Consider the following 222634-nt stretch of genomic DNA (forward strand, 5'->3'; position numbering starts at 1 on the left):
AAAACCAACTACTAGGTTTATTACTTCAATTTTTAACTTTAAATTTTATTAATTTCTTCATTGATTTTTAGGATTTTTATTTTAGTGTTTAATTGGGCAATATCATTTGTTTTTTAGGTTTTTATTTACATGACTAATTTATTGATTCTCTTTCTCTTTTTTGTTGATATAAGTGTTTAGAGATCCAGATTTCCTCAAATACTGCTGCGACTAGCTCACATGAATTTTGGTACATTGTCTCATTGTTGCCAATATCTTTAAGGAAATTGTTTCTTTTATTTGTTCTTTAAGGTTATGTAATTTAGTTTCCAAGTAATTTTTAATCTATTCTTCCAATGCTCTTTATTGAATGTAATTTTATTGCTATCTGTTGTAAAAAAAAAAAAAAAGACAAACTTAATATTTCTGCTTTTCTGCATTTAAGATTTTTTGCCCTAATACATGGTCAGGTTTTGTAAAGGTGCCATGTATGGCTGAAGACAAGGCATACTCCTTCATATTCCTTAATTTCCGCCAAAAGTCTATCATGTCTAACCTTTTCCAAAATTCTATTTATCTCCTTTAACTTTTTTTATTTATTTTGTATTTAGATTTATTTAGTTCTGAGAGGGAAAAGTTGAGGTCCTTTTTTTTTTTTAAGCATAGTTTTATGTCTGTTTCTTCCTGTAACTCATTTAATTTTTCTAATAAGAATTTGAATACTCTGGTTTTTGGTCTGTATATGTTTAATATTGATATTACTTCATTTTCTATGGTACCTTTTAGCAAAATGTAAGGTTCCCCGATTATGTCTTTTAATTAGATCTAGTTCTGCTTTTTAGGAAACTAGATAGCATAGTGGAGACAGCACTGGGCCTGGAGTCATGAAAACCTGAGTTCAAATCTTGCTCAAGACACTCATCAACTCTGTAACCTTGGAAAAATCATTTAACCCCTTTTTGGGCTCAGTTTTCTCATCTATAAAAAGGGAATGCCATTCCTTAAGAAGGGAATGGCAAACTGGTCCAGAAATCTTTGCCCAAAAGTAAACCCCAAAAAGGGATCATGAAGAATTGACTGTGACTGAAATGACTGACTTTTGGTTTTTCTGAGACCATGATTGCTAAGCCTGCTTTTTTTGTTTCAGCTGAATCCTAATAGATTTTGTCCCAGTTTCTTTTTTAACTCTTATGTGTCTTTCTGTTTCAATTGTGTTTCTTGTTTTTTAATGAATATTTAATTTTTCCAATTACATGTAAAATAATTTTTAACATTCAGACTTCATTAGTTTTTTCTCTGGAGATGAATAGCATTTTCATCATAAATCCTTCAGAATTGCCTTGGATCATTATATTGAACAAAGTATGTAAGTCATTCATAATTGATTGTCATGGAATATTGCTGATACTGTGTATACTGTTTTAGTTCTGCTCATTTCACTTTGTATTAGCACGCGTAAGTCTTTTACAGCCTGCTTGTCGTGTCAAGTGTGTTTCTTGTGAACAACAAATTGTTGTATTCTGGTTTCTCATCCATTCTTTTGTCTACTTCCTTTTTATGGGTGAGTTCATCCAATTCACAATTACAGTTATGATTACTTTGTATTTATTTCCATGCTATTTCCTTCTATTAACCCTTCTTTCTCTATTTTTTCCCATCTCTCCTCAAAAGTCTGTTTTGCTTCTGACTGCTGCGCCCCTTAATGTGCCCTCCTTCTCATCAGGCCCCTTTCTCTTATCCCCTTCCCTTCCTCCTCAGTTAGTAAGCCAGATTTCTATACCCGAGTGTGTGTGTGTGTGTGTGTGTGTGTGTGTGTGTGTGTGTATGTATGTAAGAAAGGCACCTGCTCCTTGTAGCCACAATTGCTTGCTCTTCTCTTTGCCCTAAAACTGGGTGGGGCCAGGGCTCCTGCTCCCTTGTGACCACAAGCACTCTTTTCCACCCTGAAAATGTGTGCTATGTGCTCATGGTGCTAACACAAGAGTTCTTTATAACCTCTTTCTGAGAAATTGTTCAGTTCCCTTACCTTGTCTGGACTGAGAGTCCCCAAGCTGCACTGCTGCTGCCACAGTCATCTCCAAGGCTCATGGCATGCTCTCAGGCCATCCCCTCCCTTCTCCTGATGACCTCCTAAATTATCTTGGGCTGAAAAAAAAATCCCACCTAATTCTCCAGAATTGATTTGATGTGTTATTTTAAAGTTGTTGTGAGGGAAATGTTGGGGGAGTCCAGTTGAAATGCTCTCTGTACTCCACCATCTTGGCTGCATTCTCAAAAGTTATTTTAAAAACAGGAATTTATTCTTTTCACAAAAGGGAGTAGATCGGGCTGGATGGAGAGCTGGCCTCAGCCAGGAAGACCAGGTTTATAGCTCTGATTCTGACACATGCTGGTCATGTGATTTGGGTTACATCATTAACTTCTCATAAGATTAAAAATTGGCAAGAGGGTTCCACCTGCAGCAGAGTTTCCTTATACCAGTGAAATCACTGATCCAGTCCTTATTCCTATTATTTTTGGAAGGAGGGGGACAGTTAGGTGATACAGTGGATAGAATGCTGGAGCTGGAAAACCTGAGTTCAAATCCAGCCTCTGACACTTACTAGCACTCTGGGTATGCCATTTAACCTCTGTGTTTCTTAATTTCCTCATCTGTAAAAGATGCTAATAATAGCATAATAGCTTCTGCTTCCCAGAGTTGTGGGAGGCTCAAATGAGCAAATATTTGTACAGCTCTTAACACAGTACCCGACACAGTGGTAGATGCTATATAAATGTTAGTTGTTGGGGTTTTTTTCCCACAGAAAGAACTCTGAAGAGATAAACAGATGTTTTATTTTTTCTGAGAGAAATCAAAAATGGAGAAGGAAAGAGAATTTGGAAAGAAGGAGAGAAAAAGGAGAAAGGAGTAGAGAAAAGAAATGGGGAAATGGAAAGAAGAAATAGAATAAAAATAGAGAAAGTGAGGAGGGGAGAGGGAGAAAACTGGAGAGGAAAGAAAAAAGGGGCAGACTGGTAGAGGAGGAGAGAAGACAGAATAAAGGTTATGAGTGTTGCCACTGGGTTTGGGACCCTCTCTTTGCTGTCCCCTTCACGTATTCACCTTGGGGTCCTTAGCATCCCTCCACCTTGGCAGCAGCCAGTCACCATCAGAAGCCCCTAACAGGATTGTATTTGACAAAAAAGGTGTGTGTGTGGGGGGTCAGGACAAGGTAAGTGAAGAATGATGTTTAAAAAAAAAAGGCACAGGCATTCAAGAAGGACTACAACTGAGACCTTTCACCATTTTTGTTTTTGCTGTTCTACTTTCTACAGAAGCATAATAGGACGCAAACTAAATCAAGTAGTGTTACCTAGGTTGATCAGGAAACATTTATGTATCAGACCAAGCCTTAGGAATACCAAGAAAGCCAAAAGACAGCTCCCTGATCAGGGGCAGCGCAGAGTCTAATGGGAGAGGTGGTATGTAAACAACTAAGTACAGACTGGATATAGATAGGATAAATTGGAGAAGGCATTAACATTAAGGAGGACTTGCAGAAGGTGAGACTTTAGCTGGGTCTTGAAGGAAACCGGGGAAGCCGGAAGGCCGGGATGAAGAGGAAGAGTGTTCCACACATGAAGGACAACCAGTGAAGATGTCATCAGTCGACAGATGGAGTGTCATGGTCAAGGAACAGTAAGGAGGCCAGTGTCCCTGACTCACACATTACCTGGTGGGGGTGGTGTAAGGTGTAAGAAGATGGGAAAGGCAGAATCTAATCCAGTTCACTGTTGGTTTCCAAATTTAAAAAAGGAAAGCAAATTGGCAGGTTTTGCACGTTCATAAGTCTCATCATAGCACTTCCCAGGAGGTGAAAGGTACACTAAGATATATAGCTTCTAAAAGAAATTTGTACGAGTCCCATGTCATAGCTGAAAAAGCAAAGCGATCAACTATGTGGAAATTCTATCCAGTGACTAACAGCATGTGAATTTGCCTGCCTTCCATGATGAAGGCAAGCCAATCTCGGTGGAAGTGAGAAACCTCAACCATGGGCCTCAACCTTCTGTTGCAAGAACACAGGGAGGGGAGAACTAGTGGGGAGAACTAGTTCCTTTTTATTTGTTTGAAACAGAGGAGGTCTTGCAGGACATTGGAAAGTTGGTACTCTTGTCTGTTTTGCACGATTTCTCATTTGGCTACCTGTTTGTTCGTGAAGTGCCCTTTTGGTACGTTTTTGATCAAAGACCTTATAAGCAGGAGCATGTTAATTAACTGACCAGAAAAATAGTTATTTCAAGTTTCTGATTGAATTCTCAAATAAGTACTAGTGTGACAGTCCTGAAAGTTGACTAGATATTTTTGCCACCAATATATGGGGCAAATGGCCTTTACCTGTGTCATGTATGTCTTATATGGGTATAGCAGATGTTCAACAAGACATATTAGCCATAAGGGGCCAACCTTTGATGGAAAAGAAAGATGATCTATATATCACTCACTCTGACCCTTAATCATGGTAAGTGTATATACTAATTTAGTATGAGTCTGATTCTATCAGCCCCAAAAAGAAAATTTATCTTATTAAAATCAGAAGTACCATGGCACAGTGGGTAAAGTGCTAGCCTCAGAATCAGGAAGAAAAAGTCTCACTTCTGATTTATATTACATTCGTGATTCTGGACGAATCTCTTAACCTCTCACGTGTTCCAGGAAACTCTTAATGAGTAGTAAGTAGCCGAGAAGGTACCAGGATACGTAGCTAGAGGAAAAGCTCCCTAATGCTGAGAAATCAGAGTCTGGTTAAAACCAACACCCAGTAGTCGCATGCTTCTTAGTACCGTGTCCTTTATTTATGAGTCTTGTCTTCCCAGCCAGATCAGAAGCTTCTAGATGGCATAGACTGCATTTTCTATTTGTTTCACATGCCTTCTCTGCAGATAGGGGCAGCGTGACACAATGGAGAATGAGCTAGCCTTGAAGTCGGAAACCTTGGGGTCACAGCTACTTCTGATCCATCCTTTTTCTGTGACATTGGGAGTCATGTTGTGTCACCAGGGCTCTGGGAAAATCTCTAGGATTCTAAGTGTGAAGACCAATGGCTGATCTCCATGATCAGAGGGAATTTCCTTGTAATGAAATCATGGGTGTGGTTGGAACACTTAGCACAGTGCACATCCTCTCATTAAAACTTAATGAATGAATTAAATGAATTATGAATTACAATCTGAATGAATGGTGGAAAACAAATAAAATCCTACTAAGCCTTGTCCCATCCCTCTACCAGAAGTTATAAAGAATTTAATTTACCGGGTCACTTAGAACAGCTAAAATCTGAAAACTGAATTTATGTTTTCAATTTAAGTGAATTGTTTTGATTTTACTAACAGGCATTGAAAATATGCAATGTGAACAATTCAGAAAAACACAGGAAAACTTGTATATTTTATAACAGTGTAAAATATGACCACGATAATATAAATGAAAACCTTGGCAATGGCCAAAAAGCAGTTTTGTGCTGTGGAGCTCGTCTCACTGACCAGCATTTTCTCATCTCTTGTGGTATGATTTCTGCCTCCATCACTAGACTAAACCTGATTTCTTTGAGGTTACGAGTGACATTGTAATGGTCAAATCAGGTGCCCCTTTTTCAGTTCTCATCCTTCTTGACCCCTTCATAGATTTGGAGACAGTTCCCTACTTCCCACTGACGTCATCGAACAATGAGTCATATAACTTTTCTGTTTCCGTTTATTTATCAAATGGGAATCATTTCTTCCGTGCCTTAGCTGGTTGTAAGGCTCAGATGAGATAATAGTCCTTTTAAAGTTCAGAAGTTCTCAGAGACATAGGCACTAAACAACAACTGTGTTCTGTCTCTACCATTACCCGGCTGCTCTCCATCTGCAATGCAAATATCATTCAAACTTTGTTACAGAGGGGATTGTATTGGATGATTTGGTATAGCCAGCTCAAGAAAATCATGTTGTTCTGGACATCTGCCATATTAGGGGAACTAGCAATGGATGGATGCATGGATGTATATGTGTTATTTTTAGACTGGATTCTTAAACTTTTATTTTTTTTAATTTAAAAAATTTTATGGCACCTTTAATCATTTCCCAATATCCTTACTCCTGTCTCAGCCATTTAACCCTCCCTGGTAAGGAAGAAAAACATTTAAGCTTAAGCAACTAATAACCACCCATGACTGACAACTGTCTGTTCTCGTGTCCCGCGTCTTAGCTGAGGTAGAATAGTATTATATCATCTGATACTCAGGAGTATCGACTCTTTAAGTAAAAACTGTAAAATCAGTCATTCCATTGATCAGAATTATGAAGTCTTTTGGTGTGGCTTTCCTTTATGTTACTGTAGTAATTGTGTAGAATAGTCTCGTGCCACTTTCTCACTCTGCTTCAATCAATGCAATGTTTCCTCGGCTCTTCAGAGTCTTCACATTAGTTTGTTTTTACAGAAGCATGGTGTTGGTGCAGGTAGATGATGCGGTGCATAGAGCACTAGCCCTGAAATCAGGAGGACCTGAGTTCAAATCCAGAGTTCAATATTTATTACTTATGGGCAGTGTGGGCGAGTCACTTGACTCCAAAAAAAAAAAAAACTTGCAATAAAACCCACGGTGTTTACATACCATTATTTGTCCAACAGTTATTCAGTAGTGGGCATCCACCTTGTTGCCAGATTTTGCTACCATTAAAACAAAACTACAAATATTTTGGCATCTGTGAGACCTTTTGTTTTCTTTTTCAATTGCTTCAGGTCCATTTCCAGTGGGACTGGACAGTTAAATAACTGTTCCTTGAATAATTTCAAATTATTTTTCACAATAGTTCGACCAGTTTACAGCTCTACTGAGAGAATGACCATCTTCCCAAAGTTCCTCCAACAATATTTCTATCTTTTAGGATCTTTGCCACTTTTGTCTATGAGCTCTTTTTGTTTGAATTTCTTGTGTTATTCATGATTTTGAGCATTCTTATTTGTGTTGCTTTTCTTGTGGATTTCACGAGATAGCATAGACGATCCAGTATGCTGCACTTAGAAGGCTGTAACTAGCCAGTAAGCAAGTGCTAAGCCATATGTATTTTCCTGTGAAGGAATGAACTGATTTTACTCCTTGGTATATCAAAAACATAAAGCAATACCTAGTCAGTAATTTGTAGAAAATATTGATAATGCAATATTTCCAATGATCAGCTGGTGAGCAAGCTGAAATAATCTTTATAAATAAAAGGCTTAAAATTCAAATACTATGACCTTGTTGGTAAGTCTCTTCAGTTTATTTATTAACTACTGAGTCAACTAGCACTAATCAAGTGAGGCAAATATGGTCACAGTTACCAAAGCTGCTGTTATTGTTACCGCTCTTAGTTTCTGTTTCAGTTTTTAGAGGGATATCCCAAATGTTGCCTCACTCGAGTAAGTTCAGCCCACGTCTGGTCTCAAACTCTGCCCTAACCAGTTGATAACTATGTTGGGTTAGGAAAAACAATGCATGAAAAGCATCCTTTGTTCTCTCCGGGGTCCATTACTGCAAGCACTATAATCGGTAGTAGTTGAGGTAACTTGTTTTCATTTTACAGTTGGTTCAAAAGCTTCAATAAACCTTAGTAATTTCCAAGAGAGATGATGATGATGATGATAGTTTACATTTATTTAAAGATTTGCAAAGCACTTTGCATACATTCTTTCATTTATCCCTGGAATAGCTTTGGGAGATAAGGTTAGTTTTTTTGTTTGCTTTTTTACCATCCTCATTTTGTGAATGATGAAAGTAAGGCTTTGAGAGGTGTAGTGACTTCCTTAAACTATCCAATGCGAGCAGTGGGACTTGAACCCAGAGCTTCTCTCTTCCATGTTGAATGTTTTCTTCACATACACAGGTCAGCTTGAGAAAGAGAGTTGGGACCAGATCAGTAAGGTTGGACCCTTGAATATCCTACTAAGGAAGCTGGACTTTACCACTTAGGCCAGGGGGTCTGTACTTTTTATGTATTAGGCCAAATGTGGTGGTACTCACCTGTGCTTTGTGCTTCTAGGGAGGCTGAAGCTGGGGCGGACCGGATGTCTTCATTGAGCCAAACTCCAATGTGAAGGGGGAAAAGTGGAACTGCTTAGGGGCTCCATGCTGATCAGTATCGGGACCAGGCCGGGCAAGATAAGGGGACCTAATCTCCCAAAAAATCTTTCTTGTGTCATGGACTCCTTTGGCAGAATGGTGAGTAAAGCTTATGGACCTGTTGTCAGAACAATGGTTTTTAAGTGCATAAAATAAAATACATAGGATTACAAAGGAAACTAAATATATCAACATGTAAATCAAATTAATGTCAAAATATTAAAAATTCCGTGTTCATGGACCTTTGGATCTCTTAGGGGGTCTGTAGGCCCCAGACTAAGGACCCCTACTCTAGGCAATGGGAAATTATTTTTGGATATTATGTAACTGAAATAGAAAGGAGTACTAGAAATAGATGCAAAACAGAAGAAATGTGTGTTTCTGTAGCCCTGTATTCTCATCAGCAGTGACAGTGGCACCACCATATCAGGACTCTCTTCAGTAATAAGCTGTGAAAGAGGAAATGGCCCTCACCAAATTCCCAGAGGCGACTCGATTTAAAAGGCACTTCTGTTTGTGGTGTTGGCAAACTGAATGCTTGGGGTTTTTTCTGATTTCTTTTGTAGGAATGCTTGAAATACCTCTTTTCTTGTAAATCCACCTTTTTTCTTTGATTACTGGACTTAGAATCAGACAGATGTAAGATGTGAAAAAAAACTAACAATTTGTGATGTGTCCCTTTGTCATTCAATTATTGGAATAAGTGTGAGAGTTGTGCAAACTGTGTGAACCAAGCTGACTTCATCTTGTAAAACTGACTCCATTTTCAGACTTTTTTTGTTTTCCTGTAAATTCTACCTATTTGTTAATTGGGGTAATTAGGTGACATCTCGTTTCACATCTGGGAAAATCTACCTGCTTGGCCTCATTCTCCCAACTCTGGAAACTAGGTCATTCCCTTTCTAATTGTTAAGTCCCTAATTTTTCCTCCAAATAGATTGACTAATTATATCCTGATCTATAGACTGTTAATTGCTATCTTTTAATGCATAAAAATCTGTCACTTCTTATATTCGGGGTCTAGTGCCAAGTCGAGAGGAAGTTTGGGCCCAACTTGTTATGCACTTGGTATGCTTCCCTTACTCATTCTAGATGCTTGGAAGACCTAATTTTTGTTCTCAAGTTATATCAAATTACACCCGTCACAGTTTTTGACAGAGCCAGCCAGATCGAGACTTGATTCAGATCCCCAGGATGGACTTTCAGAAAGTTTGTGAAAGACTGTCCCAGAGATTGGACTCCCCATCTCGATCTCAAGTCATTCTGAGCTAAGATAAGCCCCCACATTACTGGAGCAGGTGTTTGCTGGGAAGTTCCCTTGGGGCACTAGGTAAGCTTCCACTTAAGATGGCAAAGAGTGCGTTGTGTACAAATAACCATATTGATGACTGGCACATTGGAAATCACATATAACCATAATTGATGAGTAATGGGATAAACTGGTAGTGGGATCTATTGTATTATGTGAAATGTGGTTTAAAAGTCTTAAGATATTCAAGCTGTTAACCTATTTTGTATCTTATTTAATATTTTCCCCCAATTACATGTAAAAACAATTTTTAACATTTTTTTCTCAAATTTTGAGTTCCAAATTCTCCTCTTCCATCCCTTCCCCTCCCCCCTCCCACTGAGAAGGCAAGCAATTTTATACAGATTAGACGCAAGTAGTCATGCAAAACATCGGTATGTAAGTCATTCTGTTAAAGAAAACAGACAAAATAAAAAGCCTGAAGAAAAATAAAGAAAGTAAAGAAGAAGTTTCTGATTTGCATTCAGGCTCTAGCAGTTCTTTCTCAGGAGACAGACAGCATGTTTTATCCATAAGTCCTATGGAACTGTCTTGGGTCATTTTATTGCTGAGAATAACTAAGTAGATCCTCATACAATATGGCCGTTACTGATGTTCTCCTAGTTCTGCTCATTTTACTTTGCAACATTGGTTCTTGTAAATCTTCACATGTTTTTCTGAGAGCATCCTGCTCATCATTTCTTACAGTAGTGTTCCATTACAATCACATTTAACAACTTGTGCGGCCGTTCCACAATTGATGGACATCCCAATTCTTTGTTGCCATTAAAAGAGCTGCTACATATATCTGTACACATAGCTAGGGCCTTTTCCTTTTTATTTTTTATCTTTTGCTGATACAGATCTAGCAGTGGTATTGCTTGGCGAAAGGGTATACATGATTTTATAGACCTTTTGGCATAAGTCCAAATTGTTTTCCCAAAATGTTTGAATTAGTTTATAACTTCACTGATAGTAAATTAGGGTTTTAATTTCCCACATTCCCCCCCCCCCCCCGGCATTTGTCATTTTCCTTTTCTGTCATGTTGGCCAATCTGACAGATGTGAGGTGATAGCTCAGAGTTGTTTTAATTTGCATTTCTCTGATCAATAGTGATCTAGAGCATTTTTTGGTATGATTGTAGATGACTGATTACTTTGTCTGAAAATTGCCTGTTCATATCCCTCAAACATTTTTTATCAACTGAGAAATGGCTGTTATGTCTACAAATTTGACTCTGTTTTCTATAATTTTGAGAAATGAAGTCTTTATCAAAGACAAATGTTTTTCATAGTATTGATTACCAACAATGTATTTCCCTCCATCCTGTTTTCCCTGTTTATCTTACTCCCTCTTTCTCCTTTTACCCTGGCCATTCTCAAGTGTTTTCTGATCACCCCTTCCCCAATCTGCCCTCCTTTCTATTACAAACTCCCACTTTCTCTTATCCCCTTCCCTTCCTACTGACCTGTATGGTAAGATAGATTTCTACACCCAACTGAGTGCGCAGCTTATTTCTCTTTGAGCATTCTTTTTATCACTTAATTTTTTTTAGATAATCATACCATCACATTCAACTTGTATATCTGCAACTCCCCCCGTCTCCCCATCTCTCTCTCTCTCTCTTCCCCTGTCCCTCTTCTTCTCCCCCTCCCCCTATTGTACTCTCCCTCCCCACCCTTTCTACCCCCTCTCCCTCATTTTCTCTCCGTTCCTCCCTCTCTGGGTCTCTCCCTTTCTCCCTGTGTCTTCTGTCTCTCTCACTCTCTATGTTGTCTTTCTGCCTCCCTGTCCCTTCCTCCCCCTCTCTCTCCCTCCTTCCCTTCCCCTTCCTTTCCTTCCCTCCCTTCCCCTTCTCCTTCCCTCTTCCTCTCTCCCTTTCTCCCTGTCTCTCTCTCCCTCTCCTTCCCCCCTTCTCTCCTTCCCTTTCCCTCCCTCTCTCTTTCTTTCTCCCGCCCTATCTTTCTCTTTCCCTCCCTGTCTCTCTCCCTCTCTCCTTCACCTTCCATCTCACTCCCTGTGTCTTCTGTCTTTCTCTCTTTGTGTCTCTTGTCTTCCCCCTTCTCTCTTTCCCCCTCTCCCTTCTCTAACTGCCCTAGTAATGAGAAAGTTTTAAAGAGTTATAAATATCATTTTACCATGAAGGAATATAAACAGTTTAACCTTGTCAGATCCCTTATGCTTTCTCTTTCCTTTTTGCCTTCATATGCTTCTTTTGCATAGGTGGCGAGGTGGATAGATCACCAGCTCTGAAGTCAGGAGGACTGGAGTTCAAATCTGGTCTCAGACACTTAATACTTCCTAGCTGTGTGACTCTGGGCAAGTCACTTAATCCCAGTTGCCTCAGGGGAAAAAAGTCAGATTTTCTATTCAGCTCTTTTTTCTCTAGAACACGGTTAATGCTGAAATTTGTTTTGCATGACTTTATATCTGTAATAGATGATGTATTTCGGGCCTTCTCAATGGGGAGGGAGGAGTGGAAGAGGGAGAAAGGCTGGAACTGAAAGTAAAAGAAAATGGAATTTAAAAACAAAGAAAAAGAAATATAAACTGCCGAGGCAGTTGTGGTTTAGTCAATAGAAAGCCCATGTAAGAGTTAGAAAAACTAGGGCTCAAGTTCCATCTCAGACACATAGTGGTTATAACCCCAGGCAAGTCATTCAATCTCTCCTCTAAGGTTTTGCCTGAAAGGGGAAGGTGTTTTTTGCCCAGGTAGAGTTTCTTGCCCTAATGGCTCGTCTAAAATCCCAACTGGGTCCGTGACACCATTTCTGACTTAGCTCTAGTAGAGCGGGCCTCAGGGATCTCTTCTTGTGTTGTTTAGTAATTGCTTAGATTAAGAGAGAGAGACAGATTTAGCAAATTTGCAGATAACGTGAAACTGGGGGTGGAGGGATAACCAATTTGTGGGATGGTAGGATCCAAAAAAGAACATGAAAAGCTAGAACAGTGGGACAGGGAGATAGTTTAATAGGGAAAATGTCGAGTATCACACTGGGGTCCAGAAACGAGTTTCATGAGGACGTATTAAGGGAGGCATGGCTGGGTAGCAATTCGTACGTAAAAGATCTGGAGGTTCCAGAGTATTGAAGATCGATGCCATTCAACAGTATGATATAGCCTGGGGTTCTGAGGGAGAGGGAATTTTGAAATGAACTCTCAGCTATCCTTGGGAGACTTATTGTTGAGTACGAGAGGGATGGTAATCCCATTCCATTGTACTCTGCCGTGGTCAGAGTGCATCTACTATACCGTGGCGGGCTTGGGGAACAACATCTTACGGAGAACGTTTGACAAGCTGGAGTGCACCCATAGGAGGTTAGTCAGGATGGTAAGTGGATCGATGGAAAAGCAGCGGCTTATGTTGGAGATGACCATAGCTTTTTTTAAGGGCTATTCTATAGAAAAGGGATTAGATTCACTTGGCCTCCAAGGGCAGGACCAGGAGCAGTGGTAGATATTTATGGAGTTGTAGGTTTGGTTTAAAGACAAACTTGCCAGCAATTCGAACTGTCCCAAAGTGCCACGGCTTGTTGGGAGTCAGAGATCATAGACTTAGGACTGGAAGGGACCCTCAAAACTGACCTCAGAAGGTAGAGCGCTTCCACCTCACTGCCACTGCTAAAGTGGAGGCTGGATTATTGGGGGGAACAGCATTGGGCCACGTTTAGTTTTGCTTGTCGAGCCAGGGCTCTCACTCATTGTCTTCTGAGATGTCTTCCGAGACCGAGGGTCTCTGACCTCCCCCTCCATTCCCTGGGCAGACTGTTTCCTCTCTCTGGGCTGTAGTCTCCTCATGCATAAAAGAGAGGATTGGACTAAATGAATTCTGGAGTCTCTTCCTGCCGTGCCCAGAATCTGAGATGATTCCTGCTCTGGTGGCAGGTTTGAAGAGCTGGAGGGCATCATCAGCTGGGAGAGGACCGACTCTTCGGGGATGTGCTGGAGCTGCTCAGCCTGAAATTTTCAATCTGAATCTCCCCCTCGGGATTCTGCCAGCACTACGAACCAGGGCTCGATTTATCGTCTCGGTGACCATTGAGACTCGAGTGATGGACAAAGTGTTAGTGATACATTTCCAACAGAAAGAAATCTCCTGGGTGCTTTTTTCTCAGTCCTGCTTGTTCAGCATATGTCTGGGCCCCCCTGCAGTTCCTGTCACAGACCAGAAGCCGAAGGGAAGGGAGAAGTCGCCCATGTGACCTGGATCCCAGAGCAGCCGAGCCTGGCATTTCTTGAATTACTTGGATAATCTGTGGTTTCACCCAAGATGAAAGTGTTGGTTAATTCAGTAAAACGGCAACCATCTAAATGTGACCAAAGAGCGCTTATAAATGAAGTTTTAGTACCAGAGACTTGAGAGCTGGGTTAGAACTGCCCTTTGTAACATCTTGGACCTACCTGTAGCCATCGGTGCCGGAACATCATGACTTTTTTCTCTTCTGCTGAATATATATTGTATAAATTGTGTTGATTGTGGGACCTTCAGAGCTCTATTTACACGTTCAGTGAATGGGAACTCGTCACCTAATAACACGACCCATTTCATTACTCCCATCGATCGGTCGGCAAGTCTGTGCTGGGCAACGCAGACACGAAAACCAAACGGTCCCGTCCTCCAGAAATTTGGGTCGGACTAGGGGAATATAAACTGTTTACAGATGAGTCATATGCCAAGTCCTTGCACAGTGATGGGGGTGACGGGTGCGAGGGGAAAGGGGAGATACTAACAATTGAGGGGAATAGGGTCCCCCCTTTAAGGAGGTGACCCTGTACTTGGGGTTTGGAAGAAGTTAGAAGAAGCAAAATTTTAGAGGGAAAGCATTCATCACAGGAAGCGGCTCGGGCAAAGCAGAGTATTGTGTGGGGACCAGTGTGAGGAGGGAGCAGTAACGCGTAAGCCTCGAAAAGCAAAATGAAGGCAGACCAGGAATGGCTTGAAATGCCAGCGGAGGAGCGGATGCTAAAAGTGCAAAGACACTGGGGGTCCAAGACAGCTTCTGGAACCAAAAAGTGCCCTGGGTAGGCCTGCAGCTGTTTAAAGTCCTTTGGAACCTGGTCCTTACAGATGTGTCCAGTTTTTTTTATACCTTACTAACCTGGGCCCACTTGCTCTTCCTTAAACACCACACACACCCTCTCTCTGTCTCTGGGTGTATATGTGTCTCTGTCTGTCTCTCTCTCTCTCTGTATGTGTCTGTTTCTGTCTCTCTGTCTCAGTTTATATCTCTTTGCTTCTCTGTTTCTCTTTGTCTCTGTCTCTGTATCCCTTTGCTTCTCTATTTCTAGTTCTCTGTGGTTTTATATCTCTGTATCTCTTTGCTTCTCTGTCTCTCTGTATCTGTCTCTGTGTTTATATCTCTTTGCTTCCCTGTTTCTCTTTGTTTCTGTCTCTTTCTCTGTGTTGGTATGTGTCTCTGTCTCTATCTCTTTGCTTCCCTGTTTCCTCTCTATTTCTGTCTCTGTATCTTTTTGCTTCTCTCGCTCCCCCTCTCTTTGTGTGTGTCTGTCTCTGTCTCTCTATCTCTTTTTTCTCTCCCTCTGATGTTCTCTGTCTCTCTGGGGACACATGCTGGTTCTTTGGGTGGGAAAGGCCCGGCTCTTTCCATCGGTGCCCGGAGCAGCTCGAGGAACCGAAAGCCTCTTGTTTCCTACCCCCCTCCTGTAGCCGCCTGAGTGTGCCTCCTGGCTAAGAACGCCAATAGCTCCCCATCTGGAAGCATTTTCTTTCTTAAATTTGTCTTCAGAAAATCCTCGTAACCCCCTCCTCAAGGCCTCGGGGATGGTGGGAGATGCACAGTAACATTTTCCTTCCTTTAAGTACAAACGTTTTGGCCTTTTATTATATCCCATTGTACAACTTTACATGGTACCATTACAATTCGGAGTCATAGGTGAGCAGATGTAATTCATTCGTTTGAGCTGCTTTTCTAGTACACAGGTTTAACTAAAAAAATACAAAACGAGCGCAGCGGTGCGTTATCCAGGCACTTCCACATTTCTTCTATACTGCAAAGAAGTGAGCACCCCGCTGGATGGCGTCGGCGGTAAGAAATACTCGGCGGGTAGCAAACCTTTCCTCTAACACGCTCGCAGTTCCAAGAATGCCCGGGAAAGGGCGGTCTGGCTTCACGTTGGCGTCCGTCACTCCTCATACCTCTGCCGCGTATCTCGGGGAGCCGTATCCTCCGTCCCCCGCCGTCCCGCTGATCGCACAGAACACGTGTAAAGTGTTGTTCATCCAGGGAGAATGCATCGGGTCTTCTTGAAACATCTGCAACGCAAGAAGTCCAACGTTAGGTGGGCCGGGAGGGAGCCACTGTGGAAACAACACAAACTAGCGGGCGGTTTCAAGTCATCACCGACAGCGGGTAAAATGACAAAGTGTAACATTACCCACACGCGTCCTCAGAGCTGGGGTGCAAAGGCAGCGCAGTAAAAAAAACAAAAAAACAAAAAAAAACAAACAAACATGGGTTATTCATTAAGAAAATGACTTGTTTGGTTTTAAATTCAATAGAAAGTGGCCCGTATCGGGCGGGGACATCAGAGGCTCTTAGATATTTGTCCCATGGGTGCTTTTGGGTCGAATTCTACAGAGCATGCTCTGAATGAGGCTCAGACTGTACTGGCTAATATAACAAACTCTAGGAGGGGGTGGAAAACCCTGCTTATTTTGTGGAAGGCGGGGTTTGAATGTTCATGAAACTTAGATTTGAAATAACCTTTTGAAGCTTTTAAAGGAAAGAGCCAGGGGAAGAGAGAGTCCTGACGCCTAGTTTTTGAAGACTTCCTTCGTAAGCTATTGTCAGACGATGCAGAAAATTAATATTGGCTATAGAACTTCTTTGATAAATATGGAAAATTCCAAACCCACAGGCTCATGGGAAGGAAAGGCAGCCCGGGTTTCTGTACTCTGAGGAAATGGGGTTCCAAACCCCACATGGGTCCCCTCTCTGATTTGAGTCATTACTTACCAGCAGGCCCTGATCACTTGGTTCTATTTTAGTTCTGAAATTTCAATGTGATATGGGGGTACTGGCTGAAGGGAGGGTCAGGGGAGGATCCCTTCCTGTCCCAAGATCCTTCCAATCCAGTCATGACTTCACCTCAGCAAGAGGCTGGGGGATGAAGTCATATTTAGGAGCGCTCTGGGAAACGTCTGCATCTGCCCTTTTAAGTCCAGTCTTCATGATGAACACTTCCTTAGGTCTAGGACAACTGACAAGACACTAAGTTAAGTCCCGGGCCGTAGTTCGGCCTATTTCTGAGGCGTAAATACTGGCTGAAATGGTAGCTCTGCCAGCCGGCTCCAGTAGCTCCAACGTACCCCGAGTTTTCCTCTGGGAGGCATTTCTAACTAAAAGGAGGCCACGGGGCCTCACAGAAAGAACACTAGCCCGGGACTTAGCAGTCTGTGAGTCATTTCATCCAGATGGTCTTCTTGTGGAGGTGGGCTCCACAGGAAGGGAGAGAGAGGATGCACAACCAGGAGGCAGGAAGGTTGCCCTTATTAACTTTGGGACCCTAGGTGAGTCATTAGCCTCAGTTTCTTTATCTGTCAAGTGGGCATCATAATAAGACCCACCTCTCTGAGTCAGTGTGAGGAACAAATGAGATAAGAAATGCACGCTGCTTCACAACTCCTGGAGCACCAGTAAATGCTAGTGTCTACAGCTAAATCGGGGATAAAAAATATGCACTAGTTTATATAGAAATGCCACATGGAGCTTATCTAGAAACCTAATATTTTGTTTCTCACATATATACATTGTCTCGACGTACATAGAAAATACAAGTCCACACAAGCCTGTGTACGTCCACACGGTAACAAGAGAATCACGGGGACCAAATGCTCTGAGCTCAGAGGGCCTGGGTTCCTTTTCAACTGAAAACATTCATGGCCCAAACTATTGTCCCTTTGACCAGGCAGGGCCGCCACCTTTAGTGGGAAGGAGTTGACGAGGGTAGATGGGGGGAAGGGCAGCAGATTTGCAGAAAGAAAAATCATTGTTTGGAGGGAAAAAAGTCCACTCAAGCGTGGTTTGTTTTAAACACTCTCTTTCTTGATCCTGTAATAATTCAGCACCACTGAGTAATTTGCTTTCATTTTGAATAATTATGGGTTCAAGAGTAGGTCAGCAGCTGCATGCAAATGACTATTCATACTCTATAATACTTCACGTGGATGGGATCATGTCTATTTCTGTTGTTCTCGCCCCTTACCAAAAGGATTTTCCCTTAAAATAGCAATTCCAGGGAAAGCTCCCAGGCTGGCCCTTGGGGGGGTGGGGTGGGGAAGATGTGGAAAACTAAGGTGTCCCACTGGTTTTCCCCCTTCTGCTCCCTTCCCCCGCTCGATGCTATGCAGAATAACTAAATCATCTTCCATGGGATGGACGTAATCTGCCCCCACCTAAATTCTCTTTTCTTCAGGCTGCACAGCCCTGGTTCTTTCGTTGTTCCTTATAAGACAGTCTGGGATGATGAGGGGATGAAAAACAAACCATCACCCTGTTGACTCATTCTGTGCAAGCAGCTGAAACCTCGAAACTGTCTGCACATCAACTTACTGATTTTTTTATATTTGACTCTTTGAGACTTAGACTCATTCGTTGTAACAGATGCCGTCTTGGTATATTGAGCTCATCGGCAGAACATCCTGTCAATGAGATGGACACAGATCTGTCTGTTGTGGCACCTGGAGGTGGGCTGTGATGTTACTGTCAGACCCTTCGGGACTATGGATGGGGGAGGGTGCAGGAGACCACCAAGCATGCTATTTCAGGAGTCCAGCCTTTAGGTGAAGCACAGCACAAAGTCACAGGAGAGGAGAGGGTGTTTATGTGGAGCTGGCACAAAGGTAGAATCATTCAGACTTGGCCACTGAGTGGATGAGGGAGGGGAAAGAGGAGGTAGAGCCCAGTGGTGCTGCCCTCACGGAAAGGGGACGGGAAGAAGAAAGATGCGGAGGGAAGATAAGGGGCTCAGGTTTGGACAGGTTTAGTTGAAGAGGTCCGGGAGAGTTCAAAGTATCCAATAGCTGAATAGAGATCACCATTGAAAGTGTATGGGCTTGGAGGCCCCCCCCCACTAGTGAGCATGGTCTGGGATGGGGGGAACACCCCCCAGGGGGGCAACACAGTGCCTCCAAAACTACCGAAGAGTATGACCAGTCAAGAAGGGTCAGGATCAAGGAAAGACAGTGAGATGTGGCAGAGAGGAGCACTTTTGGCTGAATGGTGACATCAGACACCAGAGGGAGGTAGGGATTTCAGATGACAGTGAATGGAAAGGAAATAGAGGCAGCCTGCTGTAGAGGACCTTCCCAAGGAGTTTAGCCATTTAAGAGGCAATATGGGCAGACCTGTGGGTGGGTAGGGAGGCAGCCAATTGTCAGGATCCAGTAAAGCTTTGTGAAAGAAGGGCAGTTGGGTAGCACAGTGGATAGAGCCCCAGTCCTGAAGTCGGGAGGACCCGAGTTCAAAGCTGGTCTTAGACACTTAACACTTCCTGACTGTGTGATCCTAGGTAAGTCACTTGATCCCAATTGCCTCAGCCAAAAATAAAAAAAAAATTGTTAAAGAGGGATGAGAGAGGAGATACTGTGCATAAGGAGGAGTAGCCTTGGTAACAGGCAGGGCCAGCCTCTTCCTAAGAAACCAAAGTAACAGAGGAGATCAGAGGAAGAGGGTGTTTCTATCAATGACTTCCATTTGTTCAGTGAAATGGTAGAGAAGGTCTCTGTTGAGATCAAAGCAGTGCTTTAGGAAGGTTACTTCCATGATTTGTGGAGGGAAAGAAGAGAGGGAGGGTGGGCCGGTGAGTAACTCGGCTCTTATTCGATCCAGGTGGCAGCCACGTGAGTACAGAGTAAGGGATGGAATGGAGGAAGTGACAAGAGTCAGAATCCTCATGGAAGACTCACGGAGTCTTCTCCAAGCTGAGCCCACGCCGCCTAAGGTTGACTCGGATCAGATTGTCCAGTGACATTTTGGCAAACTCGGGGACCGGGGGGAGAAAACTAAACTTCTACTTGCTCTGCGTACAGACTCAACTGACTTGGCTTCAAGTGGTGGCAGAAAACCCAGGCCCGCTTCCACAGCCCGGAACCGCTAGAGTTTGGGCATCGTGATACTTGCCTGCTCGTGGATAATGTCAGATAATTCTTTGACCATGTCTCGGAAATTGGACTTGAGGCCTTCGTGGTACTCGATTTGATCTTCTTTAATAAGTCGTTCGTTGAGTTCGAGAGCGATGCTGCAGGCTTGGATGAATTTCCTGTGGATGAACATGAACAGATCTCGTTTATCCCCGGCCTTTTCCGGGACGGACAGTCTTAGGGGCACAGGGACCTAAGGATTCAGGTTCTGCCTCCGATGGGCTGTGTGACCCTAGACTAGGCTGATGCCTTTTCCTCGTGCCTAGTCCACTCTGAGGCAACAAGCTGCAAAACAGTTGCTAATCCCCGCAATCAGTTAACTAGTGTTCATGAAGTGCCTACTAGGTGGTGTGTGTGGTAATCTCCAGCTGTCTATGCCAATGAAATCACAGGTCTGGGTCAAAAAAAGGGTCTGGGACCTTCTTGTATAAGGACCGAGGGTCTTGACCTTCCCCCTTTGAATGATCTGCCCCATACCTGCCTCTAAGTTCATATCCTCCAGGAGCCTGCCAGTCGGTTTCTCTGTTTTATGCATGAAGTCCTGGGTGATGGGACGGGCTTCATTTACTTCAAAATCTAAGCTGGACTTTGCCTGTAAGAGCTCCCCCTCCCATGTGGGGGAAAAGCCCCACAATCATGCAACATTTCACTAACAGAGTAACAGGGAGTTCTCCCCAGGCAAAGTTTGGGGCAGGGAGTACTTAGGTGATGGGAGAAAGACCATGCTGGGCAAGATCTGCAATGCCAGGCCCCGGAAGGTGGGACGTTGGATTTTTGGTTTTTTAGGCCATAAGGAAGTTCACGTGGTGTAAAGGGTGTTCAGGGCTCACGTTCACATCACACTTCAAAGTTTGCAAAGTAATTTCCACATATTCTCTTACCTGATCCTCACAACCACCAAGAAATTCAATAATAGGATCATGCCATTTTACAGAGGAGGAAACTGAGACTGCAGGAAGTTGAATGGCTTGTGGAGGAGCACAGAGCTAAGAAGGTATCCCAGACAGCTTTGGGATTCTCAGGTCCAGCTGCTGGACGAGATGGCCCTCTAGGAGGATGGGCTAGGAAAAGGGGAGTTGCGCCAAATCTAACATGGGGTTTCAGAGTCAGGACTTTGCTAGTCCTCTCCTAAGGTGGCCCCTGCTGGAAGGGCTGGCTTGTTTGTGACTCAAAGCCCCAAGACCTTAGTCCAGCTGCCTCAAGCCTCATGTAGCTAGCCTGCTCCCTCTGTGTATCCCCAGAGCACCAGACTCCCCCAGTGTATTCAAGGAACCCACATCTGTCAGGCTTCTAGCCCCTTTGCCTACCATTCGGGAGCCATTCGGGTCGGGCCAAAGTCTTGGCAGAGCCGACCGGCTGCGCCTCGTGTAGCGACCGGGACAAAGGGGCCTCGGGTGGCTCTGCTGCACGCGTGCATCCCTTCCCACTGTGTCCTGGTACTTAAATATCAAGTCTGGTACCCGCCAGCAGAAGCTGGGTTCTCTAAAGAGCCAAATGGACTATGATGGCATCGAGTGTCATCTGTTTTTTTTTTTTTCAGGGGTACATTTCCTCAGATGACCAAGCCAGCTTTAGGATTAGAGCATGGAAAGGAAGCAGGTAGGGAAGTGCTTCGGGAGTCCCCCCAAAGCACCAGATGTGGGCTTTGCACAAATACTCTTAACTGAGGGGGCGAGGCTGTGTCTAACAGGGAATGATGAGGGAAGACCAGCCAGGAAGTTTTCCATGGCTAACTCTTGGAGAGAGGGAGGGCCGCCCTCCTTTCCCCCATGTGGAATGCACAGTGAGAGCAGCTTCATATGCTCTCCCTCGTGAGAGTTTGCAAAGCACTTGGCTTTGAAATCAGCAGAGGAGTTCTAACAACAGAGGGCTCAGACACCTTTAGGGTCACCGGCTGCAGCTCTGGGTACTGGATTACTGGACAACAGGCAGCTGGGCTACTCCCGAGAAGTAGTGGGGAACCTTTATCCTTGAAGGAGAGAGATGTGGGGGGGTGACCAGGGCCTATCAAATGGGGCAGCACAGTCACTCACCTGAACATATCTTTGAGCTCGTTCACTTTCTTGGCGGGATACTTGCCAGCCTGACTGTCGCACAAGAAAGCCCGGGCGTAGGCCAAAGGGCCGGCGTTCACCTATGGTTGCATGGGGAGATAAATGACATGGCTGGAGTTAGGGGGCTGACTCCCCAAGAGCTTTCCATTTGCCCTACTAGGAATTCAAACCCTGTCCTCTTATAACAAAAAGGTTTTTGACTCGGAGGACCCCTGCAAGGATCTGGGAGATCCTCTGAGCCCACCAAAATGGTGCTGTATAGGACCAGGTGCCCCACAAGCCACTGCTCTCCATTTCTTCTACTTCTAACTGAAATGAGAGTAACTTGAAATTCAAAAACCTTTCTCCTTTTCTTCTTAGGAGCAAGAAACTTTGAAATCAACGTTCACTCGTGTCCGATTCACCGTGCCCTTATTTGGGATTTTCTTGGGAGAGACTCTCAAGTGATTGGTCATTTCCTTCTCTGGCTTGTTTTCCAGATGAGGAAATTGAGGTAAGCGGGTCACAGAGCTAGGGCAGCAGCATCTGAGGTCAGTTTGAATCAGAAGGGATGACTATTCCTAACCCCAGGCCCCCACAGTGTCCACTCACAGCGCCACCCAAGGAATGGGAAGCCAGAGCCCGAAGAGGCTGCCGGTGGGGGGGGGGAGGGGGGCTGGCTTTGTTCTTCAACCTGGGGTACTTGGTTGTGAGTTAGTGTTCTGGGCTCCAGCCGTGGGCCTTTGTGGCAAATCACTCAGCCACCATCAAGTGCCAAAAAGGTAACGGAAAGGATGAAGGCTGGCTCTGCGCCCCCCTCCCCCCGGCACACGGAGACTGTCCCTAACATCCCTTAGGCCTTACCTGGACCGAGACACAGCCCTGCAATTTCAGCTGGAGCTGAATCATGTCCACGTCGGCAGCAGAACAGAGTTTTTGCAGTTCGGCAGTTTTGTCTTTTATTTCATCAGTGGCGACATCGATGGGTTTTAAGTTAATTTGCTGTTCGTAATTGATAGGGATCCTCTTCTTAACGTACGGGAACGAGTTTGATGCTATCAAAACATGAAATTAGTTTGACTATTATGAAAAAATACTCCTGAGATAGTAAAGCAAAAAAAAGGCTCCACTCCCTCGCCCCTAACCTGTCTAGGAGTTGGCCCCCTTAGCATTCAGTGCAGCACAGAGCCAGGCCTCTGGGGGAGCCCAGGCGGGACGGGGATGGCACTTACTGGTCAGAATGGTCCGCCGTTTGCACTGCTCCTGCACAGAGCCTTGCTTTTTGCCAGATAGAGTATAGGGAGCCTCAAAAACAAATCTGTTGATGTTATGATTTTTTTCAAACTCCGTCTTCCTTTCTGAGAGCTCTTTGTCTTCAAAATAGGGCTTCACGTAAGTGACTTGGATATGGGCATACTTGGGGTCGAGGTCTTTGATGTTGACCTGTAAGATGATAAATGAGTTCAAACCAAAAGGTGGCGCAGGTCGGACTTTCCCTCCCTCCATATACTGAACTGGGCTGACTCATTCTGGCCCCAACAGCATGAAGGAATTCAAATGCTCCAAACTAGGTCCGAAGCCCCTCAGAGCCTGCTCTACCCTGTGGAGGCTGGATCTTCAGGGGACACTGGCTTTTTCCAAAAATGGGGTTCTGTTCTCTTGGATCTGCAGCCGAAGTCTATTATTAGCTTTCCCACCCTTTCCCATCATCCCTAACTTGGCTGCTCCTCTCAGCAAGGCGATAGTTTGATTTTGATGTGGTAATCGTTGCACCATGGCTAAACACTGGCTTTATGCTTTTAAGACGTTTGAATCCTGAGGGCTGGAGCACTGAAAAAATACTACAGTTATTTTCTTGACGTTCAGTTTCATCTTCGGGTCCACATTTTGTCTCCCTCTACTTCCCATCCCCCCCATGTGTATGGTCAAGCCCAAGACATTGCTGCATGGGCGGGGGCCCTCCCTCCCTCCTGAGTCCATCCTCTGTCTGGCAGGAGGTGGGTAGCATACAGCTATGTTTGCAGGTGCCCCACCAGGTCTAGATTAAGCAGACTTGGGGCAATTCTCTTCATTTTTCTTCTTTCTAATTTTCAAATTATGATTGTAGCTAGAAACCGATTATGGTCCTTTCACACCCGGGAACCAGTGAGTACCAAGTCTGACCAGAGCCCCAAAGTGTGGAGAACTGATGAACTGGGCCCAAGGTGCCTGTGTAACTACAGTTCTGTGCTGGGTTCTGTTCCTGCTCCTAATAGGAGGGAGAACTTAGGGAACATGCTACACATAGAAGAAGCTGCCAGTGCTTCAGGCCAAGCCCTATAGAAACCAAAGCTAGAATTCTGGAGCAGGGGCTGAGGCACATACAGGAGACTGATGTAGAAAGCCCGAGAAATCCTAAGGGACTTAGGTAATTCCTACATCCCCTCATAGTTTCCTTTAAGATGTGGTTCAAGTCAGGGTAAAGCTCACCTGAGTGTGCATTCCACACTATCATCCCCCTTCTGAGACCACGGTGGGGGCTCAGCGCCCCACGGGCTGGACACCACCCTGGACTCGGGGGCTCAGCTCCAAACCCTTCCCTCACCACCTAGAGCTCTTACTTGAGAAAAGCTTTCTTAAACTCTCCCAGTGAAAGCAAGCCCAGCAGCCCAAATGTGATGGGGGGGGGGGGTTGGATTAGTACTATGTGCCAGAATTCCCTCCTGTGGAAGGAGCTGCTGATGCAGAGTCCTTCCTAGTGGGTCCCTGCTCTTAGCAGTTGATGCTTTGTAAGTCATTTCTCATGCTAGGCCTGCCAGCGCTGCAGTCGCCTTGGGAAGAACATAGGCTGTTCCCGGCTATGAGCCATGTTTTGGTGGGTACCCAGACTGCCCCGTCTCTTTTAGTTTAGGATGGAGAGGCACAGAGGAGCTAGTCTTGTGCTGGCTTTCTGTGACAAAATTGACTAGACACCAGTCTTCCCAAAGTCCTTGAACTGCTCCTACATGTGGATAACTTACCTTATGGTTGTACTAGAAACCATCCAGAATCTTTCTGGAAAATAGTGAAAACCGGGCCTGCTGCAGGCTAGCCACAGGAGGTAGTTCTGGTGGTCCCAGAACCTCCAGTAAAAGTGTCATATCCTTGCCAGCGTCCTCAGATTCCAACATTAACATATTTAACAAATATCCCCACACCCTACATTACTCAAGATTTCAAGTCCAGGGGAGTTTTATAAAGAGCTTCTAATCATGTCATTATCCCAGGGGCCCTCAAACTTTTAAAATAGGGGGCCAGTTCACTGTCCCTCAGACTGTTGCAGGGCTGGACTATAGTAAAAACAAAAACTTTGTTTTGTGGGCCTTTAAAATAAAGAAACTTCATAGCCCTGGGTGAGGGGGAGAATTGTCCTCAGCTGCCACATCTGGCCTGCAGGCAGTAGTTTGAGGACCCCTATCCTGTAACATAAATGCAAGGTCTCGGGGTGGACATCGAATTTAAAATATTGGGAGTCTTCCCTTGAGCCTAGCCCAGTGTTCTTTGTACACAGCAGGTGCTTAATGTATATTTGCCAGCAATTGGCTGTTAACAGCTGTAGAAAGCTGATACAAGATGGATTGTGTGCAGGGGATCCCGTCCCCGTGCAGTATTTGGAGAAGGACAGAGTTGTGGATGCTCGAGTAAATTGACAATGTTTTGCTTTCAGTTGGTGGAGGATCTGAGATAAATACAAACACTCTTAGGCCACAGAAAGCACAATCGGTCACGGGAGAACTTTTGCTCTTCGACTGTTGCTTGTTTACCCTCACGAATAGGATTATTGGTTGGGACAAACAGCAGACTGTTCATCTGTGTGCTTACAGACAGGCTAGAAATAGGGCCTGAGTCATGAAGATGTCAATACAATCAATTCCTTTTCCCTTGATACACTCGGTAAGTGACAATTTGGTTCTGTATTCAGTTACCGAGGTGACTGTTCCACGTAGAGACAAGAAGTGGCTCACCTTCTATTTGGCTTTATCTGTGCATGGGGGGGAGGGGAAGGAGGCAGAATGCTGCTCCACCACTGCAAGAGGGACACAGGAAGTCTTTCCCCACATACCCAGGACACCCATTACCTTGTCTGAATCTTGAATTATTTTGACGTTGTCGGTACCGAATTTCTCCCCGTAAAGTTTAACGAGTCTCAAGGAGATCTCTGAGAGGCCTGTGAGCTTTGGTTCCTTGTAGATGTATTCCTTCCCATCTTCTTCTTCAAAGAAAGTCTGTTTCAAAGTTAAAATAGAGAAGAGCTGCAGAAGGGCCACAGGCATATTGGATTTAAACTAGTTGTTAAAAACACAATTTGGATTAATTGGAAAAAGAGTAAAAGACATGTGATGTAAGTGAGACAAGTTCAGGGCCAAGGCTAAGCCAGTGTTGCAAAACCCCTTTCTACCCCAGGGAAAGCAGCGGTAAGGGGATTGCTACATCAATCACAGAAGGGCAGAAGTAAAAGGTACACTTCCTACCCATGGGTACTTGTGCCAGATAGGCTGGCAGCCAAACCTCGCCCAGGAGCTGAATCCATCTGTGATGCTCTTCTATTCCCCAGCAACCAGGGGAGCACCTGGCAGATGGAGTGGGGACAGCATCCTAAGGAGACAGCCCCAGGAAACCACCCCCTGAGGGCTGCAGCCAAAAGTAAAGGGCCAACAAGGGTAGGGGAGCTGCTCTTCTTAGAGGCAGCTCCCACCCTCTAAAACAGGGGGCCAGTTCACTGTCCTTCAGAGTGTTGGAGGACCGGACTACAGTAAAAACAAAGCCTTTGTTTTGTGAGCCTTTAAATAAAGAAACTTCATAGCCCTGGGGGAGGAGGATCATGGTCCTCAGCTGCTGCATCTGACCCGCAGTTTGAGGACCCCTGCTCTAAAATAATGTCAGGTTCTATCATATATTATGTCACATTATATTAAATGGCATCACCTTAGGAAGAATCAGTGAGAAGCAAATAAATGACTGAGGGATTTTTCGCTGCAAAAGCCACATCCATTCACACTGAAAAACATACTTGAGTAAGCCTACTAAATGATGCAGCTGAGCCCCCACGGTGCCAACCAGTGGCCACTTACTTGTCCATAAAAGGCCACTCTGAAGAAGGTGCCTAAAAGCCTTTTCCTTGTGTGCATGACCTCCAGAATTTTGGTGTAAGCTCCGTGCAGGGTTCGGTAGACTTGAGTAAGTTTCTGAAAAGTGGAATCACACATCAGCTGGGCCTCTCTTTAAAGCCCTTTTCTCCATGCATTCCAATTTAAGTTTCTACTTACTGCAAAGTGATCGGGATGAGGCGGCTTCCTCCCTGCCCACCATGAGGCAGAAGCCCAGAAATCAATAAACCCAGTGTCTCTATAAGCAAGTGGTTCCCCAATGCCCCCCTAAATTGGCCATCGTGCTTGTACAATACTGCCCTCACTGACCGGCCCTTTGGTTCACAGTATGTGGATGTGGCTTCCTCTGTCTGCTCTTCCCTCACAGCTCCTGGCCCTTTTCAGATGATCACAGCCAGACATACAGATAAACGCAGGCTTAGCAAGGGCTACTAATAATAATTAGAAAGGAATCCACCATGATCACTACCACACATCCATAAGAAAGGAGACACCCCAATATTGAATTTAACTCTGCCCCAGGATAAGGCAGCCTATGTTCTCCCTTGCCTTCCTATATAGCTCTATAAAGATTTAGACATAAATTGAGCTGTATCCCTCACACCTTTTCCAAAGCTATGGAATGGGGACCACCAAATAAAACTGAAGCTCATATTAAATGAGAATTTCATAGAAAGAATCCAGGTCATACTCTTTAGGACTTTACACATGTGGAATCACATTTAGAACAGAAAGATAGCTTGTTGTCTCTCATTTTCTAAGAGGACCAATGCCATCACAAGGTGATGTCTGGAGGGTTGAGGGAGAGTTACACAAAGTCATCAGCTTCACTCTCTTTTTCCAGACTCATTGAAGTCTGGTGGCCAGCAAAGTTAGAATGGCACAGGAGGAAGTGACTTTGGAGCCACAGCTGAGAACTAGATGACCCTGAAGGAACAAGAACAGCCTTGAAAAGAGACCTTAAAGGCCAATTGGTTAACACCCTCATTTTACACAGCAGGGAAGGGAGTCATCTGACTTGAAACCCAGAGTTTTGTACAATTATTTTAAATTTCTAGCCATTTAGTAACAAGACTACTCCACTTTAAACAATTCTACCTAAAGTTGACTCTCTGCTATTTTCATGATTCTAACTACTTACCTCAAATTCCCGACGTTTCTCATAAATTGGAATGATTAATTTGGAAATCTCAGAGATTACTTCATAACGTTCTGCTTTCCACAAGCCATCTACACACTGTTCCAAGAGCTCCAACAAAACTTCCTGTGTTCAACAGAAATAGGCACAATATGGGGTTACAGACGTGTGCTTTCTGAAAGATTCCGAGTTGAAGGATTACCTTCCAAACAAACTAGCTGTGTCACTTAACCTCTCGGGGCTGTAGACAACTCTCTAAGACCGTGGGTTACATTGGGGAGAGAGTTTTGCCCCTGGCTCAATCTTTCTCCTTGTGGCAAAAGTATTCAAATAAAAACTTCCTTGTATAGAGTGAATTAAAAGAAGTTATCAATCACTAAAGACGAAAGCAAAAGAATCTTTTAGGGATGTTTACTAAGGAAATGGATCCTAGTTCTTGGTTGGTCACTCAAAAGATAAGAGAAAAACAGAGAATGATCAAAACACCAAACTTTGAATAATCCAATCTCAGAACAAGACATAGAATTATCTATAAATGAACTCTGACGGGGGAAAAAAAACTGCTGGTCCTGGTGAACTTCTATATAAAGATCAATTATAATTCTAATGGTACATATTTACATAATATGTATCACTTTCTATGAGACAAATAAATATAGATACCTAGAGAAGGATAATTAATACAAATTTTTTTCACAGAATCCTGTCAGATCACAGCACTTTGTTTAAAAAAAATCATTGATTATGACCAAGATGTAACAACATAATTAAATCAATAAAGTCTGACTAACTTCATATGTATGAATATTGTATTTCTTGTCTCACCGGTGGAAGAGGAAAGAATTTGAAAGTAAGCATAATATGCAATGCGAACACACTACAAGCTTTCCCATTAAAAATAGGAGTAAAACCATCCCATTTTGCAGATAATCAATAGCTTTGGCAAAGTTGCAGGCTACAAAATCAATACCATTTCAATAAAATAGGAACAGAATCCAAGAGACAGTAATAGAAAGGGCAATCCTATTCTGAACAGTGACAAAATGTCAAAAACATTTGGTGGTCAATCTACCAAAGCACGTAAATGCAGTTACAGCACCTTCCCTAAATAAACAAATAACACTAGCAAAGTTAATTTTTAGTAACAAAATTCATTCATAAAATTAAAAAGTTAAGGGAAATATTAAAAAAGAGGGAAGGGTGAAAGGAGAATAGCATTTCCATATCTTTAACTATTACCATAAAAGCAGCAGCCACCAAAATCATCTGGTCTTGGTTAAAAAAAAAAAAAATAGAGAAGTAGATCAATGGAACAGGCTCAAAAAGAGAGAATCAGAAAAGATAAAATTCAGTAACCTCATATGCGAAAAGCTAGAAAATATAAATCACTTAGAAAAGAACGCCCTAATTTATGACAAACTGGACAGAAATTAGGCTCAGACCATTACCCTATGCTATATTCCACAACACCTCCTAAGTGGAAATGCAACTTTGTTAATAACAATCATACCGTAAACAATTAGAACCGAAATAGCATTCACACTTAGGGGGTAGTACATGGCTTTTTCAGTATTTAAAATTTTTCATTAAATATTTCCTTCTTACATTTTTAAAAGTTTAACTTTAATACTTATTTTTTTTTTAAAGTGAGTTCCAGATTCCCTCCCTAAATCTATCAGTTTTATTGTGAAGCTGCTGCACAAAATGTCAGCACACACCAAGAAAAATAAAGACAGTGAAAAAAATGACGTGTTTGCACTCAGAGTTCATCAAGTCTCTCTCTGGAGGTAGAGAACATTTTTTTATCATGGGTCCCTTGGAATTGTCTTGGATCCTCATCTGATTCAAAACAGCTAAGCCAACTGTTCTCTGCAATACAATGATCCAAGAGAATTCCCAAGTGCTTCTAAAAGAAAACTCTTCTCCACTTCCAGGGAAACAACTATGGGAGTCTGAATGCAGATTAACTGCATTTTAAGGTAAAGTATGCAGAATGACACATACTTTTATTTTCAAGCTTTTTTTTTATTATTTGTTTTTGGTGGGAGGGGCCGTCTGGGTTTTCTTTTGAACACAGTTAATATGGAAATGTTCTGCATTATTGCATGTGTGTTATCTATATCAAATTGCTTGCCTTCTCAAGGAAGGGGGAAGGGAGGGAATTTGGAACTCAAAATTTCCCAAAATGCACAGTTTTGTTTTACATGTAATTGAAGGAAAAAATAAATAAAAAATAGCCAAGTCTTTCACGGTAGATTGTCATTACAATATTGTGTTACCGGGTACATGTTCTGGTTCTGTTCACTTCACATCATCAGCTTAAGGAAGTCTTTCTAAGTATTTCCGAAACCATCTTTCTTTCTATTTCTTACTGCACAATACTATTCCATCATAATCATGTATTACAACTTATTTAGCCATTCCCCAGTTTCCTGGGCATTTTCCTCAGTTTCCAGTTCTTTGCCACCACAAAAGAGCTGCTGGAAATATTTTTGTATAAACAGGTCTTTTCCCCCTTTTCTTGGATCCTCTTTGGGATTGCTGGGTCAAAGGGCATTCACACTTTTATAACCTTTTGAGCAGTTGTTAGGAAATGGTTTTTTAGTCAAAGGAGGAGAGATAGAAGCACTTACAAAAGCTACAATAGATTACAGCGCATCACACCGAAGAGCTTTTGTGCAAACAAAATGAATTCAACAAGGAAAAGAAAGCAAGCAGTAGAATGGGCAAAAAAATCTATGTGTTACATTTCCTTAAGATATATAAACAGTAAACAAATCTCTATATTTATTTAGGTATATAACCAAAAGCCATTCTCCAGTATATAAGTGGCCAAAGGATATGAACAGTTCTCAAGAAAAACTGAAAACTGTTAGGTAAATGAAAGAATGACAAATCACTCCTCATAAGAGAAACGCCAACCAGAATGACCATGAGATTCTGCGGCACACCAGCGCGTCGTTGGTGACATTACAAATAGGTACAACCGTTTTGGAAAGCAATGTAGAATCAGGCAAATAAAGTTTCTAAAATGTCCCTATCCTTTGACTCAAAGATCCCATTACTTAGACTTCTACCCCAAGAAGACCATTTGTAAGCAGAAAGTGTCCATTTACTAACCAAACTATTGACAGTAGCACTTTTGCTATCAAAGAATTAGAAACAAACTATATGCTCATCCATTGGGAAATGTCAAAATAAACTGTGATCCATAAATGTAACGGAATATTACTGCGCCATGAGAAATGAATATGATGAATAGAGAGAAACTTGGAAATATCTATGTGAACTGAGGCTTACAGAAAACAACTAGAGAGCAATCAAAAGCAAATGCTGTAAAATTACAAAGAACAATCCTGGCCCCAAAGAAGAACTATGGGAAGACATTCCCACCATGCCATTTTGTGCCAATGGGAAGTCTGTGGATGTGACAGGTACATAGCACCCATTTCCAAACTTTTTCAATGTATCCGTGAATTGTTGCTTCTTTTTCTTTAAAAAACACTATTAGATGGGATAGCTCTGGGGAAAATTTTACTGCTATCAATAAAAATAAATTTTAAAAATTATATTTAGCAATGAAATTGATTTCCTTCTCCCTCAGTCCTTATAAAATTTTTCAGACAAGGACACTTGTATAATAAGTTTTCTACACCATTTAAACCGAGGCTGAAGAAATTACTTGTAAGGGTCAGACTAGATAACTTAATCTAGTCTCCTAGACTCAGGTTCCTAGAAGTAATGTGATTTGCTCAAAGTCCCACAATGCATTAGTGGCAGGTAAGGACTAGAACACAAATCTTGAAGATGGCAGAGAGAAACCAGGGACTCGCTCACCTAAGCTCTCCTACAAAGACCTTCAAATAAACCCCTAAAACAAATCCTGAAGTGACAAATCCCACAAAAGGATGGGGGAGAAACAATTTTCCAACCCAAGACAACTCGACACTTTAGCAGCAATGGTCTGTCACACTGGGATAAGAGGAGATAGAGTACAATCTTGTGCAGGCTACCCCAGCACAGCCCCAGCTCCAGGAAACTGGGAATGGGAGGGAGTGAATCAGCAGCTGCAGCTCCTAGAGAGTCAAACGACTGTTAAGAAGGAGGTTACTGGAGTTTCTTTGCTGGCAGTAGGGCCACAGATCTGTTGTGCTCGTACAGATCCACCAGGTTACAGTGCTGAGTGGCAATCCCAGGGTGAGGAAGAATCCTACCACATCAGAGTTCGTGGCCTACAGTGAAGCAGGGCCCCTCATATCACAGCTCCCAGGAAGAAAAGCATACTGGTCACTCACGGACCAGAGCACAGGCCAGGACACCAGTAAACACACCTCTCTTCAGATCACACCACCACGGAAGAATGGAAAACTTCACTGAAGAAAATAATTCCTTAAAAATTAGAACTGACCAAGTGGAAACTAATGATTCTAGGAGAGATCAAGAAACATTTGAATAAAATCAAAAGAATGAAAAAAATTCAAGAAACTGAAATTATGTCACTGAAAAATAACTGACTCGGAAAACAGATCCAGGAGAAAGAATTTTAACATCATTGGATTTCCTGAAATCCATGATCAAAAGAGCCTAGACAACATCTCTCAAGAAATTATCAAGGAAAAGTGCCCCGAAGTTTACCAGAATGTAAACTACAAATGCAAAGAATCTACTGATCACCAAATGAAAACTCCCAGGAATACTATGGCCAAATTCTAGCACTCCCAGGTTGAAGAAAAAGTATTGCAAATAACCAGAAAGAAATAATGCTAGGGAAGCCTTAGTCAAGATAGCACAAGATTTAGCAGTTTCTTCATTAAAGGATCTCAGGGCTTGGAATATAATGTTCCACAGGGCAAAGGAGGTCTAGGATTATAACCAAGGACCAATAAACTGAGTATAATCCTGCCGGGGGAAAAATGGATATTCAATAAATAGAGGACTTTCAAGCATTCCTGATGAAAAGACCTGAGCTGAATAGAAAATTTGACTTTCAAATACTCAAGAATCACAGAAAGATAAACAGGAAAAGGAAATCATAAGGGATTTAAAGTTAAACAGTTTATATTCCTATAGCGGAGGGTAATGCTTGTGATTCATAAGAACTTTTTTCATCATTAGGGCAGTTAAAGGGTGTGTGTGTGTGTGTGTGTGTGTGTGTGTGTGACAGAGCACAGGTGTGAGTTGAATGTGAAGGGATGATATCTAAAAAAATAAAGGGGTGAGAGAGAGGAATGCACTTGAAGAAAGGGAAAGGGACAGGGAGAATGGGTAGAATGGGATAAATTATCTCATAAAAGAGATAAAGTATAACTATTATGGCAGAGGGGGTGTTAGAGGAGACACCAGGGAACACACGAACCTTATTCTCCTCAGAATCGGCTTAAAGAGGGAAGAACACACTACTCAATTGGATCTAGAAATCTTTCTTACTCTACAGGAAACCAGGACAAGGGGATGAGAGAAAGGGGAAGGCACTTATGGAAGGAAAGGTGGACTGGGGAAGGCACCAATCTGGAGCAGAATACTTTGAGGGGGGGGAGAGGGAATGTAATGTCCAGACTAGCTCTCTGGATGATCTCAGGATCGAGTCCTTGGTCTTAGTGGAGAAGTGAAGGAGGCAGGAGGATTAGTACGAGGCTGGCCAAAGATGGAGTCTGAACTCTGGAGTCTGCAGCCTAAAGTCTTGTCTGCGTCTGTGTATCGGAGTCCTTCCAGCCCTTAAATACCTTGGTACGGTTACAGCACAGTGAGTGTGCGCCAACATAGCCAGCGTATCACCATATTACACTAAGTATGTGCTTAACTATAAGTACCCTGCTGACCTAGATTCAAGTACACCTTTTCAGAGTTCCGACCCTCTACAGGGGAGGGCAAAAGGAGAGAATGGAATAAATGGGGGAAATAGGATGGAGGGAAATAGCGATTCTAACTGAAAACTTTTTTGAATAGGTTTCTCTAAGAATGGCCTCATCTCTCAGTTGAAAAGAAAAATGAGTCAGGGGGATAAAAATAAAAGCTATTTCTTCATGACAGATGATCAAAAACTAGTTTTCAAATGAAGTAATCAAAGCCATCTCTAGCCAAATGAAAAAATGCTCTAAATCACTCCTAATGACTGAAGCAATGCAAATTAAAATACTGAGCTACTAGCTCACACCTATTAGATGGGCCAATAGGACAGAAAAGGCAAATGATAAATGTTGGAGAGGATGTGGGAAAAGTTAGACATTTATGCACAGTTGTTGGAGTTGCATATTGAGTCAACCATTACGTAGAACAATTTGCCACGCTCTCCAAATATTTACAGGGGCTCTTTTCTGGTGAAAAGCAAAGACTTGAAAATTGAGGGGATAGCTATCAATTGAGGAATGGCTGAACAATTCGTGATGAAAGACTATTGTTGTAATATTCTTCTCTAAATCATAATATTCTCTGGGAACAGGTTTCTTGGGGGGCTTCTGGTGGCAGTCTTTGTTTCAGCTCAGTAATCACCCCAAATGCAGCCATGAGTTAAAGTCCAAATCCTTTGTCTCCTTCAAAGTCTTATCTCCTTCACTTGGGGCTCGGCTAATTTTTCTGGAGGCCTATCGCTCTCCTTGGTTCTGAGAGGCCTGCCTTCTCTGGCTTCTCAATCTTCCAGACTCCAAAGGTTTCTGTTTCAGCCTCCGGCCACAACAAAGGTGGAAGATAGAATGAATCTGTCTCAGCCTCCGAGAGCTTCTAGTACACCTGTCCTTTCTGGCCCTGAGAGCTCCTCCTTATATGCTCCACACTGAGTACACACCAATCATTACATCACTAAGAAACCATAATTTGTTGTAGGATTAAATCAATGCTAAACTACATTTAACCACTGTCTCCTCAATCCCACTTACTTAGAATCTTGTAAGAATCCCAACATATTGTGATATAAGAGATGATGAGGAGGATGATCTCAGAGAAACTTGGAGAGACTTCCGTGAGCTGAGGCAAAATGAAATGAGTAGAACCAGGAGAACATCAGACACCCTAACAGCAATGTTGTAAGATGATCAGCTGTGAATGACTTGACTATTCTAACCAATGCAATGACCCACGACAACTCTGAAGGACTTAGCATGCTATCATCCCCAGAGAAAGAACACCCATCAAAGCATACTGTTTAAACTTCCTTCATTTTTCTTGGGTTTTCATTTTGGTCTGTGATTTTTTTTTAACAATGTGACTGATATAGGAATAAGTTATACATATGGAATCCTATAAAACATATGTCAAGTTGCTTGCCTTCTCAATGAGGGGGGTAAGGAGGGAGGGAGAGAATTTGGAGTTCAGCTTTAAAATTAAATGTTGAAAAGTGTTTTACATGTAATAGGGGGAAAAGAAAATATTAAATTAAAAATAAAATTATTTTTAAAAAGAACCCAAGTCTCTTCCCATGTAGTAATCTATTGATTTGGCCAGTTAACTGAACCAGGAGCAATTTGAAATGTACACAGCTTTTCTAAGTTAAGGCACTCCCCCCTCCCCCCGCCACTGCTTCTTGGACAATACATTCTAGGTGCTGCATATATTTCTAAACAAAGCTTGGGTTTGAATAATGGTTATTCTCAGGGCTGCTACCTCTCTGATCATCTCTGCCTCCTGTCATCTCAGAAGGATGGCTGTCTCCTAAATCTGGGTTCCGAGCACGTCTCTCTTTCTTCTAGAAGAAAGAACACTAGCCTAGAAGTGAGAAGACTGCTTTTAGCTCTGGCTCTGGATGAGACCCCTTAGCTTCTCCAAACCTCAGTTACCTCATCTTTAAAGTGGAGCTAAACAATGGATACCTTCACAACATGGTTGTGGAGTTCCAGTTAAATACTACATCTAAGAAACCTTTTGAAAGCAAACAACCCAACCGTAAGAGGACTTCTCATCTAAATCACCATCGCCAACTGCTACCTCTCTCAAGTTCTAGTCCTGTACACACCTCCAACTTAGCATGTTCCAAACCAAATTCATCTTCCTCTCCCGAAACCAACTCCACTTTTCTCACTTCCTTATTTCTATTAATGGCCCCTTGGCTTGAAATTTGAGTCATCTCTGATTTCTCTTCCTCCCTCACCAAGTCCTGGCATTTTTTCCTTTGTAATGTTTCTCATTTCTGGTTTTTTCCTTCCCATTTCCAATGCTACAACCCTAGCTTAGAATTCAGCACCTTGCACCTAGTCCACTGGGTTACTCTTCTAATTTGTCTCACTGCCTCTTGTCTCTCCCATCTTTCATGTAACTCCTCGAGTAGTGTTGTTCGAGTATCCATTCTGCTGGGTCCCTCTTTTTTTTAAACAGGTCCCCCTCGCTTAGAGGAACAAGTCCAAACGCTGTAGCCTGACTTGTGTGACTTCCCAGTACCTTCCTTTCCACCTTCACCTCCTATTCTTTTACTTACAGGAGCCCTATGGTCCATCCAAACTGGTTTGGGCTTTCCCATCTCTATTTATATTGCTTCCCCTCCCCCTAATTACTCTTCTTCTCTCCATCCGTCTATATCCTATCAAATGATGTGCTGTTTGTAAAGTGCTTAACCCAATGCCTGGCACCCAGGACATTTTCATTAAATGGCGGGTTCCTTCCTCCACCCTTGAAATTCAGCTTCCCAGGACCAGATCTAATCCCGCTTCCTTCATGACCAGACCAGTCAAATCAATCTCTTGTTCTTCAAGCTCCTAGAACACACACTGCCTGTATTATTCTTAAACCAGTGCTATCTCGTGTGTACACATGATCCCCATGGAGACGGGTCAGTCTTACAAGACAGGGAGCATTTTATCCTTTTGTCTTACAGATACCTTGCGTAACTATTTGTTGATTAACTGATAAAGTCTTTCCCTGTTAAGTTTGGGGAAAGATTTAATTATTCCCTTGGTCTTCACCATAGAAAACTTTAATTTTGTAACTTTATGAAATCGTTTTCAAAATATGTTTACATTGCTTAGAAGATGCAAAGCTGTGGTTAGCAAAATGCTGACATTTTTAGTAATGCCGGGTAACAAATCAGTCATTTGCCCACGAAAGGGTTCAAGGGCCTGGTCTTTCCATCTTGGCTGAAGCAAGCTCGACCTCTGCAGTTTCAATGCCCCAAGGTCAACTGGGAGTCACGTGCAAAAATACTCAACCATACTAGTTCTGAAGGTGCTCTTAATCTTAGTGCAGCAAACCCACAGCTTTTTTTTTTTTTCCACACAGGAATTCATTTGACATGGCTTCCAGCATTAGTTAGAGGTCAAAACATTTGCAAAATCAGAATTTTAAACAAAAATTAATTAAGTATGTGGAGCTGGTAGAGAAAATTTGGGAAGCTTACCTCACTATAATGGACATCCATCATTCCTGCATCTTCTTTCATTGCCCCTTCCTCATCAATATTGGGAGTGATTTTCTTGAATGCGGAGCAGCCACTAGAGAATAACTCTGTGAACCATGGGAGTAAATTAATGGAAAAATCACAACGTTAACCTGTCATAAGACTTTTAGGATCAGTTATAAATTCAAAAGTGAAACCTTAGGAAAATTTGCACAAGGGCCAAAGGCATAACTGAAGTTTGTTACCACAGAAAGGAAACTTATTTCTATTTTTTCCCTCACTTCAGAACACTGCATCAGACCTTCTGTTAAAAGAAGACAACCCCAGGCACTTATCATCTTGCTCAGTAGAATTGCAAACTCCTTGAGAGAAAGGACTGTTTTGTTTTGTTTTGTTCTGTCTTGTTCTGTCTCTGTATTATCAGAGTTTAGTATAAAGCCTTAATAAATGTTTGTTGAATTACCAGTAAGCGGTAATATAACTATGAACTATCTAAATATTCACTGTCTCTGGGTCCTAATTCAGTAGTTCCCCTCTCCCAGATTCCTAAGATTTTGTTTCTTTGGTGACCTGATTAAGGAGGGTACAGTTGTTCTCCCATTTCCCCATCCTCCATGACTACTGGATATTCACTGATGTCCATCTTCAGCTCTTTATCCCACTTGAATAGTCAGGTCTAAAGCTAGTATTTGCTGGAGAGAGAATGAGAAGTACCAGAGAACTTGCAAGAGCTCCCAGGGATTACCTTTTTTTTCCTCCAAAGATGGACTTTTCCCTTTCAGTAACTATAACTAAAACGAGGCTGGGCTAGCTACAGCTTCTTGCTTAGGGCAGACTGCAGGCTGATGTTTTATTTGTTTTGGTTTTTTGTACTGGCCTTGGTCATTAAGAATGATTTTTACATTTTAAAGCAAAAAAAAGCAATGGTCCCTCTGGCGGTAGTTTGCTGAGCCCAGCCTTTGCTGGCCTAGAAGGCTGGGACAGACAGAGGATGTGAGCTACAATTGTAAATAGTATAAGATCGCCAACTGGAGTGTCAATCTCTGGGAGAAGTCTAGTTCAAGCAATAGTACCACATGTGGATCAGAGAAAAAGATTCTGGAGAGGGAAACACCCTCGAGCGCTCTGTCCTAGCGGCTTCAGAGGAGCCAAAGAACGGAACAAGCAGTTGGGGTTTGTCCCTTTGGCCTAACCAAGTGGAAACCAAGACCTTCTTGCATCTCCAGTGCTTGGGGGTCATCCACCCAGGAGAAGCAGTGGGGTTCCATCTGCTGACAGAAGCCACCTGGAAAAGGACCTCGAGGGATTTCTGAGACTAGCTCTGTCCTTCTTTAGAATTCCAGTAAAGGGATGGTCACATACTGACCCTCACGGCCGGGGCAGTCATGAGTAAGAGGAACACCAAAAGTAGACGTTTCTGATGATCACGGGGATTCTGAGCGAGGCTGACTCAGCTCCTCATGGATCACACAGATGCTACAATCAAGTTTTCTGCTAGAGAGGGTTGGGTTTATACAAGTTGGAGGACGTGGCAAGGACCCTGGGAAAAAATCCCTTTCCTACACAAGGAAAACTACAGTTCCAGCCCAAGCAAGTAAGGAAAATTGGAAGCAGGAGAAAGAGGACAGTTGAAATGGCCAGTAGTTGTGCCTGATCTGTTCCCTCCACCCAGACCCTTCTCTTAATTATAACCCACCCTATAGACTTCGCCATGAAGAAAAAGCCCCCAAATGCCAAAGCAGCCCAGGAGGCACGTCTAATGTGCCAACTGACAATGGTCATGTTATTTCCTCCCTCTTAGCAGAAAGAAGAGTTTGAGGGAAGACGTGAACTGAAAAATAGTTCAGCGTCTTAGGTTTTTTCCTGGAAAATTACACATGCTCAAACTGAGTGAGTCATATGTTGTTCTCCATGAACCTTCTGCCTTTCTCATCACCTTTCTTATTTAATAGACATACAGTACTTTATGACTTTTTTACAGCTCCGTAGTGAGGAGCCCATTTAGCAATCTGGCTTTTCATAGTGAAACATTCTCCATTTCCTCTTTAGATTTGTCCCTCCGGACGCTGTAGTCTTCAGCCCTCTTTGAAGGGTTTAGCTAGCATGATGTGGCAATAGCTCACACTTCTACTACTTACCTCTTGGCTTGAAGAGCCTAAGAACCCCCCAAACAGCTTTCTATGGTTCCTTAGTCGATGGAACTATTAATGAAGCACAGTACTGTTTCTGAGGTGCTAACTCAGCTCTGTGCTAAATGTTACCACAACATATTCCGGACTGAGCGACAGACGGCAGCTATGACTGAATATGCTTCCTCTGCTAAAGCTGCTGCTTTTTCTCCTTAAGATCCAATTCTGTTTTCTCCCAGAGAAAAAAGTTCTTTGCTGGGCAAGAAGGATAAATTCTAAGAGAGACCTTGAGGGCATTGTACAATAAATATTTAAAGAACTCGTTACAGGCCTGGACTGCGCTTGCCACGTCCTGCTTGCCCTGCTGTAGTAAGTTGGGAATTTTTCCTTAATGCAGCTGCCGGAAAAACCACAATCAGATTTATGCATCATTCTCGCTGAGACTCTGCTCAATCCCCCAGTTATATTTCGAACCTTGAAAAACTGATAAAGTGAAAGAAATTCTGCTCTTAATTTTTAAGATCTGTACTAGTGGGGGGGGGGGTCTTGGGAAATAATTTGTTTTTAATCTAAGTAACCGGATGTGTGTGTGGGCAGGCACTTAAATATTCCCTTACTTCAGATTTGAGTCCTACCAGTTTAGGAACAATAGGGTCTAACTTTAATTTCTTTTTAAAAACAAATCATGGCAGATGTTTCCAATGCCAGGTACTCTTCAGTTATCTTCTTATCTGAAATCATCAAATTGGAAATGCAATGTTTTCTTTCTTTCTTCCTTTGCTTGTTTAGCTAGAGAATACATGTCCCTATCTTAGCTGCTCTGAAGGTGCAGCAGAAACTCCCGATGGCCATGGGAGCTTTGACCTGCTCTGTTTTAGACCAGGCCCAGTTTGCCCGTCCATCCTCGGGCAACTCGGTGACCCTTTGATACATGAGGCTTACCATCCTGATGCCAAGTCACCTGAGTGCACTGCAGCTCAGACTTCCAGCCATCTTAATTGAAGGGCTTACAGCTCTGCACCACCATTCCCTGCCCAATATTTTAAATGTACTATCATTTTGTATTTTCTTTTCAGGTAAACCCTTGACATGAAAAATGGGAAACTGGGCCTTTTCTAGCAAATGTCTTACCATTTTAAAAGCTATGACAACATCACTAAAAGGAAAACAAGAAAGTACACGCAAGTTGTATCTATCTGAATTGGGCAGAATAATCTCAATATTAACTTTTTTTTCCCTGAGGCAATTAGGTTTAAGTGACTTGCCCAGGGTCACCCAGCCAGTAAGTGTTAAGTGTTTGAGACCAGATTTGAACTCGGGTCCTCCAGACTTCAGGGCTAGTGCTCTATCCATGGCACCACCTAACTGTCCCTTAACTAATTTTTAAAGTAAAAATCCAAGTGAAATGAATCCAGTTAGGATGATAATAGACAAAAAGAATATTTGTGAGCTATCTGCTTAGTTGTTTTTTTCCTTACAGGTGGGTTTTTTTTCTCATCATACTTAAAGGAGATAACTCAACAATGATTCCTCAACTAATTAAGGATCTGTGCTTAATATCAATACTCGAATATTGGGGCAAACCTTGAAGTTTTGTTCCCATAGCCTCCAAAGCTTGGCTTGCTTTTCCCCCAACGTTGGCTGTGTCTAGAGCCCCATCAGGAAGTAACGTGGGTAGCTCTGCTAGATAAGGCCAGATTTTTGCACTGGTTCTCTCTAAGGCCGGGCAGATTCCAAACTTGTGCACCTGCTGTGCGGCGTGAGTGGGTCCAATATTTTGCAAGACATTCAGAGAGGAAGCTGCCACCAAGACAAACCTTCGGATTAACCAGGGCAGATACCATAAAGACCTGGGAGTCAACCAACACACAGCTGTTGGACTAGAGTGCCCCAGAAGAGTAGGGTACTTATGAGGAACCCAGGTGTCCCATGGGCAGGAAGTGGTAAAAGGTAGGCAGATGTCAGGGAAGCAAGTCTGTTAGAGTGCTGTGAGCTCTGTAGGAATGAAATCAGAGGCAGTCTGCCAGGGAGAATAAACATCGCACACCTGACCTGGCACGGCCTAAAACTCTTATCTGTAATCCTTCTGTGAGCAGAAGGCAAAGTGTACAATCCAGTTTGTTTTTGTAACCTAATTCTGCTCAAACTCAACTCGATCTAAAGCTGAACCTAATTTTTTGAAACCAGCATCTTCGCACAGCATTAACAGATAGGTGTCGGAGAGAACGTATTCAGTCAACCCTTCTCCGATGCCAAACCCAGCTTACTTTTTCGGTGAAGAAATTCCGCCACCAGAGCTGCTACGTGGACATAACACATGGCAGCCTGCAAAAGGATGAGAAAGAAAGGAGAATCAGACAGCCTGTGCTTCAGAAGCCCCTGCAGCTAGAGCTGTACCGTAGCCCCCAAGAGTCACCTCAGAAAAATCGCCATTTTTGATATGGATCTTGGCCATGCTGTCGAGCCAGGTTTTGCGAAGCTCTGGGGTACTCGCATAAGATTTGGCTAAGCTGTACTGGAGGTCAATCAGCATCTCTGGGTCTTTCTCATGCTCCTTCATCTGGGCAGTGGCCATAAGGACGGTGCGGATTCTCTTGGTGAGATCTTTCACTTCTGTGGGAAAAGCAGTCGCCTAATTGAAAACAGAAACACAACACAGAAGGATTTCAGAATCGTCCAGTGTGCTGGAAGTCCCTTTTTTACCCAGAGAACTTGATGCTTTTTGCCACTAGATTTTAAGCTTCAAAGAAATGCCCATGGGCACATCTGAAGGGAGGACTGTAACACATACCTAATAATCAGAATTGAGTTTTGACAGAACTAGAAAATTAATCTGATGCCGGTGAACCAAGTATTATTTGTAACATCATTTGCCTACTTCCGATGCCTCACTGGGTTTTTTTTTTCTCACCAATCCGGCCAACCTCAAGTGGCCTGAAACTTTTAAGGAGGTGTTCAGCCAGAGTAGGGACCATGCTGTGTTTCTCCCATTTCCTTGTGGAGTAATACCGAAGGCAGTTTTGCCTGGCACGTTTAGTCCATCCCCTGACTACCATATATAGTAAGTTAGCAGACAATGAGGAGCAGGCTAGATGAATTCCCCCAGAGCCTTGGCACGGAAAAATTCTGACCCAAACGACCGCTTATGTGTTGCATACGACCAATCTGTCCCCATCCAAAAGAATTTTCCAAGGTCGGTGTAATCCCTCTGAGGAGATTTTTGTTTCTGGGCTAGAAGAGACTGGAAATTTGGTAAATTAAAGATATTTCTCACTGGCAACACAGCTGTGTGTGCCCACGGGCCTGTACCTTTATTCATTCAGTGTCCATTGTTTATTTATGCCGAAGGAAAAGTTAAGACCCCCTCTCCTAATTCCAGTGGCGCAACCCATTATTATCTGTGTAGGTGCTGAAAAACAGCACAAGAGAGACAGCTGGGAGTTGATTTCCATTCATTTACAAACATAAACATGTACTGTACAGCTCAAAGACCTTTTATAAATATTTTAGCCACAGGTTTGCTTATTTACTAAGTCACACACAGTATATCCCCAAGCGAACGGGTACTGCTTGGGAAAAAGGGCCGATTTGTGACCCTAACCAATACCGGTGTTTGGCACAGAATTAAGTGCAACGTACGTTTTTGCTGGATTTGTTGTTCACACATTAGCCACGACCAAGCCGAAAGGATATGATTAAGTCATATTAGAAATGTTTCAGTATGACATTTTGTGCCAAAGAGAGGCAGCCCAAAGCCCCATTTTTTGGTGAAAGCCAGTTGCTAAATAACCTAGAGCTCATTAAATATGAAAACCCTCCATGGCACTGAGGAGGGTGGCCCATTAAGAAAATACTATACTCTTAATGCAAAAAAGAAGGATGATTACATGGCCAGATTTATTTCTACATCAGTGGGATTTGCTGGAGCATGTACTCATTCTCTGGGGAAACCAGTAAGACTGGCTGTTGTACAAATGCTCCCAGCTGGAGAGCAGCTGGAATTTTTCAAATTGATTTCTTCAGCCTCCACAAAACCCCACGGGAACGGTTCTTAATTCCACATATCCCCAACTCTAAGTGCTTTATAATTCTGAGCAAAAAATTAAAAAAAGAACCTAACCCAACCCAACCCAACCCAATTTAGTAAATTTGAAACCAGGCCAGTTGTAGGACAGGCTTCAAATCAAGCTGAAAAATCATTCTCCAAGCTCAGCTGGACACAGACCTCAGAGAGGCATGGCTCCAAACAAATATCTCCCGAGTAGTCAGGATGCTTAACCTCTGGATCCCTAACCTGGAGATTACTAGATGAGAGATGAGGTACAATTAAGAAGACTCACCTTCATAGGCCTGTCGCTGTTAGCAAAGTTATTAACAATGAATAAAGACTCCTGAAACCTTGATCCTCCGCTCAGGGCCACATCTGCTATCAGCTGGCTCACCGCAATTATGATCTGGAGGGGAAGAGGGACAACTGAGGGCTTTTTCACATTTACAGATCAATGTACAGTGTAGAGTGCACTTATCTTATTAGCAGGGCTGTGAAGTAGTTAATGCACCTACCATTATTTGTCCTTTTGTTGAAAGGGTAATTAAGTGGTCAAGTGTCCCGACTCCCAAAGCAGGGCTCTTTTATACCCCACCAGGATGCCTCTCTCATTCAAAATAATTTCTATTCAAATGCTGATAACTTCAGAGTTCTGTCAATTTTCCCGATTCATTTATTTCAATCAAAAATTATTTGGCAAAACTAATGAAACCGTGGCTTTGCATTATGCTGCCGGAACTGCCAATCTCAGAGTCCCCCCCACAAATTGTGGTAATAACACTTCTTATGTTTGGCCGATCGGTGTTAGAGCCTGCTCTACAGCTGCTCTGCCAGCGGTCATGGGAAATAATGGGGAGTGGTTCTCAAGTTACGCTTAGCCTCTACGGTCTGGGCCCTGGCAAGACTGGCAGGAGGCAAAGCCGGTCACCCTCCAGCAGCTTTCGGCAGGATCCTCCCTTCCTCCCCCATCTGCTTCCTTGAGCTTCTTCTCTGCAAGCCACATTTGAAATTGAGGATTTCCATCCTCTCTTGCATTTTCTTGTTGTTTTTCCTGCACTCTGGAAGAGGCTCATGGCATCAGGGAGGTGATGCCATGACATACAAGTGAATGACACTGAGTTGAGGGAGGGCTGGGCACCGTCATCTGCCTCACTTCCCCCTGCAGAGCACTCTGGGTCCAGTGGCCAGAGAGAGATCCGGATGGCCCTGGATGCAGTGGGAAACCTCGGTCTTTTAAAGCAGAGCAGGGTTTTGAACAGTATTGTTTTGATTAAGGCAACTCCCATTCAGTGATTAAGGTAAGGGAGGGAGGAAAATTTGTAGCACAAAGTCTTACAAAAATGAATGTTGAAAATTACACATATTTGAAAAAAATAAAATACAATTAATAAAAAAAGAATCAAGGCAAAGGAAGACCTCTTTTACCCCATCAAAAAGAAAATCCAATCCTGGAAGGGAAGATCTGCAGGGTTTCTGCCAAAACCAAAACAATTGCTATTTACTTTCAGTCTGCGGCCAGCTAGAACTTGGCCTGGGCTCTTGGGATTTACCAGCTAAGTTCCTTAAAATACATGTCCTACACCCAAATCATTGTGACTCTCCCTGACTGCATCCTCTTAGTGTTTTGCTACTTTATCTGATCAATTGATCTCCAAGAAAGCCTGCTTTCCAGCAAGTCCATTCTGGACTAAAATGAGCACGTTTGGCATGAAGACCTCCATGGTGCCTCCCACCTCCTAAGTCTGCCAATCCTATGTCAATAGTGCTTCAGTCCTTATTATTTCACAGGGAACCCCCTGCAAACTCAACACCTGAGCTCCTGAGAACGTATCTCAGAAGGGAGGAATCAAAGGAAGTGCTAGGCCGGCGGATCAGATGCTTGGTGAAGCATATACGTACGAAGCGAGTGACGGTCTTTGTGTTAAGGCCGGTCTGAGCAAGTGATCAGAGCCAAAGGGTCCATTTTGACCAAAAACATCAAATATAGAAATACAGTATTGCACAAGGATTCCGTCCAACCATCTCACACTCACCCGGAGAGTGTGGAAGTTACCGAGAGTGACCTCCACACTCCCCTCTCCCATTCCCCAATATGCTCCCCCATGGAGGCTGGCTAAAAATTTTGAGGACCGTAATTTCCCAGGCTTTGAGTTGAATCATTGAGCTCAAGTGGCCTGGTGACAGGATAGCTCAGTGCCGCTGTGGCCAATAAGCAGGGGGTGGAGCGCTGGTGATAACTCAGTCACGTTGAAGCTGGAAAACCTAACAAGTACCTGAAGTGTAGCCTCCTGGGAGGGAACAAAGAGAGGGAGGAGGGGAGAGAAAGGAAGGCTGGAGAGCCAGTTGCACATTCTTTCTCACTGACCTGTAAGTGTGTTCTCAAGAAGGTCCTCCGCTTGGTGAACTCAAAGTTGCTTCTCATCAGCAGGTACAGTAGTGCAGAGGCCTCATTCCTTGTAGAGCTGATCTTCGAAGTACAGCACTTGAGGACCTCATAGCAAAAGGCTGCACACATGTTGACGCGGCCTTTGAAAAAGGCTGAGGGAAACTGGGAAAGAATAAAGGAAAAGGATGTTGGCAAAGCCATGCATCGGCAGGAAGGACTGATCCACTTCTGCCCACACCTGTGCCGTACAAATAGGAAACAAAGCTGCCTCGGGAGTTCCCGATCTAGCTGGGGACCAATCCAGGGTGATTCCAAATTGTATGCTGGGGAACCCTAATGCCATGAGCATTAGGTCAGGACGGCTGTCTGAAGCAGGTGGGACTTCAATAAGAACTTCTAGATTTTCAAGATAGACACCCTTCTTACACATTAGGACCTACGTTGTGGCTCAGATCAATTTGTATTTATCCATCTAACCACATCTTTCAGTAACACGGGGCCTATGTGAAGCAGCTAGATACATCTATGCACATTTATACTAGCTATGACCCCCTACTTCTCAAACTATTCCTTTTCAAGCCTCTTTTGCTGGGTAATCATGCAAAACATGTCTCATGATGGTGGGTGTCTTATCCCCCAAGGCCCTGAGCTAAGCCCCCTACTCTTCTCTCTCAACACTTTCTTGGCTCATGGGTCCTATCATCATTTTTCTGCTGCTGATTTTCAGGTCTATAGAAACTTCAAGACTTTCCTCTGAATTTCAATCCCACATCACCACTTGGCAATTGGATGCTTCAAACCAAATGTCTCAGAGACACTTTAAATTTAACATATCCCCAACTGAACTCTTTCTCTTTCCTCCTACAGAGGAAGGGGGGCGGTGCTCCTCTTCTAAACTCTTCTATTTCTAAGATACCGCCATTATTCCAGTCTCCCATGTGGTTAACTTTTGACACCTCCCTCTCCCTTACCCCCTGCCAAATCTGGTCATTACCATTTCTACAGCATCTCTTGCACCTGACTCCTCTCTGCTCACACTTTAGGAGGTGCCATATCACCTCTCACTTAAATGACCGCTACAGGCTCAGTCTCCCTGCTTCATTCAGTCTGACCTCCATAATCAAAGTTCTGTACATATCACCCTCCTACGCAAACTCCAGGGCCTTTCCTGTTACCTCTAGAATCAAAGACGAGCTTAAAGCCCTTCCCAGCCTATCCTCAAACTACCTTTCTAGACTCACTATATTATGTGCGATAACCAACCTGCAGGTAAACTGGCCTTTTCTATGTCTCTCACATCCAACATTCCATCTCTAATCTCTAGGCTTTTTCACTGGCTGTCCCTCCTGCCAGGAGTGCCCTCCCTCTGTATCTCCCTTTCACATAGCACCTTCTGCATGAAGCCTTTACTGATCTTCTCAACTGCTTGGACCCTCCTTCCCAAACTACCACGGATTTAGTTAGTTTATATTTATCTGTAGTTATTCTCCATATACTTCTATCTATCCTGGTTGTCTCTCCTGTTAGAATGTAAATTCTATGCAAGTAGGGACTGTTTCATTCATCTGTCTCCCCATCACCTGGTACGCTCCCTGGCACAAAGCAGACATTAACAAATGGTTGTTGATTCACATACATATATTAACACTCTCGCACAGAAGATCTTCCTGGACTATATAGCATGCATATATTAATAACAACAATAACAGTAGCATTTACATAGCTCCTACTGTGTGCTAGGCACTGTGCCGACTACTATACAAATATTTTATTAATGCTCATAAGACCCCTGAAATGTAAGTGTTAGTATCATCCTGATTTTATAAATGAGGAAACCAAAGCAAATCAAAGTTAAGACTCCTCTTCACCAGTTCAAATCTGGCCTTGGTCACTTTCTAGCTATGTGACCTTGAGCAAGTCACTCCACCCTGTTTGCTTCAGTTTCCTCATCTGTAAAATGAGTTGGAGAAGGAAATGGCAAACGGCTCTAGTATCTGTGCCAAGAAAACCCCGAATGGGGTCACAGAGACTCAGATGCAACTGGAAAACACTGAACAATGACAAAAACGGGAGTAGAGGAGATTAGGAAGAAGTGGCAAGAATTTACAGAACTCTAAAAGAAAGATCTTAACAAAACCGATAACCATGATGGTGTGGTTACTGATCTATAGTGAGACTTCCTCAAAATGAAATCAAGTGGGCCTTAGGAATTATTGCTAACAATAAAGGCTAGTGGAGATGATGGAATTACAGCTAATACTGTTAAAGTATTGCACTCAATATTTCAGCCAATTTGGAAAACTCAAAAGTGACCACCGGACCGGAAAAGATCAGTCTGCATCTCAATCCTGAAGGATGGCAATGGCAAAGAATGTTCAAATTACTAAACAATTGCATTGATTTCACATGAGAACAAGGGAATCCTTAAAATTCTACAAGCTAGGCTGCAGCGATAGGTGAACTGGCAAGTACCAGAAGGACAACATGGTTTTTGAAGACACAGAGGGACTAGAGACCAAATCACCAACATTCACTGGATTATGGAGAAAGCAAGAGAATTACAGGGAAAAAACCCCATCTGCTTCAAATGACTACACTAAAGCTTTTTTTTTCTGGGTGACTCACAACAAATGTGTCAAATCTTCAAAGAGATAGGGGGACCAAATAATCTCATTTGTCTCCTTAGGACCCACGTGTGGGCCAAGAAGCAACAAAAACAAATGTGGAACAACATCATAAAAGGAGTAGGACATGGCTTTCTAGAGCACTGCAGATGATAACTTGCAGCCATGAAATTCAAATAAACTTGCTGTACCAGCAGCCTAAAGAGCAGACATCACCCTCCTGACAAGTCCATATAGTTAAAGCTATGGTTTTTTTCAGTAGTACCGTATGGCTGTGACAACTGGATTATGAAGACAGTTGAGGGCCACAGAATCTACACTTCCAAACTGTGGTGCTCTGGAAGACTTTTGAGAGTTCCTTGAGCAATGAGAAGAAATCACTTGGTACCGCAAGAAATGAACGATTCACTGGAAGATCAAATACTGAAGCTGAAGCTTAAATACTTCGGCTTCACAATGAGAAGATGGGACTCTGGAAAAGGCGGATTCTGGGAAAGATTGAAGGCAAAAGAACAAAGGGTGGCAGAAGACTAGATGGATACATGGTGTCCCAGAAGAATGGACATGCATTTGGACAGCTTTGGGGGAGATAGTGGAGGCCTGGGGTGCTATGGTCCTCGGGTTCATTACGGGTTGGGCATGGCTGAACAACAGTAAGATATTCCAGCTGTGGTCTGACTAAACCGTTCTCTTAGAGATTATGCCTCCCAATTTCGTCTAGTATAATATTCGATTTTCTGTGCTTCCAAGTCCACTGCTGATTTACATTAAACCCACAGTTCACTAAGCCCACTCTCCAGAACTTTTGCAAACAATTATGTACAAACAAGATAAATCTTATGTATAAAAGGTAAATCTGAGCTAATCTCAGAGGAAAGGCATTGAGATCTGAAGCCAGGATGAACAGAAAAGGAACGTGAGCATTTTAGACAATGAAAATGGGAGATGAAGTGTTGTTTGTAAGGAATGGCAAGGAGGCCAGTATCACTGGATCACACTGTATGTGTCGCAAAATTATAAGAAGACTGAGTGGGTAGAGGGAAGCCAGGTAACAAAGGGCTTTGAGCACCAAAGACAGCATTTTGTAGTTGATCCTGGAGATGACAGGGAGTCGCTGGAAATGAGTGAGTAAGGGAGTGATATGGACTTTATGAAGATCACTTTGACAGCTTAGTGCAATGGGGAGAGACTTGAAGACTGAAAAGAAAGCTATTGGAATTGTCCAGACGTGGAGTGACAGAAGGGTGGCAGTCGTGTCAGAAGAAAGAAGAGCAACAGATTAAATAGGGGAGGGAAACAGAACAGAGATCCAGGGTGACTCTTGATGGTACAAAGGACATCAAGAAGAGGAGAAAATCAGGGAGGAAAGATGAGTTCAGTTTTGGACCTCATGAATTTAAGATGTGTATGGGACATTTAGTTCTAGATGCACAATGGGTACTTGGAAATGTGAGACTGGAAATTTAGATTAGAGAAGTTGATCTGATAATCATCTACAGAGAGATGATAATTGATTCCAAGGTGATTACTCACTCTAAGATTCACCAAGCAAAACAGAGGGAGAAGAGAGCCCAGTACAAAGCCTTGGGTGACAGTTGGAAGGGCACAATCTAAAGATCCAGCAATAGAGACTGAGGACAGGTTAGACAGATAGGAGAACCAAAAAAAGTTAAATCCTGAATCTGGCGCATACTAGCTGTGTGACAATGAATGAAATATAGGAACAGAGATTGAAAGGTGGAAGGATCCTTAAGAAGTAATTCCCTCATTTTTCAGGTAAGGAAACTGAGCTCAGAGAAGTCATTTGCTTCAAGTCATACAAGTCACCAAATAGGTTTTTAATCCCAGACTTCTGTCTCCAAAGCCATCTCTTCATGATACTTGGGTACCTTTGAGATCAAGTCCCTTCTAGCACAAATTTTTTGCAAATGAATTTTGGGAGGGGCATTTCTACTTCCTCAAATAAGAGGTCCTCTACTAAAGCGAATTCACTGTTGCTGCTGATGTTTTGAAAATACACAGTGAGAAAAATGCTGGCAGAGTTCCATTTTGCATCTATTTTTTGTACCTCTTTCAACTTCAATCAGATGCTATTCAAAAAATAATGGCAATTTGCTCTCCAACTATGTAATAACAGATCACTTCAGTGAATGTCTTTATCTTGTCAAAATTACACATTATAACAAGAGGAAGCTGAAGTAGGTTTCACTCTAAGATGTTTTCCCCTCGTCTTCAATCTTTCTTTGACCATAAACATCTTTTCAATCTGTGACACTCAATGGCTTTTGCTTCAGTCACAGAATTTGTGAATGGGAAAGAATCTCAGTGGCCAAGAGGTGTAACCGGTAACAGAAAGGAATCCTCGTCATGGAAAGGAATCCTGTCATAACCGCCGCTTGAAGACTTCCTCCCACCTCTCAAGGCTGCCTATTCTACATAATACAGTGCTTATTATTAAGGACTTTTCCTCATCAAATTTAAATTGCAAATTTCCCCCCTTCTCCCAGTGGAGACCATGTTGTGTTTTCCAAACTAACATCCCTGTTTTCTTCACCCAATCCGCATTTGGCACGCAGTCAGGGCCATTCATTATCCCGATTGCTCTCCTCTGGACAGGCTCCAATTTATCAAAATCTTTATGAGTCTGTGATGCTCAGAATCGAACCCCGTACTCTGAACACAACATTCATCAGCCTCTGTCAACTTTGAGCTCTCGATGAGGTAAATGACCCGAGAATAATCTGGGGCCTTCAAAAAGAATTCACCAAACATTGCTTGAGCATAATGTTCGGTTCTAGGTGCTGTTTAAGAGAGAGGCCCTGCCCTCATGGAGTTCTAGGCTAGTGGAAGAATGATGAAGAGATCATCATTCTTCTGCTTTAGTTTTAGAGTTCATTTTTTAAAAGCAGAAGAAAAGGAAATCTGGTGCAAGCAACTGTTTGAAAATGATGGTCCTCTTGGAACCTTATGGGAAAGTAGGCTAGGAAAGGATAAGAGAAAAAGCAACCCCATCCACTATTCCACAAAAGCTCTATCCTCTATCTTAAGACTCTTCTCTCTGTTGGTGCTAATTAGGATACTCTTCATGGCTTGTTTCATGGGAACCAGCAAAATGAGTAACAGAGTCCTTTGGGGGCAGTGACTGCCAACTATCCCCTCTTAAGGCAACCTTCTGTCCGTCTTACCTTGCTAATGAAAGCCCTCAGAGAGGCAAAGACGTGCTTCAGGGAGGCTTCTGACTGTCCATTTTTCAAAAAGGCAAGATGAATATCGAAGACTTTTTTCATCAATGGGTTGTGACCATCATTATTTAAGAGTTGATTCTATAAGAAACAAGAAAACAACCATCAACAATAGGCAGCTTTTTGTTCTTTTGATAAGCAATGCAGAAGGGACTTCACTAATAAAACTCCTTATCAAATTATCAAGTTAGAGAAAATGATAAAGACCGGAGCATAATTCAACAGTATTTTATGAGATCCTTCTTTGGGCTCGCATGTAGTGTTCTTGGTTCCATAGATGGTAGGCCTTTTAACAAAGCAGAAGGAAAAAAAAAAACTTGAGGATCTGAAGTCTTTTTCCAGTGCCATAAAGCAAACAAGGAGCTAATGAGAGAAAAGAAGCATTACCAATCTTTCTTTAGTTAACCATACTGCCTGTAAAAGAACAATTAGTAGCTTCAATAATGGTGCAGCCAACTAGCCTACAGAGAGAAACTGGATTTCTCTGTGGGAAAATGAGCAAAGTAGGAGTCAGAGAACAAATACAATTTGGGGGAGGGTAAAATGTCTACCTTGCATATGCTTTTACTTTCAAATAAGGATTGCCATGAGGCAGTCTGTCTGCTAGTGACACTGGATATTTGTGAGTCGACAGAGATGACTAATTGGGCATGCAGAGACTGCTCAGTCTGTTTAAGTGACATCTGTAGAAGAGTAGGGTGAAGGGAAGCAGATATTCAGCTTTAAAGGCAATTACTAAGTTTGAGTAAGCTTGAGTCGACTCCATTTAGATTCCGCCTCCATGACTCAAAGAGACCATGGATTGAAATGAGACAGGGAAACAAAAGAAAAAGCCAACCCTTCCTTGCACTCCAGGGCTGGGACAAATCCAAAATGAACCTCAACAGCAGAGCCTCCTCACATGGTGCCAGATCCTCTCTTCCCCAGCAACCAAAAGTAAATGGAGAACACAAGGCCCAAGGCCCTTCTCATGCCTTGGAATGCTAACTTTTATTAAGATAAGGACAGATTTCATGTGTCCACAGTGGGAGTGCACATTGTCTCAAGTGTGTTCTTCATTCTGCTTTCCTTCCCTGTACTTCTTGAAATTTGCACCAGGTTTTTCATGGCCAAAGTGAAGGGAGGGAACAAAGGATTTTCACTGGATTACTCAGGCGGTGGCAAAAATCATTTCCATTTTCATCCTTTGCAGGGTGCCCATAGCCACCATGGGAAGTCAGAGAGTGGCTGTGTGACTGTGGGCAAGTCACTCACCATTTCAGTGCCCTCAAGCAACTTTCTAGGACTAAGTTATATGAGAACTGATGATTTGCATCTGGGAAGGGTGTTTCTACACTGGGAATTCCCCATGCTGATGAAATCAGAAAGAATAAAAAACCCATAGCAACAATCCTATGAGATCACTGTTTCAGTGCTCAATTGAGTTTTGGCAACAAGGGCCCGAGACAAATGTTTCAAAAACAACTATAGTTTGGAGAAAGAAGCGCCTGGCTTGTTTCCACATCTCCTTGAAGTTGCTTAATCAAAATGACCAATGAATAAATTATGCTGTAAAAACCTTTCTATTTAATTTTATCCTTTAAAAAATATACAATCTATTTTCAAGATAGGATTTTAAAACACTAGAATAAAACCATAAATTCACAGAATAGTCAAGCTTGAAGGGAACACAGAGATGATCTAGTCTAGCTCCCTAAGAGGAAACCGATTCCTAAAAGGAAAGGTTACACAGCTAGCTGGCGACAGATTTCCTAGCTCCCAATCTACTATATAGCCTACTATATAGCTCCACCAGCCCTCTCTGGGCCTCAGTTTTGATATCTGCAGATTGATAACATTGGAGCCAGTTCTCTCTAGGGAGCGCTTTAGGTCTTTAATTCTACCATTCCAGTTGGCTTCCATCTATGGCTCCCAGATCTCACCTTGAAGCATTGTGTAAAAAAAGAGATGGTATCCAGCACCGTGAGAGAAACCTCAGTAGCAGTGTTGCCTTCGAGGAGGGCCTGGTGGAAAATGTCTGCTTCAGATGTCCCAGAACCTACATCCAGAAAGAGATTTTTTAATTTTATTATCCCATAAATTATTAATGCTGGCTGCACAAAGCAGGCATTTCCTTTACTCCTCGCTAAAGCAAGCTGCTTAAGCACATGATTCTCCCACCCTTAGCCTGTGAGCTATTTCACGTAATAAATGGCCGACCTTTGTAACCTCCTGATGGATCTCGGACAATTCCTTTATTCCAAGAATTGAATGATTCCTCTATTATAATATTTTATAAAATAATACTCTCTCAAATCTATTTCATATTCCTATTTGATATCATCACTTCACATGGTGCTGAATACCACTTCACATAGGCTGCCTTTGAGGCAGCATGGCCCTCGGGAGAGAGCGGTGACCTCAGATGCTATTGTTAGACGTATGGATGTGCGACAAAGCATTTAATATTTCTGAGCCCGATTGTTCGTAGCAGAACAGGGATGATCCTGCCTAGCCCATGGCCCTCAGAGGGGCATTATGCAGTTCAAATGAGATAACACAGAAAATATTCTGCAAACTTCAAAGCACTGTATAAATGGCAGGTGGAATAACGTGATTATAAGGATTGTTCCTCTATCATGCAGTTTCATTTAAAGCCAATTATCCATTTGGGTTCAATTTCTATTACAACTTTGTATCAAAAGCACTGCTAAAAACCAGTATTATCGAACTATAGAGACCATATGGACCAAAGCATAGTATTTTCATCTTTTGTTGTTGTTTTGCTTGTTTTTTTTCCTTTTTGTTCATTTCAGTCTGATTTTTCTTGTGCAGCATGATGAATATGGAAATATGTGTAGAAGAATAGTATGTATTTAACCTATATCAGATTGCTTACTGTCTTGGGGAGAGGGGAGAGGAAGGAGGGAGAAAATTTGGAACACAAGGTTTTGCAAGGGTGAATTTAAAGAAAAAACTATCTTTGCATGTATTTGGAAAAATAAAATACTATGTAAAGGAAAAAAAACAATCAAAGCCGATTTCAGAAAAGCTTAAACGAACTGATGCTGAGTGAGGAGAGCAGAACCAAGACACTACACGGCAACAAGATTATGTGATGATCAACTGTGATGGACTTGGTTCTTCTCAACAATGAAGTGATTCAAGGCAATTCCAATAGACTGGGAATGGAAAATGCCAATAACATCCAGAGAAAGAACTACAGAGAATAAATGGGGATTGAAGCATATTATCATCTTTTTATTTGTTTTTTTCTTTCTCATGTTTTTTTCCTTTTTGGTCTGATTTTCCTTTCCTTTTTTTTTATTATAGCCTTTTATTTTCAAAATATATACATGAATAATCTTTTCCCTTCCTTCCTCTGCCCTCCCCAATTGGCAAGTGATCCAATACATATTAAACATGTGCAATTCTTCTATACACATTTCTACAAATATCATGCTGCACAAGAAAAATCAGATCAAAAAGGGGAAAAAATGAGAAAGAAAACAAAATGCAAGCAAACAACCACCAAAAGAGTGAAAATACTGTTGTGATCCACATTCAGTCCCCACAGAGCTCTTTCTAGATGCAGATGACTCTCTCCATCTATTGGAATTGGCCGGGATCACCTCAATGTTGAAGAGAGCCACATCCATCACAGTTGATAATTACATAATCTTGCTGTTGCCATGTACAACATTCTCTTAGTTCTACTCACTTAACTTAGCATCAGTTCGTGTAAGTCTCTGCAGGCCTCTCTCAAAATCATCCTGCTGATCTTTTCTTATGGCACAATAATATTCCATCACATTCATATACCATCACTTCAGCCATTCTCCAACTGATGGGCAGCCACTCAGTTTCCAGTTCCTTGTCACTACAAAAAGGGCTGCACAAACATTTTTGCACATGCGGGTCCCTTTCTGTTCTTTACGATCCCTTTGGGATACAGACCCAGGAGAAACACTGCTGGATCAAAGGGTATGGACAGTTTGATAACTCTGAGTATAGCTCCAAACTTCTCTCCAGAATGGTTGAAACCGTTCACAACTCCATCAACAATGTATTAGAGTTCCAGTTTTCCCACGTCCCCTCTAACATTCCTGTCATCTTAGCCAATCTGGGAGGTGTGTAGTGGTACCTCAGGTTTATCTTAATTTGCATTTCTCTGATCAATAGTGATTTAGACTTTTCATATGACTAAAAATAGCTTCAATTTCTTCATCTGAAAATTGCCTGTTCATATCATTTGACCATTTATTAATTGAAGAATAGCTTGTACTCTTATAAATGTAAGTCAGTTCTCTATATATTTTAAAAAGGAGGCCTTTATCAGAACCCTTGAATGTAATTTTTGCCCACTTTATTACTTTTCTTCTAATCTTGTCTGCATTGGTTTTGTTTGTACAAAAACTTTTTAACCTAATATAATCAAAATTATCCATTTTGCATTCAAGAATGTACTCAAGTTCTTCTTTGGCCACAAATTCCTTCCTTTTCCATAGATCTGACAGGTGAACTATCCTTTGTTCTTCTACTTTGATTATAATATTACTCTTTATGCCTAAATCATGAAGCCATTTAGACCTTATCTTGGTATGTGGTGTTACATTTGAGTCAATGCCTAGTTTCTGACATACTAGTTTCCAATTTTCCCAGCAGTTTTTGTCCAAATGAGTTCTTATCCCCAAAGTCAGGGTCTTTCAGTTTGTCAAACACTAAATTGCTATAGTTTTTACTATTTTGTCTTGTGAACCTAACCTGTTCCACTGATCGACTGCTCTATTTATTAGCCAGTACCAAATGGTTTTGATGACCGCTGCTTTATAACATAGTTTTAGGTCTGATACAGCTAGGCCATCTTCACTTGCATTTTGTTTCATTAATTCCCTTAAAATTCTTCACCTTTTGTTCTTCCAGATGGACTTTGTTAGTATTTTTTCTAGCTCTGTAAAGTAATTTCTTGGGAGTCTGATAGGTATGGCACTGATTAATTTAGGCAGTATTGTCATTCTTAATTAACTCAGCCTATCCATGAGTCTGATTTTTTTTTCACAACATGACTTATATGCAAATATATTTAAAAGGATTGCACATATTTAGCCTCTATCAGATTACTTGTCGTCTTGGGGATGAGGGAGGTAAAGATGGGGAGAAAACTCTGAAACACAAAGTCTTATAAAAATGAATGTTGAAAACTATCTTTACATTTATTTGAAAAAATAAAATACTATTGAAAATTTAGAAAACAATAGTCTCATTATTAATCTGCCTCAAGTCTCTCCCAACTCCAGCCCATTTTCTACTCAGATGCCAAAGTGATATTTGTAAAATGCAGATCTGATCATGTGGCCCTCCTGGCCTGGCACCTGCCATTCAATGAACTCCGAGTGGCTCCCTATCTCCCCTGCGATCCAATACAAAATACCATTTGGCACCCAAAGCCCTTTAGAATCTGGTTCCACCCTCTTCCTGTCCAGTTTTCTGATGCCTTAAATCCCCTGCCTGTCCCTACCCCAGGCATACTCTCTGTGTTCTACTGGCACTGTGCTCTTTGCTGTTCTTCCAATAAGACACTATCTCTCAGCTTGGGACATTTTCATCAGCTGTTCTTCCTCCTCATCTCTGTCACCTGGAATTCTTGGATTCCTTCAAGTCCCAGCTCTTTCCTCTTAATTCCAGTGCCTTCTCTGTTGATTACCTCCAATTTATCTTGTTTTTACGTAATTCAAACGAGATAATATCTGTAAAGCACTCAGTCCAGTGCCTAGCACATAGCAAACATTTAATAGATGTCCATGGACTGACCCACTATAGAAGCGTATCTTTTTGTTACAAATTTCTTTTTAAAAAACAGTAAGAAAAAAAGAAAAAGAGAAAAAGAAAACAAAACAAAATAAAACATGGTCAAATATCCAGCGGAACATCAGGGACACAAATTAACATAAATAAGATTCTCTAGATTATTTTTCATTCCATGTCCTCATGGTACAACTTACTCACTTCCCTTTGGGAAATCTTAATTTCTTTGGCGACTGTGGTATTCCAAGCTTTGTAACCATAAAAGCATCACCAAGAAAATATTTGTATCAGTAAGCTAGGCTTTTGGTATTAAAAACATGGCCAGGTCGCTCTCCTTTGCTTGTTCACCTTTATTCTCTGGCCTAGCTGTATATGGTGTCCATCCAGCTACCTAGCATTACTACCTTAATGCCAGGTAGGTATTCTTCAGCCATTTAATTTTTTCCTGCATGATACTTAGGCAAACTTGTTTTTTTAAATCTGTGGATGTCATTTAGGAAATGATGCAATGTTCTTGGGCTGCAAATGGAAGCATCTGGAAGTTTTTTTGTTTGTTTTTGTTTTTTTACCGTCCATTAGAAATTCCCCTTTAATGTGGCTTCCAGGCTGGATGTCCTTCATGGCAAACACACCTGACAAGTTTTCATCTCCCACTTACTTGATATTAAAGTCTTACCTGATATTAAAAATAAGATGGGCCTTAAAGCACTCATATTCCATGATCTCCTCCTCCACTCTACCTCAGCTACATACAGAGATGCTCATATCCTGGATCTTGCCATCACCCACAAATATTCCAATGCGCAAAAGTTCTGAAATTCCTTTATCTTGCCATCATCTTTTGACATCCCATTTTCCTCAGTGTTTTATGACCCCTGACCCTATTCGTCATCTCCACTGATATCTGATCCCTCCAGCCTGTCCCAGGCTATCACCCCTGTACTGGCTGTACTCTCTTCCATTCCCCAACTCTCCTTACACTTCAGTCCCTTGTTCCTTTATCCTATTACCACTTATAGCCTGCCAATATTTGGCTCACTCCCATCATTCGTCACTTGGCTTCTATTTCTGGATTGTTGAACAAAGTTGATCAGTCACAAACCTGAGCTAACCAGATCCATTACAAATTTACATTACATGATCTCAGCCAGGCCCTCATTGCGACAAAGCAATCCTTTGACAGTTTCCTCATCAATTCATGATTTCCTTCACCAGAGGGACTTTTCCAACCCGTTTCACTCTTCAAACCTCCCATGGCTTATGTGCCACTGAACAAAGTAAGGCCGTTCACGGTGAGCTCTCTTCTTTCCATCACATCACTCAGATGCTTTCTTGTACCATCTCCTCTTTCAACCCTATTATCACCTGTAAATGTGGCCCTTTTCCTTGACAAGTGAAATCCCACCTACATACATGGTCCCTCCACTTTTTTTCTCACAAATCTCCAATCTCTCCCTGTCTACTGGCCCCTTTTCTGATGCGAAAAGACACACCTCTGATTCCCCAATCCTTAAAAAATTCTCACATGATCTGTCCATCACCATCCCAGCTTTCATCCTACATCACATCTGCTTCGAGAATTAGTGTCTCCACATCCTCCCTCTCACTTTCTTAATTGTCTGCATTTTGGTTTTTCAACCTCATCACTAATCCAAAACTGTCACCTCCAAAGTTACTAGTGATCTCTTAATCTAATGCCCTTTTCTCAAAATCCTTATCCTTCTTAACTTCCCCGCAGACTTTGACACTTCTGGTCATTCTTTTTCTTTGATATTTTCTTCTCTAGATTTTTGAGCTTCTCTCCCAGTTCTCCCACTACCTTGCTGATGGTTCCTTCTCAGGTTTTGTTTTTCTTTTCTTTTCTTTTCTTTTTTTTTGCCAGATCTCTATCTGGGTCTTACCTGCTAATGATGGGTGTGTCCCCAAAAGTCCCATCCCAGATCCTTTTCGCCTATACAATTTTGCTTAGTGAGTTTATCAGCTTCCATTGATTCAATTATCAACTCTATGCAGATGATTCTCAAACTATTTATCCAACCTAAACTGCTTTCCTGACCATCTACTTATTGAGCATCTTGAATCAGATGTTCCATATGCAGCTTCAACTAAACATGTCCAAAACTGAACTCATTATCTTTCTCCCCAAACATTCTCTTCTTTCTAACTTTTCTATTACTAACAAGGGTACCATCACCCTCCCAGGCACCCAGGCTCACAACCTGTGTCATCCTCAACACTGGTAAGTAGCACCACACTAAACAGGGCAGGATCTGGAGTCAGGAAGAGCTCAATCTAAATATGACCTCAGACACTTCCTAATTGTGTGACCCTGAATTTCCATTTGCAACACAGGGATAATACTAGCACCTACTTTCACAGGGTTGGAGTGAAGATTTAATGAGACAATATCTATAAGAGTTCTTAGTACACAGTAGGTGCTACATAAATGCTTATTCCTTTCCTTTCTCACTCTTTCTCATTCTTCACATACAGTTTCCGAGTCTTCCAGATTCTGCATTTATAACACATAAACCTGCTTCTTTCTTCTGACACAGCCACTCCTGGGGCACAGGCTAATCAACTCACACTTGAACTATTGTAATAGGCTTCTCCCTGTCTACTGGCCCCCTTTCTGATGCCTATAGACACACCTCTGATTCCCCAATCCTTAAAAAATTCTCACATGATCTGTCCATCACTATCCCAGCTTTCATCCTACATCAGGATGATGTTCTCTGGCCAGAAGTCTCTCCCCACTGCAATCCATCCTCCACTCAATCCTCAGGGTCTTATCTTCTTGGCCCCCACTCTTTACTCTCCCCCCCCATCTACTAATGTAAAATAAACTTCAAAGACTTCCTATTACCTTTAGGAGAAAATCTAAAACTGTGTGACTTTTAAAGTCCTTCATAACTCCATTCTGCTTTTTCAATCTTCTTACACCTTATTCTTCTTCACATACTCTGTGAATTACTGATTCAGGACTACTTGCATTTCCTCCCACAAGACTGTGCATTCTCATGGGCTATCCCCAATATGTAGATTCGTAGCTTCCCTAAAGTCTTGACCAAAATTCCACTTTCTCCCTTAAAGCTAATCCCTTTCCTTTGTTGATTATCTTCAGTTCATCCTCTAATTTATCTTGTTTCTACATAATTGTTTGGAGGTTGTCTTCCTCAGACTGTGAGCTCCTTAAGAGCAGGAACTGGTTTTTGCCTTTTTTTCTATCCTCAGCTCTTAGCACACTGTCCTGGAATAAGTAGGTACTTAATTGATGCTTCTTTACTTGGCTTGTTGTGTAAACGTGTAGTAAAGGAAGTCTCAGATCACCCCAAAGGTGGGGTCAGACTAACCTCATTTCCATCACTAGACTAATAAATCAAAGAAATAATAATAGTTGGCACGGGTAACAAGTTTTAAGGTATCCAAAGTGTTCTATGTATGTAGCTGTAAGTGTTAGTTTTATATCTATTTTATAGATGGAGAGACTACTGTTGAGTGACTTGCTCACCCAGATCAAGTTCTAAGTGTCTGGGCATCCAGATCTGCCCGACTCCAACTCTAGCCTCCTCTCCACTGTGCAACACTGTCTCTTAGTGTTATGGAATGAGTTCATCTAGATTTTAGCAAAGCATTCGACATCTCCCGTGTTATTCTTAGGAACAAGACAGAAAAATGTAAATTAGAAAATCATGTAGTTAGGTGGATTTATATGGTTGGATGCCTGGTTCAGAAGAAAGGTTCTGTGTCAAATTGGAAAGATGTCTCTCCAGGAACTACCCAGACATCTGGGCTTTTCCCTATGCTATTCAATATTTTTATCAGCATTTTGAATCAAGGCATTAATGGCATAATCATCAAATTTGCAGGCCACACAAAACTAGCCTCCAAATTACCCTGTATTTATTATGTTTGTATACAGTTTACACTACAGATATATGTCTATATCCTATACATTATGTTTTACGTTTGTATGTGTATGTATATGTAGTACATATTGTGAGTTCTTTGAGGTAAATGATTGTTTTTCTCTTTTTTTGTAAATTTTTTTTTGTAAAAACTTTTTTTTGTAAACTGGCATACAGTAGGCACTTAATGAATACTAAGTGACTTGGCAGTGGAATTAGCATGGCCCACTAATAACTTTGATATTTATTTATTCCAAATTTTGGATATTTATTAATATAAATAATTTTTATAATATAAATTTATATAATATATATTATATAAAAATATAATATAATATAATATATAATTATATAATAATATTATATATAATATATAATATATTATATAAATTTATATAATTTATATAATAATTTATATAATATCCAATATTAAATATCCAAAATAGATCTTCTTGGCCCCCACTCTTTACTCTCCCCCCATCTACTAATGTAAAATAAACTTCAAAGACTTCCTATCACCTAGAGCTTACCTGGCCAAGATAGATCTTAAGATCCAAAAAGATCTTAGTAAGCCAGAACATTGGCTAATATAAAATTTGGTAAAATTTAATAAAGATGAATATAAAATCTTATACTTGGTTTCCAAATTTCAGTTTCAAAATTACTAAGGATTGTGGTGAACTGCCCACTCAATATGAGTCAATAATGGGCTTTGGAAGCCAAAAAAGCAATTCCATTTGAGACTTCATTAAAAGAAGCCTTGGTCAGACCACATCTACAATAGTGTATCCAAATGTGGGTCCTGACTTCCTGGAAAACTTGATAAAATGGAGAAATTCAGAAAGCAATCCAATAATAATCAAAGGCTTTGACATCACCATGTGAGGATTAACCCAAGAAACTGAGGATGTTTAGCCTGGAAAGATTATGGAGGGAGACTCAGCACTCCTCTTCAAGTATCTGAACAGACTAAACTACTGCCAAAGACCTGATGACCACTTGTTGAGTATATTCTTGTTCTGACATAAGATGGACTTTCCGAGGTCCCTTCAAACTGTGGCTGCTGTCATTCTGTACTATATTAAGTCATAGGAATGAAATCTAGTCAGTGAAAAAACAACCATGTCACAAAAATTCATCAACTGAAAGTGTAAAAAAGGAACCTTAATTCCTTAATATTTAAATAAAGTCTATGAAGGGCCACGATTGTTGAATGTGAAAAATACCCATATGAGTCTATATAGTCCTCTATAAGACACACATATGGGGTATTGGCTAGAGAGCCCCAGGAAGTCAGGAAAACCTGAGGTCTAATGACCATTAGGATGATTTCAGAGAGGCCTGGAGAGACTTACATGAGCTGATGCTGAGTGAAATGAGCAGGACCAGAAGATCATTGTACATGGCAACAACAAGACTATATGATGATCAATTCTGATGGACGTGGCTCTCTTCAACAATAAGATGATTCAAACCAGGTCTAATTGTTCGTGATGAAGAGAGCCATCTACACCTAGAGAGAGGACTGTGGGGGCTGAGTATGGACCACAACATAACATTTTCACTCTTTCTATTTATGTTGGCTTGCATTTTGTTTTCTTTCTCAGGTTTTTTTTCCCTTCTTGATCTGATTTTTCTTGTGCAACAAGATAACTGTATGTATACATGTATTCGATTTAACATATATTTTAACATATTTAACATGTATTGGACTACCTGCCATCTATGGGAGGGGGTGGGGGGAAGGAGGGGAAAAGTTGAAACAGAAGGTTTTGCAAGGGTCAATGTTGAAAAAATTACCCACGTGTATGTTTTGTCAATAAAAAGCTTTAATAAAAAAAAAAAAAACATGAGTTCAAGTTCCACTTCTGATGTATTGTAGCTACATGACTCTGGGCAAGTCAGCACCCCAGAAAACTCTTGCTGACGTGCATTCACAGAGAACGTTTCCTCACCCGAGACACTGATGAAACCATAGGTATGCTTCAAAAAACAAAAATGATTTCCATAGATTTCCATAGATACAGAAACACATGGAACTCCATTCCTTTTGGACCATTTAAAAGTCAACGTTCTTTTTTTTTGTTATTGAGGCAATCAGTTAAGTGACTTGCCCAGTATCACACAGCTAGGAAGTGTGAAGTATTAAGTGTCTGAGGTCGGCTTTGGACTGAGGCCCTCCTGAATTCAGGATCAGTACTCTATCCAATGGATCATGTAGATGCCTCCAGGGGTCCTTAAATAAGACTTGATTCTAATGAATCATTCCATGTACATCTTATACTTACTGTGATTAAGTGTAAATGAACTTTCCAGGCTACTAAGATGCTGAAGTCGGGCCTGCATCACCCCTGCCCGGTTACGCAGGGCTGGCATGGTCTGGGACTTTCTGTCTACTCCAAAGTGTTTGGACAACCAGGCATCATGTACCCTGAAATGAAGACCAGATATAAGTAGCAAAAGGAGCTGGCAGTCCTCTCCGGTGTTAAGTGAAGCATCTAAGGTTTCTATCCAATAGTAACGAGGACATTCATGTTGCAGGATAGTGCTGAGCTACATGCAATCCAGCATTTGATAAACCTAAAGAGCCAAATTTTTGGACTCACTATGTGAGAAAAATTGCTGGGAAAAGCAGAAGGCAAGCAGTTTGGAAGAACTAAGTATAGACCAACATCTCATATCAGGATGAGGTCAAAATGGGTACATGATTTAAGCATAAAAGGCAATATAAGTAAGTTAAAGGAACATGGAAAAATTTACTTGGCAGATCTATGGATAAGAAAAGAATTTATGACTAAGCAAGAGATAGAAGACGTTGTGGAAAATAAAAAGCATATGGTCTGATTACACTAAATTAACAAGGGTTTGCACAAACAAAACCAATGCAGTCAAGATTAGAAGGAAAGCAGATAACTGTGTGTGGGGGGGATTTTACAGCAAGTTTTTCTGATAAAGGCCTCATTTCTCAAATATTTAGAAAACTGAGTCAAATCTATAAGAATATGAATCATTGCCCCAGAAAATAGAATCTCTTCTGATTTGGGTGATTCATTAATGATAGTACATCAGAGAGTTGTAGATAAAAACACCACTTAAACCGCCTTCTCCATTTAATCCTTGTTAATTAATTTACTTGTCTTTTTCTCCAATAACATAACAACCAATATCTGAAAAATTCTTATATAACACAGTCAGCCTAGTAAATGGATGTTAGCTCTATTCTTTACCACATCAGTACATTCTCCAAAGTTTAAAAACTGTAACAACTTGATAGCCTATCATTCTTCAGACAAGATAAGTTAATTAGACTTAAATAAGTATTTTAAGACTACAATCAGCATAAAATAATTTTAAATACACACAAAACAATTCTACCTTCAAATATATGTTGTTAAAACAAACAGGTAGTTTTACCCTAACCTTTAGAAAATAGCTATTTAAGTCCATTGGGGCTTTGGTGGCCCACATTTTCATCCCAGGGAAGAGTTTTCCCATATGGTGAATGAAATTAACAAAATCGAAGCAGAAATACTACTTTTCCTCTTGTTATCATCTTAGATATTTCTACTTTCTCCCTTGATCTGAACCTCTTCACTCATCTTCTAGAGTATGACTTCTTAAATGTTTTTCCACTCTCCCAAGACATTTTTACACAACCCTAGATACACGGATATAATAAAATAGGTATACAAATGAAACATTTACTGATAATAAATCATAAAGAAATGCATTTTAAAACAGTTCTTTGGTATACATATAATTCAACAATCTATGTAAGACAAAAGCAAATTTGCATACTAATGAGATGGATGTGTGGTTTTTTTTTTTAAACATAAATAATTAAATCTTGGTAGAATACTTGATCCCTTTTACTGTTGCCAATCATGACCCTTACATTCAATTACGGGGCCCCAGGTGGGGTCACTACCCACAGTTTTAAGTAGAAGCAAATCTGTCAGCTCATCCTACCCTTTGGAAAAATATTAATATTTGTTCTACTGGCTATTAATATTAAATTATGCTAACATGGACCCACTGGGTAGTCCTGGCCAGTACCAGTTAATAGCGTTAGGTTTCTAAGGAAAAATTTTTGAATTAAGACTGCCCTCTTCTGGAATGAAATAAAGAAATCTTTAAAAAGGATGAAAAACATAGAAGATACTCTACCTTGCTATATTTCTCTTCCCTGTGTATCTGAAATGAAACAAGCACACTCTAGAAAGAAAAAAAAAACCCAGTATATTAGTAGCATTCAGCAAAATGATGTATAACCTCGGTGATTTAGCAAATCATTTAAAAAATCACATTAATTGGATGAACATGTGCATGTGCTAAAAAATAAAAAATGGAACACATCTACATCCTATTACCCTAGTTAGACACATAGGCTTCCTTTGCCTATAATGATTTGCTATAACTAAAAGTCTTATAGATACAAAATATAGCCCTTTTGGACTATTCCGATGCGAGTTACAACACTTACCATATCATATATTTCCCTAATAATTCTCCTTTGGGCTCTCCTGCCACAATTGTTAATATCTGAAAAATACTGTTGCATCCCGAGTGTTTGCTTTATCGCAGTGGCTTATAAATCTCCTTGTTAACTGCTACATTGCAACAATATTCTCTGAATATTTGTTGATGATCTTTATTCAATCAAAGATATATAGGAAAGTAATCCTCTCCTGGTATCATCCATGAAATGGCTCTCTAGGTGTCACAGCAAATCTACTTGCTTTCCAAACAGAAGCAGGACAGCTGATCACTTCCTTCTCCAAAAGGCCTAGAGCACAGTCCCAAATAAACTTCTGAATTTTGGAGAGTCACTGACATTTTACGTACCAGGACGGACATTAGATTCCAGTAAGGAATCCCTGCATAAGCCCACAGCTGCTCTAACCTCAGCAGTGGCTTGAAGCCACTTCAAGCCTTTTAGCCAAATCACCCAGGACTTTAGTTGAATTATAAAGGATACTATTGCAGAGGAATCGGGCAATAAGCTAGTTGTTTTCAATCACCATTTGTCATGGTTCTATATGTACACAACACATTTTGAATTGCAGCTTCCCACAGAGGCAACAACAGAAATAAAATTATCATTACAAAAGTAGCGCAGATAGAAGTTACAGAATTAACGGGTACACCATGATGACTACTTACTCTAGAAGGACGAGAATGTTTATGAGCTCCTGAGGAGATACTTTGTTCCAATAAGATAGGAGAGTATCTAAAAATGGAATAAACGGCAAAAATGTCACACCTTGAACTTCAACTTTTTTGACTCCATTAGGTCTTTCCCACATCTTATTACTCCTATACCTCCTTCTCGCCTCCTCCCCCTGACCTTGGATAACTGATAGTGAAGGGCTGTTGTATTTTTACTTCAAAGGAAGAAATAGAATTTGTCTTATTTCTCCATAAAGATAGAGGCGGGTCTTCCATCCCCGAGCCCCTGTTTGAGGGATTTGTGAGTAAAATGACTCCAACTGGGAAAACTGAGACACTTACATCTGAATTCAACATTTTAAAATTATAGTCTGAGTTGTTTTAAATAATAAACACTAATGTGTACAATCATCACATAGTAGGGAGGAAGGATTAACAAATACTTGTTGACTAACTGATTATTCCCAGCACACTGGTGATCAACTGTGTAGACCGAATAGACTGAAACTTACCTTCAGAAATCATCTTGATGATGTACAGGTAGCACATCAGGAGGCTTCTAATTTCATACTGGTCCAGCCTGTTATACTGGGATATACTACTTCGAGTAGAACTTCTTGTCTGTAACACAAACAATACACCTCTCATCAACTCAAAGGAGCTGCTTTGCAGGTCTTTCATAATTTTAATAGGAACAACACAAGTTCTTTGGATTGAATATTTCACTCGACACAGAACATTTTCTCACTAATCCTGTTTGTGCAAAAATGAGACTGGCACAAAGGAAGAATCTACACACACATTGTATTTCACCATCATCTGAAAGCAGATGGAACCAAATTCCCAGGAGAGTCAATGGAAATTTTTCTTGGGAGTTGACGGCAAGATGCCATGTCTCTACAGACTTTAACCGTGGTGCTTCCCCAGCCTGATCATACCACAATAAACCACACAGAACCATAGCATACCATCCCCATAGCTCTAGGTTGTAGAGAGCTGTGTCAGTGGAGCATAAGCTCTGGCAGGTTCTATGTAATGGAAAGTCTTTGAGTATGGTTCTGGAAACATACTAGGTCTGAAGACTAAGAGATAGCGCAGTGATACAGTAAAGAGAACAATGGGTGTGGTGTCAGGAAAATCTGAGTTGCAACCCAGTCTTAGGCGCTGTCTAGCTGTATGATCTTGGGGAAATCATTTCATCTTTCTGCCTCAGTTTCCTCAACTATATAATGGGGACAATAATAGCATCGAGCTCTCAGGGTAGTTGTGAGGATCAAATGAGATGGTATCTGTAAAGCCCTTGCTTTGTGTGGTCTGCTTCCGAGTCCACAATAACAATGGCAAACAGCAGAAAAGGAAGGGAGAATGCTAAAAATCACACTTTGGAGATCATACACACAGTTCTGAATGTTAAATGAACCACGTGCATTCTAAATATGAAATTTTTGTTCAATAACCAAATAACTGGACTACCATCGGAAGAAGGGACCCACATTGACATATCGCAACAAACAAAACCAAAAGACAAAAGGTTTCGTCATCTACCAAAAGGCAACAGGAAACATTTCATGAGACAATTACTCATCATCTAGTCTTGAAGTATTGATGATAAGCCCAAACAAAAAGACCACCAGGATGATAACTGCAGCTAAGATGCCCATATCTGTTGTGGAAAATTAATAAGCAGAGAAATTCTCGGAGGAGCTTCTCTAAAAGAAGTCAGCATTTACTTTGATACTTAGTGACTTCTGAATAATCAAAGATGTCAAAGGCTTGCAGTCTACTAAGAAAAATCAAACTTTTATGTCATAAATATTTTATTCCAGGAGACTGCTAGAAGGCCCTAGGCATGGCAAGCATCAAAATGTATCACAGAAATGAAACAGATTCTAATTTGACATCCAGGAAAAAAATGGTATGGAAATTCCATCAAAATCTGCCTTCTGGATGTAATCAGACCACTGACTAATTGAAGCACAGGTCAAAAACAACATCAAATGAGAAAGGCTAAAGATGAGATGACCCACTGTAATATAATCTACAAGGTAACATTATAGCTTAGTAGAAAGAGCAGAGGCCTATTAGAAGTCAGGAGCTTCAAGACAACTTAACTGCTATTTCACAGTGACCAGCCCTGGCTAAACCAACCCTTTCCCTTTTCTAGATCTCAGTTTCTTTTCTCAAATGAGAGAGTTAGACTAAAATTTTTCTCTTTTTTTCCCTTTTTTTATTCTCCCACGTTAACCTGGTCTCTGGTAGTGGAACCATCTGAAAACAGAGAAATGGCTTAGAAAGGGCCCACTTAAGGAAAACTTGATGAGTTTTTCCTCTGTATTCTTTCGCAAACCAAGTAGACTAGGTAAGAGAACTTCATGATACATTTTGATTCAATCACCTGGGGATGTTCAGATGAGCAATTTTAAAAGAAGAAAACGAATTCTTTTTTGTTCCAGTTGACTTCATTACTGTATTTATTATCCAAGAATGAAAAGTAAGAAGTTGAATCAGACCTACTTTCCCATTTTTTGTTAGAGTGAAGCAACAAGTAAGGAGAACTCAGAATGATTTCAGAAACATCAATAAAAATGTAGCCATCTTTATTATGACAGAAATCACTCACTCAAATGTTGATTAAGAGCATGTTTTGTTCTGGACACAGTGCTGAAAGTCTCAGTTCAACATATTCAGACACAGTAATGATGGTTATGTGAGAGGTCTAGAGAAGACAGGCAGATCTAGATTCCATTTCTGCCTTTAATACATGCTAGGTTTCCACAGGAAAGTGAATTGATCTTTTGATTCCCTAAGATACTTTATACATATTGTTACTAGGCAACGGTAGAGGGAGATTCCATACTGGGAGTCCCCCCCCCCTTCAAAAATCAAAAATTACAGTGCATTGCCGGGAACATTTTCATGCTCCCTGTCTCCTCCAGTATATAAGCTCCCTGAGGGCAGCTTTTCTATCACTAGCAGTTAGCACAGTGCTTGGCACAATAGGCACTTAAAATGCTTATTCAATGATTTTTAATTAAATAACAACTGTGAAAAATGTAAATTCACCTCCCTCGATTCCCCCCCTTCCACCAGTGACTAGATAATACACATACTTCAAATCTGAACATTTGCCCTCTGGGACCCTTTTTCATGGAACACCACCGTCATGGATGACAGATGATAATAATTAGATACTTCTTTATTATTTTAAGCTTTGCAAACATTATCTTATTTGATTCTTACAATAACTGTGAAGCATATACTAGATATTTTTATTATCTTGTACAGATAAGGAAACTGAGGCTCAAAAATCTCACACAAGCCTATCCTGTCTTCAAGTCTGAAATTTTCATAATACCAGATTCTCAAAATTAGCTCTCTCTAATTTAAGATCTTTCTTAAAGTTGAGTGGGAAAGGAAATGAACGTTTATTAACTATCTACTGTGTGCCAAGTACTATGCTAAGTACTGCCCAGATATCTCATTTGATCCTCACAACAACCTTGGGAGGGAGGTGCCATCATTATCCCCGTTTTACAGTTAAGGAAGCTGAGGCAGGCAGAAGTTAACTTACCCAGAGTCACAGAGCTAGGAAGTATCTGAGGCCACATTTGAAGTCGGGTCTTCCTGACTCTAAACTCAATGCTTTAACTATTTCTCCACTAGTAGCCAACTGGATACCAACTAGGTGGTTGGCAAGGAAAGCCAAAGTGGCTTCTTTCCAGACCCAGGATTAGGAAATATTAAGGAATCCCATCTTTCAAGGAAAGAACCCTTTGGATGCCACTACCCAGCCATCCTTGGGCCTGTTTATTACATTGTCAGCAATGCTGCTCTGGTCAGGAGAGTTGCCGGTCACCTCTGTGTTCAGGGACCCTCTGGAGTCTTCTCTTTTGATTCCATGTCCATTGGGAAACGAGGCTCCATAGGCTGGAAAAACAACATACTTCTACATGTCAGTAATGAGAATGAAATTGCCAAGAAATTTCCAAAGTCAGCATTTGACTAATTTTCAAACTATGTTTTTAGAGAAATCCTGGCAATCTAAAATGGGAAATGTTTGTAAAACATCTTAAAGCAAAGCAGAAGACGTGCCATTTGTGACTGTATCTCATTATATTCTGACACATACAGGGATATTTCAAGAAATTCCTCAGAAGGAATAACAATTCCCTGAAGAGCAGAGGTGGAAGGGACCTTAAAAATTCTTGACAGTGTAACTTGAGCTTGCCCGAGATTTCCCCAACTAATCGGGAGGGATCCAGGACTCAAACTGAGGCTCCTAGACTGCCAGATCGGCCTTATAGTCCTCCAAGCCTAAAGGAACCCATCTTGAACACAGATGTTGAAGTAAAGAAAGAAGTGTTCTCATGAGACTTCTCCAATGAGCATGCCCATTGTTGAAAAGCGCTTCCTTACCTGCATCTTTCTCTGCCACCAGACTTGCTCTATTTGAAGGTGAAGTAAAGCCACAAACAAATTCATCCCTGGATGCCTGAAATACAATGTAAGATCTGAGCCATTTTAAACATGTCACCACGTCAAGAATTTGTGCCAAATTGGAAACGATCTCAATGTCCAATCACTAGAGAATAAACTACGCTCTATTAATTCGGTGCAATGTTATATTATTGTTAAAGGTGATGATTAGGAAGCACGTGAGAAACTATGTCATGGTCTATATGAAGAGATAGGGACTGATCTCAGCATGAAACACACCAAATAAAACCAGAAAGATAGTTATAAAGAAATGCCCCCAAGCCAAAGGTAACAGGACATCACTTACATTTGAAAGAGGATCTAGAAATGGATCGCTTTGATCTGTTCCAGGCCTTGGAGGCCAGGGACTGTTTTACTTTTGTCTTCATATCCCTAGTTGTCTAGTGTAATGATGGGAACATAGTATGTGCTTTAAAAAACTTGGTGACCGACTGATTCTACTTTGCTCGGTGTTTCATCTCAGATCTTAAACCTTTTGTATATCTGTTTGGCTCTAGTAGGAGGTTACTAAGTTGATGATTTCAAATGGCATTTTGAAAGAATTCCATACCACAGAAAGATGCTACTTCATCTTAAACACAAGCACTGCAACTCCTCACACAAGCCTAAATTAATGCCATTCTTCCCAGAAGCTGTAGGTACCAGCTGACAGCCGAGGTCGTAGTGAACAGACTAGACCTGGAGCCAGGTGAAGGAAGCCTACACTCACATTTACATGAGTGGTTAACTATGCTTCTGAGTTAAGAAACTGAAGGGCGTTCAGGGCATTGGTAGGAGAAGCCAAGGCAAAAAGCAAAAAAAGCAGAAGCCAGAGAAAAATTTTTGAATTATTCAGTGATCATTATGTAAAATTATGAAATAATATCCGAGTAGTTTAGAAAGAAATTATATTTTTGAGCTAACTTGATAATGGTGGACTTTGGATTCAAGGATTTTAAGTTAGGGTCTTTCAGGTCTGTTGTTGTTAAGTGGGTTTTTGAGTCAACTATCGTGTATTCATTGCATGTATGATTTGAAGAATTCTTGAGTGTGCTTATTTTTAATTTATGAGCCAAAATGAAATATAACTGCTGGTGAAAGAGGAGAAAATTAATAGTACTCAAGCACTAAGCATGAATTGTGATTAGTGAAATTTTGCTAGTTGATATAAAACTCTTGGGACTATAATTTCATAACATTTGGAGTTTGGAGCATAGGAACGGTTATCTGGATTGTCACGAAGCCAACAATCCATCATTGGAGGAGACAATGGCATGTGCTGCAGTCTGAGAACTGCTACAGGTGGATGTCTGTCCCTGGGAAAAGTTGAGGGGATGAAAGTTGAGAGGACGACTATTGGGGACAGGGAGAGGAAAGCCAGAAGGGAAGTCATATAGAAAAATTGGGTCAGTCATGCAGAAAAAGGTAGTGCAATGGATAGCATAAGGCCCAGAGTCCGGGGGACCTGAGTTCAAATCCAGCCTCAGGCACTTACTAGCTTTATGACTGCGGGGAAGACATTTAACTCTGTTTGTCTCTGTCTCCTCATCTGTAAAAATGAGCTGGAGAAAGAAATGGCAAACCATTCTAGTATCTTAGCCAGAAGGGGTCACGGAGTCTAAAACAACTGAACAATGGATGAAAAGAAGAGGACAACAGATTAAATTAACAGGGCTGTGTAAAGGCCTGCCTTTAAATATTTTGAAAAAGGGTTCATCCAAATATAATTGGGGAGGGGAAGAAGAAAACAGAACTGGCTGCTACACAAGAGGTGCTTGGGTCCAAGCTTTTTTTAAAAAACTATGGACCTCATAAAAACAAGAAGGGCATGAGTCCTGCTCAATTCTGGACAAGGGATCGTGTCCAATTCTGGACAATGCAGTTCACCCTTTCCACATAACAGGGGTTGAGGGGGCTGTACTCCTGGCATCAGGAAAATCTGAATCAAATCTGAGGGCTTCCTGGGCTGCACCACATCCTATCTCTGTCTGCCTTTGAGGTATGAAATGCATTCCTCAACCCTTCTACTTCTCAGTTCCACCTTGCTAAGACCTTCCCTCTGTTCATCGTCTCCAGTCCAAACATGGTTCTTCACTGGTCTCCATCATGAAACTGAGAGCTCTGTGAAAGTAAGAACTGTTTGGACCTTTTACTCCAGTACTAAGCACCATAAATGGTACATAATAAACATTTAATAAATAAATGCTTGTTGACTTAATGGGTAACCTTTATTCTGACAAATGCATTCTGTCATTATCTTGTTTAGCTTCATAAAATTTGACTTATCTCTTATACTTTGATTGGGATAGTAATGAATCAGTAAATTAATTTAAATAGTACTACCACTTTTATTATATTGACTTGGTCTAGCTTTGAGCACTGAATCTCTCTCTACTTGGTTGTCATTCTTTACTTCTTTGTTTGTTGTTGAGGCAACTGGGGTTAAGTTTCTTGCCCAGGGTCACACAGCTAGGAAGTGTTAAGTGTCTGAGGCCAGATTTGAACTCTGCTCCTCCTGACTTCAGGGCTGGTGCTCTATCCACTGTGCCACCGAGCTGCCCCAATTCTTTACTTCTTTAAAGAGAAATTTTAACTGTCTCTGTAGAAGTCTTCAGCATATTGGACACTGTGTTTAAACAAGGCACTGACAAAATAGAACATCCCTAGAGGTAGACAACTAAAAGGGTGCAAGGCTGGAAAGCAATTTCACATAAGAAATAATAATAATCACTAACATTTATAGAGCGCTTTTGTGCCAGGCACGGTGCTAAGTGCTTTACCATTATCTCATTTGATTCTCACAACTGGAAGATGGGGGATATTGTTACCCTGTTTTACAGATGCAGAAATTGAGGCAAATGGGTTAAATGACTTTCACAGGGCCACATAGCCAAACTGTGTGAAAAAAACGGTTACAAGATTTGAGGAGAATTAGTCCAGAGAAGAGACAACTCAGTAGACCGATTTCAGATGGAGGATGGGATATCATGAGAAAGAAAAAGTAACCTTGTGTTTCTTAGACCCAGATGGAAGACTAAATCCAGCGGTGGAGTTATAGGGAGGTAGAATTAGGTCAAAACAAGGGAAAACTTCTTAACATTTAGAGCTACTCATACTTAAAAAAGCAGAGTGCTCCCCATGTCTGGAAATATGAAAGCAGAGGGGTTTCTGCAGAAGGGGAAAGTAGATGAGCTCAAATGTCCCTTTTCCAACCCTTAACTCCTATGGCCACTCTACTCGACTAGAAAAAGACAGGAGGGAAGAAAGGGGCCTGCCTCAGAAATGTTGGTGAAAGGAGTCTGGCCAGAGATGTCAGCTGGGAGCTCAGGAAGCAGCCAAAGGACAAATGACTAATGCTGAGGCAAGCTCATCCCTCTGGCCAGACCGTGAAAGAGAAACACTTGCGTGCCAATTTGGTGCGTTACTGTCAAGGACACAAAACAGCAAACCTATAATCTGGAGAAGCCGACAGCCTTTGTTTAAGACAAATGGACTGATTACATTGCAGTGAAAATAAGCACACGAAATGAAAAAGCCCAAGCCACTGAGCTGCTTACATGAAGTCATTTTTCCTTTTTGCCGACTGATTTGAAAAAAAATACTTTGTTCTACCAGCATTTCAAGAAATAAGAACAAAGCAACCGCAGCAGAACCGGGGAAGGCTACTCACCGAACCAGACATAGCCGTGCAAGAATACAACGTGTCTCGTCCCACTAATCGCTGGATGTTCTCTAAAAGCAGTCCGACCAACGGGAGGTAGAGTTGGGCTATTTTGGCCTGTTGGTTCTGAAAAACCAGAGTCCAGAGTTATAAGTGGTCATGATTTACATATTACAGATAAAAAGTTTGGTGGACAACATCTACACTACAGCAAGTAGAACTGTGTTGATGAGGAGGATTTGCATATGTTTTCTTAGGCCAGTTCGCATGCCCTCAAACATAACTCCATATTGTAAAAGCTGACATCACACTTAACCTGTAAGGCAGATGTTAAGGCTGGCTGTCCCTTGGTATCTCTATAGTTATTTTTGTCCTCTATTTAAGTTGTCTTTTACCTTGATCAGCCTTATTCACAAAGGCATCTTGCGATCTTAACTCCCCAGGATAAAATATCAGACAACAAAGACTCAGGCACATTTGTACAAGTGCAAACACTTTCATTTATGGCCACAATCGGCCCAGTCCAAGGATAGCTACTGTCTTAAACATCTGTTCACTTGTTATGCTGGAGATAGGAAATCCCCTTCATTAAACCCCCAAAGAACCACTATTTTTCACATAAAGTATCTTCTCCGCTCCCTTAAACCTTATCAGGGCCCACTCAGAAGGACCATACTCAATGAGCATTTCTTACCATTGGGTCTGGTATTACTAGTGACAGAGACACAAAATGGCATGGTAGAAACTGGGCTAGCCTCAGAGTCAAGAAAGCTTGAGTTCGACTCTCACTCCTGACACAGATGAGCTGTGTGACCCCAGGAAAGTCTCTCAGCACCTCAGTGCTCAAGGCTAGTGGTTCTCAAACTTTTGTTCTTAGTGTCCACTAATACTATTAAAAGTTATTGAAGATCTGACCAAAGAGTTTTGTTTGTGTGGGTTATATTTGTAGATATTTATCATATTGGAAATAAAAACTAATTCTGGAAGGGGTTCAGAGACCCCCTAGTGTTCTCTGGACTGCAATCTGAGAAACCCTGCTCAAGGCAATTATGAGTAAGGTACAGAGAATGTCCCGGCTTGCATTGATGGAGGGAGGTTCCTTACTGGGCAGTTCCCTATAACCAACAGCATTACAGAATCGCTTCATCTCCCCTATTATGAACAATGGTCACAACCATAGCAGTAGCAACTGTCACATAATCTTGGGATGGAAAGCTTAGGGGCTTAATTTCTCTTTGGAACAGAATATAAAGCAAGTAGTGAACAACTTGGTGATTAAAGATCTGTAATCTGCTCACCAAGTATCTTTTGGCTCTCTCAGAGGAGAATATTCCATAGGAAAACTCCATTTATAAATCTATTTTATAAATGTAAATAATGACAAATTCCAATTTGTGATCCAGTGTATACTTTGATAATGTACAATTTGGGGGACAGGGAGTTTTGCATGAAAGGATACGTTACTTAAGAACGTCATCACCTTATCAACAGCAGAGTTTGCCTAAGCTTCCTAAACCAATGTATCAGCTCCGACTTGATAGCTCTACTAAGGCCAACGGCATGGTGGGGGGAGTGCAGCCATCTCTCCTTTTCAAATGTTCCTAGAGTTGCCAATAATTTCTGGCATGATGAAGAGAAAACCTCACTGTCTCTCTAAGGGTATGATGCACAGCCTCTCCTTACAGGGTCTTCAAAGGTCTGCCAGTGCCTCCCTGCTAAGACTCAGCCTGGCCCACTAGGGGTACAAACATGTGGTGTAAGACCCTACTTGGGGTTGGAAGTGCTATTAATCTACTTTTCCAGTTTCTAGGGTTTTCAAATGAGTATGACTTCAATGGAGAGTTAGTTTTCCAGTACAAAATTTTCTGTTGACTTCTACTACTGCCTTATTATTGTGGTGGTTGAGCTTGTTGCTAATGGTAGGTAACAGGACCTTCACTGAGCATTGTTCTTCTGAGTAACTCTTTCTATTGACTTGGGGGAAGCAGAAGATGATTTACAAAGACAAATATATGTTATAAACTAAGCAGGACTACTTTGGATAAAACAATGAAAAAGATGAAAGGATGATTTTAAGCTACCAACACTCTTAGCCCTATGGGCAAGAGTATCATTTTTAACGAAGGAAGAAAACTGTATCATGTGTATGGGTGTGCGAATGTGTGTGTGTGTGTGTGTGTGTGCGTGCGCGCATATTCTCTATTCAAGTCCCTCCACTGTCTCACCCCAGAGTAAAAGTAACACAAATGATGTGTCTGTCACCGGAAGCTCAGCCTGGCTAGGCTTGCCACCAGAAAGCGAGTCAGCAGCTGATGGACAGATAGATATAGATATAGATGTCTATTGATCCATAGAAACAGCCCAACAAAGTACTTCCCTAAGGTAGAGCAGGGCTCTGATTAGAATCTGAAGCTATGTAAAGAGTACCCCCACTTAGGAAAACATGGTTCCTTGAAATCTGCACATAATATGTCTATGTACATTAATGGTAGGCATAACTGCCTTTGAAAATGATTTTTTAAAAAAAAGAAACCACTGTCAGGGAATTCAAACAATTGAAGCTTATTTGTAAAAAGTGGCCTCAAATGTTCACATTTCTTGCCCTGCTGAAGATACCAATGAGAATGCAAAAACTTCCCTGGTGTCATATATCGAGATTTATGACACAGAATCAGCCACCAAGCCCTCACCTTGTGCTGGTATCTCGTATCAAATGCGTGCTTTATCAAAAGATGCTTTATCACGGTGATAGCCAAATAGCGGATCTCGTAGTTGTCTTGCAGAGCAACAGATGTTTCCCTCAGAAGTAGCCCAACCAAAAAGTGATGTTTGCAATACTCATCCGATAAACTCGATTCGAGGTTAGAATCTGCAGAAAACAGGAAATTACAAAATCTCTCTATCAAACTCACTTATTGTTTTAAACAAATTACAATAGCATTTTATATTATTATGTATACCATGCTATAGAAAAATAACCATGGGTTTATTCTTTTATGAGTTCATCGGAACAATTCCCTTCTCTCAGAAAACAAATCTGTAGATTTCCATAAAATGCAGATGGGTTCTTTGAATTGGGTTTGGATCTCATATTAATACATATACCATGCTATATAAAGATAACTATGGTTTTATTCTTTATGAGTTCATCAGAACAACTCCTTTTTCTCATAAAATAAATCTATACATTTCCATAAAATGCAGATGGGTTCTTCGGATGGGGTTTGGATTGATGGGCCAGATGATGAGTTATATCAACAAATTACTATATCCTATGTCCTTTTTTACTTAAAATATTAGCTTAGAATATTACAGGAAAAGGCCTCCATATACAGCAATGAAAGCAAATTTAAACAACTTTTTTAAGCTAAATATTAAGCGTTAAATCTCTTTCTCACGTCTTTGATCACCATAGTAATAAGAATTGATAAAATGCACAGAAACATTCTTTTAAATTTCTTCTCAGAAATCTTCACCTCATCCTCCTGTCCCCACCATCACATCGCTCTCTCTGATCTGTTGGGGGGCCAACCTCCTAACCTCAATTCTCTGGTTGAGTTTGGTCTGAGTGACTCCCCCCAGATAAATTCTTCTCTGGAGAGTATTATCCATCCTACCTCTTCCCCAAATATATTTTCAGCACCCTTGTTTCTGTAGTTAGTATATTATACTTCTATACTAAACAAGACCCTTAGGATTAACCCTTAGGGTCTTGTTTAAAGGCCTTGTATTTTCTGTTTTATTTGAGATTCTATTTTGTATTCCCCACAATAACCACTTCATATAATGTTCAGTATTCAGCAGGCGTGAATAAATGTTTGTGAAGTACTCAAATTGAATCCCAGAATAAAGTCCAATACCCCGTCCTCATCCCATCACTTTCCCTGATTTGCTCTTGACTCCTGTTAATATGTGCAGGAGAACAAGTGAGAAGTTGGGGTCCTTGGACCTTCAATCATTTTTCTGTTTCATTTCTGCTTTTAGTCCTCTCCGTGTAACTCAGATAGCCTCTTACTGTCCTGACTAGTGTTCTTCAGGGTTATTCTTGAGACCGTCTATGCTTATCTAAATCACTGGCAAGTGAGTTCATCCTTAACTCTGCAAATAATCTGGGCCGTGTTCATGTACCCAGAGAGCTTCATCAGATGAGAACAAATCCTTCTTCTAGGGTTCTGGCCAATCAGCTAAGGCTTTGTTGGCTTTTTCTAGATGGGCTATAAGAAGGCAGCTTGACCAAGTGAGCATGGCAAAGTGACACAGTAGGGAAAATTCTGCCCCTTGACCTGAAAGTCAGCTGCAAACCCATCCCCCACAACACTGAAAGCCATCCTATCCCAAAAAGGAACAGATTTCTAAGCCCATAAAGCAGCTGATTCTGCTGGGGACATTAAAGGAGGGTCCCCCCCAAAGTTCTATGAGAATGTCACTTGAGACCTTTTTTTTCAAGGGGAATTAAAAAGCAAACCAGAAGCTCGTTCACTTAAGTCATACAGTCAAATCAACAAAGTATATGGTGACTGTTTTTTTTTTTTTTAAGTACGTAAATTAAGTTAGAAGGAACCCAGGTTAAACCTACCTACTGAAGTCAAACGGTCCACAGCAAATGAAAAAAAATCTAATTATCATGTGAAAAGAAAAGGGACAAATAAAAAACAAAGCAACAAAAGAACAACTGTTCATAATAAAGCATGCACAGCAAAAGCATTCCCATTCCACAGTAGCCTGGGCTGTATTTCTCTGGTTTTGTCAGCAGGCAAGCATCTGCTAGTTTCATATAGATGTCCCACCTATACCTACCCATCATATGTACCACCAGAAGAATATTTCAGGTGGCAAATATGGCACAGCAGAGAGAATGCTGGGCCTGGAGTCAGGAAGACTCAAATCTGGCCTCAGAAACTCCTTAACTATGTGATCCTGGGCAAGTCACTTCACCCTCTTGGCCTCAGTTTTCTTATCTGCAAAATGAGCTGGAGAAGGAAATGGCAAACGTTTCCAATAATTCTGCCAAGAAAATGCCAAATGGGATCGTGGAGACTCAGGCAGAATTGAAAAATGACTGAATCGTCATCTGAAGCGTGACTTCTCCACACTCCACACTCTAGCACTATCAGGAAGAGATGGGCTGTTGCCAGGCTCCTCAAAGAGCACTGCCCAGATTGCAGCCCATCTGGCCTATTCCCTAACCCCTCCCCCCAGCATTCTGTTCAAGGAGCCCCAGAAGATGAAGAATATGGACCCAACAACAGGATGTACCTTGAACTCTCTGAAGTTTGGGTTTTGCAAATGCCATTGGCAAATTTAGAGGAATGTAATGTTCATGATTACAAACTGTCTGCAGAAATTCAAACTTGTACTCAGCCAGAACCTGGGTGGAAAAAAAAATTAGGCACATGTCCGTATTAATGCGATTCAGCACAGACTCAATGCTTTTCTCTTGTAATTTATGAGCATTCATTTGGGCAACAAAATTACTAAGAATCATAAACATGGGTTGGAATGATCTTTGGGAAGTCAGGGTGGGGGAGGAGAGGACAGCCCCCCCCCGAAACTACGTGGGACACTCAGTCTCAAGCTATACTATCATCTCCCAAACCCTCGGTAATGATCTGCTCTCATCTTAGCTGAGGACCTTCACCCAAGTTCTTAAATACCACGAGCCCTTGAATATATGAAAAGAACAGTAAGGAAGAATTTGGCCTAAGTTACTAAGCAGGTTGATGCTGGACCACATATACAGAGAAGATGGGCCCCCAAGTTTAGCAGCCCTGCTCTAGCTGGCTATTCAGTGCTCAGAGGAGTGAAGCCAAGACTTTTTCCTATTTCCCTTTTCTTTTCTGAGGGCAGTAAATCATCTCCCAGAATTCTTTCCTAAAATCTAATTGCTTTTCCACCAGATTTTTGTAAATTTCAAATCACTCTAGAATTTCAAGAGCTCAGCAACGGAGAAGCAGCCACCCCCATTAACCTATTTGTTTCATCTTCAGGTGAGCAAAATGTAAAAAACTTTTTTATACCCACTTCCAAGAGAAAGCAGATGTTTAGTCTAACTGCATATATTTATAACTCACCTTGGGATCTTTGGGGCTGAATCCAGACATATAATCATTGATCAGGTTGAAAACAAATCCTCTGTCCATCAACGTCAGGCAGCGCTATGGAAATCAAATAAAAAGATGCTGTGAGCGGAGCATGATTCCCATAGCCTGTCAGGCATGTGAATATTCTACCAAAAGTTAGCTATTCCCCATTTTGTTGATGAAAAAACAATTCACAGAAAGAGTAAAGGGATAACAAGTGCCCAGAAGTACCAAAGTTGGGACTTGGGGCTTAGCGCTGCAGTTTTCACAAACTGTCTGATCTAGTCAACTTTACTGCTTCCCTTTTGGCCAAATCTACAAAGCCCATGACGAAGACAGCGTTAACAGATAACAGATAAAAGCAGAGCCTTCTGGGGTGGTCTCCCTGCCTGTGATCTCTTCTCCTGCACATTTGCCATCACATTAATCTTCAAACGGCATTATGCTCAGAACCATCAATGGATCCCCAGTTATGATAGAATTAAATTCTGTAGGTAGGAATCCAAGGTCCTCTGTAATCTGATTCCAACCCAAGTCTCTAGCCTTAACGATAGCTAACATTTATATAGCACTTGCTATATATCACACCACAATACTAAGAACTTTATGATAATTATCTCATTTGGTCTTCACAACAGCTCTGGAAGATGAATACTCTTATTTTACAGAAACTTGTAGAGGGTGACACAGTGTGAGATCGGAACTTAAGTTTTCCTGACTCCAGAACCAGGGCTTTATCCATTGTACCATCTAGCTTCGTTCTCTCATATACTACTCTCCTACATGGGATTACGGACTTAAGAGATCATGTGATTCAGTCCTTTCATTCTACAGATGATAAAACGTAAGATGGATTCCTTATACAATATTTTGGATGTCAAGTTTGTATCTATTATTTCCTAGAAGCATTTTCTCAAACTATTAATTTACTTTCAATTATATTGGGATTTTGTTGTATTTAATTTTAATACAATGATGCACAGCCACCTTGTCTCTCATAATTCCTTCCATATCCCTAAGAGGAAAAAAAGTCATCTCTCGTAATATCTTATTGTTCATTTTTTGAGTTTCATTTTATCCAGCTGAAATTTACCGGGGCATGTTGTGCAAAATTTGGTGTGAGTCCACTTTTTCTGTGTAAATATATTGAATAATCTTTCCTTTAGTTTTTCATTTTAATCTAATACCAGGATGATATGGTAATACACATGCTCCTGTTTTCAGAAGACATGGTGCTAAATGCATCAGATCTGGAAACACTGCTGACCCCTAAATGAGATCCAAAATCACTCACAAAAACTCAGCCTAACCATGGACACAAGAAAAAAAATAAGAGCATGAAGAATCCTTACTATCATGATATGCAGTTGGATGGACAACCCATAGGACTGGTTCCATCTGTAACTATACATGACCTAAAATTAAACAGAAGGTACAAAGTAAAGCCATAGATGATGCTTTTAAGACCTTGGATGATGCTTTTTATAGCCCCAAATTTCTCCTCAAAACAAAGATTCATAGATCATCGATATTCTTCTGGTGGTGGACATAGAATGTCACAGTCTCTGAAGAACAGAAGTTGTAGGTTATCCAAAAAGCAATGGAGAGATAGGTGTGGGGTGGGTGTGAATACGTTATTATATTTTTACACATTTTCATGTGAACAAATTATTAGATATTTCTGAAAAGTATCATTTTTTGGAAGGGCTGGATCAGGCCACCAAAACTCTCTGCCTCTTAGGTCTACTACCATTATTGTCTCACACTAGAGTAAGTTCACCTAGTAACTGTTAGGCCATTAAGATGCTATGAATTCCTTTCCAAAAATATCTTCCCCACAGGGAAGTGGATGTCAGATCTCTACTAAGTCAGTCTCCTTGATTTCTTGTTCTGGAATCAAGAGTTTCTTCCTCCTGGGAAAGAATTGCCAGGAGAAATAGTGTATAGGTATCTATCAGTGGAGTGACGTCTGATTGGCAAACAATGTGAAACAGTTACATGGTAAGGGCGAGGGATTGTTGGAATCTTTACAAACTGTTAAGCCATTGGAGTTGATAGAGACAATAATTATCTAATTTGACATGGTTCAACATGACTGATTTGATCTTAGAAAGAGATATTTTGGGCCAGAACTTGAAACAAGGTACTAAGTACAACTGATAGAAACGATGCTTGTGTTCACACCTTTACAGAGCTCATAAGTATCTAAGTACTCAATGGAGTTCACACGTTTGGGAGATTTCAGGCTTAGTATGAGATTGGAATTCACATCTTCCTTAGGGCCAGAGAGCACTCTGGGAGATAACCCAGAATATCCCTCTCTCTCCAGAAGGAGGAGTTAACCTTTGGGAGATCATATATATATATATATATAGAGGAAGCTCTTAGAGCTTGAGAGAGTTACTTGGGAACATTCCCAGGGGTCGGAGAGGAGCAATCTGGGAGGAAACCCACAAGCCCTATCTTCGAGGCAAGAGAGATTTCATTGCATCTTCTACCTTAGTGCTGGCTGGAGTCGGAAGGACAAACCTTTGGATTTGGAGACATTCAGAGGGAGCTCTTGGAACCAAGCAGAGAGATAGCCCTGAGCAAACCGAACTATATTGAAGGACACAATAAAAGATCTGAACTTTTATCACCTGGCAGTGTTTTGGAAAAAGAACACAACAAGGGGTAACCAATGGACAGAGCCCATTCTGTACTGGTATCCACAAGATGTCAAGCTATCGAGGGGAAGGCCCTCAGTAGTGTGTGAGAGGCTTTGTTGGAGGACACAGAAGGGTCACGTGGTCTGAGAAAGCATGGATGACTCCAATCTATCCCACTGCAGAGAACCACCACATAGATGGGGCCACAAATTTATACAGGTTGATTATCCAAAACCCATCTTTTGGTGCAGACTTGCTTGGACATCTGCTATTCTCAATTCTGCTCCACTGGCTTCTATAATCTTTGCTCATTATCATATCCTGAGGGGAAGGTGGAGCCAACTTTTTTCTGGAAGAATGAATCCACATTGCCTAGCACAGGACATGCTTTAGTGGACAAGAGTACTAGACCTGGAGCTAAAAAAACTCTGGGTTCAAATAATATCCTTTAACAGTTATGAGACCACGGGTAAATGACAATCTCTCAGAGCCTCAGTCTCTCCGTCTATAAAATGGGGACAATATCTGCTCCACATACCTCAAAGGGTTGTTGTGAAGCTCAAAATATAAAATGCCAAGAATCATTACAGCTGGTGCTCAATAAATGACTTACTGATTGCCGACATATCACATTATGACCAATAAAAAAATAAATCTGGTGTACTTTGCCCTACCTAACCAGTCTTTAATTGCTGGACACGAACTCCCAAGAGAAAGTTTAAATGACCAATTCTTTTCTGATACTTTAGATGTCAAATAATCAGTTCCTGATTTTACTTGAGAATGGGATTTAGCTGTTTGTTTGGTTTCTAATAACAGAAAGCCTTGCATAATAGTAGCAAAACCTTACTTCAATTCTGGCAAAGAAAGTTTTCAGGAATCTGAGAACTGTATCCAGAATTAGTAATCTGAAAATGTCATGTCATCCTAAATGCACACAGATGGGTTTCAAACGTATTATCTCAAGGGTCATTCATTCTCTGCGGCATTGTGGGAAGAGTGGGGTGAGAGGAAGGTAACAATGACGAGTCCCATAGCTCTCCCTCATCTGAGAGACCTACCTAACTTGCCCAACAAAACAACCATAGCTATCCTTTTATTTTCTTAAGAATGATGCTAAACAGATGCAGTTTTCAACTTTCACCCTTGTAAAACCTTGTGTTCCAATTTTCCCCTCCCTAGATGGCAAGTAATCCAGTATGTTAAACATGTTGAAATATATATATATATATATATATATATATATATGTAAAATCCAACACATGTATACATATTTACACAACTATTGTGCTGTATGAGAAAAATAAGATCAAAAAAGAAAAAAATGAGAAAGGAAACAAAATGCAAGCAAACCATCACAACAAAAAAGTGAAAATGCTATGTTGTGATACACAATCAGTCGTTTACATAATTACAACTTTGAATTGTGTGGCTTCAGATAAGCCGTGCCCAGTGTTCTGTCTACAGTGGCACCCGGCTGCCTCCACGCATCCGCAATTCCCACTGAGAGCTGCACCCATAAGCTCTATGGGTGGGAACTTGGAGACAAGGTCAAGTTATTCATTGCCTTTGCCAACATGGGTTTTCCCCCCCTTTTTCTTTTTAAAGAAACGCTTGCTGGGCAGGAGAGGAACAGGAACATACATGAAAGGGAATTTTGTGTAATAAAATCAAAAGGCATCAAGAAAGAGGCAGCATGGCCCCAGAGTGACAGCCTCTAAGCCAACAAGGCTGGGGTTCCAGTGCAGCCCTAGCCATATATTGGCTCTGTAATTCTGGGGAAGTCCATTGACCTCTCAGCCCTCAAGGAGGTACTATGTGCACTGTTCCTAAAGGTTCCCTCTACCTGTAAATTCAACATTTAGCCATTCTTCAACTTTTAAACATTCAGACTTGGAAACAGCTAGCCTGCTGTCTGGAGGGTCTGCCCCTGGGGCTCAGAAGGAAATGTATTTCCTAAATACCCACAAGGCCTTCTTATTGTATCGCAAGGTCAGCAACCAGTCTAGCTACCACAGGAGGACTCCCGATGGCCACTACTCCATACTCCCTTCTGGCCATGTGACCAAATCTACTTTCCTATAGAAAATAAGTTATGAACAGTAGCTGGCTGCCTAAGTAGGCACTCAAAAGACAATTTAAGCCTGAGTGTAGCCAGAATTCTTCTATCGGTACCAATTGCCTCCTCAGAACTAAAGGGAGGAAGGTAGCCAGGTGTAACAGGAAGAAAGAACATGGGTCTGGAAACCAAGGGATCTGGTACTAGGAAAGAAGAAAGGAAGGAAGAAAGAAAACAAGTATTTATTAAGCACCTACGATGTGCCAGGAACTGGGCAAAACACTTAACAAATATATTTTTTTTTATTTAATAGCCTTTTATTTACAGGTTATATGCATGGGTAACTTTACAGCATTAACAATTGCCAAACCTCTTGTTCCAATTTTTCACCTCTTACCCCCCACCCCCTCCCCTAGATGGCAGAATGACCAGTAGATGACTTAACAAATATTTTGTGTAATCTTCACAATAATCACAGGAGGCAGGTACTATTGTTATCCCATTTTACAGATGGGAAAATTGAGGCAGATAGCAGTGAGGCAACTTGCCTGGGATCATATAATAGTCTTTCTGAGCCCAATCTGAACTCAGGTCTTCATGACATCAGGCCAGGTGTCTACTTGCTGAGCCACCTAAGACAGCTTCCTGTGTGACTTTTGGAAAGTCACTTCACCTCTCTGTGCCTTAGTCTCTTCATTTCTCTATGTCTCTGTTTCTTCATCTAAGGATTGGTCAAGAAGAACTCAGAGAATCCTTAGGTATCTCTTAAAGTCTATGTTTAATTAGTAACAATTATTATTATTATTATTATTATTATTATCATGGAAAATGTGTTCCAAACTCCAACCTACTTAGAAATCTTTGGAAAACCAGTCGTTTCTAAATTGGGGATTGCCGTACTCAGGGCTAGCAGGCTTGCTCATATTCTGCAGACACTCCAAAGTGTTCTCAAGTATAGTGACAACAGAAGAAATGTGTTATCTGTCCTTCATAAATACCTGGATCTGGGTCAGTTTACAGACAAAATGTTTGACCAATTGTACCAATTGCTCACTTTTTTATCACAATTGTATGGTTTGTATGTATCAAATAAGTCAAACAACTAGTTGTTTTGGCAGGGCAAAAATCAGTCAAAACTGGTCATTTGACTGAAATGGCTGATTATTTTCATCAAAGGTGCAGCTGAGCTTCTGAACCCCAAGAGGAAATGAGTGGGACTACAAACGACTCACCTTCAGGAAGTTAGCCAAGCTAGAATTAACATTTCTTGATTCCTCTGGGATCTCCCCATATCGAATAGTCACGTGAGGAATTATTGCAAGAAGGAGTGAGTGGAGGACGTGATGGTAGGACTCAGGAAATCTCTGGGCTCTGGGAAGCTGAAATTAAACATGGAAAGAGTTAAAGGAACTGGCAACATTGGAGAGCAGGTACAAGAGTAGAGGCAAAGTCTCTTTTCTTCCTCCAAACACATTTTGTGGAGAGGAAAAAAGATCTGACCCAAGTCATGATGGCAATGAGCTATTGTGCTGCTGTTAACCCCACTTGCTCTGGGAACCTGTGCTCCTGCTCCCCTCTAGCTCTAGCACCCAAAGCAAGCTATTAAGTCTCCAACAATTTGGATGCCCCAAGTTCTCTCTAGAGAACTGGGGTGGGGAGCAGTTTTTGCCTTGCGGACCAAATCTACACAAAGCAAAGCATTCCAGGAAAAAGAAAAAGCTATTAAATGACCGTATAAGACATCGACTGTGCTAAGTTATTTCTGCTCTGGGACTCTCCCTCCCAAAGCACACAGAAGGCAGACGCCTAAAAGATTGTCCATGTCCAGGTTTCAAGTGGCAATACTTGAAAACAACTTTGCATAAGAGAGTCCAGAGTCTGTCTGTCTCTATGTAATTTACACTGGCCCCTTTCTCCATTGAGACTAGGGTTATTGCTTTGTTTCCCACAAGCTAATTGGAGCCAAGAGCTGAACTGTCTTTCTATACAAAGCATACTAAAAGAAAATTACATTTTATTCATTTATCTAATAAAAGCACTTTTAAGTTTATTTACCTTAATTTTGTTCTCTTCAAGTAAATAAGAGGCCATGGACTTGGCCAGAGCTTCAAAGAAAAACCAGGAATACTGGAATGAAAAATAATGATAACAGATAATTTCTAACATATTCCAAAATCATGAGGATGCTCACATGCTAGAAAGCTGAACATGTACATGTACACGCAAGTGTGTGTGTGTGTATGTATGTGTGTGTGTATAGATGTGTGCACATGTGTGTGGGTGTAATGGGGAAGTTTTCAAAGCAGTAGTTCCCTCCCATCGATCTAAAAAGGATTACGAAAACAGTACAATATTTGGAGCCCTGGGTTTAAATCTGTGCTCTGCTGTTCCTTCTGAAGCATTTGCTCCTGTTTCTTTATTTCTAATGGAGGAGGTAGGAGGTGGGAGAATTGGATGAGAAAAGATCCTAGGATCCAGTAATAGTCATTTTAGTGCCACTTGAGTATAGACAGAAGGGATTTGAGGAAACTCCCCAAACGTGCCCCCACAAGTATTTTTTTTGCCCAAAGGTCATGTTCATGTGTAAAGGCAGACTCGGGATTCCCTAAGAATAACATCTTCCAATGACAGTTGACAAGAATTTAGGAATCTAACTTCAGCATCCCTGAACCTGAAGCTGGGGCCCTCAGGCCTCTCTCTCTCAGCCTCAACTCCCTCTGGGACCAGCCTGACAGGCACAGCTTTCCCTATATTTCCCAAGGGGCTCCTGGGCCCTTACCTTCAGCAGTTTATTTATGGCTAGAAAGTCCGCAGACTGCTTTAACGCTGTTGTCATTGCTGTGGCCAGGATTTCGTGTGTCATCTGGGCCTGAGGAGCACTTGGTTTCTCAGCCCGGAAACTATACTACAAACACAAAGAAACCATGAATCCAAGGAGATTATTAAGGAATCGGTGCATGCCCCACCCACAAGAAAGCTTCTCCCACTAACCTTTAGAAAGGATCTTAAATAATGCTCCAAGCCTTCTTCATGACATTTTGACACAATGTGTAAGAGAACCCTAAAACGACATAGTGAAGATTCCAAATGAGGCGCTATAACGCTCCTTTGTTGCTCTCAGGATGCAAGTCTTCTTCTCAAGGGCAATGGGTGAACGTGGCACAAGAGCAGATTTAGACTTGAGGTCAGGAAAAACTTTCTAAGCAGATGGGTCTAAAGGTAGATCCCACCACCACCGCTACCACTGGACGGAGGGCCAATTGGCGGGAATGCTACTAGAGGACACTGGTTCAAGCACAGGTTGGACTGGATGCCTGCTGAGGTCTGTTCTAGCTCTACGATATTGTGATCATTTCTGAATCACAGAATGAGAAGATTTGGGGCAAGCTCTGGTAAGTTTAAAGCAGTGGTCATCAAGATTAGAGAAAGAAGTGAATTGAGTCAGCTTGAAGAAGAACGAAAAGCTCTTCATCCCTGATCCTCTACAAGTAAAAGTTCTTTTACTTGATGATCTCCATTGGCCTCCATGGCCTTAATGATTCCCAGATCTATATACCAAGCCCCTATTTCTCTCTCATTTTCTGGTTCTGCATCATCAACTGCTTTATGGACATGGCAAAGTGGATTCCCACAGGCATCTTGAAGTCAACATGTCCAAAACATCACCTTTCCCCCCAAACCTACCTCCCCTTCTCTGAACTTCCCGCTTTCTGTTGAAGGCGCCACCAGTCTTTCCATCTCTCAGATTCACATTCCTCTCATTATCCTTGAATTCACATTGTCTTCGCCAGTCAATTGCCAAATTTTGTCATTTCTACTCTGATGCCATCTCTAATACCTGATCCCCTTCTCTCTTACAGTCACTGCTCTCATCCTGGGCTTAGTGTCCTCCTCCTCCAATGCATGCTTCTTACAACTGCCAGAGTGCTTTTATCTATCTTTTTTATCCAGGTCTGACCAGGTCATTTTCCTACTCAATAAATTCTAATGGTTCCTCCAAGATCAAATATAAAGTCCTCGTTCTGTCATTGAAAGTCCTTCACAACATAGTCCCAACCTACTTTTTCAGTCTTACATTTCTTTCTCTGTGTATTATGTATGTATCTGTGTATGGATATATATGTATATGTGTGTGCATATATAGGGATATCTATGTATTAGCCCTAGCTATTCCCTAAGCAAGAAATGAGCTCTCTGTCTCTCCTCCCGTCTCCATCTTAGAATCCCCTTTTTCTTTCCAAACTCGGCTCAAATACCATCTTCCATATGCAAAGCCTTTCTTGCCTCCCCATCCCCTAAGCCACTAACTAAATTACCTCATAGTATTTGCTCTATATTCCATAGCTATTTCTGTACATGTTCTCTCTCAATAGTATAAAAGCTCCTTGAGGGCAGGTACCATTTCATTTTTCTATCTTTGTATTTCCAACACCTAGCACAGTGCCCGGCCCACTGTAGAAGCTTAATCAGTACCGGCTCATTAAGATCTAATGTACCTGTATTATGGAAGAGTAAAAAAAAGGAGATCATTCTGTAAGATGAGTTCATCTCAATTTAAATATAGCAACATCCAACCAACTAAAAGGTTGAAAAAATATGCCTCCAAGTCCAAAACACATACCCTTCAAGTAACCTAAGCTTTGTGCATTGTCATTCAGTTTCTTCCCAGTTTTCTTTATATATATTCTATTTATTGTAGAAGTTATTCTATGTGATACAATACCTGGAAGACAGACTCACATTTAAAGCCCAGGAAGAAAGGATAAAAAGAGAAAAAAAAGATGAGAATTATGTTTGTGGTTAGAACAAAGTGAAGGACAAATTTGAGACAATCCAAAGTCCCTGAGGGAAGAAAGAAAGATAGCTTTTGATCACTGCAGACCACAGGATCATTATTGTGTTAAGAACTAAAAATCAGAAGCGGGGAGGGACCCCCAAGAGAGAAATCAGTGAAATTTTAAAAAAACAAATGGCCTGGAGATGGCTGAAGGCTGGGAATTATGATATTAGGATTCTACTTGTTAGGTCACTATTTGGAAGTTAAAATCATATCTGGGCTCCAAGGCACTCAAAATCAAGCAAGATTGGATTTTAAAAAATATCTCAGGTATTTGTGAAACTCACATGGTGCAGGTGATAGCCACATCATCTTCTTGGGTCATATTTGTGAGAACACGAAAGAGTTGCGTAAGAATTACAGGTAGAAACTGTATCATTACTTGAATCTCCATGGCATGCAAACACTAAAATGAAATGTTTAAAATACACACACACATTTACTAAATAGCATTAGTGATGAAAGCGAACAGAAATATGAGAGACTCACGTAAAGCTCAATATATAAATTTCAAAATGTCAAGTAGCTATGATTTCATCATAATGAGACTTCTACAAACCTAGAGCCATCTGGGGCTCAGAGAAGCCAATCAGCTTGCCCATGGTTACTTAGTAAGAGGCAAAGGAGGGTTCTGAATTCCAATTTTCTTGACTCTAAATCCAGCAATCTAGCCGATAAGTAGCACTGCTCCTCAAACACAAATACAGAATGTACCAAAAGTCTTAGTGGGGTTTAACTGTGGTGTTTTGGAACACTCTGTCTAAAGTACTATATAACGCTAAAGTTATTTCATCGTAGTCAAAAGTCAAAACTTATGAAGTTGCTCCTTTGAAAATAAGTATTTGTAAGACAAAATGTAGCCCCGATCTCGATGGACTTATCTATCTATAAAGGGCCTTTCCTTGTCTTCTCAGAAACTTGTACGTTTGCATAAAATTTTTAAAACGTCCCAGTTTTGAAGAGAATTCTTTGATGCCTTTACATACATAGTACATGGTAGTATAATGCCAATGTATTTCTACACTTCCTCATCTGTAAGGTTCAAGGAATTGGAGAGTCACTTGTTTGCAGGAAATGAGCTCTCCCTTCACCTTCCCATCTTAGAATCTCCCTTTTCTTCCCAGCCCCTTCCAGCTCTCCCACTTCCCATCAGACAGAGATGTTGTGGGGTGGATTTCATCTGGGTACCTCTCCCACTCCATGAGCTCTAAGGTTCCTTTTGGTTCAGAGCTCAATTCTATTCCGGAAAGCAGGTGGCATTTCACCAACTACCACTAGGAGTCATAATACATACAGCAGTGGATTGGTGCCCTCCAAGAAGTGTGTCTGCTCTATTCTGGTCAGTCATTTTACACAGTTCCTCACCCCTGAAAAAGCCAATGATCCTAACAGAGACATGGGACTGGAGAATCAATGAGAACCGCTTTGCCTGGTCAATCCTGGAGGGATGGATTTGACTCACAGATAATGATGCCGCCTCAAGTACAACAGTATCCTTTTTCTTGATTAACATTTTATAGTGTTCAAAGTGCATTCACATTGATTTTCCTCCTCATAACAACCCCAGGAGTTAGCTACATCAGGCATTATAATCCCCATTTTCCAGATGAGGATACTATGGTAGAGAGAGACCAAGTCACTCGCCCACAGTGACATCCCAGTGACAGAACAAGGACCAGAGAAGACCTTCTGACCAAGTGCAGCGTGGGGGATGAAAGATTTAGCCACAAACTCTTCAATGAATTGTTATGGAAGTTTACTTGCAGGGCTCATCCAGCGTTAACAGTCTTTGACACTATGTGCTTGGCTCTGCTTGGCTTAAATACCCTGCACATTTCTGGGAAATTCTGTCAAGTCTTCACTCAAAGTACATATGCCTCCTCCTCTTAGTTAGCTTATTAAGAAGCAGCCCCTAGCTGCCATATTAGCTGAGGACATTACTCTTGATAAGGATAGAAGGCATAATGATTGATTTTAAGCTGTCTCTACAGATTAATATCTCCATTAAAAAGGGACAAAAATTGGACACCATCATCTCCATAACAACAATATATAACCAGTCTTTTGGTCCCTCAGAACTCTGGCCCTCACTACTTTCCCCAGGTTTAGCACGGGCTGTCTGAGTGATCAGTTATGTAAATCGTGGCCCCAAGTCCCATCCGTAGGACACTATATTCCCAGGCTGCATAGGAGGCACAGATCCAGTCAGTCAACTAGAATTTAATCATGTGCCTCCTCTGTGCCAGGCTCCATGTTTAAGAAAAAATATACATTTTAATCAAAACATCAAAACAATAGAGGGGAAAGGGAGAAATCATCACTGTGAATTCAGCTGATCAATGGATTCCTAAAGGCAAGTCAGTGCCATTTCTTATGGTTCCAGAGGTGGTGGATGGGGGAAAAAATTCAGGAGCAATTGACAAGAGGGCCAAGACACTATCCCAGGTCTGCCACGTGCTACCTATGTGACATCGGGCAATTTACCGAACCTTTCTGGGTCTCAATTTCCCATGTACAATCAGTTCCACTGACCTTTTACCTCAATCTATGATCTTACTATCCTACAGTTCTGAAGCGTAGACAGATGGAGTGAGGAGAGGGCCAGTCATTTTACCACCTCTCTCCACAGCCAGCACCGAAATCTACCTGTGAGTAGTGCCTCTGACCCGGATCACCTTGTGCTACCAACTTCTTCCATATGGAGTCGAGCTCTCCAGCTCCCATCTTTCTCGGGCTAGACAGCCCAGACACGCAGAATGTAGCTCATCCACTATATCTTGCCATTATACTGATTTCCTTCAGCTGTCTCTCCACTGCAACTCGGCAGGAGCCTGGGACTCCTTGCACTGTGCAGCACTCCACCTCTGTGTTCCCTTCTTCCTTTTCCAGTCTGTGCTTCCTCACATAACCTCTCATCAAGGCATAATTGCTATAGGAGTAGGATGTCCTGAGCCTGCCTTAATATAAGAAGTTCCCTTGACTACTGGGGACACTTGAAACACTGCTAAAAAACAAATACAAACTACTTAGGACACCTTCTCTTTTTACTCAGTGGGCCTTTTCACAATCCTTGAGGCACAGACAAGGACATTTCATCCCACAAGCAACACTGGTTCAAGATCTCATGGCTTCTTGGTCTTTTTGAAGAATCTGAACTTCTGTTCTTAGTAGGAAGTCAGTAGGATAAAATACTTCTGAAATTTCGGTTTATTGAAGTGAATATACATTTTTAGGGAGAAAGGCATTTTTGGAGAAGGAGCCCTGTCGAATGAAAAAAGCATGGGAAGATTTTGCTTTGAGTACCGGCTGCTACTCACCACATGCTCTTTCTTGATCAAGATATTTAATCACTATAAGCCCGAGGTTCCTCAACTGTAAAAATGGGGTGTTGCTACCTATCCTGCCTGTTACAGAGGGTCCTAGGTGGAATAAATGTGAAATCAAATGTGATGGCAATTTCTAATCAGTAAAGCATTTCCCCCAGATAAGCCACGATGGTGATGACTTTGATTTTCACTGCAACATTCAACCGAGAATCAGATTTGGAATTCTGGGGCTAGAATATCGGCTTCTCACTAGGCTGATTTTACTATTTGTGTCTAGAAAACCATCTCATGGAAAAGCAAGGGACAAAAAGCACCGTCTCAGCCAAAACATATTCAAAGCGTTAGCTGCCTCTTTTCAAATGAAAACGTGGCAACACAGAAGCCTACAAAGTTTACAGAAAGCCACCGTGCATTTACCTTTAAATATTTAATGAGCTCCCCTGGAACTGCTTTCGTGCCAGACTGTATTGCCTGGCAATGACAGAAGAATTTGTGCACGTGCAGATCCTAGAAGCCAGACGGAAAGAACCATTATCCTTCAGCACAAAGCTATGACCCGCCCTTCGGTCCCACATCCGCCAAGTGGGCTTTGCTAGGTGTCCCAAGGCTCAGACTCTACAGTGACTACTACTGTTCTTTTCATCTGTACCCTCCAAGCCTCCTTGACCACAACACAGCTGTCAACTCCCTTCCCCTTCTCTTGATTGCATCAAAGCTGTATATACTGTAGGCAACAACAGCATATCAAAAAATATCAGGCTGTCTTCTCACTTTACATACTAAGTAGCTCTAGAAATAAACACCTTACAGTGGGGTGAGGAAGTGCAGCAGAAATGAAATCCTCATTTAACCAGGTAGTGACTAAGTGCATTTCCAATGAGGACAGGCTGAACTGCTTTCAGCTCCTCCAAAGAACTATTCAGGTGCATAATTCCAATCTGCAGAGAGCTTCGGAAGGGACTCTCCCAAACCTCTTACCACTCAGGGGCTCAAGAAGCCAGACAAGTCACGGTCTGGATGCATGGGGAATCTGGAGGCCCTGCTCCCTCGGAATGCCCCTCGGACCAAAACTTCTCAAGGTTTCTGAGCCCCATGCTTGACCAACACTGCTAAAGCTCAACTGCCCAATTCTTTTTCTTCAACACTAAGGATGATGGAACTCTGACTGTCCGCCTTACCTGAGTGTAGATGGTCGATTCTAAGTGCGTTTTGATCCTTAACAGAGGCTTTGCACCATCTACCCACTTCATATCAAGGCTTGATTGCTGTGAACAAAAAACAGAAGGCCTTGGGTTTATTTCATATGTGCATGAACTGCCTAAAATCCCTTTATGCATTTAAAAATTTCTCCCTCTTTGGGTAGTTTAACTTCATATAACGCTCACTCCTGCATTTAGAATAAAGATGCCAAGCAAAGTTCCCCTCCAAAATAGCAAAGGCAGCTAATGCCGTCTTCAGAGAGAACAAAACTATCATTCCCTCCCCCTCAAAAAACTGGCCTTAGGCTTTCCATAATGATCCACTTTTATAAGCAAATATTTTCCTACCCTTCTGGATTCTGTATCACCGAGGCTCAGGTAGCCAGGGGGAAGGTTGGCTGAGACTGGTAGCTGCTGTTCAAACGTGATTACTCTGCCATCCTTCAGCAAAGGCACCCAGGCGAACCCAACTGCCGAGACAGCAATCAATCATGAGCAACACAACTCCCAAGCCAATGGAGCCCAGGCCAATATGTCTGGGGAACGGGGAGAAGAGGAGTAGGAATTCAAGGACTATGCAATGGTGGGGGCTAAGCAGCCCCCCAAAAGCTGACAAAAGAGCTGAGATATTTAGCCTGTTTCTCAGTATCTTGGCCATATAATTTTAGAACTTCTAAAAGACAATAAAGCTCTAAGAGCTCCACTCAATTCTATTCAACCAACACTGAAATATCTATCATGGCAAGAAACATGATATGGTGAACAATGTGACGGTTTTGGAGTTAGGACCTGTGTGGTCATGGACATGGTCACTTAACCTCTCCGTGCTTCAGGAACTTCCCAAAGACCGTCAGTTACAGAGGCATCAAGAGTTCTCCATACCCAAGGTGTGAATGCCCACGACACTGTCAAGTGGACCCCAAGCCACAGTAAATTACAACTGGAAAATATTTAACAAAATAAATACAATCAAAACAGATAACCTGACATCTAAAAACTAAGTCAACGTGAAATCCATAGGGATCCTTCTGTAGAGATTAGTGGATTCCATTTCTATTTGACACTGCTACCTTACACGGTCTGGCCCAACTGGCCCGAGATCAAAAGAAAACGATAAACAAAATATACCAGCACAGATGCTGAGTGCTGCAGATATGGAGGGGAAAAAATCCAATAGACTGCCTTGAAGGAGCTGTTGCCATTTAGGAAGATCTACATGGCAGCCATGTGGTATCAAGAAATCCCATAAAGGGGCTGTTCCAATAGATGGGTGAGAAAGAATACCATCTCTGTGCGGACAGGGAAGGGGACGCATATTATGGAGGTAATAATAGATGGGAATAGTAGAAGGGGAAGCTAGCAGATGATTCTCATACTGTCAATTCCTGGGATTCTCTTGACAGCAGGAGACCACATTTTTGATGTCATCTTCGACTCTGCCCACCACTCAAGCCCATCGTGTTCAATCGGTCAGTCACCACTTCTGTTTCATCCACAGCTTTCTCCCATCTGCTCCTCCCAGAATCCTAATCTTCCTCAAAGGTTCACTTTCTCAGGTGTTAGTACTGTCTCTAACCCTTGTGTCTCTCCTGAAAATTCTCCATCCAGCTGCCAGACTGCCGTTCCTAACCCGTCCAAGCCCCCGCACAAACGCACTAGAGGATCTCCCACAGCTGCTCATCCATCGCTCCTAGGATAAAATCCAAACTCTGCAGCCTGGAACTTAAAGCCTTCCCACTTCCTCTTCCACAGTCTTTTTTCCTGGGAAAGCCCCTCACCCCACCCCCCCATTCCATTCACACTGCTGTCTAGTTAGGGAGGCTAGACTTCACACCTTCTCCACAGCTTAGCTTCTTCCTCGGTTGCCCAGAGGGCCACCTACCCAGTAGTCAGAGATAAAGCTGTGATTCAAGTCTCTCTGCTACTGAGGCTGGTTCTTTAACCATCACAGTTCCTACCTTGCCCCTGCATCCCTTTGATTTTCAGGAAATCTCTTTTTATTTCTTCATTTGTATATATGCTATATCTTCCTAGAAGCACAGAAGCTCCTTGAGGGCAAGAACTATTTTATTTTTATTACTAGTAGTCTCAGCTACTAGCAAAATGTCTTACATAAAGCAGCCAAGGAGCACTGCGGTGTTAGGCCCAAAGTCAAGAAGACCAGAGTTCAAATCCTGCCTCAGACACTTACTGCTTGTGTGACCCTGAGCAAGTCTCTTCACCCCATTTTGCCTCAGTTCTTTCAATTGTAAAACGGGGACAGTAATACCATCTACCTCCCAAAGTTGTTGTGAAGATTCAATGTGATATCTGTAAAGCATTTAGTCCAGTGCCTGGCATATTTAGGTTAGCTGTCATTTAGCTGTTAGCATCATTATTACTACATGGAAAGGATCTAATGAAAGTTTACTGAATGTGAGCCTAACGTCGTGTCCCATTTTTGTCATCTTTTAACTGGCTAAACAGTCCTAGTGACTTCTTACATGGCATCAACTCCAGGCCCTTTACACCTCCAGTCACCCTCTCGTTAATGTATTTCCTAACATGTCGTGGCTTCAATTGAACATGCAACTTCCTATGTGGCCACAATTCATTGATACTTTCTTTCCTGCGTGTTCATGAACCATTCCTTCGATACAACATTTTAGAACCTTACCAGGACTTGAAGTCTGATTCACTGGCCCACAGGCTCGAGACCCTGTATATTTCTCACTTTTTTAAGTGTTGAAGGCAATGAGTCCTTCTCTAGACTCCTGTTCGCCATGAACTTTCAAAAATCATCAACAGTATCTCAACAAGTTCTTTTACTAAATAAAGATGGCATTCACCAAGACCGAGTCATGTCCAAAGGCCATTAAAAATACAACCAGAGGTTCTCTTACTGTCTCCGTGAGAAGATGAACAAATTTGGAAGAGGGACCCCATTTAAGGACTTAAACCTAAACACAGCTGGTGAACAGTTGGCAATAGAAGCCAGGCCTCCCGGCTCTCATATCTGCACTCTCAGGTTCCTTAGCTATGAATGGGGGATAGTACCCTCAGTCTTTCCATCAAAGGTTTGTATAAGGGCAAAATAGAATTGTGGGGAAAAATACATAAGAAGCTCTACAGCAATACATCATCATCATTATTCCTTAACAAAACTAGTTTTGCTAATTCTTATTAAGCAACTACTCAGGCAAAAACCCTACCAGAATGAGGAGCTCAGTCTCTATTAAGGAGATACAGCACAAATGTACCAGACGAGTGTTTTAAAGAACAGTAAACCAACTGGTGTGTGAAATCTGGGGGAGAAAGGCAACGAAGGGGTGACAGGGAAATCAAGGAAGACTTCCGAGAGGAGGGAGCTTTTCTGTGAGGCTTTAAAGGATGAAGAAGAGTTCAAAAGGATCCATCCGAGTAAAAGCCACATAAGAGACATGGGATGTAGAGATCAATGGGAATTCAATTTGAGCCAGAGAGGAACACTATGTTTCTCTCTCCATCTGTGTGTCCCCCCATCTGTCTATGTGTCCCCATCTGTCTTTGCATCTCCATCTGTGTGTCCATCCCCCTGTCTATTTGTCTGTCTCCTGGTCTGTGTGGCACCCCGATCTGTCTGCCCATCCCCCTGTCTGTCTATGTGTCCCTCTATTTGTCTGTTCCCGTTCATCTGTCTGTCTGTGTCCCCCTGTCTATCTGTATCCTCCCTGTCTGTCTGTGTCCCCTTCTGTCCGTCCCTGTCTGTCTGTGTCCCTCTGTCTGTCTATCACCCTGTCTGTCTCTGTCTCCCTGTGTCTGTGTCCCCCTATATGTCTCTGTCCCCTTGTCCATCTGTCCATCTCCCTGTCCGTTTGTCCGTCCTCATCTATTTGTCTCTCTTCCTGTCTGTCCCCATCTGTCTGTGTGTCCCATCTGTCTGTGTCTCCCTGTCTGCCTGTTCCCCTGTCTATCCATCTGTCCCCATCCATCTGTCTGTCTCCCTATCTGTCTGTGTTCCCCTGTCTATTTGTCTGTCTGTCCCCCGTCTATCTGGTCCTCCCTGTCTGTGTCCCTGTCTGTCTCTCTGTGTGTCCCCTATTTGTTTGTCCCCCATCTATCTGTCTGTCTATCTGTCCCCACCTGTCTGTGTCCCCATTTGTTTGTCCATTCCCTTCTGTCTGTGTCCCCGTCTGTCTGTCACCCTGTCTCTTTGTGTCTCCCTGTGTCTGTGTCCCCATCTATCTGTCTGTGTCCCCTTGTCTGTTCATCTCCCTATCTGTCTGTCCCCCTATCTATTTGTCCCTCCCACCTGTCTCCCTGTCTGTCTGTGTGTCCCCATCTGTGTGTTCAAATGCAGAGGTCTGTCTTTGTCTCTTTCTCTGTCCGTGTGTCTGTCTCTGTGTGTCTGTATCTGTCTCTCTGTCACTGTCAGAGGAGATTGGCAGTTGGGATGGCAGAACACAACCAGTCATGGGCATCACACCTTCGTTTCCCCCCAGGCTTTTGCCACCAACTTTCTCAGCAGGTCCCCCAAAACATTCTTAGCCAGCTCCCAGAATCCTGCACTGAAGTTGAACTAAGCCAGCTAGTCTTCTGTGGGCCCCTGGGTAAGGGGAAGTTGCCAGTCTATACTTAGAATTCTACTTTTCATGGTAAACCTCAGGCTTTGGAAGCCCACATTGGGGGGGCACAGTGTTCAATCTTTTCAAGTGTGAGCTGGGGGCCCCAATACCCTGGATCACCCAGTTTCTTTCTGGGGATTCATTCCAGATCACAGATTCAGCCCTCAGGGCCCGGATGGCCAAGTGCCCGGAGCTCTGAACTAGCAGAAGGGAGGCTGGGCTGTTTTATAAGCAGTCTGGTCTGTAAAAGAAGCAGAGTCTCTGTGCAAAGACTGTCAAAGTAGTTAAATCAAGGAGCTGACAAAGTGAGACAAGTTTTCCAACCCAGGAAATATGCAAAGGAAGGGAAAATGTATCCTTTTGGCAACACTTTCGTCCTGTGAATCAGTCTGAGCAGGTGGGCAATGCCAAGGGCCATTCAAAGTCAAGCACTGGCTTAAAGGTCCCTCAGGAAACTCAGTAAGGGGGAAGGGTTGCAGGCCAGGGGTGCCTTCCTTTCTTAGCTGATCCCCCAGTCTGATGTGTTACACAGGCCGGGAAAGCATGAAGGAGAAGCAGAATTATACCTTAGAACTAATTTAATCTTCACTGGAATCAAGAGAGAGTTCTAGGTCTACAGACAATTGAGCAACAAGAGTGAATTAAAGAGTCCAGTCTAGGTTCTGTCTGACTCCTATCTAGAACAAGAGGACCAAGGATAAGCCTTGGAAATAAAGGGCTCGAACTATCAAGTTCATGGTTCTATCCTTGATCATCTTTGAGTAATCCAGAATTGTTCCTGTCTAAAATTCCCATAGGTTCTTGGGAATGAAGCTAGTTAGACATGTATTCTGGGATGCTCGAAGCAAGCTGCTTCATGCGAGCTCCCAAGTTCTAGGCTAACCTATCTCTACCACTCCACAAGGTCCAGAGAGACCATCTTAATCATGACAACAACTCTCATCTGTTTTTAGGTGCTCTGAAGTTTCTGCTGAAACTTGCGTGGCTTTTTTGCTTCCTGTGTCCAAGAGTCTGTCCATTCCACAGTCAGAGAATGGGCACTTTCTGCTTGGTAGGATTTGAATCCTGGGCTCCTGATAAGTCTGCTATTCTACCTGCTGCCTCAGACTGTCTGTCTCAATGGGAATGTCTTCAGGATGGAGCCCAAGGCCTGACCACGCCAACACACTCATTGTGGCTTCGCTTCCCAGACCTGCTCAGTCTTATTGCTGCCCACTGCTCACTAGTGCCAGTCAGGGCTTATATCCTGCAGACTCCCAGATGTCTCTGGCACTAGAATTACTTCCCCATTCCACGAGGATCAGGACTGGAAAATTCCGGTTACCACACCAGCTCCATTCAATGAGTTAGCGCTACCCTTTAGTCCTCGATTTTTTTTTTTAAATGGCAGATTAGAAATGACAAATAATAGAGGGAGATTACTTTCTAGTCTGGCCAGTATTCCTAGTATAGGAGCAAATCTTTCAGTCTAAAGTTCAATAGACATTTTAATCAAGTAAAAGTTCTCCCCCACTTAAGGAAAAAGAAACTACCCAGTGAGCTTTGCAGCGGCTCCCGAGGTGAGGGAAGCATTCCAAGAAGACACTCACCTAGAGTTTCCACAGTGTCCTGCTTCTTGGCTGTGCCCTTTGTGTTAATTTCACAGCTAATGTGATAAAAAGTGAAAAGCAAATGATGTTTCTGATGAAGGTGAATGGGAAGTTCAATTTTAATCTGAAAAGACAAAAAAAACATCACATGTGGCAGCTTCATATCAAATTTGTTTTCATTCGACTTTTATCATGGTGGTCAGAAAGCATTCCCTGCCCAGGGGGCTAGTTGGGCAATCCCAAAGTGTTTCACAATTTCACAGTCTATTACACGTTTGTAATGCTGTGCCCTAAGGCTATGGGGGGTCCCCTTGGCTTCTATTATCATCTTGGTAGTGCCTCAAACACTAGATAAAAAATATATAGCTATCACTCCTGCCCACCCTGCCAGATAGAAGACATTTGTCAAATTGAACCTCTTAAAATAACATACCCCTTAATTCACATGCATAAAGCAGGAAAGAGACCAGTTTTCGCTAATGTCTTTTACCTCACCATAAATATGGGAACATTTTTAAAAATCTTCTCATCTTTACAAAGAAAGCTCCAAAAATCACTTAGTAAAGCCCCCAAAATATATTCCTTAAAGGTTTTCAAAAGGAACTTTTCTCTTCAGTAAGTAGATAAAAACTAATTATTACCCATTATATAGTGAACACAACCACAATGCTTGTCTGAGAAGTCCTCAAAGCATTTTAATACCATGACCTCATTCACATTTGTAATACCTCTGAGGGATGAAGAAGAACATTATTCTCATCCTCACAAAGCATGTAATACTGCTTGAGATAGCATGTTTTATTCTCTCTTCCTCTCTTTCCCCTATTTCTACCCCCTCTCCCTTTGTCATCCTCTATCCCATCATCCTCTTCCCATTCCCTCCTTTCTATTTCTGTCTCTTGTCTCTCCCTGTATGTCTATCCCTATCTCTGTTTTTCCCTCTCTTTTAAAGACAACATTCTTCCAGAACTGTGCAGGGAACTGAAATGGCTGAAAACTCTGGCTCTGACCCATAGTAGCTATGGAGTCACAAGCAGGTCACATGATTTTTCCAGGTACGGCTCTCAGTTTTTATTTTTGTAAAATGAAGGCTCAGATTCAGGAACCTACAAGGTCTCTTCCAGCTCTAAGTCTAATATATTATGAATATATGATCAATTTGTGATCAATAGTTATTAGTCATAAAGGTAATCCCAAGGCTTGGTTATACAGCTAGGTGGCTCACTCTACACTCTCCTGTAGAAGGGCATGGGATAAAGGGCTAAGATGAAGAATTCCGTTCTCTTTGACGCTCAGCTCACATTCTCGGGTGGGAAAGGACCAGAAGAAGTACCTCTTAAACATTCCCTTGAACCTTTGGCTTACAATCTACTGAGGCAAACTCTGGGCATAGCCGATCTCTCCTTTCAGCCCATTTTGTTGCCACGTTATGGTGTCATACAGATGTAGAGGTAGGCACAGGTTACCATCTTGTGACAATGGTAGGAGGTACTTGCATATCCCTCTTCAGGAACCAGGTTTCATGGTCTGAGAAGTCAAGAGGGCAGTGTAGCCTGGCACTGGGCTGGGGCCCACAGAGACGGGATGGATGAGTTTGAGGGAAGCTGGCCAGCTGTGGAGTGAACACTGACAAAGTGGGCAAGACACACCAGGGTAGGCAGTAGGAACCCAAGAGGCAAGCCTACAAAGGCATGTGATTCAGAGAGCCTGAGAGGAAGATCAGGGAAGATCTCGAGCAGAGAGAAGACAGATATACAGCAGGCTGGGAGGAAACAAAGCATCCACACCAAGAAACAAACAAGGAAGACCACAAAAAGGCAGGCAGGCATGGTGATGGAAACAGGGGAGGGACACAGGGATTTCATAAGGTGAAGTGGGTACTCGGGAGGGAAGACCTGTGCTGGGAAGGGGTTGCAGACTCTCCTTTTAACTTGCAGCAGTGGAATAAATGCTAATGAATTAAGGGCATTTAACGTACCTCCTTCCAAATGTAACTCAGTGGTACGAATGACTTCTAAATGGAAGGGGATTTAGCAGCCGTGAACCATGGAACTTTCTCAACTGGGGGTCTTGTGACTAAATGTGGGGGTTGCAAAATTATGCTTTATAATCAGTAAATCTTTGGTTTGTATACATCTTTTTCTATACCTCTATACCCAGAGTCATGTACATATTCATGGGTGAAAAGGGTCGAGAGTGGAAAAATTCAAGAAGCCCTGCCTTAGAGAATGCCCCATCCAAGCCCCTATTCTTTTACAGCTAAGGAAACCAAAGTCTAAGAAGGGAAGAGTTTGCTCCAAGGAACCCAGCTATCCAGTCACAGACGCTGCTGTCTCCCTGTGGAGAAATCACTTCCTCTAGCCATTCTCCTGCTCAAGAGCTAAACATTGGGCTCCATTTGCCGGCATAGCCTCCATCAAGTAACGAGATGGGATTTCCATAGACAATAGCTTCAGACTCACATAAGGCCAATCTGTTGGAGGAAGACATTCTTACCTCATCGTAGAACTCTGGATTTTGGTTGTGATGGGAGACGATAGCAAAAGCATTTGTGACAAAAACAGACCCGGCAGGTTTGCCATAAATACACTGCAAAAGAAACACATTCACTGGTTGAATCCCACGCTGTCCTGTCTGAGGCTGCATGTGACGAAGGGGTCTGGGGACACAGGGACAAAGGAAAGCATCGGCCGGGAAGGTAAGGCTCCACAGATCTGGTCAAAGTGGCTAACTTAAGAAGGAGGAGCTTCCAGAGGCCACTCACTAAAATGAATGTGGAGCCTAGTCACAAGGAGACGCTCCCTACCTCTTAGCAGCCAGTGCGAAAACATTCTGAATATTAGGCAAGAGTTCTCCTTGGGGCTCAGTCAGTCAATCAAGTAGCTCAGCCAAAGAAACAGACAAAGGAAATCCCCCCCCCCAAAAAAAAACATCCAAGCCTTCTTTGAACTTCATCTACCATGAAGGGCTGGCTTTCTGTTTCTTAAGCTCTGTAGGACATTCTGGCTTCTTTTCCAGTGTGAGTTTTTTTCCCTTTGAGACCTAACACAGGGCTATTCTTTGAATAGTTTGCCTCACTTTTCAGTTACATTGATGGCCTGGATTTTGTTGCTGGATGTTTTATCAGTGCCCTGCGTCATCCTACTTTGACTCACTTCTTTACTTCCTGATGAACCTTTTTGCCCATTGAGAAATGGCACACTGCACATACATCTGTGACCGTGTAACTGAGATCACTGAGTGTATATTCCCAAGTCTGGGAGGGACTTCAGAATGAGGTTACATAGGATGAGGAGTTACTCAGGGGAACACAGATTTAGAACTTCAGAGGTCTCCTAGTCTAAACCTCTTGTTTTCCATTCAGGAAAGTGAGAATAAATTCCCAGAGAGAATAAATGATTTGGCCCAAGGTCACACAGGTAGTGACAGAAGAAGATTTGAGGCCCTCTTAACTCCAAAGCCAATATTCTTCCCATTGTACTAAGAGGCTTCCTTTTGCATTTATTGCCACTGAAAGTAGAAATGGAGAAAAAGGGCTTCATTCAAACTACCTGATTTTGCCTGCAATGTAGGTTTCTAGATAAAAACATTTTTCCCCCCTAAAAGGGCCACTCATCCTGAAAAGAAGACCCTGAAAGACACCACAGACTCCTCTGTCCTCCAGGCAGCTGAAACCAAAGTCTGTCATGTGGGTTGGGCGCCCTCTAGTGGGTCTTCTCAGGCTCCCCAAGTGGAGAAGCTCAGCCAAGACAGAGGCCTTGGGAGGGCCCTCTCTGATAATGGCCTACCTTGGCTTTGGAGGGACTGATCATCCAAAAATTGAGGCACTAATGGGCAAGGCGCAAAAGGCTGGGCTCAAAGCGGACTGAGGCAGACACACTTGACTTCTGCCTGCTCCCAGCCAAGCCCAAAGGAACTGGAAAGCCTATGATGATACTCATAAACTCTGGCTGCTCAAAAGCCCAAATGACCGTGGACCTGGAAATGAATAATGGTGTAATGGCAGAATGAGGCAAATCAAGAAGCTACAGGCAGAAGAATCTTGCCCAAGCCATCAGGCCCTCACTTATCATCGCTGAGTTCTCCCACAAGGACAATAAATCAAAGAAGAACTCTGGATCTTTACACTGACTTCTCTGCAGGAGCCTCTGTTTTACAAGACTAGTGCATGAACACTGGCTATTGACCTCCTGGAGAGTGAAAGCCCCAGTGCTAACACAAAGCAAGGAGCGCACCTTTAGAGCACTAGCGTCGCTTTCATCCGAATCCCGGAATTCCACACACACAGCAATGTTCCTCGCCTAGGGAAAGAAGGTATTATTTAGAAAGAAGCCACAGGACATAGGGTTTGAGCAGAAACTTGCCGTCTGTAAACGAAGCCAAAGGCCTGCTCACCTTGGCAAATGTTTTCTGGCTGTCATACTTTAGATATAAAGGGTACACGTACAGGTGGTTTTTGTAAACCGTAAAAGGGTAACAATATTTTGCCACTTCGGGAACAAACTCTTCAACTTCCACGGCGATGTTGGGAGAATTCTTCACAAAAGGCTTCACGGGCACATAGGAAGCAGTGACACAATCTGAGAATGAAAGCAGAGCTGGGTAAGGGCCAAACGTGATGCAGTTACAGCTTATACTGTAACACTTTTCAAATTAAATGACCTACAAGTGTTTGAAGCTATCAGAGTAACTGCTCAAAAGGCTGAATTCTAAGAGACTTCCTGAGAATTAAAGAAGAAAATTACAGAAACACAAGAGGCCAAAAGGAATGAATGCTGCCACTTGAGGCTTGGTCACTCCTTCTCAACACTAACTGTGGAAGGTAATTGACTACAACAAAAATTACCATTTCAACACTCAGCTGTGTGAAGAAATCTACTCTTTTTTCCCTCATGGCTGTGATTTAGCTTTTGTTGCATTTTTTGTTTTTTTACTGGCAGCAGCAAAATAAGAGTACATTTCCATTGCCAATGAGCTCATAGAAAGTAACTCAAAAAGGTAATCGGGTCCAAGTGTAATTTTTCACCTGTGAGACAATGGAAAGCTTCTGAAAAGTCATTTTCAAGATGTATACCCAACAATAAAATGTCTAATCCAGAAAAAGGATTTCACAGAACCACAGGAGACTTTAGTAATGCAACTTATGAAAAGAAGCAACCATTACACACTGCAGGAAAAAAAAAAAATTCCTCGTGCCCCAAGATGGGAAAGCAGACATGAAGCTGGAAAACGGTAATGAAGACAAGCTTTGGAGAACCGACCCTCTCCCCTTTTCCATTCTCTGGAGGAGACAATGAAATAAATGTAGCAGGGAAAGCCTTTCCTTTGGGCAAGAGCAGTCTGACCATTTTATCACACAACCTTTTGAGTTCACTTATGAAATAAAGATCCAATCAACTCAACTGTACTGCAACCTAAAATATTGGAGGTGCCAGGGACCTTGGAGGTCAAGCCCAAGTCTTTCATTTTACACAGAAGACTAGGCCAAAAAGCAAATAGACTTGCCCGAGACCAAAGGGTCAATCTGCAATGGCCACTACTGTTTTAGATTTCCCAGTGAAAAGAATATGGCGACCACATTGTATCATAAGGCAAAAAAGTTATTTTTAGTATTACACATGAGAGTTCTTACTTGAGAAATCTGGTGGTACACATTCTATTACAATGTTTAACTGGCCAGGTATGATCTGTAACTTGGTCTTCTCTGGCCTGAGTGTAAAGGAAACATACGTTAATCTTTAAGTTGTGAATATGAGACATATCAGCAATAGTATTCTCAGTCTTGAGAGAATAGCCAATGTTTCCCCAAATATTACTCAAATTTCTTTTTAAATATGATTAAAAAGCATTTATTTTAGTAAGCTAACCAACTTACTTCTTGTATTCAGAAAGCAACTTGAGAATATCTTCACTAGAGAGCTTGCTGCTGTCTTGTTTATAGAAAGGAGAAAATCTCCCCTCTAGATCCAGAGAGCCTTGAGTATCTTTGAAAACTGGCCTTAAAGAATAACAAAATGATTTTTCAGTATCCTAAAATACTTGTAAGTGAACTGAAATTAAGAACTAATTCTCTAAATTCAGTCTTCAAGGAATCCTTACATACTGAGTGCCTGGGGAATACTCTGGTCAGTTGTCTCTAGTCCTACTGCGGCTGGGAATATAAAGTTTCCAGTGGGAAAGCCTTTGGATGCTGATGGTGATGGTGATGATGATGATACGACAACAACAGCTAGCATTTATATAGCAATTTAAAAGTTATTTTATCCCCCAAAACAACCTTATGAGGTAGGTGCTATTATTATTATGCACATTTTACAGATGAGAAAACTGAAGCAAACAGATTTAAGTGACCTGGCCAAGATCTCGGTTAGTGATAGAGGTAGGGTTTGAACTCAGATCTCCTTGCCTTCAAAGTCTTAATACTCTATCCATTGTACTACCAAGCTACCTCCAAAGGCTTGGTCAGCACTTAACTACTGTGAATATCTTTAAAGGAGCTTCCTTTGATTTTCAACCAATTGGTGTAATCGCATTTCTCTCGGGTTTGAACCAATCCTTCAGCAAGAATTCCAGCTGCTCCTGAAAACCAAAGCAACTCTTAGGAAGAGGGAATACATATAAATGGCAAAAAGGAAATCGCATGCCCCATGACCAAATAAGGGGTGGTGGGAAGGAACAGGGGAAAGAGGAGAATGGGGCCATGAGAATAAAAATTTGGTTTTACCTTTATGTTTTTCACATGTTTTGCTGCCCTATCCAATATGGAGGAATCAGAAGTCAAGTTCGTGTATCTGCAGTTAGGAACTTTTTGTAAGAGCACTATACAACATGGCTCCCACTTCTGAGCACTACTACAATGGCTGTGGTTGCCAACCTAAGCCAACCTCTACCTCCTACCTCCCTGGGTTTTACTTTTTTTCAATCTGAAAAATGAAAACAATGAGACTTTTCATGAACTAATAATGTGCTCTACACTCTAAGATCCTCCAATGAAAGAGTTGACTTTAAATAAAAAGAAAGCTCATATAGTCAGTTTTTCCTCTAATATGTGCTGTAAGCCTGGCCAGAATTAACTGAATTATTCACAACATTCTGTCCTTTCTCCTGATGAATCAGGGGCTCAGACAACCTATTCGCTGCTGTTTGGAAGTTTTTCAGTCATACCCAACTCTTCATGACCCCATTTGGCGTTTTCTTGGAAAATACAATGGAGTGGCTGGCTATTTCCTTCTCTGGCTCATTTTACAGAGAAAGAAACTGAAGCAAACAGGGTGAAGTCACTCACCCAGGGTCACGCAATGTCTGAAATCAGATTGGAACTTAGGAAAATGAGTCTTCCTGATTTCAGGCCCAGCACTCTATCCACTATGCCATTTAGCTTCCCTGAACAGCCTATATACCATTGAGCAAGCTGGGAGCTGGGTTAGGTCCCGCACTCTGTAAAAAACTAAGGAAGAAATGCACATAGGCCATAATTTGTCAGTCTTTAAAAAAGCAAAAACCCATCACCTGAGCTACGTGTGGCCCATGTACCCAGCATCCCCTTCCTTAATTGGGAATGCTGATCAAATGAGTACAGTTTCTGGAATGTTTCTATTTTTAAAAAATACTCCCAGTATCCAGACGGATACCTATGAGGGTAATAACATCGGCAAGGCACGATGACTACAAATCATTCATTTTCTGACTCGGGGACTTTTTCTATTCTCTGGCTTCCTTCCAGGGTCAGCTTATGAACCACATCCTAGGGGAAGCCTATCCTGATCCCCTTGGTGGTCAATGCTCTCTCTCTTCCTCCTCCTCTTCAAATCAGCATTTTGCACATAACCTAGCTGTATGCAATTGGTAAATAGCAATGATCATAACAGTGATTGTTTACATGTCACTTTAAAAGTTTGCTAAACACTTCATAATCATCTCATTGGATCGTTACAACAACCTTGTGAGATAGATACAATTATTATCTCCATTTTACAGAGGAGGAAAATGAGGGGAAAAGAGATTAAGTTAATGTCACAGTGTTTGAGACAGGAATTCAATTCAGTTTTTCTTACTCTAAGCCCAGCAGTTTTTCATGTCTGTGAATTCACTCTGTGCCATATAGCTGCCCTACAAAATGAAAGCTTTTCGAAAAGGGTAAGTATTCGGGCAGCTAGATGGTACAGTAGATAGAGAGCACTGGCTCTAAGGGCTGCACTTACAACTTCCCAGATGTGTGATCCCGGGCAATTCACTTAACCCCAAGTGCCTCACTCCCCCCCCCAAAAAAAATAATAATTATAAACAAAAGAGAAGGTGTTTTTCATTTTGTCTTTATATATTTAACACAGTACTCTGCATATAGTAGGTGCTCAATAAATGCTTGCTGGACTGTGTCTTCAAACATGCAAGAGTGAAAGATGTCACTGAAATGTCTTAAGATGAAAAAAGGCAATGTGCTATCCAATGACAGAGAGCTGGCCTTCAAGTTAGAAATAAATGGGTTCAAGTATCACCTCTATACATAATGCCTGTGTGACCCTGGGCAAGTAATTTAACATTTTGGAACCCCAGGCACCATTTTAAGAATACACATTACAGAAAAGTTGACATTCTGGATCAGTGGAAGGATTTCTCTATATCAATGCACCAGGGTTAGGTACCCAGTGTACCCAGGATTAGGACTCAAGTCAGAAAGAACAGTTCTCATGTGATCTCAGTCACTTCTAGGTGTATGACCTTGGGCTAGTCATTTAACCTCCATCTGCCTCAGTTTTATCACTTAAAAAATGGAAATAATAACAGCCCCTACTTCCCAAGGTGGTTTTGAGGATCCAGTGAAATTTGAAACTCAGTGCCTGTCACAGCAGGCACTATATAAATGCTTACTCCCTTCCCTTCTACCCAACCTTGAGTCAAAATGGGACAATTTCCCAAATAAAGAATTAGCAAGTTCTTGGTAAAGAACAAATCAAAGGAAAAAGAGCTCTTACACTCCAAATTTCCTGTTTATTGATAAAAGAAAAAAGTCCTGCTGTATACTGTATACAGTGTTTAAAAAACTCATATGGAGCATATGCGCTCAATGCAACTCAACAAGCAAAACCAATTGTTGCTCCCACCCCCCACTCCCTAGGATGTAAACTCCTAGAACGCAAGCGCTTCCCACTTTTATTTTTGTATCCCTCAGGCCCCCTGTTGTACCTTACACATAACAGATGCTTGATGCATACTTGTTGGATTGTACAAAATCCCAGCATAAAGACCCAAAGGACATGAACGCAACATGTACAGACCTGGCGGCCCAAGCAAAGGGCATCCGGTACCGTCCGAGCCTGCTGCACACCTGCCTGGCTGCCTTATGCACCTTCTGGGCAGTCTAAGGGAAGAGACGGGACAAGAGAGTTAGCTTTTCCCATTCATTTCAGTTGGCACATGACTCAGAATAAGTCACTCTCTATATCAACCCCAGTGAAACCATTAAATGGAACCCACTGTTTCCATTTCCTTCAAAAATACACCAAAAGCAAAAGGATCCACCAGGATCTGATGCTGAAAGACGCTCCCAGCCATATTTCCATCTGGCTTAAGCTCGTTTCTTTTTGAAAAATGCTAATTAATCTGACTGGAATGGCCTGCACAGGATACACGTGACCTCAAGAAAAAAGGCCCATGACCAATTACCAAGATAACGAGTCCTGCAGCAATAAGTATCAAGGAGTTACCATGCCTACAAGGTAACAAAGGAGGGACAAGAGCAATGAAGCATTGGTCTGCCTCGTGTCTGTAGGGAAAATGTGACAATCTAGCCCATTTCAGTGGGAAGGGAGCTATCTTTCATACTTTCCAGCCTTTTCCTTCACAAATGAGCCATATATCCCAACAACATTTACCAATTAATAAACTGTTTGAAGAAGTAATTAACATGGGGGAAGAACACTGAATTTGGATTCCGAGGACTTGGGTTTGAACTGTGCTACTTCAAATTTGGATGGCCTTGGGCAAGGCACATCAGCTTCTTCATCTGTGAGATAAGGGGGCCAGACTGGACAGGCTGTGCAGTTGCTTCCAGGTCTTTAGGATACTAAGAATCTCTAGGAAAATGGCTCATGGCAACAGGAGGGCAAAGGAAAGAGCATTAGAATGTAGTCCAAAGATCTGAATTCCACTTCTGCTCCTTAGCAGATGGCCAATTGCCTCCGGGCAACTTATGTGATGTTCCCAGGCCTCCCTTGGGTGAGTGCTCTCTAAGGCAATGCTTCTTAACCTGTCTTTCTCAACCTCATGTGGGGTATCATAATTGAGTGCGAGGGTAATGAACTTAAGATCTATTATCAGAAAATGTTTGATACCCCACACACACACACACCCTTTATACCCAGAGTCACGTAAACATTTCTTGGGTGAAAAGGGGTCACAAGTGGAAAAAGTTCAAGAAGCTCTAGTCTAAGGTACCTTCTGGAGTTTCCTATTCTCTAGATCTAAGAGGTAACTGGAACAAGCTATCTGTGGCTGACCAATGGTACTTGGTAAAGAACCTATAACGCCTAAGCTGTCTCTCGTTTCCAACATAAACATGGAAAGTAATGGTAGCCTTCGATCAGGACAGAAATGGAATGGAACATGTGATTCCTTCCAGTTGCTCCATGTGTTTTATCTGTGCTAACAAAAGAAAGAGAACACTCAAAGAAAAGAGTTTTTCCCTTGGAATTGACTGAAAATAGTGTTTAAAAAACTCAGTAAGATATAAAACTTCCCTCCCCGGCCCAGTCTGAAATTCTGTCATTTCCGCCTGCCAAATACCTTAACTGGATCAGAGGTCTTGATGTAGGGCTCAACACAATGTGTAATGCTCCCCTGTAACACCTTCTCCACTCGGGCAACAAGATAAATTTCAGCGTGGGGATTAGTCACTGAGAAAATTCCCTGAAAGAGAAAAAAAGCCATTGCAGTCAACCAATAAACATTTATTAAGGGCCTACTGTGTGCCAAGCACACTCCTAAGAACTAGAGACATAAAGAAAGGCAAAAAACAGTCTCTGGCTTCAAGGAACTCAGTCTAATGGAGGAGACAACATGGAAACTACATGCAAACAAGACACAGACGGGAGAAACAGGAAGTAATCAACAGAGAGAAGGCATGAGAATTCAGAGAGCCCGGAAAAAGCTTCCTGCAGAAGGTATGAATTTTGTTAGAATTTAAAGGAAGGCCTGGATGCCAAGAGGCTGAGGTGAGGAGGAAGAGCCTTCTAGGCACGGGAGGCAGGCAAGAGACGAGGAACGGCAAGGACACCAGTGTCACAATAGCGAAGAATAAAGGGGGATGGGGGAGGCAGGGAAAGTGTAAGAAGACTAGAAAGGTGCGGGAGGGGAGGCCATGAAGGGTTCTGAACACCAAATGTAGGATTTTCTATTTGATCCTGACTGTGAAAGAGCAATACTGGAGCATCCCGAGGAGAGGGGTTGTATAGGAAGATCACGTTGCCAGCGGAGTGAAAGAAGGACCATAAAGGAAAGACTTGATATAGGCAGAACAACTAGCAAGTTATTACATTAGTCCAGGCACAAGGTGATGAGGGTCTACAGCAGAGTTGGGGACAGCATTAGAGGGGAGAAAGGGCACATGCTGCAGAGATGGCGTGGACATAAAATGTTTAGGCTCTGGCAATATATCAAAGAGGGGTAAGGTGAGAGAGTAAAATGCTGAAGATGCTGCTGAAGTCACCAGCCTGGATATCTGGGACAATGATGGCACTCTCAACAGTAATAAAAAAGTTAGGAAGAGGGGAAGATCTGAGGGAAAAGACAGTGAGGTCAGTTTTGGACATAGATAGAATGCTCTGCCTAAGGTCAAGGATTCAAATCCAGTCTCAGACACTTACCAGCAAGTAGCGCTTAATCTCTGTTTGCCTCAGTTTACTCAAATAAATAGGCATAATAACAACACTTTCCTCACAGAGTTCTGAGGATCCAAAGTGATATTTGTCAAGTTCTTAGCCCAGTGCCTGGCACACAATAAATACTATATAAATACTTTCCCCCTTCCTTCCATGCTGAATTTGAGACTTCTCCAAGACATCTATTTCTAGAAGTTTAAAAGGCAGTCACAGATGCAAAACTGGATAATCAGCAGAGAGGTTAAAGCTGAAATTGTAGATGTGACAATCATCAGCATAGAGATGATGATTCAATCTGTGGAAGCTGAGGAAGTCACCAAAAAAACCCCCAATATATAGGGAGAAAAGGGCTCAGGTTAGAGCCCTGGAAGTGATCCCCCAATCAGGAAGCATGACCTGAATGAAGAGCCAGCAAAGGTAAGTAAATTGGTTGGAAGAGAATCAGGACAAAGAAGGACACCCCCAAAACATAGAGAGAAGAGATTATCGAGGAGGAGAGAGTGACCAACATTGTCAAAGGCTGCAGAAATCTCAAGAGAGTGCCACTGGATTTGGCAGCAAAGACATCATGGGTAACTTTGGAGAGAGCAGTTTCACTTGAATGATGGGGCCAGAAGCCCGACTATAGAGTTCATGAGAGAATGAGAGGAAAAAGGAGCAATGACAGCCTTCTCAAGTAGTCTTAGCCATAGCAAGGAGTAGAGATATAGGACCTTAGTGAACAGGGAGGGGTAGATCAGGTGAGGAACTTTTGAGGAAGGGGGAGAAGTGGGAATGTTTATAGGCAACAGGGAAGTAGTCAGTATGAAGAAAGAGAGTGAATTGCAGAGAGGGAAGGTTACAGAGGGAACAGCCTGCTGGCTAAGATGGGATAGAACGGCATCACCTTCATGTAAAAAATTTGGCCTTGGCAAGGAGGATCACCTCATTATATGACATGGGGTGAAGGAAGAGATAGTAGCCGAATGCATGTAAGTGACACGAGATAAAGAGAAGAGGGAGCTCTTGGCAAATGGCCTCATTCTCCTCCCAGTAAATTATGAGGCAAGTTTCTCAGCTACAAGGGAGGAAGAAGATGATTTGAAGAGGGATGAACTGATTTGGAAGAGCCACTGTGATCAATGATATTGAAGTAGGGACACATAAAAGGATTGCTTTGCAGTAGTTGAGAGCTCTCTTGCTATCATGCTCCCAAATGAAGTTCAACCAAGCATGGCTCCCAAAGCTAGATGAGCCCCAGGTTCCTTCCATTCATAGCTCTCCAAGCTCTCAATGTTCCTTTGAGAACAAAGTTCCAAACACCTCCACAAAACTGGGCTGCCCTTTGCACTTGTTGATTAGTCTCTTCATCAACAATCAGCAATGTGGGGCACAACTGCTCAGTTAGCAGGATGGGTCTCAGACACAGAAACACGCTTCTCAAATAGAGCTGGAGGTGCATTTTCCTGCATCCCTCCTAAGACTTGGAGTCAATTCTATTCCTCAATTAGCACTAACGACAGCTGAGGGACCAAAGCCCTTTATGGCACTGTGTAATAAAGAAATGAAGCTACTCTTGAGAAACTGCATCTGTACTGCTGAGAAAGCTTGGCTGCTTCCAAAATAGGAGAGAGACACAAGACTCAAAGACCCACTTTTTAAAAAAGTTTGGTCTATTTAGGCAAATAGGCTCTAGTTGCAGGAACATGCTTTGATGGCCTGTGGAACAGCAGCTGGTACCAAGTCAGGCTCTTTCTGAAGGCAATTTTCTCTCTTACTAAGATGGCTATTTCAAAAGAGCAGTGACATGAAGCAGTCCCAGTGGCAAGCCCATGGCCAAATGTGACTCTACCCAGGCTTCTTCTGAACTCTATCATCAATCATGGCAATGGGTATAACCTACAGTGGAGCAAAATGAGAAAAAGCCCCCCTCTTGGGAAGAGAACAGCCACCCATTTGGGTGAAGTTATCATCTCTCCTAGGCCAGGCAAAGCAATGACAGGTTGCCCTCTTCTCCAGTTAGCAGACCTTCCTGTTCAAGACTTAGCTCACATCCCACTTCCTGCAGGAAATCCTGTCGTTAGACAGACCACCAGTCTCATCTTTGGCTTTCGTAAACTCTTAGAGCACTCACAGGCTATCCTTACACATTTTAACACATGATGATACTCTGTCTTCCATTATTCTCAGTAATTCCCAATGATGATGTATGAGTGTGAACCTTCTCTCAAGAATCAAATCTGCAGGTGACTCCCAAAGGGTGGGCCTAGGTGTAGGTGCATGAGAGCCACATCATGTATAATAAGCAGAAAAGGAGGTGGGCTGGCATGCTGTTCTGCTACCACCCATGCAATGACAAAAGCTCTCCAAGCTCATTGAAGGGATACTCTGTGGAAGATCTATGGGAAAACATGGCCAAGAAGTCCCCAGGATGAAGAAGTTGTGAGCAGGTTTGTGTAGGTTGCGAGCCACACACAGAGTATTCTCTTCACACTGGAACACATTTTGGGTTATGCTGACCTATACATAGGATACTTTGGGTGTCCAGAGACGTTTTTGTGATCTGCTTTTCTTACTGTCTGGGAGCCACAGAACGGTGGCTTAGGGAGCTTTGTGCTTTAGTGTGTCAGCTAAGTGTACACTGTTATCCTCACACTACCGATGACTATGGCTGCGTGCCACCCATAATGGACCACTAACGGTTTTAGCACTTCAGTTTCTCTCTCACCACTTCCGTGGGTTCCTAGACTTTAAAAAGCAAGACTCCAAAGAGTCTTATAAAACCTTGAAATTGCTTACACTGCATTTCTGTTTTTAATTCATGAAGCCCTGTAAAGGCTAGACTGCACACACCTGCTTGATATAGCGTAACTGAGATTCCTCAATTCCATGAATAAAATACTCCTTAGATGAAGATCCCTTTGGAGTACCATCACTGTCCATGTGTGCTGATGGTCCCAGTAGCATTTCCTGAACAGCTGGAGGGTTAAGGTCCACATGGAAGTCAGCTGAAATCTTGCAATTATTTTTCACATCAAACAAGGCAAGATTCAGAAAAAACGGCTCCACCTGGGAATTGAAGTAAACATTTGCATTTTTAATACTGACAATTCATTTTTAAAACTCTGAATTCCACCCAAATCTTTTAATCATTTCTGCAGCTGGGAAGCTCTTTGTATTCATTTTCATACTCCAACCCAACTCAAGATGAAAGATGGCTCATTTGCATACCAGAAAAAGACATAAAATAACAACTGGCAGACTTTGTCCAAGTTTAAGCTGCATTCAAAAGCAAATTTAGAGAATCTTACCGTTAATATATTTGTGGAATAATTTTATATGTCACTGAGAGCCAACCAAGAATATGAAAATCAAATCGTTTCTTGTTTAAGTCAAACAGTCGAAGATGATGCAAAGTGATCTCTATTTCAGAATGATATCGTTAAGCAACAAATAAGTATCCAAAACACCTTTTAAATGAACACAAACTGAAGGGTGTTTGTCAGTTGATCAATATACCAAGGCTGGGACAAAGAAGCACTTCTCCTTGTTGTCAAGGGGAGGAGGATTTCCTGAATGAAACCACCGCATCAGGGCTAGATTGTGGTTTCTAAGAGGCGAGTCATACATACGTTTGTGGGTGATCCCTGGGTGCCGTCTCCAACGTGGCCCAGGACATTGAAGGTTATGTCATGGCAGCTCACTATAAAACGGCGGCTACACTTTTCTTCGAATGGTCTTACGTCTGGTTCAATGCCCGAAAAGTCCAACCTCTAGAAAAAATACACAGGCAGAAATTATCGACCAATTAAAGGACATGTGACTAAAAACCTCGGGTCCTGATGGGCAGGACCCAATCTTAGTTCAGATCCTGGCCCTTGTCAAAGACAGACAGGCAGATAAATCACTGTCTATCACAAAGAGACCCAGAAGTTACATGAATGAAATGAAATGTTAGTGTTCTATATGAAACAATGACCAGGCTGCCTTCAGAAAATCCTGGAGAGACTTACATGAACTGATGCTGAGTGAAGTGAACAGAACCAAGAGAACATCATACACAATGACAGCAACATTGTGTGACTATCAGCTATGAGAGACTTGGCTCTTCTCAGTAATATAGACAATTTCAAAAGATTTGTGACAGAAAACACCATCCACAGCCAGAGAAAGAATTATGGAGTCTGAATACAGATCAAAGCATATATTTTCATTTTCCTTTTTTGTCATTTTCCCCTTTTATTTTGATTAGTCTTTCACGATGTGACTAATATGGAAATATGTTTAAAATGACTGTGCATGTATAACCTAAATCATATTGCTTGCTGCCTTGGGGAGGAGGGAGGAAGAAAAACGAACAACTCAAAATTTTGCAAAAATGAATGTTGAAAACTAACTTTCCACGTAATTAGAAAAAATAAAATATTAAAATGTGTATGGGGGGGGGAGTGAGATCCAGAAGAGAACATGTCAATGACAGATCATCTGAGAAGCTCTTCCATCCCAGCCCTCAATTTCCAAGGCCTGCATACCTTAGCTCAAGCAGCCCAGGGGCTCATTATTTTTGTTCCATTCAAAAATTGTTATCATGACTGGGCTGGACATGATCCGTCAGTAGACTGACAGATAGAGTTCTCTTACTTTCAGTATTTGGGGCATTGTCACATTGCATTAGTTTGTTATGCTCAACTACACGCTTTTTGGTTATGAGGGGAAGAGGTGCCCATTGGAAAGCAAAAAGGATGTTGTTTACTTGTTTTATTTAGCAAAGGATAAAACAACTACAATAATAATAGTAATATTAGCAGTTAGCATAGTGATTTAAGGTGTACAAAGCACTTTGTAAGTACTACATTATTTGATCCTCACAACAGCCCAGGGAGGTAGATGCTTTTATTATATCCATTTTTCAGATGAGCAAACTGAGGCACAGAAAAATTAAATGACTTGCTCAGAGTTAAAAAAAAAAACTAATAAATGTCAGAGGGAGAATTTAAACTGTTTTCCTGACTCCAAGGTCCAATGCTCTATCCGAACCACTCAGTTGCATGTTGTCTCATGAATATAAGAAGAAATAACCAATATGGGTATCAGAACAGTAAACAAAACTCTTCTCCAATTAATGAAGCAATTTAAATCCTGGTAAGTTTCTCCACCTATAATATCACAATAAACTGCAGCAGTGTTACCCAGCCTATTACAAAAGACCGAATCCTCCTCAAAGGGGCCTTATGTATTAGATCTGCTTACAGCAGCATGTGAAGGCAATCTGTTGTTACTTGTGCTCTCAAAGAGTGCAATGAGAAGAGACACGGCATGAAACCATCTAAACGGCCGCCCATCTGGAGGCCAGCTATCCCATCTGAAGGCCCATGGGGCCCTTCCCTACCAGTCTGACTATGAAGCCTCTCTTTTAATCACCCAGGAGAGCATCTGAGGCAATCGTGTCAACATGTCAAGCTGGGAACTAAAAAAAGGGCGAAAGCTCTAAGGAGGCAGCCCTTGGGGAAAGGATGCCCAGGATCTACTTCCTCTGTTTCCATAAGACTGACATCTCTTGTCCTCGGAACTTCACTTACAAATGCCAGGCATCTTTCTTCACAGTAGCTCATTGACAAGCAACTCCCACATAAAACCAGCTCAGTTTCATGACCGCAAACATGCTCCGCCACAAATTTAAAAAAGAAAGCCTGGCTGGCTTTGGTTTCAACCGCATTCAGTTGGTGCCTTTGTACAGCATGAACAAGCTTGACAGGTCCAATTAAAGACCAATTATCTTGGGGAAAAGACAAGGCTCCTATGTGTTTGGCATAAGGCTGATATTCAAGAAGCCAGACGTGTTCTCTCTTATCAGTTACTGAGGAAGGAAAAAGGCAAAGCAGACTAACCAGAGCTGCCCAAAGCTCCTCATTCTCATGGAATCTTTGCTACACTGCTTCCTAATTAAAAACAAAAAAAAAATCAACTCTTTGCCCAACTTTAAGGTGTTGGGGAGAAAAGAGTGCGAATATTAAAAAATATATTCAATGCAGAACTGTTCACAGTGAAAGAAGAGCTTGTTGTGACACCCACCTACTTAAAATGAGCAAGACACAAAGAGGAATCGATAATGTTTGGGGTGCAAAACCGGTAGCTCCACATTTTGCCAGTCTTCCTCCCACCTGCCTTGATTCTTGATGAAAGCCTCCACTCTAACCCACCTCCAATCCACTCTCTATACCTCCGCTAGAACAACAGAATCAAGACTCTTCTGCTCCCAACCCATCAGAAGCTTCTTTTTGCCTACCAAACCTATTCAAATGCCTTTGCCTTCCAAGAAGTAAAGCTTTCCCATGATGCTGTCATATAACTATTTTCTTGAATGTATACTACAATCTAGCCAAATGAGGCTCCTTCTGCCTCCAAACACACCCATTGCTTTCCTCACAGTGTTCCTTCCATGTGCCCAAAATATTCTCACTGCCCCTCTTGCCTGATGAAATCTTAGCAAGCCTTTAAACCTCACCTCCTTCAGAAGGGTGTTCTGGTCCCCTTTCTCAATAACAACCGCACCCTCTGGGTCTCATCTATAATCACTGTTAAGTGCATTAAATATTAGGGCTGAATACACTCAGTATCTTGGAAGATATTTTATGATTATCTGGATTTGGGGCTTCTGCTCCTAGTGGACTAAAACCTTCACGAAGGCAGGGTCTGTGATCTCCCCAAACTACAGCTCCCACAGAGCCCAGCTCACTGCTTGGGATGCATCCAAAAAAGGGACTTCAGGACTCTTCCAATGACAGAATTACCTGTACATCAGCATCAAAGGAAAAGAGGTTCTGTCTTCCATCTCCTCTACTGAGCTTGTTCAGCTGTTCAGTTTCTCTTCCGTACTAAAAATGAAAAGAGATCTAGTTTTTAAAAGATCAAATCATTTTTATTTTTCTTCAAAGGCTAGTTTGCACTAAAATACACTTTATCAAAAAACAAACAAACTATAAATGCTGACAACCTCCAAAAAAGAAAAAAAAAAGCTTTCCTAAAGGGACACTGGCTCAAGCAAAGAAGAACTGTATCAATTACCAAGTACTCTCATTGGGGCCTATGAAAACCTGGAGATCAGGAGCCCCACCGCGGGCTTCTTCACTCCCCTCCCTCCACTAGCTGTACTTGACACAGCATTGGTCCCTCCCATTAAAACCCAAGACAGCCAGTTTGGATAAGGTCAGAGAAGGGCTCGCTCACATGGGCTCAAGGCAGACACGGAAAACTAAGATTTTTCAATCTGGAAAGGTAAAGATCGAGAGGGGATGTTGAAAAATCACTGGAGACTGAGATTAGCCAAATACGTGTTATTCATCAGGTCTTACGTTACATCAGGGACCATGGAATAAAGACCTGACAGTTCAGTTTTTAAAAATGGGGAAAGCACAATCAAGGGTAGGGACCAACCGGTAGTCACATAGTGAGCCAGTATAAGAGAGTGAGCTGGCTGGTTGGCGCTCCCTTCCAGTGCCTGGCTTTGGAAGGTAATGGATTCCCTACCCTACTGGGTCTTTATGCAGGAGGCTAGATTCCTACTTGTAACAGATGTCATAGAGAGGATTTCTGATCAATTAAGCATTGGACCAGGTGCCATCTGAGCTCTCTCGGTCCTAAGACTCTGTGCCTCAGCAGGTTTCTGGGATGTAAGGAGGAGAGTAGAAGAGGTTTTTGGAACAAATTTCCATATAGTTCAGTCATGTGTGACTCTTCATGACCCTTCTGGGGATTTTATTGGCAGAGATCTTGGATTGGTTGTCCATTTCCTTTTTTAGCTCATTTTACAGATGAGGAAATTGAGGCAGTTAAAATAAACTGCCCAGGTTCACCCAGCCAGTAAGTGTCTGAGGCTGAATTTGAACTCAGAAAAATGAGCCTTCCTGACTGTAGGCCTAGCACTGTTTACTTAACCACCTGGCTGTTATATATGTGTATATATTGTTATCATATCCACACATACATACAAATTCAAATCTTCACCGAGTGTGGTCCACTTCCCAAATTTGACACTTGGTAATGAGAGACACACACACTCTCACACTCTCTCTCTCACACTCATACTCTTTCACTCTCATTATCCCTCTCTCTCTCTCTTTCTTTCTCTCTCTCTCTCTCTCTCTCTCTCTCTCTCTCTCTCACACACACACACACACACACACACACACACACACACCAAGAAAGTATATTTCTAGAAAATCATTAATTGGATGTCAATCAAATTACATCCTGGAGAGGAAGTACAATGTGCAGCTCTCACATTAAAAACTTCCTAAAGGGCTTCAATCTTTATTAGGGGCTCTCTGTAACCACCAAGAGTGAAATGATGAGGAGGAAGAGACCCCCCAAGTAAAATATCTGTCTGTAGCTGGGAACAAACAGTACCACCCAATGGGAGATGCTGCTGACATTAGAAGAGTATCTCCTTCATTCTCTCTCTGTTTAATTTAAACCACTATTAAAAACAAACAAAAAAAGCTCTACCTTCATTAGCTCAGGGTGCATACTCCTCTCCAAGCTTTCCATGATGTTCTCTGATTTCCCTTGGCTGCTCGTTTCATCTTCTGTAAATTCATTAAAAGCAGATGTTCCAAATCATACAGATCATGTCTTACTAATCACCTCGGAAAAAGTGCCCAACCAGCCCTCCTTCCCCCATGCTTAGATTTATCGCTAAGCTTTCTGATTATGAGAGCAATGGAAAACGTTAATGGACTCTTGAAAACCTGCCATGGATTTCCCATCCAAAGTGTCCAATCTCAAGGCTGCTTGTATTTCCCATGTCCGAATACACATAGCATGCATGGCCTTATATTTTTGTCTTAATCCTTCCGCCTCCACAGTCACCTTTAACTAAGGAAAGGGTCAAGACCCAGATGTTTGCCCACATGTCCAGAGACAAGGGCATCACCTCAAGAATGGCTTGCTCAAAAACTCTGACCTTGCACAGACTCCACGACCTCTTTCTTGTCTTGCCCTGAGCCATCTGCGTTGATCTGAATGACCTTTCTCAGTGTTGTCAGCCATTCTTCCATGTCCTGCTCATTTTCTGCTGCCAGATAATGGCTGTACTTGTCTAACATCTTGAGCTCGAAGGCGTGACGCCGCATTTTGGGACACTGATGGTGAAAGATAAGAAACACATCTGGTTAGTGGAGTTACTTCTGTCCCCTTGCTCAATGAACACATCTGCTGACTAGAATGGACATCCCTAGAGGACGAAGACCACACTCTTATGTTCAGTCATCACTTCCCTCAGCACCCGGCCCCTAGCATCCATCATGCATCACTCAGCACCCAGCATCTAGTATCCGGCACCTGGCATCTGGCACCCAGCACCCAGCATCCAGCATAGTGATAAGCATGGAGGAGGTGCTCAATAAATACTCTTGGAGTGGAGGAAGATGCCTCACTTCTTGGACAGTCTCTCATCTTAGAGCAGAAAGGAGCTGCTATTCCACAATAAAGCAATGCCTTACCCTTTCCCAGCTACTGAAGTTTTGCTTGGGCGATTGTAGACTTTCTTTAGGACACTGGAGAATGATAAACCTAAACATGGCTCAACTCCAATCTGGAAGCAGTGGTGAGAGCCCTAGCCCAGGAGACATTTTCATTGCATTGCCTTTGAGTAGCAGCTCTACCATCTTGGATGAGTCACTGCCACTCTGTGGGCTTTAGTTTCCTCATCTATAACATGAAGGTCTTAAACTAGATTACTTCAGAGATCCCACCCTTGGCTCTGAACTTATGATGTGTATCATGTAGTATAGGGAAAAGGTTTATCTCATTCCAATATTTCTATTCAAATTCGTTACAAACTTGAAAATCAAATGTCAACTGTGACTACATCAGGACCTAAGAGATCATTTCATCAATATCCTGGGTTTTCAGAGAAGGTAACTAAGGTCCAGAGAAGCGTCCGAACTCCCATAGCTTAACGGAGCTAAGCTGGAATTGAGATTTTTTGGCTCCTGCACAATCAAGATCTCCCACGATCCCCCGCCTACCTGAACAACATCAATGCAAGCATCCAGGTAGATGCAACCTTTCGATTCCTTTGAATTCTTCTCATCTTTATAAGAATTAAGAATATATGAACCATCAGGAAGGTGAGTTAAGTAAAAATACCTTCTCTTGAACACCTGTAAAAAGACAAGAGCACCAAGAAACCATTAGTCAGGCTTCCATTGTATCTCGACCATCTCTTTCATCTGAGGATCTCAAAGGCCTTTTCAGACATCATTTATCTTAACAATCTACAGACATACCTGGGAGGTAAATAGAATTATAATTATATTCTTTGTAAAGATAGAGACAGTGAGGTCAAGTAATTGGCCCACAGTTAAACACTGGAAAAGAAATGGACTCTTCAGAATCCTGGAGCCTTCATTCCCAGATATCCTGCTATTCTGTGGGGGTAGAAGAAACAGCAGCTGGGCAGTGGCAGCTTGGCTGTCCCTGGGCAAGGAGCATCCTCCAGCTAGTCTTGCTCCTAGTAGTTTACTCGGTATGGCATTTTGGTGGGACCTTGCTTATGATATAATTATAGTCCAAATGATGATGATCATAACTCCTATTTTATCAACTCTGAACCTAGCAAAATGCTTCCTGATTCTCAACATGTTCCAAACAGAATTCATTATCTTTCCACCCATATTCTACCCCCTAACTCCCTTATTTCTGTCAAAGGCACTACCATTCGTTTAGCCACCAACGGCCAAGTACCTCTAGAGTCATCCTCCACCTTCCCTCAGATACCTACACCGATGGCCACTCCACCGCCAAACTGAGGCGATCCCATCTCCACAACATCTGGTCCATCTTTCCTAATTTTAAGTCTAACCTTGCTCTCTACTCACACGGCTAACATTCTATGTCATCAATGGTTTCATCATCATTTCCTGACTAGCCTACTGCATGGCAATAACCTCCAGGATGGTCTCCCTGACTCAATCAAGTGTCTCAACCCTTCAATTCATCCTCAACACAACTGCTAAAGTGATCCTCTGAAAGCATATTAGGCCATGTCACTCTAATGCTCAAGAATCTTCAGTGGCTCCCTATTACCGTTGGAATAAAATACAAAGTCCTCTGACATTTAAAACCACTCCCAATCTGGTTCAATCCATCTTTCCAATCCAGCTGCACATTATTTCTCTTCATATACCCTCTATGACTTGCCAAACTGGCCTACTTCCTATTTCCCACATAGAATATTTCATCACCTGCCTCCCTCCAAGCCTTTGTTTTGCACAGGTTGTCCCCCGTGTTTGGAGTGTTCCCTTTACTCACCTTCATCTCACAAAATCCCTAGCTTCATTCAAAGCACAGTTCAGATACCAACTCCTACAAGAGATCTTTCCTGACCCCCATGGTGCACTCCACCCTGAAATTATTTTGTGCTTACTTATTATATGCCATTTCCTCCCAGTAGAACGTAAGCTGCTTAAAGGCAAGGATGGTTGAAGTGTTTCACAGTGGTCTTTGAAGCCCCAGTGCCTGGTTTAATCAGATCATCTCATCTGAGCACCCAAACAACTAAGTAAGGGAGAGTGCAAAGGTACTGTTTCTACTTTACAGATGGAGAAACTGAGGCTCAGAGAGGCCAAGCATCTTGCTCATCCACAGTGACATGGCAGAGGTGAGATGTGAACCCAAGTTTGCCTTACTCACATCACACTTCTTGTCTTATCTTGATGCTTTTCACCAAACTGATTGTCCTTCTCTCAGTATATCCTAGTTTATCCGACTTTGCCTAAAAATATGACTCCTGGATCTGAACACAACCCTCCAGATGTAACCTGAAGTCAGGGGCGAGGACACGACGTTGACGTTGTTCAAGACACGACGCTGCTCTGACATCCTGCTGCATCACACCGTTGACTCAAATGGAGTTTTCCATCTACTAAGTTTCATCTAAACTGCTGTGTAGACACACCCAGCCCATCCTGTACTTTTGTGGTTGGGTTTTTTTAAGTCAAGTAGAGGACTTTACTTACTCTTATAAAATTTCAACTTATTAGATTTTACCAATCGTCCCAGTGTGTTGAAATCTCTTTTGAAGCTTTACTTTTAGCCAAAATGTTTAAAAGCTTTTTTTTTTCCTTTTTAAATTCAATTTTCTTTTATTTTCAAGCGTGAATTAGCTCTCTCCCTCCACCCTGCCCCAAATCCACTGAGGAACCAAGAAAAACGAAGCTCCCATTACAACCATATAAAGTCAAGCAAAACAACATCCCAAAACTATGCCTCGGGCTTTACCCTGAGTCTTTCACCTTTCTGTCTAGAGGTGGGTATCATATTAACCATGAGCCCTCTGGAATGGTGGGGGGTCACTGTGTTGATCAGAGTTACTAAGTTGTAGTTGTCATCTTTATGATAAAATTGTTATATAAATTGTTCTCCTAGTTCTGCTCACTTAACCCAGCACCAGTCCTCCCTGGGCTTCTATGGAAACCAAAGCCCTTCACCATTTCTTAGGGTTCATTCACTTGTTTGACCACTCCCCAAGTGTGAAGGACACACCCTCAGTTTCCAATTCTTTGATACTACCAAAATAAAACCCCAAAACCTGCTAAAAAATTTGTGTGCATATGATGGGGGACAGCTCCTCTGCTTCTTTCTTTGATCTCTTTGGGGGCAGTATTGGTCTTCAGTTTTATATCTTCTACAAATCTAAAAGTTCTAAAAGACAGCAGAGTCATTAGGTGCTGGACAGAGATAGGATTAATTATTTGTCCATGTCCCCACCAAGTAGTCTAAATGAGCTCATAGAGTAGACTGTGATCATATCTAAGCTGGAATTCTAGAGCCTCTCCAGAAAAAGCCACACTGTTTACACAAGGCACCATTAACCTTAAAGTATGGGACAGAGAATGGGAAGGCAGGAAGTCAAAAATTCCGAGGATCAGCGTTTCACATCCCTGTTTCACGACAAAACACACATTCAGTGGTAGAGGCAGCCCTGCTATGGCATCTGGGAGTGTGGCTCACCTACTAGGGTCATCATATGTTGGTCTTATGTCTAGTGGGAAGCTTGGAAGCTTTGTAACACAAAAGGGACTTTCTGTCCTTTCTCGAAGGAGGAAAGGGGAAGTAAGGCATGTAGCTTGGCAAATATTTACGGGGTATCTATGTGTTGGTACTTCCAGTAGAGGGTTATTTCGCTTTCGATTCTGGCAGAAACTGAAGGTTTCCCCTCCCAGATTGATTCTATTATCTATTTATTTTGACTAGATAAACAAAGCCAGTGTTTGTCTTATTTCTTTCTTTTCCAGCCTTAACCACTGAATGGGACATTGCTTCAGTCAAACTGACACCTGTTTAAAAACAAAAACAAAAACAAACTTAGCTTAAAGAGGCCAAAGTCTCCTAAGAATTCATTGGGAGGGGGGCTGGAGAAACTTTTTTTTCTCAGGATTGTTTTAGCTGAGATCCACAAGTTGAAAAATTTCTCTTTTTCTAGTCATCTTGGTCCACATAATGACTGCACCCGTTATTGTTTTATTCACTCCTGATTCAAGAAGTTACTCAATCTCCATCTAAGTCTGTATGTTTTGTTCCCATTTCCCTTACTGAATATTATTTTGTCACACTACGTCGAGCAAAAAAAGTGTTTATTAAATAAAATACCCTGGCCTTCCAAATCCACATCTCTTTATTGCTCCTGTTTCAGCGGTTTAGTAGAACAGTATCTTAGCCGTGAACAAAAATGAGAAGTGCCATCATTGCCCCGTCCCCCACCGACAACACTCACAACCGAGGCCGTGTCACTCTGGATTATACACAGATAGGAATACATGGAAGATCTGAGTTCTAGGTTTGGGGCTAGGGCAAGGCCAGTTTGTCTAAAGCCTGGATAGTGGATTCACTCATAATGAGAGAAAGGCCTGGGAGTTTCAGCCAAATTGTCCTTTCTAGAATAAGAACAAAGTATTGTTCCTACCACCAGCCACCTTTAAAGGCAACTAGATAGTACAAGGTCAGAAACATGTGAATTCAAATTTAGCCTCGGGTACTTCCTAGCTGTATGCCCCTAGGCAAGTCACTTAACCTTCATCTGCCTCAGTTTCCTCATCTGTAAAAGGGGGATTAACTATGTCTACCTTCCAGGGTTTTTTGTAAACACTTGGAACAGCAGCTGGCACACTAAGTACTTACTAAATGTTTATTCCCTTTTGTCCCCTGCCCTTTCTTTCTCAGGTTAATATAGTACTAAGTAAAGACAGAAAATGGGCAATATTCAGTATTCTCAAGATGGGATTTTTATCATTCAATATAACTAACTTTGTGGGAGAAGAAGCTGAACTAGACTAAGCAAGTACACACAGAATACCTGGGATAAAGGACGCACAATTCTGAAGGCATATTGAGGCATCAACTTCCAAGGTAGCTAAAAGGGGGAGGCCATTGAATGTTTGGGAAAAAATTTGGACCTTATTACCAAAAAAAATAGTCAAGAGAATATTGAGAACTACTAAGGGTGTAGTAGCTACAGCAGTGGACTTGAAATCAGAAAGATCAGAGTTCAAATGTAGCCCCAGATATTTAACTAGCTGACCTTAGACAAGTCATGTAACTTCTCAGGGTCAGTGCTAATAAGAGCACTTGACCAAAAAGGTTTGTTGTGAGGATCAAATGAGCACATGTATGTGTGAACGTGTGTGTGTGTGTGTGTGTGTGTGTTCATGTTTGTGGCGAAGTCTTTCAGATGCTCATATAAGAGTAATACTGTAATAACTACATCAAACTGGGAAATGCTGCCAAGCCCTGGAAATGAGAGTCACCCCCATGAGTTCTTCCAAATTTTCCATCAATGACAAATCAAGGGACTGTCGAGCATCTGTGAACCCTGCCCCCATAACTCTAGAACAGAGAAAGGAGCCATCCCCACAGTGGGTTAAGCAGTCAAGGCAGAGCTAAGATCTAAATAACTGGAAAGAATATCCGTTGAGGAAGAATTTCAGAAGAGCAAATCCACAACATCTGAGTGTTCAAAAGTCACTGACAGTGACTAGAGAAGCTCATCTGCTGCTTTTTTCATCTTGTCCTAGCAAGGCAGCTACAGCTTTCAAGTCAGGAGTTCAAACCCAGCCTCAAACACTCTCTGGCTATGTGACCCTGGACAAGGCACTAAGCCCGTATGCTTTGGTTTCTTCCACTGTAAAGTGGGGATCATAATGGGAGTTCCCCCACCAGAGCCTGGGACACAGCAGGCAGTATATAAATACTAGTTTTATCAAGGGCAGTTAAGTGCTAACTCTGTACTTTGGGTTGGCACCCCCATTAGCTTTTTTTCCTGGTTAGCTTTTCTGGTTTTCTTCCCCTTGGTAGAAAAAACAGAAGGCCAAAACATTAGGGCAGTTCAGCCTTTTCTCTCCTGTCATCACTGACTTTTCTTCTCCTTCCATCATCATCATCATCCCTTCCATTCCCAGAAGCTGAGGCGACCTTCATATTACTGAGCATCTGGAACTGGTCCCACAAGCCTCTGCTCCTCCCAAGGACCATCTCCTCTCGTCCCCACCTTCCCACATCTACTCTTCTCTCCATATCTCTTTCAAATCCCAGTTGACCAATACGTTCCATATGTAGCCACACTCGTCTCCATGTATTCCTTCTCACCAGGATGATTGACCTTTATGGCTTCAAAACTGTACTCTTTAGCCATGTGTAGAATGCTATGGAGAAGGAAGGGGGTGTTTCTGCCACAGATAATACTGCTGCTTGCTTACTCTTCTCTCTCTCTCTCCCTTCCCCCCCTCCTTCCTCTTCCTATCCCTCTCTCATAAATCAGGATGTATTAAGCAAGAGAGGCAAGAGGTAAAATTCAGGAGTAAGTCCTAGTCATCCAATGCAACTGCTACTAAGCTCCACGATTGACAAACTTGTTAAAACGTGGTATAAGCTACTTTACTTAGGCAGTTTACTGGGAGATTTCAATCATCACCTTCTGAAAGAGCTGACTATGGAACAACAAAATCTTGGCTTATTAATCAATGAGTTAACAAGTATTTATTAAGTACCTACTATGTGCCAGGCAACGTACTAGATACCGAGGATACAAAAAAGGCAAAACTATATGATCCTTGCCCTCAAGGAGTTCACGTTTGAACAAAAAAGGCAACATGGAAACAAGGATTTACATTTGAGATAAATATATACACATATGTCCATATAGACATATACATATTTATATACACACACATACATAAAGCAGAAATAGAGTAGGTAAGAAGTAACCTCAGAGAGAAGGCACTAGTTGGAGGCAGGGAGGAATGGGGCAGGACCTGAGGTAAGTCTTACAGGGAGCAGAGGAGAGGAGGGAGGGCATTGAAGGCTTGGGAGCCAACCAGTGAAAAGATGGGAGACGGAGTGTCATGTACTAAATTCAGGCGCATAGCCAGTGTTGCCAGGTAAGAGTATACGAAGGAAAATTACAAAGATAGGAGGCTATTAAGGGCTTTCAATGTCAAGCCTTTGATTCCAGAGGTAATTGCATTTTAGACAAATAGCCCTGGCAGCCGAATGGCAGCTAGAGTAGGAAAGGGAGAGTCTTCGATCCAAGAGACCAAGAGAAAGGCTCTTACAATGATCCGGGTGTGAGATGATGAGCAGAGATGAGGGGATGATGATGACAGATGACACAAAAGTATGAGATGGGATTTGGAACAGACTGGATATAGGGGGAGGAGAGTAAAGGAAGAGGAAAGGACGAAGGGCTGAAGGAATGGTGATGCCTTCTAGAGCAGCAGAAAAAAAGATGAGTTCTATATTGGACATGTTGAATTTGAGATGTCCACAGGCTGTTGTTTAGTTATATTTCAGTTGTATCTGATTCTTCGTGATCCCATTTGGAGTTTTCTTGATACATTTGCCATTTACTTCTCCAGCTCACTTTACAGATGAGGGAAATGAGGTATACAGGATCCAGTAACTTGCCCAGGGTCACACAGCTAGGAAGTGTCTGAAGCCAGATTTGAATTCCAGAAGAGGAGTGTTCCTGACTCTAAACCCAGGGCTCTATCCACTGCACCACATAGCTGTCCCACAGTTATCTAAGATGCCCAAAAGGCAGATGATGCACATGAGGACTAGAGCTGAACAGAGATGTTCAGGATGATATAAAGGCCTGGGAACCATGGGTGTTGAGATGACCATCGAACCCACAAGCACTGATGAGGTTACCAAGTAAGAAAGAGGGAAGGGCAAAGAGCAACGCTAGAGACTTGGGGTCCCTCCCACCCACAGCAAAGACATTCTGCAAAGGAGATGGGAAATATGGTCAGAGAGCTATGAGAACAAGGAGAGATCAACGCCACAAAAACTTAGAGCGAACAGAGCATCCAGAAGAAGAGTGATCGACAATGTCCCAAAGCTATAGAGATGTCCAAAAGGACTGAGAAAAGACACTCCAAGTTTTGCCATCAAGAAACCCTCGGCAACTTTGCTGAAGGATGAGGGCAAACACCAGATAGCAGACGGTGAGCAAGGAGAGGTACCTAGGGTACACAGCTTTCAAATTTCTCTGACAAGGGAAATAAAGACTATAGGGATTGGGAATGATTACATCAAGTGAGGGTCTACTTTGTTTTTAAGGATGGGGGAAGACATGAACATGTTTGCAGGCAGGAAGGAAGCAGCAGATAGATAAGGCGAGAGTAAAGATAAGAGAATGTGGATAATAGCATATGAAATCCGCTGGAGAAAACAAGAGGGAATGAGATCAAGGGTGCAAGTAGGGGGTTTTGGCTTTGTAAGCAGGAAGGTTATATTGCTGCATAAGATAGCTAAAGGAGAAGATGGGAACAACATGTGAGCAATGGGAGATGAGCTGGAAATGGGCAGAAAGGGGCTCCTCACTTGATGGTTTTCTGGTTTTCAGTTGCATGAAGCAAGCGCCTCATCCAAGAGAGAGAAGAGGTAGTGAGGAAGGGTGAAAAGACCTGGATTAGCTGCTGTTGTTAGGAAAATAACAAATTCCCAAATAGAAGCAAGGATTGCATCATCTTGGTCTCTGTATTAGGGTCCCCGGGGTCTGGAAAAATGCAGCCACACAATAAAGACTTGCTGGTTACCTGACTAGAGTTAGCTGGCTCCTAGGAGGAATGATATAGAGAGAGGGAACTCTCTCTCTATAAAGGATCTTTCCTTTCCAGTAAAGGATCTTTCGGCTCATAAAAATTTAATCCCTTTGGATTATTTAAAAGAACATGTCATCCATTGATGGATCAAAGAATAAAAATGGGCCAATGCGAACTGAAAACAAACATTCCTCAATCGTTTGGACCCATGTATAACGGAAAGAGTCAGCTCCTCTGCTGTGGCCATCTTCGATCATCCCGAGGCATTAGGAGGTCGGATTGCCTTTCCTGGTGAGGGGGAAGGTTGAGGGATCCTAACGCTGAAAAGGCAGTTACTCTTGGCCATAGGGGCCCATTTATCACAGCTGCTCCAAATATCAAGAGGAAGTGAAGATCTGCACCCCAGAGATAAAGAGGATAAAGACTCCCATTTGTTCATTCAGTTCTTCACCCGCCAGCTTCAATGGCTGCCAGTTTCACAGAGAACAGAGAGGTGTGATCTTGTATCAAGAAACCAAAGTGTGAATGGATCAAAGCAAACCCATCATCACTGCTTGAAAAAACAACTCAGTAAAAGCCCGAGAGGAGGGAGGGGGAAAGGAAGGGCAAGGCAGGCAATTCAAGGTGGTCAATGTTTTTTAAAAGCTCTTCACACGCAGGATTCTATCCTTAGTGCTGATCGAAAAGCGACAAATGACCCAATCCCTGCCCTCAACAAGTGGGGGGGGGGCGGGGAGAAGGGGACAGGATATAGGACAAGGAAAACCATGATACCAAGTGGGCCGTGAAAGGACAAATGAGAGAAACGAGACATCACTCTGGTGCAAGCTGAAGAAGGAAGTCCTTTCACCTTATACATTTTGGGGATAGGAGGTGGGAAGCAGGAGTCCCCAAAGATTTCTTGGATGAGGTGGCACCTAAGCTGATCCCTGAATCTGAGGAGGTAGAGAAGACAGGAGAAGGCTTTCTAAGGCTGGGGTACTGTCTGCTTGGAGAGGGTCATCCTCACAGACCAAGAGCAACACAGTAAACTGAGGACAGTCCTCCCATCTGGGGACTTTTGAGAAGGATACGTGCTCCCCGACCATTTGTCATTTGAGGTGAAGGTCATTCCCCCATTGTACAAGCAGCTAAAATGAGTTGTTTAAGGAACACGGGTGATAAGCAGAGGAAGAGGGTCAGAATTCAAGCTATTTAAAGTCTCTGTGCCTCAGTTTTGTCATCTGTAAAATGGGGAGATTGGACTAGATGAGGGTCTCTTAACCTTGAGTGTCATGGCTGCCTTCTCAGAGTAATGTTTTTAAACATATAAAAAAGTATTTTTTCCCACTGCCACAAGCTCCTCTGCTTTGGGATTCCTTCGGGCCTCACACTGCTTTTCAGCCTCCTTTTCTGGGGTATTTCCCCCCCCCCCTATTAGATTGTAAGCTCTTTCAGGACAAAGAATCTTCTTTACTTTTGCTTCTATTTGTATTTCCAGAGCCAACCACAATGCTTGGCACAGAATAAATGTTTAATTTAAATTAAATTTTTTTTTAATTTAAATTTAATTAAATATTTTTAAACCTAATTTAAAAATTTCAATTAAATTGATTAAATTAAGTTAAACAGATTTAACTGACATTTAACATTTCAATTTAATTAAATCTAATTAGAATCTTTAAATTTAATTGCAATTTTTACATTAAATTTAATTAAAAATTAAATGTTCTAAGTTTTTTTTAAAATTCCATTTAATTTAAATTAAAATTAAAGTGGTTAGCACTTAATAAATGTTTACTGACTGTAATACATAGTTTTATAAAGAACACCAATTATATTGGAATACAGACATCAATTTTCCCCATCCAAGTTTAAGGACCCTCAAGTTAAGAAACCCTGAATCTAGGCCTCCTGCTAGCTCAAAATTCTATGCTTAAACCAATAGAAAATGAAAACAAAATACAGCATGCTTTCTTCTCAAGATGTTCCATAAAATTACGTGTAAATACATTCTTTACAAAACATTTATTATGTGCTCTATGTAATGTCCGGTAAACATCACTAGCAGGGAAGAGTGAGTTAGGAGACAATCTAGAAGAAAAAGGAAGGCTCTAAAGCAAATAAAATAGCTGAGGTATAGGCAGAAGAAATGAAATCGAGAAGTTCCAACAATCCCCATTGTTCATTTGAGCAATTCCAGTCAAATTCTTGCCCTACCAAATCTCAGAGTTGCTCCAAAGGATCACGATCTGTCACTTCTCGGATTTTTTGTAATAGGTTTCGAAGCAGGATGAAACTGTTGGAGTTGGGCAGCAGCAGTGGGGTGTGCTCCGAGACCCAGCAACTGTCATGTTTTCAGAAATCTTGTAAGCTGGATGGACCCAGCCAGGGCCCAGCTCCATCAGCTCAGTAACCTTCTTTGATGCTTTCAAAGAATAACTGCCAATCACGACAGAGGGAATTTTAAAAACAGTATTGTCTCCTTGAAATGATGGTGGCTTTAACTGTCAATAACTTAAGCTATGTCTATGATACCTCCTACTGCATGAAGCATTTTATAATTAGGATCTCATTCAGTCCTCATCTGCTGCTTTAATCAGGAAAATAAGAAAGTGAATTTACTGCATTTTGTTGATGGTGGTAATAAACACTGGGAACAAAGTCTGAAGTATTTACAAAGTTGTTAGAAAATTGTCCTGGAATCAATCATTCGGCAATGCTTAAATCACTGGTTGCAATTGTCACATCTGAAATAACAGCAAGGGTTGTGGTTTCTGTTGCCATCATTCAGTCATGTTTTTACTTATGTCTGACTCTTCATGACTCCATCTGGGGTTTTCTTGGTAAAGATATTCAAGTGGCTCATTTCCTTCTGTGGCTCATTTAAGAGGTGAGAAAACTGAGGCAGACAGGGTTAAGTGACTTGCCCAGGGTCACAGAACTGGGAAGTTTCCAAAACTAGACTTGAATTCAGGAAGATGAGTGTTCCTGACTCCAGTTCTAGTGCTGCAGCTACTGAGTCACCTACATGCCCTAAAATTAGGTAATAGTTTGGAAATATTTCTGCATAAATTTTATTTTCTCTATCACTAATCTAATCAAAATCAAACCAAGGCAGAAACTGTAGTTCAACAACTTGAAACTAAAGTGCCTAAGGCTGGCTGAGTGCTGAGTGGCACAGAGTTTCCCAGATGCTGCTGGTGGTGTCAATGTCCTGCATCATGGACATATTCTTCTCATATTCCTTATTCTGGTTTGGCAGATGCAGTACGTGACATCGGTTTCTTGTAAGATCTTGCTGTTATGATTGACATTCTTGAAGAATTTTCATGACTTTCAAATGCATCGCATTCAAGATCAACAAACATTTTGAAAATGATTCCAAATAATCCAGCACACCATCAGAACTTTGGAGAGTTGAAAGATTGGTACTAGAAAGCATGACGCTCAAGTTGAAGAACTGATTAACCAGAGAAGTTTAATAGTTCATTTCATCAAAGTAATAAATTGAATGATTTTTCTAGGAATATGTTACTTGAAAATAGAGTTCAACAAAAACAATAATTATAACATTTTAGAACCTTCTTTTTGGCCTTATGGAGAACTAAGTTCACTGTGGACATCTGGTGAAAAAATTACATCACTTAAATGGATTTTTAAAACATGAAATAGATTTATAAAATTTTCAGGATTTCATAGATAATAATACCAATGAAATCATGTTCCAATCTCTGTAACCATACAAAAGGCCAATGAGATAATTAGCACTATTATAGTCAGTAGCGATGCTGGCAGCGTTTTCAGTTTAATGAATATAATTTGTACAAGGATGAGAAATATTCAACAGCAGATCCCATATGAGATTTAATGACAATAAACCGGGACGTGATGTCACTGTCAAAGAATGGTTGAATTACAACCAAAGGCCATTTGCTATGAATTCACATGTTTGGCAAAAAGCAGCAACAAAAAGCATTTTGGGACAATTGGCTCCATGAATTTACAATACAGAGTATTATATATTTTGCTGCTATCTATCAATTGTGTGCTCCACGTTCTTTATATCAGTAAAATTGATAATAATCTTATGTATGTTATTGATTAATAATAATAATAAAATTAATTAACATAAACTAGCATAACACCAAGCAGGAAGCTGAAGAAACATGCAAACTAGGTAAACCACTCCCAAATCACTCACAACTGTATGTAAAATATTATGCAAAGTTACTTCAGCTGTCATTTCCCCTTACCTTCAACCCCAGCTTGACGTCGAAAAGGCAAATGGAAAAGCCAATTGACCGGTTTCCCTTTCCTCAGCAAGTGGTTTTATGGAATGTTAGTGTTGGAAAGGATTTTGAGGATCATGAAATCCAAAGTCTTCCTCTTGTATAAGGAGAAACTGAGACCTGGGAAGTTGTGGCTTATCCTGAATTCAGTAGAACTTATACTTTGACAACCCCTCACCCATATTATCCTCATCTGACTTTCCTAAGATCCCTGCGAGTCCAGTAGAAGCCACCCCCCCCCACACACACACACCATGTGCCTTCCTGTGTTCCCTGCATGGCTTCTGCCAGCTCACTTGCGATGGTCTAAGCCCACGTTGGGGACAGCTGGCAAACATTTCAAGGGCTTCCATTTTATTACTATGGGCGCTCTCTTCATTGACTATGTGGATCCCAACCCTACACACTTTAACAAAAAGGCTTCTCATGTTGCGAATGACTTTGTGGAATATATGCACCCCGGGGTGCCTGCTCTGTGCCGGGTGATCAGAATTAAAGACTGGCAAATGCTATCTGCGTCACACCAGGCCACTGCGGGGTTGCATTTGTTGAAAGGCATCGGACCTGACGCTGAGCTGGCTGGTGTAAATGAATGGGAATGAGTAGGAGCCAGAAGAAGCTGGCCAAGGCAAGTTGATTAGATCTGGCAGAAGAAAGGAAGAGGTACCATGGCTCAAAAGCCAAGTTCCAGGAAGCTTGCAAGTGTCTAAGAGGGCAGTGTACAAGAGGTGTGACCACATGGACAGCTTACAGGGGAAGTCACAAAGGACTTTAGTTCACTTTGAGAAACAAGAGGTTATGGACTCAAGGGAATTGTTGCTGTGATCTCTGGGTATGAGCTGAGTTTAAGTTCCTACCTAAAATGGTCACTGACTGGATAGGCTATAAATACCAGTCAGTCTCTAGGCTAAAAAAAAAATGTCAAAGGATTTGCAAAATATGTCCCTCCCCTCTGACTTCTCAGAGACTCAGTTTCCCCAGCTTTCCTCTGCTCCTGACCCTGAATGTTCCACACCTAACTCCCGAGTTAAAATGCATCCTAGTAAAGGGCTTGCTGCTCTCTGCTTGATTGAATGGCCTGATTTGTTTGAGAAAACCCTTAGAAGTCTCACAGTGGTGAATGGTGAAACGCCTCTGAAGGAATGGCCCTAAAGCAAAGCTTCTTAAACTATGAGTTGTCGCCCCATGTGGGATCACACAACTGAATGTGAAGGTTGCAAAATTATGATTTATTACCGATGAATCAGTAAAATGCATACCCATTTTATATACCCATATAACCAGAGTCATGTAAAAATTTCTCAGGTGAAAAGGGGTTGCAAGGGGAAAAGGTTTACGAAGCCCCATTGTAAAGAGTTGTAGGAGAACTGAATTTTTGTCACACAGCAACATTTTAAACACACAAAAGGAACTCCCTATGTAAAGGAATTCTAGAGTTAATTTTTCTACAAAATTAACAACCAAACCCAATTGAGAGTTTCTGTAAAAAGTTTTGTAAATGAGAATAGGCAAATGCCGATCTTGCTTTAAATGAGCTATACCTGTAGTGTGGGTATAAAAGTCACAAAGAAAAGGCATTTTCTTGATGTGGAGGCAAAGCAAGAAGATTAAGGCTATGGTGTGATCATCTATTGACCCCGATGCACAAAACAATAGCAGTCACTCAACTGACAATTGTTCTGCCTTGATCATTTGGTGAACAGCTACAGGAGCATTTCTATAGGGCTTTAAAGGTCTGCAAAATATTTTCTAAACATCATCTAACAAACTAATTATGGTATATACGCAGGTGACGGAACACTAAGGTGCAGTAAGGAATGATGAAGGGGATGGTTTCGGAGATACCTGGAAAGACTTGTATGATCTGATGCAAAGTGAAGTGAACAGAACCACGGCAACAATTTATACAATAAAAACTATCATTGAAGACAAATGACTTTGAATGACTTAGGAACTCTAATCAACAAAATGACCAATCATAAATCCAAAGGATTCATAATGCACCTGCAGAAAGAAAGCTGATGGAAGAGTGCAGATTGAAGCTATTGCTTCTGCCATGAATAACCTTCAGTGCCTACATCCACTCAGGGAAAGAGGCCTCCCCTTCAAGATCCATCCAGTTCATTGCCTCCTCTCTGAAATCTCTGCTCACCACAGCCTTTAGTGTGTCAGGCAAGTCATGTACTATCTTGTCCTTGTACACATACTTGTTAAATTTATTCCTTAGCCTAAGAATCAGCAATGTCCTTTTTCTCATTTAACTGCTATTTTACCTTTTAATCAGCTGATTCAGAGGGTAGCAGTCAATTGTCACTAAAAAGTCGTTCTTCATTTATTTTTATGCCCACAATCTTAAAATGCCATCCACTGATAAGGACCCTCATGTTTGGAAGGGAAGACAGGCACTCTCACAGCCTGCGCTTCTTCAAACATCCCACTGAGGTCAGTGTGAAACTAGGTACACTACACAACAGGCCAATTCTGCCTGGGTACATGACATGACAAGTTCTTACCTTCATGGTGACAGTGATGGTACTATTCACGTTGGCTTTAAACAACCAGCCCTGTTTAATCATTCCACCCTTCTGGGAGCATAATGAAGCTGAGTCCTAAAACACAGAAAAGGGTCAATAAGCCATTCATGAAATACATTTACTTAACATCCTCAATATGTAAAACTCTGTCTTCCCATTTTTGAATTTACACGTGAAGCTGAGCTCTGTGCCCACAGGCTAATGGAAACCCCAAAGCCAAGGATTCTTCAACATGCCTAACAATCAGTTCTTCCCAATGTCATGACAACACAGGGCCTTGGAGTTCCCTTCCAGTTCCAGATGTGTGATCCTATCAGTTTGTGAACCTTGAAAGACAAAAAATGCAAACTACTTAAGTGGCAGCTGGCAGCCAAGAGATTGACTGACTGCCCTGAGATATGGATGGTTCAGCACAGGCATCCTTATGGCCACGAAAATAAATGAAATCTATGTCCTACGCTAGGGAAATCAGTACCATCAGCCAGGCAGTGTTGCGGCTGGGGCCCTGGGCCTGAAATGAAAAAGATATGCGTTCAAATACAACCTCAGACACTTGGTAGCTATGTGACTCCCCACAAATCATTTAAATTTCCATCTGCTTCAGTTTCTTCATTTGTTAAATGAGGGCAGATAATAACAGCACTCATCTCCCAAAGCTGTGGTGAGGATCAAATGAGGTAATATTTGTAAAGCACTCAGCACATAGTAGGAACTTATAAAATCATTGTTTCCTTCCTTCTTCCCCATTAATTCTGTATCCTAAGCAGAGATTTCTCTCCCAACAGTGCTGTACACTTTAATGCACTTCACTGACTGGAAATCTACCAAGAAACCTAAGTCAGAGCCTCCTCTGGCCTTTGCAGATGACTGGTAATACTGATGAAAATGGATGGTGCTGCCCATTTGTAGGGAGCTTTCGAGTTTGTTTGGTGCCTCAGATATATGATCTAGTTTGACAGATTATTTCCTCTCCCTTATCATCCTCTAAGCATGAATGACCACTAATCCTCTGTCACTGACCCCCTTCCTCTTCCCCTCCCCCTCTCATTTTTCATCCCACTTTGGTGGGACCATCTGCTACCATAAATCCAATTAGTACCTTTATGCTGAGAACTCTCAAATCCAGCCAGAACCTCTTGCTTAACTCCAGTCCCAAAAGACTTCTTCTGGGTATTACCAAGATGCTCCATCAGCATCTCCAACTCAACATGTCTAAAACATTCTCTTTCCACCTTCTTCCAAACTTCCCTATTTCTGTTGAGGGCAGCAGCACTTCCTTTTGTCATGAGGGTTCACAACTTCGGAGTTATTTTAGACTTTTCCTACTCCTTGCCCACCTACCTCCACATCCAATCAGCCGCCAACTTTTATCAGTTGTACTATTGCTACAACATCTCTTTATCAGTCCTTTTCTGTCCAGTCACATGATAATTACTATCATTTAAATCTTCATCCTCTCTCACCCGGCTTATTCTAATACTCTTGATCTGGCTCCCAAGTTCCAATCTCCCGTCTCCAAAACATCCTCCACACAGCTATGTCACTCCCCAACTCATGAGTCTTCAGTGGTTCACTATTGCTTCTAGGATAAACTGCCAACTTCTCAGTGTGGCCTTTAAGACCCTCTGGAATCTGCCCCCAACATGCCTTTCCAGATATCTCCTTTCATGCCTTTTCATCCACTCAAAGTTCCAGCCATAGTGGCTACACTCTGCAATCCAGCTTTTACACCATACTCAGAATGTTCTTTGCCCTATATCTGTGCCACCCCCCTCCCGCCAAATCCTTCCGCTGACCTTGGTTTGAGTGCTTCCTCCCCCATGAGGCTTTCTCCCACATTGGTACACTCCCTCTTCCTCCAATTATTCTGTGCTGACAGATTCATGGACACTCCAGAGAACACAGCTCTTTGAGAATGGTGTCTTCCATTTTTGTCTCTGTATCCCTTGCACATAGTGGGTACTTAATCAAAGTTTGTTGAATTAAATCTTCAAGTTCACTTTAAAAATGTCTTCCATTTTACATGATGGAACACAAGGATAATGTGATTGTGTCTGCCCTTACCTCGTCCTTTTCACAGTCCTCATCAATCTCAAATACGTGACTGGGAATCTTTTCTGGTCTCAAGGATTTGCTGAAAAAAAAAACAATAAAATCTTAGACGCCACCCAACACATAGAGAAAGCTTCCAGATAAAATGGTTGTCCTTTCTCCTTCCTACACAGGGCGCTATGAACCACAGAAATGGGTGGCAAGGGCAAGACAAAGATGTTTGGTCACCCTGTATACAGACAGCCCTGCTTGGAGAGTCTATCCCTCGAAGCATCAATCTATCTCACACATCCCCCCAGCCTGATCATGAGCCTCCAGCCTTTGACCCTTAAAGTGGAGGCACTTGTAGGGGGGCACTGAGGGAAGGAATGGCAGGCCCTGGAAAATGAGCACCCCAAGAATGGGGATCTCTGGATTACCAGGCCTGGGCTAGATGAGGGAAGAGAGGAGGTTAAGCCTCATAAGGCATGGAGTCAAAGGGTAGACTGATCACAGTGAGGAAGTACACTTCTTCCCCAAAGTGCTGACATACTAAAATACTCACAGTAAGCTTCCACTCTAGGGCCATCTGTACTTAACAAGAGAAGAAAGAAATTGCCTTATTCATCCCTGTCTCAGGTTCTTTCCCACTAAGAAGTCAAATGATTGAGGGTCAAGAACTGGAAAGGATTTCAGAGACCATGTTGTCCAACCCCAATGTCACATAACAAGAAACTGAGGCCCGTGGTGGTTAAATGACCTGCCTAAGCAGCTACACTGTATAGACTTTAGTCAGAAAGACCAGAATTCAGATCCAACTTAACAGATGTGTGACTTTGGACATGTCATCGAACCTTTGCTTGCCTCAGTTTCTTCCTCTGTAAAATGGAGATAACAATGGCACTTACCTACCTCCTAGGGATACTGTGAGGATAAAGTGAGATAATATAGATATGGCACTGTCTTAATGCTCACTATTCTCATTGGAGCTCAAGCTGCTGGTCTTTAGGGCACAAGAGGATTCTAGTCATGCTCTTTCAGAAAAGTGTCCCACAGCTCATCAGCCAAAGGGTTGGGTTTAAACCCCATCTCCTTAATGTCCTGGGCCTCACACTTAGCCTACTGCCCACACATAAAGCCCCTCTCATAGTCAGAGACACAGTGCATCGTAACAGAGCAGGAGGAGTCAGAAAACTTGAGTTCAAGCTCCCACTATCATTTCCTCACTATGCAACCATCAACAGGTCACCTAACATCTCTGAGTGTTAACATCCCCATTTGTCAAGGAGATAATAATGTCCGCTCTACCTCCAAGACAATAACTGTGAGGAAATCTAGGGGAGAAATATAAAAATCCTCAGCCCTTAATAGTGCTGTATCAGTAAAGGAGAAAGAGTATTCACAATGGTACAGAGTTAGCTTTAGATTTCAGCTAGGAGCAAGGCATTCAAGAGTTACCAAGAGATGTAACTTAGCTGTTAATGAAATCAAGAAAAAGTCCTTAGGAGGAAAAAAATTGTGGATGGATGGAAGAACCTCCTTAAATCATACATTCTCTTCAAAGACCAAAAAAGACTGATGAAAATGTTATGATTCTTATAGAAACATGAGGAACAATGAATGAGATTCCATGCATTGCCTCTGCTAGCCATATTCTTCCTAAGAAGCATTTTAGCAGGCGATACAATAGAAGCAATGGTTTCCTTTCTTTAAATTAAAGGCACCATTTCAATACAAGGCATTGTTCTTTCTTTGATCTTTTGCAACCACAAAAAATGATCAATTACTAACATAAGCTTCTTCTCGTTTTTATTTTTTTGATAAAAAATCATGTCACTCAATGCATAATTATTGATTGTATTGTAGGTTATGGTGCAATGAAAGCAGGGCCTTATGTCAGCTGAATCAAGGCCCAGTTCCTCTGAGCTCCATTTCCTCATCTCCATGATAGAGATGATGCTTACAAGCCCTATTTCACAAGGTCACTGGGAGGAAGACCATTTTATTAATCATGAGGAGTTATAGAAACATGAGCTTTTTCTTTTCACAAGAAGGCACAGTGATTTCAACCAAATTATCAGCTTTTCTCTGAAACCAGAAGTTTCTAAAAGATCTGAAACAATCACCTAAAAATGGGCATGCTTTGAAAATGCCATCCACCATCCCCTAAAAGTGTGATGGATGTAGATACCAAAATGTAGTAGATGGAATAATTGGACAGGAGATGATCTTCTTAAAACTGTCAAATGTAAAAAAGCCAAATTACAAACTCACAGGAGGCGCCAAGAAATCCTATTTCATCTGGATGATGATACGAAAAGGAAAGGAACAAAAGTGAGATGAGAAGAAGGGAAAATGATGGCATAGAAGAAGCAGCCTAAGACTGGACAGAGCTCTCCAAGTCAAGTCACAGGGAGCATCAACAAGGAGCAGTTATTCCCGTCCTTTGAGTCTGAATGGGCCAGGACTTGGACCTGGTCTGTCCTTCGGTACAGGTACCAGCTGGAGGTATTTTCATCAGGGCTCACCAATGTCCCCCTGTTCCTCTCTGCTGGTGGTACTGAGGGTTTGGGGCTTTAGAAAAGTTACCTTGATGGTCTTTATGGCACTCTTTTTATTATGTATGGTAAATTGTGGCTAATACAAAGTGGTCTTGGAAAGTTAAAAAAAAAATAAGCAACTCAAGAACCTTCCCTCTATGGTGATTGCTCAACTTACCATGGCAACATTCGAAAGTCACCAGAGAAATCCTCATACTTGTAGTTCACCACGTGCCAGTCTGAGCTGTATGTCTTAATACACTGAAAGCAGACAAATCATTAGTTGGGGGCATAAAAAAACTAAACACAAGCTGTTATTTACAAATAAAAAGGTACTCTGGGTATTTGATTTTTAAAACAATTCTCACTGATTTCTGTTTTTTATATTCATCAGTTATATTTCTCAATGTAGCCTCCCTCTCTCCCTTTGTCAACAGCTATCTTGGATAATCAAGAATTTTTGTTAAAAGAGGAAAATTTATGGGGAAAAAAGGAAAGGCTTGGCAAGAGGCCTTTGCAAAAAAGCAGTTTGCAAAGAACTCTCGGCCTCTCCCTGCCCAGAACCTAGAAGCTGGGAGGCCTTCACTCAGTTTTCACCCAATCCCAGCGTTTCCATGAGGTTGAGTGAGGAGCTTGGGAGGTGGGCCAGCCACTTCAACTGCAGCCTGGCAGTGCCACTAGTATAGGTTGCTGATTTTATTGCAACTACATTTCTGCTTCACGTGGAAATGCACATGTTTGCCTCTGGTCTGGCCAGATATAGAAGACTGGCCAGCTTATCTCTTACTTTAAAATCACAATAACCAGAAAAGAAGAAGAAAAGGCATTAAGTGAGTCAGCAGGAGCTGGGAAGCCATGTGGCCCTTACCTCTTTGACAAAGAGACTCTGAGCCTTCCTTTCAGCATCTTCTGGAACTGTGGACTCAACTGTCCTTCTCTGACGTGCTATCACCGATACCTAAGAGAAAGAGGCAAGACTTGGCAACTCTGGCTCAACCAAGTCCCAGGGGTTTCCGGGAATATCAGTGTCAGATTCAAGGCTTCCCTACTCACAGATAGATCCTCCATGGGGAACATGAGCAGGTCTCGGAGAGGGTCACTGTAAATCTGGGCCTTCCTTTGAACAACAACATTCTCATAGTCCAGGGGCTCAACAACCTTAGCTTTCTCCTTAAAGAAAAAAAAAAAAGGAATTCACACCATGAATTCACACTGGTAACAGCAAGATGGCTGCATTTAAAATAAGAGAAATATGATATTCAGTTTCTCCCTTTCTTCCAAATGGTAAAATAAGTGAAAGAATTATTCTTTTTTTCTAAAAGACTAGCTAGAAATAATTTTTAAAAGAAATAATAACGTTTTATTTTCAAAATACATGCAAAGATCAGTTTTCACCATTCACCCTTGCAAAACCTTATGTTTCAAATTTTTCTTCCTCCCTTTCCCCTAGATGACAAGTAATCCAATATATGTTAAACATACATAATTCTTGGGAATACTTTCATAAAAGGGTTAAGTGCCATTTCCTTCCCCTCCAAAAGAGTGTCTTACTCAAAATAACAATAGTGTTCTCTGCTTATGTGTGTGAGACCTCCAGGCCATAGGTTTCTATTCAACACAGGACCTAAAATGACAGATCTGGATGTGTATTACCTATTGGATATTTGTCATCTAGGGATCCACCGAAATTTTGTGCTTAGGACATCTAAAAGCATCACTTCCTAACTCCAAGAAATTCACAAAGAAAGAGATCTGGAGCAAATACCAAGAATCTCTCACTTTGAGCTTGTAATATATTTATCCTTTTCTCACCTTTCTCTTCTTTTTAGTTTACTCAGCTCAACTGGAGCCAAGCTTAGATATGTTGCTCCAAATTGTGGCACGTAAAAATCAATAATCAAAATTATTTAAATGACTTTTACTACACAAACTATACAAAGATCACTTGAATATGCACTAAAACTCACATATGGCACATTCTAGGCATACATGTTGTGTATGTACCCATACATACATCTGTATACATATACTCCAAATGGAGTCAGGAAGCACCATATTCTGGTTTAATTCCTGGCACATACTAGCACGTGATCGTGTTTACAGGTTCAGTAAAATTCAGGATCTCAAAGGACAGTACAAGGAAAAGAGGCCATTAGTGCCAGGGGAAAACTTGAGGGGCACATACTTAGGGAAGGATCCCTAGTGTCAGAGAATGAGGGAGGGCATGGAATTCAAAATCCATCCCTACAGAGCTAGATTGACTTTTCCTAAGTCAAAGCTTAGCTTGGGAGGTCGGATGGGTGCTGAGACCCCAACTCTGGATGGTGTGGCTGAGAGGTGGAACAACAAGAGGCTGAACAAACTCAAAAAAAGGAGCAGGCTGAGTGAGAATGAAATGAGGCAACCTTATGAGGGGAAAGACAGTATGAAGGGGTATGGCCACAGAGCCACCTGCTGCAATCCTAGCCAAAGATAAATACCCTATGGGTGAAGCAGAAGAGTTTCCATAGTGTCTTTAGCAAGATTTTTGTGAGAACCAAACAAAATAATATTTATAAAGTGCTTAGCACAGAGCCTGGCACATAGTAGATACTTTAGAAATGCTTTTCCCCTTCTTTTCAATCAATCATTCAATCAAATCCAACAATTTCAATCCCACCAAAACGTTCTGGGTCTCTGTCATATGTGGACCACTGTGCTAGGTGCTGGAGGTATAAAAACAAAAAAAGTGCACTAAACTGTCCCTTCTCCTCAAGTAGTTTCCATCCTATGGACAGAAAGAGACCTGTACACAAGTAAGTAAATAGAAGATATAAAACAAAAGGGGTGAAAGGGAGAGAAAGGGAGAGAAGGAAAGAGGGAGAGGAGAGAGGGGAGAAGGGGAGAGAGAGAGAAAGAAAGAGAGGGATAGGGAGAAATAGAGGGAGGGAGAGGGAGAAGCAAAGGGAGAGGGAGAGGGAGAGATCAGAGCCTGTAATTTAGGGAATTGGGGGCAGGATAGACAAAGACCCAATGGGAAGTTCAGGAAAGGTTTCCCTCCAAAGCAGGCACTAGAGAAGCAAGGAGGAGCAAAGACCCAGAATTATTTTCCTCTCCCTACCCCAATCTGCTGCCCCATGCATAAACTTCTAGGCCCCAGAGGAGATATCTAGATGAAGAGAACACAAATGAGAGAAAGGGGCCCATTGCTCAGAAAAGCCAGAAGAGAAGGAAAATCTCTGTACTATTTGGGAAAATTGGGGAAAGTGTCATAGCAAAGGTGGTATATGTGTGTGGGGGGGAAGAACAGGGAAGATTCTGACAGGAAGAGCCAAACTCTATCTTTGGGGCTTCTCAAAGGTTCTTTTATAGATCAGGGAGAAAAACCAAAGGGAAAAAAATACTCTAAGCATTGAATTCAGTTAATGGTTATTGAACCAGCAGGAGTTAGTTTAAAAAGTTTCCAAAAGGCATCAGTGTACCACTTTGACTTATCATAGTATAGATTTATATCTTCAAAGATGGCAAGCTTGTTCACAGCAATTTATCCAAATAAGATACAGGTCAGGAGAATCACACACACACACACACACACACACTCACGTACCACCTTCCCTGAACAAATTACCATCTACAGACTCAAATTCAAATGAATCAGGCTTAAGATTCTCATAATAACTAAAGAAACTAATTTTCTGTCTTGACAAGGCATAGTACTTCAGGCTGCTCATGGTATAATGGAACAAATGCTGGAATTGGAGATTCAAAGGCCCTAGATTCAAATACCAACTCTGCCCCTTGCTAGTCAGACCAGTGATTTAACCTATCTGGATCATGGTTCCTCAGAAATGAAAACGGAGGTGAGATGGAACAGATGAGCTTGGAGGTTCCATCTAGCTCTACATCTATGATTTCAGCTCTCCTTCCTCCCATCAAACTTTCAGAGAACAGAATCAGAGAAATCAGAACTGTCAATGAAATGAAAATGGCTTCTTCAATTCCAACCCTAAGCACTTGTTTTAGTAATGGCTGTCATATTCTTGGGGGCAACTAGGTGGCACAGTAGATAGAGGCTAAGGCCTGAAATCAGGATGATTCATCAACAACCATCTTCCTGAAAAGAGAGGTAGCAAGCATAGTTAATGTATCTCTCAATATAATGTTTCCTCATCTGTAAATAGAGAACATGACTGTATCTGCCTCTAGAAATTGTCACAAGGATTAAATAAGATAAGAATTGTAAAGCGCTTAGCACAGTGCCTGACCCAGAGTAGGCCCTATGTAAACCCTAGCTATTATTATTATAATGCATAAGAACACCTGGGTCATTCAGCTGGCAAAGCGTTGGGCCTGGTCAGGAAGATCCAAGTTCACATCTGACCTCAAACTCTTCCCAGTTATGTGACTCCAGGCAAGTCACTTCACCCTGTCTGCCTCAGCTTCCTCATCTATAAAATGAGCCAGAGAAGGAAACGGCCAATCATTCCAGTATCTCTCCCAAGAAAAATCCCCAAATAGGGTCATAAATGGTCACAACTAAAAAATGACTGAACAAGAACAAATTATTCTAATTATTATGCTTAATTTATTTTTTTTTCTGTTATAAAATGGCTTCTTGAATGGAGGAGAAGTTAGTGATACATTCAGATATGAAAGACATATAAAAACAAAAGATAGCAATAATTTTTAAAAAGAGCTGAGATATTTAGTCTCAACTACCAATAAGTAACCTATTGTATCAGAAGATATTAGAGTAAGGATATTAGAGTGGAAGCTCGCTGAGAGAAAGCAAAGTCTTTTGCTTTTTTTTTTTTTTTTAAGAAGAGGGAGTGCGAAGGGAATCCACAGTGCCTCACACATTTATTATGTGCTGACTGATTGCCTAAGGATCACCTCCCAAAGACTTCCCACCATCAAAACTACATCTCATTTTCTCAGTCATCCTTCACTTGAAAAACAAAGTTCAAATCAATTACTACTTTAAAATATATGGTGGACCCATCTAAAAATATTAACTACATCCAGCACTAAGTTGGGAGGGATATTATATGAAACAACGAGAACTCACTTTTGTTTAAAGAATGGATAAAGTCAGGCTGTCCTAGCTGGTGATATAAACCAAGGTTTTAAATGACATTTAAAAGATCTGACTAAAGCCAAATCTATCCCGTTGTAGAACTGCCCAATTCTCCTCGTCTACTTCACAAGGATTGTTTTGTGACAGGAAAAGTTGGGATGCTGGTCCTTGGTCCCACAAAGTTGACTTGAACTCAGACAGACATAAGGTTCCTTTGAACAATTTAGATCAGAAAAAGACTAGAATTTAGTAGTTACATTTCTACCCTTTTTCCTGTGAGAACATGGACAAATGGCTTGAATGGAAGGAAAATGGAAGCTCTATCACTTTCCATACACAACAGCTACAGGAATCAGCACAAAAAGATAAAGGTTTTGAATTTCAACTTTAGCCAAAACCCATTATGATCCTGGGGTCAAGAACAAGAAGAACACCAGCCTTTTAGAATGTCCATTCCAAAGTGGGATCTCTGACTTAACTGGTTCTCAATATCTACCAAGTCATGTACCTTTTTGGGAAGCCCCTTAATGTAATATATTAAAATATTTTGAAAACCTTCAGGTACTATTACTGATGTCAGCTATCAGCAGCAGCAGCATATTATTATTATTCTCATCTCTTTTAGTGGAGGTCAGATAAAAGGGGTTCAAGGACAAATTTCTATCCTATTATTTTCTTATATTTAATTAAATGCATACTAATGTAGAGAGGTGAGAGTGAATTTTTATAACTGAATAAGAGTACTGAGATGTAAGTTCTTCTTCTGCAGATTCAATGAAAGCATCGTCAGGACAATTATAGTAGCAGAAAGGATAACAGAAAAGCCATCCCATCCCCATGTAGTTTTACTTTCTTCTACTAGGTCTCTAAACTGTAAGAGAGATTCATTCCACATACTTTGGAGATTGAATATTTGGTATAAAAACATCTATAAATATGATATTCTTACATTTTTACGGATCAGTGTTATATCTATTTGGCTATAGACAAGTCTTATTAGAACTGCTACCATTCTAATAGTTTATTATATCTAAGAGTCCAATATATTCTCTAATAGAGAATATATAAATTCTCAAAGAGATATACCATTTGTCAATATATAAGATATAATGATCTCCTGGTTTATAATTCAAGCCACCTCATTCTATCTTTTTTGGTATCCAGTATCGGGGATCCTCAAACTACGGCTGCAGGCCAGATGCAGCAGCTGAGGACGTTTATCCCCCTCACCCAGGGCTATGAAGTTTCTTTATTTAAAGGCCCACAAAGTCTTTGTTTTTTACTATAGTCCGGCCCTCCAACAGTCTGAGGGACAGTGAACTAGCCCCCTATTTAAAAAGTTTGAGGACCCCTGCAGTAGCTGATAAGTTATTGGAACTTGTGATAAGCTACACAGTTGCTACCATTCATTGCACAAATTTTTTTCTGATCAACAATTCTAGGGTTCTTAAGATTAACCTTTCTTAACATAACCATTTGTTCAACACTTCCTTATCAACATATTTTTGTTCCATGTGGATGTTTGCCCACAAATCATGCTTTGATTCCATTCTTGGATATTAGCCATTTTGTGGACTCCACCTGAAGATAAACCACGTCTGGTTACATTTAAGGAAAACAGTACCAAAAAAGTACCTGTTGTCAGCCTTTGTGACTTCCTTTGTGAAATGAAATCTGTCTATTCCAAAAGTATTTCTGTATACTTTTAACTTATTTATTTAACCTGTGGCCTGTGAACAATCAATCTTCTTTCTCCTTCCTGAAGAGACAGTATTAATCTTGCTACAGTTGTTGTGGAGTGAAGATCTCTCTGTGTTTCTGTAGCACTGTTTAGACACCTCCAAAAACCAAAGTCATCCGTTTTACAGCACCAAAAGTATACAATAAACTGGTTTTACATAGGCATTATGGTCATTTTAGTTTTTCCTCCTAAAATTGACTTCAATTTCCAGATTTCAACACAACACAGTCTTAGCTTTCTCTTTGTTGGCCTTAGTTTGTGTGCTTTGCCTAGAGAATACCAAAGTATGTGTAAATATTGCCTTCATGTTGTCACTTTATATCACTGGAAAATTTTTTAATGAGATGAAAGTGCTGTTTTAATATACTTTTCAGTGGAGCTATATAATTTGATGTCATCCAGATCTCTCTTTGACTTAGTTCTGCTCAGGATTGACGATAATGAGTTTAAGGCTTAGTAGAACAATAGCAGGCTTAAACTGTCTTCCTGGAAGATGCCAGGTTCTATTCTTGTAAGATGACCTGTCAATAAAAAACAGTCTTCTATGAAGACATGAAATACTTTTATATTCTATTATTTTATATATTTGCAATACTTGACTAAGCCATGAATGCAGAAAAGCTGTGAATAGTTTAGTGCTTTGAGGTGGCTTATCTAATAATCAGGGGATCAATAGTAAATCGTTCTTCACATCCCTAGGGCTTTTTGACATACCTTTTTAGTTCCTCATCCCGTATATTATTTTCTTCTAAGTGTCTATAGATTTCTTGAACAATGCAAATTGTGTTTGTTTCCTATTAAGCAATAATTAGCCAGTGTTTTTAAAGGAGTTACTTGGGTTGTCATATTTTGGTAGTACACACGTGCTATCTTCTGATTTAAAAATAAAACAATGGAATCAGGCTTACATCAGAAAGGAAGTTGGTAGAATGCTTCACTAATAATTCGCGAACATGTTGTGAAGCTTTGAGCCAATAATTATGGATCTATTACACATTTGCTACTCTCCAGTTTCAGCCATTTCCTTTTGTGTCACCACTCTATCATTCATTATATTGATGGCATAAAAGCTGTTTCACATCTGATCCAATTTTCCTTGTCCCTCTGTTGAACTTCCTTTCATCACAGAGACAACATAAACTGTTTTCTATCCTCCTTTCTTGGGAGTTCTTTCTCTTCTCATTTCTTTATGCTCTTTGGTTCCTTGTATCACCTTACCTTTTTTGGCTTTCACTTTTAATTACTGACTAAGGGAACCAAGAATTTCTGACTCCAGATTCCATTCTGCAGGTTCTTTTTGGTTGCTTTTAAACAAGCAATATGATAGATATTTTCTACTGAATACTGTTGTTAGACATTCATACAGTCTTCCCATAGACTTCAATAGTTTTCCTGAACTGTCTCTGTCATGGTAGTATTACTGTAGATGCTTGTCTTTAGGAGCTTCCCTAATAAAACTATACATACTCTTTGATCCAGCAAAACCACTACTAACTAGGTCTGTATCCCCAAGAGATAAAAAGGAAAAAGGACATGGTTGTATAAAGATATAGAGAGAGAACTGGAAATTGAGGGGATGCCCATCAATTGAGGAATGGCTGAACAAATTGTGGTATATAATTGTACTGGAATACTACTGTGCTCTAAAAAATGACAAGCAGGATGGTTTCAGAAAAATCAGCAAAGACTAACATAACCAGATGCAAAGTAAAATGAGCAGAACCAGGACAGCATTGTAAACAGTAAGAACAGTAATTCATGATGATCAACTGTGAATGACTTAGCTCTTTTCAGGCAATCCAATAATCCAAGACAACCCCAAAGAACTCATGCTAAAAAATTTTCAGTGAAGCTATTTCACTTTCAGAGAAAGTACTGAAAGAGTCTAAATGCAGATCAAAGTATAATATTTGTCATATTACTTTTTTCATTTTTTTGGAGAGAAAGGATCTGTTTTTTTTCACTAACTTCACTAATATAGAAATATGTTTTACATGATTGCACAAGTATAACCTATATCAAATTTCTTACTATCTCAGGGAGGGAAGGAATTTAGAATTCAAAAATTTTAAAAAACAAATGTTAAAAATTGTTTTTATATGAAATTGGGAAAAATTAAATATTACTTAAATTTTTTAAAGGACTTTAAAAAAAGGACTTTTCCCTAGATAACTGAACTTTTCCTCCTGTGGTTCTGAACTGGCTACAGTATGTACTGGTATATACAGGCAGGGGAGTGTTTTCACACTCTGTAAAATATGGCAGGAGAATGTTTTCATTTATGGTAGGATAACAGATATCTGCTTTTCAAATTATTGGATTTTCCCATCAAATTGTAAAAAGGTTTTTAAAGACTCGATTCAAAGTGTGTCTATCTTCTCTTCAAAATCATGCAAGACAGGCATTATTTTTGCCATCCATTTCATTCTTAAGTAGCATTTCTGATTTGTTCCGATTCAACCTGCCTTTCTCTTGTACCAGAACATGAAGAAGTGCTATTCATACATATCTTTATTTTTAATTGATTGTATCCCTAGCCCTTAGCATAGTGCATGGCACATCGCAGGTATCGAACAAGTGTTTGGGATTGAATCAGATGCGTACTCACTCTGCTTTTATAGATTCTCGGTTGAGTATGGGGATGACTTTGGGGAGCCTGTTCTATTTCTTATATTCAGAACAGCAGTTATATCACACTGGCCAGAGGACACAAGCCATCAGTGGCATTACAAAAACCCAAATGGCCTGCATTTCAGGCTTCCTGCCAGACTGCCATGGCCACCAGAGAAGTCTCAAGGGACATAAGGTATCAGAGCAAGTACTCCCCTACTTGACACTCACAACCTGGTAGTTGGAGGTTGAAGAGGAGGTGATGGCTGTTATGTAAATGAGGAAGAGGGATGTGATTTTTACCAGACACATAAATGGATATATGAGGAAAAGTCATTCTTTGTAATGGCTTTTGTTAGCACCACCTCTGAGGCTTTAAGACCAATCTTGACCTGAAGGACATCATTCCCAGCATTCCTGACAAATGGTCACATACTTGGACTGGAAAGAGCTGTATGTGATGATCAAGGATTAACGTGGGCCCTCTCTTGGTGCCACAAATTGTGTGATTTTATGTCTATTTGAGCCTTTGTCCCGATAAAGGGATTTTGGCTCCAGTCTGAGAAAGGTCCTTCCCACACAGGTGTCCTCTCATTAGGCAACACAGCCTTCCTGATAAAGATGAAACATTGATGGTACACAATAAAAAGTTTGGCCCAATCTAGAGGGTCTGTCTCCCAGTAAAGGCTGCTCTGTTTCAGTACTTCATAAAAGGCCAAGGACAGAGACAATCTGTAAAGAAAGGAGCTCAGGTGTCAGTATTTTACCTGGAAGCAGAGATGAAAAAATAAGCTTCCCAAATCTCAGCCTCCTCAGCACTCACTAGCCCTAAAGCAACCATTTGCCTTAGATCTAATGGATAAGAAGTTAAACGCTATGAGAAAACACATGGCCTCCTTTAGGCCACAAAGGTAGCATTTAAATTCATGGTTGGCAGAAGCAAGAACACAAGCTCATTTCAAAGGGCCTAGTTTAATATCAGGAGCTACTGGAAGAGTTGAACAATTTAGGTTTAAAGAGTCTCATTCTCAAAGAGTAGGTGATTCTGCAAGTTCTATTCATTAAATATTTAAAACATTCATTCATTCAACAAGTATCGATTAAGCAATCTCCGAGGCACATAAAAGCAGTTATCTGTCCTACACTCTGCAAAGATCCCTGGCTCTTTTGGCAGTACTCAGAGTGCCTAGCCTAGTACCGATTCAACAGGAAGTGCACAAGTATGCTTAAAAGGACATCCCCAGAGCTAGACAGAATGTGAGAAGCTAACCAGTCCAACATTTCACAGAGGATAAACCGGCATATTTGTAGAAGGTTTCCTTTTTGTTTCTTTTTTCTTCTATTGGAGGGAGGAGCTGGGAAAGAAAATATCTTGTTAACTGAATATAACTGTGGGGAGCCAGTGACTTGCCTATCCCCTTAAAAGTGATTAACTTTGTTAGGTGATAATATTTCAGATCCATCAATCAGAATTGAGACAACGGCACTCACTTCTCTGAATTAATCAAAGCCACCGTGTGAAATATTTGGAACATCGAAAGGTCACATGTTTGATTGTGTTCTTAGATTTTCCCCTTAAGACAGTCATGTAGCCACATGCACTGAACTGAACAAAAACAAAATTCAAATGCTTTCTATTTGGGGATGGACTCTATACTACAAAATGTGTTAAGGAATGACATGAGATAGTAGCAACAAGTCCACATATAATCGCAAAGCACCCCCCCCCAAAAAAAAAAACTCATTTGTGATGAAAGTTTTGTTTTCTCCGTCTCTAAAACATTTATCCAAGATACTGAAAACTGGAGAACTGAACTGACAACTCCCTTTCCTGACAGTTACATGTCTCAAACACAGGAAGCAATCAAAACAACAGGAACCTTTTAATCACAAGAATATTGTTCCTATGAAGGAAGCACTAAGCACCGAAATGGGAGAGTCTCAGCTTTGGTACAATAGCAACATTCTTCCTAAAACTTCAAAGCTGTTGATAAAAGTAGACAATCATATGCAGAAATCCTTCAGTCCCTCTAATCCTACTGCCTTCCCTCTCAGAATGATTTCCTATTTTTCCTGTCTACAACTCGTTGGGATGTATTTATTTGCTTGTTGTCTTGCCCATTTGATTGTGAGCTACTTGAGAGCAGGGAATATCTCATGTTTCTTTGTATCCCTGACCCTTAGCTGAGTGCCTAGCACATAGTAGGCATTTAATCAATATTTGTGGACTGACTGGCATAACAGAATATTGCTGATTTCCATTCTGCCACAAGAGTTGTGTAGAGCAGTTTATCAGCCCTCTAGTGGTTCTGTAATCTCCTTGATGTAGGCTTCACCAACTCATCCACAGCTATCCACTGTGGGAGACTTTCATCCATGTCACCCCCCCCCCCAACACACACACACACACACACACACACACATGGACTACCCAATATATGTTGAGGCCATTATTTGTTTTTTTCCTGATATCCAAAAGGTACTAGCAGGGCACATTGGCTGATACAAAAATCTAGCTCCCAATCTTAGTATTCTCTGTAGCAATTTTCTCGATATGATATCCTACTGCCTCTACTAAAGTCTGTATCAGATAGCTCTTCAAGGCACAGAGGTGTCTCTGAGTTATCAAATGCTCTAAAGTAGAGAAAGACTTCTAACAGGGACTACAACATCAGAAAGGCTTAGAATCAAGACCCAGCAACCTCATTAGAGGATAACTCTATCCCAGAGAAACCAGGCTCTGATAGGAGTGTGCTGGTGTCAGCTTGAACCAGCTCAAGCTATTACATTTGTAATGTGAGCATTTACACATCATACATTATCAAATGCTGCAAATAAGAGCTTCATTAATTTTTGGTTGATTGTTTACACATAAAAAAGTAAGAAAATGTTAATAACGTAAATTAAACTTAAACGTATGCCCTGCCTTGTTGGAGAGGCTGTTGTTAAACATTTCCCAGCACATTCCTGGGCTCAGGGCCAAAGGGTTGGCCACCAGCTGATAGTTTTTTCAGTCATAGCAATTCAATGCAAATCATTTAAGGCCTGGAAAGAGAAATACCCATAGTAATGAAATCCCAGAATTCCCAAAGAAAAACTATGGCACGGCCTGCCCTGTGGGCCTTCTTGGAAGAACAAAATCATAAATAAGGATGCTTAAACTAGAAAACCAAATCCTAAAAGGATCTATCAGCTTAAGTCATGAACCTACTGGGTCATAAAAGACACTAATAAAGCAACTAACCAGAGCTTTCCCATCTCAGGTTAGATCAATGTATTGGAATACATATCTGAACTGATAGTGGAACCAAGAGAAAGGCTTTCTGGTGAGATAACACATGTGCCAATTATATGCAAGATTCTCTTAATAAGGCATTACAGAGACATATGACTTACATTAATTTAAATTAGCTTAAATTTCTATCAATTTACAACCCACATAAATCTTTTCAACAAAAGACCACAAATGTAGCAAGTTCCATCATGTTTTTCCCCCCTAAGCACCCTTCTTCTGTACTTCCCTTACTAGTGCTGAAGGCACCACCATCCTTCCACGTCTCATGTTTGCAATCTTAGTGCATCTTCTACTTCTCTAGCTCCCTAACTCTTCTTGCCAACAGACACAGCATCTTATCATTTCTACCACCATAATATCTTTCCCATATGTCTCCTCCTCATCTAGTCTATACCTAAACTGTCCCTCAACCCAGATTGTTGCAATAACCTCCTATCTGGTCTCTTTTCTCTAAATCGATCCTCCAAAAGCTTCCAGAGTAATTTTCCTAAAGCACAGGACTGAGCACGTCAGCCCCTTAGTCAACCAATCTTCGTAATCCAATACAAAGTCTTTCATTTGCCATTTAGATTCAAAACCTAACTCATCTCCATCTTCCTGATTTTCTTACCCATTAATCCCATCCACAAATTCTATAATTTAGCCATAAGTAACTGGTTGATTTTTGCACATGACATCCCCTGTGGAATGTTCTTCCTCCCCATCTTTACTTCTTGGAATCCCTCATTTACTTCAGACTCAGCTCAAGAGCCAACTGATTCCTTTACCGGCTGTCTCGTATATATCAATATATGTTGTCTCCTCCATTAGAACATAAGCTCCTTGGAGCAGGGACTATTATACTTTGGTCTTTTTATCTCCAGAGCTTGCAGAGTTGAGGGCACGTATTAAGAACTTCAGAAATGCTTACCGATTTATTGGTCCATAAATTTCCTATTGGCTCCACAAAGTAACAATAACTTTTGTCAAAAATGTTCCTCTTTTGAGAAAAGAAGCCTTATGTATAAAAATATTCATAGCAGCCCTTTGAATGGTGGCAAAGAACTGCAAACACCGATTGAGGAATGACTGAAGAAATTAAGATAGATGGATGTGATGGAATACGATACGACGAAGATGTTTTCAGAGCAATCTAGGAAGACTTCTACGAGCGGATACAGAGTGAAGCGAGCAGAATCAGGAAAACAATTTACATAGTAACAAGAACATTGTAAAGAAAAAACTCTGAAAAACTTAACCCTGATGAGTTCAATGCAATGATAAACACATGTTTCAGAGAACTTAAGAGGAAATATGTTACCCACATTCTGACACAGGTTTAAGGCCTATACTTTTTGGAGAAAGTCAATGTGTGATATTGTTTTGTTGGGCAACACATTTATTAGAGTTTTTTTTTCCTTTCTTTTTCAGTGGAAACAGAGAGGTGGAGGTGGGAAAAAGATTAAAATATCATTCAACTGTGATGGACTCAACTCTTCTCAGCAATGCAGTGATTCAAGACAATTCCAATAGACTTAGGATGGATAATGTTATTCACATCCAGAGAGAACTGTGGAAATTGAATGTAGATGGAAGCAGAGTATTTTCACCTTTTTTGTTTGCTTTTTCTTTCTCATGTTTTTTTTTCCCCTTTCGGTCTGATTTTTCTTGCACACGACAAATATGGAAATATGTTTAAAAGCACTGCATCCGGTTAACCTATATCAGATTACTTGTTGTCTTGGGGAGGGAAGAGGAGCAAGAGGGAGGGAAGAAATTTTACAATTCAAAATCTTATGCAAATGAATGTTGAAGAATTAATGTTGAAGACCATCTTTGCATGTGTTTGGAAAAAGTAAAATAGTGCTGAGAAAAAAAGATTAAATTACCATTTCTATACAGATGAACTCAGATCTATCCATTTCTCCTGACCTCTACTTTCCCATCTGCAGCTGTCTATTGAGCACTTTAAAAAGATATCTCACAGACATCTTAAAGTCAACATGTCCAAAGTTGTACTCATCATCCTCATGCCCCTTCAAACCTTAACTTTCCAATTACTGTTGAGGATTTCACCATTGTCCCTGTCACCCATACTCACAACCTAAGTGTTATCCCCAGCAACTCTCTCTCACCCTCCGTATCCAACCTGTGCTAGGTCATAGTGATTCCACCACTGAAATATCTCTCCACTTGATGATGTTACCCTGGCAAAGCACTTATCACCTTATACCTGGATTATTGATAGAACCTTACCATTATTCTGCCATTCTCAAGTCTCTCCCCATTCCACTCCATCCTCTCCTGAGCTGTCAGAGTAATTTTCCTAAAGCACATGTCACGCTTCCCCCATTCCATACACCCCAGGAGCTCTTAACTACCTGCAGGATCAAATAAAAAATTCCCTATTTGACTTTTAAAGCCATTTACAATCTGGTCCTTTCCTACCTCTTCAGGCTTCTTACATCTTCCTCCCTTTTCCATGAACTCTTCAATCTAGTAACAAGATCTCCCAACAGCATCTTTGCTGGTTGTTCCCCATGCCTGGAATAATCTCCATTCTCTTTGCTCCTGGATTCCTAATCTTTCTGTGAGTCCCAGCTAAACCGTCGCCTTCTACAAGAAGCCTCTCCCAATCCCCCATATAATGCTAGGGGCCTTTCCTCCAAAATTACCTCTAACTTAGCCAGTCAATATCTTATTTGTAAATAGTTGTTTAAATGTTATCTCCTCCATTAGACTGTAAGCTTCTGGAGAAAAGGTTTTTCCCCTTTTTTTCTATCTCCAGGGGTTATCATAATGCTAAAACATAACTGAAAAAACAAAATTTTGTTTTTATCCAATAACTTTTTAACACACCTTTTTATTTGCTGAAATTCAAACGAATTTTCAGCAGACTGCACTTTGTTGTCCTAATGTTGCTCACACCCAATATACAATCAAGTCTGGATCCCATTCCTTTCCACCACAAGAGGAATGGAAACAAGAGACTTCTCAATTCCAAAAAGTGGGGAAGAAAAGCAGCCATTTCTGAAACACGATACTCAAGTTCCACTCTTAAAATCTGAGATGAACTCCTAGGAATGTTAAGCCCCTCCACCTCCACACAGCTACATAGGGGCCCACATTTCTTTGGGGGGGGCGGGGGTCGCTCCCTTCAGTGGCTTAGTAGAATTAACATTATTTCTGATAGCGATGGTGTTCACCTCACAATTATGAGCATGCGTCCCATCTGGCCCATGTTTTATATCTTCTGAAGTGCTTTAACAACCACAAACTTCTTTGATCCTTGCAACAATTCCCTGAGGTACTATTGTTATCCTGACTTTACAAATGAGGAAAGAGAGCTAAAAAGATGTGGCTAACATCCCCTTTGCTATCCAGGATATATAAATTATTAAAAAACAACCTAGCCAAGTTTAAAGAGCACCTCTCTGAACCTGCTTCTATCATGGAAGCCCTCATACAACAGAGCACTAGGGTAAAGTGGTTGGATTTGGTTCAAAGGAAGGGGTTGGCAAAAAGTCAATGGGTAGAGAACTGGTGTAATTATAGAGGGAGAGGAAGAGTGAACTAGTAGAAAGGAAAGACCAGCTGTCAGAAGACTTGGATTTGATTCCAGCTCTGCCATTTCCAAGCTATATGTATCACCTTACACAAGCAACCTTTCCCCCTGGAGTTCAGTTTTGTTCCCTTTAAAATGAGGAGTTAGAGGAGATTAGATAATTTCCAAGGCCTTCTCCCACTCTAAATCTCTAAAAAACTAACAGTGTCAATATGGCCAATGCCACAGAACCAAATCATCAACGAAAGGATAAAAATGCACAGTATGAGGCATATTACTACAAAGTAGTGAGACAAATGTTGTTGAATGACTCTCGGCCTTTCATGGCCATTCCAAAGGTTCTAGGCAAGGCTTGGATCACTGGCGGGGGGGGGAATTGAAGGAGGGAGAGCACTATATCCTTCCAGAGCAAGGACAACTATCATTTGCACCGATATAGGATCCTGTGTCGTCTTCTCAAAGAAAAAGGCCAAGTCATACACAAGGATTACATTATCATATTTACTAATTAAAATACTCATTGCTCTTCTAGGTCCATTTTTTTGGTAGCGCAATATCCCATTACATTTGAGCCAAAATGGCTCTCCTGCCAAGGATTCAAGAACACACACCAGAAGAGCCTCCCGGCTCAATGCATCAGTAATCCCATATCCATTCTTGAAACCATTCTGTGTGTTACCCTTGAGAACTTCCCAGGTTGTGTACTGTCACAGCAGCCCCACACAGGAGAAAAACAATAGTGTGGGATCTAGCAACCTCTGCTGAGATCACTCAAGAACACCTCTGTTTGCTGTTGGTTGTCAACACTTGAGAACAGCTGCTTGTTGTGGGTGAAAGTAAAGTGTGTGACACCCCAAACCAGGGGCAGGTTTTTGTAGGTCATGAGCATGGATGGGGCTATGTGGATCTCTATATTTGAGAGGATGTATCTCCCTCTGGAAAAAGGTGATCAATGTGTGTGGTGAGGAAAAAGACCCCAGACCTCAGGAAGGAAGAAGGGGTACCTGCTGTACATAGTAGTCACTCCATGAGAGAGAGATTCCCAAGTCCAAGGGCTTTATTGCATACGGTGGCTCCCCATCTTTTAAAGGAAAATACAGAAAGCTGATTTCAGATGATCCAGGGCAACGCCTGGCTAAATGTGGTGCTTGCCGCATTTGTCCATTGTACAGAATAATGAACAATCAGCTTCTCAAACACAAAGTTGGGGACTTGATAGTTTGGGTGAAGCTTTCATTTGGGGGAGTACTCCCTCTACCTATGAAGATATCCAATCCTATACACAGTAGTTGCCTGTTTTCTGGAATTGCTATAGCCCAAGTAATAAGTCAACACCCTGGTGGTCAGCCCCTGGGGTACTGAGCTAGGCTAGGTCCGTCATGAGGCCCGCCTCTCTGGTTTTTCAGCTTGGCCCAAGCTGCCAAGGTTGGATTCTGCTCATGTCCTTCTATAAGGCTGGCAAAACACAATCCCTATTTACCTTTGAGGCAAGGAGACAGTACATAGAAGCCAGATAACAATACAAGGCAGCACATGTGAAGAAGCAGCATACAAGAAATGTCACAAGAGTAAACTGTACCTGTATTATCCTTACACGACAGTAAGTTTTTTGAGCAAAGAGACTTTTAAAATTCATCTTTCTATCCTCATTAAGTACATTGGAGGCACACAGCATTGAAGGAATTAAGAGAAACAGCTAGGGCGATGGGATACAAACATGAACATGAAAAGATCCGCTCCCTTTGTTTTGGCAGGGCTTGGGGTAAGAGAAGTTCAGACAGGGATTTCAATAGTGTGGAGAATAGATGGCGGGGAAATGACTTCAAATGAGCCAGATCAGGAACTCCTCTGCCATGGTCTCTTAGACAATTGTCTGGTGCACTGAGAACTCAGCCAGCTAGGAAATGTCAAAGGTCTTCCCAGCAACTACAATGCCAGCCCTCTAATCAGTAAAGCATGTGAAACAGCTGTTCAAAGTCATAAACTATATCATTAGATACAACTTGATTAGGAAATGGGTAGCCCAGTCAGTAAGAGGCCCAGATACGGTGACCAAAGGATACAGGATTTAAGTTGGATTTTGAGGGATGAAAAGGATTCATATAAGGTAGAGATGAAGAAAGGGTATCTTAAGGCTGGGGGAGGGGGAGGATTGCGGGAGCATGGAAGGGATAAGGATGAGCAGCACCAAAACAGGAAAAGAGAAGGTATGCTTGTGGTGAACAGATAGTCTGACCTGGGAGAGGAGGCTAAAAGGGAATTTAGGGCCAGACAAGGATGGGGGTGAGGAAGGTGGGGAGACACCCCTTGAAATTGGGATGGGGGTGAGGATGTCTGAATCTGATTCTGTGGGCATTGGAAAGCCATTAGCTTAAGTGGAAAAATGACAAAGGGAAAACAATGCTTTAAAAGGATGAATCTGGCAGGAATATACAAGACAGCCTGAAAAGCCAAGAGATCGATTAGAAGACTGGCGTGGTAGTACAGGCCAGGGAGTGCCTTGGCAACTGCCTCCGGAGGCTGGGAGGCGGAGGGAAGAGACAAAGCTGATTTTTCAATGCTCAAGCTAGGGTTGGTTTTCTTCAAATGCTTCAAATGACACAAAATGATCATCACATTTTAGAACTGGAAAAGACTTTACATATTGTTTGGCCCAAAGGGAGAAAGTGAGGTGTAGAAGGGACAAGCGATTTAGTGATTAGCCCAGAGTCATAAAGCAAGTGCTCCACGCAGCCAGGATTCAAATCCAAATCCTCTCACTCTAAATCCAGGGTTCTTTCCACTATGTCATGCTACCTTCCCTTATGTTTCCAAGGCCACCTCCCAAACTGAAGCAGATATTACCAAGTAAGGATGGAAATGTAATTATTACTTAAAAACAAAATCCAAATTTCATTTGGAAGTCTCACATTTCCCAACATGATTTCCCTTATGGGTTAGCGTTTCATGAAAGTACTCTTCCTACCCCCCCCCCCAGCTCCTTTTACCCCACGTGGGACTTCTCACAACTACAATTGATGAGGGAGCAGGGGCCCAGTTATTTTTTAAGGATTTTTCAACTATAATTCATTTTATTACATTTCAAATGAGAAGCAAACTTATATATTCATTTGCCTTCTTCAAGGGGTCCTGAGGCCTTCCTAAATAATAGTACTGAAATGCCTGGGCCTTGAGATCATAATGGGAATAAGTTAAAAGTGAAAAGGTTCTGAGGACTGGAACCTTGACACAGCTTGATAACCTTGGCCTTAAAATTAGAAACAAATCGAAATTGCTGTAAATTCATATTTCCTGATCTGCAAAGGAAGTCTATCATCCTAAAACCACAAGTGGCATAAAGAAACTGAAGACTCAAAAGCTCAGTCGAGAAGTCCTGAGTGAACGAACGACCATTACTTTGTAAAAGTGTCACAATCTACTGCAGAGCTGGAGAAGACTAAGTCTGTTGTAGCTAGGATGAACCATGACTTTAAGAGGGATGGTGGGTGCACACAGGCATACCCAGGACTCTTCCCAAATGACCCTTGGCACTGTCTAGTTTCCCTGGACATCCGTTTGGAAGTGGCCTTAGCAGGGCAGAACTTGGGGGCCATGCTCATAATGGAAATACTCACTACCTACCAGGTGAGGGGATGCTATACCTGCTTTAAGCATCCACCTCCAGTATTCTCGCCTCTGAAAACTGTCAAGTGTGCACAACTGGCCTGTAGTCTAATGACTCTACTGTCTCCTATCTCTGCTCCCACTTCTTTCCCCTTCCAGGCACCCAGAACACTCAGAGTTCAGAATCAAAGGACAGAGGTCCATTTAGATGAATGAGAATCCCCTCTATGACACATACAGCCAGTGGTCAGCCAGACTCCTCATTGCCCACCCAGCAATACTACTTTGGGATGTCTCTTTGCTACCATATTTGTTACTGTTAATTGTTCAGTTATTCTATCCAACTCTTTGTGACCTTATTTGGGTTTTTCTTGGCTAAGTTACTGGAATGGTTTGCCATTTCCTTGTCTAGTTCATTTTACAGATGAGGAAACTGAGGCAAACAGGGTTAGCTGACTTGCCCAGGGTCACACACCTAATAGAGTCTGAGGCTGGATTGGAACTCGGGTCTTTTGACTCAAGGCTCAGCACATCATCCACTTTCCAGCCTAACTGCCCACTTTTCCACCATGCCTCTGTGTTAAAGCGACTCAGCCCACTCCATCCCTTTCATCTTCCCTTTGTGTGTTGTTTTCAGCTTACCTTTGTGTGCTGTCTTCCCCCATCAGATTGTAAATGCCTTGAGGGCAGGGATTATCCTATTTTCATATTTGTATCCTTATTACTAAACACAGTGCCTAGCACATAGTAGGTACTTAATAAGTACTGTTTACTTTTGTTTAAATATTTCAATAGTATTTTCCTTTTCCAAATGCATGTAAAGATGCTGTCCCCAAGACAGCAAGCAATCTGATAGAGGTTAAATAGGTGCAATCTTTTAAACATATTTCCATATTTTTCATGTTGTGCAAGAAAAAAAAAATCATACCAAAAGGGGAAAAAACAAGCAAACAAGCAAAAAGTGAAAACACTATGCTTCAATCCACATACAGTCTCCAGAGATTTCTCTTTGGAAGCAGATGGCAAGTAACCCTCTGCTCTCAGGGTCATTCCACATTTGGACAACTCTAACTGTTGGGAAGAGCAGCTGGGTGGTGGAGTAGATAAAGTACCAGGTCTCAAATCAGGAAGACTCATCTTCCTGAGTTCAAATCTTGCCTCAGACACTGGGTGGGAGACCTTGGGAAAGTTACTTTACCCTGTTTACCTCAGTTTCCTCATTTGTAAAATGAGCTGGAAAATAAAATGGCCAATCACTCCAGTATCTCTACCAAGAAAATCCCCAAAGGAGTCACAGCTGGACATGACTGAACAACAACCAAATTGCTGGGAATTTCTTCCTGACCTTATCCTCAAATCTGCCTCTGTGACCATGTACGTAATGCTCCTAATTTTGGACTTTTGGAGCCAAGAACAACAAATTTAACTCCTCCTCCCCATGATAACCCTTCAAATACTTCGAAAGACAACAATCTTCTCCTCTCCAGCTCTTTCAACAAATGCTCCCATGGCACCCTTCTCCTAAATCCACAAAATACCATAACATTACCTATTCTATGGCACTCAAAAATCTTCCTTTTAAACAGGTTCAAAACAAAAGCCCGATGAACATGACATTCAATGAAATCATTCCTTGGTTGGGTAGTCAGGATAGAGAGAATATGGTGCTGTACTTTTCAAAGTATACTAACTGGAAAGCCTTTTCATTACCCACATTGCTCTACAAAAGAAAAAAAAAGACCCCTCCAAAAAGTGAGTAGTGGACTATTGAGCAAATGTTTGGTGATATCCCCTAATGAGTCCATAAGCTTCAGATATCTTCTCTACACCTGCTTCCTTAGCTCATCTTCAATATAGAGAAAGTTTTCAGTGAAACTGGAACAGGAGATAGATGGGACAAGGGCTGCAAGTTCCAGCATGCATTGCTGGTTGAGAGCATTGGAAGAAGGGGGGCTAGTATGCTTGCCATTTAGGTATTGCAGGGCAGTAGGGGAAGAAAGGTTGAGAAAATCTTGAAACTGTGAGGCAGTTTGGAGTAACAAGAGATATCTTTAAATGGCTGGCACTGGAGGGTTTTTTTTTTAATATATAGTATTGCGGGGAAAACCATTTGGTGCAGTGGAAAGAGCATTATATTTAGAGTAAGCTGGCTGGGGTTCAAATTTACCAGTGTGACTTTGGCTAAGTCACTTTGCTCAATTTCTTTCACTCTAAAAGGAGAGGTTGAATGATAAGGTTTTTAAGGTTCCTTCTCACCCTAAATCAATGATCCCACATTCTCACCATCTAAGTTACCATCTGACTTTTAAAAATGCATTATCCCGATCCCAATGGAATCACTCTAGATTGGAGGCACAGCTGAACCAGCTGAAAACGTCATCAGAAAATATGTAACAAAGGCACAAAAAATACAGGTGAATGGAAATAATGCTACCAAGTTGGATTTCTAAACCATTATCAGGGTCAGGGATCCTTGTAGTGGTTTAGTGGTCTCCATTTTAGTGGAATTTGACCCCAGATTTGCAGTGAGGGTAAATGAGTTCAAACCTGGCTACTTCCTAGTTATATCATCTTGGGCAAGCATTCTAAATCTATGGGCCCCAGTTTCTTCCTCTGTAAAACAAAGGGATTGGACTCTAATCTAGTTTTTTGAGGTTCCTTCTAGCTTCTAAAGCTATGAACTTCAAAAATGTAACTTGGAAAATAACAGCTCCAATTATATGTGAGATAGCCACATGGAGATGAATGAGGAAGGTCAAAGAGCCTGCGTCTTGCAATCTAAAAATGAAGCAATTAGACTAGATAATCTCTACAATCCCTTCCAAGTGAAAATCCTAGGATTCTGTGAAAAGCTAACTCATTTTTTCCAGAACGTTGATTTCTTATTTCTGCACAAGTCTCTGCCACACATCTGGAAGTATTTTTCTAACACTAATTTCAATGATTCATCCAACAATATTAAGCAATGATTCCGTTAAGGTGAACTCTGATTACAGTTTTCCATTAGCTGGCATCCAAAAGGGTCACAAAAGTTGGCATTCAAGCTTTTAGCAACTCGCACTCTATTTTCTTGCTTTTACATATCAAGAAGAAGGATTCCAAGTCATCTTAGAAGGCATGGCTGTGTATGGCCCGGTTCCTTTTGACCAGCTATGTGCAGAGCAAGATATGAAACATGGCAAGATATGAAAGATGTGACAGGAGAATCAGCTATACCCAAGAGTGGCTCTGGGATCGTGGGTGGGTCCCTCCCCTTCTCAGTGTCTCGATTTCCTTCTCCAAAAATAAGAAGGGTAGATACAATGATCTGTAAGGAATTTGACATCTCTAACTTGAAGAGTCTAAAAGGGACAGAAAAAAGGTCGTAAGCAACTCAAGAGAACAATGTGCCGTAATATGGCCCGGCAGCTGCCAGGCCAGTTTGATATGCAGGAAGTAGAAGCTGAGACAACTCAATGGATAAAAGGCAGGCAAGCAAGAAGCACCTATTAAGCAATTACAATGTGCCAGTCAATTAGGCTGTGTGTGAGCGTATTATATGGATGTGTGTATATACATATATACATACACATATATATGCAATTCTATATAGAAAAAACATACACAGTCCAGAAAGAACTGCCAACCAAGTGTTAATCTTTTGAATTCCATCTGCACTCAGTGAAAAGTAACAGTTCCATGAAGAGAACTCTGGTTTTGACACAAGAACCCTCAAGACTTACCCTTTAATGGCCAAATCACATCCCTTCTCTGGGCCCTCATTCCATCATCTATAAAACAGTGATAATAAGATTTGGAACGTGGACAGGAGCGTTGTCAGAAAAGTGATAGTAAAAATAATAGTACCACTGATAACAACAACAATTAGCATTATATAGCACCTACTCTATGCCGAATGCTTTAGAAATATGATCTGATTGGATCCTCACAACAACCCTGGGAAATAGGTGCTGTTATTAGCCTCGTTTTACATATGAGGAAACTGAGGCAAACAGAGGGTGACTTGCCCAAGGTCAAAGAGCTAGTCAGGGTCTAAGGCTGAATTTGAACTCAGGTCTGCCTGACCCAGTGTTCTATACACTGCATTGCCCTTTTAGCTGCTTTTAGAAAGTGCCATATAAGCGTGTTCTGCTATTTTTAGTGAAAACCACCAAAAACAACATCAACTTCTTGTCTAAGATGCTATATACAAATATTCATTGGCAGTGAAAATTTTAAACATTAAAATAGTATTAAGTTAAAAAAATAACTAAAATGTGTTTTCTGCTACTCCCAAGTGACTTCAACAAACTAAAATCTCCAAAGGATCATGGAAGCAATTGTTTGCTAAAAGGTATGTTTGAGCCGGGAAGAGTTAATGCAGCTACCTAAAACAACTCTTCACTGCCAAGCATCTCATTAATCTGCTTCATTTCTCTATGAGTGAAACCAACTCATGCTAAACTCAATGTCCCCAATCCTAAATTACAAGAGATAAAGGATAATTCCATATACCAGTCTGGAAGGATTCAGATTCAATGGTAAGGTCATGCATATAAAAAAGGACATTACCAGGGAATGACAGAGGAAGAAAAAGTCAGAGGTAGAGACTCCAACTAAATCCAATTCCCCAAATATTTACTAAGCAACTTCCAGGTGCCAGGCATGATGCTAGATGCTGGGGAATACAGAGAGAAATGAAACAGCTCCTTCCCTCAAAAAGCTTGGATTCTCCTTTATAACACATGTACATGAAGAAGTAAACATAAAATAATTTGAGGGGAGAGAGTAGCATCACAATTGAGAAGCAAGTGCTTAGGGCAGTCTTCAAGAAGGAAAAATCCGAGTCAAGTCTTGAAAGAATTAAGGGAGGCAGAGTTGAGGGGAAAAAATCCAAAGAGGGGGGAGATGACTTGTCCAATTTGAGGAATAGCTAGAAGTTCAATGGGGCTGGAATACAGAACTCGTGAAGGGGAAGGATGTGGAATAAGTTTAGAAAAGCATGTTGGAAAGAAAGCTATAAGATTTGAGGTGTTATCTGTAAGAGTTTTTAGTTTATTCTAGAAGAAATAGGAAGCCACTGAAGGTACTTAAGCATATGGTCAGATCCATGCCTTAGAATAGGAGTTCTTAGCCTGGGATACATAAACTTGTCGAGTTTTAAAAAATATTTTAAGAATTGTATTTCAAAATAATTCGTTTCCTTTATAAACCTATATCCATTTTACTTTTTTTTTTAAATTTAATAGCCTTTTATTTACAGGATATATGCATGGGTAACTTTACAGCATTAACAATTGCCAAACCTCTTGTTCCATTTTCACCTCTTACCCCCCCCCACCCCCTCCCCTAGATGGCAGGATGACCAGTAGATGTTAAATATATTAAAATATAAATTAGATACACAAGAAGTATACATGACCAAAACGTTATTTTGCTGTACAAAAAGAATCAAACTCTGAAATATTGTACAATTAGCTTGTGAAGGAAATCAAAAATGCAGGTGGGCATAAATATAAGGATTGGGAATTCAATGTAATGGTTTTTAGTCATCTCTCAGAGTTCTTTCTCTGGGCGTAGCTGGTTCAGTTCATTACTGCTCCATTGGAAATGATTTGGTTGATCTCGTTGCTGAGGATGGCCTGGTCCATCAGAACTGGTCATCATATAGTATTGTTGTTGAAGTATATAATGATCTCCTGGTCCTGCTTATTTCACTCAACATCAGTTCGTGTAAGTCTCTCCAGGCCTTTCTGAAATTATCCTGTTGGTCATTTCTTACAGAACAGTATATATCCATTTTACTTTAGGCATTTAAAAATATTTTGCGATGGCATCTACATCTTCACCAGACTATTAATGACACCAAAAGGATTAAGAATCCCTGTCTTAGGGAAACTATTTTGATAGCTGTGTACAAGCTAGATGAGAGAAGAGACTGGAAGCAAAAAGATCAATTAAGAAATTATCACAAATAGTCCAAGAGAGAAGAGAGGAAGATCTTAACAAGACCAATGACTGTGTAAGGAAATTGTAGGGGAAGGACAAGAGAGATGTTGTGAAGGAAGAAATGATAGGGCATGGTAACTGAGTAGCTAATAATGGTAAAATTAATAATGATAACAGCATTTAAATAGTATTTTAAGATTTGCAAGATCTTTTACATGCTATTTCATTTAATTCTTATAAATAATCCAGTGAGGTAGGGGCTGTTATTATTCCTATTCTACAGATGAGGAAACTGAGGCTAAGATATTTGCCTTGTCTAGCCACATCAGAGGGCTCAACATGTTCAAGGAAAACAAAGAGAATTAGAAAATGTTCTATTCATAATTGGACCAGTAAGAACAACATTTTACATTTTCAACATTTTTTAAAAAATTATTTTGTTTCCACATCACCTTCATTTCTGAATATATTTTCCCTCACTCTTCCTCACCTACCTATCAAGCTATCGCTTATAACAAAGGATAAACAAGTAGACATTTCTTTTCTTCCCAATGCTGCTTAAAGCCAAGTTTGTGTATGTTCCCTTTTTTTCTAATCTCTTACAATTTTGTATAGAACATCAGAGGATGAATTCAAACTTCAATATGGCAGAGCTCCAAGTCCTCTTCTCTCTCCCCAGCAGCACGCAGCCTCCACCGCCCACCCCAACTCCCATACATTTTAAATGATTCGACACACACAAAAATGGATCGAGACCAATTTTCAGGACTGTATCTGCTGCATAAAATAAGCACAGCTAGAATAAATATCCAGCTTTGTGAGTGTTCCTCTCATCTTCATCCATGTGACCCCCATATTTTATAGATTCCACAGTAAGCAATAACTCAACTCTCAGGGTCAGTTTCCCTCACTGACAAGAATACATGCCTTTTATTTAGAATTTTCTATCCCAAATCCAAAATGCTTGATATTAGTTCAGTATTCCTCCCAACACGTGGCAACCCAAAGGCTCCCTATCATCCTAGACAAAACAGTAGCGACATACAAAGTACCAAGTAGATTAGGAGTAGAGAATGTAGCCCACAAGAAACAAAGCCAGAGCGACAAAAAAGTAACTTAACAAAGAAACCAATCCTGATTTATCCATCTTTTTGAAGGAAAAAGAGGAAACATATAACCATCACTGGATAAATAATCCCCTCAAAGATCTGTAAGCCATTCTTCCCCAAATCCTATCATGGAAGTTTCTCTTGGAACCTGAGAGAAGATAAGAGAAAATTAGACCCCCAAAGGGTAGCCAGCAGCTGGCCACCTTGAGAAAGGCGTGCGGGCAAAGACAGGGATGAATGGTGAGCAGAAAAGGACCACTGCAGCTTGTCATGGATTCCTCATCTACACTCGGTACCAGGTTGACTGGGCAGTCGATCGTGGTGGCCCGGCACGCTAGCAACAGCACCCCAAGCCAAGAGAAATCTGGACAAATTCGCCAGGGTCCGTGCATTAGTACAATATATTCAGGGAAGGAGAGAGATTGCAGACCATCTGACCCATTCAGTTCCTGTCTAGTAACAATTCAGAGGGTCTCCCGACAATCACTGAAACTGGCTTACTCTAAAGACTTAATCTGACCCTTGGATAAGCTCTCTAACATGATTTTATAAAGGAATATTAGCCACCATTTCCTTTTGACAAAATCTTGAGTGTAATTTGCTGATTCTGTGGTGGGCATTAAAATAATAGATCATGCACTTGAGGATCCAATCTTTGCATACAGGTCCCCGCTCCCTTCCCCTGGCACACAGGCTCTCCAAACAAGGCACTTTGCCATCTCGAGCCTATGGAATTTTCCACTTCTAGCTAAAGAAGAGTATTAAATCACATGAAAAAAACTAGCTAGTGACAGCTTAATCCCACAGATAGAAACTCTCTGGCTGGACATCCTGCAGAGGAGGTAAAGGAAAGAACGAAAGAAGACCTGGAGCTGAAGAAGAATTTGTCCACGAATGAAGGGAGGGGCAAAGAAGAGAGAGTTGTATTGGGAACGTGTACAGGAAAAACACAAGAGGGTGAGGGAAGAGTCAAAAATGGTTCCATTTTGGAGCCTGGGTAAATGGGAGAATGTCAGTGTTACCTGTTAGGGGAAAGAGTCATTTTTCAACACATTAAGTTGGAGGAGCAGGTGAGACATCCAGGTAAAGATGTCTGCAGAGGATTTGAAAATAAAGGCTGAGAATTCCGTAGAGAGAATGAGAGAGAAAATAAACAGAAATCTGAGACTCACAGGATTGAAGATTTCAATTTGAAAGAACTCGGGGCAACCAACTCTTCACTTTACAGAAAGGGGGCCAGAAAGGCTAAACAGTAGCCCCAAGTTAAGGATTTTACATTCATGCCTATGGAACTTCATCCTATTTGATTCAGCCCAATGTTCCAGACCTATCGAGGTCTTTTTGGATTGTGGCTCTGTGATCCAATGCGTTAGTCAGTCCTACTAGTTTTCTGTCATCTGCATATTTGCTAAACATGACATTTTCGCCTTTAACCGTGTCATTGAGGAAAATGGGGAAAAAAATCAGACCAGGTAGAGATTCTTGGGAAGCTGAAAGTCTAGGACAGAAACTTAGGGGGCACCTAAATTTAAGGGGGTTTGGAGGATGAGGAAGCAGCACAGCAAAGGGAGAGAATAAGAAGCCTAAGAAGGCAACATCCCAACAGCTGAAAGAGATGGTGTCACATGAAAAAGGCAGACACTTCTTCTTCCTCCAACAGGGCATGTGTCTTGGGCCGCCCTGGATAGTGCTCTAACCACTCAATTCCTTACTTCCTTCTCCCAGACCACAGCCCCAGATGTTCTTGGATCCGGATATCCTCTCCAACAACTCTAACATGTTTGCTGAACTAAGACATAAATGCCCACCAACTGTGGAGGTCAGTTGTGGGCCACTGGGAAAATGCAAACCCCAAAACACAATGGAGGAGAATTAAAACTAGGGGGAAAATACAAGTAGAAAAGAAAAAGTCTGTGGTTTGAAACAAACCTCAAATTTTAAAAAAGCTATAGTAGTCAAGGAAGGCAGAGCAGCATACAGTAATGGGTGCCAGATATGGAATCAAAAAATGCACTGGGTTCGAATACTGATAGAGGAAGAGTACTCATAATTCCAAAATCACCCCCAAGTAGAACCCCAAAACATATTAATATGATCACAAAGAAATGGTCAACCAATGCATTCCAAAATTAAGCATGTCAATTTCCCTCTGAAATAACAAATTACTGGATTACTTTCTTTCCTTCCAGTTTCTCCATATCTGTAAGTCCTGAATTATTACTGCCACTACTCCCATTTTATATAGGCAGACCTCTTTTTAAGCCTTCAAATACTTTTATGTAATAATAGCTGATAGTCACAAAGTCCTCTGATTTTGACCAAAATAATTAATGATCCTAAGTCAACTTATTCCATACCGTCCTTATGACAGACCATCCCACAGACTAGGTAATAGAATCTCGGCTCCAGGCTCCAAGCTGGCTCTCTATACTCCAAGCCATTCCATCATGCTGCCCTAAACATAGCCCACCCTAAGTTAAAGCAGAGTGCTGTTATTATTTTGTTATTATCCTTTCACCACTTAGCCCAGTGTTTGGCACTTAATAAATGCTTGTCTCCTTCCTTTTTTTCCTAGGGGCCAAATATAGTAGCTCTCATCTCCAATTCTCAATTCTTATCACCTCCTCTTCATTAAGCAAAATTCACATCTTTTCTAAGTTTCTGTTTACCTTGAAACCTCCTCAGGACTGAGATTAGATGTATTAAGGATAAACAAATGTGTAGGGTGTAAAAAAAAAAAAAAAAACAAGTCACTTTTTAATGGTACTTTAAAAAAAACAATCACAGAATTTCTGTTCTGAATCTTTCCCTCTCCATAACATGTGGCTCCAGGTCTTGATTCCCTCCTCCAAATAATGAGTGGACTGGATGATTTCTCAGACAGCACATTAAGGAACACTAACCAAAGATAGCAAAGATGGGTATTCCACTTCCTCACCTTTCAAAAGTAACCAATAACAATCCATACGTCACAAGCTCTTTAAGGTTTTCCATGGTGCTTCTAAATCTGTGTAGCAAATGGAGACCTATCTGACAACTGGTTGGCAGAAACATTCGAGGAGGTCATTTTTAACCAAATACACTGGAAATCCAGCATCAGTGGCTTGAAGTGATCCCCCCCCCCTTTTCAGTTACAGTACCTTGTAGTGCAATAGAAACCACTTAATTGTCAAATTCTGTTGATTTCCCTTCTTCCACAACTCCAGCAGCCATTCCCTGCTCTTCACCCACAAAACTACCTTCAGGAGCTCACTATTTTGCCTCTAGGATAAAATATCAACTCTTCAGCCTGACATTTCAGACCCTACGTGATCTCCTACCCAGACTTAACATCTTCTACTATGATCCAGCCAAAATAGAACCCGATGGTTATTCAAATGGCATGCCAAACACTTGCATAAACTCCAATTCCGAAATACAGTTCGACTTCCATTTCTGCCTTACAAAACCCTTCCTTTCCTTCAGTTCAAGTAGCAATCTTCCCTAAAATGAGGACTTTGCTGGAGTTAGTACAAAGGACTCTGGGAGAAGTGTGGTTTTCAGTGTCAGTTTTTACCTCACAAAAATCCACAAACTCTACAAATCAGGGTTTGTTTTGTTGACCGTATAGATCTCAGAAAGTAAGAAAGAAAAATGTTATAATGCAGATTAAACTTAAAAGGGTCTCGAATACATTCCCTCCCCATGCCAATCCCATCCTTTTGTTAAATATTTACCAGCATGCCCAGGCCTAAAATCTTCACTGAGACTCCTAATGTAAGGGAGCATGTTGCTTCAGGGTTCAAAGAGGAAACAAGACATACAGTCTCTGCCCTCAAAGAATTTATATTTTCTGATGTCTCTTTTCAAAATTACTAAGGATGGGGGCAGCTAGATGGCACAGCAGATAAAGTACCGGCCTTAGAGTCAGGTCAGACCTCAGACACAACACATCTAGCTGTGTGACTTTGAACAAGTCAACCCCAATTGCCTCACAAAAACAAAACAAAACAAAAAATCACTAAGGATCTTACAATTGCCCAATCTAACAGCCTTTTCTCAGTTCTCATCCTTTTTACCCTTTACTGGGGCACTGAATGAGTGAACAAAGCATTTATTAGGTGCTTACTATGTACAAAGCACCATGCTTAGAACTAGGAATACAAATAGAAAGATCAGACAGTCCCTGCTCTCAGGGAGATCCCAATCTAATAAGGGAGAAAAGAGCCAGCTAGGGAAAAGTTCAGCTGTAAGTCAGATGGCAAGGTCCCATGGTCCTTAGAGTCTGGGGGCAATGCTGCCTCCCGTCTCTCACTTTGGGTGCCTTACTGCTAGAGTTGGGCTGGCTTGTTTGCCCTGCGGGTGGCAAGTGGTGAGCACGGCTGGGTCCTTCTCTGAAGGAATTGGCTGAGGCCTAGGCTAGCAGCATGACCCCAGGTCTGGGAAGTGATGGCATTCCCAGGGATCCTGGGCCTCTCTGCCTGTTAGTGGTAGTAAGTGGGCAGTTGGTGGTGGTGACAATGAGGCAAGGTGGGGCCCCTTCTCCACTATGATTTCTCCACTCAATGACGGGTGGAATATAGCTGGACTAGTGGTTTGTGAGACACTGCTATTGCAGACTCTTAGGCTCAAGGTCCTGAGCTGTCCATCAGCGTCGAAGGAGAAATGATGGTGATGGTGGTAGAGATGGTAGTGGTTTGACTTCCCTGGCACATGCAGCCTCCTATCTCTCACTTGTGCTTACTGCTTCAGCAAAATGGATTTGTTCGCTCTTGGTGAGGCAGTTGGATGGTACTTGGCAGGGATGGGAAGCAACTGGAGTTGCTTCCAGGAGGGTTGGACTGGAGGAAGAAATAGTCTGAGAGCTAGTTACTGCCCCTCCCAGGGCTGCTGTGTTTATCATCACTGTTAATCACTTTTTTCCCTGAATATTTCCTCTTTTTAGGTTTCTGTGATTCTTCCCTCTCTTGGTTTTCCAGTCTGACTGTGCCTTCTCAGTTTCCTTTCCTGGATTTTCATCCAGGTCACAAGCAATAACTGTGGGTGTCCCCTAAGACTCTAGCCCTGGTTATCTTGTCTTATTCAATTTTTTTCCCTGAGGCAATTGGGGTTAAGTGACTTGCCCAGGTTCACACAGCTAGGAAGTGTTAAGTGTCTGAGGCCAAATTTGAACTCAGGTCCTCCTGAATTCAGGGCTGGTGCTCTATCCACCGCACCACCTAGCTGCCCCTATCTTCTCTTTCCTTTCTATACTTTTTCATCAGTTCTCGTGGGTTCAGTAACCTCTTCCTAAAGATGATTCCCAGATCTATTTATTGAAATCTACTTTCTCTCCTGAACCATAGTCCTATATCACCAACAGCTCGCTGAACAGTTCAAACTCCAAGTCCTTACATCCAAAACAAGCCACTATTCCCCCCCCCTTCAACCTACTCTTCTTTCAGTTTCCCTATTTCATCAGAAGCACCACTGTCTTTCTAGTCATCCTGGTCTGAAACCCAGCATCACCCCCAACTCCCCCTCCACGACACATATCCAATCAGTCGCCAAATATCGTCATCTCTCGGTCTATGACACCCCCTTACTTCTCTGCCCTCACACAGCCATCACCTTCATTCAGGCTCCATCACCTTAGACCTGGCCCATTTCAAGAATCTTCTAATTGGACTCATTGCCTCAAGTGTTTCCTCAGTCACCAAAGTGAGTTTCCTAAAGAGCAGATCAGACCATGTAATGCCCCTTTAATTCGGGATAGTCTCATGGCTCCTTATTTTCTCCAGGATCAAAGAGAAAATGACTGACATTTAAAATTCTCCACCTGATTCCGCCATACTGGTCTACTTCCTGCTCATACATGAAACTGTGTCCCATACCAGTGCCTCTACCTGGTCTGTATCCCATGTCTGGAATACTCTTCATCTTGGGAAGAGGCTTTAAAGCCTCTAAGAATCCCTGACTTTATTGTAGACTCAACTCAAGCACTACCTCATGCACGAGGCTTTCCCTCCAGGAAATACACTCTCTATCACTGATCTAATTCCATATGGATCAATTTATATATGTGGTCTCTATCAGATTGCAAGATCCTTAAGGGCATGGATTATCTTTGCTGTTTCTTTTTATTCCCTGCACAGCATCTGGCACACAGTAAGCACTTAATAAATGCTTTTTCACTGACTGATGGATTAAGTTGCTGGGGCCTTAAAAAATTCACTATCTGATCACTACCACTATGGTGATAAGCCAGGAACTAGTGAGACTGGTCCTTGGATGGCTGCCACAGGCACTCATCAAGCCCATGGGCACCTTTTTAGCATGGTAGACAACCTGTCAAGACCTGTGCTCCACTAACAGAGCCCTTGAGAACCTAGAGTTCTCTCTATGCCCCAGGAGTAGAATTTAAGTGGAAAATATGAAATCATCAAATTATTTCTAACTTATATAATCCTTTATATTATTCCAACAAATTCAATCCAAAATCTGAGAAATTTATGGAATACCATATACCTAGGAACAAGCACACAATGTCTTTCATAAGTCTTATTTTAGGAAAAAAATCTGGGGGGGGGGGCACCAAATCTCCCTCTGTAGCCGCCTAAAGTGAAACACAATGATGATTGCTTGAATTGTCAAACTTCATTTTATTCCAGCCTGGTTTGAGAAAGGACCCCCCAAAAGCCAATCTTTCCCTCCAGATAGGGCTTTCTGTGTATTCTTACTGTGTGACAGTCCCACATTCTCTTCTGTTATCATGTGACTATGGAGGCATTCCATCCAACTCTTCTCAAGGAAGTATATGAAGAGTAACATGTTCCTGTGTCGTAGCCCAAGGAGGTCATAATCGGGATCTAAGTGGTTAGCTGCTTTGCAGCTCTGTCCTAGGGACACACTGATGGGATTGGTCCCAGACACCGGAAATATTTCCCTTTGTTTATGATAGCCTTCTGCACATCATACTCTCTTTATATCCACCAGATGACCTGCTATTAGGGAATCAAGCACCAAGATTAGTGATGCTTTTCCCAAGACTTCATTTATAGGAAATTTGATTTGGGAAGACTGCTTTCCCTGTGGACCATCTATCTCAGCAGGGATAATTGCAGAAGCAAAGATGTAGTTCTCTCCAGTGGTTTAAATGCATCTGTTTCAAAATCAACTTTGCTTCCTACAAAGCTGAGCCATGGGAAGCCCTGGAAATCTAAGCCCTGACGACTTCGGTCTTTGGTTGTTTACAAATAACACTCGAGGGGCAAAAGTGCAGAGAGAAGACAGAAGCTTTCATACACGCACACATACACACACAACTACACATCCATTTAAAGTGAACAATTTAAAGTTTTTGTTAGATATACAACAGTCATCAAAGATAGTAAATACAGAAGGAAAACCTAAAAACCCTGACATTTAATAAAACACATGCCCAAATCAATTAATGCTAAGGGTATTTGCATAAAACTATTTTAAGCAAAGTCCTTCCACAGATTCTATTTTCAAAGACTCATAGATTTCAACTTGAAAGGGACTTCCCAGGCCACTGATTCCAAACCTCCCATTTTCTAAGGCCCAGATAGGGTTAAATGTCACACAGATACTAAGTATCCTGACTTCAACTTCAACAATTCTATCACTACAACATTCTGCCTGTCCTATGTTATTATGTGCCCCAGATAAAAATAGGTTCCTTTGGCTTTCCCCAAGCTCTTTATTGAAAAGATCTAGTCACAATATAAAATTTGAACAATTCACAGAACAATCTGTGCCTTAAGAGGACTGACAGTTGGACTCGAGCCCGGTCAATACACGCTTCCTAAGGGAAGGATGGAACAAGCACTTACTAAGCACCCAGTATGTGGCCGTGTTAAGCACTTTACCATTAAGCACTTTATCCTCTCAACAGCTCTGGGATGCTATTATTATCCCCATTTTACAGATGAGGAAACTGAAACAAAGGCTTGCCCAGGATTACATGATTAATAAGTGTTTGAGTCTACATTTGAACTCAGATCTTCCCGCATCCAGGTCCAGAGTTCTATTCTCCCAGCTGAGGAGGCCACCTAGGTGGAGTGTGGAGGACTAGGAGGATGGTGCTCTTCTCAGTAATATAAAAGCCATAAAGAGGGGAAGATTTTGGCGAAAAGATAATGAGCTCAATTTTGGACATGGTGAGCACTGAGATACTGTCAGAAATGGAGAATGTATTAATTTGTTTTGTTTTCCTGAGGGGTGGGAAAGCTGGTAGTAATTGGGAAGTGAGTGGGCTGTCAAAAGTATTAATAAATCATGGGGTTTTTAAAAAGATGTATCTCTCTCATTTGCAATCAGCAGGGGCATTTTCACCCTCGGTTCTCTTCACAAGCAAACTCCCTCACCCGTCTTGTCTCTGAGCTCACTGACAGGAACTCCAGGCATAAGGTAATTCCAAAGAACCTACCATGAAAAATGTTTTTTACCTTCAGAGAGGACCGCTGAACTCTTGAGTGCAAAGTGCTGCATGACTTTCACTGTTTAAATTTGTCTTGCTTATTTTTTTGCACCATCTAATATGGAAATGTGTTTTGCATGATTTCCCATGTATAATTGCTATCATATGTCTTGCCTTCTCAATGAGTCGGGGAAGGACCAGAGGAAGGGAGAGAATTTGGAACTCAAATTTTCTCAAAAACGAATGTTAAAAATAAATAATATTATGTGGTAAAGGGAAAAAAAAGATACTATAAGCACATTATACTGCTAGTGATTTCTTAGAGATGGTAAAATAAGACTTTGCTTTTTGAAGAAAGATGGCTTAATAAGAATTCTTTCAGGTAATTTAAAGCCATTAAGTATTTTTCAGTTCAAATGATACAGTAATTGAAAATAAATTGGTCCAGTAAGCATTTCTTCCCAAGCAGACCACCAAGCTTTTGAGAACAGGGATGGTCCCGCTCTTCTGCTGCCTAGGGGTCAGTGAGAGAGAGGGGTTGCCTCCCTAGGAATGGGGCAGTAAGGGGAGTAAACTCTCAGGCTCAGGCCCTCCCTACTGAGACATCTGTTCCCGGGATCACATTGAACAGTCTTTTGGGTGAACTCAGCCTGGTGCTTGAAGGATAGGGAAACAAAATGTATGCTCGGTTTCTGTTTGTCTGGCCCCCCAACTGTCCCAGGAAGACATAGGGCAGCCACAGCAAACCTAGGGAGATAGTGTGATACAGTGGAAGGTTCCCTGGATTGGTGGATCTGCAGTCAGAGGATATGGGTTCAGATCTCAGTCCTATTCCTTACTACCCATTGACCTTGGATAAATCCTTTCTCCACTCCTTTCTCTTCTGAGCCTCAGTTTTTCCCTCTTTAAATGAGTGCTCACACGGGCCATCGATAGCAAATTATGCAGAACAGTGGAGCGAGCACTTTCTTTCCTCCAAAGCCTCCATTCTGCCCATTATGGGAACATTCTGATTTGAAACCTACTGCTTATGGCAATCCCTCTCTGATACCATTGGTTGGAGACCATTACCAATAACCTCCTTTATTTGCTGAGGCTGACCTGCCCTGACAATGAAAGCTCCCTCTGACCCCAGGTCAGCTCCCTGGCCCTATCCAGAGAGTGACACAGGTAGGAAGCAGCAAATCCAGAACTGAAATCAGGTCTTCTGGCTCCAAATTCATCTTCTTCCCACTACACTATATTGATTCAATTGGACAAACATGTATTAAACACCTACAATTATATGCCAGGTGATCTGCTAAGTGCTACAAACACAAGAAAAAACCAAAACATTCTTTGACCTCTGGAAGCAAGGAGGGGAATACGACATGTAGACAGATAAGCAGATACAGCATAATCCAAAGTCACATCTCAGGAAACCAGTAGAAACAGCAAGGCAAGAAGGGTTTCAGGTCAGAAGGGGCCCCTTGGTTGTGCTTGAAGGACTCCTGGAGATCTCAGATGCACGAGCAGGGAAAGAGCACACTCTAGAAATGGGTTGTTATTTGTGCAAAGGCCTGGATGTACAGGGTAGAGGCCCAGTGTGACTAGAAGGGGGAGCATGGGAAAGGAAGTCCTAAGATATAAGGCTAGAACAAGAGGCGGGAGCCAGTAAATGACGTCGTTATTGACTTGGGTATTATATCTTCAAGGCTAAAGGAAACACTTTGGATTTCTGTGCAGAGGTGGGCAAGGACATCTCTGCCTTTAAGGAATATCAATGGGGCAGCTGGGGAGTTGGGCTGGGCCCAAACTATGATGGTGCAGATAGGTGGATGGAGATGAGATATTACAGAGAGAGCAGTGAAAAAGCCTTGGCAACCGGACACAGGAGCTGAGGAAGAGAAAAAGAATGAAGGATGACTCTCAGGCTACAAACTTGGATGATGAGAAGGAGGGGGGAACTGTCAACAGAAATAGGCAAGTCAGGAGCAGGTACGGGTTGGGGAAAGGGACGGTAATACAACAAGTTTGGTTTTGGAAATATTTAAGGAGAAATCTTTAGGCTAGACATCCACATCAAGATCTCCCACATCGCTATCTACCCAACTAAAGGTCAGGAAGGAAATTAGGGAAAGATTTGTAAATGTGGGAATTGTCTGGGAGCGTTGGGAGTAAACCCATAGAAGCTGATGAAATCACCAGAGAGGAGAAAAAGAGAAAAAGACCCAGGACAGAGCTTTGAAGGGGACAGCGACACTTATCGTGGCCTTTTTCATATTGTCACATCAGAAGAGGCGAACAATTTGAAAACTATGTGAATATATTGTTTATTTTGACTTTTTTTCCCCTTCAATCTGGAGTTCCAGATTCTCTCTTTCCCTCCGGCTCCCTCCTCCAACCCACTGAGAAGACTAGCAGTATGATAGATGATGTGAATAATAAGGGAAACTAAATCCCATGGAGTGAGAAAAGGGGAAGTGAATGGAGGCATTATTTTAACATTAAAATATGAAAATAAATTTGTTCTAGCAACACTTCTATTATGCTAGTCACACCACGAACACTCTTCTCAAAGTGTGAAAAGGAAGCTGTTTGCAAAGTATAAAGTTGGCAACTTGACTTACCCACTTTCACCAATGTGAAAATATGGAAAGAAAGAGAAGTCTTTCTTTTGGAACAAGGTGACCCGCTTAAGAAAAATATAAAAACTAGCACTCGAAAACTGATCCTGAACATCTCTCCAGACTGCTAGACCAGGACACTTGAGATTTTACAGTCAGCTATTCAAACAGCTTTCAAAATCATCAAGCCTGCTCTTGGCTGGAGCATCAGCACTGGACCCGCTCACGATATCGTTACCAGTTCTGTTCCCTCTCATCAGCCTGACCTCATACTTTCCCCAGATTCCTAAGGAAAGAGAACAGTATCAGGCCAAGAACAAACAGTTTCCTAGTAGACACAGATGCTGTCAACTCCATTTCTCAACTGCAGAAAAGAGGCCCAGTTTCTTCTGACTCGCCCAGGGTCACATATTTCATTGGGGCAGAAGCAGGCCCAGAAGCCAAGTCTTCTGTCTCCAAGAAGAGATTTCAACAATTACTAAAATAAATACGATGGAAATTATATTTCCACAGCTTCCAACATTAGCCAGAAACTATACACATTGGAAATTCAACATTAACTGCCAAGGAAGGTAAACACATGACTTCCTGTGAAGACAAACTCAACATGTAAGAATGATAAATTGGGGGCAATCGCTGATGGTCACTGGTGGTATGGAGCGTGACAGCAGATGGACCTTACCAGGTCCTGGCATACTCTGGGCATCAGTGAAACGGATCTGAGAATCTGCAAAAACCCCACTCGTTCTCAAGCAAACTTCTGCAAGAAAGTTCTATAATGGCTCACCAAATCAACATTCTGCTTGCAGTTGAATTGTATAAGATTCTTGTACACAAGAACCTTAACATACCGCCACCGCCAAGAAACAAATAATGAGAACGCAAACATTCCTCCAATTCATCCTATCAGAGAAATGATGTATGAAATAGCAACTAAGAGTCCCAAAGGTGAGGCAGAACTCAGCTGCATCCCATAGACAAGCCTTGCTTTTCTTTTAGTCAGCAGTGATTCTCCAGTGCTCATTTCCCTATTTTTATTAGGGAAATCATATTTTTGTTATTTTTATTAAAGCCATTCTCCCAATCACCCAAGCACAGAATCATCTGACTCTTCCCCTCCTGCCCTTCCACATCCCGTCATCTGCAAAGTCTTAAAGATCGAACTCCATAACATCTCTTTCATCTCTCCCCACTCCTAGTCTATACCCCTCTCATGCCTCATTTATTCAGTTCTTCATTTTCCATCCCGCATTAATGGCTCCTACAAAAACCTTTGGATCAATCTCCTCACTTCTTATCTTTCTACCCTCCAAACACTCCTAGACTTCACTTAGTCCTTCTGTGGCTTCCTACAGACTACCGAACCCATTCCAAACTATTCAGCCTCCTATCCAAGGCTTTTCACACTTGGGATCCAACCTCTCTGGGGAGAAAAGTGTCACATATATACCAGCAAAATTGACCTAGTCACCATCGCCCAAACACATACTACGCTCACCGTTGTTCCTGAAATGCCGGCCTGGCCGTGCCATTCACCACCTCCAAAAACTTCAGGAGCCTCTAGAACAGTGGTTCTCTTTCGTGATATTCCAGCAAAGTGTGCTATGAATCGTATAGAATTTACCCCACTCTCCCATGTATCTCACTGGTCACGGCACATCAAATAAAATAATTCTGTGCCAGCAGACAGGTAAGCTTGGAACCGTAAACTACGGGCATCTTGGTTTCCACAAGCCAGGTGAACCTCTACAGCCTCATGTAGATGTACTGTTTTTACACTCTGAAGTGTAGGCCAAACACCTCTCTCTCTCCCTCATCAGTATACGAGGCACTGTGCTAACCCCAGGAAAACAAAGAAGGTAAAAGCCAGTTCCTGCCCTCAAAGAGCTCCCAATCTACTGGAAGGTTTCAGCTACAAGTCGGGAAAAGTCTCACAGAATACAGCCATAAAACAGAGGCTGTCTTCTGGAACGTCACCAGTCCCAGGACTCTTGGATTCAAGGTCCTGGGCTATCCCCACACATACCTGAAGGAAGATACTGGCCTGACACACCCCAGCACACACTGCCTTAGGTCTCACCTTTAGATGCCTGACTGATTCAGGCTAGCTTGCTCGTGGAAGGGCTGGCACTTGGTGAGGATGGCTGGGTGGCTTCCCCAGATAAAGGTTCCAAGGCCAGGATTGGCAGCAAGACCTAAGGTCTGGGACATGCTGCCACTTACAGAGCTCCTGCTTCAATCTGCCTGTTGGTAGCAATAGGTGCTGATGTTCTCCTCTCCACAATGATTTCTCCCCTCAGTGATGGCTGGGGGGGAAAGGCTGGGATGGAAGTAGGCCTGGAGGGAGAAGACCCTTCTGGCCCCCCATCTTTGGGTCTAGAAAGTGCTCCTTGCTCAGGTCTACCTCTCTCAAGCTATCCTTCTCTATGCAGCCCTTCCCGGCACCTCCACCAGCTCCTACCTTCCCTGTGGTAGCTGCTGTCTATTTTGTATATCATTTATGTGTACTTATTTATCTTCACATTGTCTCCTCTGAAAGAAGGTGAGTTCTTAGAGGGCAGGAACTGCCACCCTCCCCAGCATCTAGCAGAAAGCTTGGCGCACAGTGGGCACTTAAAAGCTTGTCGCCTGATCCACTGATTGCTCCAGTTCTACTTCCTCCTGATTCTTTAAGATGAGCTCTAATCCTGGTCCCTGATACCTTGGCTGCTTATCTTAAGTAGAAGTTCTCTCTGCCTCCTCACAAGTCACAAGCACATCTCCACTAGGCGATGCTATTCTGTTCTATGCCAGTTACTTGGACACAAGTATTATCTATCCCAGTGTGCAAAGTGTGATCCAGGGAATCCTCGGGGATCTCTGAAACCCTTTCAGAAGATTTACAATTTAAAATCAGTTTTTATTTCAAATATGCTGTCAGTCACAAATCTAACCCACACACACAAAAACTCTTTGAATAGATCCTCGATGATTTTCAATAATATTAAGATACTGAGAACAAAAAATCGAAAACCACCGATCTAGCCTACCAAATTGTAGACTCCTTAGGAGAAGGAATCCTCAAGTAGCTTTCTATCTTCTCTAAGTACCTTGAATTCAAGAGGACCTGGGACCTATCTGATGGCCACTGAGTTCCTTGTGGAGAATTAATCCCTTTAAATACTGCTAACTCTGTCCAGAACTGGAAGCTCTCAATCAGCTGCACCAAGTGAGACAGAGCAAGGAGCTCCACCACTCGGCTCCCACATTCCTAGGTCTAAACCAACCCATTGAGCATGGCTTGGGGTGGGGAGGAAAAAGGACGCTATGGAATCCTCATTGATGGCCCGCTTTTCTGCCCATTGACCTTGTGGTAACTCTCCAGGTCGCCATGGCTCCACAAAAGCTTTTTCTGGTGCTTCAGGCAGCACGAGCTGATGTCCTGCCCACCCCAAGCGGGTCTGGCTCTATCCTGGAAGAAGCTCCCTGGCTGAGAATGGTTTTGCCTAAATCTTGGCTCTCATGAGCTGCTCTAACAGCGTGCTGGCTCAAACTCTCTGTTCTGTCCCAAGTGCTGCCTAGAAACCTGCCTGGCTTTCTGTCACCGCCTCACATCTGGATCTTTAGCTCCCTTTATTCCCCACATCCAGACTGTCCTAACTCATTCCCTCATTCCTCATCTGTCTCCCCAATCCATCACTGTCTACAATTTGGCTGCCTTTGCACAGTCTGGAATGTACTCCCACCTCCCTTCTCCCCCTCACAGAAACCATAACTTTCTTAAAAGCTCAGGTGGGGGGGCTCCTTTACTGATTCTCTCTCCTCCCCCAAGGAAATTGTTTTATCTACTTCCATACCGTTTGAATTTAAATTTCTGTTCCATCTACAAATTGTTTAGAATTAAGAGAACTGAGAACCCAATGGAACTAAGCTCCTTAAGAGTAGACTCTCCTTTTTTGTCTTTGCTTCTCAGTGGCTGGCACAAAGCAGGTGCCCACTAAATACCAGAAAGCAAATCAATGTTTTTATTCAACAAACATTAATTGAACCACATGCATGAAGTACCCGCCACATGCAAGGTTCTGTGCTTATCAATCTATCAGCTGTGGGTGCAACAGTCAGTTCTATGTTGGAGGAAACCTTCTGGGTGCTCCAGCCCCCTTCAGCAGGCAGCCTAGTGAAGCTCGCCTTCCCCTCCTCTCAGAGGCAGCTTTTTAAATCTTTGAAAGGAATGTGAAATTTTCAGTCAGACACAGTGCAAATAAAGATGCAATTGTTTTTCCCATTCAAGTCCACAGACCTTCTGAAATCTTATCTACATGGCCCTTGGAGATCCATGGAGCCCCTACTCTGAGAGGTGAAAATGACTATAGAATGTCTAGAAGGGCTACACTGGTGGTTTAAAAAATGGGAAAAGACTGCCATTGAGAGGACTGTCTGGAGGCCCTGCAGGAAAACAATATTTTCTTCTGCCTCAAAGCAGCTTAGAGAAGAGGTGTCTCTGGTTTCTGGAAATCCCTAAAGAGAAACCATTCTGGCTTTGATTTGCATCCCCCCCCCCAAGGAACTGGCTAATTAAGGGCTGCTCTCAGTTCAGAGAAGTTCAGAAGGTAGCCTCCTGGGCTCCAGTACCTGAGGCAGCATCACAGGGAATAATGCAACCTGAGCCCAGAGATTGGCATGATTAGGAAAAGTAACCTGAAGAGAATCAGGCCTATCAAGCCTAAGCATGGAGTAAGGCCATTTGGGCCAACAGGACTTGATTTTCTTGTGCAACTTCTCATGGGTTCCAGAGCATTCCGTATTTTCACCTGTATTAAATACTTCCCCCAAATTGCTCCTTCAGGACAAAGCTGGGCCTTCAGTCCTTTCCTAAATATCAGCTTAATCATTCCAGGCAAAGTGGGGGAAACGGAGCAAAGATTCGAGATGTTCTTTAGCCCCTTTAAGAGGGCAGAGATTCCTCGATATATGTCAGGGCATTCGTGAAGTTTAGTGGAGGGGAAAATTATCTTTACTTTCACTATCCTTTAACTAAAATTCGGCATTTCCTTAAATTATTTTAAGAACATAATTTGAACAGAGATCCACAGGCTTCACAAGCCTTCCAAAGGGGTCCAAAACACAAAAGAAGCGAAGTCTTAGAGGTTATCTTTATTAAAGAAACAGTATGGAACCTGAGCAGTCCTGGAAGGGGACGGTATTGCCCTTCCAGTAAAGCCCACGGCTACTGTAACTGAGAAGAAAATGCAGCTGGCATCTGGCATACAAGGTCATCTCAGGATACCTGAAGCACGGGAATGGCCTTTAGCATCAAATGCTTATTGAGTGCCTTACTATTTGCAGCATCTCTTCCAAGTATAGAGGTAATGTGTAAGCAACCTACAAATAACACGACATGTTTGTCGAATGTATTTGGGGGAGGGACAAATAGCTCTTCCTTCTTTTATAGAAAGAAAAAAGCTTTAAAGTCTACATTTATTACTTTAAGATTAAAAGACACTGAAGATCAAAAGGTACTATCTCAGCTTATAATCTTTTTTTCCCCATCACAGATACATGAAATTGAGCAAAACAAATGTCCGCATTAGCTGTGTTCCTCCCCTCTACCCTCACCCCAAAGGGGCTTCACTTTACACTCCAAGTTCATCACTTCTCTACCTGGAGGTGTACAGTATGTTTCATCATCAATCGTCTGGAATTGTAGGTTGGTCATTGTAGTGATCATAGTTCCTAAATCTTTCAAAGTTGTTTTCACAATATGGTTACTATTGTATAAATCAGTATCTTGGTTCTGCTCACTTCCCTTTACATCAGTTCATACATGTCTTCAGGTTTTTCTGAAATCACCCCCCTCACAATTTCTTAGGCAACAACAGTATTCCATCACATGCGTATGCCCTAACTGCTCATCTATTCCCCAAATGACAAGCACCCCTCCGTTTCCAGTTCTTTGCTACCACAAAAAGAGCTGCTACAAATATTTTTGTATATATGGGTCCTTTTCCTCCTTCTTCAATCTCTTTAGGGTAGAGACCTAATAGAGATATCACTAGGGAGAGGGGCATACAGTTTATTAGTTTTGGGGCATAGCTTTCTAGAAAGACTTGACCAAGTTCACAGCTTTACCAATCAGTGCATTAAATGTACCTGTTTTCCCATAGCCCCTCCAGCATTTGTCATTTTTCTTATCTAGTTTACATTTCTCTAGTTTGGGGGGAAATCACAGCATTTTCCCCATATGGTTGTTAAAAGCCAAGATTACTTTCTCAAAAAATCACCATTTATCAATCTGAGGATGGCTCTTATTCTTATTAATTTGATTCAGTTCCCTATATAGCTTAGAAATGAGACTTTTATTAGAGAAGTTTGCTCAGCTAATAATGTTGTTCCCCAAATGACCTATGAAAGAAGCCCCCTCCTAAGAACCACTTACTAGCAATAACTGACCTGGCTCCTATTCCCTGCGACTACCACTGGATTTTGTGCCTACAATATCATATTCATGTAAATATACTCTTGTCTGTTATGTTGTAGTCATTAGATTCATGAAAATAGTGAATTAATGGTGCAACATACAGCTGTGTACTATATATATCACAAATCTAAGTGCTTTGAATATTCTGATCAGAACCTAGCTGAATGGTACTGATAACATCACCAAGGCTCTAATTGGGAAGATGAATTCTAAACAGAAAATTGAGCATGACATAATGTTGCAGGTCTGGGCTTAGAGTAAGGACAATACCACACAGGAGACAGTACTCCACAGTGGAAAAAACACTGGACTCGGATAATAATAATAAACAATGCAGGTTCACATTTCTTTCCTGACCTTAATCCGCCAGAGTAGGTATTGAGACTAGTATTGTCTCCAACTTAGAGATACAGGGACAAACACAGAGAGGCTAACAAGTAGCCTTATGGAACTGGTTGATGTCAGAGCTAGAATTCAGACCAAAGCCTGTACTGTCCCCAAATCCTATGCTCCTTCCAGTGCAACAAACTGTCTCTCAAAATGTGATCTTTGCTCCATTACCAAAGTCCTAAGCTCAGAAAGACTAGGTTCAAACTTGGGAGCTTCTCTTGCAGATTTCTTTGGATTATGTGTGATATGGTACCTGAAAGTTCTTTTAATTTGCGTTTCTCTAGTTTTTAGGGAATTAGAGCATTTTTTTCAGATGGTTGTTAAAAGTGTGGAATCAAAAAAAAGCAGATGATTCCAAAGATTTCTCCTGGGAACATCAGAATTCAGCTTGGGTTCCCCAAAAGGGGGGTTGTGGAAGACTATCAGTAGGTCCCAGGAAAGTATTCAAACTAACAAGGAATCGGATATACTGTAGGGCAAGTTTTATTTATATCACCATAGAATATGCAAAGGATTTGTACTGAACTCCCCAGATAGTTAAGCTTAACTTGGACCCATGTATTCTTTGAAGAATAGCATAGTACTCTGAGTGGGAATCCCTCGCATTGAAAAAGAATCAAGTAATTCCTACTCCCCTTTGCTAGGTACCAAGCACTATCGAAATGTGAGAAGTTATTAATGGTAAATATGATTTTAGGTGCAATATAACTGAATTCCTGTAACTGCAAAATACTTTGGTATTTACTATAGTTAATCTTTCTGGGGAAGATCACTTTGTATTGAACAGCCTCTTCTAATTTAGGATTATAAACTGGAATCCAAGAACTAAAACCCAGAATTTGGGACATGACTAGTACCGAATCTGGAGCCCTTGTGACTCAGTTACCCCAAATACATGTTATCACCATTAAGGCAGATCAGACTATGGAGTTTATAACACCCTATTTCCAGTACTAGTTTCCTGTGGCAGTGACATTAGTGATTGGTTCTAATACCAAAAGAAGAGGCTCCACAAGACAAAAAGTCACACTTTGACATCACTAAGCATCACGTTCAAAGACATTTCCTTGATTGTTCCATAATCTCAGTTTAAGGCTAGACTAAAATGGAGTTGTCTGTATAGTCTGAAAGTCCCAATGACAAACACTTTCAAAGATCAACCCTAACTGGATATATTGAGATTCAATGAGGAAAAATGTCCAGTTAATTTCAAATGAAGTACCTGATACCGTCTGACACTTGGTAGGTACTACATATGTATATATATATATATATATATATATATATATATATATATATATATATATATATATATGTATATGTATAGACTGATTGCAAGTGTATTATTTGAATCTTTACTTTTTCTACCATTTACATATAGATCACACTCTAAATTAATGATTGCTACCTATTGTCCTACCTCCAAGATCAAGAATTTTGAAATTTCATTTTCTATTTGCTAATATTTTGTTTGAATTTTGCATTAGTGTTCATTAAGAATAATGATAGTTTTTTTTTCTTTCCCTGCTTTTTCTGTCTGTGGTTTAGGTATCAAAACTATATTTGCATCACAGAATCTAGAAGGGTCACTTCTTTTTCTATTTTTTTGCCAACAGTTCGTGTAATACTGGCATTAATCATGCTATAAGTGATACAATTCACTAGCAAATCCATCTGATTTTGGAGATTTCTTTTTCCTTTGGGACTTAAATTGTGGACTGTTCAATTTCTTTTTCTGATATTGGGTTATTTAAATAGAATTTCCACTCTCACTGATACAGAGGCATTGGAGAGGGTAGGAGGGCTTGATGTTCTGAAAACCTACTCACATCGGGAATGGGTTAAACAGGGAACACTACATATACATACACCGTGAAGGATAGAGCATCGTCCAAAACCTATAAAGAAATAAGGGGGAAGGAATAAGATAAGATGGGGTATGGAAGGATGTGTAGATTTTTGGCAGTTGGAGAAGGTGTGTAGATTAATGGGCAAAGGATAAAGGACAAAGTGGGGTACAGAAGGGTGTGTAGATTAAGGGGAAAGGAATAAAGAAGGGGGAAAGAGTGGCACAGGATAATGTGGAGTGCAGAAGGTTGTATAGAGTTATGGTAATGAGACAAAATGTATAAATCCATGGGAAAGGGATTAAGGGAGAAAGGGTGACAAAGTGGGATACAGAAGGGTGTTTAGTTCAACAGGAATGAGATAAGAGGTGTAGATTAAGGAGAATGGGATAAAGAGGGAAGGAAAGGATGGAGGAAAGAAGACAAGGGAAGGATCCATGGGAGGGGTGGGAAGTTAAGTAACAGCAAGGCAAGTTAAGGAGCTGAATTCAAGTAGAAGAGTTAGAGATGGGTCATATACACAAACACTACCACAAGGATCAGGAATGGAATCTACTAGGAAAAAAAAGTAGGGCTAGTAATCATTGATCTTAGTCAAAGTCGAACTTAAAGAAACTCACTCTCTCCAACAATTTCCTGCTCTACCAGGAACACTAAACAAAAATGAACTTCACATAATGACATATCCCCAAGCCATTTCTCCACTCTCCATCACTTATTATCTCCAGATCCAGCCTTGATACCACGGTCTGCCACTGTAATGATTTACAAACTATTATTACTCTAAAATCCCATGTCATCTTCTCATCTTACTCCCATGACATTTCCAAACTTCAACTATGGACCCATGGGTAATTCCACCATCCAAATTCACTGCTTCCGTTCCAGAGCTCTTGAGCTCATTTTACCCACTACTAATTTACAATGCATAATTTAAACTGCAATCTTGCTGCTGCCCTTTAATGTTTTTCCTCATTTCATTTCCCACAATATCTGTCCCAAACCTTTTTCTCTTTTCTTCTGACCACACTCTCTTCACCACAGATGACCTAGACTCCTACTGCATCTGCCATGAGCTTTCTTAATTATTCTTCCAAATTCAGCATCATCTCCTCCAGGCCTCTTCACTAAGAGTAATACTTCTCTCTCTTTTCTCATCCAGAACCTTACTCCAGCAGTCTTTCCCTCTCTAGATGGCATCAGATCGTCAAGCCTTTAAAAATCCTTTGTAAGAAGCCCTCCTCTGGACCCCTTCTACCACACAGCACCATTTCATCTCTCACTTTCACAGCTAACCTTCATCACCACACAGTCTCTCCTCAATCCTTTGCAAATCTGGCTCTTCTGACCATTCTGCTAAAAACCGCCCTCTTAAAAGGGCATCAGGGATCTGTCTTAATCATTAAATCCAATGACCTTTTTTCAGCCCTAATTCTCCTTGCCCTCTGTGAGGCTTGTGGAACTGTTGACTGGAGAGGCTCCCCAAGCTTTTCCTGATTTTCTTTCATGACTAAATAACTGATTCTTCTCTGAATAGTAAGTTCTCAACTAGCAAACTCACATCATCAATTCAGAGTTAGAAATGGCCTTCAAGATAGAATATATCAAAATAACTTTACTTCCTTATTGTGCATGTGAAAACATTAAGGCTCAGAGGGAGGAAGTGGCTTGCCCTCTGGCATCTGAAGCTCTTCTAACTTGCCCCCTTGCCCACTTTTCCCATCTTCTTTTACTTTACTTACTCCGGTTAAGGAACTCTACAATCACAGCATCCAGCTAGCTCCCTCAACATAGTACTCCCCTTCTTGTCTCATAGCCTTGGCATTCCCAAAATGCAATGCTCTGCTTCCTCACCCTCCTATCTGGCTCTTCTCAAGACTCAGCTCCAAAACAATCTTTTTGTAGGAGGGCTTTCCAGAACCCCCCACCCCTGGAATCTTTCCCTTTCAGACAAGCAGCTTCTACTCTAAACACATCTTGGTTGGACCTACTTATTTACATATTGGTTTCTTCATTAGACTGTGTGATCATTGAGGGCAAGGAGTGGTTTTTGCCTCTCTTTGTACCCCCAAATGCTTCTCATGATGCTTAGCTTGTTTACGGATGTTGGACTGTTGGACAAGATCACTCAAGTGGTCATTTGTGTTTGTCTAATCCCTCACCAAGTTCCCTGATGCCAGGGACCCTGTCTTCTGTAAATTTTTCCCCAGTATCTAGAACAGAGTTCTGTACAGAGCAAGTAAGACGTGTACTCAGTAAATTAATTTCTTTGGTATTACTTAAATAAAACTTGATCCTCCAAATAAAATCTGGACAATCATTTATTTTCAAAACTCCAAAGTCTGGTTAAGAGTGTTAATAGATGAACTTTCTACCTCTTAAGAATGAGGTTCACCAGTTTCATGGGAACCTTCCAAATCCCATCCCCAAGATATATGATATAAGATATATGATATTTGGGGAAGGCCTTTGGATGGCATTTCTGGCTGCTCATTGGGGGGGTCCCCAATGTGAGTTGCCCAGACCCAGCTGTTGGATACTTTAGCCCAGAGGACTGAGGAGGGGGGTACCACGAGTGCACCAGTCTGATGTTTTGTAAGCCATTTGCCTTCATGTGTGAACCCTCGGTGGGGATGCCTTCCAGTAGGCTTGGAGTGGGACAGGAACCAAACAAAATAAGAGGGAGATTCCTAAGCCCCTTAGAAGGATCCCAAAGATGAGCTGCAGCAGGAGTCAACCGCCCCATTCAACTTGCAAGCCTCCAGCTGAGATCGAACAAAGTCTGTGCAAGTCTCAGGCTCTGCACTGTGGCAACTCTGAGGGCTCCGATGGGTATCTCAAAGGAAAACGATCGACCTTTGATCTTTCTCCAGAACTCCCGCTAATGTCACCTCTTCCTACTCTTGTGTGGTTTCGCCAGGCTCTGACGCTCCCCTTTAATGTTGGCTTTGCTGCCGAATCTGCCCGGGACATCATGCCAATTATAAGGAACGGCCCTGAAGTCGCTTTGGGCCGGCAGAGTCCCCCCCTTCCCCTCCCCCCTTCCTCCGCTTCTACGGTCGAACGGCACACACAAACTGGCACCAGTGGGGAGCGGGGAGGCCAAAGAAGCGGGGCGACACACAAGCTTCGGGCAGGAGCAGGAAGCCCGCAGGCCGAGGGGAAGGTGGCACCGGCTGGGGGCGAGGCCAAAGCCCCCTCCCCCCCCCCCAGAGGAAGTCGTCTGCTTCCTCTGTCACCGCGCCCATCCAAGGGGGGTTGGGTGGGGCTCTTTTTTTTTTTTTTTTGTGCGCCACGGCTGTGTGGGGCGGCTATGCGCGTGCGCGCGTCTCGCGCATCCTTCCTGCAGCTGCCACGGGCACTGGCTCAGGTGCCGAGCCGGGAGAGAGGGGATGGGGAGAGGGAGACGTGAAGGGGAAGGGGAATCAGAGAAGGAGGGAGTCATTCCGAAGCCCGAATATCGCGCGCTTCCCCTCCTGCCCCCCCCCCTGCCCCCACAGACACGCCGCCCGAACGGGCCAACCGAGCCCCGCCCCGCCCGAGCTGTCAACCCTCGGCCTGGGACCGGGACGGCGCCGGTCCCGGGCGTCCGGCCGTCAGTCAGTGCTTGCCCCCGGTCCCCGCCTCACCAACACCACGGAGCCCCGCACCGCCTCGGACACGCTCTGCCGCAGCTCCGCCGCCGTGCCCGGCTTACTGAGCCGCTTAGTGAACTTGCGCACTTCGGCCATGGCAGCACAGCCCGGCCCGGCCCGGCTCGGTTCGGCTAGGGTCAGGGCGCGCAGGCTGCAGCCGCCGCTGCCCCGGGCGCCGCCTCAGCCTAAGCCTCTGCCTCCGCCGCCGCCGCCGCCGCCCTCCTCGTCTTCCTCCCCCTCGCCTTCCCTCTCCTCCTCCTCCTCCTCCTCCTCGCACGCGGGCCTCGCGCCTCCGGCCGGCTCCGCCCACGGCTCCTCCCCCTTCCCCACTGCCCCGGACCGCGGGCTCGCGCTGGGGCTCGAGGGTGTGCCCGGGAGGAGGGACGTGTGTATGTGTATGTGGGGCGACGGAGAGGATCACGCGGGAGGCGGCGGGGGAGGGGGAAGTGGCCCCCGGGAGGGCTCCTTCCGCAGCCCAGCCTACTAGAGCTCTCGCACCCGGGAGGGGAGACGGAGCTGCCAACTCGGGGAGACCGAGCAATTCCTCGGGCCCCCGGAACGCGCGGGGAGGGGTTGACGAAACTGTCGCCCGAGTCGAGAGGGGAGGGGAGGCGACCCGAGATCCCCCATCACTTCGGACCCAACTGGCTTGGGTGGGGTATGACCCACACTGCCCCGCCCGCCACTTCCGGCCCCCTTCGGCCTCCCCCGCCCGGATGGTCCCTGGGGAGAGGAGCTGGCTGGGGTCACGGGGAAGGGGAGGCCGGAGCGGGACGAGCTTTGACGCCTGAGATGCCCGGGCCGGGGAGACTCAACGATAACCCCTCCCCCGAGGGCCCCACCCTCCCCCGAGGGCCCCACCCACCCACGCGCCGGCTGGGTTCTCCTCGCCCCTCTCCTCAGCCTCCCGGCCTGTGGACGCTTTCCTGGACGTGAGCCCCTAGCTCGTGCTCCTCTGTCCCGCACTTCTCTGGGCCCGGCTCGGGCTCCCAGAATCACCGCTTCTTGGCGATGGAAGCTCATCGGAGCCAACGAAACCTTCCCCCCCCCCCCCCCCCCCCTGCCCCGCCCCGGGCCGCCTTCGGACAGCCCTCACCTTCAGGAAGTTCCTCCTGACATCAATCGCGATTTGGTTGGGCAGGTCTTTCCCCTCATGACGCCTTAGCTCAACCTTGTGGGGACCACGAGAACCAGCTTCAGCTCCGTTCTGGGAGATGAATCTTCCAACAGTGGTCAGGGCACCCTCCCCCAAGTCTTCCCTTCCCGAGGCTAAATACCCCCCTCCCCGGTTCTTTTGACGTCTGTACAATAATAACCGACAACTTAGAAGGATTTCCCCCCATATGTGAACCCGGGGGGATCACTACCTTATATATATCAATCACCGAAAATTTTTAATTGATGATGAGGCCATGGTGGGGGGGGGGGGAGGAAACACAGAATTTGGGAATTTAGATTTTGCTTCCTGACTCTGCCACTAAAAGCTGACATTTATATAGAACCTTTTACACACAATCTCATTTGCTCCTGACCATAACTCTGTAACAAACATATTAGATGTTACCATGCTTATTTTCTGGTTAAGGAAACTGAGGCCCAGAAGTTCAGTACTGTGCTGGAGTCAGAGGATCCGGATTCAAATCTGGACTATTATTCCCTGGCTTGGTCTCTTCTGTGGGTCTCAGTTTCTTCAAATGTAGAAGTGACATGGGAGATATCTTCCAATCAAAACCCATGCTCCTAAGTGACTCACCTGCCTCTTTCCTTCCTACCACATTTGCCTCTCAGGGTCCTCTGCTCTTTCGGTATCAGTTTCCTTTTCTGTAAAGATAAAAGGGTTGAAATGGATGACTCGTAAGGCCTTAATTCCCGCTTTACCAAGTCTGTGGTTCACTGACTTTTAATTAATTAATTTTATTGACTGTGAAGGGCAGCAACCTTTAGGAAGGAGGCCCTTCCAGCATCCTCGATCTGCAAACATGTGCAATCCCATAGCAGGTGATCCCACAACTTCCAGCAGTATATTTGAAAGATAATTCCCATCGACCTTTATTTCTAACAAGTTATAGTTAAGAATGTAAGAGCCAACACCAAAGACATTTGACTGTGCTTGACGAAGATGGCCTTCTCAAGGGCTCATCTCTAAAAACGAAGAATAAAGCCTGCCATGTAATTAACTGAACCGTATACAGCATTTTCTAAGTTCTCTTAACAATTCAGTCCCAGCCAACAAACTTTATCACCCAGTAGAACAGAAGTTTCTGAAAGGGAGAAGACTGTCTTTTAATTTTTGTCTCCCTGGCCTCCACAATGTCTCAAGCAGAACAAGCTTCTTGTAATGTTAGTCGGATTGAATTGCACTTTAAAGAAATAAAATGACTAGTTCCAGTAAGTGGCAGTAAAAGTCAAATCTTTGAACTCCTAAGCTAATCCTTTGGCCACCCACCACACTATTTGGCCCCACATGATTGTTCTCCCCCTTCAGTACCTTGCACAAAGGAGATATTCAAGAAATAATGATAGCTCATGTTGCTAATGCAAGTTATGACTCACACATGCTTTCTTCACAACCACATGGGGAAAACGGAAGGTAAAGTATCCCTGTTTTACGATAAAAATCTTGGCATTCCCATCTCCCACTCACATACCTTTGCACACATTTCCCCCCCCCCCATCTAGAATGCTTTCTCTGCTCTTAGAAACCCTTTCGAGACCATTTCTGAAGCGTTTAGTTGACAGTGTTCACTCCCTCTTCAAGTTATCACACATTGTTTGTCCCCATCCCTCAGTAAAAGGAAAGCTCTTTGAAGGCAGGGTCTGCTTTTTGCTTTGTCTTTGTATCCCTCGGGATCTAGCTTGAGCATTGCACATGGCTTAATTAATGATTATTGGATTAGAGTAGAAGAAACTCAAAAAGTGGTTATGCAACAGATTTTTCCCTTCTCTCTTACTCTTCTGGGCTTGCTCATTTACTGAATCAGAGACTGAGAATCTATTTGATCTCTAGCTCCCAGATAAGAGGCTAAGGATGACTGGATCAGAATGTAAACTGTGGGACTCCAAGTATTTTCAAAGTTACAGAAGCCAAAGAGGGTGTTGCTTTGGGCGTGAAAATGTGTGCTGAGAATGCTCTTCTAGGATCGCTGAAGTGTACTACATACTCGAGCTACTTTTTCCAAAAATGAACTGGCTCTACTACTGGTATCGGCAAGCTGGGACATCGAGGCTCAGCTCCTACACTCTCTCCCCAGAGCTCCAGGAGTAATCCAAACTACTTTGGGCTGGTCTTTTTCTAATGCTCCAGTTCACTACCGGCCCCCACACTGGTGTAGTCCCCCACATACTCCTTGATTATCAGTGGATGTCAATCAACCAAACTTCATTCATCTTTACAAATGGTTACTTACTATGGTGATAGTTGGTAGTGTATATCTCTTCCCACCCCCACCCCCCAAAAAAAGGCTGAGATCCACTGTCCCACCAGTAGATAAAAAATCCAGAAGGGAACTCAAGTTTAGAGAACATGTGGCAAAGAGGATAATTCACAGCTCCTGGAAGTGGTTTTTGCGTTTGCTTTAGGGATTGTGTAATTTTTCTGCTGGGTTCTTTGTACTGCCTTGCATCTTCCTTTCCTCATACTCTCTTCTCTGTTCTTAGTTTCTAATGCAGATACAGCCGGCAGCTTTTTGTGGGGTGTACTAGGGCCCCAGGTTGGAAGCACCAAATTCTCTGGATCCTTCAAATCTCACAAGGCCCTTCTCTTTTCAAATGGGGGGTGGGGAGAGGAAGAGACTGATTAAAGCTAAAGAACTTCCATAATCCTAAATGCTTCCAACTCTGACTCCTAACACCCCCCCCCCTTGCTGAGTCCTTTTAGGCACGTGGCTGGAGGAGGTTTCCACCAAGCTTCCAGGTGATGGAACCACAGGGTTCTAAGCCGGTCTGTTATTTTACACAAAATTCATGGGGGGAAGAAAGAGACTGAGACTCCTCAACCAATGCAGATACACTTCATGGACATGGCTCCACTTCATCCAGTGACTTTCAAGGACATCTAAATTGATCCAAATCCCACACTTAGTCTAAAGCCTGTAATTTACTAATTCACCCAATGTGTCAGCACATAGTTACCATATCGAGGTCTAACATCTTGTCACTTTAAGTGGTGTGATTGATTAATTCAGTCAACCCCATCCTTATGGAAGGACATAAAAGATCCCGGGCCATAAAGACCTTCAGCCGAGGCTGGTGGCTGACATCCCAGGACGGGGTAATAATTAGGCAAAAAGGTTCTTTTCAGAAATTATAAAGCAGATGTTATGTAATGGAAAAGTACAGAGACTATGGACACAGCCTGCCGAGAGGGTTAAACAGGAACAAGGAGAACTTGGTGCAACCAACAGAGAACAAAGATTGGAATTGGGAAGATCTGAGTGGAATTCTAGCTGTGTGACTCAAGAAATCCAAATCAACCTCTCTAGCCTCAATTTTCCCATCTGTGAACCAAAGATACTAGGACACCCACCTTATAGGGATTAAAGAATCCAATGAGTTAACAAACATACAAAGACTTCAAGACTTAAAAGTAAAAACTATTGAAACTAGAATAGGATGGCATAGAATAAAATCTTGGAACTAAACCAGACCTTGGAAGGAAATGGGTCCAATCTCCTTCCATGTTCCACAAGTTCTTCCTTTTAATTTGAACCGGAAAAGGAACATCATAGGGGCAGGATTAATGAGGCAGACTGGCACATAGAGATGGTGAGAAAATAAGAAATGACTAAATGGCAGCTAAGCCTAAAGCCAGGGAGAAGCAAATCGGACTAGCCTGTGGAGCTAGAATGCCAAAGTTCAGGACCTGGGAAAGGGGCGGCACAGAGGACAAAGGGAATCCCTGTAGAATAGGGACTCCTGGCGTCCTCATTAGAGTCTAGCCCTTTAACCCCTGGCCGGGCTAATGAGCAAGTCCTGTGAAGCTGAATAAGGGAATTCATCTCAGCTGTACTTGCTGGCAATTAGCCCCCACACCCTTGCCTTCAGACTGTGTTTGCTGCTGCGAGGTGGGCAAGTGGTGTGAAAGAGGGAGAAAGGAGAAGAGGGGAGTGAAGGAGAAAGAGACAGAGACACAAAGAGACAAAAGGATGGAACAGAGGGCCAAAGAACTCCAGGCCCCCCCCTATTTAACAGCTTGCAGCTGGTTCATCCAGGTGCTCTTGACTCCTAGATTGGGTTTATCATTTACAAACCCCACTAAACCTTGTGATGATAGTTAACACTTAGATAGTGCTTACTATGTGGTAGGCACTGTGCTAATATTATAATGTATATATTCATATACATTAAAAATAACAATCATCTCTTTTGATCATACCTTATGATCATGTCCACTAGGGCTATTTCTTCCATTTTCAGACTAGCATTATTATTGTTCTGGCTTTATTTGTAGTGAAGCTGTTCCATCCATCAGGACATTTTGTTTCCTTCTCTGGACTTTTTTTCGGCTGAGTTTGTTAAAAATCAAACAAAAAAAAAATCAAATCATCCCTTCGGTTTTTTACGAACCAATTCTAGTCCCCTAGTGGTTTTCCTCAATGCAGGCACTCTCTCCCATAATGCAGATCATAACCCTTTCAGGCCTCTCTAATTTTTGTTGAGACACCCTGGCTCTCACCTGGTTACCCAGCCCCTTCTTTTTCAATGATTCATTCCTTTTTATCACAACTCTTCCCTATAATTCCTATAACGGTCATTTTCCAATAGAAAAGTACTTGCTATCACCCCCACCCCCAGACCTTTCCTTTTAACGAGAAAGGTCGTTAATGACCGCATCCACCATTTGGCACCTGTAGTTCCCCACTTCCAAGAGGGAGGCCGATTTCCTCAACTGTCCCCCTCAAACCAAGCCAGCTCCTGGCATTTAATCTAGTTCAGTTATTTCTTTCAGTTGCTTGCTGACTCCTTTCAACCAGGGTTTTCAGTGCCCGCTGTGTTTCCATACAGTCGTTTATCGGTCATTATAGAAAGCATTTGCAGCTTCTCCCTCTCAGACACCTCCTTATACCCTCCTAATGGTTATTGACATTAGCTTCCGATTTCACATGAAACTGCTGAAAACCTTCCCAAAGCCAGCGCACTAGAGATTTTACTCAGAGCTTTTGGATGTTTTCTTTTTCTACATAGCATTTTCTGGGTATATAGGAGAAAATCCCCAACTTGGCTGCCTACAATCACTTGAAATCTGTGATATAAACATTATTATATACATTTTGATTCTTTTGATTACATTTGATTCTATAGAATCGGTATGACCGGTTATAGGTGGATTAGATGGCAGTGGAAACCAAACCAGAGTCAAATTAATTAATTAAACAAATTACTTGATTAAACAAGATAAAAATACAATGAGACATAGCAGCTTATCTTATGGATGATTTCTTATCCTTCGATTGCTGTTCCATCCTTTCTGAGTCTCCGTGACCCCATTTGGGGCTCTCTTGGCAGAGATCCAGGACTGGTTGCCTATTTCCTTCTCCAGCTTATTTTACAGGTAAGGAAACTGAGGCAATCAGTGACAAGACCTGCCCAGTGTCTGAGGCTGCAGTTAAATTCAGGAAGTCTTCCTGACTCTAGGACAGGTGCTTTTTATACTGTGGCGCCACCTACCTGCTCTATATGTTATTTAGCAGCCCCTCTTTTTGTTAGAATTTGGCCCTACTGGAATGGCTGGTACTGCCAAAGGTTTCTTCTCCCCCCATCATTTTCATGTATAAATAGTCTCCACTACAGTTTTTCTTTGATGCTGGATTCTTGGAAGTTCCATTATTGAAAAACAAACTCTGGTGGGTTTTAAGGGTTCAATTAGTAAGCATATATTAAGTGTCTACTGTATACTAGGTACTGAAGATTAAAAACGAAAAGGAAAATAGTCGCTGCTGTAAAGGGGGTTACAACCTATGAGGAAAAACCTGTCTATAAATAAGTAAATACAAAATATCGACAAAAGGGTTCTCAGGTAACTTGGGAGGGAGTCAATAGCCACTAGGGGGCTCAGGAAAGACTTCATTTAGAAGGTGGGCCTTGCACTGAGCTTTGAAGGAAACTAACGAGTGAAGTGTACAGAGTGCCAAGCTTGGAGTCAGACTCCTCTTCCTGAGTTCAACTCCAACTTCAGATTTTTATTAGCTGGGTGACCCTGGACAAGTCACTTAACTTTGTTGGCTTCAGTTTCTTCATCTGAAAAATGAGCTGGGGAAGGAAATGGCCGATCAGTCCTAGATTTTTGCCAAGAAAACCCCCAATGGGGTCACAGAAAATCACATACAACTGAAGTGACTCATCAGGAATGACAGATTTTCAAAGATAGAGACGAGAAGGGATGGCATTTGAGATAAAAGCAAACAGCCTCTGCAGAAGCAGGATGGGAAATAAGTGTTCCATGTGAGGAATGGCAAAGCAACTATTTTGCCTGGCTCATGGTATATGGGAAGGGGAGTGACCTCCCGGTCAGAAGGCTCTCTGTACTTTGCTAGGCTAGGCCTCTGCTGGCAGGCAAGAGCAGTTCTATCGTACACAATTCGTATATGATAAGCTGTATGCTGGAGTCAGGTCAGGGACTACTTTTGTCTGTCAAACAGGCAATTATGCTTGATCCTGGAGGCGCAGCTGGAGTGCTAAGCAGGGAGGCTTATGGGCAGCCATGGGTTTTAACTACACCCTCGTGACAGAGATGTGGCAGATGGAGTGGACAGGGGAGAGACTTCAGACGGAGATCCACCAAGAGGCTCCACCGACTCCAGGAAAGAGGTGCCGAGGGCCTCAGCTGGGGCGGGCGCTGTATGAGCAGGATGGAAGGGAGAGACGTGCTGGAGGTGGGAATGATCGCATTTGGCAACTGACTGAATATGGGAGGAGGTGGCAATGGCCAGTGTCCATCACTGGAGAGCTAGCTCTGCTGAATGCAGAGAGCCTTCTGGGCAGAAGGGTGGCGCCAGCTCATCCTTTTGTTCAATATTAATTGTAAATGTTGTTAATTGGGAAAATTACCGAAGCCATCTACTAAAGTCAATTGTGCTAATTATAAATTTTGTTAATTGTGAAAATCTGAATACTGAAGCTGTCGACTGAAGGTAAATTTGCTCATTTCCAACCATTAAAATCACTGAAGCTCTCTACTAAGATGACACTTAAAGTATCCAAGTATAGATCCTAAAGTCTGGTATAGCAGGAAGACCACTGCATTTAAAATTAAAGGTCTTGGGTTCCAATTCTGCCTCTGCCACTTACTGCCTATGTGAACTTATACAAGTCACTTCACTTTCCTGGGCCTGTGGACAAGAAGGCCCTAGCTCTAAATTTGTGATCATCCCTAGAACTACCCAACATCTGTACCTGCTACCCCACCCTGCTTGGTACCTATACGTACCCTTCGTTTTTGCTATTCTTGTATCCTTGCACCCTTGACTGCAACTGTGCTCACTATAGGTCACCAAAAAATTCCTGCCCGTTCTAATAGTCTATGATTCTACGCCCAGTTCCGCACTTTTCTCAGTAGATTCATCTGCCTTCCCATTCTGATGCTGTCATACCCTCTCTTCTTCCAAAGTCCATCCTCCATGAGAGAGCCTGCACTCTCCTGGTTCTCCCCGCTTCCTGACCATTCCTTCCCACTAGCTGGTGTAGTCTCATCCCTGCCTCTGCTCTTTTCCGCAATGATCCCATCACTCCCCCGCCTTCTGCTAATCATCTCTGTGGAGAAGATTCTCAAATCTGTCCCCAGACATATCCCTAGAGAGGGGTTTGGGACTTTGTGGCTGGTCTCCCTCTTCTCTTCACCTGGATAGTATTATTCTACATGTGAAATTGGGCTAAAATGCACACCCAAAACAATCTTGAGAAAGCCAGGGATGCTGGGTTAATCCCCAACACAGGAAGTATAGAAAACAATTACAATTTACCTGAGCCTTTCTATTCCTGCTGTCCAGCCAAATTAATGAAGCTAGTTAGTTTTAGTTGGTTTGCCCTTCTCCCTGACTGTAGTCCTTTTTGTACACAACAGGGGACACTGTCTTAGTGCTGAGAGTCAGTGTGGATAATGCATTAACCCCTGGACCTGGAGTCGGAAAAAAAATGGGTTCAGACGGCATCTCAGACACTTACTGGCTATGGGATGTTGACTAAGTCATTTTTCTTCTACTAAGATGTACCTTTTTCATATGGAAAGTGAGGATAATTATAGCCCCCACTTCCTAGGAATGGTGGGAGACTCTAATGTTCCTAAGCCATTTATTTGTCAGGCTTCTTAGAACTGCGACTCATTGTTTAAAAAGCTTCTCCTCAAATCTCTGCAAGGCAACCCTGGCTATCAATGGGTCCTGGCAAGATCATGGACTCACGGAATCCTAGATGAGATTGGAAGGCATCCAAGAGATCACTGCATTCATTCCCTCCCCCAGTTTACAGATGACAAAACTAAGGCCTGCAGACATTAAATGACCTGATCAGGGTCATTCAGGAAGTTAACAAGGCAATTTAGTTTGGAACTCCTCTGACTTCAAATGCAGCCCGCTTTCTATCACATCCTTCCAAATAATAGCATCCTTAGCAGATATTCCCAGAATTGGGCTCAGTATCTCAAGGTGGATGCACAGTTTCATTCGGCTTATTTTATATTTACATTGACTGCTCGTACTGAGAACGATATGCAAAAAGTTGTGGAGGAAATATTCTTCCAGTATTTGAAAATTATCATCCAATTCAACAAAAAAAAGTTGCTCAGCTCACTGACAAACATTATAGTACATTTTTGTTGTTTTGTGTGCATCGTGCTCATTAATATGAACAAAAATATCAACGATATTCATGTCAGAATGGTGCTGGTTCATCCATAGCATGAGTAACTTCTTTGCAGAACTGGATAGTAATCAAGCATTTATTCATAGTCTGATTTTGTGACACTATTGTTAGCACTGAGAGTACATTTCACAAGAAATGGCGAGTCACATTGAAAACAAGGTCACTTAGCTTAAAATGTGTTCTTTTCTAAAATTATATAAAGACATCATTTACAGGAATTTTTACCCTCCAGTTGTATTGTGATTTTTACTAATGTAATATCAACTTATTTTTCAGATTCTGCTCCCTAAAATACCAAAATGACAGAGAGAGCTATTAAGGTTTTTTTGAACACGAAGAAGATGAAATAACAGACAGAAAATAATGATAGGAACAAAGCTTCCCGTGGAGCATCAAAGTCAAATTTTGAATCCGTTGAATGAAGAAAATCCATCATGTTCATCAAAGGAAGAAATAGATAATCTTGTGCTTTGGGATTGTTGGAATGAAAATGAGTATTCCTGTTTATACAGCAGCACAAATAGCTTGAAATGAAAGAAGGTAAATTAGGATGTTGTGAAGCTTGGGTTCAACAATTACACATTTAGAAATGACAGCACAGACACTTGTCTGTGAGTCCAAGAAATGGTGTTTCCATTTAGTAACTCTAAAGGGCAATAATAAAACTACTAGGCAAACTCTGCGCAAGAAGAATAGAGAATATGATATTTCTAAAGCCCATACTGAAATTCAAAAATGTGTTTTTAAAAATTAATGGCTCAAATCAGTTCCAATTGATCGGTACTGAACAGAACCAGTTACACCCAGAGAAAGAACACTGGAAATAAGTGTGGACCACAACATAGCATTTGCACTCTTTCTGTTGTTTGCTTGCATTTTTGTTTTTTCTTCTCAGGTTATTTTTACCTTCTTTCTAAATCCGATTTTTCTTGTGCAGCAAGAGAACTGTATAAATATGTATACATATATTGTATTTAACATATACTTTAACACATTTAACATGTATGGGACTGGCTGCCATCTAGGGGAGGGGGTGGAGGGAAAGAGGGGAAAAGTTGAAAGAGTTTTTGCAAGGGTCAATGTTGAAAAATTACCCATGCATATGTTTTGTATATAAAAAGCTATAATAAAAATATATATATGTATAAATTTAAAAATTTAATGGCTCAATTTCCATTTGAGTGTATAAACTAAATAATAAAAGTGTTGATAATAAAGTAGCGAAATTATTTTAAAAGTTTTCAATGCTGTTTACAATTTAATACAATGTAACAGGCCTTTGGATGATAGTGAAGTAGCAATAAAATTATGAGAGAAAAAGGAGTACATGAAGGCAATTGCCTACATACACAATGCAGTGCAGGACAGAACATGTTTGCCCAAGAAATGAAAATATTTAAGAATATTATAGAAAAGAACGAGGCAGGTAGGTACATGCAGCACTGGCCCTGGAATCAGGAAGACTGGAGTTCAAATGCAGTGGCTGTAGATATTACCTAGCTATGTGACCCTGGGCGAGTTACTTCACCCTATTTGCCTCAGTTTCTCATCTGTAAAATAAGCTGGAGAAGGAAATGGCAAACCCCTTCCATATCTCTGCAAAGAAAACCCCACATGGAGTCGAGACTTGGACACGACTTAACCCTAAAACAATAACAAAAGTTGAAGAGAACGCCAACATTTGTATCATAATTGACAAGACAGCTACAGTTTGAAAAAAATCACCTCAGTAATTTATCTTCAAAGTCAAGTTCAGTCAGCTTCATCACCAGTAATGTTCTTTGTTCCTTTAAAAGAATTGGCATCGACCACAGCAGAATATATTTTCAATAAATTATCATCTATTTGAAATAATTGTGCCTTTAACAATTAATATTTGAAAGCAGATTTAATAGTATGTTGTTCTTTTTTTTTTTTAGTAGTATGTTGTTCTTATGGAGTTAATACAATGTAGAAAGAAAGTCTAGAGTGGCTACAATGTTTGGAAATTTTCCTAAAATCATCAGTTGGCATTGCTTAAATCATTAGTTGGAATTGCTACTTAATTAAATATTTGAAATAAAACAAACATTTAAAAATATCTTTGAATATAGTTTATTCCTTTTATCACCAATCAAAGAAAAATGAAATTGCATTAGTGTAGCTAAGGAACTTGTAATTGAAATTATTTAAACTAGTCACGTCATGAGATAAAGATGGGCAACACGTAGTTTCTGATCTGCAACTTCAGTACGGGGTAAATATCCTGTATTTCTTTTTTCCCCTCTTTACTATGGTTTAAAGTGATTCGCTAATATTAATTTCTTGTAAGATATTGCTATAACAACTGACGTCCTTCAAGAATATTCATTGCTTTTAAAAGTATTGCACTCAAGATCAACTGAGATTCAAAAAAAATTAAATATATCATAAGAGTTTTGGGGAATTTAAAGATTGGTAGAAAGTATGAATCTCAATGTGAAGATTTGGTAAGTAGGATAAAGTTAAAAATATCACACTGAATAAAAACTGGATGCTCTTCCAAGGAATGTTACTAGAAAATCTAACAAGACACAAACATGTCTTTTATTGGCCAGAAGCAATAAATATTGCTTTCTAACAAATAAAAAAGATAAATTAAAAATTCTATTAAATAAAGAAAACATTTTGAATTTTTTTGATTTATTAGAATTCTTCACTTGGCCTAATAAAGAACTAACGTCACCCTCTCTATTTGGTAAAAATAAAAATCTATCATTTAAATAACCTTCTCAAACACAAAATTCATTTGAATGATTTTCAGAATTTTGTAGATAATAACAGAAATCAAGCCATGTTCCAATCCCTGTGACCACACAAAAGGCCAACAAGATAATGAGCACTGTTATAGTTAGTAGTGCTGATGCTGGAAGAGGTTTCAGTTCAATGACCATAATTTATACGAGGATGACAAATAGTTTAAGAGCACATCCCATGTGAGATTTAATGGCAATAAGCTTAATGGGAAAAGGGAGAGAGGCCTGGAATGCAAATCGAGCGTTAAATTTATTATCAAATCCTGGTTGAATGACAACCATAGGTTAGGTGTAGATACAAGAATTTAGCAAAAATCAATGAAATGAAGTGGCTCTGGGGAATTTACAATATAGAGTATGGTATACTTACTTGTAAATCGTGTGCTTTTATATCCATAAAATTTAAAACACAAACTTATGTTCAATATATATATATATGTGTGTGTGTGTGTGTGTGTGTGTGTGTGTGTATGTATATGTGCGTATGTATGTATATATAGATAGCGAACGAAAGAGACAGACACACACACAGGGTTGTTTGTTTTTAAGAAAACCAGTTGTTAAAACATTTCCCAAAATACCACTGTTTATGCAGTATTTAAGATTTACCAAGTACATTCGTTATTCCATTTGAGCCTTTTGATAACTCCCTGAGGTAAGATGTTATACGCATTTTACAGATGGGGAAGCCAAGTCTAAGAAAAGTGGCTGATGTTGAATTTTGTCTTCCTGATTTCAAGCTATGCTACCTCTAAACCACAACAATAACAATTCCCATGTCTATAACATTATTGTGACCTCATAAAATAGATACTACCATTTCAGGGCTGAAAAAAATGGAGGCTCAGAGTAATTAAGATACTTGCCTATGCCCATGCTCCCTGCAGCCTAGGGAACAAGAGACTGGTCATATCTTTAAAAAGTAGAAGAAGATTTGAGGTGATCTGGGAGTTTTCAATAGTTCAAGGTATCAGGAAAAACACTTTTTTTTTTAATACTTTAGGGCTTCTGTTGACCCAAATTTCAAATGGTAGAAGGATTGGATTAAATGGACAGAAAATCTCTTCCTGAAGAAGACAGAGAGAACCATGGCCAGTATGGTTGGGATTATTCATTCTGCTTCTGATTGTAGAAATGGAAAGATAGATTGTGTTGATGGCACACAAGAAAATAAGTTGCCCAGTTCTTTTCTGAGATGAACAGAAAACCGCCACAGATACATCTGAGGGTCTATGACAGAGTTAGTAACTGAAAAAAACAGCCTTACCCCACATATGTCAGAGTTCCGATGGGATTCTGTAACTCTCCATTTTCCATTAGTGGCTCAGCTCTCTAAGACTCCACAGAATATCCTGCTTCTCTCAGGACAAACCTGACCATGTAGAATCTCACCACCATGTAAAATGACTGTCTTTGATCTTTAACACCTCAACCCCCTCAGTCGTAACTCCCCTCTGATTGGAGGCCCAGAGGATGGAGTGGCAAACTCCTCTCAAAGCCTTCCTTTATAGGGGGCTCATATCAGGACTTTTCACATAACTGTTCATTTCCCATCTGCAATTCTGCTTGGATAAACTGCAGTTACCAGTTACTCCCTTTTGGTCATCAACACCATTATCCTGCTTCTTTTGTGTATTATCTTCCTGTTAGACTGAAAGCTCCTTGAATTAGGAACTGTTTTTTTTTTCTTATGCATATAATTTTTCTTAATATATTTTAAATATATATAATACACAATTATATTATCAATACTAATAACCAACCATTAATTATTGGATTACTAATTAACCATTAATTAGTATATTATTACGAACTAAAATTAATTATTAATTAAAGTAGTATAAAGATAATTAATAATTAAAATGCTGAATAATTAAAAAATAATAATTTCTATAACACCCAGAGCTTAGCACATAATAGGCAGTTAAGAAATGTTTACTGAATTACTGAATGAAGGCATGGGAGAGACCTGGGGTGAGAGTGGACAAGGAGCTAGATTGTGAATGACAAAGACCTTGGTTTAAACCATGTCTGCCTCCAGTCAGTGGCTTGATCTTCTGGTCACTTAAACTCTGTAAACCCGAGTTTCTTCACTTATAAAATGTCCTACTTCTGCCCTCATCCCCCTCCCCCCCAGTAGGGTTACTGTGAAGTTCAAGTGTGATGCTAAACTCTAAAGCATTAAATAATTTCAATGTCCTGTTTTTCTTTGCCTTTGGATAATTTTGTTCTTTTAGCAAATCCCTAACTATACAGGAAGCCAGAGATTGATGCTGAGCATAAGGTCTACTCCTACCCAGAAATAATTCTATTCCACAGTTCAAGGAATCAACAGATTTCTTCCACATGTCAGAAACAGAGAGCATTAAGGCTTTTTTCGAGCTTTCTTTCTTTCCTAAGCTGGTCTGTAGATGACAGTAGGATTTGGATTTCTAGAAAGCAGCTTAACCTGTAGGACCTCACTCAGACCTGGAGCTGGCAGGGACTACACAGCGAATGCTTCTCATTTGATAGAGGAGGAAACTGAGAGACAAAAAGGCAAATGACAAAGCCCTGAGCTTGGGTCCTCTCAGTCCAGATCTCTTTCCACGCACCATAAAGAAACTCTCGACCAAGAATGGCACAGATCTACGAAGGTGTAATCAAATCATATTTGCCTAAAGTTTGGTAACTCTAAGAGGTCTGCACCCTGAAATAAACAGGGTAAACTCGAGAGCCAAATTAATGCAAGAAGGCAGATTTGCAGATAACACTGAGATTTATTAGGAATGATTTCTATCCCGATTCTAATCTGCTTCTTAAGATTGCTTCTAGATGAACCAGTTGGTGAAATAGAAATACTAGTAATAGCTTGAATTTCTAAAGTATTTTAATGATTACAAAGCACTTTCTGTTTTTGTCTGTACTTTTTAGTACTTGGCACAAGGCCTGGCACATAGTAAATTCTTCTTGACGTGGCTTTATGAATATTATTTTTTCGCTCCTTGTTATAACCTGATGTGGTAGGTATTCTATTTATCATAATCCCTGTTTTACAGATAAAAAAACTCAGGCTCAGAGTGCTTGTGACTTGCCTAGGATCACACAGATACCAAGTATCTGAGAGGGATTCCTAGATCTCTCCATTTTCCCAAGCCCAGTGCTCCTTCCACTATTGAATCCTATTTATTAGAATTCCAGTCACTACCAATTGCGGGCTCTAGAATGTCAAGAAACAGGTCTGACTTATGTTTGAGGCCCTCTTCCCCACTTCAGCAGGCTCAAGCACAATGTTTTGTACAAAACCCCACTACAAAACCTCAATACGTGGTGATCACAGCTATTTAGAGAGAGCCTAAGAACCACAGAAAGCTGTTTTTCTGCTTTGAAAGGTTTCAATCCATCCCTCAATAAAAGCAAGTTTTCTAAACTTCAAAGTATTTCTCAGCATCTCTTTATCTACTAAGAATAATTCAGTTTCTTTGATTCCATTGACATGTTTATATTCTTCCATTTGTGAGGGTATATTTCTGCATACTTCTAAACTGTTGAGTTTCATCATTTCATCCCGAGTCTTTAGCTGTTCCCAGTTCCTTTCTTCTTGATGTATTTCTGCAATTGTTCCGTCAGATTGTCTGTGATCTATTTGACTGTATTTCTAGCCTTATTTTCAATACTTCAGTTGGTTGATATTGTTTGAGTACCTTTTACTTCAGACATTTGTGCCACTGCTTTGAAAAATCCATCACCTTTTTCTTTGTATTGATTTCATTTTCTTTCGTTTGATCATGTTCTAAAGCAAAGCTTCTTAAACTGTGGGTCACAACGTCATAGGAGGTCTCATACTTGAATGTAAGGGTAGCAAAATTATGATTATCAGTAAATGATTTATATACCTATTTCATATACCTATGTATTTGGAGTTATGTAAAAATTTCTTGGATGAAAAGGGGTCATGAGTGGAAAAACTAAGAAGTCATTGAAATTTTTTTTCTTTTAAGCATTTCTGATAGTTGTGCTTTTTTCAGAGTGGAGGGCATTTCTGTTGCTATTTTTGAGGGGCCTATTAAGGAAGGCAACTGGTTCTTGCAACTCTTACTATGTCACCTTCTCCCAAGTCTTCAACCATTATGAAGTTGGCAAAGATTATAAACCATTGATCTTTTTGAATTTGATCTTCCAGAGTTGTTTGTTGCTTCTAATCTTGAGTTCTCATTTTTTCAGCCACTTTACACTGGCAAATATACTATACATTAGCACTCTCTTAGGGATTTAAAAACTCTATTGGATGAAGTGATTCAGTTCCAATGGTCTTGTGACGGAGAGAGCCATCAGCTCCCAGAGAGGATTGTGAGCACCGAGTGTGGATTACAGCAGAGTATTTTCTCTTTTTTGTTGTTGTTTGCTTGTATTTTGTTCTTTTTTATTTTTCTTGTGCAGCATGATAATTGTGGAAATATGTATAGAACAACTGCACATGCTTAACATACATTGCATTAGCTGCTGTCCACGGGAAGAGATGGGGGAAAGAGAGTGAGAAAAAAATTTGGAACACAAGGTTTTGCAAAGGTGAAAACTGAAAGCTATCCATGATATGTTTTGAAAATAAAAAGCTTTAAACAAAAAAAAAACTTTACTGGGTTCCAAATTTCTTTCTAAATCACTGAACATAATCAAGGCTATGATTCCTATCCTTTTTGGTGAGTTCTTTTTCTCTTTTCCAGAAGACATTTTTTTCTCTTAAATAAAACTAAAATAATAAACAGTCTAGTAAAAAAAAATCCCACATTGGTCATGTTCAAAGATGAATGTCTCATTCCACATTTTAAGTCTTAAGTCTTTCTGAGAGGAGGTGACTGATGACGCATGTTCAGTCTTCTAGAGTCATAGTTTTATCATTGCACTGATAATTCTAACATTTTTCTCCATAATATTGTCCATATAAATTGTTCTCCTGGCTCTATTCACTTCAATATAAATTAGCTCATAGAGGGCTTCCTAGCTTCTTTTAAAACCATCCATTTTATTATTTCTTATGGCACAATAATATTCCATTACGTTTATATGCTATAATTTGTTTAATCATTCCCCAACAGATGGGCAGGACCTTAGTTTCCAGTTTTTGACTGTTATGAAAATAGCTGCTATAAATATTTTTGTATAGTATGGATCCCTTTCCTCTTTTTTTGATCTCTTTGGAAAATAGGCCTGTAGGGTTACAGTTGGGTTAATTTTTGAGACAAGGCTCCTAACTGCTTTCCAAAATGGGTCAACTAATTCATAACCCCAATGAGAATGCATACATGTGCTGGTTTTTCTGCAGCCTTTCCAACAACTGTCATTTTTGCCAATTTCACGGGTGTGAGGGTTATTTTAATTTGCATTTTTCCAATTATTAGGTTTTTGCATTTTTTTCACATGACTGTTAATATTTTGGATTGCTTTCTTTGAAAATTATGCATATCCTTTCACTATCAATTGAAAATTGGTTCTTAGTCTTATAAATTTGAATCTATTTTTCATATATCTTGGATGTGAGACTATCAGAAGCCTTCATTGTCAAGATTTTCCCAATTATGATTTATATGTTTGTGCAAAACCATTTCAATTTTAGGTAATCCAAAATGTCCATTTTGTCTTCTGTGAACCTCTCTGTTCTTTGTTTTGTGAGGAACTCTTCCTGTATCATGAAAGACATTTCTTTTCTTACTCCATCAATTTGTTAATGATGTGCCCTTTACATCTAAGCCACATAGCCATTTAGAGCTTGTCTTTTGGAAAGTCTTGAGAGCATTCCCCCCAGGGGGGGGAATGAGGTGTTTGGGTGCAGATAAGCAGTTGTCTTTTTGCTGAATCGAGCGGGGAACCTGCTATTCTGTTCTCCTGATTGTTGGGAAGCTCAAATTCCATCCCATCCTGTTCAGGTAGGAAAAGTCTCTCTGGATTTTTGGTAAGGTTTAAGTGATTAGCCCAGAGTCATACCCAAAACTGACAAAAATCAGGTATAGGGGTAAGTGGAGAAAAGAGGCAGCACAGAGAGGGGGAGGCCTAGCTTTGGTGATCTGCTTCAGGCTAAGGCTTCAAGATTTACTCACAGATCTCTATGGACTCGGTGGTGACCCCAGATGTCAGTCTTTTCTTCTCCAAAAGCTTAGGGCAAATTTAACTCCAATTCTTTTATTTGCCCATTGAATGGCTCTAATCACTGAAATAAATGGGCATAATGGCAAGTCCCCAATCCTTAGTGCAGTCATTAGCTCCTATCTCTTCTCTCACCAAACATTTCTTTCAGAATGCATCAGAAAAAACCAAACAAACCAAAAACCAACCAACCAAACAAAAAAAAAAAAAAAAAAAAAAAAAAAAAAAAAAAAAAAAAAAAAAACGCCAAGACAACTGATTACAGTTTCATTGCCTTTCCCTCCTCATCCTCTGGGGGTGTTAACCAATAGTGAAAAGGCCAAAGGGGTGGAGAACAGGGACTATGGAAAAAAAAAAAAAAACTAATTTCCAAACATACAATTTGTCAAACATTGTATTTTTCCAGGCTGAAGAGTTTGGTGGGGAAACCGTAGAATCCCAATTGTCTTTCAAATTTGAGTATCTTTATATCTTTCCAGAAGGCCACCTAGCCGGTATTATGGATGGAACGCTGGGACTGGAGTTGGGAATTAATTCAGATCTGGCCTCAGACACTTCTTAGTTGTGTGACCCTGGGCAAGTCACTTAAACCTGTTTACCTTAGTTTCCTCAGCTATAAAATGAGCTGGAGAAGAAAATGGACAGTCATTCTTGAACCTTTGCCAAGAAGATCCCAAATGGGGTCATATAGAGTCTGACCTGACTGAACAACAACAATATTTCTGAAAGACAAAGTCATTAAGAGGAAGGAGAAGGGATTTACCTGGTCCCTACTACATGCCAGCTGCTCTGCTGAGCTCTTGATCTTCCCTGTTGCCATGCCAGTTTTTTATAGTTAGGTTCTTGTTTGTATGTTTGTTTTCTCATTTTTCCAGCCTATTTCTTTACTTGGAATCTTATGTTAAAGGTGGACCCCGATTGGGGCATGGAGGGGTAGGCCGAGGGACACTGTCCCGACTTTTGACCTTTTTTACATCACTAGTTCTGGGGACTCTGAAATTTTTGGTGTTTCCAACATGGTATGATCCAAGGAGAGATGTAGTTACTGCTCTCCTGGTCTACACTCTGGAAGGGGTCCTGCTTCCCTACGACAGCAAGTAATACTGTGACCCAGAAGTGGCTACAGGCAACGCAGTTGACAAACAGCACCCTGTCCTGTGCTAGGCACAGGGTCCTCTCTAGTTTCTGTCCACTGGCTAGAGACCCTTGGTGTCTCTGACTTGAGGGCTCCTGAAGCTGCTCCTGATGCTCCTGTTGCCACATCCAAGGCCCACAGCTGGGCTTGCTGCCACGTGGGCTACAGGCCAGCCTCCATACCAGTGTGACGGGCTTCTCTTTCTGACCTCCTACATTGTTTTGGGTTGCCTGGGAAAAGCTCTCACCCCACATTTTGTTGGCTCTGCTGCTCCAGAATTCGATGTGATGAGTTTAAGTTGTTGGGAAAGCCCAGTTGAGTGATTTTTCTACTCTACCATCTTGGCTCAGAAGTGTAAGCTGTGCACAAACAGTAGCTCATTTGCTCATTTAACAAGGCTTTTTTATCAAAATGATGGCAAGGGCAGGGCAGCTAGGTGGCAGCTAGGTCCTCCCTGAAGTCAGGAGGACCTGACTTCAAATCTGGTCTCAGACACAACATTTCCTAGCTGTGTGACCCTGGGAAGTCACTTAATCCCAATTTCCTCAGAGAAAAAGAAAAAAAAATAAAGTCATGGCAAGGGCAGAAGCAAAAGCTGTAAAACGTAAAGGTGGGTCACTCCAAGAGAGGCCGGTTTTGTCTGCAGTGTCATCCTTCGGGAACCTGTTTGTTTCAAAACAGCTTTGGAGTGGGTTAGTTCCGTTCACACTGTGTACCCAGTTGGCACCATATTCAGAGGATAATCACCAGGCAAATAAAACACGTAGCACATTTTGCAAATCTTAAAGCGCTGTATAAATGCCAGTCATTTCTTATTGTCATCTGGGTGCACTGGACAGAAATGGGAAGAAATCTTCTTGAAGCCTTTATGTGTGATCCTGACTCAGCCACTTAACCTCAAATGTTCAATTTCATCAGTTATAAAATAGGGATGACAATAGTCCTGGGTTGTTTTCAGGGCTATTAGGAAATTTAAATGACTGGATATTGTCCCTCTCTCTCTGAGCCATAATAACTAATAACATCACCATACAGAACCTATGTGCCAGGCCCTGTGCTAGGAACTGTACAGATATCGCCTTACTCGATCCTCATGACAATTTCAGGAGATAGGTGCTATTATTATCCTTGTTTTGAAGATGAGGAAACTGAGGCAGAGAGGTGACATGACTTGCCCAGGGTAACACAACTAGAAAGTGTCTGAAGCAGTATTTGAATTCAGGTCTTCTTGACTCCAACTCCAGCTGCCGGCAAGAAGGTAGGATGCAATTCTCCCTTGGTCTTTGGAGCACGGTCGATTAGAGCCGATTCCAGTTCATTAACTGCCCAGTGAGTATGAAGCTTCTTTGGCTATGACTGTGCAATGGGAAGTAGGGGCCAATTCTAAAGTCACCAAAGGCAACCGAGCAAAAACTCCTACATTTCAAACTCTCTCTGTCAGTGGTTTTTTGGCACCTCTTCCTCTCTCTGTGTGTGTGTGTGTCTCTCTGTCTCCCCTTCTCTCGCTCCCTCAGTGTCTGTCTGTCTCCATTCTGTCCTTCTGCCTGTCTCTCAGTATCTCCATTTCCCTGTGTGTCTGTCCCTCTTTCTCTGTTGCTGTTCTTTGTCCTGCCTCTCAGTGTCTTTATCTCCGTGTGGGCCTGTCCCTGTCTGAATCTCTAACTCTGTTCTTTGTCTTTCTGTCTCTTTCAGTGTCATCTCTATCTTTCCCTATCTCTGTGTTTATCTGTCTCTTACTATTCTTTGTCTCTCCATCTGTCTCTCAGCGTCTGTCCTCACCTCTGTTTCTCTCAGTGTCTGTGTGTCTCCCTCTGCTCTTTGTTCATCTCCCCATATCTGTCTCTGGTTTCTTTCTCCCTCTCTGTGCATGTGTCTCTCTATGTCTCCATCACTGTTCTTCGTATCTGTCTGTTTTTCCATCTCCGTTTCTGTTTTTCTATGTATAAATGTCTGTCTGTTCTTTCTGTATGTGTCTGTCTCTCTCCCTCTCTGTATTTCCATCTTTATATATTTCTATTCTTTGTTTTTCTCTCTCTGTCTCTGTATCTCTCTATTCTTAGTCTCTATCTCCTTCTCTTTGTCTCTATTCTTGGTCTCTATCTCTATTATTCTCCATCTCTTTGTGCATTGTGCTTGTCTCTGTGTATTTCCATGTCTGTTCTTTATCTGTCTCGCTGTGTGACTATCTCTCTGTTCTTTGTTCCTGTATCCATGTCTGTTTTTTGTCTCCCTCTGTGTTGTCTGTCTCTGTTCTTTGTCTCTCTGCGTTGTGTCTCTTTTATCTGTTTCCCTGTTTCTTTGTGTGTTTGTATCTCTTTGTCTCTACGTCCCCGTGTGCCTGTCTGTCCTTTAACTCTCTCATCCTCTCTGTTTTGTTTATCTTCATGTATCTCTTTGTTCTTCATCTCTGGTCTTTTGTCTCTGTCTCTATTGTACTGTCTCTTTATCTGTTCTTTGTCTCTGTCCTTTGTCTGACTGTCTCCCTCTCTCTGTTCAACTCTCTCTTTGCTTTGTTTCTCTCCCTCTGTGTTGCTTATCTCTCAGTCTGTTTTCTCTCTCTTTTTCTATGTGCTTTGTCTCTATCTTTGTATTGTTTCTCATGTCTGTCTGTTTGCATTGTGCCTCGCTTGTCTTTGTCTCTTAGTCTGTTATGTCTGTCTGTCTCTTAGTTTGTCCCTGTCTCCCTCTCTGTCCTTCTGTGTGTCTGTTTTTTGACTCTCTTCCTCTCTGTATCTGTCTCTGTTTTGTCTGCCTCTCCCTATGTGTGTATGTCTACCTCTCTGTATCTAAGTGTCTGTTCTTTGTTTTTGTTCTGTCTCCCTTTCTGTGTTTCTGTCTCTGCGTTCTTTGTCTCTGTCTCCATTATGAGTCTATTTCCCTCTCTGTGTCTCTTTGTCCCTGTGTGAGTCTCTGTTCTTTAAATCTCTTCCTTTCTGTGTATCTATCTCTTTGTTTTGTCTCTCCCCCGTCTATTTCTGTTCTTTGTTTCCATCTGTCTGTCTCTGTTTTTTATCTGTCTCCCTGTGTCTCTGTTGTCTGGGTGTCCCAATCTCTGTGTAAGCCTCTCTGTCTCTGTGTGTCTGTGTCTTTTATCTCTGTCTCTCTCCCTCTCTGTGCGTGTCTATGTCTGTTCTTTGATTCTGAGTCTGTCTTTCTGGGTTCTTTGTCTCTGTGTTGTGTCTATCTCTTGTCTCTGTTCTTTGTCTCCCTCTCTGTATTTGTCTATGTTGTGTCTGTCTCTCTGTGTTCTTTGTCTCTCTCCGTGTCTCTGTGTGACTCTCTGTTCTTTGTCTCTGTCTCCCATTGTGCATGTCTGTCAGTCTGTTAGTCTGTTTCTGTCTCTCTGTGTATATCTCCATCTTTGTTTCGCTGTGTCTGTCGATTCTTTGACTGTTTCTGTCTCCACCCGTGCCTGTCTCTCCCTGTCCCTGTGTGCCTATCTGTTCTTTGACTCTATTTCTGTCTTTTTCCATCTCTGTCTCTCTCCCTGTCCCCATGTGTCTCTGTTCCTGTCTCCGTCTCTTCTGTTACTGTTTGTGTTCTATTTGTCTCTCCCTGTCCCTATGTGTCTGTGTCTGTTCTTTGTCTGTTTCTGTTTCTTTGACTCTTCTGTGTGTGTCCATCTTTGTTTTGTCTCTCCCTCTCTCTGTGTTGTGTCTGTCTCTTTTGTCTCTGTTTCTATGTCGGTTCTTTGTCTCTGTGTGTCTCTCTTATCTCTTTGTCTCTATTTCCTGCTGTCTTTTGTCTCTGTGTTCTTTGTTGTTTGTCTTCCTCTCTGCCCTTTGTCTCTCTCTCTCTCCTTCTCTGTGCCTATGTCTATGCTTTCTGAAGTTTTTTGTTGTTTATCTTTTTCTGTGTGTCTCTTTACTTTGTCTCGTCTCTCTGTTTCATCTGTCTCTTATGTTGTCTCTGATTTTGTGTGTTGTGGATGCCTATGTCTGTTTTTTATCCCTCTCTACTTCTGTTTTGTCTCTGTGTCTATCTTTTATTCTTTTGTCAATCTCTGTTGTCTGTCTCTGTGTTATGTCTATCTCTCTCTTTGTTCTTTGTCTCCCTCTCTATGTATCTGTTCTTTGTCTCTGTGTATATCTCTTTGTGTTATGTCGGTCTGTCTCTCTTTTCCTGTGTCTCCCTGTGTTCTCTGTCTGTGTCTCTGTGTTGTATCTATGTCTGTTTACTGTCTCTCTAGTATGTCTGTCTCTGTTGTATGTGTCTCTGTGTATGTGTGCTATGTCTATTTTCTGTCTCTGCTATCTCTATGTCTCTTGTGTTGTGCCTGTCTCTCTCTGCATGTGCAATCTTTTCTGTCTCTCTGTTGTCTCTCTGGCACCCTCTGTGTGTCTATTCTTTTTCTCTGTCTTTCTATGTGTTGTGTCTCTCCGCCTCCATTTCTCTCCCTCTCAATAAGTCCAAAGCAGACATTAGTGAGCCGGGCGCTGCAAACCCGAGACAAAGATGAGTTCTCAGAGTTCGGCACACGTGATTTAAGAGTCTGAAGATCTAGGCCGCAATCCCACCTCTGCTAGCTCCTCATCTCTGGGCCCATTCTGTCCCCTGTCAAATGAGGGGCTCTGGCCAATGGACCAGGGGGCTCCTCCCCAGTCCAAGCCAATGAGCTCGGGATGGTTGGGATTGTTCCCTGGTAACTAAATGAAGCAACATCAGTTTACAAATGAGCAGTGAGTACTCTGGGATTTTTCAGGGCTATTCATTAATTTCTGATGTGTGTATACGGAGGTGGCATGGGGGGAGACAGAGAGACAAAGATGGAGACAGAGACATACACAGAGAGAGAGACAAAGGTAAAGAACACAGAGACAGAGAGAGAAGAACAGAAACAGACACACAGAGAGGGAGACAGTGACAAAGAACAGAGATACACAGACAAAAGGAGACAAAAAACAGAGACACACACAGCGAGCCACACAGAAAAAGAACAGAGACACAAAGAACAGAAAGACAGCAACACAGAAAGAGAGACAAAGAAAAGTGACAGAGACAAACAACGGAGAGAGATATACACTGCAATACTCAGAGAAAGACCGAGACAGAGAAAGAGACGGAGAAATGAGTTTTAAAATACACGAATTTCTGTTTGGATGCCTTGGGAACGAGGTCCTGGGAATGCCCTTTTCAACCAAAAGCAGCTGTAGGTGGTTCTGGTACTTAAACAAAAATCAGGACTCTGCACCCCCAAGTGGCATATTGTTTTTTAGATAACAACTCTTGTTGTTTGGGGTCACCAGACTTGAATTACACTTCCTGTTATATCACTGAGCAAGTAACTTTCCAGAATCTTTAAACCAAAGGGTCGCTGGTGGCCATTTAGTCCAACTCGTCCCTGAATAAGGATGCCAACAAGCAGTCTCTACTTTGAAATCTTCTGCAGGAATGAGTTGCCTACTGTGTTCCCGCTCAGGTAGCTAAACTGTGCCCTAGCTCAAAGCCCTGTCAGCTTGTTTTGGACACGACAGATTACATTTGTGCCCCTTGGACAGTCTTCAAGGCACGTGGGGACTGCCATAACACATGCTACGAGGAGATGGCCAAATCAAATTTTAGTGCCACAGGATTCAGCAAGCATTTACTAAGCATCTGCCGTGTGCCAGGATCCTTGCTATGTCCCGAGAGTACAAAGTGACAACCAACTTTCAGAAATCTCATTTTGACAACTGTGTGGTGGCAGACAGACTTTTAGAGACAGACTAGAAGCAGGGAGAGCAGATTTTAGGAGTCTAGTGCAATGGTCAAGGCAAGTTAAAAGTAAGAAAAAAACTACCCTAGTGGCTGTGTGAGTAAGGGGAGGCTATGAATGTTGAGAGGTGTTAATGAAGGCTGACTGGATGATACTTGATTGATTCTAGCTGGCCTTCAAAACACTCAACTGTGATGCAACAGGGTTGACCACAGAAAGTTCTGCCTCGGAAGGACATGTCTGCCTGCATTTCAGAGAGCAATGTAAACAAGAACTGGAGGGTCTATCTCCTTCCTCTCTAGAAGGGGGCTCAGAGCTCCTATGCTCCAAGGAAGAAAAGGTACCATTTGCAATACAATCATCAAGGATACATGGAATGGTCACAAATCCGACTGTTGGATTCCCCAAATACAGGATCAGTCAGTCCCTTTATATAAGCGGGGGGGGGGGGGGAGAAAGGTGAGAGTCTAAAGAAAGGAAACAAGCAATTTATCTGGGCCTTGCAGAAGCACAAAATACTCTTCTGGAATTATTTGCTTGTATAAGCTTAACAATAAATAAGTATCCTAATATAGGTGCATGTAAGCAAACCAAATCCCCACATAGCCACTCTGGCTAGGGATTCCTACCAGGGTGGGTCTGTGTTTGTTTTCTTTAAAAAAAAAAAAAAAAAAAAAAAAAAAAACAAAGACAAACAAAAACCATTTTGACATGGGTATTTCAAGAGTTTCCTTGGTAATCTATGTTTCATACATGTAAAAATATTATCCTGAGGCTTCCCCTGGGGTCCATGATGCAAACAAGGCGAAGATCTCTTGCTCGGTGGAGCCATTTGCCTTTGAAGCAGGGTTTCTGGGTCACCCACTTATCTGGGCAAGCCTAAAGGCATGTTAGTAGTAGAGAAGGTGTGGACCTGCATGTATAGGAGGAGCTGCCCATTCCAATGAAATCATAGGTCTCGGCTCTATTTTTATCCCCTCTCCAGCTCCTAATAACATAGTCTAAGTGCTCTACAAGACGTCGGTGGAATGAGATTGAACTCCAGCTTCACTATCATGGGGCTAAAATGACTGCCACTGTCCTGCCTCGCCAAGGCCATTTGCCTACACGGTAATCCCGCTTGGCCACATCCACCCTGGCATCATATGGCTGCCCCCGTGCCCAGCAAATCCCCTCAGCCAGGGTTCCACTTGGAGGCCATTCTACCAGCATTAGGCCTATGACTTCCACTGAATAGAGCACTTTTATCTGGGGTTTGGGTTTTTTTTTTTTTATTGTTTGCATCTTTGGGTTCAGAGAAGTTGGAGATTTGAATCCAGGAGATTGCAGTTCATTTCCAAGTTGTGATGGGAGAGCAAAGTCACCACCTCCCCTTTTAGAGCTGACGAATGCAACCAAGGCCTTCTTTCCCCTTTGTCTCCTCACAATGCTGAGAATTGAGCACCATCTAGAGGGGATATGTTTAACCAGCTGAATGATAGATGTGGATGAAAGAACCAAGAAATCCCACTTTACTGTAAAGCTGCCAGTCTTGCCAGGTATCCGGTCCAGGGTCTCTAGGGATTAGGTTTTAGCTTCCAGGGACGTGGTCTTATTTTGGGGTATGAGGCTAATCCCATAAATACTAAGAGTGCCCTTTTGGAATGGCATTGTGCCAGTTACTTTCAAAAAGTGGAGGACCTACTGAGGGCCTGGAAACCTAAGTCTCAATCTCACCCCCAAAGTGGTACTGCTTATGTGAACTATGCACCTCAAAAGCCTCAGTTTATTTATTTGTAACATGGGGCGAATGATGCTTAGACGACTCGCTTGCCTAGAAAAGCATCATACCACGGCAAGGATGAAGGCAGCAGAAAGAAGGGCCTGCAGTATTGCAAGCCACGGGGAGGGACAGCGAGTGCTCTAGCAGATGATGCTGGCGTCAGACACTGCAGGGAGCCATGGTACCCCACTACTCCCGAAGAGCCAGAGGGAACTGGGGTTAGAGTGGGAGAGGGGAGAAATGTCTCTGTAACTGCCAACTGCATATTTAGAGGGAGCTGTAGAAAACAGGAAAAAACCCAAACCTTTCGGGAGGCAGTGAAGGCACGCCTCAGTACACACAGCTTAGAATCGGGAAAACCCAAGTTCAAATCTAGCCTCTCACACTGTCACCGTAAGCAAATCACTTCCTCTGTTTGTCCCAGTTTCCTCATCTGTAAAATGGGGATAATGATAGTAGGTTCCGCCCAGGGTTAGTGTGATGATCAAATAAAAGAATAAAAGTGTTTGGCGCTACGCACAACTCAGTTATACAAACGTTAGCTGGTATCATTGTTCCTGAGCTAATGATGGGTGGAATGACAAGTGAAAGAGTTGGAATCTATGGGCATATGTTCCCTACGCTTTACTCAAAAAATCCAGTTTGGGGAAAACTGGAGCTGGGATGATGGAGAGAGGCCCAGACGGGAAGAGTACCTCCCACTGTGGGAAGAGGCTGCTCCAAACAGGAATGACTTCCGAAGTGGAACCTGGTGGTATTCCCAGCATTCCCATGTTCTTACCGTCACTTGGTTCTGCACATTGCCTCAGATCAATCGTGCCACATTACAGCACTGACTCAAACTGAATTTGCAGTCCGCCAAAACCAAAATGGGTATCTAGGTGGCACCACAGTGGATAGCACCGGGCCAGGAGTCAGGAAGATTCATCCGCCTGAGCTCAAATCCAGCCCCAGACACTTACTAGTTGTGTGATCCTGGGCAAGTCACTTCATCCCGTTTGCCTCGGTTTCCTCTTCAGTAAAATGAGCTGGAGAAGGAAATGGTAAAGCACTCTAGTATCTCTCTGCTAAGAAAACCCCAAATGGGATCATGAAGAATCGGACATGACTCAACAACAAAAGCCAGTGGAGAAGACGACATGTGTGGCAGCAGGAAATAGTGAACAGGGACGGACTTGGGTTCAAAGCACATATTGAGTGACCCTGAGCAACTGACTGCTTCTCTGGCTCAGAGAAGATTCCTTATCTCTAAAATGAGTGTTGAACTTGATGAACTCAATGGCTTCTCAGTTCCTTTCTAGCTCGAAATCTATGATCTTCCATTTTGTATTTGGGTTAACTGAAATCAACTTGCTCAGTTTAAGACTTTACATTTAATTATTAAATCCCATGGTGCCCCTGCAAGTTCTCTCTCCTCCAAGCTAAACACTTTCAGTTCTTTCAACTTTTAACCTAGACTTTTATCAGGAAATCAGAGCCAGCTGGAAAGTTCCGGAAGGCACCAAGTGAATAAGGTCAAAAACACTCATGACGGCACAGAGTCCTCTGATCTGAAGGCCCCTTGCAGCCACTGAGCAGACTTAGGTGTCTTATCCTGGAACTCTTGGAAAAAGCAAACAGCTACACCTTGGTAGAAACTGGAGGCACTTTCTGAAGTATTTCAAAATGCACTGGAGATCTCAGAAACTCATGGTCTGATAGCAAAGATCATTGGGCTCAGAAGATGTGACTCTGCACAAGGTCTTTACTCTCTGAGAGTCAGTCACATGTCATCTGTCAAACACAATTTCAGCTTATTCCACTTACCTCCCAGAATTCCAACGAGGACAAAGCTCCGGCACTGGCAAAGGGCTCTTATTATTGCTGAACAATGCTGGGAAAGTACCTTTCGTCTGATTTCTTCAGACCTCTAAACTCCATTGGCAGACTCCTCCCTAGGTAAAGGCTGTGGCCACCCTCCCCCTTCCCCCACGTGTCCAGCTGAACTGAATCTAGGGAAAGCTAAGTGGCAAACATGATGAATCCTCCATTATGGCCTACTTCACAGGAGAGTTGTACTTGGAAAAGACTGGACAAGATGATTGGGCCTACAAAGCCCCACACCCTGGTAAAGTGAAATTAAGAACCAGAACCGTGGCCAGTCTTCTTCAGAGATGATAAGACAGAGCTCCCACAAGCTGGCACTGAGAATTCTCCCAAGTCACCAAGGCATTTCCCTAGCCCCTGGGAGTAAACGGGCATCTGATTCTTGGGCCGTTTTGGGGTGTGTGTTCAGTACCAATTTCACAGAACATTAACTCAATGCTAAAATTATACATGGGGCATTTTCAGCTGTGGTCAGTCACCACATATAATTTTCAATGGCGTTTAAATTCAAAGTAAGTCAACAGGAGAGGGAAAATGCTTCCTGAAACAGCTCTGAGCAGAGCCAGGGCTTGACTCTAACCCATCTCCTTCACCGTGGCCTAAGGCTAAGCTTAGGAATGAATATCTGCTTCCAAGTAAAACTCAAAGCTATATTATTTCTATACTCATCACTTGGTAGGGTGAGGATTTTCCACATTAACTAACTTTTTAAATGTTAGCAGCCAATTAATTCTGACAAGGTTACTAACCGAGAGAGAGGTCAGGCACTCAGGGCCCAAATATACTCCCTGGCGCTAATTATCTTTTCTTTCAAATTAACCACAAACTCTTTCAGGAAATAGTTACACCGGAAATGCTGAAGCTCCCAGGCAACAGTACAACAGCAGCCCAGAAGTCACAAGCCAAAGACTAGGAAAACCGAGCGGCCCTCAAAAGTCGAAGACGTGAAGTTA

At 41.8% G+C, this 222634-nt stretch overlaps 1 protein-coding gene across 4 annotated transcripts; it reads right to left on the reverse strand.

Annotated features, from left to right (window-relative positions):
- Nucleotides 1–15206: 15206 nt before the first annotated feature.
- DOCK11 (dedicator of cytokinesis 11) lies at nt 15207–192682 on the reverse strand. Of its 4 annotated transcripts, XM_031944636.1 has the most exons (55): nt 192469–192682; nt 143306–143422; nt 143121–143210; nt 142431–142513; nt 139746–139815; nt 137661–137756; nt 122801–122935; nt 121735–121912; nt 121278–121357; nt 119564–119647; nt 116405–116545; nt 115626–115841; nt 111700–111822; nt 110193–110275; nt 106793–106915; nt 106550–106626; nt 105313–105497; nt 105153–105218; nt 103414–103506; nt 100918–101041; nt 95094–95215; nt 94725–94811; nt 93964–94053; nt 90508–90626; nt 88375–88444; nt 88163–88288; nt 87439–87510; nt 86616–86762; nt 80668–80751; nt 79853–79964; nt 79173–79211; nt 77287–77465; nt 74606–74722; nt 70876–70951; nt 70274–70386; nt 66972–67080; nt 66454–66520; nt 65458–65505; nt 63579–63721; nt 53521–53636; nt 51542–51679; nt 45712–45894; nt 43639–43752; nt 41715–41930; nt 41566–41623; nt 37170–37276; nt 27854–27976; nt 26677–26790; nt 25684–25830; nt 22819–23029; nt 22451–22641; nt 21587–21687; nt 19534–19672; nt 15788–15805; nt 15535–15665 (listed from the first exon to the last, which is right to left on the reverse strand). In XM_031944636.1, exons 1-54 carry the CDS (start codon nt 192568–192570, stop codon nt 15800–15802), a joined length of 6150 nt encoding a protein of 2049 aa, XP_031800496.1. In that variant the 5' UTR covers nt 192571–192682; the 3' UTR covers nt 15535–15665; nt 15788–15799. The 4 variants fall into 4 exon arrangements, with proteins under 4 accessions (XP_031800495.1, XP_031800493.1, XP_031800494.1 ...); XM_031944635.1 differs by lacking the exon at nt 15788–15805 and having other exon boundaries at nt 15207–15665; nt 70316–70386; XM_031944633.1 differs by lacking the exon at nt 15788–15805 and having other exon boundaries at nt 15207–15665.
- Between the last annotated feature and the right edge of the window lie 29952 nt (nt 192683–222634).

Source organism: Sarcophilus harrisii, chromosome X (genome assembly GCF_902635505.1).
Source record: "Sarcophilus harrisii chromosome X, mSarHar1.11, whole genome shotgun sequence".
Lineage (NCBI taxonomy): Eukaryota > Metazoa > Chordata > Mammalia > Dasyuromorphia > Dasyuridae > Sarcophilus > Sarcophilus harrisii.

What these genes read in the sequence shown, in the direction of transcription:
- DOCK11 (XM_031944633.1), bottom strand. Translation starts at nt 192,570, where the DNA reads ATGGCCGAAGTGCGCAAGTTCACTAAGCGGCTCAGTAAGCCGGGCACG. An exon ending in CCCTTTGCTTGGGCCGCCAG is followed by an intron (nt 106,916 to 110,192) that starts GTCTGTACATGT and finishes TTATTCTTTAAG; the next exon opens with GCCAGTTTTCAAAGATACTC. An exon ending in GCGACGCTAGTGCTCTAAAG is followed by an intron (nt 103,507 to 105,152) that starts GTGCGCTCCTTG and finishes TTTCTTTTGCAG; the next exon opens with TGTATTTATGGCAAACCTGC.